Genomic DNA, 288358 nt, shown 5'->3' with positions numbered 1-288358 from the left:
CTGGACACACAGTGGAGGCAGACGCTAAAGGTACCGTACTTTTACATCGGACAATTTTGGCCGATGCAACGAGCGCCGATCAACGAGACAGCTCATTGATCGGCGCTCATTTGTTCCTGGCACAAGGAGCTATGCATGGGGACGAGCGCTCCTTACTCCGATCGCTCGTACCCTTACATTATTATCATGTCGGCAACACGTTTCCCTATTTACACAAAGGGAGATGTGCTGCCGACAACGATGATATTTTGCATATACGATCAGCCGGTGAATGAGCGTTTCAGTAATCAGCGTTCAAAGCCCGATAATTGGCCAGTGTAAAAGGGCCTTAAGAATGTGAGCAGTTACTTCAATAAGAACCTGGGACATCATTGAGTCATGAGGCACTGTGCACCTCATGTCTCACTGAATTAGCTTAATCACCATAAAGAAATGTTTGCTTCCACTGTACGTGAGTCGCTGGTGCATTTTAAAACCGTTTTTTAGTACACATTAGGTGAGGCGTTCATCCAAAATGAATCCAACAGCACAGAGGATCTGAAGGAAATGAATGAGATATCCAGGCAGTTTCCTTTCATATAAAATAAGGGCGACTGTGGAGACTGGTTCTTCAAAAAGTCTTGAAGTTGGAAATGAGGGGCTTTTATGGGTCATTGTCCTTTATACAACGTCATCTGTGTTGTGATTAGTGACCATTATCATAGATTAGAGAGAGTTTCCGGTGTCTTCATCCCCCCATAAGCATATCCTGAGCTCGCAGTGGCCATGACAGTGTTCTCTTCTGGAAAGGCAATTTGGCATTTCACAATTTTGCTCCATATACCGCTCACCCAAACTTATTGCAATTTTTGAACTTGCGTTTTAAACAGATTGCGACCGAACTTGTATAAGCCTAATTGTCGTTGTCTTCTACAAAAGCCAATGGTGGCTCCTTAACGTAGACCGTATGACCTGACATCAAACAAAATGATGAGTCCCTTACTAGACTAATAATACCCCAATACAGTAGCATTGAAATCTTTCCTTGGAACCTCACAAACTCCACGCCTCAGTGACCTTGAGTGGATGGTCTCATCTTGGCTCTACTAACATAGCGTATGATCCGAAGGCTAGCTCATCCTGTGCCTTCCCCAGCCCTCCACAGCCCTAAATAAAGTGAATCCATGCATTTTCATACTCCTTTGGTGGAGACACAGTAGCTCTGTGACTCTTGACCTTGTAGTTTTCTCCATCGTTATTATCCCAGTATTCCGTCCCGCAAACCTTGTACTGAATGGCAAACTCCAACAATCCTTCCTTATTCAACAGGGTTGGGCAGAGCAACTTAAATGAAAATCGGTCTGAATACCTGTCACTATATCCTCGCTGGTAGGCGGCCATCACTTCGGAGGAAGTACTCCAAGCATCCATTGTGAATCTGACCTTCACCTCCTTCTCATAGGACATATTAAGGACTCGGAGATCTCCACTAACACTGAATAGATCTGTGTGTATGGTCTCCAAGCACACCCTGCGCTGTCTCACGAAGTCTAAGAAGTCCGGCTTAATGCCTGGGTTGGTAAATAAAGGCTCCAGCTGAGGAGTGCCTGGAGCAGGGCGGAGCAACAGCGCGCTAAGCTCCGCCCCCGCGGGACAAGTTTCCTTGCAGCGCAGCCCAGCCAGAACATGGTAAGGAACTCTAGGCAGCTCTGTATCACTAAAGTGCCGAACTGAGGTTAACTCTAGCCCCAGAGCGTCTGCAAAACGTACCTCCTTCTTTCTAGGAGCCACCACCTCCAGGTGCCTCCGCTCAGCAGGCGTGGGTAAGGACTTGGCTCTTCTGCGGGCAGTTGGGCTCTGTGGCACCACATTGATGTCTCTTCCCCGGGTGATAGGTTTGATGGGTTCCTTGGTCTTCTCTACCGTCTCTTCTTCACCATCGTTGACGTCTTCCTCCTCTGGGCTCTCCGGGCTTTCCCCATAGAGGACTGCTGTGCAGCTGAAGTTTCGTGGCAGGAGGTGGCGGTGGGTGGGCATGGTGTCCATACACCCCAGGCAGGTGCTTCGTGTGCTCTGCTCGGTCTCCCCACTACATGAGAGGGGTAGTGTGTGGATTATAGAAGGAGGAAGATGCTGGGGCTGACGTGTCGTGACGCACATAACATCCCTGCAGGAACCACACGCGCCACTGGAGGAAGAGGAGGAGGAGGCGCTCAGCATTGTGCAGATAATAACCCTTTGCGCACAGCGCAGGATGATAAGCGGCGGCGGCGCTGTTCTCTAGCGCTCGGCTGCTGCACTGCGGAGGGTTAATCGTGGCCCGGGTGCTGATGTCGCTCCATTGTCCCCCAGACTGTGTGTTCAGTGTACGGGCTGAGCCATCTCTGGTGCATTCCTCATCCATCCAAGACACTAGTGGCGTGTCACCTCCCTCGTCACTCCTCCCCACCATGCAGATCATTAACGCTGTCACTGCTGCTGGCAGCTCAACGTGGATGTACAGATACCACCACTGTGGGCACAGATATGCAATGACAGCAGGTCTGGGGGTTCACTTACATATTACTGAACATGCCTACTTGTGCCTGCCTAGTTCTGGGGGTACCAGCGTGTAATGTCAGCATGACTGTTGTTGCAAACATATGCCCGCCAGGGTCTGTAGGTATGGTACAGTTATGCAATGTCAGCCTACAGCCTGTGGGTACCATTATACATAGATTGACTGTTGTTGCACCCCCTGTGCCTAAGTCTGGGGATATATGCGCCTCCATCTTTTCTATTGCTACTCCCCTGGGTCTGTGGGTACAATTATGCAATGCCAGCATGCCACTTGCTGCACCTCTTGGACTGAGGATACTTTTATGCAATGTCATCATGACTATTGCTGTAATCTCATGTCTGGTCTGTGGGCAAAATGATGTAGTGCAATTATTCTTATATCTGTACCCCAAGATCTGCCTTGTCTGTGGGTGTAATTGCGCCAGCATACCTAGATCTGTGGGTGCTGCCAGCATGCCTATTCCTGAATCCTCTGGTCTACCAGAGTGGCAATGTAGAATGATGCAGTGCCAGTTTATGCCTTTTGTCTGTATGGGTATAAAGTTACATGCATGGGTTGCTCTGTATTATATTAGGGCATATGAATCAATGTGCTTCACACCGTAAAATGACAAAAGTGCACGGGAAATATTAGTAAAATTTATCGAGAGCTCCAACATTTTTCTGTGAAATAAAGCAGTGCGCGAAGACAGTCACATTTAATGCTGCGCTGTATAATCAGAATTATTTTGCGCAAGAAATCCTATGGAAATACAATGGCTATGGCCATGAAAGTGTTAATTTTGTAAGCGCCATTTCTCATCATGTTACGCCCAGGGTGTCTTTTTTCCTACCTCAGATTCTTTATATAGAATTAGGCTTTGTTCACATCTGCATCAGGGCTCCGTTCCGACATTCCGTTGGAGCTTTCCGTCAGAACGGAGCCCTGACTGACACAAACTGAAGAGGAAACCATTGTCACCGGATCCGTCACCATTGAAATCATTGGTGACGGAAACCTATGGTTTCCGTTTTTTGTCAGTCAGGGCTCCGTTCTGACGGAAAGCTCCAACGGAATGTCGGAACGGAGCCCTAACGCATATCAAGGTGGACTCTTGTTTTCATGTGATCTTTTTCATATTTTGTATAGGTCTAGAAGAGTCTTCTTTCATCTCTAAGGGCTCATGCACACGACCGTTTCCATAACGCAAAATACGGTCTGTATTTCTTCCTTTCGCATACGTTCCATATGGCAGTATTTTACGTCTGTTCTGTGTTGTCGTCCCTATTTTACGGTCCGAAAAAAAAATAGACGCAGGAATTTTGTCAATAATTTTGTCCCAACCCACTGGAAACACCCATAAAAAATCATGTGAGTGCACTTATCGATTTTATCGCTGCATCGGACTGGATCTTCCCCATTTCTCTGGTAGGAGCTGCTTGCATGGCTCCTCCCAGGCCGGAACCTTCTGCATCCGCTCAGGATAGGTCCTTGCTCCGGTGTTCCAGAGTTCTGGGCGTTACTAGACCATAGTGATCAGTCGCTCAGGCTGGATTTGGGCATTTTTGGTGTCTCAGCAGCTCTGCAGAGGTGTTCTGCGTTGTCCATGATGCTGTGAGGGGATTTCCAAGACGTTTCCTAGCAACACTTTCGCATTTTGCAGACAAAACACGGACGGCTTCCATGTGCTGTTCATTATTTTTGCGGACTCATAGACTTATGAGGATTATGGGTCCGCAAAAATGGACAGGGATAGGACAGGACATGTTCTATTATTTGGGGAACAGAACATGGATCCACAAAAAATACTGATGTGTGCATGGCCCCATAGGAATTAATGCAGATATCACACTATAGAAAAACGATAGAAAAACACGGTCATGTGCATGAGGCCTAAAGATGCTTGTAGGTTTCATCCACATGACGGTATGGAGGGATTGAATGCTGGAAGAGCAGGGCTTACACATCCATGGGGACCTGTAGGCAGCTAAAATACACTTCGAAGAAGGGGACGCATAGCAAAAAATCAGGCCAGTCCCCCCACTCATTTTGGGTGCATTCACATATATCAGTTGCATCAGCATGTTTTTTACAACTGATGCAAAAACTGATGCAAAATGTATCAGTTGCCATCAGGCTTTTTCACAATTTTTTTTTACTACAAAACCTTCAGTTGTCATCGGTTGTCGTTAGTTGTCATCAGTTTTTACTATCCGTTTTTAACATCAGTTTTTACCACAATGGTCCAACAAAAAGGTCGTCCAGGGCCTGAAAATGTGCCAATTGTATTGGTGGTGCATAGTTTGTGATAGATTGGATACATGATGGATTAGATACATGATGGATTAGATACATGATGGATTAGATACATGATGGATTAGATACATGTTGTGTACTTGTCATTTCACAAAACTCCTGACGTGATCCTGGCATGTTAGGGCTCTCCTTCTCTGCTACACTGAAGTCTGACACATACATTATAATGTCACGTGTCATATTCAGTGCAGCGACAAGGCTGACGCCGAGAGGGAGAGCCCAGGAGGCAGCTGCTGTCCACTCACCTCACCTTTTTGAAGCAGCCATGTGAACCTCCCAAGGCGCCAAACACTATCCCTAACTACAGAGAGCAGCTCGTTTTTTGGCGTCTTTACAGCTTCCCAATCCCACATCTCCTACCCACCCCACACGGGATTGCTGTTGTTTCTATTCACACGACAGGTTAAAAACGTCTGTCTTGGTCTGTTTTTGACGGACGTTTTGCATCCGTTCTGTGTCCGTTTTTAAAACGAATGGATTTAATTTCTAGATAATGCCACAGTACCCTCTGTATATATTGCCATACTGCCCTTGGTAGGTAGCGCCACACACCCTGTAGATAATGCAACACACCCCCTTGTAGATAATTCCGCAGTGCGCTCTGTAAATAATGCCACAGTACTCCCTATAGATAGTGCCACACAGCCCCCTGTAGTTAGCGCCACACAGCCCCCTGTAGATAGTGCCACACAGACCCCTGTACATGCCACACACAACCTGTAGATAGTGCCACACTGCCCCTGTAGATAGCGCCACACACACCCCCTGTACATAATGCCACACATAATCTGTAGATAGTGCCACACATAATCTGTAGATAGCGCCACACACACCCCCTGTACATAATGCCACACATAATCTGTAGATAGTGCCAGACAGCCCTTGTAGATAGCGCCACACATCACCTGTAGATAGCGCCACACAGCCCACGTAGATAGCGCCACACAACCCCCGTAGATAGCGCCACACAACCCCCGTAGATAGCGCCACACAGCACCCTGTAGATAGCGCCACACAGCCCCCGTAGATAGCGCCACACAGCCCCCGTAGATAGCGCCACACAGCACCCTGTAGATAGCGCCACACAGCACCCTGTAGATAGCGCCACACAGCACCCTGTAGATAGCGCCACACAGCACCCTGTAGATAGCGGCACACAGCACCCGTAGATAGCGCCACACAGCCCCCGTAGATAGCGCCACACAGCCCCCGTAGATATAGCGCCACACAGCCCCCTGTAGATAGCGCCACACAGCCCCCTGTAGATAGCGCCACACAGCCCCCTGTAGATAGCGCCACACAGCCCCCTGTAGATAGCGCCACACAGCCCCCTGTAGATAGCGCCACACAGCCCCCTGTAGATAGCGCCACACAGCCCCCTGTAGATAGCGCCACACAGCCCCCTGTAGATAGCGCCACACAGCCCCCTGTAGATAGCGCCACACAGCCCCCTGTAGATCGCGCTACACAGCCCCCTGTAGATAGTGCCTTACACACCTTTGCAAATAGCGCCACCCATGCCCCCCCTGTAGATAGTGCCACACACGCCCCCCCAGTAGATAGCACCATTGGGGCTCCCTCTAGGAGTGGAATCCCCAGCCATAGCGTTGTCAACACTCTGGACGAGGATGCCACCCCTAGAAGAGCCCCTGACGTCAACGTCCATATATTGACAGGGATGTAAGGGGGTCCCTCCTAGAGGGAGCCCCAATGGCGTTATCTACACAGGGGAAGCGCTATCTACAGGGGGGCATGGGTAGCACTATCTACACGGGGCTGTATGGCACCTTCTCCAGGAGCGGAATCCACAAGATCAGTACACTTCTCTACAGAAATATACATTGCTGATGTGGACACTTTTAATGGTCGTATCGGCTACAGATTTTTCTTTCACCCCCATCACTCCAGAACTGAGGATATCCTGGATGAGACTTTTGCTGAGCAAATTTTCAAGGCAAGAACTTGAAAACAATTATTCCAATTAAACACGGAAACCTCAAGGGGTTTCCAGAGCCATTCTGTTACTTGAGGCAGGAAATTAAACAGCGTACTTATCATCCCTCCCGCATCTCAGCATAACGTTTTAGTTGTGTAATGTACATATGTGTATTATAAGTTTACAGCGGTGAAAAATGCAGCTTATTAAGACTTTTTTGTATTGAATTACTTTATTTTATTGTGTTTTTGATGTCGTTTTTGAGCCAAAGCCAGATGTGGGTGCAACATGAGGGAAGTTTATCAGTCATTCCTTTTGGATCCACTCCTAGTTATGCCTCAAAAACTGCATGTATGATTCCTGCCTTACAAACCTCATTATAATAATTATTACTACTCATAGTCATTTTTCTTTTCGCCCGTGTTCCCATGGGTCGGATACGCCGGGTAAAACTACGCAGTGTATTCGACCGAGAACCTGCAGCACATTCTGTCCGAAAAACCTCCCCACATTGTGGAATTTCCACTGCGGAAAAAAGCGCTAGAAAAAAAAATATGTTCATACTTACCCCGGCTGTAGTCATGGAGACGTGTCTGTGCGGTCCAGCCTCCTCGGGTAACGTTGCAGCCCATGTGACTGCTGCAGCCTGTGATTGGAACGTCATCCTAGGAGGCCAGCCTGGAAGATGAACAGAAGAAAGTGTCACTATGACAACGCCCGGATGGTAAGTATAAGCTTTTTTTAGTCATTTTAAACCCCAAAAAACTTTTATTTCCGTCGCAAAAGTCACAACACTTGGCTATTTGTTGCGGGTTTTACATCCCCATTGAGTTCAATGGGGAAAATTCGCAACAAAAACGCAGCACAAATTAACATGTTGCGGATCTAATTCATTAACATGCTGCGGCACGCATTGTTCTATACTTTCTATCAGTAATTCCATAGAACACTATAGTCAGCCTCTACCCAGCCTGAAGTAATTGATAATAGGACAGAATATATTGCATCCAATTACACCGCAATAGATTTTGCGTATGGTATTCCTATTACATAACTTTTCGGGGGGATGGTGGCAAAGTGAGGAGAAAATGCTGCAATGGTCAATTTGTCCAGCCTGTTGCCATGGTAACAAGTTTAGCTTATATGAACATGCACTTGTCATTCTTCATATATAGCTTGTACATACGTTACCCTGCTCATTCATAATCCCCCCATGTATGACTTGTGGTGTTTGTCATCACAAGAGTAATAGGCTTATATCTAGTGGCGTAGCAACCATATCAAGGCTGAGGAGCTCTGCAGGCCCATCTATCAAACGGAGATCTGGGCGACACTTTTCTCCTAAAATCGAAATGCCTTTCACACATTTGGTGGATGTGCTGGTTAAATGGCGCTAATATATTTATATGTTAAATATCTTCAGATAAGTTTTTCATTTACAAAAGGGTTGCACTTCCATTATTTATAGGCTGGTTTTAAATGACCGTAATACGACTGTATTAGAGACGTAACACCCAGACCACCGCGGTTGTACTGAACCGCACTTAGATCAGTAGACCTGTAGGGGGCAGGGTCGGGTCTTGCAGGTGTATTGCAGCGGTGTGAAACAGTCACAGAAAATGTTCCCAATAAGTGGCTGCCACTTGGAATATGTGTTAGAAATGAGAATCTGATCTGGCCATGTAAACCCCAGGGACGTACAGGTTGTAGAAGAGCTGCGTCTCATGAGCACTAGGCAGAAAACGTGCTAAGAAGTGGTTTTCAATCCTCCTGACTTCTCTCTTGAGGCGTTCGGTCTCTTTCGCACTACATTATTTTGCATCAGCATCTATAAACCACAAACAGGAGTAGGTCCAAAACACGAAGGAGGTGCAGATCTTTCCAGTATAGTTTTCTCTGTTCCACTCCTGGTTTTGGCGTACAAAACATTGATGCAAAATACTAGCCAAAATATGCAAGTGTGAATGAGGCTTTACTGACGTCTCAGCATTTTTCATGCAACTGTCAATTCCTATATCTCTGGACTAGAAGTTGCCACCTTCACATGATGCTGCCATATGTTTCAGAGCCCAGTTTAGGTTTTGCATTGGGGCCCAACCAGTCCTACAGTTCTGTTGTGTAAACGCCCCAAAATACGCCTGAAAATACTACGTGTGTACACACTCGAACAGATGCTGAACAGTCTCCTTTCAAGTGAAGACTCGAATACTGGAGCTGACACATAGGGAAACAGTGAATTATCATCAAGCCCCCCCCCCCCACCCACCTAATTTTGGTAGAATTAAAGGCTCCAACAAGAAAAATGTAAGTTTAATTGTCAGGCTCTACCAACAAAAACTTCATCCTATCTCTATGGCAGATACGTCAGTAGTCAGAGTTCCCAAATGATTTAGTTACAGTCACTTCTAGCAGATGAATTTTGCATGGGTAGGTAGTATTTCCATTGTAGCAAATGCAGACATTACATCTCTTATCTGAGTTATCATTGTTGCTAAAGGCCCTTGTACACTGGGCAATTATCGGGCAGACAAGTATTCATAGAACGCTCGTTGAAGATAATTGCCCTGTGTAAATGGCAGCGATCAGCAGATGAACAAGCAAATGATGGTTCATCTGCTGATCGTATTATTTTAAAGAACTGAAATATTATTGTTGTTACAACAGATCTCCTTGTGTAAACAGGGAGACGCGCTGCCGACATGATAATAATGTATGGGGACGAGCGATCGTAGTAACGACCGCTCATCCCCGTCCATAGCTCCGTGTGACAGGAGCAAACGAGCGCCGATTAACACTGTCTCGATGATCGACGCTCATTGTATCGGCTAAAATTGTCCGGTGTAATAGGGTCTTTAGGCTCCATTCACACGACAGGGTCCGAGTGTCAGCCGATAAAAACTGCCATTTTGGTCTGTTTTTCTCGGACGTTTTTTCCCTGTCCGTTTTAAATACTGATGAATTTAATGCCACACACTTCCCTCTGTAGAGAATGCCACACACTGCCCCCTGTAGATAATGCCACAGACTTCCCTCTGTAGACAATGCCACACACTGCCCTCTGTAGATAGTGCCACACAGCCCCCTATAGATAGTACCACAGCCCACTGTATAGTGCCACACAGCCCCCTGTAGATACTGCCACACAGCCCCCTTGTAGGTAGTGCCCCAAAGCACCCTGTAGGTAGTGCCACAAAGCCCCCTTGTAGGTAGTGTCAATGCCCCCTTGTAGATAGCACCCCCTGTAGATAGCGCCACTGTAGCTCCCTTTAGGAGCAGAATCCTTCTGGCCGGGAATTCCGCTTCAGGAGTTGGTTGGCCCTGGTGTCACTGTCCATATCTGGACAGTGACACCAGGGCCAACTCTTGAAGCGGAATTCCCGGCCAGAGGGATTCTGCTCCTACCGGGAGCTACAGTGGCGCTATCTACAGGGGGGGGGGGTGCCATCTATGGGGGGAGGGGGGCTATCTACAAGAGGGCTGTGGCACTACCTACAGCAAAAAATCTCACATGCACTTCGAGGAGGAGGAGAGAGCGGCAGAAAGCACTGCTGTCACTCAGATCACATCCAAGTGACGGCCGTGAGAACGGCCCAAAATAGGGCATGTTCCACTCTTTGACAGCCTGGTTTACCAGGCCGTAAAAAAAAAATCGGCCGTGTGAATAGCCCCATTTGGGGTCTGTTGTTTTTACTGCGGCCCTGTAACTGCAATTAAATAACGTCCGTCACACGGCCGACTATCCCTGCCGTGTGAATAGGGCCACACTGGAATGGCTAATCTACCTAGCAAAGCAGTGACAGCGGTAAAGCAAGGTATAAAGGTCCTCTTACACGACCCGTGTTGGGTCGTGTAAATGAGTGCCGATCAATGAGACAGCTCGTTGATTGGCGCTGGCTTGCTCGCTTCACAAGGTGCTATTATGGGGACGAGCACTCGTTACTACGATCGCTCGTCCCCATACATTATTATGTTGGCAGCACATCTCTCTGTTTACACAGGGAGATGTGCTAAAGATAATATTTTTAATTTTTAAAACGATGCGATCAGCAGATGAAAGAGCATTTGCTCGTTCATCTGCTGTTCGCTTCTCTGTATACAGGACAATTTTCGGCAATGAGCGTTCTATGAATGAGCGTTTGCCCGATAATTGGTCTGTGTAAGTGAGCCTTTAGAGCAAGCTGTGCAAGTTTAAAGAGTCTAGAAGAAAAATAGGTGACAACTTCTATAGGAGCTGTGATGGCTGCAATTTCTAGTTATGAGCTATACATTTCTTTTTTTGTACAAACAACAGTTATATCTAAGAAACGGCTGAAGACAATCTTGAGGAAACAGAACAGTTCCAAGTGACTTTTTGATTCTAGATATCAAGGGATCTGCAATAAAATCATATGTAATATAGCTATTTATGTAAGCTGAAAATCCAGTCTGTTCTCCATAGATGTTTATCTCCATAGATCGGTACACTAAATATTAGATAAATAAACTTTATTTATACCTGCCGGGAAATTAGTTTTTGTTATTCCTCTTAAGGTCCTTTTACACCGGCCGATAAGCGGCCGGTGCAGCGAGCGCCGATCGACGAGACAGCTTGTTGATAGGCGCTCGTTTGCTCCTGTCACAAGGCGCTACGGATGAGGACAAGTGGTCGTTACTCCGATCGCTCGTCCCGATACATTATTATCGTGACGGCAGCTCGTCTCTTTGTTTACACAGGGAGATATACTGCCGACAACGATAATATTTCACTTTTTTTTAAACAATACGACCAGCAGATGATGGAGCGTTTACTCGTTCATCTGCTGATCGCTGCCACTGTTTGCACAGGGAAATTATCGGCAACGAGCATTCCTAGAACGCTCGTCTGCCCGATAATCGTCCAGTATAAAACCCCTTAAAGAGGCTCTGTCACCAGATTTTGCAACCCCTATCTCCTATTGCAGCAGATCGGCGCTGCAATGTAGATAAGAGTAACGTTTTTTTTTTAAAAAAACGAGCATTTTTGGCCAAGTTATGACCATTTTTGTATTTATGCAAATGAGGCTTTCTAAAGTACAAGTGGGCGTGTATTATGTGCGTACATCTGGGCGTTTTTACTTCTTTTACTAGCTTGGCGTTGTGAATAGAAGTGTATGATGCTGACGAATCAGCATCATCCACTTCTCTTCGTTACCACCCAGCTTCTGGCAGTGCACAGACATAGCGTGTTCTCGAGAGATCACGCTGTGACGTCACTCACTTCCTGCCCCAGGTCCTGCATCGTGTCGGACGAGCGAGGACACATCGGCACCAGAGGCTACAGTTGATTCTGCAGCAGCATCAGCGTTTGCAGGTAAGTAGCTACATCGACTTACCTGCAAACGCTGATGCTGCTGCAGAATCAACTGTAGCCTCTGATGCCGATGTGTCCTCGCTCGTCCGACACGATGCAGGACCTGGGGCAGGAAGTGACGTCACAGCGTGATCTCTCGAGAACACTCTGTGTGTCTGCACTGCCAGAAGCTGGGTGGTAACGAAGAAAAGTGGATGATGCTGATTCGTCAGCATCATACACTTCTATTCACAACGCCCAGCTAGTAAAAGAAGTAAAAACGCCCAGATGTACATACACAATACACGCCCAGTTGTACATAACTTTAAACACGCCCAGTTGTACTTTTGCAAGCCTCATTTGCATAAATATAAAAATGGTCATAACTTGGCCAAAAATGCTCGTTTTAAAAAAAACAAAACGTTACTGTAATCTACATTGCAGCGCCGATCTGCTGCAATAGCAGATAGGGGTTGCAAAATCTGGTGACAGAGCCTCTTTAAGTCACATCTCAATACAATCGGCCTGTTTGCTCTTACCCCGGGGTGTGTGACTAATAAATCCACACTTCTTTCCAGCATGTCATTATTTTGTTACTAGAAAGGCAAAGCTTACAACTGTTACTAAGGACAGCTCACGGCTTGGAAAGCAATAAAGCGCTGACTTTGTAGCAGGGGCTGAGCAATGAGTGAAGGTCACAGCTACATTGTCTATTCCTGTGGTGTGCAAAGACAGACGTCATCACTGCTGTGTTGTACAACACAATCACTGGAACCATGAAAGGACTGAGGAGTCATTACATAGATTACATAGTGCCTACTAAAGGTGGTAGAAACAATAGTCATATCATCTCAGTGGGTCACACTCTATGACATAAAAAAAAAAAAATCATGAATAACCAAACAGGAATGGATATATATGCAGCTCCACTTAGAAACCGCACTTTGCACTAATTATTAGGGAATTCCTTTTATAAAAGTTTTCCCACCATTGTAGTTGATGGCGTATCACTAGGATATGCTATCACTTACTGATCGGTGGGAGTGCCGGTAATCCTTTTGAATGTTAACATACAATGACGCTCCCGTCTACCCGCTGTGCAATAGACAAAGGCTGTGTTGAAGTTCCCCGCACAACGTGTGGCCAGTAGCGCCGCTGTGCGTGGGAAAAAATCCAAAAAAAAGACCTCTGTTCTTCCGTTCTTCAGATTGGCAGGGGTCCAAACAGGACACAACAATATCGGATGGAGATACCTCTTCAATTACTACATTTTGTCCGCTGTCTAGTTAAGTAAATGTGACTGACTACTGGCTGCCATAAAACTGCTGTTTTTGTAGTCATTAGGAAATTGTTGGCATAGCCTTGATGGGAGATATGAATGAACCATCTTAGCCCTTTCATGACCGGGGGTATTGGGCCTTGATGCCCAGAGCAAAATTTCACCTTGGGATGCTGCATTCTAAAGAGAACTTGTATTTTTATTTCTTAGTCCACATAATGTCAATTTTTTATTTCATTTCTTAGTCTAATGTAACGCTGGCAGCTGGTACCTTCTCCATCGGCCTGTCACACCTCCAGGCCGCCACCGTCTGCTGGTGTCCTCTGCTCGTGGCCGCAATGTTTTTAGTGCATGTGCCCTCCGTCCACCTCTCAAAGACCCAGTGCATGCAAAATTCAGATTCACTCATCCAATCACTGTTGCCCTAAAGGCACCTCCACTATCCACCTGGTGCCTGACCAACATTGGAACAACCTAGTGTTATCCAGCGAAGGTTCCTGTATGCATCTGATTCCAGTCCGCTATTGCTATCTGTTGTCTTCCTGTATCCGATTATCCATTACCAGCCTGTATCCAGTTCACTAATGTTATCTGCTGTCAGCCGGTATCCAGCTACCTCCCTGTGTCCAGCAATTTTTCTGTGAAGATCATGCCAAATATACGAACATCGTCTAACATATGACCATTGGCGTTTCTAGCACCGGCACGTGTGTGGCACTACCTATAGGGGGTATGGCACTATATATATATAGTACAGCACCTTACACAAGATTCTAATGCACAAGTGGTGTTAGTAAAAGGGGATGGTCCAAAACAATTTCTCATTCATTTCCATGATAAAGAGCCTGTTAATAGCGGTTATTGTATTATTCGGCTGGGTTAACATTGTGCCTTTTTGAAATGCTGGAAAAGAAATTGCATCTAAAAAACATGCATTTCAACTGTAAGCCTCTGACTAGTAAATTGAAAACCATAAAACACATTGTAAAAACGTACGGATATTTATAAAAGCCATGCATTTTTTAGATGCATTTGTCTTTCCAGCATTTAAACTAACGCAACAAAAGGGCACAATGTGAACGCAGCCTAAGGGATTGTCCACACGTAGCGGAATTGCTGTGTATTTGCAGAATACAGTAGCAGCAAAGTGGGTGAGATTCAAGAAATCTCACCCATATGCTGCGTTTGCTCGTTCATCGGCCGATCGTTGCCCTGTTTACATATAAACGCTGCTGCCTGATCATTGGCCTATGTAAAAGGGCTTTTACTGAGGCCAGCGACGGGGGACGGGATCACCAACTAAACCTGAATTTTTCCCAAATTAGGCCCCATGCACGCGACCGTAGATTTCATCCGTAATTACGGATAAAATTGCAGACCCATTTATTTCTACAGACACAGACACTTTTCCGGATGTGTGTCCGGGCAGTAGAAATAATCCGCAAAAGCAATCCAGCATTGACTCGCTCATAGAAGTCTATGGGCAGGTCTATGCGCAATTGCAGACGGTTACGGATGTGCATCCGTATTTGCGAACAGTAAAAACCCTTAGGCCTCATGCACACGTCAGTATTCTGGTCAGTATTTTGCTTCAGTATTTGGAAGCCAAAACCGGGAGTTGGTCCAAAACACGGAAGAGGTGCAAATCTTTCCATTATCGTTTTTCTCGGTTTACGTTGCACTCCTGGTTTTGGCTTCCAAATACTGAAGCAAAATACTGACGTGTGCCTGAGGCCTTATGCACACGAACATGTTTTTGCGTCCGCAATTCATCCGCAAAAATGCGGATGAATTGCGGACCCATTCATTTCTATGGGCCCATGCACACGACTGTGGTTTACATGGTCCATGCATTGGCCAGGAGCCCGGACCACAAAAAAATAGGACAAGTCATTATACGGGCCGCATTTGCGGTCCGGGATCATTGACAGCAATGTGTGCACGGTCTGTGATTTGCGGCCGGCCCGTGGATGATACTTCGCGGCCGTCCATTCCTGAAACAACATTTTCATTGGTCTGTATCTCCACATAAATACTTTCACGTTGATGAGATTTGTGCATATGGATTGTTATGTCCATTCCTGTAAATTACTTTTCATTGGGCCATAATAAGTATGCAGCAAATATATCTCAGGGGGTAACTTGAGAAGTTTATTCACATAAATTTAAAAGTATTGATCGTCCTCATGTCTGTTATATATGTGATGCGATGAATGGAGAGAATCAATATATTGTCCTTACCGCAGCAGTTTGTGGTTTCTTCATGAGCCCTGCAGATCCAGGCAGCATTTCTATGACCTTAGTGAAGATTGACTGTCAGACTCTTCACCTATGAGGATTTTGACATTATAAGTAATTGTTGATGACATAATAAGAACAAAAACAAGATATAATTTTGCAGCAAGGGTTGTCTTGTTGATATGGCCATGTACTGTAAAACATCCGATTAGAAACTGATTTAACATGGGATTATATTTTTAGTTGGAACATCTCCATAATTGTGAATTGTTTTTAGTAATTTAATTAAGGGTCAGCTGTTATTGTCAGGTATAGCTGCCGGGGCGTCCATATTTCCCTAATTTAGTATTAGGGTATATTCACACAGTGCAGTTTTTTATTTCTAACGGTATTTATTGGTATATCGGTACAGAAATGTGATGTACAATTACATGTAATCAATCCTCGCGCAGGAGGATATAGAAATAATTGCTTGTTTTAAACAGGGATACATTTACATGGGAGTAGGGAATTGGAGGGACATAGGGATGACAAAATATAAACCAACCAACTGAGCCATAAAATTGTACCTAATAGTGATACGACTGCAGAGCGCTCCTAGAATCACATTGTTGGTTCCCACTTTACAGGGTAATAGTATACTGAAAGTCAGGTGAATGAGGGGAGGAGAGCCATGGGTCCCACACCGCACGGTAGAGGTGGAGTGAATCTGTTCTCACCGCCTCCATTTTTTCAAATATAGCTATACGATTGACTCTATTAATAACCATAGAGATATCAAGATCAGCCGTACGCCACTTGGACGCTATATAGATTCGAGCCGCTAAGAGTATAAACTTGGCGAGCTTAAATTTGGAGTTCGGTATTCTTGGAGGTACGGCTCCTAGTAGACATGTGGGGAGCCGTTTTGGAACGGTAAACTGGCAGATATTAGAGATCAAAGTACATATATTCGACCAAAAAATTGAGACTCGTGGGCACGACCACCATGTATGGTACATAGTTCCATCCGAGACACATCCCCTAAAACACTCGGCCGAGATCGTTGGGTATATGGCATGAAGTTTTGCCGGGACGTAGTATGCTCTATGTAACAATTTCGTGGATGTCTCAACTAGGGATACCTGCCAGCTACCCTTACTAATAGTGTCACAGCATTGCCTCCATTGTGCAGGTGATAGCGTGGCCCCCATGTCCTCCTCCCACTTCAACATATACGGTAGTTTGGTATCGGGGTGTGGGGTATTAAGAATACTATAAACCATAGATAACAGCCCCTGCCGGGAGGGCGAAAATATTAATATTCTTTCTAATGGGGTGTATGTCATTTTAGTTTGGGCAGGCAGTAGTTTACACAAAAACGAAAACATCTGAATAGCTCTATAATGTTCAGGGGCAGGGGGGGTATGGGCCTCATTGAATTGCGCATATGAAATCAGACAATCAGCCCTATTGAAGTAATGGACTTTTGTTAGGTTTTTGGAGTACCACCAACTATAGCTTGGGGTCTGAAGGCCCGGGGGGAACCCCGGATTTCCAATCAAAGAAAGCAGCGGGGAGCACCGGGACTGCAGCCCATGTCGGAATCTAACTGATCGCCATAGAATGAGGGAATGATATGACAAAAGGGAGATATTCTTTAATGTAGTCGGTAGGGGTGATATCATCCATAGGAATGCGCCCCATATGGGGTAATTTGAGCCGCTTCCAATGAGACCCACACCGGTGCCCTATCTGATGGAAGGTGCGTTAGTAACAGTTGAGCCACCCTAGCCGCCTTATAGTAGTGTATTATATTGGGAACCGAAAGCCCTCCTACTCTTTTATGATACATCATGACACGTGTCGATATCCTGGGGCGTTTATTATTCCATATAAATTTAAAAATTTCTTTCTGGAGGAGTTGTAGATCACCTTTCTGGAGGGGGATAGGAAGAGTTCTGAATAAGTATAATAATCTAGGGAGGGTCACCATTTTGATCGTATTAATTCTCCCCACCCAAGAGATCGGTAGTTTAGCCCATTTTGCCATATCCGTCCTAATGCTCTTAAATACCTGTGGGTAGTTGTATTTGTACATTGTATACAGGGAGGGGGTTAAAGCTATGCCCAAGTAAGGGAGGTAATGCGTTTGGGTGTGGAAGCCAAAATTTATTTCTATCAGTTTTTGCAGGGAAGATGGAACGTTACAATACAGGGCCTCTGATTTAGATTGGTTCACACGTAATCCCGAGACTGCGGAGAAGGAGCCGAGAGTCGCCATCAGATTCGGGAGAGAAGTCAACGGTTTAGTGAGCGTGAGGATGAGATCATCAGCAAAGAGACTTATCTTTTGTTCCCCATTACCAACTCTCTGTCCCGTAATATTTGGATTACACCTAATAAGTTCTGCTAGCGGTTCCATAGCGAGTGCAAATAAGGCTGGCGAGAGGGGACAGCCCTGTCTAGTGCCTCTCCGTATGAATATAGGATGAAGTGTGGTAGTTGGTAGTTTAAGGTGAGCCTCTGGGTTGTGGTATATTTTCTTAACAGCCCGGAGAAAGGGACCCCCAATCCCCACCTTTTCTAATACTTTAAATAGGTATTCCCAGGAAAGGCTATCGAAGGCCTTTTCTATGTCTAACGCTAAAAGAACCATCCTGGATTTAGTAATGTTGGCTGACTGTATAGTATTGAGAATTTTCCTAACATTATCAGGTGCTTCCCTTCCTGGAATAAATCCTACTTGATCTCTATGAATTAATTGGGACATAAACCTGTTCAACCGTTTGGCTAGAATAGAAGTGAAAATTTTAATGTCTAGATTAAGTAACGATATCGGCCTGTAATTACCTGCCATCAAGGGGTCCTTGTTAGGTTTGGGGATAACTGTAATCATGGCTGAGAGGAATTCAGTAGGCATAGGCCGACCCCTCATCAGGTCTGTGCAGAAGGTAACTATATGCGGGACTAACTGCTGAGAGAATTTTTTGTAGTATAAGGCCGTGAATCCATCAGGTCCCGGGGCCTTCCCCAATTTCAACGCTTTAATAGTGTCCTCTACCTCATCGCTCGAAATCTCGGCGTTCAAAAATTCAATATCCTTTTCGGAAAGTTGAGGAATGTTGACAGAGGCTAGGAAATCCTTCACCGCAGCCTCAGAGGGGGGGGGGGGTGAAGGGTTGGCATATAAGGTTTGGTAGAACTTGGTAAAGACCTCATGAATACAGTCTGGGTTAGAGGTGATCTGTCCCGGGCGTGACTGAATACGAAACACCTGATTGATTCGCTGCCGAGCCTTAAGCTGTTGTGCCATAAGTTTATCTGGTTTGTTGGCCCATTTATAATATTTAGATTGAGTCCATCTAATGGCTTTTTCTGTCTTATGGGTTAGTAACATATCAATCTGGAGCTTAGTGTCTTTAATAGCGCGAATGAGATATAAGGAAGGACTTCGTTGATTGGCCGCTACTAATCGGGCTAGTTTGGCTTCAAGAGCATTTTGCGCCTGAGACCTTTCCTTTTTACATCAAGATGCCAATGCTATTATCCTGCCCCTTATAAATGCTTTATGGGCAAGCCACACAGTATGTGAGTTGACATCCGGAGTGGAGTTATCCACAAAGAACTGAGAGAGTTCTGTCTGAATCTGGTGCTGAACAATAGGGTTAGATAAGAGTGACTCATTGAGCCTCCAGGAAAAGGGCATGGCACCTCGCTTGGAAAGGTCGAATTCAGCCAGAACTATATCATGATCTGACCAAGCTGATAGGATATGTCTAGAGTAGGCCAATGAGGGGAGGGAGTTAGTTGAGGCTAGGATCATGTCGATCCGGGTGTATAAACGATGCGCCGGAGAGAAGTATGTATAACCCCGTTGCGCCCCATTATATTCTCTCCAAGTATCAGCAAGAGAAAGCGAACCCATAATCTTATTGATCAAAGCTGCCTGAGTGTGCGTGCGTCTAGAGGGAGCGGGCGAGGAACGGTCTAATGTGGTGTTCATCACAAAATTAAAATCCCCACTCCATATTAAATGCTGGTATTGTAAAGAGAGTAAGGTATCATGTAACCCTTCAAAGAACTGAAGTGGGTCTTCATTTGGAGCGTACGAATTCACTATACATAGGACTTTATCATATAATACACCTAGGATGATCACAAATCTGCCCTGGGGATCTACTATAGACTCAGTAACCTGGATAGGAAGAGTATTCTTAATTAAGGTGATCACTCCGCGTGACTTAGAGGGAAATGTAGCAGATTAAAAGGTAGTGTACCGGGGATGGAAAAATTTAGGGTGAGACGTAGGTGTGAAATGGGATTCCTGCAAACAAATAACATTGGGATTATGCTTAACATAGGAGAGAAAAGCTTTTTTCCTTTTTTGCGGTGGGTTGAATCCCCTCACATTATGACTTAGTACTCTACACATAATACAAGGGAGGACGTGGCATATTCTCGGCAGATACATCAAGCAGAAAATTTCTAGGCATACAATGTAGCAGACGCAGGTGACTAATACTTTTGGCATATAGGCTCATATATGGCACAGAGAGCGAAATAAACAGATTAAACAAAAAACCATGGACAAATGTCCAACTATTCCGTGGAGTATTCCGCAGACAGGTAGCACCTCTTGGGGCACACATCTCTGCTACAGCAATTCTCACAAATATGGAGGCCAGCATGGTGGCCAGCAGCACTAAGCCTGACGACAGGATCTAGCCAGAAAGTTCCTCGGAACAAGAAATATCAGCTATGGCCTAGATGAAGCGAGGCATATAGAAATAATGTGGCTCCCCAAAGGGCATGATACTCATCTGGATATCGAGCGGGGATCTTTATACATTATGTCCTCCTATTCCCCGAGGATCGGGCATCCCAGCAGTGGAGTTGGAGGTTCTTGGCCCGGCTGTCCAGGTCCTATTCGGCCGTTGAGGTCTGGGCGGAAGGGCTGATATAGGGACCAATGGAAGTCCAGCAGACTGCAAGGCATCTCGACCCTCTGCCGGCGATTTAACCACATAGGTTCTGTTGCTGACCTGAAAATTAAGCGAAAAGGGGAATCCCCATCGGTAACGGACCTGGGCCTTCTGTAACGCTTGAGTAACGTCCCGCATTTCTCTTCGACGTTGGAGTGTAGAGGGTGCTAAGTCCGCATACAAGTGGACTGAGGGTGGCATTCCCGGTAAAGGTGATAGACTCCGTGCCGCCATTAGGATCCGATCTCTTGCCTCTGGATAGTGAAATTTCAGTATCACATCACGTGGTAAATCCTGGTTGCGTGGTCGCGTCAGGGCTCTGTGAACCCTATCCATCCGAAATAAATCAGTGGCAGCTTGGGGTATGAGGGTACGAAACAACGTGGTGAGATTGGATTCCAGATCTGTAACGGTTTCCGGTAGGCCTCTGACACGCAGATTTCCTCTCCGGGACCTATTCTCAAGATCTTCTAATTTCAGCTCCAGTGCTTCCAACTGTGCTGCATGTGTATCAATATCACTGCGGTCCGTCTCCAGGGCATCCGCCATATCATCTGCCCGGTTCTCTATGTCAGAGACTCGTTGTCCCACTTCATGTATTTGGCGGGAAAACTCGGCCACCGCCTGTGTTAGTTCCGTGCGGAACAATGCCGCAATATTCCTAAATAACTCATCAGTGTCAGTGTGGGTAACGGTCGCTGAAGGTGAGGGCGGTAAGGATGTTTCTGCCGCTGACAAACTCTCACTGACCTGAGCTGCAGCCGGGTCGGCCATGACGGATTGCCTCGTGGTTCGGAAGATCTCTGGTATAGTTTGCGAAGGAGCGGGGGTTGCCGGTCCCCGAGGCTTTGTTTTGGTGGTCCGGGTCATACTGCACAGTACCGGACTTTCTTTGGCTGTGATGGAGCTGTGTAAAACAGCGCTAATACGGCTTGATCAGTGCTGCCGGAGCGGAGCTCACATCAGGTGCGTCCTGTTCGTGGAGCTTCGCGCATGCGCCTCCCCACAGTGCAGTTTTTAAAGGGAGGTGAAGTTTATAGGAAAGACTCTACTTACCTTTTTTGAATCCACTGCTTGTTGTGGCTTGAAAAATAGCGCCAAAAAACTGCACCAAAACTGTACAGTGTGAATATGCCCGAAGGGTGCCTATACATTTGCCATTTTGATGCAGTTTTTTATTTGCAGTTTTTGAAGCCAATACAGGAGTGGATCGCAAAGGGAGGGGGAAGTATACAGGGAAGATTCTGCTTCTCTCTTTTTTTTTTTTTTTTTTTTAATTCACTCCAGTGTGAATATACCCCAGTTTTGATGCAGTTGTTTTTTTTAACCAAATGCATAAGTGAAAAGGAAGGAAAGGTATAAATAAAAAGCTGATGCAGTTGTGGCTTCAAAAACTGCACTGTGTTAATATACCCTTAGAATCGATTCGTTGCAGTTGAGGTGCGTTTAAAACCTCTTCGAAAAAACATGGGTTTTCATTGCAATTTGGTGGAGGGGGGGGGGGGGGGAGATTTACTGCAACCGCATCAAAAAATACATCAAATCATGGTAAAAAAGTATGCGGTTCTCAGATGCGATTTTTCGGTGCAGGTTTTCCTTATTGAATTTAATGGGGTTGCAAAACCGCAACAGAAAACCATGTGTTGCGACTTTTGCCATGGAATCGTAGTGATTCCGCCGCAAGAATCGCAACTCAGAAAAAAAAAATCAAACCCAGAATTCTCTTCTTCTTCCTGCAGTCCGGCCTCCTGGGATGACTTCACATCCCATGTGATCACATGGCCTGCAACGTCATCTTGGCAGGCCGGATTACACCCAGAGAAGAGGGAGGGGGTAAAGGTATGGTCACACGGCAGCCTCCGTTACGGCTGAAATTACAGACGTCTAAAGGCATGTGCAGGCGCTTTTCGCTGCGTCCATTATGGACATAATTGGAGCTGTTTTTCCACGGAGCCAATGGAAAACGGCTCCAATTACGTCTCAAGAAGTGACAGGCACTTCTTTGACGCGGGCGTCTTTTTTACGCGCCGTCTTTTGACAGCGGCGCATAAAAAAAATGACCGTCGGCACAAAACATCGTAAAGCCCATTCAAATGAATGGGCAGATATTTGCCGACGCTTTGGAGCCGTATTTTCGGACGTAATTCGGGGCTAAAACGCCTGAATTACGTCCGTAAATAGGGTGTGTGAACCCAGCCTAAGTAAGAACGTTTCTTTCCAAAGGGAAGTTCCATTCGAAAAAAAGTTTTTTCGTACAGAAGGTACTGCGGGTGCGCAGTTTTTACGCAGCGTGTCCGAAACCCGTGGGAACCCGGCTGTAGGGTGCCATTACATGTTTCATTTAGATGCAGTTTTTGAAGCCAATGCCAGAAGGGGATCGGGAATTGAAGTATACAGGAAAGATTCTACTTCTCTTTTTTTTAAACCACGCTTCAAAAACGGCACCAAAAAACTGCATCAAAACAACACATGGGAATGAACCCTTAAGAATGGCACACAATGGACAAAAATTGAATACTCTAGAACTCTTTTCATTGACGTGTGGCTAATAGACTGTACCCGAAAATTGGGAGCCCCTCTCTATGACGTCCATAGGGCATATGGATAGGGGGGCTGCCCTAAATTCCCAACACCCTTAGGGTCAATGCACACGATGCGTATTACATGCGGCAAAAGAAAAATACAGCAGCAGCATAGTCAATGAGATTCCAGGAAATCTCATGTACCCGCTGCAGTATTTTTCTGCACGTAAATTGACCTGCGGTGAAGATTTTAAAATCTGCAGCATGTAAATTGATCTTGCGTTTCCGCTTGCGAATTGTATCTGCCTAGTGCTGAGGAAAAATAGCAACAAAATCCGCAGCATGAAAACGCGTCAAAAAACGCGCGATTAAATTCGTTTTCTACCTGCGAATTGTGCATATAGACTTAGGCTGGATTCGTATATTTTACGAACGTTATTGGAGCTGTTTTTCAATGGAGTCAATGAAAAATGTCCCAAGAAGTGACATGCACTTCTTTTTCGCCTTTTTTTACGTGCCGTATTTTGACAGCGACGCGTAAAATAACACCTCGTGGGAACAGAACACCGTAAAACCCATTGAAAGCAATGGGCAGATGTTTGTAGGCGTAATGGAGCCGTTTTTTCAGGCGTAATTTGAGACATAAAACGCCCGACTTACGTCTGAAAACAGTGCGTGTGAACATACCCTAAGGGTATGTTCACACAGCTTATTTACAGACGCAATTCGGGCGTTTTTGTCCCGAATTACGTTTGAAATAGCGGCTCAATAGCGTCGGCAAACATCTGCCCATTCATTAGAATGGGTCTTACGATGTTCTGTGCACACGGTCATTTTTTTTACGCCCCGCTGTCAAAAGGCGGGGCGTAAAAAAGACGCCCACGTCAAAGAAGTGCCTGTCACTTCTTCAGACGTAAATGGAGCCGTTTTCCATGGAAAATCAGCTCCATTTAACGTCCGTAATGGACGCAGCGAAAAGCGCCTCAACATGCCATTACGGCTGAAATTATGGTGCTGTTTTCTCCTGAAAACAGCCCCGTAATTTCAGCCGTTACGGACGCTGCCGTGTGATCATACCCTGACTATCATCCTGTTCTTACACCCAATCTGACATTGTGAATGGCGAGACGCAGGGAGACGCTGTGCGCTACATCAGAAGAGTCTCGTGCACGGGTCCTATTCTAATAAATATAGTCCGGCGTGACCCCAGTGATCTCCTGCTCCCCTCATGTTCTCACAGGGGTCCATCTAGGCAGTAGAGATATGAGGTGCTGTTTGGTGGGGTCCTTACTCTATGGAGCTACTTTATCTGTTCCTGTACCTGCCTGTGACATGAAGAAAATACTGCGGTCAGAGGTCATTTTCGTTCCCCTAATATAATAGCAAGGACTCAAAACCAAAGATTTGATATAGATTTTATTACCATACAGGCCTACTGGTTCGTCATCACCTCAGCTTGTTCTACCTTTATGGCTACACTTCCCAAAATCATTTTTCTCTCACTGTATTAGTAACACCATGTAGGCATGAGCCGGAGGCGATGTGAGGCTGCTGGGTGTGAGGGGGTTGGATTTTCACGTCACCCACACGTGCTGCGTCAGCGGGGACACCAGTGATGTAGAGAAGGACGCCGCAGTCTGCTATCCCTGCACCTACATCAGAACCAAGGTCAGCGGCCGGGTGCGCTCACATGACACGTCACTTCCGGTGGAAAGCCACGCCCAGGACACGTGACCCAAGCGTAGCCCCTGACAACGGCTGCGGTTTGTTTTGATGGAAGGAGGGGGGAGATGGAGAAGAGGACCGCCCCGTGATGGCCGTATAGGCCGGGTATCAGGCTGCGCTGTGTACTGCTGCATGGACTAGGTATGTAGAGCACGGGCACCTCGGTTATCCTAGGACTGGTGTACGATAAGAACGCTGAGACCTGTAGTTCCATGTCTTTCACTGCTGTAGTTGTGTGGTTGTCTCGTGTTGCTGTAAATTAAGACAGATGGGAATTATGGGACTTGTAGTTCTACAACTCGCATCTCAGTGTAAGAATGCTGGGACCTGTAGTTCTACACCTCTCGTCTCAGTGTAAGAATGCTGGGACAAAAATTCCATTATGATAATGTATACAATGTTCGCCTATGGGAACACATGAGATCGCAATTGGATGTGTTGGATTTTTTTTCGATTATCGCAGAATTCACATTACAACCCCCCCCCCCCCTCCTCCTCCTCCTCCTCCTCGCAATCCATCACAGCGCAACACATTTTGAGTTCTATAACCTAATCACAGACCCCCCCCCCCCCCCGGACTACGGTTGTTTGGATCTAGTTTGTTGAATTTTTGCAGAACTGCTGGAACTTGTAGTTCTACGACTTGGTTCCAATGTCCTAGGATCCTACTGAAGTTCCAGCGCCAGATATTTATAAGACTGACCCCTATAGTCCTCACGCTACAGGGGTTATTCCTTACATATCAAGTCCTGACAGATGCCCCGACTCTTTTCCAGACCGGGTGGGAATTTGTGCTCTGGACCCAGGACAAGAGAAAAAGGCTCTTATATAAATAGTTTTCTATGATCAATTCCATAGAAGTTGCAGAAATAGTTACTTAGGTTGATAAAAGTCAATCCAACAAGTTCTTAAGTATGAGTAACGTTATATTCATAACTGCACCAACAAAGCTCTGCTACATCTGTCGTATGATGAATACCGCCACTGCCCAATGGAGCCAATTGACTTTAATCGGGTCTAAACAGAGCCTAAAACTAGGTTTACATCTACATTGGCAGCTTCTCTGTAAGTCAGTGGGGTCGTTTTGAAATGGATCCGGCTATGCATATTCGTTTCCTTAATAAACGATAATGATGTTTTCATTCAATGACAGCTAGCAGAAGTTAAAGAAAAATTTGTTGCAAAACTGCAGCATTTTTTCATTGATTTGCGGAAAAATTACAATTCCGTCACATGTAGATCCCTCTCACCACATTACGATGTACATGTACGTTATGATGGCACGTGCTCAGAAGCTGTGCGGTCAACAGCGAGAGCCCAGCAGTGATTGACAGCCAGGTTCCCCCTGTAGCGGCCGGGATCAGAGAAACCACTAATCCGTCAGTTTAACCCTGGAGATGCTGGGATCAATAGCAACCTCTGCATCTAAGGTGTTTGATAGAGGTAGGGGACTCCCTGTCAGCCCATCAATGACCCACAAGAGCAAATGTGGGTGCTGATAGGTCTGACAAAGACCCACAGGTCTGCCATAAGCATCTGCCTAGGCCCCCTAGCCCTCATATGGTTACATTGACTGAAAAAATAAAAAAAATAAAAAATTATGGCTTTGGGAACACCACAAAAATTACTTTTTTATTCTCCATAAAACATGTTTTTAATTGTGCAAAAGTACAAAAACGTAAACAAAAAAAATCATTATACAAATTTGGTTTTGCCGTATTCATACCGACCCATAGAATGAAGATAATGTTTACCGTAATGTAAATAGTGCGGAAAACAAAAAGCAAAATAATAAGTGGAATTCCTGTTTTGTTTGATTTTTTTGCATTTCTCTCCCCCCACAAAAACGTAACAAAAGCTAATCAAGAAATCATATGTACCCCAAAATGATGCCATTGAGAAATACAACATGCAAAAAAAAAACACAAAGCTACATAAAAAAAAGAAAGAAAAAGTTCCGGGATAATGTCGTGGCTGACGTAGTCACGTCGCTATGACAATATTCACCCCCAGCGAGCCGCTAATGGCTCCAGTAATGGAAACCGCATGATTTATGGAGAGTTATCGGAGATACATTAGTGTAAAATACAAGTCAGTGTCCTGTGTAATTATTTATTGGCAGTGCCCGGTGTTCGGGTGCCGCTACAACCTTGCTTTGCTCTTGAGTCGTGCCGTTTTCCAGAATCGTCTTCTAATTAAACCCATTGATTACAGGAGTCGCTTTCAAGTGAATTGCCACTTAATGTCGTTTACTGCATTTTATTACCCTAATAATCTACTTGCCACTAAAAATACTTTGCACCTTATTAATACCCTATCATTTTTATTAACACCAAGGAACAAACATGTCACGGAGCGGGCATTTTCCCATGGGGAAGATTTATTAAGACTGGAATTTCATACACAATTATTTGGAGTAAGATGCAACACATTTATTAAAGGGGCGACTGCTTCTTAATAAATGTGTCCACCTTTCGGCTGGCCGTAATCTATCCCTTCCCCCCTTTCCAAATGGGCATAAAATAAACAATAATTATACTCACCTCGAAACTCCTCTCCACAGGGTCCCTAAGCATATCGCATACCAATCATACAAGGCACTGATGCCGAGCAACGCTGCCCAGTTTCAGTACATTGTATGAGCCGCGGCCTGCTGAGAGTATATATAGGTGAGAGGTGAGAGTATATATATATTTTTTTAAACTTCTCCGATGGGGGTAGAGGGTTTGGGTTAGGCTTATATCTTACTCCAGTGTGAAATCTAAGCCAGCGAGACGCATAAATAATAATACATTTGTATCGCCGCCTTTTTAAAAAGTGGCAAGGGCGGTGTGAAATGGGCAAAAGTTGCAATTTTTAACGCTAATTGCAATATTTGGGCCCTTTTCTGATTTTTCTACACCAGAAAGCTGGCATAGAAGGGTTGATTGATTAGAACGCCATGGGGAGAATCTAAGGGTATGTGCACACACACTAAATACGTCCGTAATTGACGGACGTATTTCGGCCGCAAGTCCCGGACCGAACTCAGTGCAGGGAGCCGGGCTCCTAGCATCATACTTATGTACGATGCTAGGAGTCCCTGCTACTCCGTGGAACTACTGTCCTGTACTGGAAACATGATTACAGTACGGGACAGTTGTCCTGCAGAGAGGCAGGGACTCCTAGCATCGTACATAACTATGATGCTAGGAGCCCGGCTCCCTGCACTGTGTTCGGTCCGGGACTTGCGGCCGAAATACGTCCGTCAATTACGGACGTAATTAGTGTGTGTGCACATACCCTAACTGTGCCTGTTCGCCTAGTGGGTGGGTGCCAATTTTGCTGTGTGACAGACAGCCACCATGTATACAGGTAGATCCCTATGGCGCCATTAGTTCAAGTGATTAGACCCCGCGGTGAGGCCGGGATTTATGGGGGTATTACAGGCAGGAAAAAAATATATATAAAATTCTATATTATGCTCATGTGAAACCATTCTTGAGCTGCATTCAGACACCTGTAATGTGATCCTATGGTGACGTGAATCCAGTTTAGCATTTAGAATCGTAGGAGGTTCAGGTAATTAGGCCGTAACATGGACGCAAAAATACAACCACATTATAGCCGTAAGCTCTCAATGTATACGTAAAACGGAGGCTGTGATAGATGCCTAACAGTGGCATCCCACACCCATAATCTACCATGTTTTTAAAAAAAGAATATATATATATACACACACACACACACACACACACACACACACATATTTATATATTTTTTACAGGATCTCATTCTATGGAAAAACGTAGTCTACTACGCTGTTACTGGCCCGACTGAGGTGAAAAGGACACTCTTTTGGCCTCTGTTGGGCTAATGTTATCCTATGGACACGTTTAGCGCATACGTCGGGAGCTTATCTGGCGTACACACTAAAGCTGGGGGACGGACGGACGACTTGATTGGAGTCTAACCCTGGCCTCTATCCCCAATATAGGGGATTATAGGGGCATAGCATCTGCCCATTGTCTGTCTATCCAGTGACATTGGCGGTCGTTCACACATTTTAGAGTGAATCCTAGTAAATAGCCTTTGCCTTTAATAAAGCTATAAACGTCATGTCTTATGTTCTCTAGCCAAGTCACAGCGCAATAAAGGTTGTAATTTAATAAACAGACAGTAAAATGCAGCGTCTGGAACATGAAGTAATAAACACAATGACAAATGCGGTCGTTTTAAGGGGAGTCACTCATTAATCATAGGAGACGTCTGGCACAATGGTCATCGCAGCAGCGTCTCCATTCACTGGAGGTTAGCTGGAGAGACTGGCTAGGGTCTTGGGTTATCTCTAGCAATTATGACTGTTGTCTTGAGAATAGGTTTAGTTCCTAATTTTAGTTTCCCTTTTTATATTTCAGATGCAACTTAGAATACGGATCAATGGCTATGCCACATAGTGACTTACTACTGGAAACTCTACAAGAGATAGAAGAATTTCCACAAAAAGTCTGCTCTCCTCATGAAGAGCAATGGGAGAAGGACCTGACAGAAGCATTGCTGGAAATCAGCGAGAAGATTCTTGAAGATGATCAGAAGTCCATAGAGTGGTTGATCGGGACAGGATGGGAAGAAGCGGTGAGTAAATCAGCGTCACAGTCCTCTAAATGATCATTTCTAGCTTAAAGAGGCTCTGTCACCAGATTTTGCAACCCCTATCTGCTATTGCAGCAGATAGGCGCTGCAATGTAGATTACAGTAACGTTTTTATTTTTAAAAAACGAGCATTTTTGGCCAAGTTATGACCATTTTCGTATTTATGCAAATGAGGCTTGAAAAGTACAACTGGGCGTGTTGAAAAGTAAAAGTACAACTGGGCGTGTATTATGTGCGTACATCGGGGCGTGTTTAATACTTTTACTAGCTGGGCGTTGTGTATAGAAGTGTCATCCACTTCTCTTCACAACGCCCAGCTTCTGGAAGTGCAGATCTGTGACGTCACTCACAGGTCCTGGATCGTGTCGGCACCAGAGGCTACAGTTGATTCTGCAGCAGCATCAGCATTTGCAGGTAAGTAGCTACATCGACTTACCTGCAAACGCCGATGCTGCTGCAGAATCATCTGTAGCCTCTGGTGCCGACACGATGCAGGACCTGTGAGTGACGTCACAGTGCTGCACTGCCAGAAGCTGGGCGTTGTGAAGAGAAGTGGATGATACTTCTCATCAGAACGCCCAGCTAGTAATAGTAGTAAACACGCCCCGATGTACGCACATAATACACGCCCAGTTGTACTTTTACTTTTCAACACGCCCAGTTGTACTTTTGCAAGCCTCATTTGCATAAATACGAAAATGGTCATAACTTGGCCAAAAATGCTCGTTTTTTAAAAATAAAAACGTTACTGTCATCTACATTGCAGCGCCTATCTGCTGCAATAGCAGATAGGGGCTGCAAAATCTGGTGACAGAGCCTCTTTAAAGAGGCTCTGTCACCAGATTTTGCAACCCCTATCTGCTATTGCAGCAGATCGGCGCTGCAATGTAGATTAGAGTAACGTTTTGTTTTTTTTTAAAAACGAGCATTTTTGGCCAAGTTATGACCATTTTTATATTTATGTAAATGAGGCTTTCAAAAGTCCAACTAAGCGTGTTTACTTCTTTTACTAACTGGGCGTTCTGACGAGAAGTATCATCCACTTCTCTACACAACGCCCAGCTTCTGGCAGTGCAGACACAGCGTGTTCTCGAGAGATCACGCTGTGACGTCACTCACTTCCTGCCCCAGGTCCTGCATCGTGTCGGACCAGCGAGGACACATCGGCACCAGAGGCTACAGTTGATTCTGCAGTAGCATCGGCGTTTGCAGGTAAGTCGATGTAGCTACTTACCTGCAAACGCTGATGCTGCTGCAGAATCAACTGTAGCCTCTGGTGCCGATGTGGCCGACACGATGCAGGACCTGGGGCAGGAAGTGAGTGACGTCACAGCGTGATCTCTCGAGAACACGCTGTGTCTGCACTGCCAGAAGCTGGGCGTTCTGAAGAGAAGTGGATGATACTTCTCGTCAGAACGCCCAGCTAGTAAAAGAAGTAAAACCGCCCCGATGTAACGAACACAATACACGCCCAGTTGGACTTTAGAAAGCCTCATTTACATAAATATAAAAATGGTCATAACTTGGCCAAAAATGCTCGTTTTTTTAAAAAAAAAAACGTTACTCTTATCTACATTGCAGCGCCGATCTGCTGCAATAGGAGATAGGGGTTGCAAAATCTGGTGACAGAGCCTCTTTAAGGCTAGAATCACACATGCAGTTTCTGATCCAAACTCAGGAGTAGATACAAAAAGGAGGATCCACTCCTGTGTTTGGCTCCAAAAAAACATTGTGTGTGATTCTAGCCTAAAGGGGGTTTGACATTGATGACTTAGGATATGCCCTCAATATCAGATACGTGGGGGTCTCACTCCCAGCACCCCCACCATTCAGCTGATTGAAGAGGCTGCGGCGCTCTAGTGATCACTGCAGCCTCTAGATTCCGTACTGGACACAGTGCCGTACGTTCGGTAGTGGCTGTGCCTGGTACTGCAGCTCTTTGTATATCAGTCCCATTTAAATGAATAAATCTAAGCTTCAAAACCAAGCACAGCCACTACCGAATGCACAGAGCTGTGCCAGGCATGAGTTGGTCACTACTGATCTGATGTTGATGACCTATTCCTAATTATAGGTCAATGTCAAAGTCCCGGAATACCCCTTTAAGCTACTTTTACAGTAGCCTAGGGGGATTGGGCTTCTTTATTAACATTTGTCAGTCCATTACTTACATCCCTGTGAAAGCGGTTTTCTTGAATCTGTAACACAGGCACATTTTACCAGCTGTATCACACCTGCAGCTCACGGACCTCCTGCGGTTCGACTGCACCAAACTTAGATCAGGTTTCTATGTTGATCTCCGTTCAGTTGAATCACATTTTGCAGGCATAATACAAAACTAAAAACCATCTGTATAAAAGCCATGTGAAAACGTCCTTAGGCCAGTTTCAGGTGGTTGTAATACAGTGATAAAACTGGAACCGCCATGGTTCTACTGAACCCAACGTCGATCTTTATGGATTGGACCCGCTTTAGGCCCATAATATTGTGTTCAATAAAGTTAGTGCCATCTGAATGCAGTCTTACTTTTTCTTATGCCACCTTAGAGATGGTCTAATATCATGAACTCAGGTGACCGGTCTATGTGGTCTTTGTAATTTTAAAGAGACGGTCACTATCTATGAAGTATGCATTTTTCTTATGTCTAATCCGTGTAGTTGTGAAAAATTTATGCTTTGTGGTTTTTAATATTGCAGGCTTGCGGCTGGGGTCCAATTTCAGCAACCGCATGCCTGCACTCCCAAAAGAAACCAAAAAAGCTTAAACCTAGGGAGGCAACGGACTGTATTTTATGCCTAGATCTGTGTTTTATACCGGACTGTAAGGATACTGCTGCAGATACAAAACCCAACGTCGTCACCAACCATAATGAGAACTTAGGGACGGAGACAAGTATTGCAAATCACGTCCAACTCCCAGCAGAGAAAGACTTCGAGTCTGGCTTTACAGGTCACTGCCCTTCTACTGCCATGGTTTCCAAAACAGAAACCTGCAGAGACAAAGTATCTTCTGCAGAGGTATCCACTAGAGAACAAAGACAAAATAAGGAGAAGAATTTACAAAGAAGCTCTTCACCGTTCACTGGGAAAGGCATTCCAATATGTACTAATTGTTATAATACAAAGGAGTCACTAATGTTTCATGCACCCGTGTTACTGCCGCCACTGAAAGCGTCACCTGGAAACGGGCATGCGGAGCACATGGCACGAAGGAAAGATATTCTGCTCCAGCAACTGGACAAGCTTCCGTCAAAAGGATTTGCAGGCAGTGCCTTGACCAGACAAGTCCTCCACAACATTGACCTTCGGGTAGAGCGGAAACTTCTTGAAGACATGAGTGATCTTCCTCACGAGCAGCTAAGAGTACCAGAACCGCTTTCCTTGGTCACCTCTTGCATTCCAAAAACACCAGTGAGGGATGCTGACCGTTTGCAATGGCAATACTCATTATTAGCCCAGAAGTCTAATGCATTAAATGCCAACTCTGCAAAACATGGCGCCAATTCTGCTCCTGTGGGCTGTCTCCATACTAGAACAATCCAGAACAAGCGCAACATCCGCCAGGAACTAAGACACCTCAATGATACTAAAGTTAGACGAGCAAAATCAGGCACCAGCCAAGTACTCAGCAGCACCGTATTACCTTCCCTAACGGTTACAAGAGTGCAAATACCTGTCAAAATCAGACTGTGCTAAAGGGAACGTTAAAGGCTATGCAAACCCTTGAAAGGCTTTTTATTTTTTTTAATTTTTTTTAAAATAAGGTCAATCAGTGTGATTGGTGCAACTTTAAATAGTTTTTATTAAAAAGTCTTTTTACTTTGAGATACAGCTGCTCTGTATTCTGTATACAGAGCAGCTGTATTGTTAGCTTTGACCTGAATCCATCAGTCCCGCGGACCTGACATGTTCAGCGACAGCGGGTCCTGCGTTTTTTTGACACGCAGGATCCACCTGTAAACTATCACATCTAAGTTATGAACTTAGATGTGATTACAGGTGGATCCTGCGTGACAGAAGCACGCAGGACCCACTGACACCGAACCAGTCAGTCCCGCGGACCTGACAGGAATAAGATTTAGCGAACAATACAGCTGCTCTGTATACAGAGTACAGAGCAGATGTATCTCAAAAAGTTAAAATAATTTTTAATAAAAACCATTTATAAGTTGCGCCAATCACACGTATTGACCGGATTAAAAAAATTAAATAAAAATAAGCCTTTCAAAAGGTTTACATAGCCAAGTGATAATTACATAATATAACAGAATATTTATAGTCTGCTACCTCTCAGTCCTACATGTTAACATGATGCCAATAAACCCTATGGAGAAAACGGAGGTATATTCATTATTTTACAGCGCCTAAAAGCAGATCTTTTTCTTTTATGAAAGGTAACTTTTATTTATTTATAACTTTAGAAAACAATGGTACAGAGTATACAGTAAAAGTAGCATGTAGAACAGGTTTTACAAATGCACCTGCATACAGTAAGTAGGTCAATCAAATAAAAGGATACGCACATTCATAATGTAGCATAGCAAGTATGGAAAACAAAGAAACAAAGGAAACGCTTTTCAAGGCAACTCATAAGAGCAGTACAGCCTGTAGTTAAGACGGGAAGGAGACAACAGTATCTGTCAGAGGGAGTCAGGAGCACAGAAGAAACTACTAAGAACTAGTCTTCGCTATCCACAGTTGCCATATTTTAGCAAACTTATCAGGGCAAGAGTAGGAACTATAAGAGAGGAAGAGTAGAATTGACCATTGAGATCCACGCTTGTAGCATAGAAACCTCAGGATGCTTCCAATGTGCGAGAATGGTTTTCTTGGCATAGAATAAGAGAAGCATCATAAGAGATCTGGACACTACACGTTGTATAAGCTCCTCTACCAGCAGAAGTAAACAGACTTTGGGATTCTACACTCGTGGGATAAATTTCATAACCTCCGTCCAGAAGCCAAGGATAACTGGACAGTCCGTGCGGGAGGCAAGTCTTCCCATCCTAAATAATTTAGGAGTGTAGTAAATCGGATTAAAAAAAAAAAAAGTAACCTGAATGAGGTGGTCTTTGGCGGATATCAAAGGACCAGTCAGAGAGTCCAATACCTCATCATGATCATCAGTGGACACGGAAGGGAGAGTATGGAACCAGCGATCCAAAGCCTTAGTAAGTTTGTCAGAAGAGACGCAAAATTATTGCTTATAGAGTAGTGACGGGTTTAAACCGTGTCCTGCGTTACCAAAGGGGTCATACATAACACATTATACAATGAAAATTGTGGCCAAGGTGGCTGTAGATGCTGAAAATAACGGAACCGTAGGTGGTGGTGGGGGGGGGGGACGGGGACGGACGGACGACACCTGGTACTTAGACATATCTGTGTGGAAGTGGCCACTATACCCAGAGTTGCCCACCCGATCAGGTCACGAAGCCAGTATAAATGTGACAGAAGTGTGTTATACCAAGTAGTATCACAGATGACCAAGTCACCTCTTCATTGCGGAACAGCAGCAAGGACGTCTGCCATACATACCTTTAAAGTAGTTTTCATTGGGGTTGTGATGAAGTATGAGTGATCCATACAAGGATTCGTATTCCTGTGGGTAAACAACCAAACATACCAACTGGCTCGCTAGGAAATAGAGAGATTTGGCAGGGCCAGACGCCCTTTCTTAGTGGGCACCTGCCCAAATAGGGGATCTAATGTCCCTCTCTAAAGCAGAGTACAACGAGAGGCGCAACCATACAGGAGAGTTACGAAACGAATACAAAAACCTGGGAAGGGATGTAATTTTAAAAAGATTGATACGACTCGTCACTGTAAGGGGAAGGTGCTTTCATCAAAATCAGCTTTAAGCCCTTGCAACAGGGGTGTCATATTGTCCGGTATAAAGCTATTAACACCGCTATTCACCACTCCCAAGTACGTAATTTTGTCTACCACTGCAGAGGAGCGGGGACTCGCATACATTTGGTCGCCCCTAATGCCAGCACTAGTGACTTGATTCCAATTGACTCGCAACCCAGAGAATAAGATGCATATGTATCAAATAGAGCCAGCACTGCCCGCAGGGATCTATAAGAAATAAGGGTCATCGGCATAAAGAGAAACACGTCCCTCCCTATCAGGAATCCAGGTGAGTGGCGTATAGCAGTTGATAGAGGTTCAATGGTCAATGCAAAGAGGGAAGGGGAAAGGAGAGCAGCCTTGTCTAGTACCTCAACCCAAACCAAAGGCAGGGCAAACATGGCAATTCATCTTAACGCTAGCCACCAGGTGGGAGTATAAGAGTCTTATCCATTTAACATATTTCAATCCAAAGTCAAATCTACGTAGCAGAGACCACAGGTACGGCCACTCCACTGAATCAAAGGCCTTTTCCAAATTTAGGGAAGCACTGTGGGCAGTCGACAAGTTGGTGAATAATCTACATGAATGGATATCAGTGGCTTTTTCTGGTATAAAGCCAGACTGATTTGGGTGAATCATTTGGGAACTATGAGTGCCTCTTTCATGGAGTAGGGAAGAGTTTCCTCAGCAAATAAGGAGTGGTAAAGGCATTGAAGATGAGGAGCAATTAGCGCTACATTAGCTTTACACCACTCAATAGGTAAGCCATCTAAACCGGGCGTCTTCCTATTAGAAAAGGAGCCAATATCTTTAGTAATCTCTTCTTTATCAAGATCTGCCTCAAGAAGACTTAACATCTTCCCTATCCGGGACAGTAAACGGTGCGGTGTCTAAAAATTCTTCATGATCAGACGGAGCATATTCTACCCTAGAGGAGTATAGGTCTTTATAAAATATAACAAATATCAGATTGATAGAAAGGGGGTCAGTGATAAGCTCCCAAACACTGGAGGTGACTTCCATAATAGGGTTTGGGTTCGTATCATCCCTGACCAAGTAAGCTAGCAATAGTAATTTTTTGTCCCCTTGTTAAACTCTGCATGGAGCATAGTTTTTTTCTCGTAAATTTAGTAAGCAACAAATTATAACCATGTTGCCTTGCGGAGAAAATGGTCCCTAGATCTTAAATATTCTACTATCGAAACCACTAGTTCAGCTTTAGCATGCAGACGCTGTAGGGCGGGCCCACGTCTATGTGAGGAGATATAAGTATGACAACCCCTCTAGTATAAGCCTTAAAAGGTGTCCCATACCATCCCCATAAGCAGACATTCCTACATTAGCGTCCAAAAAACTAGGTATTTCAACCTCCAGGGACCCTACCACATCTGGGCAAGAAAGCCACAGGGTGCTCAATCTCCAAATGTTTTGCTTTGCTACCTCAAGAAATACCAAAGTAATCATTAATATGGAATGGTCTGCGATTCCTGGTATTGTTTCCACTACAAAAATAGAGAGGTCGCATTCCCAAATGCCAGATCGATTCGTAAGAATGATCTACATGCAGGAGAGTGGCATGAGTAAGCAAGCGAGAGAAGATGGCGAGTACGCCAAATCTCTTGGATTTGGTAAGTTGTAGCCCAATTCGCAAGGGGGAGGGACCTCCAGCAACAAGAATAATGGTGACATTTACAATAAATCAACCTCTAGTATCTATTTCTACAGAGGTAACCGTAAACTGGAGAGATGTGGATCAGCAGGGAGACCCCACAGGAGAAGCTATAAAAGATTGAGTGCTAGACATGTCCCACCTATGGACGCTTAAACGCTTGTAATATAGGGCCCAGCTCAAACGCGTTCCGCCAGCCGGTCACTGGCGGAACGCGTTAACTCGTTCAGCATTTCAAAACGGCAGTGGCCATTGCCGTTTTGAAATGCTGAACGAATCCACGCTGCACGGTTACTCCGCTAGGACCAGTGTTCAGGGGAAGAATACCACCAAGAATCTAAAGGCCCTTTTACATGGGACAATCACCGGGCAAACAAGCTTTCATATGAATGCTTGTTCCTGATCAGTGCCCCGTGTAAACAGGGCAACCAGTCTAACAAACGAACGCTCGTTCATCGGCTGATCTGCTCGTATATGCAGCAAGAATTATTATAGTTGTCGGAAGCGCATTTCCCTGTGTAAACAGGAAGACGTGCGGCCACGATAGAAATGTATGGGGACAAGCAATCATAGTAACGAGCGCTCATCCCCATACATAGCTCCTTGTGAAAGGAGCAGACCAGCGCCGATCAACGAGCTGTCTAACGGTCCGTGTAATAGGTCCTTAAAAGGGGTTTTCCACGACCGGCAACTGATTATATGATAGGTCATTAGTATATGATCGGTGGGGGTCCAGCTGCCTCCAGTCACAGAATAGTGACCGAGCTGCAGTACTGCTCCTATTCAAGTGAATATTCAAGCTGCAGTTCTGCAGAACTGGCGCTATCCAATGTACGGAGCCATCTGCTTCCGGCTCCAACTACTGCATACCAGTCAAAACATCCGGGGCCCAGAGGCAGAAGGAGCGGCTGATCAGTGCAGGATCCGGGTGTCCGACCCACACCGATCATATACTGTTGACCTATCCGGTGCGGTCGTGGAAAACCCCTTGGTCACATTAGGGCGGATGTCACTAATAAAGCAGAAGCATTTCATATTTCCTAACAAATACGAAACTTAGTAAAAGGGGGGGGGGGGGGTTTGTTTTTACGGCGTTCACCATGGTTAAAAAACGGCACGCAAAGTTTAATTCTGTTTTACTACTTTTACAAGGAGAAAACAGATTGTTAAAAGTGAAATTTAACTTTTATTTTTCCTTCGATTGAGCGGTATGAGTGCTTATTTTTTTGCGGGGCGAGCAGTAGCTTCTGTTGGTACCATTTTGGGGTACATGAGACTCACTTTTTATTCCATTCTTTGTGAGAGATAAAACAGATAAAAACAAGGGGACATATACAAAAACACCGAAAAAGGCCATACTTACAAATGGACACAGCCAGGTCAGAAACGCTGATGAAGGAGTGAGCAGGTGCTTTAAATAATAATAGCCACTCCCACTAGTCTTGAGGGGAGTGGTGTGTGGTGCATGAGATGTGTAGTAAGAAATAATAAATGAATAGTGTGTGTGCAAGTGTAATACTAAAAGTGAAATATAGGGGGCAGTAATGACAAGTGCCTCAATAGAAATAAATGGATAATGGGGTGCAAGTGTGTGAAACGTAGAGGGATAGTGTGTACGTCATGAGGCACGACGTGTATAGCCAGGTAGAAGCCTATTTGTGATGCCTTGATAGTTCATAGAGCGGGCTACCCTGCTTGCTATGCCAAACAACACCACACCATACTCTCCCAGCATCAAAGACCCGGCTGTGTCCAAGAGAAGCGAATATACATAGTAATGAAAAATTTTCTGACCTGGCTGTGTCCATTTGTAAGTATGGCCTTTTTCGGTGTTCTTTGTGAGAGATGTAGCGACCAAAAAAAACAGGAATTCTGGCGGTTTTAATTTTTTATGGTATTCACCGTGCAGACTAAGGTCTTATTTACACGAGCTTATTTGACGTCCGTGATACCTGTGTGAAAATCACGCACGAACCTATGCAAGTCAATGGGGCCATTCCGATATTCCGTGTTTTTCACGCAGCGAGTGTCCGCTGCATGAAACTCATTGCATGTCCTATACTTGAGCGTTTTTTGCGCATCACGCACCCATTGAAGTCAATGGGTGCGTGAAAATCACGGACGCACATCCGTGTACTGTGCGTGATTCGCGCAACAGTTGCTCTAGCACAGAGATATATGCAGAGGATCACTAGCATGGGGGGGGGGGGGGGTCCTCCAGGTATCACGGCATACTTAAAAGAACAAACTACTGCACAAAGGGACCCCATCGACAACAAGGGCAGAGTAGTATCACCATCAAAAAGGGGTGTAGTAGATGGTAGTGTGCACAAACGTATTACAGAAATCGGTTTGTCCATGAGACCGGGGTTCCATCAACGGTTCAGTTATCTGCCCCTCCACTCAGAAGACATTGATACAGGCAGATATTACGGAAAATAGATCTATAATCTTTCTAGAAGCAAATTAGGTGGCCTCTTTAAAAGGGAACCCGTCACCAGCATTTCACCTATTGAACTTTACATATCCCTCACTGGCCGCTGCTATCAAAAGTTCTTTGCCATTATCCCCTCTCCTAAATTCCTCCTCCGACTGTAAATATTGGTCTGCAAACATTTTGCGCCTTTTATCGTTCTAATCCGGTTTCCCTTTGTGTGCACACACCGGAAGAGGACACCAATGCACAAGCGCAGGATTTTGTGTGCTGGGGGAAGGAGAGGAGCTGTCAATCAAAAGTAAGGAGGCGGGGTAAACTCGGAAAGACTTGAGGAATGAAGATATGACTCTTTTCAAACGAAGATTTGACACTTACGCTCATTAGCATATGGTGCGGGAACACTTAAAAGCTGAATACTAAAGCTACAGAGCCGACGAAGAAGACAATTATAGGTTATATAGAAATTATTTTTCACCCACTACCACCAGGTATTGCTGGTTTAAAGAGGCTCTGTCACCAGATTTTGCAACCCCTATCTCCTATTGCAGCAGATCGGCGCTGCAATGTAGATAAGAGTAACGTGTTTTTTTTTCAAAAACGAGAATTTTTGGCCAAGTTATGACCATTTTTATATTTATGCAAATGAGGCTCTTAAGTACAACTGGGCGTGTTTAAAGTTATGTCCAAGTGGGCGTGTATTGTGTGTGTACATCTGGGCGTTTTTACTTGTTTTACTAGCTGGGTGTTGTGAATGGAAGTGTATGATGCTGACGAATCAGCACCACCCAGCTTCTGGCAGTGCAGACACACAGCGTGTTCTCCAGAGATCACGCTGTGATGTCACTTCCTGCCCCAGGTCCTGCATCGTGTCAGACGAGCGAGGACACATCAGCACCAGGCGACAGAGGCTACATCGACTTACCTGCAAACGCCGATGCTGTTGCAGAATCAACTGTAGCCTCTGTCGCCTGGTGCCGATGTGTCCTCGCTCGTCCGACACGATGCAGGACCTGGGGCAGGAAGTGACGTCACAGCGTGATCTCTCGAGAACACGCTGTGTGTCTGTGCACTACCAGAAGCTGGGTGTTAACGAAGAGAAGTGGATGATGCTGATTCGTCAGCATCATACACTTCTATTCACAACGCCCAGCTAGTAAAAGAAGTAAAAACGCCCAGATGTACATACACAATACACGCCCAGTTGTACTTAAGAGCCTCATTTGCATAAATATAAAAATAGTCATAACTTGGCCAAAAATTCTCGTTTTTGAAAAAAAACCACGTTACTCTTATCTACATTGCAGCGCCTATCTGCTGCAATAGGAGATAGGGGTTGCAAAATCTGGTGACAGAGCCTCTTTAATAGGTGAAATGCTGGTGACAGGTTCCCTTTAAGGAAATACTCTGGCTATAGACAGCTTTTTGAGGGCACTAACAGTCAAGGGCCTGTCAGATTTGCTTGGATTTGGGCAACAGGTACCTGTAAGTAAGGCAGATGTAAGTACCTGAAGTTCACTGGCTGGTTGGGAAGAGGAGCTGCCTGCTGTCGATGTCAGGAAGGTCCAGCGACAGATGGAAAATTAGGCCGCAGCTTAAGAACTTAAACATCAATATTGGTGGGGGGGGGGGGGCAAAGGCAAACATAGCCTCCCTGTAGCAGGATTTTGGGGAGGACAGACAGTGCCAGCCCGCCCCACATAATAGGCCCAAAATAATGGTCCTCCGTTCATGAGGGAGAGCCAGAGAGAGGGTCTGCAGGATCCACTCACCAAACCTTGCCAGGCGCCAGATGTCTCCTTAGGTTGCTGTGGGGCATTCAGAACGTGGATGGCTGGCTGACTCTAGGCAAGTTGGCGGGCGTGGCAGAGTGCTTAGTATAGATGGTCCGACTCCAAACTTCCACCCCAGCCGGCGTCAGGAATCCAGTGGGCTCCCCAAAAGGTAAGGGAGACAGGTAAGGGGTCTTTCACCCAAATAGGAACAGGATAACAAGCAGGATGGGTGGCAAAAGTAGGGCAGACAGCAGGAGCACACAGTAGACACATCCAGCTCCCTAGGTTGCTAGACTTCGCCGGTCACTAATTTAGGCAGAGGCTTCAGGCCTAGCGGAAGGCCACTACAGTGCCACCATTATAAAATTCCTCCAAAATGCCCAATATTGGGTTAAAATTTATCGTCGTGTCTCGCTGAGCAAAAATCGACCGCAGAAAACATTTAAATAAAAATGGAAGGTGGATTGCCCTGGATGGAATCGGGTAGTGCGGAGCACTCTTGTACCTGCTTCCGGCTTTGCAGTCATGCCGCGCCCCCCGAAAGCAGATCTCTACAATGTAGCTCAACGGGAACATTAGGACATTCCATAAACATATTCTGACACATACCAACCTACAAAATCACAATTGGTAACTATTAATAGTCAATCCATCCTAACATATACTCATTTTCAGAAGCAACCATATACACATAGGTGCAGCAGACGTCTGCGGGCGCTAAGATATATGCAAACATTGAATGTTCTCAATTATTCCAAATGGCATTACCGATAGATTTAAAGTAACATAAATCAGAGGTTTTTAGTGCACATTTTAAAACGGTGTTCACTCACCTGCCACAAGACGAGTTGAGCCTCCTGTCACGGCAGGTTCGCAAAATGAGCCTCAGACATAGTATGGTAAATAGACTTAAAGGGAAGGCGTTATGATTTTTTAAAATTATTATATTGCTTTTAATATATTAAGGCCCCATGCACACGAACGCGCTTTTGCGGCCGCAATTCTCCCGAAAATCCACGGGAGAATTGCGGCCCAGTCATTTCTGTGGGGCCATGCACACGACTGTAGTTTTTACGGTTCTTGCATGGCCCGGGAGCCCGCACGGCAGAAAGAACGGGCATGTCTTATTACGGCTGTGTTCTGCTGTCCTGGCTCATTGAAAATAATGGCACACTATTGCAGGCGGCTCGCGGCTGACAGTCCGCTACCGGCCGACCCGAAAATTACGGGCGTGCACATGGCTACGGTCGTGTGCATGAGGCCTTACATAAATTTTATTTATTTGTGTTCTCATGTTCTACTTTTTACTGTGTTCTTACTTTTACTTCTCTATGGAGGCTGCCATTTTTTTTTTCATCTCTGTATGTCGATTAACGACACATACAGAGATGCTACACGGCACATACATCCCCATAGAGCCGTTCCATTCTCAGAAGTGTGTGCTGTCTTTTTGGGAATGGCGCATGCGCCGCTCCCACACAGATTAAAACGAAGCTTGTTTGTAGAGCGATATCCGGCGCCATTTTCATGTGGACCGGAAGCTGCTGCCGGACAGTAAGATGACGACTTCCGACCGCGGCTTTCGGCCATATGTTCAACGAAGCGAAGGCGCAAGGAAGAGGAGCGTAGACCAGCGGAGGCGGCGGCAGGAGCAGGTAATTTATGTTTGTGTATGTGATTTGTGTATTATGTGCGTGTATGTTCGTGTGATACTGTCTGCGGAGCCCCGTATCTAATCCTCCTAGCATTGTGAAGTCGCTCAGAAAATGGCGGCACACAGTGTAGGTTTGTATACATTCAAACCCCTTCCTCTGCTCTGGCACTAGCCAGAAGGGAGGGGGGGATTGTGTGAGGACACTAGAGAGAGTGTGTCCACCCCAAATTTGCACCATAAATCAATGAGGTTGCTTTACCACATTGACCATGCTGCCATTTTGGGAACTGCTCCCTCTAGTGCCCAGCACATGGAAATGTTATAAATTAGAATCTAATTTATAATATTTCCTGACTTGTGAAAAAAAAAAAAAAAAAAAAATGTGTAAATCACTCAAATAAGAATTGTTTAACTAAAAAAAAAAAAAAAAAATTCTAGCGACACATTCCCTTTAACTCAAAATCCCCTAAGGGATTTCTAAACAAGACAACCCCTTTATGTACCTTAAAGTTTCTATTGTGTAGAACAATAGTGCTTAATCAGCACATTTATTATTTGGCTCGGAGCACCAGAGTATGGATGTAGGCTGCATTAACCCTAAAGGCAGCACCCCAAGTGGCTGGACTGGTAAGGCAGGCATAGACAACTTGGATTTATTGAAATTATTCAGTGCAAAGCAACAACTGAGTAGACTGCATGGCCAGCCCTGGAGAAGTCTTGTAGGATTCAGACAAGGGCTTAAATTTAAAACCATCAAAATGTGGAGCAAACCAGCACTGGTGAAGAACTTGCTGCAAAGTGACAACGCAATACCTGCACTTGGTGTATTTCGCGATATAGCAAAAACACAATTTCGAGACGGAGTTGTAAAGACAGAAAGAATAGACATTTTGCTGTCCAATATTTATCATCACAGAATAAATAACTTACAATGGAAACCAAATAAAGTGCTTCTCAAACGTGTCATAGCCAATATACAAAGTAGACCGACTGTCTGCAAGTACGATGTCCAATTACACATGCATTTCAGAATCACTTTAAAATAGCGCATCACTCATCAGGCTCTAGTAGTTTGTGCGTCACACAGCAGCCGCAACATTGCAGGGCAGAGAGAATGGTTTGTTCTTGCAGGCTACATTAAGACATGCAGGGACAAACCAATAAATAGGAGGCGAAGGGGTGGTGGTCATTCACTGCTATCGGCGTGATTAGTTCAGAGGTGAAGTGTTCAGTGGTCAGATTTTTCGGAGAACAAAGAGAACCACTCCTCACAAGTCTGGGTTTCCACTGAGCTGAACTGGGATACCATTGTATTCCATGCCAGGTCAGCCAGGAGAAAATCATCCATTGCTGTCTGGGTTTCGTTACTAGTCAAGAATAGACTTCCAAGAGTATCAAAGGAACGGTCCGTCGTCTGCGTTTCGGCGCAGTTCTGTTGTACGTGACTCTCCAGGGTAGAGCACTGTAGTGTTTTGCTGGTTGACGCACTATCGGAGTGACACTCGGCATCTGAGGAGTCTGTGCTGATCGAGAAACTAGACTGCTTCAGGATGTTCCCGAGACGCAAGTGTGAATTATTGTCTAGAAAAAAGTTAAGATCAGTTTGTGTTTGTGTATCAAACATTTCCATGCCGAGAATGTTGGCGTTTCCTTTGTTGGTGAAGGATTGGGTCGAATCTTCGGAAAACAAGAAGTCAGTTTGCGTCTCGATATCTAAATATTCAGAATTAAGGTTGCCCAGCACGCTCCCCTCTGTTTGGGTCTGGATGTTGGAGGCAGAAAAGAACTCATCTATGTCAAAATCTATGCTTGGGTTTTGGTTACAATTGGAAGATATAGTGTCTCCACCAGACATGGACGGGCCAGATATGTTGTCCGATAGAATCTTTTCAAGATCACTCAAAAGTTCCATGGTCTGGGTTTGGTTATCGGTCATGTTTTGTGGTGGGAATGTCCCATTTTGAGTGTTAAAATTGATGTAAGAGGTCTGCTTAATCTCCTCTTCCCTTATGCCTTTGAGGTTATTGGTTTCCAAAAGACTTTGACCCAAGGATCCAGGAATGTAACTATGGCCTGCCTGACTGGTTTGTGTAGATACAGTGTAAAGAGAACTCGCGCTAGTGAAGAGATTATCACACATGACCGACTGGTCCGCCGGGTCGTCTCTGGGCATAGAGATAGTGTTGGTTTGAGTTTCCCGAGAAACGCCATAAGCGCCTCCAGAATGGACAGACGCCTCCGAAAAGGATTTGGTGGGAAAAGCAGCAGTTTCTTGAAGTGTCTGAGTTTCAACACTAATAGGTAGGGACATTTGGGCACTGAATGATAAGTCTGTTTGAGAAAAAGACGACACGCAAGATTCGGTCGACGTCCAAGAGTTATTTGGCAATATATTGGGCGAGAAGAACGACAAGTCCGTCTGGACGTCAGACGTGGTTTTAGTAGTCGCTGCGTTAGAGAGAGGGGGCTGCGATGCCTCCATGTTGACCTGCACATATGTATTTACAGAACCTACTGGACTACTAGATAAGATGGCCTCCGTATCTACGCTAGAAAAAACAGTCCCATTATACTGAGGTACTATTTGTAATGTACTCATTACGGACCCTCGATTACTGACTGCCACAACCATGGGCTTCATACAGCATTCTGCCGATGAAACTAGGACAGGCAGATGGGCGAGTTGCATCACCGGTAACTTGATTAATGCCAGTTTGGGTTTTGGTAACAGGAGTTTGTGCGCTTGGTTTGATTGCAAGGAAGGGATGTCCGTAACATAGGAGCTCATGTAGGACTCATTTGTACTAAATGCCTTTATGTCTGCCACCTGGTGGCCAGCATATGCGGTTGCTGCAGACACGGCAGGCTGCTCTTCCATCACAGTTTTCCGATTTTGCTTTGAAGCTTCAAGTTTTCGTTTCTTTACAGGTGGATCTCTGCAAGCAAATCACACATCATGTTACTCAACAAAAATCAATTATATGCATTACTTCTATGACCTAAAAGAGACCCCCACCCCATTTGGACACCCCACTGCCCTGTGTACTACCCCCCCTCAGACTAGCAGATCATATGCTTGTGCCCATCTCAATCAGCATGGGAAACCTCAATAACTTGTCCAGAATGACTACTGATATAATCTAATGTGTATAAACAGCTTTATTCAGGGTTAAAAAGGTCTTTTTTTCCCCAGCAATAATCATATGTGTATAGCAGACTTAAAGGTGTTGCACAGGGTTAGAAGAACATGGCAGCTTTCTTCCAAAAATAGTGCCACATTTGCTCACAGGTTGTGTCTGGTATTGCAGTTCAGCTCCACTGAAGTGAATGAAGCGAAGCTGCAATACCAGACCCTACCATGAGATACTGTATTGTGAAACAAAGCAGCCATATTTTTTTTGTTAACCCTATACAACCCCTTTAACTTATCAGTATAGTTATTAACATGTCATTACTACACAAACTGCCCATTGGGGGACACCAAGGCATTCTGGTAATGCATGGTTTATTATGAAAGTCAGTGGGGAATGACCTGCAATCAGTTTGTATGTAAAAATGTATGCGATATCTATATTTTTCTCTCAATAAAAATTGTGTTTCATTTAAAATAAAATAAAAAATTTCACTTACAGCCAAAACATTGCTGGTGTCTGTTCTATGGGACAACAACAACATTTGCTTTTTTGGAATGCGGACATTGTTTCTTCTTCCTGTGAATCCGAGTGGATTGGCGCGGGTCTGTTGCATTCTTACATCCCCATTTAAAGTGACGGTGGTGCTGTTCCCATCCCTATTTCTACAACAACAAGGCCAAATAATTCATCCCTCCCTTTGGCCTCATGCACTCGACATTAGTGGTTTTGCAGGCTGAAAAAAACAACGATCCATTGCAGTCCATTGGACTGCATCTGTGCGTCATCAGGCTTCACGAATGCAGAACAAACCCCAAAATGATTTCACCAATAGCGTGAAACTTCAAGCAAATCTTCCCCAAAATAACAAGTGCACTCTCCCTTGTCATGGTTAACCCCTTAATGACCGCCGATACGTCTTTTTACGGCGGTCATTAGTGGGCTTTATTCTAGAGCGCCGCCAAACTACGTCGCTGCATTAGAATAAAGTAAACAGAGCAGGGAGCCGTGAAATCTCCCTGCTCTCAGCTGCCAGAAGCAGCTGAGGGCTGGGGGCGTCCCTGCTCTGCCGGGTGAGATCGATATTAGTATCGATCTCACCTGTTTAACCCTTCAGATGCGGTGCACAATAGCGAGCACCGCATCTGAATGGTTTTGGAGAGAGGGAGGGAGCTCCCTCTCATCTCACTGACACCCGGCGATAAAATCGCCGAGTGTCTGTGTCTTCTATGGCAGCCGGGGGTCTAATAAAGACCCCCAGGTCTGCCTGCAGCGAATGCCTGCTAGATCATGCCGCAGGCATGACCTAGCAGATGCCTGTCCGTTTTAAACGGACAGGCAGTAATACACTGCAATACAAAAGTATTGCAGTGTATTATAATAGCGATCGGAGGATAGGGAAGTCCCCTAGTGGGACTAGTAAAAAAGTAAAAAAAGTTTAATAAAGTTAATAAAAAAAAAAAAAAGTGAAAAAAAAAATGAAAAACCCAGCTTTTCCCCTTACAAAATGCTTTACTATTAAAAAAAAACTACAATAAAGCAAAAAAGTTACACATATTTGGTATCGCCGCGTCCGTAACGACCCCGGCTATAAAGCTGTTACATTATTTAACCCGCACTGTGAACGCCGTAAAAAATAAAATAAAAAACAATGGAAAAATTGCTGTTTTCTGTTAATCCTGACTTAAAAAAAATGTGATAAAAAGTGATCAAAAAGTCGCATCTACTCTCAAATGGTACCAATAAAAACTGCAAGTCGTCCCGCAAAAAACAAGACCTTATACAGCTATGCCGACGCAAAAATAAAAAAGTTACAGCTCTTCGAATGTGACAATGGAAAAATCTAAAAAATGGCTTGGACATTAGGGCCCAGAATGCCAGCAGGGGGAAGGGGTTAAAAAGAATGAAAAAAACAAAACACACATTTTTGTGGGTTGTGATCCCCACTGATTATCAGGACGAAGTGGCTTTAATACTCAGATTTTCATCTGCCAACATTTCTTTACTATTCTGCTACCTGTGCCAAAGGGGTATGGGCACTTCCTTGAATGAGCATTGCAGCCCTCAAAGGGAACCTGTCACCAGCATTTCACCTATTGAACTCTACTCACCCCTCGCTGGCCGCTGCTGTCAAGAGTTTATTGCCGTTCTCCCCTCTCCTAAACTCCACCTCTGACCGTAAGCAACGGGCCGCAAACATTTTACGGTAATAATCCGTCTAGTTTGTTCCTCTTCTTATCCCTGCCCCCGCCGAAAACCGGCCTGCCCTGAATGACTAAATCTAGTCTTAGATAGTGCGCATGTGCCCACCATGTATGGTTCGCCACCCTTCCCTGCTTCGTTTGGGCGTCAACTCTAGTTACTGCGCACGCACCAGAACAACGATTTGCAAGCACAGGATTTTGTGTGTGCTGGGGGGAGGCGAGGAGCTGTCAATCAAAAGTATGGAGGCGGGGTTAACTGAAAGGCTTGAGGAATGAATCTATGACTCATCCTCATTAGCATACGGCGCAGGAACACAAACGGAATACTAAAAGGTACCGAGCCGTCTTAGAAGATAATTATAGGTTATATAAAAGTGATTTTTCACCCACTACCACCAGGTATTGCTGGTTTAATAGGTGAAATGCTGGTGACAGGTTCCCTTTAAATCCATTATTTGGTCACCTGTTACATTAACAGGTTCATTTTTTTTTAATCCCAGCCTTCAGTTAAGTTTCTAATGTCTTGCATAAGATGTATAAATCTTTCACCTGTGTTCAATAGGAATCTCATGGCCCATCCTGTGGGTATGTGATAACAGGGCTGTTCTGCTGGTGTAAGGACACCCACAAGTGCAACTAAACGTCTTTCCGCAGTACCCAATATGGCGCTTTAAGTCCCACTCGGTGCCATATGAATTTCCGCACTTGTCACATTTGTGCTTCTTTTCAGCGTGCATTTTCATGAAGTGCTGCAACATGCAAGGAAGTGGTTAAAAAACAAGATACATCTAAAAACAAAACCTGCAGAGTATCACATCTATTACTTATAAGGGTATGTTCACACGGCCTATTTTCAGTCGTTCTTTTGGGCCGTAAACACCCCGAAAAACGGCTGACAATATGGGGGCAGAAAACACCCCGTAAAAAAAAAGTGCATGTCACTTCTTGAGGCGTTTTTGGAGCCGTTTTTCATTGTCTCAATAGAAAGACAACAGCTCCAAAAACATCCGTAAAAAAAAAAACACATCAAAAAACGCTTGATGCATAAAAATTGGGTGAAAATCAGTCTGAACATACCCTTAGGGTATGTGCACACACACTAATTACGTCCGTAGTTGACGGACGTATTTCGGCAGCAAGTAGTGGACCGAACTCAGTGCAGGGAGCCGGGCTCCTACCATCATAGTTATGTACGACGCTAGGAGTCCCTGCCTCGCTGCAGGACAGCTGTCCCGTACTGTAATCATGTTTTCAGTACGGGACAGTAGTTCCACGGAGAGGCAGGGACTCCTAGCGTCGTACATAAGTATGATGCTAGGAGCCCGGCTCCCTGCACTGTGTTCGGTCCACTACTTGCTGCCGAAATACGTCCGTCAATTACGGACGTAATTAGTGTGTGTGCACATACCCTTACAGAGAAGGAACTGCATAATGAGCAATGTTTGATGTAGACCCCGCCAGCAGAGGGCGCAATCTGCAAGTGTAAGCAGAGGGGAGTACTGGAGAAAGGAAGGCTGGAGTATCTATGTGGCGAGACTACAGGGGAAGTGAGGGGTGCGCGCTCTGATGACTGAGAATCCGAGGACACGCACCTGCTTTACACGTGAGAACTGGGAGAAGGGCCGGTTGGTTCCTCGAGGGCATCCTTCTATTGGACAGCAGTACAGTTTTTGTGAAGCTTTTAAATCTTTCCGTAATGTCGGATTAGTTATTCCATCCTGTGGAGGAAAATACGGAAGTTGATGGCGCTACATAAATATAAATATCATAAAAGAGTCAACTGACAGATTGAGCAGAGGCCGACAGGGTCTGCTGGAAAATTCATGAAGCGGCTCGAAAGGGACAAAATGACGGCAGTGTGTAAATTTTAGCCTTCTTAAATAGTAAACAGGAATAGCTCTGAGGGCTACACAATACATCTGCTCCACGGATAGACATGGGGGGACTTCTAAAAGCTTCATAGATGATGAAGAGTCAGATGTCTACAGTCTACGAGCTAAAAATCGGCAAAAAAACAAAAGTAGAACGTCATGTTTATTACATCATTGAAGAAACGTTTACCTGCACATAATTAGTGATTATTTCTGATACTTAACCCCTTAATGACCAGCCTATTTTAGACCTTAATGACCAAGCCATTTTTTACGTTTTTCCATCGTCGCCTTCCAAGAGCTATAACCTTTTTATTTTTGCGTCGACATAGCTGTAGAAGGTCTTGTTTTTTGCAGGACAAGTTGTATTTTTTAATAGCACCATTTTGAGGTACATATTATTTATTGATTAACTTTTATTAACTTTTTTTTGGGGGGGGGGGGAATAGAAAAAAACCTGAAATTTCGCACTTTTTCGCATCTTAAATCTACGCCGTTTAACCGTGTGGTATAAATAACACAAAAACTTTATTCAGCGGGTTGTTATGATTGCAACGATACCAAATTTGTATAGTTTTTGTATGTTTTACTACTTTTACACAGTAAAAACGCTTTTTTTTCAAAATTATTTGTTTTTGTGTCTCCATATTTGAAGAGCCGTAATGTTTTTATTTTTTCGCCGATGCGGTTGTATGAGGGCTTTCTTTTTGCGGGACGACTTGTAGTTTTTATTGGTACCATTTTTGAGTAGATGCGACTTTTTGATCACTTTTTATCACATTTTTTTTAAAGTCAGGATTCACAGAAAACAGCAATTTTTCCATAGATTTTTATTACATTTTTTACGGTGTTCACCGTGCGGGTTAAATAATGTAATAGATTTATAGTCGGGGTCGTTACGGACGCGGCGATACCAAATATGCGTAACTTTTTAACGTTATTTTGTTTTTTTTAATAGTAAAGCAGTTTGTAAGGGGAAAAGCTGGGTTTTTCATTTTTTTTCTTATTAACTTTATTAAAAACTTTTTTTTTACTTTTTTACTAGTCCCACTAGGGGACTATAATATGCGATTCTCTGATCGCTATTGTAATACACTGCAATACTTCTGTATTGCAGTGTATTACTGCCTGTCCGTTTAAAACGGACAGGCATCTGCTAGGTCATGCCTCCGGCATGATCTAGCAGGCATTCGCTCCAGGCAGACCTGGGGGCCTTTATTAGGCCCCCGGCTGCCATTGGAGACACAGACACTCTGTTTACTTTATCCTGATGCAGTGCCATAAAAAGGCATATGCATCAGAATAAAGCCCGTTAGTGGCCGCCGTTAAAAGGCGTATTGGCGGTCACTAACGGGTTAACACCCGAAAAAGCGACATAATGGATACAAAACATTGGGCCCTCCTTAGAAAATTCTAACTTTATGACAAGTAATTTATTTAATAAATGCTTAAATACAACAGCAAAAAAGGGTACGTGGGCGTAGGATCAGTTTCGCTCCCGCTCTGGTGGGCTTGGCCCAGCTATTAATAATATGGTCACCTATTAATTTGAATGAATGTTATGCCCCAGAAACATCAACGGATTAGTTTTCTTTTTTATGTAGCCCTGGTATTCATGTAGGATGGGGGCCTGTTCACATCTGCATTGTTAGGGGCCTCCATCGCAGATATGGCCAGAAGCAATAGCACAGCATGCTGCACTATCGTCTCCAGTAACACCACGGACACCCTGGCGGAAGCCATTAAAGTCAATGGGTTAGGTCAGCCGGTGGGGTCGGTGATGCAACGGAACCAACGCTTCCAGTTATTCCCTCCTTCTGCTCCTCTGAAGCAGAACAACAGAATGCAGGTGTGAACAGGGCTTCACAATTAATAGATTTTAGAAAAAATACACGCACAACATCCTCAGGTCCGAACATTGGAACCCCCTTTTTTTTTTTTAATCCTGTGTGCAATGTACAGGTGTCCCAGCATTTCACAGAGGGTGAGGGGAGATGTAAGGACCCAAGAGAAGCTGCCATGTTTACATTTTTTTTTTTTTACATAATGTCTGTTTTAATAATTTTATTCCCCATAAAACAACAATTCTGGAGCATCTTTACCTAGAACTCTGCATTGTGCCGATCCTCTGTTATTCCTCCTTGAAATTTATGAATACATTGGCATCTGGGTGTCACCGGTCTGGGTGGGTGTGTTCCTAAACAGTCCAACACTGTCCAATCAGTGCTGACAAACTGTAGGGACACAACCATTTGACAAGAGGAATGGTAACATCCAGTTGTCATATTATTCATACATTTCTAGGAGGAATAAAAGAGTAACGACACAACATAGAGTTCCAAGTTAAGATGCTCCAGAATTGTTGTTATCTCATGGGGAATACAAGTAATTACTTTAAAAAAAAATAAATAAAATACATGTCAGGAGAGGTAACAGCTCCTCTTTAAAAACAATGAATTGCCTAGCCCTCTTATTTCACATGAATAAGGCTCTGTTCACATCTGCATCAAAGGCTTCGTTAGGAGCTTCCGTCACAGAATCTGTCTTTTTTGCCGGACAAAATAGAGAAGCATGCGGAAACCATGACTGAAACCGTTCTGGTCAATGGGTTCCCTCCGGCATTGTTGGTGTCCGTCATGAAATAGAACCGGCACTTCGGTTTTTGGTGTTATTCCGTAGCTATAGGGAAAAAAAACGAAGAAGAAAAAAAACAAACAAAAAAAAAACATCTGCGCTCGGTTTTCTGTTAACAGAGCCAAAGAGGACTACATAAAAAAATATATATACACACACATAGAGAGAGAGAGAGATAGATATATAGATAGATATATCTATCTATCTATCTATCTATCTATCTATCTATCTATCAGCACGGCCACTATACAGTGGTGGGAGCCTTCTGCTTCCGGCACCGACCCCGCATAACTCTCGATGCCCGAGGGTGGCCTGAACAGCTGATCAGTGCAGGGTCCGGGTGTCGGACCCCCACCGATCATATACTGATGACCCATCAGTATGAAAAACCGCCCCATGACCACACAACCCCTTTAACTTTAGCGGGCCAACCATGCAGACTCTAAAAAGCCAAACTGAGCCAAAGGGGCACGGTGCTTTCCTCGCGCCACATCATTCTTCTACATGATCAACATGTGCAATGTACGTTTGATTCACTGATACATGCAGCCAACAATAGTGCCAGGCTGCCAATGCTTCGAATACGTTATGTGAATAATCTGAGATCTTTCCCGGACACCAGCTTGTGGGAGGCAGAGCATCGCGTTCCTATCTGGGGGTCGGTGTTTTCTTCTGCATCTGTTCTCTCAAATCTTATATTACCCTGTGTTTTAAGACGCTCCTGGGTCATGACAGTAAAAAGATTCTGTTCACTTTGGGGCTAAAGTACCTACACCGTTGTTATATATTTTCTATTAAATGAATGTATTTAGTGTGTTTACGCAATTTTTAAAATCACTTTTGTTAACCATTTTTTTTTTTTTTTACATTTTAATATACAGCTTCTATATATCCTGTTATACAGAGGCTGTATCGTTCTGTCAAAGCCAATTCCGTCAGTTCAGCTGACAGCTGGTCCTGCCAGTCTCGGACACACAGGATCCAGCTAATAACTTTCACTTCATGACTTTGGATAGAAAAAAAACTGAGCCAAAAACTGCGTGTGTGTGATCATGGCCTAAAAGGTGCCAGTCAGTGTTTTTTTTTTTTTTAAACTGATCTACATTCACAATTGCACCCACTAAATGGTCCACCAATCAGAAGAAATTAGTTCAACCCCCAACTCATGAAAAACTGGAGTGAGATTACCGGGGGACGCGGGTTATGTGATCAGTACTCGGCCGTTGCCATATTTCCTATAGCGTGTAATGGCAACCCCCTGGTTCCGATCTCAGAAAAAAAGGGGGCATAGGACTGTTGTAATGGGTGGTGGTCAGACCCCGCATCAATAAAACATGAATGCATTATCTTGCTGTCTTATACGGGTAACAAACTGGGTGACAAACCCTCATGGGAGCTTCTGTAGCTGCTAAGTGGGGTTGTTATCCAGTTTTTCACCGTCCGCCGAGTGATAAAACTTAGAGTGTTACGCAGCACGACATCTTCCTCCATTCTCTCTCCCACTGGCCTGTGTCAGTCTTCACTGTAGTTCAGGCATTCTATTCATGAACCAGGAAGAACAATGGCCCCACTATTTGGAAATGAGGACAGATGAATCTAAAATTGAAATGGCTAAAAAGACGTTTTATAAATTGTGATCATCACAAAGCAATACTGCATACGTTGGGACAAGCACAAAACAGATTTCCAGCATGTCACATCCCGACTATGGAGGCTCTGGTGTGGAAGGACAAGTGGAATGTGTGTGGGCTCCCGGCATGTGCGGCAGACAACGGGGAGAGGTTACATTGTATCAGACACGGTGCCAAACATCACGCAAGATATTAATCCAAGCCGTGTATAATACAAGGCCGCAGGAGAGAAGAAAAAAGATCTTTCAATCCTTCCCCCGAAAAAAAGCCGGAATCTGAGTGGTTGCTAGGGACAACCACTCAGATGCTGAAAGTGACGCCATATGTTTAGTATCTTTTAATAGAACATTTTATAAATGCTGCAATATGAAATGAGGACTGAAGCCCGATAGTCACAGCGCTGGGACTGTGCATGATACAGGGGTCCAAAAAGACACCAATCCTGTGGAAAAGTTTATAATCCGCAGGAAACATCCAGAACAGAATTAGGCCCCATGCACACGACCGTAGACTTTATCCGTATTTACAGACTAATTCATTTCTATGGCCGACTAACACCTTCCCGTAGAAAGCTTCCATAAAAATTAGGAGATGTCCTATTTTTTTCATTTTAGGGACCGCGCTTCCATACTTTATAATGTGAGCACGGCCCACAAATGCGGATGACTGTCCGTAGTCGTAATCACGGACTGGGATTATAGCTACAGCCATGTGCAGGGGGCCTCAATATGCTGTGGTTTAGGAAATCTCATGTAACGCTCAGCATTCCGAGCGGAAAATATTCAGCAACATGTGGAGGAGATTTATTACATCTTCTACTGGTCTGCAACAGTCTTCCATCCGCAAATGTGGTACGTCCACAGGCGTCTAAGAGTCGGCACACGTGCGGTCACACAGAGTAGGTGTTGGTTGCAGCACTCCAACTGATCACACTTTTATGGCATTTCTTATGGGTTTTTTTTTCTTCCAGAAAATCCCTCTTTAACAGAAAACCAGGCCTCTGAGACGCTTTTTCTACTTAACGGGGATGAGCTGGTGTTACTCATACAGACTCCAGCGATTCCTTTATGAAATTGCATGCACTGTTCCACACAAACCTCCGTCACCGTTACTGCACAGGATTTGACAGGCCGCTAGGCCTGTTCACACAGCGCAGAATTATTGCAGATTTTGCATGTATTTAAGCCAAAAATCAGGAACGGAACCTAAACATTAGTATTTAAAGGAAGGCCTTATAGGTCTGCTTTCCTGGATCCAATTATGGTTTAGCTTTAAAAATACATGCAAAATCTGCACTGTGTGAACAAGGCCTTGTAATGGAAAACATCACAGCTCAAAGGGAAGGATAATAACACTGTTCTCCCAGCAGGCTATGGTAGTGGCTCTAACTTCACTGAGGCTAGGGCCGGCCTTAGGGGTGTGCGACTTGTGCCTTCGCACAGGGCGCATCACTCCAGCAGGTGGAAGGGGGAGATGCGCTGGCTCCCTTCCCCTGCTTGTTTCAGAAGTGCCCGGCGACTCAGCAGTCGTCTTTGCTACCGCTGTAGCAGCAATAGCGTCTGTTAGCGACGATATCGGGCATGAGGGCGGTGGCACTATAGCAGAGCAGGGAGGCATCTCCCTGCTCTGCTATATACTAGCGCTACTGTAGCTCCCTGAATGAGGGGAATCCCTGTGTGGCCGGGAATTCCGCTCCTGGAGCACTCCATGATGTCCCTGTCCATATATGGACAGTGACATCAGGGGAAACTCCTGCAGCGTAATCCCCGTCTGTAAGTCCACAGCATTACAGACGCTGTGACCGGGGATTCCACTCCAGGAGAAGCCAATGACGTCATTGTCCATAAATGGACACAGACAGCGGGAGCTTCTCCTGGAGTGGAATCCCTGGTCACAGCTACAGTGGCGCTATCTACAGGAAGGGGGAGGGGGGTTTGCTATCTACACGGGGGCTGTGGGCTGCGTGGCGCTGCCTACCAGGGGGCTGCGTGGCGCTGCCTACCAGGGGAAACTGTGAGTGGGGGGCTGATGGTCATTTTACTGCGAGTGGGGGGCTGATGGTCATTTTACGGCGAGTGGGGGGCTGATGGTCATTTTACGGCGAGTGGGGGGCTGATGGTCTTCACGTGGTTTCCGCCTCTGACCTCCAATTGAAATTAATAGGAGGCAGAAAATACCTGGATTGGCCATTTGGAGCTTTTTTTCCTGCGTCTTTTGCATTCGCTTCAACGGCTTAAGAAAAAACACAAAAAAAAAGTTCAAACAACGCTGTCAGTTCCTGAAGGAATTTTGTGGCAGATGTTTTTGCCTTACAAAAAACGTGTGTAAACAGACCCTGCGAGTATAGTGCTTTTATGTAGCCGTTTTCTGTCAAAACTATTTTTGGCAGGGGGCCCTGAGGAAAAATCCGCAGCTTAAAGAGGCTCTGTCACCACATTATAAGTGGCCTATATTGTACATGATGTGATCGGCGCGGTAATGTAGATTACAGCAGTGGTTTTTATTTAGAAAAACAATCATTTTTGACGGAGTTATGACCTATTTTAGCTTTATGCTAATGAGTTTCTTAATGGACAACTGGGCGTGTTTTACTATATGACCAAGTGGGCGTTGTACAGAGGAGTGTATGACGCTGACCAATCAGTGACCAATCAGTGTCATTCACTTCTCTCCATTCATTTACTCTGCAGATAGCGATATAGCTATATTGCTATGTGCAGTCACATAAACACAGTATAACATTACTTCAGTGTCCTGACAATGAATATACATTACCTTCAGCCAGGGCGTGATGTGTATTCAGAATCCTGACACTTCTGTAGCGTCTGTGTGAGACTACAGCACAGCACGATCTCCTGCTGTGCTGTAAATCACAGAGAAGTGGTCAGGATTGTGAATACACATCACGTCCTGGCTGGAGGTAATGTATATTCATTGTCAGGACACTGAAGTAATGTTATACTGTGTTTATGTGACTGCACATAGCAATATAGCTATATCGCTATCTGCAGAGTAAATGAATGGAGAGAAGTGAATGACGCTGATTGGTCGCTGATTGGTCAGCGTCATACACTCCTCTGTACAACGCCCAGTTGTCCATTGAGAAAGTCATTAGCATAAAGCTAAAATAGGTCATTACTCCGTCAAAAATGATCGTTTTTCTAAATAAAAAAAAAACACTGCTGTAATCTACATTACCGCGCCAATCACATCATGTACAATATAGGCCACTTATAATGTGGTGACAGAGCCTCTTAAGGCTATGTTCACACGTGGTATCTTGCAGGAGGAATATCTGCCTCAAAATTCCGTTTGGAAGTTTGAGGCAGATATTCCTCTCCCTGCACGCCGATTTTCGCCCGCGGCCATTGAGCGCCGCGGGCATAAAACAGCGCGAAATCTGCTTTCTCTGCCTCCCATTGAAGTCAATGGGAGGTCAGAGGCGGAAGCGCCCGAAGATAGGGCATGTCGCTTCTCATTGAAATCAATGGGAGGCGTTTTCGGGCCGTTTTTGCCACGCGGTTTTTGCGTCAAAAAACTCGGCAAAATACGCCGTGTGAACATAGCCTTAAGCTGCGGGTTTTTCCACATTGAATTTAATGGGGTGGTAAAAGCCACTGCAAATATTGCAATTTTTGCAGCAAAAAAAAAAGAGAAGCGATTCTGCCACTAAAATTGCAAATCTCAAGAAAAGAATAAAAACCAAAAACCTTTCTTGTCTAAATTAAACAAGAAAGTCTATACTTACCCCATGGCAATGTCATGGCGACGGCTCCTTGTTCCCCAGTTTAGCCGGGCCTCCTGGGATGACGCTTTATCTCATGTGATTGCTGCAGCCAATCACAGGAGGCCCGGGCTACACAAGAGGGACGGGTGCTATGGCAATGTCAGTGAATGTAAGGATCCGCTTTTTTCTCCCCTGCTCTTCTTTCTGCAACAGCGATTCCAGATGAAAATCTGCACAACAATTTGGCGCGGCCTTTCGGCCAGAATTCCCTGCCTGTTTTCGGTCGGATACGCTGTAAAGTTTTACACAGCGTATCCAACCTGTGTGAACTGCCCCCTAAAAGTGCATTACCACCCCCCCACCCCACTAGCTTGTTTATTAGGGCATCAAATAGATCATATCAATGAGGACAGTCAGCTCTCCTGATACGTATATTTTAGTAAACTTGTATTTCACATGGAATAATTAGAGCATCTTTTCTTAAACCTCTGCGTTGCATCATTCCTCTGTTAAACCTCCTGGAAACATAAGAATACATTGCCAACTGGGAGTTAACATTGCAAACAATAGTGTCAGTGTTAAGGGACACATCATGTTGACAAGGGGAAATAGCGATGCCCAGTTGTCAACTTAGGCCTTAATTTCCAGGAGGTGTAACCGAGGAACAACAGTAGTTTTAAGAAAAGATGCTTGAGCATTATTATTTCAGTATTTGCCAAAACAGACATGTCAGGAGAGCTTTTCCATGATAAATCATACTGGATTATGAAAGGCCACCCAAATCTAATGGTACCAGTTCAAGCATGTCTATGATTTTTGATTAGAGCGCTGCCTCCACTGTAATAAGGTGGTAACCATGGAATAACAAAAACAACTATATTTGCCCTAGAACATCTTTTATGTTCCCCAATAACACCACTGTTAAATTTATACGTGTTACTATTGCACCCCCTTCCGGTGTTGCATTTTGGTACTTCCCCTATTCATCTCACCTGCACTCCATGGGACTTCACCAAGTGCATGTTCAGTGCGGGGGGGTTGGGGAGCACTTTACCGCATCCATTCACCGTGCACAGTATGTTTGTACGGACCTCCCGGGAAAGCTCACTCACTGATGGTTTAACAATCTCCCAGTGCTCGCAGGAGTACAGAGCCCGTACCCTGGGCCCTCCATGGGCCGCCATAGTACAGCTACAACAGCGCCGTACACACAACCGGCGTGCGCCCAACCCCGCCCCCTCTAGCCCAGTACGCCGCCAGATCTACTTCCGGGGAGGAGCAAGGAGTAATAGAATAATGTTATTGGTCGAGACATAAACTATTTGCATATGTAGGCGGTGCATGTATTTGGGCGTGGCTATACGAGTTCTGTGCTCGAGATCTGTGAGAAAGTTGCTCCGCCTAGTGTGAGTAACCTTCCGCGTGGTGTTACACCTGAAAATAGTTCCATCACCAACAGTGTTGTGCCATGCAATTCTAATTTATAATCCCCCTAATTAAATATTATAGCATACTAATAATACATAGTGTGTACAGCACGATGTTTAATATTATATTGCGTTTAATTGGCAAAGTTTAAAGGAAAAAATAAAAATGTGTTAAAATAGCCATACACATTAAATAAAATAAATGGTATATTTCCACTGATTCAAGTACTGATTGTATGAAAATATTACTCAAACGATCATCACAACTGTCACCTGACACCTATTTGTTGAAGAGGTGGTCCGTCATGATGGATATTTTTCAATTGATCGTCATCTGCAATGGTATATGAATGGTGGTGTCGGACGAGCGCGTCTAATATCAGGGGCCCCCAAAGCTATGAGCTTGGGGGACACATGGTCGCACGATCCCCAAAAATCTTTTTTAATGACAGTTATTTTATATGGTGTTGTGTTATGTATTTATCTTCCCCTTTCCCTTCTTTTTTCCATATGTATTAGAATGGTACTTACCTTATTGGTGTCCCCTACGTAAGCTGTACAGGTGGTACGAGCAGGTTCCAGAGATTTCTATCTCTAGGCAGATTTTTCCCTAAGGACAGCTGATTGGCCATTGGAATTCCTAAATGGCGGGAATCCAAACTATAAATGACCGTGTTTCTGCGTGGTCAAGCAGTCGTCTGGAAGCACGGACCGTCGCCCACCCACCCACCCTCCCTATTATGTGTATTTCCTTCCTGTCACGATGTTTATTAGAGGAGTTTTGTCACCCAGCTAACGCTGGACGGACCTGGTCTTTTATTAGTTAAAAGCTGCATTTTTATTGGTGATTTTCATTTATGGTTATTTATATATTTTAATTATTCTTGATTTGGTTACCCTTAATAAACATTGTGGCCATTATTATCCAAAAATTTTGTGTTGTGTGTTTATTTTTAGTTTATTATTTTGTGGGTTGTGTGCTACCATGGCTTGTTCATTCCAAAGGTGTTGGATGGGTTGAGGTCGGGGGGACTCTGTGTGGCCAATTCCCCCAACCATGCCTTTATGGACGTTGCTTTGTGCACTGGGGCACAGTCATGCTGGAACAGAAAAGGCTGAACCCCAAACTGTTCCCACAAAGTTGGAAGCTACAATTGTCCAAACTGTCTTGCTATCCTGAAGAATTAAGCTTTTCCTTTACTGGAACAAAGCTGCCTAGGCCGACCACTGAAAAACATCCCCATAGCATCATCTCTCCGCCAGCAAACATTACAGTTGGCACAATGCAGTCAGGCAGTTAACGTTCTACGATCATTCACAAATCCCAGACCCATCCATCAGAATGCCAGATAGAGAAGCGTGATTCATCCCCCCAAAGAACACGTTACCACTGCTCCAGTGTCCAGTAGAGGAGGTTTGGAGCTCTGCGGGTATTGAGTCAGCAGAGCGATGGCGACATTTATTCAATATGCGCCTCAGCACTCGGCGACCCCGCTTTGTAGCTTTACTTGGTCTGAGACTTCATCGCTGAGTTGCTGCGGTTTCTAAACACTTCCACTTTATAATAATACCACTCACAGGTGATCGTGAAATATCTAGGAGGGAAGAAGTTTAATGAACTTGTTGCAGCGGTGGCGTCCTATTACAGAACCAGGCTCGGATTCAGTGAGCTCTTTAGAATGACCTAGTCAATCCCAAATGCGCCTGCATGGCGAGGTGCTGGATTTTACACACCTGTGGCAATGGGACTAAATGAAACACCTGAATTCAATGATTAAGTGATATGTCCCCAAACTTTTCTGCATATAGTGTATGAATGCCCCCCACCGTGGCGTAGCTATAGGGGTCGCAGCGGTCACAATTGCGACCAGGCCCCGAAGCCAGGGGGCCCGCGGACCCCCACACCACAGCTACCAGGCCGGCATTAGGTGAGGCAAATTGGGCATTTGCCCAGGGCCCCCATCTTCTATGCCCACTATAGCAGCCATAGCAGCTGCTACGGTGCCCGAGGGGGACTGCGCCGCCTGGCCCATAACATTTATGGGCCGGGCGGCACGGGCCCCCTCATGCCCGGTGGTATCGCTAGAACCGGGAGGGGGCCCCGATGCTAGCGACAGCCACAATAAATTGTATCTGCGTCCTAAGTACAATTTATTTTTTAGGGGGGCTGTGTGGCACTATATACAAGGGGAGGGGAGCTGTGTGACACTATATAAAAGGGGGAGGCTGTGCGGCACTATATACAAGGGGAGGGGAGCATTGTGGCACTATATGCAAGGGGGGCTGTGTGGCAGTATATATACAAGGGAGGGGGGCTGGTTGGCACTATATGTAAGGGAGGGGGCTGAGTGACACTATATACAAGGGGAGGGGGAGCTGTGTTGCACTATATACAAGGGAGGGGGCTCTGTGGCATTATATACAGGGGGGCTGTGTGGCACTTTATACAAGGGGGGCTGTGTGGCACTTTATACAAGGGGGGCTGTGTGGCATGATTTACAAGGGGGGGCTGTGTGGCACTATCTACTAAGTGGGGGCTGAGTGGCACTGTCTACAGGGGGCTGTGTGTGGCGCTATCTACAGGGGGCTGTCTTTGGCGCTATCTACAGGGGGCTGTGTGTGGCGCTATATACAGGGGGCACAAAGGGGGAATTATTACTGTGGGTGCGCAAAGGGGGCACGGTTACTGATGGGGCACTTTTATTGTGTCGAGCACTGAGGGATCATTATTACTATCTGAGACACTGTGGATTACGAGTTTGTTTAGAGGATGGGATATAGGTGTGGAGGGTGCTGGAAAAGCAAGAAACCAACATGTCTGTGTGTGGGCCGGATAAGGAAAAAAGAGAAAGTGAACGACTCTAATCAGAGACAACATCACCTGTGAGTCACTGGATATAAATGTGCTGTAATCACTTATATCGTCTGCAGAGCTCCTGTGTGTAACTGGCATTTACCACTATATGGTCACTACATGGTGGTAATATTGGTCTTTGTATAGCGGTTTTTATTTAGTAACTGTATGGGGGTATTATTAAGTCACTATTTGGTTATGGTGTGGCGGTATTATTCAGTAACAGTATAGTGGTATTATTCAGTCACTATGTGGTTATGGTGTGGCAGTATTATTCAGTAACAGTATGTGGGTATTATTTAGTCACAATGTGGTTATGGTGTGGCGGTATTATTCAGTAACAGTATAGTGGTATTATTCAGTCACTATGTGGTCATGGTGTGGCGGTATTATTCAGAAGCAGTATAGTGGTATTGTTCAGTCACTATTTGGTTATGGTGTGGCTGTATTATTTAGTAACAGTATGGGGGTATTATTCGGTCACTATGTGGTCATGGTGTGGCAGTATTATTTAGTATCAGTATAGTGGTATTCAGTAACTATGTGGTTATGGTGTGGTGGTATTATTCAGAAGCACTATAGTGGTATTGTTCAGTCACTATGTAGTTATAGTGTGGCGGTATTATTAAGTATCAGCATGGGGGTATTATTTAGTGATTATGTGGTTATGGGGTGGCGGTATTATTCAGAAGCAGTATAGTGGTATTGTTCAGTCACTGTGTGGTTATGGTGTGGCGGTATTATTCAGAAGCAGTATAGTGGTATTGTTCAGTCACTGTGTGGTTATGGTGTGGTGGTATTATTTAGTATCAGTATAGTGGTATTCAGTAACTATGTGGTTATGGTGTGGTGGTATTATTAAGTATCAGTATAGTGGTATTATTTAGTCACTACGTGGTTATGGTGTGGCGGTATTATTCAGAAGCACTATAGTGGTATTGTTCAGTCACTATTTGGTTATGGTGTGGCTGTATTATTTAGTAACAGTATGGGGGTATTATTCGGTCACTATGTGGTCATGGTGTGGCAGTATTATTTAGTATCAGTATAGTGGTATTCAGTAACTATGTGGTTATGGTGTGGTGGTATTATTCAGAAGCACTATAGTGGTATTGTTCAGTCACTATGTAGTTATAGTGTGGCGGTATTATTAAGTATCAGTATGGGGGTATTATTTAGTGATTATGTGGTTATGTGGTGGCGGTATTATTCAGAAGCAGTATAGTGGTATTGTTCAGTCACTGTGTGGTTATGGTGTGGTGGTATTATTTAGTATCAGTATAGTGGTATTCAGTAACTATGTGGTTATGGTGTGGTGGTATTATTAAGTATCAGTATGGGGGTATTATTTAGTGATTATGTGGTTATGGGGTGGCAGTATTATTCAGTATCAGTATAGTGGTATTATTTAGTCACTATGTGGTTATGGTGTGGCGGTATTATTCAGAAGCACTATAGTGGTATTGTTCAGTCACTATGTGGTTATGGTGTGGAGATGTTTTCCAGATATTCTTCTGTTTATATTTTTAGAGTGGACTCCTTGTCTTTGAGATTTGATGTCTGTACAGATGACAATGTTACCCTGGATGCGACCTTGCTATGTAATTGGAGATTATTTCATCTTGCTGCATGTGAATGAACGTGGTAGTGCTTTTCAGATACATGGAGACGAACGTTGATTTTCCTGTGATATGTTCGATATGTGCAATGTGTGGATTCATATTGTATTTATGTGATGTGCATCCCTATGTGGAAGGGACTATGCAATTATTCAAGGTGTCTTTTGCTGTAGTATATTTGCTCACCATTATATATCGTCTAGTTTTTCACTACTATATGGCTTTTTTTTTCTACCCATGTAACTATCTAGCTTTTCACTGTTTATTTGAGATGCACGATATTATACACATTTAGTTTTGCATACCTTGAGATCATTAATTTTTAAATATGGTATGCTCGTATATTCTTATATATTCACGTTATACATTGAGCACCTTCACCTATTTAATTTCCCATTTTTAATTCTCATTGTACTTTTTGTCTTTTGGGGAATTCATATATGAATAATACTTTTTATTATTTATTTCTTATACACATTTATATATTCACTATACTGTTTATTTTCATTTTATTATTATTTTTATTATTTTATTTTTATAATTTGCATAGTCTCTTAGTCTCTATAATTTTGTGGTGACTTGCCATGTGTGTATATAACGAGCCGCTAGGCATGCATTGGGCCTCCTTCTATACATACTCGGCATACTATAATTTGATCAAATAGAAATAATGCAATTCGAGGAAATATATGGTTGTTTACTGGGTATGTGGCCCATTTTGAACAGTGATCATCTTATTGATGGTCTCTATGGTCAACAACCACGTACACACTGATGGGTATTGTGCTCTGTGGTTAATGGGCATGTGTCTCATGCAGAGTGATGATACACTGCTGATGTGATTAATATGCATTCTCTATATAGTTTCTAGTGGGTGCACATTTCTATAATCGTGCTAAAGGGCAATGTGCACTATTGGTGCCACTTACCAACATGGCTGCGACCGATCTGTGGATGCAGTGCGTATGAGGGGGGTGAGAGGCCGTTCGTGACGTAGTTCACAGCGCAACAGGGATTTGAGTTTTGTACGGTTGCGCACTACTCACTTCCGGACGCCGTGCTCTGCGCCTCGAGGTGCCGTCTCCCCTCTCTCATGCGCCAACAATTATCTTCAAAACATGGTAATAGGTCTCACTTCAATTTCATCTTACTTCAGCTGTGTGCGTACTATTTAAGTTCTCCTATTGCACTGATGCAGCACCCCCTGACGAAGCCAGGTGCGAAACGCGCGTTGGGGTGTTGGACAGTGTATCGGCAGTCAAATATGGGTTATGGTGGGCGAGGTCCTGTGTGATATACGGTTCTAGGTTCTCCTTGTTCAAACGACTTGTTTTTGATTTCGCTATGGAGTAATTGGGGTTTGACCATTGTAATAATTATTGTTACTATTGGAGTTATTACTGTTCACACAGTATTATATACACTGTCCCTCTGTTGTACTTTATGTACATATGTTTTTATCCAGCAGACAGTAATCTTATACTGTATAAGATTACTGTCTTTTGGGACCTGTATCTAAGCCTACCATGTGGTAGGCTTAGATACAGGTCCCAGCAGACAGTATCACACATGGTCCCTGTATCTAAGCCTACAACATGTGTTACTAGTGGTTTTTTTTTGTGTTTGTACTTGTTTTATAGGTTTGGTTGTTGGACTACATCGGATTCGAGGACTACTTCGATGGCGGCTTTTTTTATTTTAATTTCTTTTTTGAAACATTGAATTTTTATTTTTGAGAAATTGGAGTAAAATACATAAACCAAAACCGTACAAATGTTATGTTTAGATCAGCAAGTGGTATATAAGGTACAGTTTAAACAGTATATACGAAATGTAACAAAAAAAACCACAAACATAACAAAAAAATTAGTGAGGGTATGTTCACACGGAGTGTTTTCAGCCGTTTTTCGGGCCGTAAATGTCCTGAAAAATGGCTGAAAAATCGGAAGCAGAACGCCTCCAAACATCTGCCCATTGATTTCAATGGGAAATACAGCATTCTCTTCCGACGGGGCGTTTTTTACTCGGCCGTTTTTCAAAATAGCCGCGTAAAAAAACACCCGCGGGGAGGAAGTGCATGTCACTTCTTCAGTCATTTTTGGAGCCGTTTTTCATAGACTCTATAGAAAAAGAGCTCCAAAAACGACCATTAAAAACACAGCGAAAAACGCGAAATCAGGAGCTGTTTTCCCCTGAAAACGGCTCCGTAGTTTGAGACGGTTTTTATTTTGTGTGTGCTTATACCCTGACACATAAAAAAGCAAAGTAATTATTATACTTACCTTCCTTGGGTCCAGCGATGGAGCCGCAATGTCAGCGAGCCGGGCCCTATATCTAAGCCTATCATATGTTATAAAGTCTGAGCCACTGAGCCACTGTATCTAACTCTATCCATAGCTATAGGGTCGTAGTGCTATATATATTCTGTATATCTGGATATATTTGCTTATACACATGTACATACACACAAATTTTTTGGGGGGAACACATATGTATTGGAACTATTGCCCCTGATGTTTTAAGGCCTTAGCTACGCCCCTGGCTGCTAGTACTGCATCATTGGGACACTTAGGAGACCCAGTGATGCAGCTGAAAGCTGCAGGCAATCGGCCATGAGAAGTTGGGGGGGGGGGGGGGGACAAGAAGGACTTTTGCACTGGGGCACATGAGCCTTTAGGTACGCCACTGAATGCCCCCTTTGTACAACTGAACAGCCAATTCTATTTGGATTTTTTTTTTTTACAGATGTACACCCCACCCACATGTGCAGTGCAGACCACAACCCCATAATGACAGCCAAAGAAGTGCCCCCATAAAAAGTACCATCAGACTGCTGCCCATTAATAGCGCTCGCAGATTGATCTAATAAGCAATATTTGTAGCAAAGAGCCACATGTTAACAGTGCCAGCAGTGCCCCGCATGAACAGAAGTTTATGAAGTGAATGGGAAAATATAAATACATATGCTGACACTCCCTCTAGTGGCAGCTTCTAGGAGACACACTTGCTCTTGGTACTTTGCAGTGCACATGAGCAATCCAGTAGAACAGGTAAGTATACATACCTCCCAACTTTCAAGCTTTGCAAAGAGGGAGAACAGATGTGGCGCGCAAAGTATGGTAAATTTTTACCTAACCTGCCCACTCCCTGCCCATATACACCCACACAGTAAAATGCCCCATAGTGCCGCCACACAGTATAATGCCCCACCTGGAGCCTCCACACAGTATAATGCCTCATAGTGGTCTCCACACAATATAATGCCCCATAGTGTCCCCCATACAGTATAATGCCCCATAACTGCCCCCACACAGCTTAATGCACCATTATGTCTCCCACACACAGTATAATGCCCCCATTACTGCCCCTACACAGTATAATGCCCCCATAGTGCTTCCCACACACAGTATAATACCCCCATAGTGCTTCCCACAAACAGTATAATACCCCCATAACTTCCCCCCACACCGTATAATGCCCCCATAGTGCCCTTCACTCAGTATAATGCCCCCATAGTGGCCCACACACAGTACAGGGTGATTCAAAAAGGATTGATTCAAAATTATAGCCTCGGTATTCATAACCAAGAGAACATAATACTAATTTATTAACATGAAAAGACACACTATCTATCCAAGTTTTATCCATACACTACAAATGTTCAAAGTCATTTCCATTGGCGACATGGCACATGTCTAGGAGGTAGTCCAGTTGTGTCCAGACTCATGTCAGCATATCCTCAAATATGGGCACATGGTTTTTCTGAGCCCTAAATTCTAACGTTGTGGCAATTAACCTTCCCACTGAGGTGAGAGTTAGCCTCATCGCTAAACACCAGACTGTCAGTGAATTCGTCCTCTTCCAATCGGCCCTGCAAGTCAATGCATAAGTCCCGGAGTTTCGGTTTGTTGTCTGGTTTCATCTCCTGAAGAAGATTTAATCTGTCTGGCTTCTAATGCAGACGTTTTCGCAAGATACGACATATCGTGGTTTGTGGTACCTGTAGTTCCATACTGGTCAGCCTGGTTGACTTTCTAGGACTACACTGGGGGGGGGGGGGGGCGTGTTCGGATGTAGACCGGAGCGGCAGCAAGTTCTCACAGCTCCGTGCACTAGCGGGAACTAGCGGCTCATTACAGGCACGTATCAGCCTCAATTAAAGCGGAACTTTACCCTCTGAACTCCTTATTTGCCCTAGAACCGGCAGACATGACCAGAACGAGGGGGAAAGTGGTTAGCCCGGCTAAACTGACATCTTTTTTCACAAGCGCTGTAACAGCCTAAGGTGGTGACGGCTAGAGATGTTTTGGCCCTGCTCCATTTTTTCTATTTTAAAAACGCTCTTTTGAAAGCTGCAATATCCAACAAGCATCTTCCAGAATGCTTTCAAAACATCTCTTTGAATGCTGATTTGTCAGTAGCAACTTTGGCGAGACGTAGGGAATTTGCCAAAACCACTCAAATCCTACGAAAAACCACAACATACCCTATAAATGGAGATCCCCTGTTAAATTGATCATCAGGAAAAATGGCATGTCTCACTCCATTTCAACTCCAAAAGGAGCAGCTGATATTCTTTCTAAACGGTTTCTAGAATCTTTTCAAGACAGGGGCGGACATATCGCCGGTGCAGCAGTTTCGGCTGCACAGGGCCCTGGATGGGGTGGGGGCCTGCTAAGCTGCCCATAAACGCTTTGCGCATAGATCGGCACAGGGCCCCCATCCTCTCTGGGCCTCTATGCCCAAGGCATAAGGAGGCCTGTGCCACCCGGCATATAACATTTATGGTCCGGGAAGCACCGGCCCCCTCATGCCCGGTGGTGTCACTAGCACCGGAGGGGGGCCCCGATGCTAGCGACAGCCACATTCAAATGTATCTGCGTCCTCAGGACTCAGATACAATTGAATATAGTGATATATTCATGATATTTTATTCCCTATTGTCGCCCCTACATAGTATAATGCCCCATAGTGCCTCCCACATAATATATGCCCCATAGTGTCCTCACACAGTATAATGCCCCTATAGTTGCCCCATAGAGTATAATAGCCAATAGCTGCCCTAATAAAATATAATGCACCCCACAGTTGCCCCCTCACAGTATAATGTCCCCATAGTGCCTAATAAAAAAATAAAACATAAATACTCACCGAACCTCACTCCGATGACGAGTGAACGCGATTCCTTTTCCTTCTCCAGTCTGTGTGGCTCGGTGTAGACAGGCACAATGCTTTTAACCGCTTTGCGCCTGTTTGTGCCGAGCCGCTCACGGCCGGCGTTACATAGTGAAAGGTGGTGCAAGGAGCTGACGGCTCCTGAGGACGCAGATGCAGTTGCCAGTGGGACATGCCACCAGCCGCCCAGGGCAGCAGGTATAAGTATGTACTATACTAGTATATATCTGATGTTTTTAGTTAGCATTGAAAGATGTACAGTATGCTGGATGGTAATTTGCAATAAGCACAGACAAGCACTTAGCGCACACATTGAAACCACGTGCTTCACCTGTAATAACCACACTGCCAAAAAATCTATCCAAAAAGTATGGCAATTCGCTGTAAAATACATGCGGTTTTTACCATGCGTTTTTCAGAGTGATTAAGAAGCACATGAAAAACGCTATAAAAATTTAGCAAAAACACAGTAAACCTGCGATCAAAACGCCCTCGGGAATGCAAGTCTTATGTCCATACAATCTCATACTTGCCTTTCCCCTGCATCTGAAGTCAAAGTTTTCAACCATATTTCCTAAATTAAAATTTAGTATTTTGTTTTCCAAGAAGAAAGTAACTAAACTGTCTGTCCCTCAATGATTAGTACTTAAGTGTCAGAAGTTTTGATCGGTGGGGGTCCGAGCATCGAGTCCCCACCAATCGCTAAAAATAAGTGGCAGAAGTGCTCAGGAAAGCCGAGCGAGCAGTCTACGGTTTCATAGACTTTCCATTGAGCCCGTACACAGCTTGCTCAGCTTACTAGGAAGAGTCGAGCGCTTCTGCAGCTTCATTTTAGCGATCGGTTGAGACGGTGCTCGGACTCCCACCGATCAAAACTTCTGACATGTCGCTATTGTCACAATCTGTGTGTATGTGGACCCACTGGGCTGTACCACCGTAGCGGGATAGCAGCTGGCAACAGAGTACTTAGTCAATGTATAAATAGTCCAAGCACAAGGGTACCTGTAGTGGTTAAGACAGTAGCAACGGCTAGGCACAGATGGGACCTTGACAGCAGACACAAGACGTGGTGTAATACAGCAGGCGGAACAGGTGGCACAACACGACTCCAACAGGTCTAAGGCACAGGATACAGGTAGCAGGGCACAAGAAACAACGGGAACAGGATAACAATAAGGGACCATTTGCAAGACTAACATAGGAAAACACAACAACGCTCAGGCAATGAGCAAAGGGGCAGGACCCTTCTTATAGTCCAGGGTGATCATGGGCTAATTAATGATAATTGCCATGTGCGCACGCTGGCCCTTTAAGGCCGGGCACGTGCACCCTACAGAACAAAGCGGACAGGAGTGGAAGTGAGCGCTAGCGTCTCCTGGGGAGGAGATGCTGGCCAGCGCTCACAGATCCATGGCTGCGGCCACCGAGGGGTGAGTAATCCCGACGGTCTGCAGCCATGGACACTACAACTATGACATGTCAAAAGTTTTTTGAAAGTATAGGTACACTTTAATAAATCTGTAAATTAATCTTTGTGGAGGACTTTATAAAGCACAGATGTGTCCACTTTCATTTGACTTTCCAGCATTGTTTTTTGATATTTGGAAACAGTTATGCCTTGCCATAAACAATACATTCCAGAAACCCTATTTTTCAGGAAAGACTAGCCCTCAACTCTGCTATTCAAGGTAATATAACATTTGTATTTATTTAACAGGTTCCCGACCGCTGGCTGTATTTTTACGGCCAGCGGTCAGGGTCTCTGAAGTCCGCCGTATAGACTAATTACGGCGGCACTTCAGAGACTGTGCACGCGCGATCGCGTGCACACAGCTCTATGCCCTGGCTGTTGCTAACAGCCATGGGCACTGGGCAGAATGTTAGGGGCCAATCTTTTGGCCCCTGAACATGTGATCGCTGTGACAACCAATCACAGCGATCACATGCATTTGTACGTATAAAAGAGTGTGCACGCGATCGCGTGCACACAGCCCTGTGCCCACGCTGTTACCAACAGCACTGGGCAGAGTATCAGGGACCAATCTGATGGTCCCTGAACATGTGGTCGCTGTGAAAACCTATCACAGCGACCACATTTGTTTTATTTTGACTTTTCTCGCAGTAAATCTCCTGCCTCTTTTCTTCTCCTCAAACATTGTTTCAGTGTGAGGAGAAGAAGAGACTCGAGAGAATATATATAATATATATAATATATAGCAATAGCGGTTTATTTTTTTGTTAGCGGTAGTGTAGATATATATACCAGTTAGTTTGTGTGTTTTATGAAAAAAATAAAATAAATTAGTTTAGTTAGTGTTAGGGTATGTTCACACGGCAGCGTCCGTAACGGCCGAAATTACGGGGCTGTTTCCAGGAGAAAACAGCCCCATCATTTCAGCCGTAACGGCATGTGCAGGCGCTTGAACGCCGCGTCCATTACGGACGTAACTGGTGCTGGTTTTCCATGGAGTCCATGGAAAACGGCTCCATTTACGTCTGAAGAAGTGACATGACACTTCTTTGGCGCGGGCGTCTATTTACGCGCCGTCTTTTGACAGCAACGCGTTAATATACGCCTCGTGTGAACAGACAAACGTCAGCCCATTGCTTGAAATGGGCAGATGTTTGTCAACGCTTTCATGCCGTAATTTTGGACGTAATTCCAGGCGTAAAACACCTGAATTACGTCCGTAATTTGGCCGTGTGAACATACGCCATGCTGTGGTCTGAGTCGGAGACCGCATCAGAGATGGCGTTAGAGATGGAACCTGTTGTAGGCAGTGACGATGATAGCGTCACTTCAGGGGACGTTGTCCCTGATGCAGTTGAAACTGCAGAACATGAAAGCACAGGGCCAAGTAGCGCTGTAGCACGGGACAGCCTGGTCCCTCCAGTCCAGGCTCTTGTATGGGCACCTGCCCCATCTTTTGGGCCTAGAATCCACGGATTTACTGCCACTCCTGGCATAACCGTGGACAATACAAATTTTGTCCAAATGGATTACTTCCATTTATTTATAACGGACGACATCCTAAATCTGATTGTCCACTAAACAAATTTATATGCCACTCAATATATAAGGCAGAAACCTTCATCCACCCATGCCAGAGATTGGACGCCCACCAATTTGCAGGAATTAAAATTTTTTTTGGGGCTCACCCTAAATATGGGTATTGTCAAAAAGCCCTCCATTAGGTCTTACTAGTCAGCAAGACCCACCCAAGCCACCCCAGTATATTCTGCAGTAATGCCCAGGTCTCGTTATGAGACAATAATGAGGTTCCTCCACTTCAACGACAACGCACAGGCCCCCCCAAGTACCGATGCAAACGGGATTGGTTGTTCAAAATTAGACCACTGATAAATTCCCTGAATAATTTATTTCTGCAACTCTACACCCCTGAGCAGAATGTAAGCGTTGACAAATCCCTCCTCAACTTTCATGGCAGACTTAGCTTTCGCCAATATCTACCTTCCAAAAGGGCAAGATATGGCGTTAAGCTTTACAAATTGTGTGAAAGCGGGTCAGGATATACCACTGCCTTCAGGATTTATTTGGGGGGCGGGACCGCTCAATAAATGTTCCTGGATGCCCCCCTGATCTTTCCACCAGCAGTAAGATCGTGTGGGAGATAATGCAGCCTCTGCTTCACAAGGGGTACCACCTGTACTGTGATAATTTTTATTCCAGTGTGCCCCTGTTTAGGCATTTGCATGCTGCAAGGACTGGGGCATGTGATACCATGCGCAAAAATCGAATTGGTTTTCCACAGCAATTAGTGGGGAAGCGCATGGTAAAGGGGGACTCCTGTGCTTATGCATCTGAGGAATTGCTGGCGGTCAAGTTCAGGGATCGCAAAGATGTGTATGTGCTAAGCACGATTCATACCGCAGGAACAGTGGCAGTGAGGGAAAGGGGGGCAACATCGGACAAGCAAACCAGTGAGCGTGTCCGAATATAACAAGTACATGGGGGGGGGGGTGGATTTAAGCGATCAGGTTTTACAGTCCTGTTTAGTGCAGCGAAAAACAAAAACCTGGTACAAAAAAGTGGCCATTTATTTGTTACAGGTGGCAATCCACAACTCATTTGTGCTCTACAAAAAAAAAACAGAGGCAGAGACACATACCTGGATTTCCAGGAGAAAATAATTGAAGGCCTCATTTTTGATGTTCAGGACACCCGAGAATGCCCCCAGTCTGAGGATGTAACGCGACTGACTGAAAGACACTTCATCAGTCGGATTCCCCCAACACCAACCAGAAGCAACCCCCAGAAAAAGTGCCGCGTCTGCAGAAAAGACGGGCACCGCAAAGATTCCCGATATTTCTGTCCATCATGTCCCTCGCAACCAGGCCTGTGCATTGAGCCATGTTTTAAAAAATACCACACTGTTCTGAATTATTCGATTTTAGTTAATTAGTTGAAAATATATTTGTCCTACATTAAATTTTTATTTTTCCCCTGATTTTACTGCAAGGGTGAGGCAGGGAATGGGTGGGTGGGGGGTGGATGTCATGTTTGCATATTCTCTAAAGTTCATCTGCTGGAGAGCTCCATTTGCATAAACCTGCAATTTATTATTTTAGAAAACCCAAAAAAATAAATTCCCATTATACCCCTAGATGAATATTTTGGGATTTCTGCTTCAAGAGCAGATATTTTGGACGTGTTATAGAAACTCTGTTGAGTTTTGTAAAACCAGCTTTGAAAAAAAGCGATTTGTGAAATAAGCTTCTTCTATCGTCCGCCCTCCTACATCTCTATGTGATAAATAAGGCCACATATTTGGTATCCCCATGCACAGGAGAAGTGGCAGAATGTGAAAGGAGATGAATTTTGGCCGTGGTCTATACTGTGTGTGAAAAATGCTGGTATAAACTGACGCAATTGCTAAAAAACTGCTAATTTTATTTTGATCCATCTTATTCAAGAAACTTTCAGAAGAAAACTGGACTGTCTAAAAATATGATAAACCCCTTGAAGGAAACCTTGTGGGGTCTACTTGTGTGAATGAAGTCATTTATGGGGTGTTTCTAATGTTTCAGCAGCATTAGGCCCCCCAGAAAACAGTATACGGCTATAAAATCAAATGCAAAATTCCTGGACCGAAAAGGCCAAAAAGCCTCCTTTTATGCCAAGCCCTGGCACATGCCCGCACAGTGAATAAGGCACACATATTTGGTATCCACATGCACGGGAGGAGTGGAAGAATGTGAAAGGAGATGAATTTTGTCCGTGGTCTATACTGTGTGTGAAAAATGCTGGCATAAACTGACGCATTTGCTAAAAAAGCGCTGATTTTATTTTGTTCCATCTTATTCAAGAAACTTTCAGAAGAAAACTGGACTTGCTACAGAGGCGTAGCTAGGTTCTCCTGCACCCGGGGCAAAGATTCAGTTTGGCGCCCCCCCCCCCCCAACTTATTTCCCGACATCTCCTTCCCCCTCGCCATGTTTTCTTTCCCTACCAATCAATGAGGTGTAATTTTTTTTCACAATTTTTTTAATGTAACGCGAGTATAAAAGCATTTCTACATTTTACAAGCGATGTAGATCTATAATGTAATTAACATAAAAATAAATTAAAAGAAAATAAATGAAAGAGGCCACACACAGCCCCCTGTAGATAGCTCCACACAGCCCCCTATAGATAGCGCCACACAGAGCCCCCCCCCTGTAGATAGCGCCACACACAGCCCGCTTCCCCCCTAGTAGATAGCGGCACACTCCCACCCCTTGTACTTAGCGGCACACTGTGAACAGACCGGTGAGTGGTAGCCTACCTCTACCACTCTCCGCTGTGCCTGGTGTGACTTACCGGAGAAGCCGAGGAGGTCATGCGAGTTCCTTCTGACTAGGGTCGGTGCAGCCAGGGCCGGCCTTCGCTTGGATGGCGCCCTGTGCGGGACTCTCTATTGCCGCCCCCTACACAAACCAAAAATTAACCACATATAGGGACACGCTGGAACATATATACTGTACATACATAAAGATAGATATTTAGACATACAGGCAAATATACATACACACATCTGGAATATATACATACAGGTAAATATATAGACGTACAGACACATATATATACACACACACACACACACACACACACACACACACACACACACACACACACACACACACACACACACACACACACACACAGATAAATACACAGACAGGGACATATACAAATACATAAAAAGGCACAAATATACAAGCACAAAGACACATTCACAAACAGACCCATATATACCCACACAGGCACATATGTACACAGCACAGATAATGTAGTAGATGTTACCTGCAGTCCTATGTAACACCACAGATAACACAGTGATAACTCTCTGAGTACTGATAATGTAGTTGTGTCCCCTGCAGTCCTATGTAATACCACAGATAACACATTGTGCTAAATTACAATCTCAGCTCTGCTACACAGTACAGATAATGTAGTAGATGTTACCTGCGGTCCTATGTAACACTACAGATAGCACCAGGGCCGTAACTAGGAAAGACTGGGCCCCATAGCAAACTTTTGACTGGGGCCCCCCCTCCCCTGGGTGTCACACACAGCCCCCCCTTCTAGATAGTGCCTTTTTTTATAGCCCCCCCCTGTAGATATCTACAAAGGGGGCTGTATGGCGTTATCTACAGGGGGGGCTGTATGGCGTTATCTACAGGGGAGGCTGTACGGCGTTCTCTACAGGGGGGCTGTATGGCGTTCCCTGCAGAGGGGAGGCTGTACGGCGTTCTCTACAGGGGGGGCGCTGTATGGCGTTCCCTACAAGGGGGGGGCAGTATGGCGTTCCCTGCAGGGGGGGCTGTATGGCGTTCCCTACAGGGGGAGGCTATATGGCGTTCTCTACAGGGGGGCTGTATGGCGTTATCTACAGGGGGGTCTGTATGGCGTTATCTACAGGGGGGGCTGTATGGCGTTCCCTATAGGGGGGGCTGTACAGCGTTCTCTACAGGGGGGGCTGTATGGCGTTCCCTGCAGGGGGGAGGCTGTACGGCGTTCTCTACAGGGGGGGGGCAGTATGGCGTTCCCTGCAGGGGGGGCTGTATGGCGTTCTCTACAGGGGGGCTGTATGGCGTTCTCTACAGGGGGGGCTGTATGGTGTTCCCTGCAGGGGGGGGGCTGTATGGCGTTATCTACAGGGGGGGGGCAGTATGGCGTTACCTACAGAGGGGGCTGTATGGTGCTAACGCAATACAGCCCCCCTTGTAGAGAACGCCATACAGCCCCCCTTGTAGAGAACGCCATACAGCCCCCCTTGTAGAGAACGTCATACTGCCCCCCCCCCTGTAGGGAACGCCATACAGCCCCATCTCCCCAAAAAATCCGACCTACAGTGTGTCCTACAAAAGACATGTATCCCCTCTCCACAGGACAGGGGATACATGTGTGATCGCTGGCAGTGATAGGGAGAACGGGGGACAGAAAGTCCCCTGAAGTTCTCCATGACTAACCTCGGACTTCCGGTGTCTGCGCAGCTCAATAAAAATGAAAGGAGCGCTGGTCACGCATGCGTACAAGCGCGACCGGCGCTCCATTCATTTCTACGGAGAAGCCGACACAGACCCCGGAAGTCCGAGGTTTGTGATGGAGAACATTGGGGGGGGGACTTTCAGTCCCCCGTTCTCCCTATCAATGCCAGCGATCACACGCGATCACACATGTATCCCCAGTCCTGTGGATAGGGGATACATGTCTTTTGTTTAATGGCAGAGCGGGGAGATACCTCCCTGCTCTGCCGTAGTGTTCAGTGGCGTCCCGCTGTAGCAGCCGTAGCGGCTGCTAGCGGAGCCTACGGCCATGGGGGGGGCCCGTGCCGGCGGGCGACACGGGACCCCTCATGCCGCGGGCACAGTAGCGCCCGCTACTGCTGCTACGGCGGTAGTTACGCCACTGGATAGCACACTGATAACTCTCTGAGTACTGATAATGTAGTTGTGTCCCCTGCAGTCCTATGTAAAATCACAGATAACACATTGTGCTAAATTACAATCTCAGCTCTGCTACACAGTACAGATAATGTAGTAGATATAAGAGACAAACACATGCAGAGACAGACAGACAGAGACACAGACAGACAGAGACACACACAGACAGACAGACAGAACAGAGACACACAGACAGAGACACAGACAGACACACACACACACACACACACACACACACACACACACACACACACACACACACACACACACACACACACACACACACACACAGACAGAGACACACACAGACAGACAGACAGACACAGACACACACAGACAGACACACACAGACAGACAGACAGACAGACAGACAGACACACACACAGACAGACAGACACAGACAGAGACACACACAGACAGACACAGACAGAGACACACACAGACAGACACAGACCGAGACACACACAGACAGACACAGACCGAGACACACACAGACAGACACAGACCGAGACACACACAGACAGACACAGACCGAGACACACACAGACAGACAGAGACACAGACAGACAGACAGACAGAGACACACACAGACAGACAGAGACAGACAGAGACACACACAGACAGACATACACACACTCACTCACCATGTTTCCTTGCTGACAGGTGAGGACGGGCTGTGGGCGGAGCTTCCTCTCTGCTTCTCGGCAGAGCACAGATCACAGAGTGGAGGCAGATGCTGGAAGGCTGCAGCACGGGAGTGGACCTGTCCCCTGACCTGAGTTCATCTGACCTCATGTCACTGACGTGAGGTCAGGTGACTGGACTGGTCCACTCCATGGCTGTCACAGACCCCAGTCAGAACGCCCTATATTTCCTGGCTCTTCCTAAGCTGCTGCAGGTGTCCTACATACGGGGCGCCTGTCAGCAGCGATCAGCAGCGATCAGCTGCTCTTCAGCGCCCCCCCTTCCCTTGCGCCCGGGGCAAATGCCCCGCCTGCCCCCCCCCCTAGCTACGCCCCTGCTTGCTAAAAATATGATAAACCCCTTGAAGGAAACCTTGTGGGGTCTACTTGTGTGAATGAAGTCATTTATGGGGTGATTCTAATCTTTCAGCAGCATTACGCCCCCCAGAAAACAGTATACGGCTATAAAATCAAATGCAAAATTCCTGGACCGAAAAGGCCAAAAAGCCTCCTTTTATGCCAAGCCCTGGCACATGCCCGCACAGTGAATAAGGCAGACATATTTGGTATCCCCATGCACGGGAGAAGAGGAAGAATGTGAAAGGAGATTAATTTTGTCCGTGGTCTATACTGTGTGTGAAAAATGCTAGCATAAACTGACGCAATTGCTACGTTCTTGCATTTATTTCCAATTTTGCCCATTTTAGAGAAAAAAATAAAAATGATATATACTGACAAATGCCACTAAAACAAAGCCCTAACTTTATTCACCTGCAGAGTTATAGTCATCTAAAGAAGCGCATAGCAAAATTGTGAAATTTGCTCTGGTCATTTAGCTGTAAAACAGCCTAGTCCTTAACCGGTTAAAGGCTATGTATATCTTTGAATTCGTTTTTGTTTTGTTTTTTAATAAAAATGTGTATCAGTGTGATTAATGCAACTTTCAAAATATTTTATATTAAAAATTATTTTTACTTTTTGTGATACAGCTGCTTTGTCGCCTAAGCAGCTGTATCATGCGCTAAGACATGAATCCGTCAGGTCTGCGAGACTGACGGGTTCAGTGAGATCGGGTACTGTGTGTCTCTGCCACACAGGATCCACTTTTAATCGATCACATCTAATTTCCTAAAAAAAAGAGTCATTCATTGTAAGCTCCACAATGCACCCAGCGTGTAAGAAATGCACACATATTTGGTATTCATGACCTGCCTAGGTAGAGTCGTGTGTTAACCTTAGACCATACTATCCCCCCACCCCCACTTAGTAAAGACACATGACACCGAGGTTGGATGTGAAATGGCCACAGCAGCCGTTTATTAATTTCACAGTTTTATAAAAACAATTTAAATCCGAAACATTCGGATAACTAGTTAGGAATCCACCAGAGAATTCCTCCTAATAATTCACATGACCCAACATGGGTCAGAATCATAAATAACAATTAAACGTTAACATTAACCCGAGCAGAGGAAGTCCTTGAAGCCCCTTCAGATGTTCCTTATTAAGAACACACCGAATTAGCCATCTGCAAACCACCAATTACCTCCAGCCGTAAACCAGCTCGGAAGCACCGTTCACCTCTGCAGATGGCTCCACCCACTAGAAGTCCACTTCAAGGGGATAACACCCGATGAAGCCCTCAAGTGATATACCGACCACTAGAAGTCCACTTCAAAGGGATAACACCCGATGAAGCCTTCAAGTGATATACCTTCTACCAGAAGACCACTTCAAAGGGATAACACCCGATGAAGTCTTCAACCATGTACCTTTTTTGGGGGACGCATACCCCCGATGCGACCCCCCCACCATTTTGTACTGACTGGCCTCAAGGACTCCCCCCGCCAGCTGCCATGACAACAGAACCTACTCAGGAAACAAGAAAAACATGTTAAATAAGCACACAAATAAAACACAACGCTCATAGACGGACGTACATAAGACCTAAGGAGTAACCAACCAAGGGTGGGAGGGTGGGAGCTTACTTGCTTCTATGTTACTCCTCCCGCTGCTTCCGGCTCAATGCCGAGAAACAGCGGGAAGCGCAGTAACGGCCCCCCGTCCCCCTTAACTCCTCCCCGTCCCTCCTTCAGCTCCTACCAACTCTCCCTCACCTAATTAACCCTTTCCCTACCAGGACGGTCATGTCGGCCTCCCTTCACCCTGCTGCGTCCAGCCTCTTCTTGACCTGCCTAGGTAGAGTCGTGTGTTAACCTTAGACCATACTATCCCCCCCACCCCCACTTAGTAAAGACACATGACACCGAGGTTGGATGTGAAATGGCCACAGCAGCCGTTTATTAATTTCACAGTTTTATAAAAACAATTTAAATCCGAAACATTCGGATAACTAGTTAGGAATCCACCAGAGAATTCCTCCTAATAATTCACATGACCCAACATGGGTCAGAATCATAAATAACAATTAAACGTTAACATTAACCCGAGCAGAGGAAGTCCTTGAAGCCCCTTCAGATGTTCCTTATTAAGAACACACCGAATTAGCCATCTGCAAACCACCAATTACCTCCAGCCGTAAACCAGCTCGGAAGCACCGTTCACCTCTGCAGATGGCTCCACCCACTAGAAGTCCACTTCAAGGGGATAACACCCGATGAAGCCCTCAAGTGATATACCGACCACTAGAAGTCCACTTCAAAGGGATAACACCCGATGAAGCCTTCAAGTGATATACCTTCTACCAGAAGACCACTTCAAAGGGATAACACCCGATGAAGTCTTCAACCATGTACCTTTTTTGGGGGACGCATACCCCCGATGCGACCCCCCCACCATTTTGTACTGACTGGCCTCAAGGACTCCCCCCGCCACAGCGAAACAGGCCTTGACCCCCTTAAGCCTGTGAGTTCCTCCACACCACCACCGCCCTTTCTATGCCTTCTGCTATCGCCAAGCTCCAAAGATCAATGCCAACCTCGGTCAGATGAACCCCGTCACTTCTCCAGAAATTCCCCACTCCTGACTCCAAATCCCTATGCCTTACGCAAATGCCCCCGTTCTTTGCCACAAAACGGGACACCGCCCGGTTAACCTTTATGCGAGCCTTATTGACTCTCTCCACCGATCTAGCTAACCGCCAATGCTTTCTTGGGACTATGTCCGACCACACTACCACCAACTTGGGATAAGATACCCACAAACACAACATATCATGTTTGATATCCCGCACCAACTCACGAAAAGGGCGGACTCCTAAGTCATTCCCACCCACGTGCAACACTAAAACCTCCGGAACCCTATCAAGCCGCGCATATGTCTGGAATTCCGCCAACACCCTGTTCCACGACATACCTCTAAAACCCAGCCAATGCACAACCGCATCCTGTCGCGGAATGCGCAACTGGCGACCATCCGGGCGGACGTCCGCCCTCAAAGCCCCCCAGTGCACGTACGAATGACCCATCAACCACACCAGACAAGGAGGCGAATCTGAAACGGAAAAAACAATTAGGCACCACCAATATAACATTTGTAAAGCGTAAACAACCCCAATCATAACATATGGGGGCGGACATAGGACTTAAACCTTTTAGACTCCCAACGACCAATACGCCTCACCCCTTCATCATCCAACCCCCAGCGCCCCGCTTCCGTTGCTGCGCCAATCCTGAAGGAATGAGATGAATATGAGCCTGCCGCAACACCAACCGCCGTCAAACATTTTTTAAATACAGCTCCAAACTGAAACCTGGACAAAAACGACCCGTCCACATGACGTAACAAAGGCAAATCTGGAGACCCCCCGTTTTGCGTAAAACCCCGCATGCACTCTACAGGGCACATAACCGACCCCGGGAGAGCGAACAAAACTATCAGCTTACCCTTCCCTACTTGGTCAGTTTTAGATCGACGCAACCATACCTCTAGCCGATCTGCAAATAGGCTCACCTCCCCAGATCTCAGCCCCCCTGCCCGTTTAGTACTTGGCGACACCAACTCACCTATTCTAAATGCTCCAAAGAACGCTAACGAAAAAGCCAATCGAAACAAATCCATTTCATCTGAAGAACGACATACCGATGCTAATGAACCGCCCAACGAGCTAAGCAAAGCAAACGACACCGGCCTTCTACTATCCGCCTCCACCCTACCTCGGCGCAACCCCTTCAAAGCCTGCGATACCAGAAATTCCTTTGATACATTCCGAAAGCCCCGCAACTTAAACCCAAACGCCACTGCAGATATGAACCGGTTCACCTTCGCTACTGAAAACCCCGCCTCCCAGGCGTCACCTAACCAGTACAAAAGTGCCACCAACCTGTCTCTATCCGTATTGACGTCACCCAACTCTCTTAACCACTCCTCCCACTGCCTCCAACAAGCAGAATACGCACTCCACGTCGCGCGCGCCAAAGACCATTTTAACAGCTGCTCTACGGGACCGATACCAGATCCCACAGATGCTCCGGACACGCCAACCCGAGACGTTCCGCTCCCGGTGCCAATTGCCGAAACCGGTCCCACTGCGAGCGAGAAAGAGCATCAGCGATACAATTCTGAACACCCGGGACATGCACCGCCACCACCCACGCGTTCAATGACAAACACACCAACACTAAATGTCGCAACAATTGAACTACCGGAGGAGAGGACGCCGTGATGTTATTAATAGCCAGCACCACCCCCATGTTGTCACAGTAAAAACGGACCTTCTTATCCCTGAGCCTGTCCCCCCAAATGGTAGCCGCCACCACGATGGGAAACAGCTCGAGCAGGGCCAGATTCCGCGTGAGTCCACTGGACACCCAGCTAGCCGGCCATTGACCCGCGCACCACGGACCTCCCCCATAAGCTCCAAAACCACCCACCCCAGCCGCATCCGTAAAAATATTCAAATCACTCGTATCCTGCGCAGGAGCCATCCATAGCGAGCGACCATTGTACTGGCCCAAGAAGTCATCCCAAACCTGAAGATCAGCTCGGTGCTCCTCCTTGAGCCGCACAAAATGATGCGGCGCGCGCACTCCCGCCGTTGCCGCCGCCAACCTCCTACCAAACACCCTCCCCATTGGCATAATCCGGCAGGCGAAATTCAACTTCCCCAGCAGCGACTGAAGCTCCCTCAGCGCCATTTTCTTCATTCTACAAGCCCGTCGAACCTCCAGCCTCAAAGCACCCAACTTATCCGCCGGGAGCCGACACTCCATTGCCACCGAGTCAATTTCGATTCCCAAGAAACAAATCGTCGCTACCGGGCCCTCCGTTTTTTCCGGCGCCAAAGGGATCCCAAAATCCCTCGCCACCTTCTGTAGTGCATGAAGCAAATTACCGCAAACCGGCGAACCCCCCGGGCCAACGCACAAAAAATCATCTAAGTAATGGATCAACGAATCGACCCCGGATACTCCCCTCGTTACCCACTCCACGAAGCTACTAAACGCCTCGAAGTATGCACAAGAAAGAGAACACCCCATCGGAAGGCACCGATCCACGTAAAAGGCCCCGTTCCAAAAACAACCCAACAGCCGTTGGCTTTCTGGATGGACCGGCAACAACCTGAACGCCGCCTCGATGTCGGTTTTTGCTAGCAGCGCCCCCGGACCCGCAGCCCGCACTAACCCCACCGCCTTATCGAATGAGGTATAAACTACGGAACACAACTCGTGATCAATCCCGTCATTTACCGACGAACCTTTGGGATACGATAAATGTTGAATCAAACGAAACTTTCCGGGCTCGCGTTTAGGGACAATACCCAAAGGGGACACAACTAAATCTTTTACCGGCGACTCAACAAATGGCCCCGACATGCGCCCCAACGAAACTTCTTTTAACAACTTTTCCGACACGACTTCCGCATGCAAGTAAGCCGATTTTAAATTCCTCCGCGTAACCGGAACCTCATAAGGAGGCGGAGGAATAACAAAACCAACACGAAACCCTTCATAAAGCAACTTAGCTGCCGCCCTATCCGGATACTCACTTAGATAAGGGGCCATCCTTTCCACCCTCACCGGCGACACCCCCTTGACCAGCCCCGTGCTGGTTCCCTGACCTCTTTTTTCGCAGACATTTTGCCGCCCCGTGTGATGCACCATTACACTCGGAGCACACGTACTTGAACTTGCACGTGGCCCCGAACTTGCACTGACCTTCATTGAATTGCCAGCAAAACCCCGCCTTTCCCCCGCCGCTTTGTCCACTCTGACTAGACTGGCCTCCCTGGCCACCGCTCCCGGGAAAGGGCTGCCTAACCGGAGCCGTAACCCGTAACCAGAGAGCAATATCCTTCTGGTCCCACCGAATCGCCGGCCGAACCGCCTTCCGCTGACGGAATTGCTCATCATATCGCAGCCACGCCTGACCCCCATACGCCCTATGAGCCTCCCCAATGGCATCAAAATAACAAAACAACGCCGAACAATTTTCCGGCGCCTTTTCCCCTATCACACTAGCCAATATGGCGAACGCCTGCGACCAATTAACGAACGTCTGCGGGATAAGCCTATACCGCCGCCGTTCCTCCTCGTCCTTTTTACTCTCATCCCGCTTGCTCTTATCCAAATTAAATTTAGCCAGCGGCAAGAGAGAAAAAATTTCAACATATTCGTCTTTCCAGATCCGATCACGCACCTCCTGCTTTAAATGCGCCCCCAACGGACCCTCAAAACAAACATACACCTCCCCCCGAGCACGATCGTCCATACGCACTCGATCGCCGTCCTTCTGTGCCTCGGTCTGTACCGACACCGCTACCGCCTCTCTAACCGCCACCACAGGACGCGCCTGTAACGATCCCACGTCCCTGGGGCCTTCCCAAACTACCGCAGGAGACACTTCCGTTACTACCGGCGCCGCGGCCCTATCCAGGCGCCCCACCAGCTCCCGTAAGCAACCCACTAAGTCTGCCAAACCCGCTCCGTCGCGTCCGCCCGCGCCACTACCGGCCCCCGATGCAATGCTAGCCGCCCCCCCGCCGACACCCGACATAAAAATCGCTGGATAAGACAATGATGGAGTTATACACTCACCGGGCTGCACAGGCGCTGTGTTCCCGTCAGCCGGACCATCCTGACCTCGACGATACACGTCCAGTTCACCTTCCTCCAGTTCTTCTCTCGCCGACGACTGTCCCTCCCAACGACATCTTCGGAACGGGGATGAGGACGCGCTGACCGATGGGCCGGCAACCTGCCGCCCGACCGCCGGGACCCAGACTTCCGACCGGACCTGTTGCCTCGACGTCGCTGCAGATCTAGGCGTCCGTCTAGACGATCCTGACGAAGCCTGCCCCCTGGCCGGAACATCACCATGCGGGGCGGCCGTACCTTGTTCTCCAAATCTTCCATCTGATGGGGGAGGGGTGACAGGGAGCCCAGCCTGCGACTCCCTGCTTACCGCCGGACCCCGTCGCGGCCTGGGATTCCTGCCAGGACGCAGGGCCTGGGAAGGGGCGGTCCTCCCAGCTGCCTGGCCTGCAGCGTCCGGGATCGGGCTCCCTCTGCGACGCCGTGTCCGCGGGACTACCTCCGGACTGAGGCGCTCTGGAGGTCGGGACCGCCGAGAGGGACGGGTCGACCCAGCCTGCGTCGCCGTCACCCCTGGCACCGCTCTCTGACTGCCCAGCGCAGGAGCGGTTGTTGCCGACTCCCCCCCCGCCACCATAGCCATGCTCGTAAGGGGGCCGGGGGAGGGGAGCCTGTCCCTTTCAACAGACCCCGAACGCCGTGCCCGACGTGGCGAAACGGCATCCGGGATCCTCGTTATTGCAGCCACGGTCTCCTCTAGCCATCCGGGACCGTGGTGCACAGCAGCGGCACGCAGCCGCTCTAACATAAGGGCTTCTGCCATTTCTAAAAGCCGGGCAACGGGGAGCTTACTTGCTTCTATGTTACTCCTCCCGCTGCTTCCGGCTCAATGCCGAGAAACAGCGGGAAGCGCAGTAACGGCCCCCCGTCCCCCTTAACTCCTCCCCGTCCCTCCTTCAGCTCCTACCAACTCTCCCTCACCTAATTAACCCTTTCCCTACCAGGACGGTCATGTCGGCCTCCCTTCACCCTGCTGCGTCCAGCCTCTTCTGGACCACACTGTCCATGAGGCGAGATGAGCAACGTTAAAAAGCGCTGATTTGCCAGACAGAATAACTTGCCCTAATACTCAGCGCCTTGTGACGATGCAAGCGGGGCGATGACGTCATCGCGCCGCTTGCTTCATTGAATGACAGGGCAAGGCAGCCTGCCAATCAGCGCCTTTCAACAATGCAACGTTGAAAGGCACTAATTAGCTGGGCAGAATGACTTGCGCTATCACTCAGCGCCACGTTGTTCAGCTCCAGCAGACCTGCATTGGAAGACTGCAAGGGAACAGGTTTAGGTGAGCATGTAAAGTTTTTTGTTTTTTTTTTGCTAAAAGTGTGAAGGGCTATATGTGCAGCACAATCTACAGGGGGGTAGGGCTGTATATGGGGGGCTATATGTGTAGCACTATCTAAAGGTGGGTAGGGCTGTATGTGGGGGCTATATTTGCAGCACTATCTACAGGGGGTTAGGGCTGTATGTGAGGGGCTATTTGTGCAGCACTATCTAAAGGGGGTAGGGCTGTATGTGGGTGGCTATATGTGCAGCCCTATCTACAGGGAGTAGGGCTGTATGTGGGGGGCTATATGTGCAGCACTATCTACAGGGGGTGGGGCTGTATGTGGGGTCTATATGTTCAGCACTATCTACAGGGGGGTAGGGCTGTATGTGGGGGCTATATGAGGAGCACTATCTACAGGGGGGCTATATGTGCAGCACTATAAACAGGGGTGGGGGCTATATGTGGAGCACTATCTACAGGGGGCTATCTACAGGGGCTCTATGCGGGGCAATATCTACAGGGGGCTCTATGTGGGCCACTGTCTACAGGGGGCTCTATGTGGGGCACTATCTACAGGGGGCTGTATGGGGGGCACTATCTACAAGGGGGTACGGTGTGTGTGTGCATGGGACACAGTGTATGGTACTATTATAATTAGAGGTGCAGTGTATTGGGCTATTATATTTTGGGGCGTTGTGTGTGGCACCATAAGAATTGTATCTTTGTTTATAGGTGCAGAAATGTTTGAAAAGTGAGAAGCTGCAGACAGCTTAGTGACAAACTGCTGAAATGGGTTGTGGCCGGGAGAAGTCATCATAGAGGTCTGGACCGGATGGAGAAGAAAAGAGAAAAAGAACAACTAGAATCTGAGATCGTCACTGGTGAGTCACTTAATGTAAATGTTTATTCTGCCTCTAACCAGCAACGTAGTCACTGTATGATCTGCAGCGAGATAATGGGTGGTATGACTTAATTTTTTTGTGAGGCTGCTAGTGACGTAGAACAGGCTGGGGGTGGGATGGGGGGGGATTTCAATTTTCGCGTCAGGCAACAAAAAAGCTAAAATCAGCCCTGTTGGTATCGATGAAGTCAGCAAAAGTTGCAAAATAGGTATTCAGGTGTGTTTACCCAGTGCCATGCACCAGATGTCAAAAAACATCACCTAAAATCACATATTCATATTTTTGTTCCATATATTTTCATTTTTCCTTCCCTATTTGTAAAAACATAAAACATTTTTTTACACAATACGGAAGCCCAAAATGTTCTGAGAAAAACAAGACCAAATACATGTAGGTTGGAAGAGTAATAGCAGAACAATTTGCTTTTAAATTGGCACATGGCTAAAACTTTAAAATGGGAAGGGAGGTAAAGCTTCTGGTCAGGAAGTGGTTAAGGCTATGACGTATTTCACATATCATAATGTTGAATTAAAAGGTTTTTTATGCTTTTATGTAAATAAAGCCGAAGCATTGAATAAAAAATGAAAAGATCTACAGATTTCTAATATACGTCAATCCCGGTGGTATGATACGTAGGACCAGGGCCGCCATCAGGAATTTCAGGGCCCCCTACAGCTAAATTTTCGGGGCCCCCCTACCGTGGCACCGCCTGTTAACGGTACTCCGTCCAGTACTATATCATGGTACCCAGGGCCGCCATCAGTGGGGGTATTAGGGGTACTGATGTGAGAGGTCCGGCCAAACCTAATTGAAAGGGGGGCCCGGCAAACTGCCGCGACTTGCCTTTGGTAGAAAAAAAACAGGCCCCTGCAATGGGGCCCGTTTTTTTCACCAAAAGAATGTCATGAGCTGCGGGCCCCCCTTTCAATTAGGTTTGGCCGGGCCTCTCACATCAGTACCCCTAATACCCCCCCTGATGGCGGCCCTGGGTAGCATGGGGGTCGTCATGGGGGCCGTCAAACACCGCCGCCCGTGCAACCGATCAAGCGCACCCGCAAACTCCCGCGCATGCGCACTGGCGACCGCCTGGAACCGCGCACCGAATTTTGAAGCAGATTTTGACCTGCCCACACTATCTTGCCGCGTTTTTTGCCTGTGGCGATTGAGGACAGCAGACAAAAAACGCAGCGAAAAATGCATTTTCTGCCTCCCATTGATTTCGATGGCAGGTCAGAGGCGGAACCGCGGCAAGAAAGGACGTGCTGCTTTTTCTTTTTTCCGCGACTGGCGGTTTTGGAAGTTGTTTGGTGCTGATTCTGACGCAGTGTCCGAGTCAATATCAAGGGCCAAAAACTCTGTGAACTGGGCCTTATTGTTAGGGCTTATTCAGACGAACGTGTAATACATCCGTGCAACGTGCGTGATTTTCACGCGCCTCGCACGGACCTATGTTACTCTATGGGGTCGTGCAGACTGTCAGTGATTTTCACGCGCCTCGCACGGACCTATGTTACTCTATGGGGCCGTGCAGACTGTCAGTGATTTTCACGCAGCGTGTGTCCGTGTGTCCGCTGCGTAAAACTCACGACATGTCCGATATTTGTGCATTGTTCGCGCATCACGCACCCATTGAAGTCAATGGGTGCGTGAAAATCACGCCCAGCACTTCCGCAGCAGTGTAAACTATGAATGAAAACAGAAAAGCACCACGTGCTACAAACAGAGTGTCGTAATAATGGCGGCTGCGAGAAAATCACGCAGCCACGCATCATACGCTGCTGACACACGGAGCGGTTATGGACCTTTTGCAAGCGCAAAACGCCACGTTTTTTGCGCGCACAAAAAGCACACGCTTGTGTAAATCCGGCCTTAGGGTAGGAACACACTAGGCATGAACACTGCGGATTTTATGCAGCACATTTTATTGTGGCTAATCCGCAGCGTATTACAGTCGCAGCAGAGTGGATGAGATATGAACAAATCTCATCCACACGCTGCAAAAAAAATGGACCTGCAGTGTGGCTTTTGGCTTTTTAAGCCGCAGCGTGTCAATGTATTCTGTGGAATCGCTGCTCGTCTGTTGCGGAAATGCTGCGGTTCTGCCACAAAAATCACACATGAGAAAAAAAAAAAAGGCACTTTTTAAAATTTATAAAAAAGTTTAGACTTGCCCCGGCCGTAGTCCTGGTGACGCGATCCTCTATTATTAGCGCAGCCCGGCCTCCTGTCATGACGTTTCATCCCATGTGACTGCTGCAGGTCACATGGTCTACAGCGTCATCCCAGGAGGCGGGGCTACGTTCAGAAGAGAGAGACGCGTCACCTAAACTACGGCCGGGGTAAGTCTAAACATTTTTTTCCCTGCAGGATTCCCGCAGCGGACATGCCTCACCAAACCTGCGCCACTATTTGGTGCGGTTTTGCTGGCAGAATTCCCTGCGGCTACCGGGGCGGATAAGCTGTGTAGTTTTACTCTGCATATCCGCCTAGTGTGTCCCTTATGATGTCGCTCCTGGAGCTGCTGCCGGTCTCTAAATAGGCAGTTGGTCCAGTAGAATTTGGAATTATTTTTTTTTGTGAACCAGCTTAAAAAAATACAAAACTTTTGTGTTAGGGCCTGTTCACATCACTGTTCGCTTCCGTTCCGGGTTCCGTCTGAGGTTTCTGTCGGGTGAACCCCGCAACTGAAAGTGACAGCACAGCTTCCGTTTCAGTCACCATTGATCTCAATGGTGACGGAAACATCGCTAATGGTTTCCGTTCGTCACCATTCCGGCTGGTTTTCGGACGGAATCAATAGCGTAGTCGACTGCGCTAATGGTGATGGAAACGGAAGCTGTTCTGTCACTTTCACTTTCCGTTGCGGGGTTCACCCGACAGAAACCTCAGACGGAACCCCGGAGCAGAAGCGAACGGTGATGTGAACAGGCCCTAACACAAAAGTTTTGTATTTTTTTAAGCTGGTTCACAAAAAAAAATAATTCCAAATTCTACTGAACCAACTGCCTATTTAGAGAGCGGCAGCAGCTCCAGGAGCGACATCATAAGGGACACTAGGCGGATATGCTGAGTAAAACTACACAGCTTATCCGCCCTGGTAGCCGCAGGGAATTCTGCCAGCAAAACCGCACCAAATAGTGGCGCAGGTTTGGTGAGGCATGTCCGCTGCGGGAATCCTGCAGGGAAAAAAAAGTTTAGACTTGCCCCGGCCATAGTTTAGGTGACGCATCTCTCTCTTCTGAACGTAGCCCCGCCTCCTGGGATGACGCTGTAGACCATGTGACCGCTGCAGCAGTCACATGGGATGAAACGTCATGACAGGAGGCCGGGCTGCGCTAAGAATAGAGGATCGCGTCACCAGGACTACGGCCGGGGTAAGTCTAAACTTTTTATCAATTTAAAAAAGTACCTTTTTTTTTTCTCATTTGTGATTTTTGCGGCAGAACCGCAGCATTTCCGCAACAGAGGAGCAGCGATTCCACAGAATACATTGACTCGCTGCGGCTTAAAAAGCCAAAAGCCACACGGCAGGTCCATTATTTTTGCAGCGTGTGAATGAGATTTGTTTAAACCTCATCCACTCTGCTGCGACTGTAATACGCTGCGGATTTTCCACAATAAAATGTGTTGCATAAAACCACAGTGTTCATGCCTAGAGTGTTCCTACCCTAAGGCCGGATTCACACGAGCATGTGCTTTTTGCACGCGCAAAAAACGTGGCGTTTTGCGCATGCAAAAGGTCCATAACCGCTCCGTGTGTCAGCAGCGTATGATGCGTGGCTGCGTGATTTCCGCGCAGCCGCCATCATTATGACACTCTGTTTGTATGTTTGTAGCACGTGGTGCTTTTCTGTTTTCATTCATAGTTTATACGGCTGCGGAAGTGCTGGGCGTGATTTTCACGCACCCATTGACTTCAATGGGTGCGTGATGCGCCAACAATGCACAAATATAGGACATGTCGTGAGTTTTACGCAGCGGACACACGCTGCGTGAAAATCACTGACAGTCAGCACGGCCCCATAGAGTAACATAGGTCCGTGCGAGGCGCGTGAAAATCACGCACGTTGCACGAATGTATTACACGTTCGTCTGAATAAGCCCTAACAATAAGGCCCAGTTCACAGAGTTTTTGGGCCTTGATATTGACTCGGACGCTGCGTCAGAATCAGCACCAAAAAACTTCCAAAACCGCCTCCCATTGATTTAATCTGAAATCAATGGGAGCCAGTCGCGGAAAGAAGAAAAAGCAGCACGTCCTTTCTTGCCGCGGTTCCGCCTCTGACCTCCCATCGAAATCAATGGGAGGCAGAAAATGCATTTTTCGCTGCGTTTTTTGTCTGCTGTCCTCAATCGCCGCGAGCAAAAAACGCAGCAAAAAAACGCGGCAAGATAGTGTGGGCAGGTCAAAATCTGCCTCAAAGTTCTTTAAGGAATTTTGAGGCAGATTTTTTTTTGCCTGCAAAATACTGTGTGAACAGGGCCATACATAAACAGCACTTTGAGATAATTTACTCACCGTGTCAGAAGAACTGCTCCCACTCAAGTCCTCTTCCGGCGATGTCTTCCAGGCGAGGTCTTCGGTCCAGACGTCCAGTCCTTCACCTCCAGCCAGGCTCCAGGTAAGTTTTGTCCATGTGTGTCCGCGGCTGCGCGCGCTTCGTTCGCGGGTGCGCGCACGGCCGTTCGCGGGTGCGCGCGCGGCCGATCGCGGGTGCGCGCGCGCGGTCTCCAGTGCGGGCATTCGTGGGTGCGCGCTCGCGAGTGCGCACGCGCGGGAGTTTCCTTGTGCGCGCGATCGGGTGCGCGCGCGCGGGTGGACTGTTTGACGGCCCCCCATGACGAGGGGAGGGGGCCCGCAGCAGCAGCAGCAGCTCACGACATTCTTTTGGTGAAAAAAACGGGCCCCATTACAGGGGCCCGTTTTTTCCTACCAAAAGAATGTTGCGGCAGTTGCCGGGCCCCCCTTTCAGTTAGGTTTGGCCGGGCCCCTCACACCACTACCCCTAATACCCCCCTGATGGCGGCCCTGCGTAGGACGGATATGGCAGAACACTGTGGATTCCATTATGAACAATTGTGAACATAGCCTAAGTCCTCTCAGCTGAGTAGATACAACTATATCCAGTCTGGGCAATGCTCTGTGTACTGAATACATCGGCAGCAGCACAAATCTTTCTGATAGTTTGCTTCAATGTATCAGTCTGGAGTCCAGGCTGTTTAGCTCACAGAGCATTGCCTTGACTGGATACAATTAAATTCACTTATCTGCTTAGAGCAGGACTAGGTATATGTTACCTTTGAATGTAAGCAAGAATGTTCTTATTCATTGACAGCAAACTATTATCTTGAAAATGTTGAGGATCTGAAATACAAAATATATCAGAAAGTTGTAGAACTTCTCAATTATACACTGATTAAGTCTTTTTTAGGCATAAACCAGAAACCCCTTTTACAGGTTTTAATAGTAATCTTGAATGTTGCATCCTTCTACCAATGAATCAGATTAATATGCCATTTCTATAAATTCAAGAAAATGCAAGCCTCACAATGCAGTAAGATAATTTCCTTGAAATACCCCTTTAAAGAGGACCTGTCTGCTCTTCTGACATGTCTGTTTTAGTAAATTATTAAAGTCCCCTTGAAATAACAATTCTGGAGCATCTTTTTCTTTTCTACATTGTGACGTTCCTCTGTTATTACTCCTAGAAATGTATAAATAAATTAACAACCGGGTGTTACCAGTTAGGGGTGTGTCCCTACACAGACTGACACTGTCCAATCAGTGCTGACAGAATGAGACTATGTAAGGACACACCTAGATCTACCACATTTCTAAAACGAATGATTTATATGGATAAATTCTCCAGAAAAAATGGGGAATACAAGTATTTACTAAACTGGACATGTTAGGAGAGGGGATAGGTCCTCTTTAAGTAGGACTCTCAATGCCATTAGTCCTAAGATAAATGTCTAGCCTGTTTTTAAGTATTTGCCATGACTATCTATTGTGGTAAAGTATTAGAGTTTTACTGCTGTAACTCTAAAGAACCCTTTGCCTTATTGAGGATAAAACCACCTTTAAATTATACAATCTTATTTCCCCTAATCGTAAACATGGAAACTCTAGAGCTGGTCTCAAATAAACCGTACCTACATTTTCAGATGTCTTTTCAGGATAAGTTGTCATATGTTTGGACAAAACACTTTTTCTGACCACTATATGACTTGTATATGGAATTGTTTTCAGCAGTTTTCCCCATCTGCATGCTAATTCTCAGTTGTCTCTGATTGAGTGGGCAGAGCCTAACTCCTATCACATCTTCTACACACACAGAGAAAAGGAGAATCCTGCTCTCCTATATATATATATATATATATATATATATATATATATATATATATATATATATATATATATATATATATATAGTAGCTGCAGCAGAAGCATGAAAGACATTATACAGCAGTAATGAGCTGGGTAGCTGAGAATCCAGCATTGGGGTGACATAGAAATCTTACTATAAACATCTGCAGCACATCTGTCTGTGTCTTTCTCCTCCTCTCCCCTTCATATATTTCTATGGACAGCCCTAACCTCATTCCTCAGTAAGCTGAGAGCCCGCTTTGTCTAAGGCTGGATTCACAATGTGCATTTTTCTTGTGTTTTTAAAATGCGTTCTTTTGGTTTTGGTAGATAAACTCCCATGTCTCTTAATGGGGTACATCAACCAAAACAAAACAAAGCATGTAAGAAAAATGCAACAAAAACACAGTTTGAACCTAGCCTAAGACTAGGCAGAGAAAGCTAGATTCATAGTAAATGAACAGTTTAGGTGGGAGGGGGGACTGATAAGTAGAGAAAGAGGCATTTTTCTCTAAGATATACTACAAGTTTCCTATATTCGCTTATGCTATTTATGCAAAGTTTTTTCAAAGTGCAATTTAACCTATGAGTTTATTTGCCTATTTAACCTATGCGTTTATATTTTGAGTGTGGGGGGCAACCAAAGCCACCAGTGGAAACCCAATACATGTAAAGCACACAGAAGCTCTTTGCAGATGTTTCTCATAGCCACAGTTCTGGAAGCAGCTGTTCTAACCACTATGTACCTTGACTTGAAGTTGTGTGGCAGTCAGTGGTATAGACAAAAACATGGATTTAACTGAATATTAAAAAACAAATCCTAAATGCAAATTTGCATGTCTGTGAAGCAGACCTTTTAATCAATCAATCAATGAATCAATCAATCAATCAATCAATCAATCAATCAATCAATCAATCAATCAATCAATCAATCAATCGATCGTGTGCATATGAATTTAATAGTGGGGGCCTTCCACTCAGCACCCCTCTATTAGCCAGAGGGGAGCGCCAATGCAAATAATGTCTTTCCCTCTGGAGGACCAGGCAGTACATGGACATTTAATTGACTTCCAAGGGCATTGTATAATGCTTTCTTTGTCTTGCAGCATCAGTGCAGGAAAAGGGAAGATTAGCCAGCTACTTCATCCCCCTCAGCTTATCATCAGAGAACCTTTCCGATGGTTTGGGTAATCCCTTCAACTAATGCTTGTCACTAGGAAAGATATATGCCCAATGGAATATATACCGCTCAGCCATGACATTAAAATCACATACAGGTGAAGTGAATAACATTGATTATCTTGTTACAATGGCGATTGTCAAAGGGTGGGATATGTTAGGAAGCAAGTGATCAGTCAGTTCTTGAATGATGTTGATGCGTTGGAAGCAGGAAAAATGGGCAAGTGTGAGGAACTGAGTGTCTTTGGCAAGGGCCAAATTGTGAGGAATGGACAACTTGGTCAGAGCTCCTCCAAAATGGCACCCCCGGTCCTAGCGACGCCACCGGGCATGAGAGAGCACGTGCCACCTGGCCCATAAATGTTATGTACCAGGCAGCATGAGCCCTCTCATGCTGCGTGCCCCATAGCAGCCACTATGGCTGCTATAGTGGGCAGTGGGACCCTTAGAGGATGGGGGTCCTGAGCAATTGCCCAGTTTGCCCCCCCTAAGGCCGGCCCAGTTGGGGAGCAAAGGCTAGGCCGTTTGGTCTGATCTGACAGAAGAGCTACTGTATCACAAATTGCCCAAAAAGTTCATGCTGGCTATGACAGCAAAGTGTCAGAACACATTGTGCATTGCAGCAAGTTTGGTACTGCATAGCCGTAGACCAGTCAGAATGCCCATGCTCACCCCTGTTCAACGCCAAAAGCGGCCACAATGGGCACGTGAGCATCAAAACTGGACCACGGAAGAATTGTGTTTAAGGGAGATCAAATTCAGTCTGTAGACAAGTGAATAACTTAAGATCTTGATCATCTAACAGCTGTACCATTTGACGTACCCATTTGTTCTTCCACAGATCAAAACCTGTTAGGGCATGGAAATGAGTCAACCAAGGTATGTCCCAAATAGCTGTATATTGTGTACATCCCTTAATATGTTGCATATCTCTAACACACCACAATTTATGTATCAAGTATAGTGTTGGATAATTTGTAGTATGCATTTTAAATTTATGTGCCTCCAAAGCCTCATGTAGTGAATCCGAGTGTAGAAATTGTTGTAACAGCAATTTAGTGGAATCAACTGGGTCATCAATATCCCAACCTCTGAGATACTGCAGCTGAGAAGCCAAATAATATAATCTAGGATTAGGAACCGCCAGACCTCCGTCCGTCTTATCTCTTTGCAAAGTTTCTAGTTTTATGCGTGCATGCCAAATGAGAGACCGAAATAACATGTTGACCTTATGAAAAAATCATTGTGGTAGCCGGATAGGCGCATTGTGTAGAAGATATAACAATTGAGGCATACATATCATTTTGATTAAATTGCACCTACCAATCACTGATAAATACAATTTGCGCCACACATCCAGTTTGAGTTTAAAGCGTGCCGGCAGAAGAGTCAAATTTCGTTTTCAAAATCCCCCATCTTCATGGATATTTCTAAACCTAAATATTTAAAGGATACAACACACTTCATAGGAAAATCATCACGTGGCACCTGCGTGCATGGGTTATCCACCCACATTATAACAGACTTGGACCAGTTAATGGTCAGTTCCGAGTATCGACCAAACTCTCCAATAGCAGACATGGCTGTATCAAGGGAAATAGCATCATCTTCTAAAAAGAGTAACATGTCGTCAGCATATAGTGCGAGTTTATCTTCCAGATCCCCATGTCGAAACCCTACAATATCCACCGAAACCCGAATTAAGGCTGCTAACGGCTCAATGGCTATTGCAAAAAGCAGTGGAGAGAGCGGGCATCCCTGCCTCGTACCCATACCCAATTGGAACGTATCCGTTAGAAAATTACTTACATGGAGTCTAGCCATAGGTCTGTCATACAACATCTGAACCCAAGAGATAAACAATTCACCAAAGCCCATTTTTACCGAAGTACTGCCCATAAATATGCCCATTCCACACTGTCGAAAGCTTTTACCGCGTCCAAATTTTCTGCAAATTTAAAAATAGCCGTCTATGATTGATGTTTTTGATGGCTTTGGCGATAATTTTAATATCTACTAGTAATAAAGATATTGGTCTATAGGATTCAGCGAACAGGGGATATTTACCCGGTTTTGGAAAAACAACTATCACTGCTTCTCTCATAGTGTCAGGCAGTCCCTGGTCCCTAACAGCCAACGTAAAAACATCCGGCAAAAGTATGTCACCCAGTTTTTTAAATATTTCTGCTGGAAGACCATCAGACCCCGGAGCCTTATTATTAGCTAGAGATGCTACCGCTTCCTGCAATTCCTCTAACTACAATGGGATCTCCAAAAACTCTCTATCTGTAGAGGACAGAACTGGCAGGGAGATACCAGATAAATATGCTTCAAGCTTTTCTCAAAGAAATGCGTTTCTCCCAAGGCAACCACTCGTAGCTTCGCATGATAGAACATTGCATAAGGTAGAGTATGCAGTCGCCTCTTCACATTTCTTGAAAGCGAAGACGTTTCTTTTGTATATCCGCCGAATAATCTGGAGGAAAGGCTATACGGTGTCCATCAATAGTAACCTCTTTCATATCTCTGGCCGATTTCAAAATGGCGTCTCTATCACGAGAATGTAGGAGCTTGACAAGCATAGTCCGGGGCTGCGACCCTGGAGAAAGAGGCCTCATAGGTACCCTGTGGGCACCTTCCACAGCATATAAGGGTGACAGGATTGTATCACCAAAAGTTGATTTCAGCTATGCCTCAACATATTCGGTCGGGGTAGTTCCTTCCGTGCGTTCAGGCAGGCCCACCACTCGGATAATTTTTCTACGAAGTCTTTTCTCCAAGTCATCAGCCTTGCCTGTAAAGTCAGAATGGCACGGTCATGTTTCTGAATATCCCTTTGCATGGGTAAAATGGCGTCTCCTGTTGCACTGACGCAACCTTCTACTGCTGATATTCTATCTGAGACCTTCTGTAGATCACGGCGAATAAGCCCCACATCTTCACGTGGTGTTACATTTAGCCAGAAAAACATCAATCATGGAGGGTTCTCCTTTCCCCAACACAGGCAAGACATTAGGGGGTGGCAGGGAAGACTGCAGGCTGATCACATACTCCCAGTAGCTGGCCTTCACACAGCACATCACGACACCTCGTTGCCCACCTCCAAGGCTTGGACTGAGGCATGTTTTGGGGTCTCTGCCGGTTGCACAGGCAGATGGAGTTCTGGCATAGCCCGCCAGTTTGGAGGCCACCGCTCATGCAGCTACAGATGAGGTGCCGGCACCATCTTGACTTTATCCACCGCCGCGTCCTTATTCCAACGGGTCATAGCTACAATTTTACAGAATCAGGTCTACAAATAGGAAGAAACAGTCACCCAGGTATGTAGCAGCGAGCTGTAGAAAAAGGAGTGATAAAAGAGCTCAGAAACTAACACGCTGTGCTTCCTCTCACACCTCCAGTAAGGCCGCACCCCCCCCCCACAACCTACTTTTCTAACCATTAATGGCAAAACTTTGCAAAAGTTTTGACTATTATTAAACCTTTTATATAAACAGTCCCGGGCCTAATAATATTACATTATAGCTTGAAGGCTATGTATACCATTGAAGAGTTTTTATTTTTATTTTTTCTAAAACAGTGTATTATAGTGATATTGGTTTTTATAAAAAAAATGTTTTACTTTTTGAGATACAGCTTCTATGTATCCTGAATACATAGGTGTATGTTGAGCTGTTATCGATCACATCTAATTTATGAACTTAGATATCATCGATAACAGCTGGATCCTGCGTGTCAGAGACATGCAGGATCCACTGACACCAAAGCGATCAGTCCCGCTGACCTGACGGATTTGGGTTTCAGTGCAAGATACACCTATGTATTCAGGATACATAGAAGCTGTATCTCAAAAAGCAAACATTTTTTTTTTTTAATAAAACCCAATTACAAAATTGCATTAAACACCATAATACATTGGTTTTTTAAAAAAAAAAAAAATGTATTCAAAGGTACATAGCTTTTAAAATATTTTTTAAAGACCCCTAAATAGAGCAAAAATTATTACCTATCCACAGAATAGGTGATCATTTATGGATCGCTGGGGGCCCCATCGCTGGGATCCTTACCAATTGTGAGAACTTAGTTCCCAAGACCACAGATCCTCGCAGTGAGGAGGAGCTTGAGGCTGGGTTCACACGACCTATTTTCAGACGTAAACGAGGCGTATTATGCCTCGTTCTACGTCTGAAAATAGGGCTACAATACGTCGGCAAACATCTGCCCATTCATTTGAATGGGTTTGCCGACGTACTGTGCAGACGACCTGTCATTTACGCGTCGTCGTTTGATAGCTGTCAAACTACGAAGCGTAAATTGACTGCCTCGGCAAAGAAGTGCAGGACACTTATATACATTATATGCAGGGCACTTCTTTGCAACGTAATTTGAGGCGTTCTTCATTGAAGTCAATGAAGAGCAGCTCAAGATTTACGAGCGTCACAGATGCCTCGCAAATTACGAGGAGGAGCTTTTACGTCTGAAACGAGGCAGCTGTTTTCTCCTGAAAACAGTCTGTCATTTCAGACGTAAAAGGCACTTCTCGTGTGCACATACCCTGAACGTAGCTAGCGGTCGAGCATTTGCCCGCTCTATTCAATGTCTATGAGAATGACAGAAACAGTCGAGCGCTGTACTGGGCTCTTTCCAGAATTCCTATAGACTTTGAATGGAATGGCAGTTCTCATGATCAATGGGGGTCCCAGCGATGGGGCCCCCAGCGATTAGGATAGGTGATCATTTTTGATTCTAGGACAACTTCTTTAAAAACAATTAAATAATGTTAACGTTAATAAAAAACTTATTTTTAATTAGTATTTTTTTTTTAAATAAAAGTTAAATAGTAAAACATGTATACATGTTCCCATAATTGTAACAGACCATACAATAAATTTATCAATTAAGGTTGACGTTTAACAGCGAAAAACATTTTGTTTTAAGACAATGGTGGAATAGCTTGTTTCATGCATTTCTCCATTAAAAAATAATTTCTTTTCAGGTTTAAGGCGCCACATCGATCAGTGGCACAGGTCCAGTTTTCCTAAGCTCCATCAATCAGCTGTTATTGCCATGAGGAGCCACGTCTGGCTATACATTTTCCCTGCAGTGGCCGCTACAGGGGAAATGCAGAATTACATGCCAGCCATTCAAACGAACAGCTGATTATGTAGAGCATGAACAGGTCGGGTCGGAGTAGGGAGCTCCCCTCAATGATGTTTGTATGGCTTAGGGTATATGGACAGAGGTTGGCTTTATGGACACCCCCTTTAAAGGTTAGGTACACCTAATTTCATTAACTTAGATGTGATCATTATTAGCTGTATCCTGTGTCAGAGACACGCAGTACCAGCTCTCAGCTGAGCTGTCAGTCCAGCTGACGTGACGGAATTGGCTTTGACGGCAAGATAAAGCTTCTATGTATACAGGATACATAGAAGCTGTATATTAACCCCTTGGTGACATTCGAGGTACTTTTACTGCGTTGTCGCCAAGGGGAAGTATGGAGCGCGCTCACAGGCTGAGCGTGCTCCATACTCGGTGTTATACAGCCGACACCTCACTCCAGCGGGCGGAATCAAAGTTCACTATGATTCCGCTCGTTTAACACTTTAAATGCCGCGGTCAATCATAATTTAAAAAGTTACAATCAGGGGCGCACCCCCTCAAACACGCCATCGCACCCCCCCAGCGGCGCGATCGGCTGTTTACAATGGTTGTTATGGCAGCCTGGGGGCCTAATAAAGGCCCCCAGGTCTGCCATCTTTGTACTCCTTTGAAGCACTGCCTCTTCAAAGGAGATTGTCCGTATCACGGCATACTGCAATACATTAGTATTGCAGTATGTCATGTGAGCGATTGCTGGTTCAAGTCTCCTAGGGGGACTAATAAAAAAAAGTAAAAAACAGTTAAATAAAGATTTTTTTATGTTTAAAAGTATTAGGGCATGACCACACATGGCGGAATTCCTCCGCAACTGTCCGCATCAATGCCGCACAGAATCTGCGTTGCAGATTCTGCAGCGGATCTGCACAAAATGTGCAGAAAATTGATGCGGACTGGCCGCTGCGGACTGCAGGAAAAGTGCTTCTCTTCTCCCTATTCAGTGCAGGATAGAGAGAAGGGACAGCACTTTCCCTAGTGAAAGTCAAAGAAATTCATACTTACCGCCCGTTGTCTTGGTGACGCGTCCCTCTTTCGGCATCCGGCCCGACCTCCCTGGATGACGCTCCAGTCCATGTGACCGCTGCAGCCTGTGCTTGGCCTGTGATTGGCTGCAGCCGTCACTTACACTGAAACGTCATCCTGGGAGGCCGGACTGGAGACAGACGCAGGGAGTTCTCGGTAAGTATGAACTTATATTTTTTTTTACAGATACATGTATATTGAGATCGGTAGTCACTGTCCCGGGTGCAGAAACAGTTACTGCCGATCGCGTAACTCTTTCAGCACCCTGGACAGTGACTATTTACAGACGTCTCCTAGCAACGCTCCCGTCATTACGGGAGCCCCATTGACTTCCTCAGTCTGGCTGTAGACCTAGAAATACATAGGTCCAGCCAGAAAGAAGAGGCTGGACGCAGCCTGCAGGGCTTAAGGGGAAGCCTCCATGACCTCACTGGTAGGGAAAGGGTTAATAGGTAAGGGAGAGTTGGAGGGAGAGTTAGGAGGAGGTGGAGGAGGGACAAGGAGGAGTCAGGGGGCCGTTGCTGAGCTTCCCGCTGTTTGCGGCATTGAGCCGGAAGCAGCGGGAGGAGTAACACAGGGAGAGACAAGCTCCCCGTTGCCCGCGCTTATAACAATGTCGGAGGCCGTATTATTAGAGCGGCTGCGTGCCGCTGATGTGCACCACGGTCCCGGATGGCTTGAGGAGACCGTGGCTGCATTAACTAGGATCCCGGACGCCGTTTCGCCACGCCAGGCCCGGCGTTCGGGGTCTGTTGCAGGGGACAGGCTCCCCTCCCCCGGCCCCCTTACTAGCATTACTATGGCGGCGGGGGGGGAGTCGGCAACAACCGCTCCTGCTCGGAGCAGGCTGAGAGCGTTGCCGGGGGTGACGGCGACTCAGGCCGGGTCGACCCGTCCCTCCCGGCGGTCCCGACCTCCAGAACGCCTCAGTCCTGAGGCAGTCCCGCGGACACGGCGTCGCAGAGGGAGCCCGATCTCGGACGCTGCAGGCCAGGCAGCTGGGAGGACCGCCCCTTCCCAGGCCCTGCGTCCTGGCAGGAATCCCAAGCCGCGACGGGGTCTGGCGGTAAGCAGGGAGTCGCAGGCCGGGCTCCCTGTCACCCCTCCCCCATCGGATGGAAGATTCGGAGGACAAGGTACGGCCGCCCCGCCTGGTGATGTTCCGGCCAGGGGGCAGGCTTCTTCAGGATCAGCGAGACGGACGTCTAGATCTGCAGCGACGTCGAGGCAACAGGTCCGGTCGGAAGTCTGGGTCCCGGCGGTCGGGCGGCAGGTTGCCGGCCCATCGATCAGCGCGTCCTCATCCCCGTTCCGAAGATGTCGTTTGGATGGACAGTCGTCGGCGAGAGAAGAGCTGGAGGAAGGTGAACTGGACGTGTATCGTCGAGGTCAGGATGGTCCGGCTGACGGGAACACAGCGCCTGTGCAGCCCGGTGAGTGTATAACTCCATCATTGTCATATCCAGCGATTTTTATGTCGGGTATCGGCGGGGGGGCTGCTAGCGTCGCATCGGTGGCCGGTAGTGGCGCGGGCGGGCGCGATGGCGCGGGTTTGGCAGACTTAGTGGGTTGCTTGAGAGAGCTGGTCGGGCGCCTAGATAGGGCGGTGGCGCCGGTAGTCACGGAAGTGTCCCCGGCGGTAGTTGGGGAGGGTCCCAGGGAAGGGGGATTGTTACAAGCGCGGCCCGTAACGGCGGTTAGAGAGGCGGTCGCGGTGTCGGTACAGACCGAGGCGCAAAAAGATGGCGATCGGGTGCGTATTGATGATCGCGCTCGTGGGGAGGTGTATGTGTGTTTCGAAGGTCCGTTGGGGGCGCATTTAAAGCAGGAGGTGCGTGAGCGGATCTGGAAGGACGAATATGTAGAGATTTTTTCTCTCTTGCCGCTCGCTAAATTTAATTTGGATAAGAGCAAGCGGGACGAGAGTAAAAAGGACGAGGAGGAACGGCGGCGGTATAGGCTTATCCCGCAGACGTTCGTTAATTGGTCGCAGGCGTTCGCCATATTAGCCAGTGTGATAGGGGAAAAGGCGCCGGAAAATTGTTCGGCGTTGTTTTGTTATTTTGATGCTATTGGGGAGGCTCATAGGGCGTATGGGGGCCAGGCGTGGCTGCGATACGACGAGCAATTCCGTCAGCGAAAAGCGGTTCGGCCGGCGATTCGGTGGGACCAGAAGGATATTGCTCTCTGGTTACGGGTTACGGCTCCGGTTAGGCAGTCCTTTCCCGGGAGCGCCGGCCAAGGAGGCCAGTCTAGTCAGGTTGGACAAGGCGGCGGGGGAAAGGCAGGGTTTTGCTGGCAATTTAATGAAGGCCAGTGCAAGTTCGGGGCCACGTGCAAGTTCAAGCACGTGTGTTCGGAGTGTAATGGTGCATCACACGGGGCGGCGAAATGTATGCGGAAAAGGAGGTCAGGGAACCAGTCCTCCGCGGCTGGTCAAGGGGGTGTCACCGGTGAGGGTGGAAAAGATGGCCCCTTATCTAAATGAGTATCCGGACAGGGCGGCGGCTAAGTTGCTTTACGAGGGTTTTCGTGTTGGTTTCGTTATTCCCCCGCCTCCTTATGAGGTTCCGGTTACGCGGAGGAATTTAAAATCGGCTTACTCGCATGCCAAGGTCGTGTCGGACAAATTGTTAAAAGAAGTTTCGTTGGGTCGCATGTCAGGGCCTTTTGTTGAGTCGCCAGTAAAAGATTTAGTTGTGTCCCCGTTGGGTATTGTTCCTAAGCGCGAGCCCGTAAAATTTCGTTTAATTCAACACTTATCGTATCCCAAGGGTTCGTCGGTAAACGACGGGATAGATCACGAGTTGTGCTTCGTAGCCTATACCTCATTCGATAAGGCGGTGGGGTTAGTGCGGGCTGCGGGTCCGGGCGCGCTGCTAGCAAAAACCGAAATCGAGGCGGCGTTCAGGTTGTTGCCAGTTCATCTAGAAAGCCAACGGCTGTTGGGCTGTTTTTGGAATGGGGCCTTTTATGTGGATCGGTGCCTTCCGATGGGGTGTTCCCTTTCTTGTGCGTACTTCGAGGCGTTTAGTAGCTTCGTGGAGTGGGTAGCGAGGGGAGTATCCGGGGTCGACTCGTTGATCCATTACTTAGATGATTTCTTGTGCGTTGGCCCGGGGGGTTCGCCGGTTTGCGGTAATTTGCTTTATGCACTACAGAAGGTTGCGAGGGATTTTGGGATCCCTTTGGCGCCAAAAAAAAAAAACGGAGGGCCCAGTAGCGACGATTTGTTTTTGGGAATTGAAATAGATTCGGTGGCAATGGAGTGTCGTCTCCCGGCGGATAAGCTGGGTGCTTTGAGGCTGGAGGTACGGCGGGCTTGTAGACTGAAGAAAATGACGCTGCGGGAGCTTCAGTCGCTGCTGGGGAAGTTGAATTTCGCCTGCCGGATTATGCCAATGGGGAGGGTGTTTGGTAGACGGTTGGCAGCGGCAACGGCGGGAGTGCGTGCACCGCATCATTTTGTGCGGCTCATGGAGGAGCACCGAGCTGATTTTCAGGTTTGGGATGACTTCTTGGGCCAGTACAATGGTCGCTCGCTGTGGATGGCCCCAGCGCAGGATACGAGTGATTTGAATAATTTTACGGATGCGGCTGGGGCGGGCGGTTTTGGAGCTTACGGGGGAGGTCCGTGGTGCGCAGGTCAATGGCCGGCTAGTTGGGTGTCCAGCGGACTCACGCGGAATCTGGCCCTGCTCGAGCTGTTCCCCATCGTGGTGGCGGCAACCATTTGGGGGGACAGGCTCAGGGATAAGAAGGTTCGTTTTTACTGCGACAACATGGGGGTGGTGCTGGCCATTAATAACATCACGGCGTCCTCTCCTCCTGTAGTTCAATTGTTGCGACATTTAGTGTTGGTATGTTTGTCATGGAATGCGTGGGTGGTGGCGGTGCATGTGCCGGGGGTACGGAATTGCATCGCTGATGCTCTTTCTCGCTCGCAGTGGGACCGGTTTCGGCAATTGGCACCGGGAGCGGAACGTCTCGGTTTGGCTTGTCCGGAACATCTTTGGGATCTGGTCTCGGTCCCGTAGAACAACTGGTACAAAGGTCTTTGGCGCGCACGACGTGGAGTGCTTATTCTGCTTGTTGGAGGCAGTGGGAGGAGTGGGTAAGAGAGTTGGGTGACGTCAATACGGATAGAGACAGGTTGGTGGCACTTTTGTACTGGTTAGGGGACGCCTGGGAGGCGGGGTTTTCAGTGGCAAAGGTGAACCGGTTCATATCTGCGGTGGCGTTTGGTTTTAAGTTACGAGGCTTTCAAGATGTATCTAAGGAATTTTTGGGTTGGGCCGAGGTAGAGTGGAGGCGGATAGTAGAAGGCCTGTGTCGTTTGCTTTGCTTAGCCAAGTAGGGAAGGGTAAGCTGATAGTTTTGTTCGCCCTCCCGGGGTCGGTTATGTGCCCAGTAGAGTGCATGCGGGGTTTTTTAAGCCGCAAGTGGGGTCTCCAGATTTGCCTTTGTTACGTCATGTGGACGGGTCGTTTTGTCCAGGTTTCAGTTTGGAGATGTATTTAAGGAATGTCTGACGGCGGTTGGTGTCGCGGCGGGCTCATATTCATCTCATTCCTTCAGGTTTGGCGCAGCAACTGCAGCGGGGCGCTGGGGGTTGGATGATGAAGGGGTGCGGCGCATTGGTCGTTGGGAGTCCAACTGAGTTAAGTCCTATGTCCGCTCCATTTGTTATAATTGTTTTCCATTTCAGATTCGCCTCCGTGTTTGGTGTGGTTGCTGGGTCATTCGTACGTGCACTGGGTCATTCGTACGTGCCCGGACGGTCGCCAGTTGCGCATTCCGCGACAGGATGCGGTTGTGCATTGGCTGGGATTTAGAGGTATGTCATGGAGCAGGGGGTTGGCAGAATTCCAGACATAGGCCCGGCTTGATAGGGTTCCGGAGGTCTTAGTGTTGCACGTGGGTGGGGATGACTTAGGAGTCTGCCCCTTGCGTGAGTTGGTGCGGGATATCAAACACGATATGTTGGGTTTGTGGGTTTCTTATCCCAAGTTGGTGATAGTGTGGTCGGACATAGTCCCGAGGAAACATTGGCGGTTGGCTAGGTCAGTGAAAGAGTCAATAAGGCTCGCATTAAAGTTAATCGGGCGGTGTCCCGTTTCGTAGCAAAAATCGGGGGCATTTGTGTGCGGCACAGGGATTTGGAGTCAGGAGTGGGGAACTTCTGGAGGGGTGATGGGGTTCATCTGACCGAGGTTGGCATTGATCTTTGGAGCTTGGCGATAGCAGAAGGAATAGAAAGGGCGGTGGTGGTGTGGCGGAACTCACAGGCTTAAGGTGGTCAAGGCCTGTTTCGCTGTGGCGGGGGGAGTCCTTGAGGCCAGTCAGTACAAAATGGTGGGGGGGTCGCATCGGGGGTATGCGTCCCCCAAAAAAGGTACATGGTTGAAGACTTCATCGGGTGTTATCCCTTTGAAGTGGTCTTCTGGTAGAAGGTATATCACTTGAAGGCTTCATCGGGTGTTATCCCTTTGAAGTGGACTTCTAGTGGTCGGTATATCACTTGAGGGCTTCATCGGGTGTTATCCCCTTGAAGTGGACTTCTAGTGGTCGGTATATCACTTGAGGGCTTCATCGGGTGTTATCCCCTTGAAGTGGACTTCTAGTGGTTGGAGCCATCTGCAGAGGTGAACGGTGCTTCCGAGCTGGTTTACGGCTGGAGGTAATTGGTGGTTTGCAGATGGCTAATTCGGTGTGTTCTTAAAAAGGAACATCTGAAGGGGCTTCAAGGACTTCCTCTGCTCGGGTTAATGTTAACGTTAAATTGTTATGTACGATTCTGACCCATGTTGGGTCATGTGAATTATTAGGAGGAATTCTCTGGTGGATTCCTAACTAGTTATCCGAATGTTTCGGATTTAAATTGTTTTGATAAAACTGTGAAATTAATAAACGGCTGCTGTGGCCATTTCACATCCAACCTCGGTGTCACGTGTCTTTCCTAAAGGTGGGGTGGAGGGATAAGATGGGTAAGGGAAGGTTCATTAACACACGACTCTACTTAGGAAGGTCAAGAAGAGGCTGGACGCAGCCTGCAGGGCTTAAGGGGAAGCCTCCATGACCTCACTGGTAGGGAAAGGGTTAATAGGTAAGGGAGAGTTGGAGGGAGAGTTAGGAGGAGGTGGAGGAGGGACAAGGAGGAGTCAGGGGGCCGTTGCTGAGCTTCCCGCTGTTTGCGGCATTGAGCCGGAAGCAGCGGGAGGAGTAACACAGGGAGAGACAAGCTCCCACCCTCCCGCCCTTTGTTTGTTACCCCTGTGGGTCTTTATGTACGTCCGTTTATGAGTGTTGTCTTTGTTTTGTGTGCTTATTTAACATGTTTTTCCTTTTTTCCCGGAGTAGGTTCTGTTGTCATGGCAGCTGGCGGGGGGAGTCCTTGAGGCCAGTCAGTACAAAATGGTGGGGGGGTCGCATCGGGGGTATGCGTCCCCCAAAAAAGGTACATGGTTGAAGACTTCATCGGGTGTTATCCCTTTGAAGTGGTCTTCTGGTAGAAGGTATATCACTTGAAGGCTTCATCGGGTGTTATCCCTTTGAAGTGGACTTCTAGTGGTCGGTATATCACTTGAGGGCTTCATCGGGTGTTATCCCCTTGAAGTGGACTTCTAGTGGTCGGTATATCACTTGAGGGCTTCATCGGGTGTTATCCCCTTGAAGTGGACTTCTAGTGGTTGGAGCCATCTGCAGAGGTGAACGGTGCTTCCGAGCTGGTTTACGGCTGGAGGTAATTGGTGGTTTGCAGATGGCTAATTCGGTGTGTTCTTAAAAAGGAACATCTGAAGGGGCTTCAAGGACTTCCTCTGCTCGGGTTAATGTTAACGTTAAATTGTTATGTACGATTCTGACCCATGTTGGGTCATGTGAATTATTAGGAGGAATTCTCTGGTGGATTCCTAACTAGTTATCCGAATGTTTCGGATTTAAATTGTTTTGATAAAACTGTGAAATTAATAAACGGCTGCTGTGGCCATTTCACATCCAACCTCGGTGTCACGTGTCTTTCCTAAAGGTGGGGTGGAGGGATAAGATGGGTAAGGGAAGGTTCATTAACACACGACTCTACTTAGGAAGGTCATGAAGAAATGTCATGGTAGTAAAAACAATACGCTCCGCAGCACACATAAGATCTGCGGACTTCATTGCGGAATTTTGACTCTCCATTGAAGTCAATGGAGAAATTCCGCCATGAGTCCGCAACCAGTCCGCCACTGCTCCGCAACAGACAGAGCATGCTGCGGACACCAAATTCCGCTCCGCAGCCTATGCTCCGCAGCGGAATTGTACGCATCGTGTAAACGAACACTGCTAAATTAAAGTGAAAGTCAATGGAGAAACGGCTCCGCTGCGGATTAACGCTGCGGAGTGTCCGCAGCGGAATTTAAGTGAAATTCCGCTATGTGTGAACCCGCCCTTAAAAGTAAAAAAAAAAACCTTTTCCCAATTTTCCCCTAAAGTAAAGATAAAAAAATAAAAGTGAACATAACTGGTATTGCCGCGTCCGTAAAAGTCCAAACTATCAAAGTATAGTATTGTTTAACCTGCTCGGTGATCGCCGTAAAACACAAATTGCTGTTTTTTGGTCACCTTAGCTACACAAAAAAATTTAAATAAAAAGTGATCAAAAAGTTGCATATACCCCAAAATGATATCGGTCAAAACTACAGCTCGCCTCGCAAAAATGAAGCCCTCACATCGTTAAATTGAGGGAAAAATAAAAAAGTTATGGCTCTTAGAACATGATGACGCAAAACATTTCTCTTTTTAGCAAATAGTTTTTTTAAAAAAAGTGGTAAAACATAAAACAAAACATATAAATTTGGTATCGCCGTAATCGTATCAACCTGTAGAATAAGGTGCACATATGTTTTTTACCGCCTGATGGACACGCAAAAACAAAACCCCCCCAAAAAATGGCGTAATCGCTGTTTTTTCCCATTTCACCCCACCACAAATAATTTTTTTTCAGCTTCCCAGTACATTATGCGGTAAAATACACGGTGCCATGAAAAACTATAACTTGTCCCGCAAAAAACAAGCCCTCATACTGCTATCTCGACAAAAAAACAAAGAATTTATGGCTTTTGGAAGGCGAGGAGGAAAAAACAAAAATGCAAAAACTGAAATTGGCCGTGTCTCCAATGGGTTAAAAAAATAATATATATTTTTTAAATTAAAGTCAATTGCTTAAAATCACCTAAAACATTGTTCTATTAAAGGAAACAAATTGAGTTCAAAGGTATACATAGCCTTTTAGGTCAAAATTGGTTTGGTTCTCAAGATCGAAATAAAACATTTTAGAAAATGTTCCCAGTTCACGTAATCATTTTTTCACCAAGAAACGTCTTACATAAATGTCGTATAAATAATTTTGAGAAAACTGATCAATCACCAGAATAAAACCCAAATAACATCGCTGACGATCTGTCCTTCTTGCATTATCTGTAATTATTTATTTCTCGTTGTGTCAGGCTCTTCTCCTTCTTTATTCAGTGCGTACATTACTTTTTGTACAGTCCCTTTCACTTTCGTTTTCCAGTAATGCTTCAACTGAGAGGTAAGGCAAAGCTCTTCTCTGGAATATAAGGGGTCCATATGAGAAATCATAGTGTGGGATTGACCCTTACAGCGCTTTGGTCCCTTAACCCCTCTAAACCTATCTTATATGAGGACTGTTACAATGCGTTTATTCCTTTATCTGAACTTTTTGCTGTTTGCATTGTTTTTTTTAGACTCCTAGCACATTTATAAATAATGGACCATACAACACTAAGTAAATGTGAACAACAATTTATAGTAAAAATTTACATGAAATGCTAAAAAACGTTATTAATACTTTGCTTTGAGTTACATTATGTATTCTTCTCCATTTATGTCCAAGGCCTTGTCCGCACGTAGCGGAATTGCAGACGGAAAATACGCAGCAGAATACAGTAGCAGCAAAGTGGGTGAGATCGAACAAATCTCATCCACGCGCTGCGTAAAAATTCTGAGCAGAAATTGACCTGCGGTGTGTATTTTTCATACCGTCAATTCCTGGACTGAATTGCTGCGTCTCCATCTCCTCACATTGTGAAAAACTCTGCAAAATATGCACCATTTTCTGTAGTCAAAAATGCAGGAAATGGCGTGTTTTTGCAGCAGCGGAAAGTCTGCTACTTTCAACGGAATTGTTGCAGAAATTTTCTGCAGTTACGTGTGGACAAGCCCTAAGGATTAAAGGGTTATTCCCATCTTGGACATTTATGACATATACTTTGAATAGGTGCAGGTTCCACCTCAGGGACTCTCAGCTATGGGGTGCGGTTTAAGATGGGAATACCTCTTTAATTTAGAATTCTGTCGCTGTTTTTTTCATTACATGAGAGCAGTGCATTGTGGATTTTACATTGTACATGTCTGACAGAAAGTGGAGTTAAGCCGTTGTCTTTTTCCAGGGACAACAAGCAAAATTGTGACCACAGCCATGTATGTAAATGGGGAAAATGGTGGAAAATAGCATAAAATTAGTACAAAAACATTGAAACAAAATATATAGAAAGTTGCTTAACTTTTTGGATACATTAAAACTGTGAAATGTTTGAAAGTGGAATTACGCTTTAGGTAAATCCTATGCTAATCTGTACATGGGTATGAAATGAATAATTGCACATGGTCAACATTTTGTAAATTACATAGCAAATAAATACACACGGGGCAAATTTACTAATACTGTCTAAGTTTTGAACAGTGTAAATTAACTTAGACAAGGCAGTCAAAAAATTTGACAAATTGTTGAAAGTGATGCATGCTGCATGATAAATTTGGCGCCTCTAGCTAGACAAGTTAGACACTTTTCTCTTATATCACCTATTAGTTGGCTTAGTTTACTTAGGTTTTTTTGCGTCAAAATTTTGGCGCACGATCTCACATTTTAAACCAAACACTTTTTTCACAAGACCACACCTGCTAAGGGCACGTTCAGACGTGGTGGAGTTTTTCTGCTGCAAATGTTGGTGCAGATTTGGGGCAATTACGCAACGAATCTGCACCAACATTTGCATATTTGACAGGTAATTCAGACGTTGCAGATATCACCGCGGACTTGCCACAGATTTCAGTTTTTGCATTGCAAAGGCTGAAATTTGCAGTGAAATTCCGTTTCTTCTCCGCAACAGACAGTGCACGCTGCGGACTGAAAATTCCACACCGCAGCCTATGGTCCGCAGAGGAGATTTCCGCAACGTCTGAACTAAGTTTCCTAAAAATGTATTGAAACAAATGTAAAAAACGGCCGCACGGAAAATTCCACTGCGGACTGTCCGCTGTGGAATTCAAGAGCAATTCCGCCACGTCTGAACCTGCCCTAAGTCATGCCCCTTTGGCGTGCATGTAAAAAATAAATGGTCTAAAACACTTGGAGGCGCACGGAATGTATTCCAAAATTCTGGCGTATTTTGAGTAGTAAATCTACCCCATTATATATTATGAGCATCTAAAAGAAAATGAGATAGCCTGTGATGACAATTATTGAGAGGATGGTCACCTACTCCGCCTACCCCTCGTCCAGGCCCTAAATCCTGAAAGTTGAATAAGGCCTTATTTACACGAGCGTAGTTCACGTCCGTGATCGGCGAGTGAAAATCACGGGCGTTGCACGGACCTATGTTAGTCAATGGGGCCGTTCAGACATTCTGTGATTTTCACGCAGCGTATCCGCTGCGTAAAACTCACGACATGCCCTAAACTTGAGCGTTTTTCCACGCATCACGCACCCATTGAAGCACTTCCGTGTGTTGCTACAGTTGTTAAATAAATGAAGGAAAAAAAAAACCACCACATTCACTGCAGTTTCTAAGCATCGAAACCGCGTGTCATAAGGATGGCATATGCTCGAAAATCATGCAGCCACGCACCAAACACTTATGACACACGGAACTGCAATGCGCAAAAAACGCAGTGTTTTTGCGCGCGTAAAAGGCACATTTTCGTGTGAGTAAGGCCTAAAGAAAATGCACGTGGCCACTGAAGAGCCAATAATGTGGTTTGCATCACATTCGACACAAGTTTTTGTATAACAAAAAATAAAATACAATGTTAGAATGTCCATCCATTCGCTTACGTTTTCACTGTATATTATCAGATCTGTCTGAAAAAAAAAATATATCCATTCGTTCAAAGGTAAGCATGATTTCCTTGTTAGAAGCGCTCGCTATAAATGTATGTCTACATATCTAATAGATTTCCGTTAACACAGCCCTCAGCAAACCAGATTATACTGAAATAATGGAGAACCACACACCAAGCCACGTCCTCTGAGGTGTATTGAAAATAGCACTTAGGTTAGTCATAAAATAAAAAGAAGAGTAACTTTATAATGTGAACCTTATATCTATAGTGCACCGTATTCACACTTCTGAATGCAGCAAGCATTGTAAACGCTGGATATTTTCAGTCTGGCTGCCATCCTTATATCCAGGGGCATGTATGCATGTAAGTAAATTTTTTCTTTGAGCCTACACTTACTATATATATATGTGTATATATATATATATATATATATATATATATATATATATATATATATATATATATAAAAAGAAATAATATTACATGTGTGAAGTTAGCGAGCATGCAGATTTTATTTAACAAAAATATAAATGAAAAGTCAAGAAAAGGCTATTGGTTTTGTGTTAGCTAGTTAAGAGTAATAACCTTTTTTTTTTTGTATTGATTTACAGTGAATTCGGAAAGTCTTCAGACCCTTTTGATTTTTTCCACATTTTTTCATGTTGAGGCCTTTTGCTAAAATTAAAAAAAAAAAAGAATTTTTTTCCCCATCATTCGGCACTCAATACCCCATAATGACAAAGTGAAAACAGAATGTCAGTAATGTGAAAAAATTTAAAGGGTCTGAAGAATTTCCGAATGCATTGTACAACCACAAGAGTGAATTTCTGTAACCTGGACTCCCAGAAATGCAGAATGGAGTCCTTCTACATGCCGTAATGAGCGCTGATTGACCAGATAGAAAATCATCCGGTACTCATTTAGCTCTATTTACATGAAGCAATCATCGAAACTCTATGTGACAGAATAATCTTTTGTGCGATCGTTCGGGCACATACAGTTTTATCATTGTCGGCAGCACATCCCGACAAATGATCAGCCGACAAACAAGATATTGTGGCTTGTTGATCATTGGTTGACCACCTGTCACTTTCGGTGAGAGAACAGAGAATATAGAGTAAGGAGTTGGGGAACATGTTATTAGGATAGGCCATTAATATAAGATCGGTAGGGGTCGGACTCCTGACACCTCCGCTGATCAGCTGAGTGAAGGGGCCGTGGCTTTCATCGCCACAGCCTTTTCCCACTTTACAGGCACAACACCATACACTTCCATAGCAGCTGTGCCTAGGATTGCAGTTATGGTCCCATTCAAGTGAATGTGACTGAGCTGCAATCTTAGGCACAGCCGCTATGAAAGTGTACAATGCTGTGCCTGGTAAACACTGAAGAGGCCGCAGAGCTGTGAAGTGTTTCCGGGAGTCGGACTCCGTTGATCTTATATTGTTGAATTATCCTAAGGATAGACCATCAATATAAAAGTCCTGGAAAAGGGGGTACTCTGTTATCGGGGCACTCTCTGGCTGGCACTGGTAATAGGAGCTTTCTGGGATTATTAATAAGGGCACTCTAGCACAGTTAATAGGAGCTTTCTGGCATCATTAATAGGGGCATTTTGGCAATGTTTATGGGTTGCTCTGATTGGCACTGTTTATGGGGAACTGTAACTATTATTTGAGTCAATTTGTCACTGTCAATTTGGACACTTTGGCTAGCACTGTTAATGGGCTCCCTCTGGCTGTCATAATGGGGGTATGGCCAGTTCTTTTCCCTCTGCAGTTTTTAGCCACCCGCGGTAAAAAAGAGCAGCATGCTCTTCCTTGCCACGGTTCCGCCTCTGACCACCCATTGAAAGCAATAGGAGGCAGAGAAAGCGTTTTTCGCTGTGTTTTTTTGCCCGCAGCAAGAAATTGCAGGCAGGTCAAAATCTGCTTCAAAAAAACCTGAAGGAATTTTGAGGCAGATTTCTCTCTTGTGTATCCTGTCGTCTCCAGTAGTTTATGCCATACATACATTTACAATAGTGTGGATTTAAAGTCCGATACCACACACCATAAAATGACAGCATGCAGCACTGAATCAGTTAAATAATTCTAATTTGAACAACTATAATTAAACGTTAAAGTGAAACTGAAAATATACTTAAAGTACAGCAGATTGTCTGGGCACCCAGAAGACAAAACGTTCTCTCTGTCCAGTTTGGAGACTGCACAAAAAGGAGAAAAAGGAAAAACTTTTTATTCGAGCACACCTTTCATTTTTTTGTTACTTGGACTGTTTGCTGCCAAAATGCCTAAAGATTCGATTATGCCACATGGTATAAAAAAAGGTCACACCCGTTAACGCGGGAAGGGGGTTTCCATCTCTCATTTACTTTCTCTTTCAATGTAATAATGATTTGGATGTGAAAATAGAGACCTGCTCCATAGACTTCAGAAAAAACGTAAATATTAAAAGTAAGTAAAAATCCTGTGTAAGTTATATAGTGTCGTATACAGATATGTATAGTTGAGGAATATATTGTGTATGTTGCGGGGCAAGTTGTAGTTTTTCATGGCACCATTTATTGTACCGCATAATGTACTGGGAAACGTAAAAAGTGATATTTGTGGGGTGAAATGGGCAAAAAAACAGCAATTACGCCATTTTTGGGGGGTTTTGTTTTTACGGCATGCATCAGGTGGTAAAAACTACATGTTCACCTTATTCTATTCTACGATTACCTGTCAAATATGAAAATGTTGCTGCAAATTTACAAAGAATCTGCAGCAACATTTTCAACAGAAAAAAATCTGCCACTTCTGAACATGGCCGGTGACCGAAAAACAGCAATTTGGGTGTTTTGCATTTCTTCTTTTTTACGGGGTTCACCGTGTGGGCTAAATAACGCTATATTGTAATAGTTCAGACTTCTACGAACACGGCGATACCAGTTATGTTAACTTTTGTTTTTTAAACATTGCTTTAAGGGAAAAATGGGAAAAGGGAGGTTTTTTGAACTTTTAATAATTTTTTTGTAACATTAAAAAACGTTATTTAAAGAGGCTCTGTCACCAGTTTAATACTTCTCTATCGCCTACCTAATCTAATAAATGGTTTGATGTAGATAACTACTGTTTTTTAAAAAAAAACAACATTTATTATTGACATAGTTCTGTTTATTTTAAGATTTATGTAAATTTTTTCTAAGTGCCCAACTGGGCGTTTTTCTTCGTTTCACCAAGAGGGCGTTGTAAAGAAAAGTGTATGACGCTGACCAATCAGTGACCAATCAGCGTCATACACTTCTCTTCATTCATGCCCAGTTTTATTCTCAGCACAGCTCATCTCCGCTAGAATCGCGAGATCACGCTGTGATGTCACTTACTCCCGCAGTTCCTTCACCGGAGCAACGGGAGAATATCCAGACATCGCCAGCAGCAGTGCCAATAGAAACTACAATTCCTCCCGCAAAAAAACAAGTCTTCACATTACTCCATTGAAGAAAGGCAGGGAGTGAAAATGAAAAATCAAAAAAGGGCATGGACTTTAAGGGATTAGGGGGTTAAAGGGGTTGTCCACAGACAAACAACTGATGACCTATCCACAGGATAGGTCCTCGGTATATGATCGGTGCGGGTCCGACACCCGCACCCCGCACCGATCAGTTGCTCTGGCTGCCTCCGAGCGCCGGATGTTATGAAGGGAATGCAGTAGTCGGAGCCGGAAGCAGATGGCTCTGACTACTGCATAGCGGCCGTGACTCAGAACTGCAGCTCTGCTCCTATTCACTTGAATAGGAGCAGAGCTGCAGCTCGGCCGCTATTACGTGACCGGAGCCATCTGCTTCCAGCATGGACATCCAGTGCCTGGAGGCAGCCGGAGCAGCTGATCGGTGCGGGGTCTGGGTGTCGGACCCACGCCGATCATATACTGATGACCTATCCTGTGGATAGGTCATCAGTTGTCCGTCCCTGGGCAACCCCTTTGACCTTTTAAGTACAAGCATATTTTTGTTTTTCCCTCCCCACCTTCCAAGAGCCATAACTTTTTTATTTTTCCATCGACAAGCCGTATGAGGGCTTGTTTTTTTCCCGGGATGAATTGTATTTTTTATTGACACCATTTAAAGTACCATATAATGTACTGAAAAAATAAGAAACAATTTTTTTGCAGGGTGGAATTGGGCTTTGATTTTACGGCATTCACCGTGCGGTAAAAACTGTAATATACAGCTGACATCTGCAGCGTATGGAGCGGGCTCTGCCCGTGAGTCACCTCCATATTTCTCAACCCCCATCATGACTCTCATGTACGTCATGATTGGTTAACATTGATGGCCTATCAATGTTTTATTGATGGGTGTTTGACCTTCGGGACCCTCAACGATGAGCACAATGAATGGGGCATGGCTCATCTGAACAAGTGGCTGTACTGTTCATGGTACTGCAGCTCATCCCATTCTGTCCCATTCAAGTAAATGGGATGAGCTGCAGTAACATGCACAGCCACTCATCTGGACGAGCTGCTGCTCCTACGTAAACAATGACCGGCCCATTCATTGTGCAGGTTTCCTTGAGGTTGGATCCCCATGATCAAACATTGATAAGGATAGGCCATCAATATTGAAGTCCCAGAGAACCCTTTTAACAAAAAAGTAGAAATGATCTGGGGCAGTGTGTGGTGGTTATATTAATAATCAGCAATGGACTCTGCAGACCATGTAGCATCATTCTAAAAACTCTGAAAAGGTTTTTACATATGCTAGGAAAAAAATAAAAAATTTAGTGTCAAAATCCATCAATTTTTTTTACAGTGTTAGGATGGAAGACGCGGAAGCACAAGACCAAATAGATATCATCATGCCACAGCTGGTGGACTTTCTTTGCCAAGATGTAGACTGGTTGGTCGGAAAGGTACAGGCCTTGGTGCCTAAAGTAGAACTTGATCACCATATACCAACAACCAACGACGACAAGGAAAAAGTCTCCGCTATTATTCAGATGCTATGGAAATATTACACAGATGCCTGGAAGACACTTATAGGGACAATCTGCATGGAGTGTGCACTTCCGATGGACCTTGAGGTTCCATTACTTAGTCTAACAGGAGAAGGTTAGCAGCTAAAATTTAAATTTTATTAAATGTTTGATAATGCTTACTATGAGCTATCTTCATGTCTCTTAATTTAATGGGGGATGTTTGAGATGAGAAAAAAAGGACTATTTCGTTTTTTTTCAGGAGCAGCTTCATACTTGACCATGCGCTTTGTCTGGTATTGCAAGCTCAATGCCAGTAAAGTATATAGGGCTGAGCTGCAATACCAGACACAGCCAGTGGACAACAGTGGGGCTGTTACTTTTCTAGTCTCATTCAACCACTTTAAGCTAGATGAAGATGTAATGAAGAAAAATACCAAAATGCTTGACTAAGATACCTAATAAAAAAAATACACGAACAGGCCAATAGAAGGCTGTTCGTGTATCACTTAAAACATATAGTACAATTTTAATAATGTCAATGTAATATTCAATTTTTATACTTTAGGGTCCAGTGAAGTGTCTTGGAAAAGCTCTTTGTCATATAAAGAAAGCAAACAAAAGAGACTACAAGGTAATTCTTGAATATCTGGGTGCTACCAGCCCAATGTAATTTACATTATACTTTCATGCTCACAGTTAATAAGTTAATAATTTTTTTTTTTTTTTTTTTAGAATCTGTAGAACGGTACAAACAGCAAATAAGAGATTCCTTGATGGAAAAGTATGGGTTTAAAGATGTAAGAGATCCTAAAGGGCAGTGCTGCCCAATGTTTGTCGAGCCATTGATAAAAAACGCTAAAATGGCCAAGGAGAAACATAAAGGTAGAAGTGAACCCGAAAAATCCTCAATTACAGAAGAAATCTTCGATATTTCAAAAACAAACAATCTCTTCAGGAGAACCAGCTTAGTTAAGACACATGTTATTCTACTGGTGGGTATGCCTGGCACTGGTAAGACAATGTTGACTCGTAGAATCTGCTACGACTGGGCACGTGGAAAATTCAGTCAGTTTATGCTGACTTTTCTATTTGAGTTTCGGCAGCTAAACCTGATCAAAAGACATTTTACTCTCAGGGAGCTTCTATTTGATTTGTTTCTAAGGCCAGACCTATATTCAGATGAAGTCTATGACTACATCATTAAGAACCCCATGAAGGTTCTTATCCTATTTGATGGCTTGGATGAGTTTTTAGGACATTTTACAGTCAACCCTCCAACTACTAAACACGACATTTCTCAAAAAACGTCCATCTCTCAATTGTTCACAAACATCTTTCACGGTACAATTCTACAAGGGAGTACGGTCATCGTCACATGCAGGTCAAAAATATTAAATAACCTTCCATTAGACACTATAGATCATGTAGCCGAAGTTCTGGGCTTCGACAAAGAAAGAGTCCAACTATATATCGATGACTTTTTCTACTTGAATCCTTTGAAAGACAAAGTCTTATCTTATGTAAGAGACAATATCAAGTTAATGCACATGTGCTTTGTTCCTGCTTTATGTCACATTATATGTGTTTGCTTGGGACATTTACAAAACACTTTAACCGAAAACTCCCAACTTCCACAGACAATGACCCAGTTCTACGTGAAAATGCTGATTATTTTCATTCAGAAAAGAATGACGCAATCTATGGAGGAGGCAACCATATTGAAATCATTCAGACCTCTCATCCTTGAGTTGTGTTCTGTTGCACTTTACGGGCTTGATGATAACAAGTCTATATTTTACACTGGACACATTTCTGAGGACCTTCAGCGTTTCGCTGCAAGTCATGGACTTCTATCAATTTTTGATGTCAAAAAGTTTGACAGCTGCACTGATGTTGGCTATTCCTTTGTACATCTTAGTTCCCAAGAGTTTTTTGCTGCATTGCACTTGATGATCAGTGAGACAGTAACAGAAGATAAACTACAAAAAAGGCTGTCTCTAAAGTCAAAGTGGACCTCGAAGCAAAACACTAAGGATGAGCTCACGGATAATCTTCATATATTCCTCTCTGGGCTGTCATCCAAGGATTGTCAGATATTCCTGTATGAGTTAGGAGGCCACAAGAATCTGATACTAAAGAAACAAAACGCCATTATAGAATCTCTCAAGAGACTGGCGGACACCCAACTCACCGGGCCCAAGCTGATCGAGTTGTGTCACTGCACTTATGAAACTCAGAATGAGAATCTGGCTCAACATGTTGGGGAGTTTACAGCTACGAAATATGAGCTACGAAATTTTAGGATTTCTCCGGTTGATATGACTGCTTTGATGTTTGTTGTCAAACATGGATCGTGTTTAGTTTCATTAGATTTTGCTGGATGTCCAATGGAGCTGGAGTGCTTAGACATTCTTGGAACATGTAAACACATACAAACTCTAAGGTAGGATTGTAACTACAAAGGTCAAAATTACAGCCTGTTTTTCTCAAACAGCTGGGCCGCAGTGCCACCTAGATCTACTTCCTTATTGCCAGTGACATCATGTGCTACTGAATGATGACATCATGCTCTATGGAATCTATATAAACTATAACTATATACTATAACTAGTACAATTATTCATTTGTATAGTTGCCTAACTTTGTCTATTGTCATTTACACTTATACATATGCTCTTATGCTGCAGGGTGGCCTAAAGCCCCTTAGGCATAGGGACCCACTTACAATTTGCAGTCTCTTTAACCCCCTTTGCTATGGCAATGCTGGAGTAACTTCTTCAGTAAAACATGCCACAGCGTTGATGAACATACAAGCTACAAGCCAGTCATTTATTTTTTTTTATCACTGGGACAAATACAACAATGACCAGTAAGTCATAGCACCAGTTAGATGCCATTATGATTCTGGCATATGCCCATAGTTGATTTTTATTTAATATATTCCGTGCTGTAAGAGGCACAAAGATATCCTTATGGGGTTATATATATTGCGCCAGTCACGTCTATGGGCTGTGTCTGGTATTTTAGCATTCACTTTGATGGGACTTAGCTGCTAGACAGAGTCTATGGACAAGAGTGGCGCTCTTTCTGAAAAAAAAATAAAAAATATCAGACAAATCCATAGCATTTCGACTTTTTAAATGTATAAATGTTTTTAAGAACTACCATATATTGCTGGGAAAATGCTTTGTCTGGTATTAACGCATTGTTTTGTAATATACTGAAGAGAGAATAACCATTGCATTACCCTTCAACCACCAATTGCACAGTAGGCAGGATCTCCACTGCCCTATGGCACGCAGTGGTACAGCAAATGTGATCATCCAGGTTGTCCAGCCTCGATAGCGTTGTTAATGTGCATTTAACTGCAAATTGGCCATAATCTTGTGTCATTATCACATAGGCTTGCACTCAATATATAACTCAATGCATTCCAATGGACTGCACAACTTAGGATGCCGGACATCATCACACACCAGAATTTGTTCTGTAACCCACATGCATTAGTTAGCTGTTGGCTAAATAAGTGTTTGGCCGACAACTATCTATCTCGACTAGGTCTCACATGTATGTTCATTTCAATGGGAAGTGGGGAACAATCGACTGTGGCAACAAAGGATCGGCATGTTGAAATCCAACATATCTGACCCCTGTTTCCCCCAACATCTACCGTCACTGGACAGTCGGGAGCCACCTATACATATTAGATCGTTGGCCGATCCTGCTTAACTACTTGCCGTCACAGGACGAGAATGCTCGCCCTGAGCGGCGGGTGCTTCGTGCATTAGGACGAGCATTCTCGTCCAGTGTGACAGCCATGTCCACGCGCGATCAGTAGTGGGGCAACAAAGAAACCTCTTCTCTCCGCCGTTAACCCCTTGAATGCCGCAATCAAAGCTGATCACGGCATTCAAAGTAAATAAGAGGTAGGGGGACTGCCCTTTGATCGCGTCACAGAAAATCCCTGTGACGCGATCAAAGCCCATAACTTGTATGGCCAGACAGCCTAGGGTCTATTGAAGGACCCCAGGGCTGTCTGACCATATTTCCTGTTGTTAGGGCATACTGTGGTATGCCCTAACAACTGGCTGTGTACAATCAGTACACAGGAAAAAAAGTTACATTAATTTAAAAAACTGATGTTAAATGAAAAGAAAAAAGCGAAAAAATACACAGAAATACAATTTTTTTTACAATAAATAAACTTAAATAAAGTCCCAAAACATGAAATAATAGAGACATGTTTGGTATCTCCACGACCGTAACAACCTGTACAACAAATGTATAACATTATTTATGAAAATCCGTGTATGGTGTAAAAAAATAAAATCATAAAACTGCAGCGGAACTGCTTTTTTTCTGCATTTTCGCCAAAATAAAAATTTATATAAATTAAACGATAATGTATTTGTACCAAAAAATTTTACCTACATAAAGTGCAACTCGTCCCGCAAAAAACAAAGTCTCCTACAACTACGTCATACAAAAAATAAAAAAGTTCTGAGCGTCGGGATGCAAAGAGGGAAATATAAAAAAAGAATTCTGTCCTCAAGGCCAAAATTGGCCGTGTCCTTAAAGGGGTTGACAGTGGATTTGGGAGACTTTGATCTAATGTGCATTGCCAACTTTGGTCTGATACAGAAATGTGTAATTATTTAGGCTGTTCAGAAAAGCAGGAGATGTGTTTCCTGACATTGTAGGGCTGAAGGAAGTAGTCTGTCTTCTCATGTGATTACGCTAGTTAGGTATGGAATAGGCAACATCATGATTTAATAGGACGTTAGATGATAGGCATGGGTAACATTTTCGACAATAGGATACAAGAGGGTGCTGCAGTAGATGGTATACCATTGCTCTAGATTGGTCAATGTCTTATTTTCTTCTATGTGAAGCTCATACTTTAGACTTGTTTGTCTTTGTCTTAGTTTCAGAAACCAAAAGTACGGTGACTTGTTTGCACAAGCTCTTTCCCCTGTTATATCTGGAATGGAAGATTTGAGGAAAGTCAGGTACTTTACAGACCACATGTCTTCTATCTTCTTCATGGGGTTTTCCCATGAGAGACATTTATGACATATCTACAGCATATGTCATAAATATCAGATAGATGCGGGTCCCACCTGCACCTATCTCTAGAACGGCGCCCCATAAACCCCGTTCCAGCTTTGTCTGCTCTCGCTGCCTCCCGGCCACTTCCTGGTTATATGGTCGGGAATTATGAAAAGAGCATAGCCCCGCTGAGCTACGCTGTTTCCATAACTCTCATAGTAGTGAATGGCAGTTATGAAAGCAGTGTATCATGCGAGCTAAGCTGTTTCCGTAACTACCATTCAGTTCTATGGGACTTACAAAAACAGCGTAGCTCAGCGAGCTACGCTGTTTTTGTAACTCACGACCATATAACCTTTTTCATGGTTGGAATTCACCTGATTCAGCCGCAACACAGAGCGGCAGAACAGGGTTTAGGGGCCCCCGTTCTGGAGATAGGTGCAGGTCCCGGAGGTGGGACCCGCATCTATCTGACATTTATGACATCTCCTGTGGATATGTCATAAATGTCTCTCATGGGAAAACCAATTTAACAACTTTTTATGCTTTCAACTATTATCAAATGATGTTTCTTGTCCTTGCTGTGCAGGAAATACAGTAATGATATTTTGCTTTACACGGCATGCTGATGGTTATATAATGTGTTTGGCCACCTTTACACAACTGAGAAATGCATACAGAACTCTATGGAACTCTCTAAACACTGCCTTGTCTTGAAGGAGGGGAGAGCAGCAGTCATTCTCTTCCTAGATACTTTAGGTGGACTTACACTTTCTAGAGCAGGGGGCTCAAACTCGGCCGGGTAAATGGGCCGCACATAAAAAAAAGAAGTGAAGTTGACGGGCCGCATTACTTTCAAATTTGATACAATACAAAATTATTGTTAATCAATTAGTTATTTGAACTACTATAACAACAGTACATTACTATAATAATACTACATTACTACAATACTACATTACTATAATACTGCATTACTATAACAATACTACATTACTATACAAATACTGCATTACTATAACAATACTACATTACTATAATACTACATTACTATACAAATACTGCATTACTATAACAATACTACATTACTATACAAATACTACATTACTATAATACTACATTACTATAATACTACATTACTATACAAATACTGCATTACTATAACAATACTACATTACTATACAAATACTACATTACTATACAAATACTACATTACTATAATACTACATTACTATAATAATACTACATTACTATACAAATACTGCATTACTATAATACTGCATTACTATAACAATACTACATTACTATACAAATACTGCATTACTATAATACTGCATTACTATAACAATACTACATTACTATACAAATACTGCATTACTATAACAATACTACATTACTATAAAAATATTACATTACTATAACAATAGTATATTACTATAATAATACTACATTACTAAAATACTACATTACTATAATACTACATTACTATAATGCTACATTACTATAATACTACATTACTATAATACTACATTACTATAACACTACATTACTATAACAATACTACATTACTATAATACTGCATTACTATAATACTACATTACTATAATACTACATTACTATAACAATACTGCATTACTATAACAATACTACATTACTATACAAATACTACATTACTATAAAATATTACATTACTATAACAATAGTATATTACTATAATAATACCACATTACTATAATACTACATTACTATAATACTACATTACTATAACACTACATTACTATAACAATACTACATTACTATAATACTGCATTACTATAATACTACATTACTATAATACTACATTACTATAACAATACTACATTACTATAACAATACTACATTACTATAATAATACTGCATTACTATAATACTACATTACTATAACAATACTACATTACTATAATAATACTACATTACTATAACAATACTACATTACTATAATAATACTGCATTACTATAATACTACATTACTATAACAATACTACATTACTATAATAATACTACATTACTATAACAATACTACATTACTATAATAATACTGCATTACTATAATACTACATTACTATAACAATACTACATTACTATAATAATACTACATTACTATAATAATACTACATTACTATAACAATACTACATTACTATAATATTACATTACTATAATACTACATTACTATAATACTGCATTACTATAATAATACTACAATGCTATAATACTACAATGCTATAATACTACATTACTATAATAATACTACATTACTATAACAATACTACATTACTATAATACTACATTACTATAATAATACTACATTACTACAATACTACATTACTATAATACTGCATTACTATAACAATACTACATTACTATACAAATACTGCATTACTATAATACTGCATTACTATAACAATACTACATTACTATACAAATACTGCATTACTATAACAATATTACATTACTATAACAATAGTATATTACTATAATAATACTACATTACTAAAATACTACATTACTAAAATACTACATTACTATAATACTACATTACTATAATACTACATTACTATAACACTACATTACTATAACACTACATTACTATAATACTACATTACTATAACACTACATTACTATAACAATACTACATTACTATAATAATACTGCATTACTATAATACTACATTACTATAACAATACTACATTACTATAATAATACTGCATTACTATAATACCACATTACTATAATACTACATTACTATAACAATACTACATTACTATAATAATACTACATTACTATAATAATACTACATTACTATAACAATACTACATTACTATAATAATACTGCATTACTATAACAATACTACATTACTATACAAATACTACATTACTATAACAATAGTATATTACTATAATAATACTACATTACTAAAATACTACATTACTATAACAATACTACATTACTATAATACTACATTACTATAATACTGCATTACTATAACAATACTACATTACTATAATATTACTACATTACTATAACAATAGTATATTACTATAAGGGCATGGCCACACGTGGCGGATTTCCTCCGCAACTGTCCGCATCAATGCCGCACAGAATCTGCGTTGCAGATTCTGCGGCGGATCTGCCCAAAATGTGCAGAAAATTGATGCGGACTAGCTGCTGCGGACTGCGGGAAAAGTGCTTCCCTTCTCCCTATCAGTGCAGGATAGAGAGAAGGGACAGCACTTTCCCTAGTGAAAGTAAACGAATTTCATACTTACCGGCCGTTGTCTTGGTGACGCGTCCCTCTTTCGGCATCCAGCACGACCTCCCTGGATGACGCGCCAGTCCATGTGACCGCTGCAGCCTGTGCTTGGCCTGTGATTGGCTGCAGCCGTCACTTAGACTGAAACGTCATCCTGGGAGGCCGGACTGGAGACAGAAGCAGGGAGTTCTCGGTAAGTATGAACTTCAATTTTTTTTACAGGTAGCTGTATATTGGGATCGGTAGTCACTGTCCCGGGTGCAGAAACAGTTACTGCCGATCGCTTAACTCTTTCAGCACCCTGGACAGTGACTATTTACTGACGTCTCCTAGCAACGCTCCCGTCATTACGGGAGCCCCATTGACTTCCTCAGTCTGGCTGTAGACCTAGAAATACATAGGTCCAGCCAGAATGAAGAAATGTCAAGTTAAAAAAGCAAGACGCATCCGCAGCACACATAACATGTGCATGACAGCTGCGGACTTCATTGCGGAAATTAGAATCTCCAGTCAATGGAGAAATTCCGCCATGAGTCCGCAACCAGTCCGCCACTGCTCCGCAACAGACAGAGCATGCTGCGGACACCAAATTCCGCTCCGCAGCCTATGCTCCGCAGCGGAATTTTACGCATCGTCTAAACGAACACTGCTAAATTAAAGTGGAAGTCAATGGAGAAACGGCTCCGCTGCGGATTAACGCTGCGGAGTGTCCGCAGCGGAATTTAAGTGAAATTCCGCCACGTGTGAACCCAGCCTAATAATACTACATTACTATAATACTTCATTACTATAATACTACATTACATTACTATAACAATACTACATTACTATAATACTACATTACTATAAGGGTATGTTCACACGGCGGGGGTCCGTAACGGCTGAAATTACGGGGATGTTTCAGCCTGAAAACATCCCCGTAATTTCAGCCGTACCGGCATGTGCAGGCGCTTGAACGCCGCGTCAATTACGGCCGTAATTAGCGCTGCTATTCATTGGAGTCAATGAATAGCGGCTCCAATTACGGCCAAAGAAGTGACAGGTCACTTCTTCTACGCGGGCGTCTATTTACGCGCCGTCATTTGACAGCGGCGCGTAAATATACGCCTCGTGTGAACAGACAAACGTCTGCCCATTGCTTTCAATGGGCAGATGTTTGTCAGCGCTATTGAGGCGCTATTTTCGGGCGTAATTCGGGGCAAAAACGCCCGATTTACGTCCGTAAATAGGCCGTGTGAACATACCCTAATAATACTACATTACTAGAATACTACATTACTATAATACTACATTACTATAACAATACTACATTACTATAATACTACATTACTATAATAATACTACATTACTATAATACTACATTACTATAATACTACATTACTATAACACTACATTACTATAATAATACTACATTACTATAACACTACATTACTATAATACTACATTACTATAATAATACTACATTACTATAATACTACATTACTATAATACTACATTACTATAACAATACTACATTACTATAATAATACTACATTACTATAATAATACTACATTACTATAATACTACATTACTATAATAATACTACATTACTATAATACTACATTACTATAATAATACTACATTACTACATTACTATAATACTACATTACTATAATACTACATTACTATAATAATACTACATTACTACATTACTATAATACTACATTACTATAACAATACTACATTACTATAATACTACATTACTATAATAATACTACATTACTACATTACTATAATACTACATTACTATAACAATACTACATTACTATAATAATACTACATTACTATAATAATACTACATTACTATAACAATACTACATTACTATAATAATACTACATTACTATAATACTACATTACTATAATACTACATTACTATAATACTGCATTACTATAACACTACTACATTACTATAATAATACTACATTACTATAACAATACTACATTACTATAATAATACTACATTACTATAACAATACTACAATACTATAATAATACCGCTGCTTATTTTAACAATCCAGTTTTCCAGTTTAAGTGTCGCTACACGCATGTGTACCATTATCTAGACCAGATTTTCTGTGACAAATTTGAAGTTCCATCATATCCTATATATGCTGACCATGTTCTTTGAGAGAACCACCCATCTAGAAAGTCATCTTTCAATGCAATTTTTTCAGGTCGTCTCAAAGAGGTTTCATGGCAATTGATATAACAATATCAACTCTTTTTGTGCTTTTGTTCCTTAGAGTGACAGCGGGGCGGCTGACAGTGGATGGAGTCCAGGCTCTGATGCAGTCTTTCCTTTTCTGCTCTGCACTACAGGAAATCAAGTAACTGCCTTCTTCTGTACTTTATGAAATACGTGTTATCCTCTGTATCTAGTTTATGTGCTGAAGTAAGCCCTGAAGGCCTGTTTAGACCATGCATTGCTGGCCGAATACACACAGTCTTTTTTTTGTATATTTGATTCTTGCAAGAGCATTATATATATATATATATATATATATATATATATATATATATATATATATATATATATATATATGTATATGTATGTATATATATACAGTATAAACTAGTATATATATATGTATATGATATTTATATATTATATTCTTGACTGTGACAACATAATACTAAAAAAGGACAATGTTTACCATGTAGGCAACGCGTATGCAAATTCTTGTTCTATTTATTTATTTATTTGTTTGGTTTTCTCATTAGTTTTTATTAATGATATAGAGGATGGGATTAATAGCACTATTTCTATTTCTGCAGATGACACCAAACTATGTAGTATAGTTCAGTCTATGGAAGATGTTCATAAATTGCAAGCTGATTTGGACACACTAAGGACACGTTCAAATGTGGCGGAATTTTTCCGCTGCAAATGTTGGTGCAGATTTGGGGCAATTACGCAACGAATCTGCACCAACATTTGTATGATTGACAGGTAATTCAGCCGTTGCAGATATCACAGCGGACTTGCCACAGATTTTAGTTTTTGCATTGCAAAGGCTGAAATCCGCAGTGAAATTCCGCTTCTTCTCCGCAATGTAAGGAGCATGCTGCGGAGGGAAAATTCTGCACCGCAGCCTGATTTCCGCACAGTTATTTTCTGTAACGTCTGAACTAACTTTCCTAAAAATGTATAGAAACAAATGTAAAAAACGGCTGCTGCAGAATTCCACTGCGGACTGTCCGCAGCGGATGTCAACAGCAATTCCGCCATGTGTGAATGTACCCTTAGTGTTTGGGCGTCCACTTGGCAAATGAGGAATAATGTAGATAAATGTAAAGTTATGCATCTGGGTACCAACAATTTGCATGCATCATATGTCCTAGGGGGAGCTACACTGGGGGAGTCACTTGTTGAGAAGGATCTGGGTGTACTTGAAGATCATAAACGAAATAACAGCATCCAATGTCAATCAGCTGCATCTAAAGCCAGAAGAATACTGTAGTGTATTAAAAAAGGCATGGACTCACGGAACAGGGATATAATATCACAGAAAAGGAAGTATTACCATGGGATCATTAAAATAATACAGCAGCGTCCACTAGCATTTTTGTTCTATAGCATTTTGTACTTTTTGTGCAACTGATTCTAACTGTGCACAGTAATTGACAGGCTGCTGGAGATCCAGATACACAGCAGCGAGCAGTAACTTAGTGCTGAGAGGCGCTGTAAGGCCTCATTTACACGAACGTATTATACGCGCGTGCGACGCGCGTGCTTTGCACGCATGTCGTACGCACCTATATTAGTCAATGGGGCTGTTTAGACGATGCGTGAATTGCGCTCATTGCGTGTGCGCAGAAAAAAACTCACGACATGTTCTATAATCGTGCGTTTTTCGCGCACTCACGCACCCATTGAAGTCAATGGGTGCGTGAAAACCACGCATGCCGCACGGAAGCACTTCCGTGCGAACTGCGTGATTCGCGCAAGAGCTGTCAAACTCCTGAATGTAAACAGAAAAGCACCACGTGCTTTTCTGTTTACAAACATCCAAACGGAGTGTCAAATTCGAGATGAGCGCCCCGAACTTCACCGGGTTCGGCCAAACTCGTTTTGACCGAAACCGGTAAAAAATGTTCGGGTACGCGACGTCAGGAGACAGTCACTGTCCACGGTGCTGAAAGCGTTAAACTGGTTCAGCACCATGGACAGTGACTTCCGCTCCGAAAATCCATGAACCTGTAAAAAAAAAAAGACGTTCTGACTTACCGATAACTCCGGTCCGACCTCCCGGGATGACAGTTCAGTCAAAGTGACAGCTGCAGCCAATCACAGGCCAAGCACAGGCTGCAGCCAATCACAGGCCAAGCACAGGCTGCAGCCAATCACAGGCTGCAGCGGTCTCATGGACTGCGGCGTCATCCTGGGAGGTGGGGCCGGATGACAAGAGAGGGACGCGTCACCAAGGCAACGGCCGGGAGCCCGGACTGGGGGAAGCAGGAAGTTCTTGGTAAGTATGAAAGTCTTTTTTTATTCACAGGTTGGTGTATATTGTGTTCGGCATTCACTGTCGAGGGTGCTGAAATAGTTACTGCCGATCAGTTAACTCTTTCAGCACCTTGGACAGTGACGGGCGTCGACTAGCCTCATCAATATGATGGCGGCTGCGCGAAAATCACGCAGCCGCGCATCATACACGGATGACACACGGAGCTGCCAAGTGCCTTTTGCGCGCGCAAAACGCAGCGTTTTTTGCGCGCGCAAAACGCACACGCTCGTGTAAATGAGGCCTAACTATGAGTTTACTGTATTCTTTGATCACTCCTATTAGCTAAACGGCACACTATTTTTTTGTGTTGTATTTGCTAATAGGAGAACGGACCTGTTCCTGTAATATGTTGACCTGACTTAGGGAAGCGTTTTTAGTTGACAGATCCATTTTAAGGGTATGTTCACACGCCCTATTTACGGACGTAATTCAGGCATTTTACGCCTCGAATTACACCCGAAAAAACGGCTCCAAACCGTAGGCAAACATCTGCCCATTGAATTCAATGGGTCTTACGGTGTTCTGTGCAGACAGGCTTTTTTTTTACGCACCGCTGTCAAAAGACGGCGCGTAAAAAGATGGCCGCCTCAAAGAAGTGCCTGTCACTTCTTGGGACGTAATTGGAGCCGTTTTTCATTGACTCCATTGAAAACCAGCTCCAATTACGTCCGTATTGGACACAGCGAAAAACGCCTGCAATTCAGGAGCTGTTTTTGCCTGAAAACAGCTCCGTAATTTCAGACGTAATTGGCGTTGCCGTGTGAACATACCCTAATAATTAATCATTCATTTTAATTTGTGGTGGTTTGAAACTCTTGTTATCAGATTTGAATCAGTTTTGACCAGTTACAGAGCAAAAAGTTTATATATACTGTATATATGTATGTATGCTAAGCAATTCTGTCAGTTCTCTGACAAAGTAAAAAGTTATATTAGCACCTTATATAAATGTTTTAATCTAGATTGCAGTAAACCTAAAGTTTCTATTTTATTTCACTTTATCTTATGCGTGACGTGTTTTCATTAAAATATTGCCGTAATCATATCTACACTAACAAGATGTAATTGTAACATTGTTTATACATTAATTATTATATATATATATACACATTATTACTTTTTTTATTTTCTTCTAGCTTGCAAAATAACCATCTTAAGGTTGAGGACATGACTTTATTAATTGAATTATTTTTAAAGATGGAGCAGTTGAGAGTTTTGGAGTAAGTAACATACAAAACATTTGTGCTATAAATTTGTAGTTTATGATTTATTAGACCCAATTTTTATGAAATCCTCAATTTTAAAGGCATCTCCGTAAACAGCTCATACCCACTGGCAAGATTATGTTTGCAATAGAGGCCATACAACACTGCTGTTGGAGTGGTGTTGGAAATTACTAAGGGTATAATCACACGCCGCAGATTTGTTGCAGAAATGGTTGAAGATCAGTCTTGTTCATCTGAATGGGGTAGTTTGACCGGCATTCACATGGTTTTCTGCAAGCCCCATTTAGACGAATGGGCAGTCGTTGAGATTTCTGCAAAAAAATCTGCCGTGTGTGAATATGCCCTTATAGTCAAACTGAAACTCCAGTAAGAACCAGTTTTCTATTATACCTGCGTTGCAGATTCCGTTGCGCCTTTGCCTAAAATGTGAAATAAAATGCTGCAGATTTGTCGTTGCGGATTCAGGTGAAGAGTTCTTCCTGCTCTCTTAAAACATTCCATCTCAGTCTGGCAATAGACCTCGAAACAGATAGATCCAGCCAGAATGATGAAATATCCTGTTCGTGAAAGCAATCCGCAACACACATAACATTTGCGGATTTCATTGCGTAATTTTGCAACTCCATTGAAGTCAATGGAGAAATTCCGCCACAAGTACGCATCAAGTCCACAACAGCCAGTGTATGCTGCGGACACCAAATTCCGCACCGCAGCCTATGGTCCGCAGCGGAGTTGTCCACAACGTCTGCACGAAGATAACGAAAAAGGTGTGGAAACCAAAAGGACAGACTGTCTGCCTCGGATTTCCAGTGCGGACTGTCCGCAGAGGAATTCCACAGCAATTCCGCCACGTGTGAACGTGCCCTTAGTCCCATAGACGTAGCAATTATTGTTCACCATCATAAAATGTTGTCCCTGGTCCAATATGTCCATGGTCAGTTTAAGATATTTCTCTTAATGTCTCAGCACATAGATAATCCTCGCTGCCTATCGAAGACTGACTGAAAATGGGTGACTGACCATATATCAACTTGTGAGGCTGTCAATCCCAAACACAATAAAGGCGCTCTACTAATACTGGCACACCATAAGGGCAGTGTGCCAGTCTTTCCTCCAGTGCAGCGTGCTTCGGATTTATCAATAGGGTGAACCGCCCAGTTTTTCCATTACTTTTTGAAAAAAGGGGAGCGGGGCTTTATAAATATGCCAGCTAGCTCACATGCCATATTTAAAAAATAAAAATAAATGCATTAATAAAAAGTTTAAATTGGTCATTGTGCTCATCTTTTATGGAAAATAATACGTTTATTATTGCACCAGATATACATAAAGAGGATGTTGACTAATCTGCATGTAAAGAATAGCAGAAGTCATAGACCGGGAGATCCATAACTAACTGTCAGCCATCTCTATCTGATTCATTTTTTCTGCAGTTATCATTGTATCAAGTTGATGTGCTGAAATAAGCCCATGCTTTCCTAGCCTGATCCAGACATTTTTTTCCCGTATATTGGATTCCTGTATAAACATCACATACACAGTATATTCTTATATTGTATTATATATTTGACTGTAACAACATAATATTAAAAAAGGCAATGTTTACTATGTAGGCAACCTAGATGTGAACTTACAGTACAAGGGTTGTCTAGTCATAAGAAATTGATGACCTATCCTTTGGATCAATATCTGATCGGTGGGGGTCCGACTACCAAGATTCCCGCCGATCAGCTGTTTTGAAGGGGCCGAGACGCTTGTACAAGTGCTGCTTCCCCTTCATTACTGTCACTGCTCGTACTGTGATTCGCTGACACACTTGTAGTGGCGGTTCACAGTATTATAGCCTTTTCCCATTCACAGTACAAGCAGATCAGGAATAAAGGGGAAGCAGCTCGTACAAGCGCCACAGCCCCTTCAAAACCGCTGATCTGCGGTTTGCTGATAGTCGGTCCCTTACTGATCAGATATTGATGTCCAATCCTGAGGGTTAGTCTTAAATTTATTATGACTGGACAACCCCTTTTAGTGAATGTTTGGGTTTCCCCATTAAAGTCATTTAAGTGGGTTGACGGGCATTCACATGGAGGAGAAATTAATAATTGACTGTTCATGTATGCATTATCGACAGCAGATCGCTGTAATTAACAGTAGTATATATATGAGTGTTCACAAGTAATAATTATTTCTTTCTGTTCTATTCCCCAGTCTTAGCCACAATGATATAAATGCAATGGGTGTTCTTAAATTGCTGAAAACGGCTGTTAATTGTCCCAGCATAACGGACATTGAGATAATGTGAGTAGTAGTAGTTATATTCTGATAAAAATAAATGTAATAGATATGTATAATTACTTTTCCATTTTTGATCAACAGAGGGGACTCTGCCACAGCCATTTTCTACTCGAAACATTCAGAAATTATAAGGTAAATTATGAATGTCGGTGCAGAGACTTACTACTGATTCAAACTCAAGTCCGCAGCTTGCCATTACGTTGCAGATTTCCTGTAAAGCTCCGTTCAGATCTGCATCAGGGCTCCGTTCCGTCAGAGCGTTCTGTCGGAACTGAGCCCTGACTGACACAAACGGAAACCAGAGGTTTCCGATTCCATCACCATTGATTTCAATGGTGACGGATCCGGTGCAAATGGTTTCTGTTTGTCTCCGTTGTGCAAGGATTCCCTCGTTTTGGCGGAATCAATAGCGTAGACTATGGTATTCATTCAATGGTGATGGAAACAGAAACCTCTGGTTTCCGTTTGTGTCAGTCAGGGCTGTGTTCCGACGGAAAATTTCGACGGAACATCGGAACGGAGCCCTGACGCAGATGTGAATGCTGCCTTACACCAGCAAATTTTGCTGTGAATTTGCAGTGGATCCGCCATGTCTGAACTTACCCTTGTATATGCAAATACCAACGTAATTTGAAAGCTAAAATATACAAATGTGACACGTCACAATAATGAGCCTAGTAAGGGCAAAGTTCACATCTCGTTTTTACTGTACGTCTGACGTGCACGTTTTGACATTAAAAAAAGTGTCAAAACGTGTACCACAGCGTGTATATTTCTATGGTCAGGACGGATGCCCTAATGGTGTCGTTTGTGCATATGTTTTGTGTGCTTATGTTCTATCCTTTTTTTTCCCTATGTCCTTAAAAGCATGGTCTGCTACACTTTTCAGTACTCTTCCAAAACGTATATCACACGTATAAATTTTTATTTGTATTGAAATCAATGGCGACGTATGGATGACGTATGCAATCTTAAACCCTACTGTTAAGGATCTGCCAGGCACAGCTTCTGTATCTATGCCCATAGGTAATCAGTCTGCACCTGCTTCTATGTCTGTGAGACTGACTCCATCTTCCACCACTCAGGATGGCAGGCTTAGGAGTCGGAGAACCTATCACAGCCTGGCCAGACGGAGCTAGCTCCCGCCCTCTGTCTATTTATACCTGCCTTTCCTGTTCCTCCTTGCTTGTGATTCTTCTCGTTTGGTTTCCTGGCCCTGCTGCAGCTTCTTGAACTATTTGACCCTGCTTCATATTGACCCTGGCTTACTGACTACTCTCCTGCTCTGCATTTGGTACCTCGTACACTCCTGGTTTGACTCGACTCGTTCACCACTCTTGTTGCTCACGGTGTTGCCGTGGGCAACTGCCCCTTTTCCCTTGCTTCTGTGTACCCTTGTCTGTTTGTCTGTCGTGCACTTATTGAGCGTAGGGACCGTCGCCCAGTTGTACCCCGTCGCCTAGGGCGGGTCGTTGCAAGTAGGCAGGGACTGAGTGGCGGGTAGATTAGGGCTCACTTGTCTGTTTCCTTACCCCCATCATTACATAATCACAAGCCCATATACCTAGTCTACCCTGGTCCCTCACACTACTATGGACCCCCTTGAGACCCTGGCTCAGCAAATGCAGGGTCTCTCCTTACAGGTCCAGGCCCTGGCTCAGAGGGTCAACCAGCCTGACGCTACCATGGTAGTGCCCCTCACCTCACCTCTTGAACCCCACCTCAAGTTGCCTGACCGGTTCTCAGGGGACCGGAAGACTTTTCTCTCCTTTCGGGAGAGTTGTAGGCTCTATTTTCGCTTAAAGCCCCACTCCTCAGGTTCTGAGAGCCAGCGGGTGGGAATAATTATGTCCCGGCTCCAGGAAGGGCCCCAAGAATGGGCCTTCTCCTTGGCTCCTGACGCCCCTGAACTTTCCTCCGTTGATCTTTTCTTTTCTGCTCTCGGACTCATTTATGACGAAACTGACAGGACTGCCTTTGCCGTGAGTCAGCTGGTGACCTTACGTCAGGGTAAGAGACCTGTTGAGGAGTATTGCTCTGACTTTAGGAAGTGGTGCGTAGCTTCTCGGTGGAATGACCCTGCCTTAAGGTGCCAGTTTAGGTTGGGTCTGTCGAACGCCCTGAAAGACCTGCTAGTTAGCTATCCCTCTTCTGACTCCCTAGACCAGGTTATTGCTTTAGCGGTACGACTTGCACGTTTTGACATTAAAAAAAGTGTCAAAACTTGTACCACAGCGTGTATATTTCTATGGTCAGGACGGATGCCCTAATGGTGTCGTTTGTGCATATGTTTTGTGTGCTTATGTTCTATCCTTTTTTTTCCCTATGTCCTTAAAAGCATGGTCTGCTACACTTTTCAGTACTTTTCCAAAACGTATATCACACGTATAAATTTTTATTTGTATTGAAATCAATGGCGACGTATGGATGACGTATGCAATCTTAAACCCTACTGTTAAGGATCTGCCAGGCACAGCTTCTGTATCTATGCCCATAGGTAATCAGTCTGCACCTGCTTCTATGTCTGTGAGACTGACTCCATCTTCCACCACTCAGGATGGCAGGCTTAGGAGTCGGAGAACCTATCACAGCCTGGCCAGACGGAGCTAGCTCCCGCCCTCTGTCTATTTATACCTGCCTTTCCTGTTCCTCCTTGCTTGTGATTCTTCTCGTTTGGTTTCCTGGCCCTGCTGCAGCTTCTTGAAATATTTGACCCTGCTTCATATTGACCCTGGCTTACTGACTACTCTCCTGCTCTGCATTTGGTACCTCGTACACTCCTGGTTTGACTCGACTCGTTCACCACTCTTGTTGCTCACGGTGTTGCCGTGGGCAACTGCCCCTTTTCCCTTGCTTCTGTGTACCCTTGTCTGTTTGTCTGTCGTGCACTTATTGAGCGTAGGGACCGTCGCCCAGTTGTACCCCGTCGCCTAGGGCGGGTCGTTGCAAGTAGGCAGGGACTGAGTGGCGGGTAGATTAGGGCTCACTTGTCTGTTTCCTTACCCCCATCATTACATAATCACAAGCCCATATACCTAGTCTACCCTGGTCCCTCACACTACTATGGACCCCCTTGAGACCCTGGCTCAGCAAATGCAGGGTCTCTCCTTACAGGTCCAGGCCCTGGCTCAGAGGGTCAACCAGCCTGACGCTACCATGGTAGTGCCCCTCACCTCACCTCTTGAACCCCACCTCAAGTTGCCTGACCGGTTCTCAGGGGACCGGAAGACTTTTCTCTCCTTTCGGGAGAGTTGTAGGCTCTATTTTCGCTTAAAGCCCCACTCCTCAGGTTCTGAGAGCCAGCGGGTGGGTATAATTATGTCCCGGCTCCAGGAAGGGCCCCAAGAATGGGCCTTCTCCTTGGCTCCTGACGCCCCTGAACTTTCCTCCGTTGATCTTTTCTTTTCTGCTCTCGGACTCATTTATGACGAAACTGACAGGACTGCCTTTGCCGTGAGTCAGCTGGTGACCTTACGTCAGGGTAAGAGACCTGTTGAGGAGTATTGCTCTGACTTTAGGAAGTGGTGCGTAGCTTCTCGGTGGAATGACCCTGCCTTAAGGTGCCAGTTTAGGTTGGGTCTGTCGAACGCCCTGAAAGACCTGCTAGTTAGCTATCCCTCTTCTGACTCCCTAGACCAGGTTATTGCTTTAGCGGTACGACTTGCACGTTTTGACATTAAAAAAAGTGTCAAAACGTGTACCACAGCGTGTATATTTCTATGGTCAGGACGGATGCCCTAATGGTGTCGTTTGTGCATATGTTTTGTGTGCTTATGTTCTATCCTTTTTTTTCCCTATGTCCTTAAAAGCATGGTCTGCTACACTTTTCCGTACTTTTCCAAAACGTATATCACACGTATAAATTTTTATTTGTATTGAAATCAATGGCGACGTATGGATGACGTATGCAATCTTAAACCCTACTGTTAAGGATCTGCCAGGCACAGCTTCTGTATCTATGCCCATAGGTAATCAGTCTGCACCTGCTTCTATGTCTGTGAGACTGACTCCATCTTCCACCACTCAGGATGGCAGGCTTAGGAGTCGGAGAACCTATCACAGCCTGGCCAGACGGAGCTAGCTCCCGCCCTCTGTCTATTTATACCTGCCTTTCCTGTTCCTCCTTGCTTGTGATTCTTCTCGTTTGGTTTCCTGGCCCTGCTGCAGCTTCTTGAAATATTTGACCCTGCTTCATATTGACCCTGGCTTACTGACTACTCTCCTGCTCTGCATTTGGTACCTCGTACACTCCTGGTTTTACTCGACTCGTTCACCACTCTTGTTGCTCACGGTGTTGCCGTGGGCAACTGCCCCTTTTCCCTTGCTTCTGTGTACCCTTGTCTGTTTGTCTGTCGTGCACTTATTGAGCGTAGGGACCGTCGCCCAGTTGTACCCCGTCGCCTAGGGCGGGTCGTTGCAAGTAGGCAGGGACTGAGTGGCGGGTAGATTAGGGCTCACTTGTCTGTTTCCTTACCCCCATCATTACATAATCACAAGCCCATATACCTAGTCTACCCTGGTCCCTCACACTACTATGGACCCCCTTGAGACCCTGGCTCAGCAAATGCAGGGTCTCTCCTTACAGGTCCAGGCCCTGGCTCAGAGGGTCAACCAGCCTGACGCTACCATGGTAGTGCCCCTCACCTCACCTCTTGAACCCCACCTCAAGTTGCCTGACCGGTTCTCAGGGGACCGGAAGACTTTTCTCTCCTTTCGGGAGAGTTGTAGGCTCTATTTTCGCTTAAAGCCCCACTCCTCAGGTTCTGAGAGCCAGCGGGTGGGTATAATTATGTCCCGGCTCCAGGAAGGGCCCCAAGAATGGGCCTTCTCCTTGGCTCCTGACGCCCCTGAACTTTCCTCCGTTGATCTTTTCTTTTCTGCTCTCGGACTCATTTATGACGAAACTGACAGGACTGCCTTTGCCGTGAGTCAGCTGGTGACCTTACGTCAGGGTAAGAGACCTGTTGAGGAGTATTGCTCTGACTTTAGGAAGTGGTGCGTAGCTTCTCGGTGGAATGACCCTGCCTTAAGGTGCCAGTTTAGGTTGGGTCTGTCGAACGCCCTGAAAGACCTGCTAGTTAGCTATCCCTCTTCTGACTCCCTAGACCAGGTTATTGCTTTAGCGGTACGACTTGCACGTTTTGACATTAAAAAAAGTGTCAAAACGTGTACCACAGCGTGTATATTTCTATGGTCAGGACGGATGCCCTAATGGTGTCGTTTGTGCATATGTTTTGTGTGCTTATGTTCTATCCTTTTTTTTCCCTATGTCCTTAAAAGCATGGTCTGCTACACTTTTCCGTACTTTTCCAAAACGTATATCACACGTATAAATTTTTATTTGTATTGAAATCAATGGCGACGTATGGATGACGTATGCAATCTTAAACCCTACTGTTAAGGATCTGCCAGGCACAGCTTCTGTATCTATGCCCATAGGTAATCAGTCTGCACCTGCTTCTATGTCTGTGAGACTGACTCCATCTTCCACCACTCAGGATGGCAGGCTTAGGAGTCGGAGAACCTATCACAGCCTGGCCAGACGGAGCTAGCTCCCGCCCTCTGTCTATTTATACCTGCCTTTCCTGTTCCTCCTTGCTTGTGATTCTTCTCGTTTGGTTTCCTGGCCCTGCTGCAGCTTCTTGAAATATTTGACCCTGCTTCATATTGACCCTGGCTTACTGACTACTCTCCTGCTCTGCATTTGGTACCTCGTACACTCCTGGTTTGACTCGACTCGTTCACCACTCTTGTTGCTCACGGTGTTGCCGTGGGCAACTGCCCCTTTTCCCTTGCTTCTGTGTACCCTTGTCTGTTTGTCTGTCGTGCACTTATTGAGCGTAGGGACCGTCGCCCAGTTGTACCCCGTCGCCTAGGGCGGGTCGTTGCAAGTAGGCAGGGACTGAGTGGCGGGTAGATTAGGGCTCACTTGTCTGTTTCCTTACCCCCATCATTACATAATCACAAGCCCATATACCTAGTCTACCCTGGTCCCTCACACTACTATGGACCCCCTTGAGACCCTGGCTCAGCAAATGCAGGGTCTCTCCTTACAGGTCCAGGCCCTGGCTCAGAGGGTCAACCAGCCTGACGCTACCATGGTAGTGCCCCTCACCTCACCTCTTGAACCCCACCTCAAGTTGCCTGACCGGTTCTCAGGGGACCGGAAGACTTTTCTCTCCTTTCGGGAGAGTTGTAGGCTCTATTTTCGCTTAAAGCCCCACTCCTCAGGTTCTGAGAGCCAGCGGGTGGGTATAATTATGTCCCGGCTCCAGGAAGGGCCCCAAGAATGGGCCTTCTCCTTGGCTCCTGACGCCCCTGAACTTTCCTCCGTTGATCTTTTCTTTTCTGCTCTCGGACTCATTTATGACGAAACTGACAGGACTGCCTTTGCCGAGAGTCAGCTGGTGACCTTACGTCAGGGTAAGAGACCTGTTGAGGAGTATTGCTCTGACTTTAGGAAGTGGTGCGTAGCTTCTCGGTGGAATGACCCTGCCTTAAGGTGCCAGTTTAGGTTGGGTCTGTCGAACGCCCTGAAAGACCTGCTAGTTAGCTATCCCTCTTCTGACTCCCTAGACCAGGTTATGGCTTTAGCGGTACGACTTGACCGACGTCTCAGGGAACGACAACGTGAAAGTTTTTGTGTTTTCTCCTCTGACTCCCCCATGATGCATCCCGAGGTTCCGTTGCTTCGTTCTTCCACGGAAGACTCGAAGGTACCTATGCAACTCGGGGCCTCCGTGTCCCCCCAACAATGTAGAGAGTTCCGCAGGAAGAATGGTCTCTGCTTCTATTGTGGGGATGACAAGCATCAAGTGAACACCTGTCCTAGGCGTAAGAATAAGCAGCCGGAAGAACTTCCACGCCTAAGTGATCATCGGGGAGGTCACTTGGGCGCACAGGTATTTCCCGTAAATATGAAACGTAATAAAATCTTGCTTCCCTTTCAGGTCTCTTTTGGTGGTAGGTCTGCTACCGGCAGTGCCTTCGTGGATTCAGGGTCGTCTGCTAATATCATGTCTGTGGAATTTGCTATGTCTCTAGCTATGTCTTTGATTGATTTGCCTAAACCTGTCCCGGTAGTGGGTATCGACTCCACTCCTCTTGCTAATGGTTATTTTACACAGCATACCCCTGTTTTTGAACTCCTTGTTGGCTCCATGCATTTGGAGCAGTGCTCTGAACTGTTGATGCAGGGATTATCGTCCGATTTGGTTTTAGGCCTTCCCTGGTTGCAGTTGCATAATCCAACGTTTGACTGGAATACTGGGGATCTTACCAAATGGGGTAATGAATGCTTGGGAATAGGGAGAGAGGAAAAGAATTGTGGTTCCTATTATAAATTGAAAATAATAAATTGTATTAATTGTATTTATATTAAAATATTTTAATATTTCTATAATTCTCAATGTAGGTCAATTATTCAGTAGTGCAGAAGACCCCTTGTCCTGCATTTAAAGAAAAGAATTTGTCTTTTATATGCTACTATCATATAACATTAAAGTTGGACTTGCTAAGGTGAGTATAGATCTAATGACATAGATATATTACATGTACTGTGTGAATCAGTGTTAGCTGTCAATCATTAAACATTGTATCAGTTTTGTATATACTGATATTTCCAATGTTTTCTGTTTGTAAATAGACAAGTATTAGTTATACATTGTGTCTATTCATTTTGTACTGAAATCAGACAGACACTTTATCTATTTGTTTGTGCTTTGTACTGATGTTGTTAGATCATATTCTCAGGATAAATTGCAACAGTCATTGCTGAGATTTGGTTTTTATTTTTTATATATTATTTATTTATTGTCTCTTATATAATTATTTGCAGTCCAAATTATGTTATGTTACACTGGCTACCTCAAGTAGTGCCAGTGCGGTAACTTGTAAAGGTGAGCACTATAGGGTATAATATCGTTGTAGTGTGCTCTGAACTGGTTCCCTCCTTAATTATATAGGAGGCTGTTCACATTGGTGATATGCGGTTTTTAGGCTGGGTAGTTTGTGTGTTATATGCTGCTTGTATCTCCGATCCTCAATTGGGATCAGTAGCAAGATGATTTGCTTGTATTAACTTTATATGTAAGTTACTTGCTGTCTGCCTTCTGTCAAAAACAGCGAGCAGCAGCCGATTGATATTTTAAAATCAGGCCGCTTGTGTGTATCGACGTGCTAAGTTATGACCAGGCCGCTTGTATATATCATCGTGTTAATCTAAGCGCTGTATATTCAGTTAGGATTGCGCTTGAAAGTATGTTTTCTTAGGAAGCTGCTAGCTATAAATTTTCTTATATCTCCGTTTTTGCGGAGACGGCCGTAGCTAACAGCACTGTGTGTGGTCTAATGGACTTGCTCTGCAAGTCAGCTGGCTTTGTATGCGCTGTCAGGGATAATCACCCTGCAGCATATATCAAGATTCACGTCCCGCTCTCCTGTAAGGAGCAGTGCTTTTGCAAGTAAGTCTTTACAGACTGTTTGTTAATTTTTATATCATTGGTAGTAGCATTGAAATTGGGCTAAGACCTGTAGCTAACAGCACTGTGTGTGGTCTAATTGACTTGCTCTGCCAGTCAGCTGGCTTTGTATGCGCTGTCAGGGATAATCACCCTGCAGCATTTGTCAAAATTCACGTCCCGCTCTCCTGCAGGGAGCAGTGCTTTTACAAGTAAGTCTTTGCAGACTGTTTGTTAATTTTTATATCATTGGTAGTAGCATTCAAATTGGGCTAAGACCTTGTACATTGAGTTCATTATATGACTGGACACCCGACGCGCGTTTCGCCGGCATTCCGGCTTCCTCTTGGGGTGTGACCCGCCGATTCTGACGCCCTTAAATATCCTGTGTATTGAGTGACAGTCAAGGGGGCCAATAGCATTGTTTTAATTATAACGTGTGTGAATGACAGGTAGATAAATTCCTAATATCTGTCCTAAGGCTCAAAATTGTCTCTAAAACAGAGAAAAATCATTTTTGAATGATGTTATTTCAAGGTTAACTATAGCTCTTTGTTTCTTTATTGTAAAATTCCAATTTGTATATGGATATCAATTATATCTCAATTTAAGTCACATCTAGTTATTTTCCAACTATATGGGTATATTGATCTATCTGATATGACCAAGGAGATTTTCCTAGTATCATATATGGAGTTTATAGAAATTTACTGTGCTTAATTTATTGATATTTATTTTATTATCTGAAGCACAGATTTTATGTATGTATATTGTATATATATTTATATCCCATTCTTCTTCCATATATTGAGATGACATCCATAGATAGTGCTTAGCCAATTTTTATTTTTAGAAAGGAAATAAGTGATGGTATGAATTATTTATTTAGCATGATGAATTACTATAGTATTTTTTACTGTACTTGCAATGAATTATCAGTGAAATTTAGTTGATCATTTGTATATCCAGAAATTATCAAAAATATATAAATTTATATATATTTTATTTAATCATTTTTGGAAATGATTTTTTCTTTTTATTATTCACAAGAAGCAGCCAAAATTAAAATTCTCATTTAAGCCTTTTGGGTTAACAGAATTCATCTGAAAGATCCACTGGCTTTCTCTTTTTAAAAGGGCCTCATCTAGATTGCCTCCTCTTATGCCCATTTTTAGTTGGCAAATTGCCCATCCTTTAAGATTTGTCCAATCTAGATTATGGTGTTCTTTGTAGTGTCTAGCAATTGGGGTTGGGGTGAAAGGTTTATTTTGCGCCTGACTATCAAGTTTATTTTTTTCGTAATTTAAGATAGAGCTAATGTGCTCTCTGATTCTAATTCTTAGTTCTCTTTTTGTTTTTCCTACATATCTAAGGCCGCAAGGGCACTCGAGACAGTAGATGACACCTGTTGATGAACATCTAATGTGTTCCCTTATTGTATAGCTTTTTCCTGACCCATCCAAAAAGATCTTTGTACTCTTCAGAATTTTGCATGCCCTACATAGCTTACAGGGATGAAATCCAGGTGCTAAAATTTTTGGTTGATTGTTTGTTCGGGAGAAATGACTTGAGACTAGTATATCCGAGATGCTTTTACTCTTGCGATAACCTGTGGGAATTCTTTCTCCCAAAATTTTTTCCAGATCTATATCAGTTTTAAGAACATGCCAGTGTTTGTTTAAAATGGTTAGCATTTGATTCCAATCTTCATGATAATCAGTAATGAATCTCGGTTGGCGTGGAAATTCAAGATCTTTTTTCTTTGGAGTTAGGAGGTCAGTTCTGTTTGTTCGTAATGCTACATTATAGCCTTCTTTTATGCTTCTATTGGAGTAATTTCTAGTTTGTAGTCTTAGTTTTAATTCTGCTGCTCTTCTTTTGAAAATCTCAAACGTTGAGCAATTGCGTCTTAGACGCAAAAATTCTTCTTTGGGAATTCCCCTGATAGTGCTAGGAGAGTGTGCACTATCAGCATCTAGAAGACTGTTAGCAGCAGTTTCTTTCCTGTATAGATCAGTATTTAACTCTCCATTTTCGTCTTTGTATATTTTGATGTCCAGGAATGGTATTGAACTGTAACTAAAATCCAAGGTCAATTTGAGATTTAAGTCATTATCATTGAGGTGTTGTATGAATTCTTGGAGGTTGGAGACAGTGTCGCTCCAAACTACCAAAATATCGTCTATAAAACGCCGCCATAGACTGACATGATTTGTAAAGTATCGCATTGTGTCATCGAAGACAATCATTTCCTCCCACCAACCCAAATATATGTTGGCAAAAGTAGGAGCAACTGCTGCCCCCATCGCCGTTCCGCGAGTTTGTAAGTAGAAACGACCATCGAATAAAAAATAGTTCCGTGTAAGAATGAATTTAAGGGCCCGGAGAACAAAATTTTTCCGTATAGGGTTATAATTAGTGTCTTTAGATAGAAAGAATTCTACAGCTCTGCATCCTCTGGAGTGGTCAATGCTTGTGTAAAGACTTTCCACATCACAAGTCACTAGTATCTCATCAGGGTTTAAATTAATCCCTTCTATCTCTTTCAGAATCTGCATTGTGTCTCTGGTGTAGGAAGGCAGCTGATAGACTATATCTCTAAGTTCATGATCCAACCAAATGCTGCATTTTTCAGTTAAATTTCCCACACCAGAGACTATAGGTCTTCCTGGGGGATTCTCCTTGTTTTTATGTATTTTAGGAAGCAGATATAGAGTAGATACCCTGGGATCTTTGACAGATAAGTATTTTTTCTCATTAAGGGATATGGCTCCTAGGCCATAGCCCTCTTCTATCATAGTTTTATATTCTTCTACAAATTGAGATGTGGGGTCACCCCATAATGGTTTATAACATTCTCTATCTAAAAGTTGACGCTTAGCCTCATGTATGTATTTATCCTTAGGCCAAATAACAATATTCCCGCCCTTATCGGATCGTTTGTAGACTACATCATCCCATAATTTAAGTTCTTTAATTGCTTTTTGTTCTTCCTGCGAAATGTTGTCATTCCTTTTATGGGCCGGAAGTGATAATATGTCCCTACTAACTAGATCTACAAAGACCTTTACAGCTGGGCATGTATCCATTGGTGGCATCACAGTAGATTTAGGTTTAAGATGTTTTTTGGTTGCAAGAATTTGACTATGGGTATCTTCTTGGTTAAGATTTTCCAGTAGGAGCTCTTCCAAATCCCTGATAGTCTCCATTTCCTGCTTTATATAAGAGACAATAAATAAATAATATATAAAAAATAAAAACCAAATCTCAGCAATGACTGTTGCAATTTATCCTGAGAATATGATCTAACAACATCAGTACAAAGCACAAACAAATAGATAAAGTGTCTGTCTGATTTCAGTACAAAATGAATAGACACAATGTATAACTAATACTTGTCTATTTACAAACAGAAAACATTGGAAATATCAGTATATACAAAACTGATACAATGTTTAATGATTGACAGCTAACACTGATTCACACAGTACATGTAATATATCTATGTCATTAGATCTATACTCACCTTAGCAAGTCCAACTTTAATGTTATATGATAGTAGCATATAAAAGACAAATTCTTTTCTTTAAATGCAGGACAAGGGGTCTTCTGCACTACTGAATAATTGACCTACATTGAGAATTATAGAAATATTAAAATATTTTAATATAAATACAATTAATAAAATTTATTATTTTCAATTTATAATAGGAACCACAATTCTTTTCCTCTCTCCCTATTTCCAAAGTAAAATAAATAACAAAAATTGGTGGTGTACACCTTGTGGTTCCCCATAACTCACTTTGTATATATAAATAAGTGAGGGTATCAGCAAAATCTTTATTTTGGTAATGAATGCTTGACGTCATGTTTTTCTGTTAATTCTATTTCTCCCCCTGAGGAGGTGAACACGCTACCTGAGTTTGTTCAGGACTTCGCTGATGTTTTCCCTAAGGAGGCCTCCGAAGTGTTACCTCCTCAGAGAATACGATTGCGCTATCGATATGGTACCAGGAGCTAAGCTCCCTAAGGGTAGGATATTTAATCTCTCTTGTCCCGAACGTGAAGCCATGAGAGAGTATATCCAGGAATGCCTGGCCAAGGGTTACATTCGCCCCTCTACTTCTCCGGTAGGTGCTGGCTTCTTCTTCGTAGGGAAGAAGGATGGTGGTCTTAGGCCATGCATTGACTACCGAAACTTGAATAAGGTCACTGAACCAGTATCCCATTCCTTTGATTCCTGATCTCTTCAATCAGGTTCAGGGGGCCCAATGGTTCTCTAAGTTTGATCTACGGGGGGCTTATAACCTTATCCGCATCAAAGAGGGGGATGAGTGGAAGACTGCGTTTAACACGCCCGAAGGTCATTTCGAATACCTCGTCATGCCCTTTGGGTTGTGTAATGCTCCCGCAGTCTTCCAGAATTTCATAAATGAGGTTTTAAGAGACTACCTGGGGGTATTTCTTGTAGTGTACCTTGATGACATACTTGTGTTTTTCAAGGACTGGTCCTCCCACATTGAGCATGTCAGGAAGGTGCTCCAGGCCCTCCGGGAAAACAAACTGTTTGCTAAGACCGAAAAATGTGCGTTTGGGGTGCAGGAGATACCGTTTTTGGGTCAAATTCTCACTCCTCATGAATTCCGCATGGACCCCGCCAAGGTCCAGGCTGTAGCGGAATGGGTCCAACCTGCCTCCCTGAAGGCGTTACAGTGCTTCCTGGGGTTCGCTAATTATTACAGGAGATTTATTGCTAACTTCTCGGTCATCGCTAAGCCTCTTACGGACCTCACTCGCAAAGGTGCTGATCTCCTCCACTGGCCTCCTGAGGCTGTCCAGGCTTTTGAGGTCCTTAAGAAGTGCTTTATCTCGGCCCCAGTGCTGGTTCAGCCCAAACAAATGGAGCTATTTATCGTGGAGGTTGACGCGTCCGAGGTGGGAGTGGGGGCTGTCTTGTCCCAGGGTACCAGGTCCCTCACCCATCTCCGCCCCTGTGCCTACTTCTCCAGGAAGTTTTCGCCCACTGAGAGTAACTATGACATTGGCAACCGCAAACTCTTAGCCATTAAATGGGCATTTGAAGAGTGGCGCCACTTCCTGGAGGGGGCTAGGCACCAGGTTACGGTCCTTACCGACCACAAGAATCTGGTTTTCCTAGAATCTGCCTGGAGGCTAAACCCGAGACAAGCTCGATGGGCGTTATTTTTTACCAGATTCAACTTTTTGGTCACCTATAGGGCTGGGTCTAAAAATATTAAGGCTGATGCACTGTCGCGTAGCTTCATGGCCAGCCCTCCTTCGGAGGAAGATCCTGCTTGTGTTTTGCCTCCAGGTATAATCATTTCCTCTATTGATTCTGATTTAGTCTCTGAAATTGCGGCTGATCAAGGTTCAGCTCCCGGGAACCTTCCTGAGAACAAGCTGTTTGTTCCCCTGCAATTCCGGCTAAGGGTACTTAGGGAAAATCATGACTCTGCACTATCTGGCCATCCAGGCATCCTGGGTACCAAGCACCTCATTGCCAGAAACTATTGGTGGCCTGGGTTGCTCAAAGACGTTAAGGCCTACGTCGCCGCTTGTGAAGTTTGTGCTAGGTCCAAGACTCCCAGGTACCGACCAGCGTGCTTACTATGTTCTTTGTCCGTTCCCCAGAGACCTTGGACCCATATCTCCATGGATTTCATCACCGATTTGCCTCCATCTCAAGGCAAGTCGGTGGTGTGGGTTGTAGTAGACCGCTTCAGTAAGATGTGCCACTTTGTGCCCCTCAAGAAACTACCCAATGCTAAGACGTTAGCTACCTTGTTTGTCAAACACATCCTGCGTCTCCATGGGGTCCCTGTCAATATTGTTTCTGACAGAGGGGTACAATTTGTTTCATTGTTTTGGAGAGCCTTCTGTAAAAAGTTGGAGATTGATCTGTCCTTCTCCTCTGCCTTCCATCCTGAAACTAATGGCCAAACTGAGAGGACTAATCAGTCTCTAGAACAATATTTAAGGTGTTTTATCTCTGACTGTCAATATGATTGGGTCTCATTCATTCCCCTCGCCGAATTTTCCCTTAATAACTGGGTCAGTAACTCGTCAGGGGTCTCCCCCTTTTTCTGTAATTTTGGGTTTAATCCACGGTTCTCCTCCGTTTCACCTAGTAGTTCCAACAATCCCGAGGTAGAGGTCGTTCATCGGGAACTGTGCACAGTCTGGGCCCAGGTTCAGAAGAACCTAGAGGCGTCCCAGAGCATACAAAAAACTCAGACAGATAGAAGACGTCCTGCTAACCCCTTGTTTATGGTCGGGGATCTGGTGTGGCTATCATCAAAGAACTTGCGCCTTAAAGTCCCGTCCAAGAAGTTTGCTCCCCGGTTTATAGAGCCGTACAAGGTCATTGAAGTCCTCAATCCTGTCTCCTTCCGACTGGAGTTGCCCCCATCTTTTCGAGTACACGTGTTTCATGCCTCCCTCCTTAAACGCTGCTCCCCGTCCTTGGCTCCCTCGAGGAAACCTCCTGTCCCCGTTCTCACCCCTGAGGGGGTAGAATTCGAGGTGGCCAAGATTGTGGACAGCAAGATGGTCCAAGGCTCCCTCCAGTACCTGGTCCATTGGAGAGGATACGGGCCTGAGGAGAGGACTTGGGTACCCGCCCGGGATGTTCACGCTGGGGTATTGGTCAGGAGGTTCCACCTTCGTTTCCCCAATAAACCAGGTCCATCTAGAAAGGGTCCGGTGGCCCCTCATAAAAGGGGGGGTACTGTTAAGGATCTGCCAGGCACAGCTTCTGTATCTACGCCCATAGGTAATCAGTCTGCACCTGCTTCTATGTCTGTGAGACTGACTCCATCTTCCACCACTCAGGATGGCAGGCTTAGGAGTGGGAGAGCCTATCACAGCCTGGCCAGACGGAGCTAGCTCCCGCCCTCTGTCTATTTATACCTGCCTTTCCTGTTCCTCCTTGCTTGTGATTCTTCTCGTTTGGTTTCCTGGCCCTGCTGCAGCTTCTTGAACTATTTTACCCTGCTTCATATTGACCCTGGCTTACTGACTACTCTCCTGCTCTGCGTTTGGTACCTCGTACACTCCTGGTTTGACTCGGCTCGTTCACCACTCTTGTTGCTCACGGTGTTGCCGTGGGCAACTGCCCCTTTTCCCTTGCTTCTGTGTACCCTTGTCTGTTTGTCTGTCGTGCACTTATTGAGCGTAGGGACCGTCGCCCAGTTGTACCCCGTCGCCTAGGGCGGGTCGTTGCAAGTAGGCAGGGACTGAGTGGCGGGTAGATTAGGGCTCACTTGTCTGTTTCCTTACCCCCATCATTACACCTACGTTTGCATACGTAAAATGTATATGTTTTTTAGCACATATATGGGAAATCTTGACTTTACAAAGTTTGATTTAGCTCAAGAACAAAAACGTATAAAGTTTTTAGACGTAAGAATAGACACAAACGTATAAAAACGTATACGACATATACTACAAAACAACTTAAGCGTATGTTACAAATGCATATTCATACGTCGTATACCACAAACGTGTGCACAAAACGAGATGTGAACATAGCCTAAAAGATATTAATCAGTTATATGAGACAGTAATTCATGAGACCAATGGTGTACATACAGAAAATAACAAAACATTGCAAAAATCAAAATGTGATGCCAACAAATCCCACATCCTGGACCGTGAGAGCCCAACATATATTTTCCATCACCCTTTCCATTCTTTATAGGGGATACAGATAATGCAGAGCAAAAGGGATCAATGGGTGCGTGAAAACCATGCAGGTCACACGGAAGCACTTCCGTGCGAACTGCGTGATTCGCGCAACAGCTGTCAAACTCTGAATGTAAACAGAAAAGAACCTCGTGCTTTTCTGTTTACAAACATCCAAACGGAGTGTCATAATGATGGCGGCTGCGCGAAAATCACGCAGCCGCGCATCATACACTGATGACACACGCAGCTGTTAAGTGCCTTTTGCGCACGCAAAATGCAGCATTTTTTGCGTGCGCAAAACGCACATGCTCGTGTAAATCAGGCCTGACTCTGAGCACTGTGAAGAAAGAAGCTTTGAATCAAGTCACATCAGGGAAAATAGGTGACTGTATTTTAAAGATATGGCCACTAGTACCAGTAAGGGCAGCAGGGGGTGATCATACATCTCTGAGTGATACTAGCAATGTAAAGAATGGAGGTTTTCATTCTGGTTGCCATGACTACGTCCACAGACGTCTTTATTTCTACTGTAATTGTTTTTGTTTAGATTTTTTTTCTAAGAAAAAAATCTTCATATTCATTAAACCTGCAATATATTATGTAATACAGTTATACGTATATCAGTATATTTCTTATAGACTATAAAGAAAATTGTACCTAAAGGGGTTGTCTGCTTTGGACCGTCCCTACTTGTTAAAAGGGTACCTTGACAATAAGCTTTTCAAATTGTCCCCCTGTTGGGACCCCCAGCAATCAGCTGTAGTTTGAGGAGAAACCTGGCAATAAGTATTCAATTTCAAGGCAGCGCCACCACAGGGGAAATGACGCATTACACAGTGCCAATATAAATTGATAAGTTGTTGTTGTAAGGCTGGGTTCACATTATGTTTTTGCATCCTGTTAAAAGGTACTGCTTTTTTTATTGGGTAAAATGAGCATTAAATTTGGATTTCTGTCCTGTTTAAGAATAGGATTTAGACGGATACAGTTGTTTGTACAATAGAAGTCAATGATAACAGGATGCACTAGTATAGACATTTTAAGGCCTCATGCACATGAACATGTTTTTGCGGCCGCAATTCACCCGCAAATCTGCGGGTGAATTGCGGTCACGTTCATTTCTATGGGCCCATGCACAGGACCATGATTTCCACAAGCCATGCATTGACCTGGAGCGTGGACCACAAAAAGATAGGACATGTCCTATATGTGACGCATTTTGCGGTCCGGGCTCATTGAAATGAATGTACATGGCCATGTGCACGGCCCGTGATTTGCGACACTACGGTCGTGTGCATGAGGCCTAAGGGTAACATTTTCCTGACATTGAAAACATAAAAACAGTATGCAAAAAATCTGGCCAAGAACGGGGTCCCTCTCTATTAACTCTGAATCTCCTAATAGGGTATATAAGAATGTGTTTTTAAGCCAGATAACCCTTTTGATCAATTAATCCACGAATGTGGCCATGAGAACCAAAATGAAACCACCATTGTTTTTATTGCTGTCTTCATTTAGAGAAATGAAAAAAAAACAAAAGGTATAAATTCAAAAAATGCATGAAAAAGTTTAGAACAGATGTGTGGGAACAAATATGTTTTGCATAACTTTGTTATATTTGAGCTTACAGTTCATAAGAACATATTATATTATCTTTCATTTCAGCTCTCCAAAGGTCAAAAAAGCTAGAAAAGAAACCACTGCTATAAAAGGAAAAAAACTGAGGTAAATCGTTATCAGAGCTATGTGAAGATTTCATTTATGTTAAATTCACATTTAACAAGACTATAAAAAGGCTTTATGACAGGGCTGTCTGCTTTAGAATAATTTTTTCCAATACCCTATAAGAAAATTCTGAGTTCACGTGTGGGGATCCCCCGTTTAGGACAAAATCTATTAGGCATAGTAAAGAGCAGCTACAAAGACCATATCTCGCTTTAGAGGACCCGGCATGTCCATTCATTAAACAGATTTCAATGGGAACTCTGTATTTCTTCATTTCACCAGTGGTGGCGCTGCAGGAGAATTAAACGTTTACTGTCAGGTTTCCCCACAGATTACATCTGATTGGTGGAGGTCACAGCAGGGGGACACCCTCCGATGTGCTTATTGATGGGGAATTCTTTTGACAAAAAGTGATTGTGCAAAACAGACAACCCCTTTAATGTCTTTCAAAGGGGTTTTCTGACAGTTAAAGGGGTTGTCCCAGAATCAAAAATGATCACTAATCCACAGGATTTTTTGATGACTGGGAGCCCCACCGCTAGGATCCCCACAGATTCCAAGAATGGGGGTCTCAAACCCCCAGATCCTCCACATTGAGGAAGAACTTGATTGGAGCTGCTGTCGAACATACGCCCTCCGCACCATTCAATGTCTATGAGAACGATGGAAACTGCTCCATTCAATGTCCTCCTTACCAGTCAATCATAGGATCTGGGCGTTTGGAACTCCCATTCTCACGATCAGTGGGAGGTGCAACGATCAGAAAATTGCATGAAAAAAACAAATAGTCACATACTTACCTTTTAAATTCCCCCCTGGTCTTTGGGCCACAGTGATAGCTTGACCAGCTATTCACTAGCCATAACGGTGATGACAATATAGATGACACATCATCACGTGTGAAGTATGGCACGTCATCACTGCAGCCTAGTAAACAAAGACTGGCAGGGGAATACAGAACCATCGACCCAGAAGTGGTGGTGGTCTTAAAAGGTGAGTTTGCAACTACTTGTTATTTTAGCAAAATGCATGTTATATTTTTTGTTTTGTTTTGTTTTGCCATTCTAGGCTGGATGGATGTTGACTTTGGCGGTCTACAATGTGATTACTGATAGAAATTTTTGTAAAATATTATAACAATATCTCTGATATCTCTAATTCTGAAATCCTCTAGAAGCACACGAGTGAGTGCTGTATACTGCTCACTGTTACGCTACATATTTTATACTTATCACTGCCTTATTTTCTATATATCTTTGACATTTTTAATAATTTATACTTTTTTTTTTCAAGCCTTGAAAACTGCAACCTGACCTCAGTAGACATCCCTCAGCTGGCTGAGATACTCACAGGCCCTCAGCTTTCTTACGTAAAGTATGGAAATAAATACATTTCTAGATCACTGAATATTATTCTAAAGAGCAAATAATTCAAAGAAAATCACTAGTAAATAAAAGACATCAGGCTTCATTAATAAAAACTAGTGCAGACAAGAACTGGACGTGTTGCCCCATAGAAATGAATCAGATTTAAAGAGGCTCTGTCACCAGATTTTGCAACCCCTATCTGCTATTGCAGCAGATAGGCGCTGCAATGTAGATTACAGTAACGTTTTTATTTTTAAAAAACGAGCATTTTTGGCCAAGTTATGACCATTTTTGTAGTTATGCAAATGAGGCTTGCAAAAGTCCAAGTGGGTGTGTTTAAAAGTAAAAGTCCAAGTGGGCGTGTATTATGTGCGTACATCGGGGCGTTTTTAATACTTTCACTAGCTGGGCGCTCTGATGAGAAGTAACATCCTCTTCTCTTCAGAACGCCCAGCTTGTGACAGTGCAGATCTGTGACGTCACTCACAGGTCCTGCATCGTGACGGCCACATCGGCACCAGAGGCTACAGTTGATTCTGCAGCAGCATCAGCGTTTGCAGGTAAGTCGATCTTACCTGCAAACGCTGATGCTGCTGCAGAATCAACTGTAGCCTCTGCTGCCGATGTGGCCGTCACGATGCAGGACCTGTGAGTGACGTCACAGATCTGCACTGTCAGAAGCTGGGCGTTCTGAAGAGAAGAGGATGTTACTTCTCTTCACAGCGCCCAGCTAGTAAAAGTATTAAAAACGCCCCGATGTACGCACCTAATACACGCCCACTTGGACTTTTACTTTTAAACACACCCACTTGGACTTTTGCAAGCCTCATTTGCATAATTACAAAAATGGTCATAACTTGGCCAAAAATGCTCGTTTTTTAAAAATAAAAACGTTACTGTAATCTACATTGCAGCGCCGATCTGCTGCAATAGCAGATAGGGGTTGCAAAATCTGGTGACAGAGCCTCTTTAAAGTGTATCTGTGCATTCAAAAAACTTCTGACATGTCATAGTGACATTTCAGAAGTTTTGTTTGGTCAGGGTCCGAGCATTGAGATCCCCACCGATCACTAAAACGAAGCGTCAGAAGCGCTCAGGTAGGCGCTGTGCTGCCTCGTTTCTGATCAGCTTTGCTCGGCTTTCCTCGCAAACTTATAGACTTTCTATTGAGCCTGTACACCTCTCACTCAGCCAATCAAAAACAAAGCGGCGCAATCGGTAGGTGTCTCAGGGCTCGGACAAACACTGATCAAAACATCTGACATGTCACTATGACGTCAAAAGTTTTATGAAAGTATAGTGACACTTTAAGCTTTTATAGCTGGTGTGTAAATGAAAGGGTAAGGCGGTGCTAAGGAATGGCAGGTTTCTGTCGTAAGGTAAGGGTTGACTGTAAGCTCAGCCATGATGAAATCAACAGTCCCTTTTACTAACAGGGCTTTTCCTTCCTCCCTGATACAAGGGTAGCGCTCTTTTACACTCTAGGCCATGCTTTTCTCTGGCCTTCAACTCGCTGCCAGCGACCACTCCAGCCACTCTCAGCTCCTAATGCCACTGCGGCTTCTACTTGCTGCGCCATTGCGGAGAAGCTCCTGTCCATGTCTGCTTTGCAGCTTTCACACCTAATCACTCTTTGCTGGGAGGCTCCCTGGCAATTACACCAGACATATTAATCTCTCACATTGCGGGGAGGCTTCGTGGCCACTACACCCGCCATAACTGGACCTGCTCCAATCTCAGGGGTCTCTGATGCTCCACATGGCTCGCCAGGAGTGCTTTCCACTACTACTCATTCTTTGCTTCCTCTAGGGCCGCTATTTAACACTTTACACGCTCTACCCAGTGTGAGGAACGCAGCGTCTCTATGTTAGTTGAGTGCCCACACCCTTAGGGCGGGTTCACACATGGCGGAATTTCACTTAAATTCCGCTGCGGACACTCCGCAGCGTTATTCCGCAGCGGAGCCGTTTCTCCATTGACTTTCACTTTAATTTAGCAGTGTTCGTTTACACGATGCGTACAATTCCGCTGCGGAGCATAGGCTGCGGAGCGGAATTTGGTGTCCGCAGCATGCTCTGTCTGTTGCGGAGCAGTGGCGGACTCATGGCGGAATTTCTCCATTGACTTCAATGGAGATTCAAAGTTCCGCAATGAAGTCCGCAGCTGTCATGCACATGTCATGTGTGCTGCGGATGCGTCTTGCTTTTTTAACTTGACATTTCTTCATTCTGGCTGGACCTATGTATTTCTAGGTCTACAGCCAGACTGAGGAAGTCAATGGGGCTCCCGTAATGACGGGAGCGTTGCTAGGAGACGTCAGTAAATAGTCACTGTCCAGGGTGCTGAAAGAGTTAAGCGATCGGCAGTAACTGTTTCTGCACCCGGGACAGTGACTACCGATCCCAATATACATGTATCTGTAAAAAAAAATGAAGTTCGTACTTACCGAGAACTCCCTGTTTCTGTCTCCAGTCCGGCCTCCCAGGATGACGTTTCAGTGTAAGTGACGGCTGCAGCCAATCACAGGCCAAGCACAGGCTGCAGCGGTCACATGGACTGGCGCGTCATCCAAGGAGGTCGGGCTGGATGCCGAAGGAGGGACGCGTCATAAAGACAACGGGCGGTAAGTATGAATTTCTTTTACTATCACTAGGGAAAGTGCTGTCCCTTCTCTCTATCCTGCACTGATAGGGAGAAGGGAAGCACTTTTCCCGCAGTCCGCAGCAGCTAGTCCGCATCAATTTTCTGCACATTTTGTGCAGATCCGCAGCCGTAATCCGCAACCCGGATTAGGTGCGGCATTGATGCGGACAGTTGCGGAGGAATTCCGCCATGTGTGGTCATGCCCTTACTGGTGCAGTAAAATAATTAGAAAATGGCGTCTGGGGTGTTTCTTCGCGGCGCCGCATCCAAACAGATCCTATTATAAGCGATAAATAAACCACCATTGCCTGTAATAAAGAGCACATTGTAATGAAACAAAAACAATCACAAGTAAATACATAGATCAGCACAGTCCCAGGATCCAGGGTCTTAAATGCTATGTACACCTTTGAAATCGTTTTGTTTTATTTTTTAATAAAAATGTCTATTAGTGTGTTTAGTGCAACTTTTTAAATACTTTTGTATTTTGTGTTGACCTGTATCTGTCATGTCAGCGGCACTGACGGTTCAGAGTTAGTGGCTCCTGCGTTTCTTTCACACGTAGGATCCACCTGTTATCGATCACATCTAAGGCTGTGTTCACATCAGCGTTGCTTTCCATTGAGGGGGTTGTGTCTGAGGTTTCCGTCGGGGGAACCCCTCAATGGAAAGCTACGCTGATGTGAACAGGCCCTTAGTTATGAACTTAGGTGTGATCGGTAACAGCTCGATCCTGCTAACACTGAACCCGTCAGTCCCGCTGACCTGACGGATACAGGTTTCAGCGCCTGATACAGCTGCTCTGTATATAGTATACAAAGCAGCTGTATCTCAAAAAGTAAAAATCATTTTTAATAAAAAATATTTAGAAATATGCACCAAGCAATAATAAAAAAAAAGATTTCAAAGGTGTACATAGCATTTAGCCTGTGGAGAAAAACAAGTCAAACATAAACAATTCTATACACTTGAAGGGGTATTCCGGTTACAACAAGTTACCCCCTATCCGTAGGGCAGGGGATAACTTGCTGATCGGTGGATGTCCGACAGCTGGGACGCCCACTGTATACGAGAACGGGGGTCCCATACTGAACGGCAGGTCGCTCATGCGCACTGATGTTCCATTTATTCTCTATGGCAGCGCCAGAATTAGCCGAACGCTGTACTCGGCTATTTCCGGCGCTCCCATAGAGAATGAATGGAGCGACAGTGCGCATGAGTGACCTGCCACTCGGTTCAAACAAGGGGTATGGGACCCCCGTTCTCGTAAACGGTGCGGGTCCCAGTTGTCAGACACCCACCAATCAGTAAGTTACCCCTTACCCTACGGATAGGAGGCAACTTGTTGTAACCGGAATACCCCTTTAAGGTTCAGTAGCATCTTCACATATTTTAAAGATTTACGGACTCACCAAAACGTATCTAAAATATATAACCAGCTTTCCAGTTACGTTTTTTCTCTATTAACATAACAAACCGTCAAACTGAATATTATATTTGAAGTAATGTGACAACCTTCTTTGCTTTGTGTGTACAGTATATGCAGCCTCACTTGTTTTTCCTGTTTCAGTTTATCTGGTAATCCTTTTGGAGATCAAGGTTGTAAGACGTTGATTGAAAGCCTTCCCAATATACATATTTCCGAGAAGCTAGAGTAAGTTCATTTTATTCTTAAGACAATTCTTCTATATGGTGCATAGTTTATACAATCCTCTTAATTATTAATTTAATAAATTTGCGCTAATATCCTCAAATTCAATTTACCTGCAGCGCCACCAGAGGAGAAATGAACCATTATATAGTTCCTATTAAAATCATGATGCTGGGTCCTCCAGAGAAAACTCTGCTCTTTGTAGCTGCTCCAAACTCTGGCCTCAGAGGATATGTCTCAAATTTTCAATAATAGACAATGTAAAATTTAGAATGGAAATTAATAATCCTGTAGGTATGTTTCATATTAGACAAACCAGTGTAAAGTGGAGCTGTGTTATTTTATGTGCACAGTGTCTTGAGCTGTTCCTATGTGAAACCTCCTCCTATTTTCAATATTATTTTTTTTATTTTTCAGAAAACCTGTGGAAGTATTATGTACTAAGGGCCTGTTCACATCAGCATTCGGTTTCCGTTGATGGGTTCCGTCAGACCTTTCCATCGGAGGAACCCATCAACGGAAAGACAAATGGAAACCATTAGCAATGGAAGCATTGCCATTAAAATGAATGGTAATACAAACGGAAGCTATGGTTTCCGTTTTCCTTTCCGTTGATGGATTCCTACGATGGAAAGGTCTGACGGAACCCATCAACGGTAACTGAATCCTGATGTGAACAGGCCCTTACCTGGCCATCATAGCACCTAATATTATAGTTACATATAGAGTATTAGATATTACAGTTCTTTTAAAAAATATTTCCATGGGACTGTCCAATGGTTGTGATGGTGGATTGCCAAGATTAGGGTATGATACCATTTATGTATTTTTTATGTGTTCAGACACAATACACAGAATACATATTAGTAAAAGGTAGAAAATAGGGAATAGGATGAACAAAAAGTGGTGTGAATGAGATAAGATTTAACTTTTATTTATTTTAAGACGTCATGGTTTATGACTACAGTATATACAAAATGTCATTAAAATGAGCCACTGTCCTGGGAAGAAAATAGATTTGAATTCTCTTATTTCTGTACTAATTGTCCCCATATGTGATTCTAAAGGGTCAGAAGGAGGCAAATTTGTGGGTGAGTTAATATTGTATTTGTGCACTGGGATTGTGTTTATACAATAAGAGTACAGGGTGGGCCATGTATATGGATACACCTAAATAAAATGGGAATGGTTGGTGATATTAACTTCCTGTTTGTGGCACATTAGTATTTAGGAGGGGGGAAACTTTTAAAGCTGGGTGTTGACCATGGCGGCCATTTTGAAGTCTGACATTTTGTATCCAACTTTAGTTTTTTCAATGGGAAGAGGGTCATGTGACACATCAAACTTATCGAGAATTTCACAAAAAAAACAATGGTGTGCTTGGTTTTAACGTTACTTTATTCTTTCATGAGTTATTTACACGTTTCTGACCACTTATAAAATGTGTTCAAAGTGCTGCCCATTGTGTTGGATTGTCAATGCAACCCTCTTCTCCCACTCTTCACACACTGATAGCAACACCGCAGAAGAAATGCTAGCACAGGCTTCCAGTATCCGTAGTTTCAGTTGCTGCACATCTCGTATCTTCACAGCATAGACAATTGCCTTCAGATGACCCCAAAGATAAAAGTCTAAGGGGGTCAGATCGGGAGACCTAGGGGGCCATTCAACTGGCCCACGATGACCAATCCACTTTCCAGGAAACTGTTCATCTAGGAATGCTCGGACCTGACACCCATAATGACATAAATAACTCATGAAAGAATAAAGTAACGTTAAAACCAAGCACACCATTGTTTTTCTTGTGAAATTCTCGATAAGTTTGATGTGTCACATGACCCTCTTCCCATTGAAAAAACTAAAGTTGGATACAAAATGGCCGACTTCAAAATGGCCGCCATGGTCAACACCCAGCTTGAAAAGTTTCCCCCCTCCCATATACTAATGTGCCACAAACAGGAAGTTAATATCACCAACCATTCCCATTTTATTTAGGTGTATCCATATAAATGGCCCACCCTGTATATCCACACTGCAGAAATTGAGGGTGAAAATTCTGCATTGTATTATAGTAAGAACCTACAAACACAGAAAATGATCGACTCAAGCACAAAGGTATAGAGTATAAAAAGTGAATATTTTATTAACGATAGATAAAACAGAATAAAAAAGATGTGGGAAAGCGATGTCTGACAGCGCCTCCCACATCCAACCCGAGGGAAGACAGCGGACGAAAGGTGCATAGGCCAGTCCTTTCGTCCGCTGTATTCCCTCGGGGTTGGATGTGGGAGGCGCTGTCAAACATCGCTTTCACACATCCTCCCTGATGACACGGCTCCGGAAGTGGGGCGGTGGCCATCTTTGTACCCCCTTTCTGACCCCGTTCGTTTCCCTCAGCTGTGGACCGGTGATTGCTGACCCGGAACATATGGTTAGTGACTATAAAGGAGAGGGTCCCGCCAGGATGATGCCACCCCCAGACGAAGGCATCTGCCGAAACGCGCGTCGGGTGTTGGTGTCCTACCTGTATCAGACCATGACCTTTGGTATGTAAGTTACTCTTCACTGTTGCTTTGGGCATATTTACATAGGTGTGCTGTTACTGCGCTCTTCATATCGTTAGGCTGTATGGACTCTTCGCTTGTACTTACTTTTACCAGCTTAGTAGTCCATGGTCATATGTTACACCTCCTGCACTATTTAGCACTTTATATATTACTGTGATTATCATAGGCATTTGTCCCTGTGTAACACGATCTTATGTTGTTTGGTTATCCTAGGTGATTTCCAACCTGCACATACGCCTGTATCTTGCCCCTTACGTATAATTATGTGTTGTATACATGCTTCCTGGTCTGGCACAAATGGACGCCATCTATTCATTGTATGACTCATCTTTTTTATTCTGTTTTGTCTATCGTTAATAAAATATTCACCTTTTATACTCTATACCTTTGTGCTTGAGTCGATCATTTTCTGTGTTTGTAGGTTCTTCCAGTTGTTATTGATCGACGCACCAAGTCATGCTTGGTTATACATTGTAGATTGCTCAAAGTGTCACAGATGATTGATCGATCTATTTGTTCACTTTTATTTAACCCATGATATTTCTTAATCTTTGAGTTAATCTCTTTCCGCCCTCAGTTGGGTACAGTTGGTTATATATTGTATTATAGTAGCAGCAGAGTGGATGAAACGTGAACAAATCTCATCCACATGCTGTGAAAAAAAATTGGGATAAGAGGAAGGGAGCTATGAGGTAGCCTTCCCGTATCAAAGAACTCACAGTCCAACTCCCTGCCACTTTCAAGAGAGCCGTCACTGAGAGCAGTAGTGGGAGAGGCTCTTATCTCTTCTCTCTATCAAGTACTAAATTAGCAGTGGCCAGGGGCAGATTGGGAAAAAAAAAGAGGGCCTTAAAGAGGCTCTGTCACCACATAATGTGATCGGCGCTGTAATGTAGATTACGGCAGTGTTTTTTATTTAGAGAGACGATAAATTTTCACCAAGTTATGACCTATTTTAGATTTATGCTAATGACTTTCTTAATGCCCAACTGGGCGTTTTTTAGCTTTTGACCAAGTGGGCGTTGTACAGAGGAGTGTATGACGCTGACCAATCAGTGACTAATCAGCGTCATACACTTTTCTCCATTCATGTACTCAGCACATAGTGATCTTGCGAGATCACGATGTGCTCTCACTTACTCACACATTAACGTTACTGAAGTGTCTTGAGAGTGAATAGACATTGCCTCCAGCCAGGACGCGATGTCTATTCACAATCCCGACACTTCAGTAACGTTTGTGTGGGACTTAATGACAGCAAGCGTGATCTAGCGAGGTCACGCTGTAAATGACAGCCCAGCGTGATCTGGATGTGCTGTGCTGTAGCAAAGGGGCAGGGCGCTTCTTATAGTCCACGGTGATCATGGGCTAATTGATGATGATTCCCATGTGCGCACGCTGGCCCTTCAAGGCCAGGCACCAGCGTGTGAGCGCACCCTATGGGACACAGCAGAGCGCTGGTGTCTCCTGGGGAGGAGATGCGGGCCAGCGCTCACAGATCCATGGTTGCGGCCGCCTGGCGGATGAGTAATCCCGACGGTCCGCGGGCATGGACACTACAGCAGGTAACGCAGGATCGCCTCAGAAAGAAACATAACAATGCCCGTTTCGTCAATTGCTCAGCTTTTTCTTGGACTCCAGGAAATACGCATTGGCATGTTTCTATCTGAGACGATCCTAAGTTACTAGCATATCCAATTGCCTGAGTTAGTCATCCACTACTAACCTGCAATTTAGTGCTATCTATTGATAGGGAGAACAGATAAGCGCCTCTATCACTACTGCTCCCTGTCTCCGTTTTGAGAAAGCTGCGGGAAGTTGAGTTGGGAGTTCTTTGATACGGGAAGGCTACATCATAGTTCTCTTCCTCTGATCCCATAGAGGCACACAATTGATGTGTTTGGCGGTCATACCTGCGGATACATTGATTGCTGGTGAGACTGAGAGAAACGTACAGCCTCTCAGCTTGTCTGCCTTACATGTCCTTCTGACACTCTGATATGGAGATCCTTCTCCAAGCAGAGCCCCGTAGACATACAGTATATGTTACTGTATCAACACAATCCCATTGCACAAATTCAATATTAAAGAGGATCTGTCACTAGTTTAGTAATGCCCAATCTCCTAGCTAATCTAATAGGCGCTGTCACACTGATAATGATAGTGAAAATTGTGTCCCAAAAAGTTTATTAATTTAAAAGTTATGACCCTTTTTGTTAATATGCAAATGAGGCTATACTAGCCAAAGGGGCGGTAACGCTGCTGTTTCTCTGTGGGCGGTGTCTGTGTTGTCTGTATGACGCTGTCCTATCAGTATCATACAGCTTCTCCCCTTCTCTGCACAGCGTGATCTCAGCTTCAATCGCGAGATCACGCTATGTTAAAACTTTCGACCGCAAGTCCTTCATCAGATCGCCTCTGCGCCTATTAGATTAGCTAGAAGATTAGCCATTACTAAACTAGTGACAGATCCTCTTTAAATCGCCCATAAATTTGCCTTTTTCTGAGCTCCTATAATCATATGGAAACAACTGCAAGAAGTCAGAAATAAGAGAATTCAATTATTTTCTCTTCCCAGGATAGCGGCTCATTTTAATGAAATCAGTCATAACCAATTACATTTTAAAACATACCAAATAAAACTTAAATCTTATCTTACCCACACTGTTATTTTTCCACTTCATTCTCTTTCTTCTACATTTTATTGATTATCCTACTTTGGTGGTGCAGACCGGGATGCTGAAGTTCACACTAGGTGATTTAACTTTTCCGGAACAGAATATATTTTGGCCCACATTTACTAATGCTATCTAATAGTAAGACAACGTAAAAACTTAGACCAGGCCGCCAAAAATGTGCCAAATTTATCACAGTGGTGCATGCTACACAATCATTTTGGTGCATCTTTCATGACCTGTTAAGACACTTTTCTCTTCCTTATACCACTTTTCACTTGCACCAGAAATTGGTACCCATTTTTTTGGTGCATTTATAGTGCACATTGGCACATTTTAAGCCACACCCCCTTTTTGGACCGCTTAAAAAGTGTCTAGTTAGATGCAAACATTTTCTAGATCCAGACGCAGCAGTAAATCTGCCCCATTATGTTTCTAGGCTTAACAGGACGATACTTTCTAAAGAAGGACTGTCACATCTTGTCTGCTCCATGGTGACCTGCCTCAATGTAAAAATTGTAGCAGCCAGGTAAGGATTTTTGTGGTGGTGGTAATAATAATGATCAATTTGTGCATATGGAACTAAAGGGGTCCTACTTTTTTTTGAGGGGCATTCGTTAGCAAGTTGTTATAATATTATAGTATCATTGTTATAACATAATAATTATGTTGTATTTTTTGCATATATTTGAAGCGGTTTGCAGCAGATGGCGGAGATCCTTTTCTTTACTGGCATTGATGATTGTCAAAGAGAGATCAGGTACTAGAGATTGAACTACAAAGACAATCTATAAATATTGAAGTCCTTGAAATGTACAGTAATTTCAATAAATAAGACGAAGCATTGCTCATCCTTGTAACTCCTTACAAACATAAGTAACAATTTCTTCAGGAATCGGATCAATAGGGCATCTGTAATATGGTCTAATGTAATGGGCTTAACAACTAATATTCTTGGTGGTTTAGGATAGTAGAGGAGTTAATGGAGTATGTCTGCGGGAGGAAAGTGTACTGATCATTTAATTTAATTAAATTAAATTTAATATTAATAGTACTTTATAAAGGTTAGAGCTCTCATTTTCTGATACAGAGCTCCAAATCTTCTGTTTTCCTTCACACAACAATTGAGTTATATGATTGCACAAGGGGGACGTTACTGCATAGATATTTTTTTTACCACTAGGGGGAGGTCACTGAATAATAATTTATCGCCACTAGGGGGAGGTCACTGCATAGAGATTTATCGCAACTAGGAGAGGTCACTGCCTATGAATTTATACAGCTGCCATTGTACTCCATAATACAGCCATGTGCCATGAGCTTCCCTTAGTGGTGGCAAGGCAAAAGTGTATGATGTAAAGAGAACCAGTCAGCTCAACTGACATGTCTGTTTTAGCAAATCATTGCATTCCTCTTAAGTTAACAATTCTGGAGCATCTCTTCTTAGAACCCTGTGACGCTCTTCTGTTATTTCTTTTGGAAATGTATGATTAAATTAACATCTGGGTGTTACCATTCCCCTCGTCAATGAGGCATGTCCCTACAAACTCTGACACTGTCCAATCAGGTCTGACAGTGTCAGACTGTGTCCGGGCCCCATCCCTCTTGGCTCCCCACCCCTCAAATCCCCTCAGGCTATCACAGCATTCCACGGCGCATATAGGGTCCGATTGGGGAGGGCGCGTAGTCTGATCGGGAGAGGTGGGTGTGTAATCCAAATGGGGAGGGGGCGTAGTCTGATCGGGGGCGTGTAGTCTGATTAGGAGAGGGGAGGGGCGTGTAGTCTGATTGGGTAGGGCACATAGTCTGATCGGGGGGGATGAGGTACTTGGCACGGGCCTAAACCTTGTTATGCCCCACAAAGTGAGCTCTACTGCTATAATTCACACCAAGTACTGGCATAAGTTTTTGTAAATTTGTCCGGCCTTGAGTGGTTTTTCAAAAGTGCCCTAAACGCCATAATATGCCCAAAAGTCACAATTTCCCCCGTTGTCTGAGGCTTTCAGACCTAAGTGGCATTCATACTCAGTGTGAAGTCATGCTCCTAAAAAACACACATTTTCTACCCATGTTGGGGTGTAATTACACATAACACCTTTTATTTGTCGTTGCAATTGGCAAAAAACTGCCACAAAACCAGCACGTGTAAATAAATCCTGAGCCTGGCAGGTAGTTTGGGGTTGAAAAGGTGGAAATCCCACCCCCAAGTGCCAAGCTGCTTTTCCTCTCATTTTCGTCCACCTAGTGGTCATGTTGTTAGGAATACACTGACAGTATGACTGACCTGGAGTAAAATGAGGACATCAGTGTGATACGCTAATAAGGTTATACTATGGAGTTATACTAGTAGAGGGGATATAGTTACACCCACTAAACTGCCCCCCAAAAGCACCAACAGGGGTGTGAAAAGAAAACACTTCCTTATACTGTGGAAACAATTTGTGCATCACATGATTCATCTCAGCCAGTCAGCTGCTCTGAAAAGAATCATGTGATGCAGTCTGTGACTCCTGTTTCTAGGTAGTCCTGCAGTGCATGTTACATGTTAGGCTCTGTTCACATTACGTCTATGCGCTACTGTATGTATGCGCCGAGCATAAAGCCCTGACATATGCTACTATATCCCATAAAGTGTCATATGTCTTACAGAGGCCCCCATGTTAAATCAAAACATCTACTGCCCAGTATACATTTTGTTTTTTTGCGTGGTCGACTGTATAGGAACGTGTAGCAGGCTGCCCTATCCTATACAGTAGATAAAAAGGTATTCCGACTTATACCTGCATGGCGGATGCCCAAAGGACACTCTATTGGCATCCATTAGATCTATGGATATCTCCCAGCGCATATGCTGAATACACACTGAATGTGGCGTGAATGAACCTTCAGAGGAAAGTCCAAAATAAAATATTAAGATAACAGCCTGTTGTTAAAAACAATTGTCGGATTATCAGATACGAGACTAAAGGAATATATATATATATATGTTTATAGTCGCATGCGTCGTCATATTCCTGCAGCTCATATCTTTATATCTTTCTCTAGGATAACTGGTTTCAAGTATCATCAGAAAGCGCTCGAGAAATTGTGCACAGTCCTTCAACACTGTAACAAGTTGGCATATTTGGAGTAAGTCCATTCGCTTTATGAAGACTTTTCTTTATATGACATTGTAAGGCTCTGTTCACACCTGCGTTGGGGTCCCGTTCTGACGTTCCATCGGAGGTTTCCGTCAGAACGGAACCCTGAGCAGAGCAGACAAACTGACACCGACGGAATCCAGAGGTTTCCGTTTCCATCACCATTGATTTCAAAGGTGACGGAGCCGGTGCCTGGGGTTTCCGTTTGCCTCTTTTGTGCAGTGGACCCATCGTCTTCCTGCAAAACGACTGATCCGGTGCACAAAAGAGACAAACGGAAACCACAGGCACCGGCTCCGTCACCTTTGAAATCAATGGTGATGGAGACGGAAGCCTCTGGATTCCGTCGGTGTCAGTTTGTGTTTGCTCAGGGTCCCGTTCTGACGGAAACCTCCGACGGAACGTCAGAACGGGACCTCAAAGCAGATGTGAACAGAGCCTAATTCTCAGATGATGTTGATATTTGGGCTTCCAAAAAGGATAACTTTTGATTTCTTTCAGTTTGTCTGACAACAGCTTGGAAAATGTTGGAATTACTGAAATAACCCAGATTCTTCCTGAACTAAAATGGCTTCGCTCAGTGAAGTAAGTTACAGTGCAGCATAGTTGTCAGCCTTCAATAATTGCTTTTAGGAAGATTTCAGATGTTAAAACTTCTCTACACATTAACCCTGCGCTCAAATATTGGTCACGTCCCTATTACGACACCCAGAGCACCACTATTAACAGCACCAATGAATGTCTAGGGCAGTGGACCAGTAGATCGGGAGCCACATGTGAACTCAATGGTAATGTAAATGGAAGCTATGGTTTCCGTTCGGCTTTCCATTCATCCGTTCCGCTGACGGAAATTTCGAACGGAACCGATGAACGCAAGCCCAATGCTGATGTGAACAGGCCCTAATAATTTCTACTTGGGTTGTTACTCAACTCTCTGAATGTGTATTTTTTTTTCTTTTCTTAGGTTGTTTATATAAATATTTTTTACTTCTTTGTTGCAGTTTGAGTGGAAATAGATTTACTCTTGGTGGTATAATGTGTCTGGCTGAGTCATTGTCTACCATGAAGAACCTGGCTGATGTCGCCATTAGGCAAGTTCCATATCTATTACCTTCTTTTTTCTGTTTAATATCCAGTTCAAACAACTCAACAAATGTTTTTATGATCTGTCTGTAGATTTGGATCTCAACAAAAAGTGCTGCTAACATTTCAGGAGGCCAAGAGGTAAATAGTTATAGAAAAGTTATATGGAACAGAAGTATACTATAATGGGCTGAAATACATATGCTGCTGTACTCCTAGCTATTATATATTATATTCAGATTTGACAACAGTTGGCATTTGGAGGTATAGTATAAAAATTTTTTTAACTCTCTTATAGCAGCCAAGGAGTACATCAAGGAAACGGGACCCCATAGCAAAACTAGTTTAGAGCCTTTATTATTGTTTTTGACCATGTTATCCACTCCCGTTCCATAGAGAAACAAATAATATCATGGTGCCATGTTTTGGTAATTCTATGACCATCCCATTATCGTTGGTACACAATAGAATATTCTTCCTTCAACAAATAGGAGGTGACAAGTAGGGGGCCCAAAAGCCACTGGTTCGAAAACATGTCAAGAAAGAGAGAAGAATGACATGGCCCCTGGGTCTGTTTTCCTCCCCCTTGTTTGGTACGCTGCAACTCTGGTGGAGGTGGGGAACTTTGAGTAGATTGACAGCATCCATGAGTAACGGGGATGGCGCCAGCCTGACTAGTGGTGCTGGCTGTCACTATGTCACATTTCCCATTCAAAACTGCCGTTTTGAAGCTTTGGCACCTGAAGCCTCGACCTACCAATCCCCAGGACTCACAAGTGTCAGCACGAAGGTCCCAATGACACTGTAATATCATCATGTGATAATATGCAAAGCACATGCTCCTCTGTAAAGTGTAATTTATATTAAAGGAGTCTAGAAAAACATGGCTACTTTTTTCCAAAAAGAGTGCCATACCTGTCCATAGGTTGTGTCTGGTATTGCAGATCAGCTCCATTGAAGTAAATGGGGTTGAACTGCAATACTATACATAACCTATAGACAGGTATGGTGCTGTTTTTCGAAGCAGCCATGTTTTTCTATTCCTGGGCAACCCCTTTAGGCATTACTGACAAAAAACGCAAACGAAGACTACTTCTTTTTTACTACTATTGAAGACTTGTATTTTATACTTCAGACCTTGCCTGAGGCCTAGTGCTGCAGGAACATAAATTGGAAAAGTTGGATTTTTACCTGTTAGATCCTAAATTTTCCGAGGAGAAACGTGGCAACCACTCAACTTCTGCTGTAGTGAAATAATGTTAATAGGGGAAAACAGGGCCAAAAGTTCTCCAAACTGTATGTGTCTTAACTGTTGTTGTTTATTTTATAGGGAAGGATCTTTCCTGATCCAAAATGAAAACAGATCTGCGGCACCTGAACCATCCAAGTCATTCAGGTAAATAGAGATTATATTCTAAAATCATAAATGATAGAAGAATATAGTACACATAGTATTCAGTAAGGGTATGTTCACGCGGCTTATTTTCGGACGTTTTTCGGGCCGTAAACGGACGGAAAATGGCTGAAAAATCGGAAGCAGAACACCTCCAAACATCTGCCCATTGATTTTAATGGGAAATATGGCGTTCTGTTTCCGACGGGGCATTTTTTTTACGCTGCAGTTTTTAAAAATGACCGCGTAAAAAAATGCCCATGAAAAAGAAGTGCGCATCACTTCTTGAGCCGTTTTTGGAGCCGTTTTTCATTGACTCTATAGAAAATTAGCTCCAAAAACGGCCGTAAAAAACGCAGCGAAAAACGCGAGTTGCTTAAAAAAAGTCTAAAAATCAGGAGCTGTTTGTCCTTGAAAACAGCTCCGTATTTTCAGATGTTTTTTATTTTGTGTGTGCACATACCCTAATGGCAGTGGCGTAACTACCGCCGTAGCAGCCGTAGCGGCTGCTACGGGGCCCGCGGCATGAGGGGGCCCGTGTCGCCCGCCGGCACAGGCCCCCACCATGGCCAGAGGCTCCGCTAGCAGCCTCTATGGCTGCTACAGCGCGACGCCACTGAACACTACGGCAGAGCAGGGAGGTATCTCCCCGCTCTGCCATTAACCCCTTCCCGACATCCGCCGTATATATACGGCGCACGCTGGGTGGGGGAATATGGAGCGGGCTCACGGGCTGAGTCCGCTCCATAGAGCGAGTGTGTCGGCTGTGTATTACAGCCGACACTTCCGGGTTACGAGCGGGATCGCGCTTTAGCGCGATCCCGCTTGTTTAACCCGTTAAATGCCGCGTTCAATAGAGATCGCGGCATTTAAATGACTAAAAACAGGGGGGCGACCCCCTGTAACGTCTCAACGGCCCCCCGCGGCGAGATCAGGGGGAGCCGTTGGTTCACACGGCTGCCTGGGGGTCTGACGAAGTCGACTTACCTGCAAACGCTGATGCTGCTGCAGAATCAACTGTAGCCTCTGGTGCCGATGTGGCCGACACGATGCAGGACCTGTGAGTGACGTCACAGATCTGCACTGTCAGAAGCTGGGCGTTCTGAAGAGAAGTGGATGATACTTCTCTTCAGAGCGCCCAGCTAGTAAAAGTATTAAAAACGCCCCGATGTACGCACATAATACACGCCCAGTTGGACTTTTACTTTTAAACACACCCACTTGGACTTTTGCAAGCCTCATTTGCATAACTACAAAAATGGTCATAACTTGGCCAAAAATGCTCGGTTTTTAAAAATAAAAACGTTACTGTAATCTGCATTGCAGCACCTATCTGCTGCAATAGCAGATAGGGGTTGCAAAATCTGGTGACAGAGCCTCTTTAAACAAAAGACATGTATCCCCTATCCACAGGATAGGGGATACATGTGTGATCGCTGGCATTGATAGGGAGAACGGGGGACTGAAAGTCCCCTGGAGTTCTCCATCACAAACCTCGGACTTCCGGGGTCTGTGTCGGCAGCTCCGTAGAAATTAATGGAGCGCCGGTCGCGCTTGTGCGCATGCGTGACCAGCGCTCCTTTCATTTTTATTGAGCTGCGCAGACGCCGGAAGTCAGAGGTTACATGTGTGATCGCTGGCAGCGATAGGGAGAACGGGGGACTGAAAATCCCCACGAAGTTCTCCATGACTAACCTCTGACTTCCGGCTGTATGGCGTTCCCTACAGGGGGGGCTGTATGGCGTTCCCTACAGGGGGGCTGTATGGCGTTCCCTACAGGGGGGCTGTATGGCGTTCCCTGCAGGGGGGGGCTGTATGGCGTTCCCTACAGGGGGGGGCTGTATGGCGTTCCCTACAGGGGGGGCTGTATGGCGTTCCCTACAGGGGGGGCTGTATGGCGTTCCCTACAGGGGGGGCTGTATGGCGTTCCCTACAGGGGGGCTGTACGGCATTCCCTACAGGGGGGGCTGTATGGCGTTCTCTACAGTGGGGGCTGTATGGCGTTCTCTTCAGTGGGGGCTGTATGGCGTTCTCTACAGTGGGGGCTGTATGGCGTTAGCGCCATACAGCCCCCTCAGTAGATAACGCCATACAGTCCCCCCTGTAGATAACGCCATACAGCCCCCCCTGTAGATAACGCCATACAGTCTCCCCTGTAGATAATGCCATACAGTTCCCCTGTAGATAACGCCATACAGTCCCCCTGTAGATAACGCCATATAGCCCCCCTGTAGATAACGCCATACAGACTCCTCTGTAGATAACGCCATACAGCCCCCCTGTAGATAACGTATATGATATAGAGTTAAGTGATATAATTATGGCTGCCTTCGGCCAACACTAGAGGGAGCTTTGGAGCTTACTGCATACTTCTTTATTATTGTGTTCAATGTATAACGTATGTAGTTAGCTCCTAAGCTCCCCTAGAGGTTGCTGCCTGAATTTTCACCATTTAAATATATGTCTATGTAGGTAATTTGAAGCTCTGTATCTGTCAAACAAGGATCCAACCACCCTAAATATATATCAAGATTCATCAACACAGAATTTTGGATCTATTTAGAAAAATGAAAAATGTGATGGTGTTAAAGAGTGGCCATTCATTGTAATGTGTTTGTGTAAATCCCACTAAAGCTGTCAGCTGCTTACCTCCCTCTCCCTATTAAAATAACATGATGGAGAATATGTGAGCACAAAAGCTGTTGTTATTATTATTATTATTATTATTATTATTATTACTATTATTGTTCACTTTTTACTCATAGCAGTAACAATTCTAAGGCTATGTTCACACGGAGTATTTTGCCGAGTTTTTTGACGCGGAAACCGCGTCGCAAAACTCGGCAAGAACGGCCCGAAAACGCCTCCCATTGATTTCAATGGGAGGCGTCAGCGTCTTTTTCCCGCGAGCAGTAAAACTGCCTCGCGGGAAAAAGAAGCGACATGCCCGATCTTCGGGCATTTACGCCTCTGACCTCCCATTGACTTCAATGGGAGGCAGAGAAAGCGTATTTCGTGGTGTTTTATGCCCGCGGCGCTCAATAGCCGCGGGTGAAAAACGGAGCGAAAATCGGCGTGCAGGGAGAGGAAAATCTGCCTCAAACTTCCAAACTGAATTTTGAGGCAGATATTCCTCCTGCAAAATACTCCGTGTGAACATAGCCTTACAATTCTGTGTTCTTTTTCAATCTTTATTTGTTTCATTTCAGCCTGACAGAATATCGCATGACTTCCCAGAAGCTGAAGAGGCTCATGCTGGCCCTGATCCAATGTTCTTCCCTCACTCATATAAAGTATGTACTAGTTTCACAATGTGGTTTTATACATGTAGAGACATATTACAGTGAGTATGTGCGGAAGGGTTTATATTGCAGCAAGATAATACTATATTGTAAAGCCATTGTAACACCTTACAAAACATTATTCCATTTTTGAATAATACAAAGTTCAGTTTCTAAAAAGAAACAATAGGTATAAATATTGTAATGCTGGCGGCAGTTGATGCTCCTGGTGGCGGCCCCCGCCACTGGGTTGCTCACCTTTCCCACCGTTGTCCTGGTACCTCTGCTACTCATGGCCATCTCTTAAAGGCGCAGCGCATTCACAATCCTTCCCCATCAATCCCTGATACTCTGGGCTTATTTAAGGCGGCTCCTCTGGTCACCTGCTGCCTGAGCAACTTTGGTGCAACTTAGTAATTCCCTGCGAAGGTCACTGCTTGTATCCCACTGCCTGATACCAGTCCACATCTCGCTACCTGCTATCGGTCAGTATCCTGCTGCCTGCTACTAGTCTGTATACCGCTACCTGCTACCAGTCTGTATCCCACTACCTGCTACCAGTCTGTATATTACATGCTACCAGTCCGGATCCTGCTACTGGCTGCCAGTCTGTACCCTGCTACAAGCCAGTGGCCTACTACCTAGTGGCAACCTGTGAACCTGAAGACCCACTACCTGCTACGAACTGTGACCTCAGATCCATACCTGCCTGCCACAGTATCATCTGCCAGTGCCTGAACCCGCAGTTTACTTGAACCACTTTCTCCTGGTCCGCTGGGCCAGCTGCTACTCACACTGGGACCACCTCAACAGGTAGCGACCTGGTAGTCTCCCCGCAACGAAGTGCAGATCCCCGCACGGGGTGTAAAGGGTGAATTCTGGAGAGTCTACTTAGACAACACCCTTAGAGCTGGCCAAAAGTCAAACAGGTTAAGTAGCACAGTAGGTCCACATTCTGCTGGTCATTACAATTTTTACTGTTGCAGGGAAAGCAAGATGTATGCACATGCGCTAGCAGAGGCCCCTTCAAACAGCTATCCTAATAATAGGCTATCAATTTTAAAATCCGGGATAACCACCTTAAATTTATTCGCACAGAGCAACTCTGCTCTACTCTCCATTAACAGAAACCTAAATGACAAAATTATTTTACATATTGATGGCATTGCCAGCATTTATTTCTGTTATTAGTGACCAATTACAGGGAAAAGAGTGACTGTCACCTGACAGCAGCTCTTCTCCGATTGACAGAACCAGCTTCAGACCACTCCTCCCTGAACAGTAACTGTTCTTTACTGTTCCCTGGGAACAATTTTTTATTCTTTTTCCTAAAATACAAGTGGAATATAACTGGGGAAAGACTATTTCATACCATGTCTGTTAAGAGGCTCACTAACAAAAAAAAAATACAATAAACAGAACTGACTAAAGTTTAATAGTCTGCGCTGAATAATTTATTGTGTGATTTTGTGGGAAGAGCGGAACCCCTGATATAATAATAAAAAGATGTATCTACAGCTGAACTCATAAAGCTGGCATGTATCTATATAATACCCAAGTTTAATTATCTCTGCAGAATATGTAGCTACAATTCCAGGACCATTTCTATAAATCCAAACTCTTTTTACTTATGAAACCCCTAATTCTAAACAAGATTAATATTAGATTTTTTTCAGTACATTTTATATTTATATTACATTTTTTATTTTTCAGTTTGGTACAATACCATTTTTTTTCTTTTTAAATAGAATTTTAGAACAAAATGGAAAATACAAAGAAAAACAATTTTCATGATTTACATATGTAAAGAAGTAATTAATGAAATTATTATAGCCGATAGAACATTGAATACATTATTTTATAATTTTGTTAGTTGGCTCCATTTCAAAGGCCCAGATTTATTTCAAGTTATTTAAATGAATAGATGTGACCCCCCTTTTAGTTTTGCGATGATTAGAAACCGACCCCATGCCCGTATATACCTCTTAGGAGCTTAAAATTAGTAACGGTCTGAGATTTACTTAACCAACTTGAGAGCTCCGCTCTTGATATGACCAGACACATTAGATAAATGCTCAGTCAGCAGATATCTCTTATGTGTGAAGGTGTTATTGTCAGGTCCGTATTTCACACCGAATAACCACCTCTGTAAATTGAAAGCTGAAGGCATGCCTGGAAAGAAGTACACCACACAAATGTCTGAGGTACAGCTTCAATGTCAGCCAGGAGGAACTGAACTTTATTCAGAACAAAGAAACACACACAGAAAAGACACATGCCCCTCCCTATAGATGTGTGACTTGCTTAAATTCTATTCGCTCCCCAGCTGTAACTTTTCCTATACATTCTTCTGCACACTCCTCTTTGCATTCCAGGGGGCGGTGTCTTCCATAGGTGTGTCCGACATGAACAAAGAACTTGTTATATATATCAGTATATTACACAAAGAACTGAAATGTATATACATATGTGTGAGGATAATATTTTTCAGACAATATACATAGTAATGATCCCTGACAGTCCCCCCTAAAAATATTATTACTCTATCCCTGAGTCTTGCCTAGCAACCTACCACTGACCACTCGAACCAGGCGGGTAGGGGTTTTGGATTTCTTCACCAGCTTGAGACGAGCTACTCCTGATGAGCAACCCCCCTTTGTACCTGGACTTCCAAGGTGTCGGAGTGGTCCTAACTTTCCCTATTCTCCTCTGGATACAGGATGGTTGTCTTGATATAATCTACAGACCACTGCTGGTTGTAATATATATATATATATATATATTAATCCGGTCTACATTTTTATTAACAGTAATAATTGTCGCACTGTCACTTACTGTCCTAATGGGACTTTACCCCTGCAGATATGACAGGTCATGGGCAGCACAGTGACCTTCACCTCACACCTTCACATAAAACTCCTCAGATTGTAATTTGCAGTACCGTGGCATATTTACACACATTATAATTATAAACCTCAGACATTATAAACAATAGGGCCTCAGCTAATAACATAATGCTATCACCAATCTCATGCTATCACCCTCAGGTCTCGGGTCCCATCAGTTCATTGCCAGTCCTGTACACCATCGTCTTCTTCTTCTCCTGTCTTCTGCTCTTCACTGACTGTCACCCTCAGGGTAACCCACACAATTGTGGAGTCAGACTACGTTGGTGTCCAGTGGGGGAGTTATTATTACCCCCTCCTGGTCACTTACTTATCAAAACACTTGATCCTGCTGACGGATTCACTCAGGTCTTTGGTCTTTACTTTGCTGATGTCATCAGGACTTGGTTTGGTCCTTCTCATCTGTCCGACACGTCTCCTTTAGTTTACGTCATCAGGCTGTACATAGCACCGCATGTTGTGAGCCTGGGGTGAGATCCCACGTAGGCGGATTAGTGGAGTTGTATTGTGACTATCAAACCCTCCGCATCTGTACTCTTCCTCTGGCAAGTTACTCGTCTGGGCGGCCGCTTAGAATTGTGACACTGCCGTCAGTTCATGATAAACGCGTTGTACTGGCTCAGGCTGTGCCTGCCGCATCTCAGTGATGGAGTTCATCATATTAAAAGTCTTCTAGTTCATGTTTACTGGCACTTGCTGGGGACCCCCAACTCTTGTCAATTGTTAAAATAAATACTAATCTGGTGATAACATCATCCGCATACATTATAAACGTTGTTCTAAGTACATACAATAATGTCAGGCCCCTAAATGACATCAAACACCTTTATATAAGGAAAAACTTCTCTGTTACAATGGACAGGGCACCTAGAAGATGTGTAACTTACTGGGTACATTTCATTTGCACTTGGTGATACCCTTTCAGCAGGATTTGTACCTTGATCTCAGCTGATTGCCTGGAACATCTCCACCTCACAGAAAGATACACAGATTCCACATGTTTATCTGACAAGCGTCTTAAACCTATTTTTCTTACTCTAATCTGGTTCGTTCTACCTGGGAAGGCCTCTCAAGGTCGGTTCTCTTCGTGGGAGGCGGGTATGATAAGGTTGGCACCGGTCTGCCAGGACTGTTCTGTAGGCAAATCAAACAGCTCTAACAGAATTTAGCAGCGACAGCTGTAAAACCTGGGACATACCAATTAGATCTTACCAAATCGATCCTTGCAGTCTTGGGGCATATGTGAGGTCATACACCATCAAAACAAGTGCCATCAAGAGTGAATTGGGTGGTACCGGTTCACCTTCCTTTATCTGTCCACATTCTGTTAGAATCTGGTTCTCACGCCTTCCGCTCCCAGTTGGACACTTCCTGTGGAGAACAAGCTTTTTCATTGCATAAACATTAATTGATCTTAATCAGATAATTCAATTGAAGAAAAACATTAACAAATAACATCTTTACATTAAACGTTCACACTGGTCAGTAACTAAAACTTACAAACTGATTCTCCTTCTTTATATACATATCTATACTTACACATATACACTGCACAGAATTCTCTGCTCTAAAATTTCCCTTTCACAACAAAAATAAAAATAAACAAATAAAAATGTTTTCTAATGGGAATATCCCACTTCTGTACCTTTTATCTGACGCATGACTCTAATAGTCCAATGCTAAGGCTGGTCCAGAACTTTACATAAAACTTAACCTCAATATTTAATATTCCCACTAAACTTTTTAAATACAGTTATTAAACAAACTAACTTTGGGACAATGTCTAGAGAACTGCTGACATCTTATCATTGTACAAACACCAGTTCAATACTTGGGATAACATTGTTCCCCTGTCACTTACACACAACGTCTGTAGTGGGGAAAATACAGGCCGGGCTTCAGGCCCACCGAGAACAGGTCTACACACATGAGCACTTTGTCATACACTTCTACCTCGGGTAGTTGTATGTTCTGCAGTCGCTGGGACGGGTAATCTGGCCGGGCTGCACTTTTCACAGGTACCTTTGCTGTTTTACCTATGTCATGCCGTGCGCACATCATGCCGGCTGCTACAAACCTAGTGGTGGCATTATTGTATCCAGGGACAAGCCAATTTACTGACACCTGGCCGCACATACTCTTTTTGTCAGGTCTGTCTTCTCTCGCTCTCTCAATTGGCTTACCCGATGATCCAATAAAGTTCCTACTACCAATGGGCCCATAATTGTGGGCGATGCCAAAAGCGTACCTAGAGTCAGTGTAAATGTCGGCCGTCTTACCTTCTGCCAGGTTACAAGCCTCAGCGAGCACCTCCAGCTCCGCTCCTTGAGATGAACAAGAAGGTGAGAGTGGTTTCTGGGTAATTTACCTGGTGCCTCGTATCCTGTCTTGTACATATTGTATAATAAAATATCTCTTTATTACAAATTTACATTAAAAACCCATGTCACATATAGATAGAACATCTCAAAGGGGTGGCGTCTTCATTCTCTAAAATAAAACCAAATGTTATACACTTCTCCACACTCATCTGATAATCACGAGCACTTTGAGAATCTCACTTTTATCAGGTTCTGCAAATACTTGATTAATACAAAAACAAATAAAAAGAAAACATTTCCTAAAAACTTTACATCAAATTAACAATATCCAGACAATTTTTGTTTTGCCTTCTCCCTCATCTAAATCCATAAAGACTCGTGTGAGTGACGTCACCTCTGCCTCCTGTGTAAATTTGCTGGAGGGGGATGGTATCTTACACAACCATCTACACAAACCTCAAAATGTAGGTTACTCTCATACACATTTAATCTGGATTACTCATTGGGGTCTCTTACACATTTTTAGATCTTCTGAAACCAAATTAATTAACTCAAAACAAACCAAAATTGTACCTGATCAGTTCCTTCACCCTTCCCCCCTTTGTGGACTCTGCGAAAGTAATGTAGCAGAGTTCAAAACTACATCTCAACATAACAAAGTCTGGCACTCTATCTGTGCGGCACTAGTTTAACCCCCTGTAATGTGCAACAGCCTGAAACAAAAATGACTTTTTCCTGACGAAAATACATTTGATCTTTACAATGACATAACTCATGTGTGAAATCAAAAACAAAACAATTGTAGTTAGTTATTCAATTAAACAGAAAATATTATCTCTGATAACATTAATTACTGCAAACCAATAAACAGTATAACGGTGGGGGCACATACATTTTCAAAACCCCGTGTCTCACAGTATCTAAAGTTTAATACATCTGAATTAACATCAAAACACATGAAATCTGATCACATCAGAACACATAATATCGTAACTTTTATCAACAACAGCGCATGCGCAAAAGAGAAGAAATTTATTTAGGTTTGTACACATTACTGATATATATATCTCTCAGCAGTGCATATTGAAATCCCTTTGTCCCATCAGCACTGCAGACTGCACCCAGTCAGCCCCCCCTCCTCCTCCTCCCAAACACAGCATAGTACACTACAGGGGGGAGGGAGGGGGGTCACACACTCACAGCTTCTCACAGCGTCACAATCTTAACACTTTCAATGCCGGCAAAACAACATACGTATCTGCAATCATTCATCACACCATTGTATAGGAATTATCTCTGTTAATGTTTAACCGTACAATCTGTCGGCCACCATCTCTATATTATGATGACGTGTTGCTTCATCAGTGAACTAGACTGGAACTTCTGTAAATAGAAAAAAAAAACACTACAAATGACCAAATTAACAAGGTGATTATTTCATACTGATTTGGTTGGGCCGGGCGTGGCCACATCAGGGGCAGCGGGGGGGGCAGCCTCTCCCATTGGAAACACAGTGCGCAGCTGTGAAGGGGGGGGTGGTTTCCCACCCACAATGAGGACACACTCAACATGAGGTACGGACGCCATTACCGGGCGTTGGCTGGTCCTGTTTTCTAATACATACAACATACAATACCTTTCTTATTCCTAACTTCCATTCACTTCACCAAATCATGAATAGGATCGGGTGATCCTGATGATTTGAATATGGACCGTAAACCATCCATTCTAACAGTCTATATTATACACGTAATTTATATAACAATTTTCGATCTGCAACTCTTGGTCTGGCAGGAAATAATATAATTTCACAGTCTCCAACGCTAAGTCTCGCCGAAATAGTATAATCTCTAGTCTGCAATGTATTTATCATTACATCTCGCTAGAATTATAAAAAATCTTTAATTAGACTCTCAAAAATATTCAATTAGACTCTCTGGCCTCGCTGGAAATATTAAAATTCCACAGTCTGCAGCTCTCTGGTCGTGTTATATAACTTTATCTATTTAGACTCTCTGGCCTCGCTGGAAATATTAAAATTCCACAGTCTGCAGCTCTCTGGTCGTGTTATATAACTTTATCCAGTCCCTAATTACCCAGAGGATGGTTAGTCGGGCGCGACTAGGGTCTCACAGGTTTTCAACCTCACAGCGGAAAATATCACCTCTGTCGCCTGAGATAATCCAGGAAATCAACAAAAGGGTTCTACAGATCGCTACAAGACTGCCCACTAACACAGATAAGACGAAGATTTATAAAATCAATTCGCTTACCGTGTTATTGCGGAGGTGATCAAATTCCTTCAGTGGGCAACTTTGAGTCCTCTGTTTCACCCTGTGATTGTCGACTGTCCGGATTTTGATTTTTCCTCGAGTGAGGTCCTGGGTTTCGGCACCAAATGTCAGGTCCGTATTTCACACCGAATAACCACCTCTGTAAATTGAAAGCTGAAGGCATGCCTGGAAAGAAGTACACCACACAAATGTCTGAGGTACAGCTTCAATGTCAGCCAGGAGGAACTGAACTTTATTCAGAACAAAGAAACACACACAGAAAAGACACATGCCCCTCCCTATAGATGTGTGACTTGCTTAAATTCTATTCGCTCCCCAGCTGTAACTTTTCCTATACATTCTTCTGCACACTCCTCTTTGCATTCCAGGGGGCGGTGTCTTCCATAGGTGTGTCCGACATGAACAAAGAACTTGTTATATATATCAGTATATTACACAAAGAACTGAAATGTATATACATATGTGTGAGGATAATATTTTTCAGACAATATACATAGTAATGATCCCTGACATTATAAGTCTTCGTTCACATCTGCGTCGGGACTCCGTTCATGGGTTCCGTCAGACCTTTCCGTCAGGTGGACCAATGAATGGAATCCAACTGCAACAAACGGAAACCATAGGTTTCCGTTTGCATCACCATTGATTTCAATGGTGACGGATCTGGTGCAATTGTTTTTTGTTTGTCACCGTTATGTAACGACTGAACCCTTACACAACGGTGACAAGCGGAAACCATTTGCACCAGATCCTTCACCATTGAAGTCAACTATGGTTTCCATTTGTTTCAGTTTGTATTCTGTTTATGTGTTCCCCTGACAGAAAGTTCCGACAGAGCCCATGAACGAAGTCCAGACGCAGATGTGAACGAAGCTTTAGATGGCCCGACGAGGGAGCTCGTTGATTGGTCTTTGTTTGCTTCTTTCCCAGGGAGCTACGTATGGGGAGGAGCACTCGTTACTGCAATCACTCGTCCCCATACATTTCTAGCATGTTGGCAGCACGTCTCCCTGTTCACATAGGGAGATGTGCTGCCGACAACGATGATATTTTTTGCTTCCTAAACTATACAATGAGCCGATGAACAAATGTTTGCTCGTTCATCAGCGGATCGTTGCTGTTTACACAGGGCAATTATCCGGAACGAGCGTTTTGTGAACACTCGTTTGCCTGATGATTAGCAGGTCTAAAAGGGTCAGTTTGATGAGTGATTATAAGAGATCATAGGGTAAACAGGGAGATGTGCTGCCAACATGTTGCAAATTATTGGGGACGAGCGATTGTAGTAATGATTATTTGTCCACATACTAAACTATTATTTTTGCTTTTGATGGGAGCAAACAAGCATCGATCGATCAGCGCTAATTTTTCAGGTGTAAACACGGGCGATGTCCTGAAATATTATCTGGTTGTGCCTTGGTAATACTCACTTACATACAACCCTCTCCTAGCAAGATTCCTGAGAGTCCTGACCTGTTTTTTTTTTTAGGTAAATCACTTAATTAAACACTATTGAAAACAATTGTTTGACGATCTAAGAAGTTTCACACAGTATGTTGTCTTCATCTGATGCATCTTTAGGAAGTTTACATATCTCTGGCTCATTGAATTACCACATCAGCAATGTTTACTGAAGGAAATAATATCTCATAAGAAGAAAATACTGATTACGTCACAAGCAGTAAAGGCCCTTTTACAGGCCAATTATCGGGCAAACGATAATTGCCCTGTGTTAACAGGGCAACCATCAGCCAATGTACAAGCAAACGCTCATTCATCGGCTGATTGTATTGTTTTAAATGGCGAAAATATTATAGTTGTCGGCCACAGATCTTGTGTAAACACGGAGACGCGCTGCCGACATGATAGATCTGTAATGGGACGAGCGCTCGTCCCCATACTAGCTCGTTGTGAAAGATGCAAACGAGCGCCGATCAACGAACTGCCTCGTTGATCGGCGCTCGTTTACACAGTCCATCAACTTGTTCAATTGTATATGCATATGATGAGAGTAGCATGTATAGCTCGCAACATTTGGAGATGAGAAAGAGGGAAAGACCTGCACTGCTGTATCTGTGTTGTAGTAGATGCAACATTGCCCATGTAATGGCTACAATGCCCCTACAACAACGACATAGTTCCCCCTTTAACATCACTAGCCACAGTGTTCCCATAACAGTGCCTTGCCACAGAGCTCCCAAAAAGACAGTAACAGCACTCCCATAACAGTAACAGCCACAGGCCTCCATAACAATGACAGCCATATAGGCCCATAACAAGCCAGGCACTGTAAACTATTTACCTCCTCCATGCTACTTTGCTGCTGTCTGCCGCTAGTACTACCAGGAACTTACATCAAAGCAGTCAGTCAACTCCCTCTTTCTTATACCTGACTCTGAAGCTGTCTACTGAAGACAGACATTGTGCTCTGGCAGGTACAGAACTATGCCGTACAGCAAGAAAATGGCATCAATAATGGACTTTACCACTGAATCCATGAACCTTGAGATGACTGGTAACCTGAGGTGTGAAGTATGGCAAGCAGGACATCACTCCGAGTTACGAAAAGCACAAATGTTTTCCCTAATACCCCAGAGTATTGATGTGGATCATGTAGCATATAAGTACAGACAATCTGATATCACATATTTTAATATTAATTTCTTTCCACAGTTTATCTAACAACGCACTGAAATACGAAATGATTGAAAGCCTGCTGAATCACTTTCCACAGCTTCCCCACCTGACAAAGCTCAAGTAAGGCATCCGTTCTTTTTTTTTTTTAGACATTTACGGATGCCCCACAGTATTGTGTAAAGTTTGAACACTAAGAGCAGGTGCATCATGTTTTATTACTATTTTTATTTTTTCCAGCAGTTTTTATGTGAAATTGTGCCCTATTATTTGAATCTGCTTTTCAGCCGTCACTGAATAAGACAAGATCACTAGTTTTGATTGGCAAAACATGTCCCAGATATGGGAAAAGAGCGGTCTGGCAGATAGGAAAAAAGAGTACGAGTTTATCTGTCACAATGGAAAGTAGATAACAAGCGGTCTGGCACATAGGATAGCTGGGAAGTAGTAGTCTGACACATAGGACAGCTGGGAAGGAGTGGTCTGGCACATAGGATAGCTGGGAAGTAGTAGTCTGACACATAGGACAGCTGGGAAGGAGCGGTCTGGCACATAGGATAGCTGGGAAGTAGTAGTCTGACACATAGGACAGCTGGGAAGGAGTGGTCTGGCACATAGGGCAGTAGGGAAGGAGCGGTCTGGCACAGAGGACAGCTGGGAAGGAGTGGTCTGGCACATAGGACAGCTGGGAAGGAGTGGTCTGGCACATATGACAGCTGGGAAGGAGTGGTCTGGGACATATGACAGCTGGGAAGGAGTAGTCTGGCACATAGGACAGCTGGGAAGGACTGGTCTGACACATAGGACAGCTGGGAAGGAGTGTTCTGGCACATAGGGCAGCTGGGAAGGACTGGTCTGACACATAGGACAGCTGGGAAGGAGTGGTCTGGCACATAGGATAGCTGGGAAGTAGTAGTCTGACACATAGGACAGCTGGGAAGGAGCGGTCTGGCACATAGGATAGCTGGGAAGTAGTAGTCTGACACATAGGACAGCTGGGAAGGAGTGGTCTGGCACATAGGGCAGTAGGGAAGGAGCGCTCTGGCACAGAGGACAGCTGGGAAGGAGTGGTCTGGCACATAGGACAGCTGGGAAGGACTGGTCTAACACATATGACAGCTGGGAAGGAGTGGTCTGGGACATATGACAGCTGGGAAGGAGTAGTCTGGCACATAGGACAGCTGGGAAGGACTGGTCTGACACATAGGACAGCTGGGAAGGAGTGGTCTGGCACATAGGGCAGCTGGGAAGGACTGGTCTGACACATAGGACAGCTGGGAAGGAGTGGTCTGGCACATAGGATAGCTGGGAAGTAGTAGTCTGACACATAGGACAGCTGGGAAGGAGTGGTCTGGCACATAGGATAGCTGGGAAGTAGTAGTCTGACACATAGGACAGCTGGGAAGGAGCGGTCTGGCACATAGGATAGCTGGGAAGTAGTAGTCTGACACATAGGACAGCTGGGAAGGAGTGGTCTGGCACATAGGGCAGTAGGGAAGGAGCGGTCTGGCACAGAGGACAGCTGGGAAGGAGTGGTCTGGCACATAGGACAGCTGGGAAGGAGTGGTCTGGCACATATGACAGCTGGGAAGGAGTGGTCTGGGACATATGACAGCTGGGAAGGAGTAGTCTGGCACATAGGACAGCTGGGAAGGACTGGTCTGACACATAGGACAGCTGGGAAGGAGTGTTCTGGCACATAGGGCAGCTGGGAAGGACTGGTCTGACACATAGGACAGCTGGGAAGGAGTGGTCTGGCACATAGGATAGCTGGGAAGTAGTAGTCTGACACATAGGACAGCTGGGAAGGAGCGGTCTGGCACATAGGATAGCTGGGAAGTAGTAGTCTGACACATAGGACAGCTGGGAAGGAGTGGTCTGGCACATAGGGCAGTAGGGAAGGAGCGCTCTGGCACAGAGGACAGCTGGGAAGGAGTGGTCTGGCACATAGGACAGCTGGGAAGGACTGGTCTAACACATATGACAGCTGGGAAGGAGTGGTCTGGGACATATGACAGCTGGGAAGGAGTAGTCTGGCACATAGGACAGCTGGGAAGGACTGGTCTGACACATAGGACAGCTGGGAAGGAGTGGTCTGGCACATAGGGCAGCTGGGAAGGACTGGTCTGACACATAGGACAGCTGGGAAGGAGTGGTCTGGCACATAGGATAGCTGGGAAGTAGTAGTCTGACACATAGGACAGCTGGGAAGGAGTGGTCTGGCACATAGGGCAGTAGGGAAGGAGCGGTCTGGCACAGAGGACAGCTGGGAAGGAGTGGTCTGGCACATAGGACAGCTGGGAAGGAGTGGTCTGGCACATATGACAGCTGGGAAGGAGTGGTCTGGGACATATGACAGCTGGGACGGAGTAGTCTGGCACATAGGACAGCAGGGAAGGACTGGTCTGACACATAGGACAGCTGGGAAGGAGTGGTCTGGCACATAGGGCAGCTGGGAAGGAGCGGTCTGGCACATAGGGCAGCTGGGAAGGAGCGGTCTGGCACATAGGGCAGCTGGGAAGGAGCGGTCTGACACATAGGGCAGTAGGGAAGGAGCGGTCTGGCACAGAGGACAGCTGGGAAGGAGTGGTCTGGCACATAGGACAGCTGGGAAGGAGTGGTCTGGCACATAGGATAGCTGGGAAGTAGTAGTCTGACACATAGGACAGCTGGGAAGGAGTGGTCTGGCACATAGGGCAGTAGGGAAGGAGCGGTCTGGCACAGAGGACAGCTAGGAAGGAGTGGTCTGGCACATAGGACAGCTGGGAAGGAGTGGTCTGGCACATATGACAGCTGGGAAGGAGTGGTCTGGGACATATGACAGCTGGGAAGGAGTAGTCTGGCACATAGGACAGCTGGGAAGGACTGGTCTGACACATAGTACAGCTGGGAAGGAGTGTTCTGGCACATAGGGCAGCTGGGAAGGACTGGTCTGACACATAGGACAGCTGGGAAGGAGTGGTCTGGCACATAGGATAGCTGGGAAGTAGTAGTCTGACACATAGGACAGCTGGGAAGGAGCGGTCTGGCACATAGGATAGCTGGGAAGTAGTAGTCTGACACATAGGACAGCTGGGAAGGAGTGGTCTGGCACATAGGACAGCTGGGAAGGAGTGGTCTGGCACATATGACAGCTGGGAAGGAGTGGTCTGGGACATATGACAGCTGGGAAGGAGTAGTCTGGCACATAGGACAGCTGGGAAGGACTGGTCTGACACATAGGACAGCTGGGAAGGAGTGTTCTGGCACATAGGGCAGCTGGGAAGGACTGGTCTGACACATAGGACAGCTGGGAAGGAGTGGTCTGGCACATAGGATAGCTGGGAAGTAGTAGTCTGACACATAGGACAGCTGGGAAGGAGCGGTCTGGCACATAGGATAGCTGGGAAGTAGTAGTCTGACACATAGGACAGCTGGGAAGGAGTGGTCTGGCACATAGGGCAGTAGGGAAGGAGCGCTCTGGCACAGAGGACAGCTGGGAAGGAGTGGTCTGGCACATAGGACAGCTGGGAAGGACTGGTCTAACACATATGACAGCTGGGAAGGAGTGGTCTGGGACATATGACAGCTGGGAAGGAGTAGTCTGGCACATAGGACAGCTGGGAAGGACTGGTCTGACACATAGGACAGCTGGGAAGGAGTGGTCTGGCACATAGGGCAGCTGGGAAGGACTGGTCTGACACATAGGACAGCTGGGAAGGAGTGGTCTGGCACATAGGATAGCTGGGAAGTAGTAGTCTGACACATAGGACAGCTGGGAAGGAGTGGTCTGGCACATAGGGCAGTAGGGAAGGAGCGGTCTGGCACAGAGGACAGCTGGGAAGGAGTGGTCTGGCACATAGGACAGCTGGGAAGGAGTGGTCTGGCACATATGACAGCTGGGAAGGAGTGGTCTGGGACATATGACAGCTGGGACGGAGTAGTCTGGCACATAGGACAGCAGGGAAGGACTGGTCTGACACATAGGACAGCTGGGAAGGAGTGGTCTGGCACATAGGGCAGCTGGGAAGGAGCGGTCTGGCACATAGGGCAGCTGGGAAGGAGCGGTCTGGCACATAGGGCAGCTGGGAAGGAGCGGTCTGACACATAGGGCAGTAGGGAAGGAGCGGTCTGGCACAGAGGACAGCTGGGAAGGAGTGGTCTGGCACATAGGACAGCTGGGAAGGAGTGGTCTGGCACATAGGATAGCTGGGAAGTAGTAGTCTGACACATAGGACAGCTGGGAAGGAGTGGTCTGGCACATAGGGCAGTAGGGAAGGAGCGGTCTGGCACAGAGGACAGCTGGGAAGGAGTGGTCTGGCACATAGGACAGCTGGGAAGGAGTGGTCTGGCACATATGACAGCTGGGAAGGAGTGGTCTGGGACATATGACAGCTGGGAAGGAGTAGTCTGGCACATAGGACAGCTGGGAAGGACTGGTCTGACACATAGTACAGCTGGGAAGGAGTGTTCTGGCACATAGGGCAGCTGGGAAGGACTGGTCTGACACATAGGACAGCTGGGAAGGAGTGGTCTGGCACATAGGATAGCTGGGAAGTAGTAGTCTGACACATAGGACAGCTGGGAAGGAGCGGTCTGGCACATAGGATAGCTGGGAAGTAGTAGTCTGACACATAGGACAGCTGGGAAGGAGTGGTCTGGCACATAGGGCAGTAGGGAAGGAGCGGTCTGGCACAGAGGACAGCTGGGAAGGAGTGGTCTGGCACATAGGACAGCTGGGAAGGAGTGGTCTAACACATATGACAGCTGGGAAGGAGTGGTCTGGGACATATGACAGCTGGGAAGGAGTAGTCTGGCACATAGGACAGCTGGGAAGGACTGGTCTGACACATAGGACAGCTGGGAAGGAGTGGTCTGGCACATAGGGCAGCTGGGAAGGAGCGGTCTGGCACATAGGGCAGCTGGGAAGGAGCGGTCTGGCACATAGGGCAGCTGGGAAGGAGCGGTCTGACACATAGGGCAGTAGGGAAGGAGCGGTCTGGCACATAGGATAGCTGGGAAGTAGTAGTCTGACACATAGGACAGCTGGGAAGGAGTGGTCTGGCACATAGGGCAGTAGGGAAGGAGCGGTCTGGCACAGAGGACAGCTGGGAAGGAGTGGTCTGGCACATAGGACAGCTGGGAAGGAGTGGTCTGGCACATATGACAGCTGGGAAGGAGTGGTCTGGGAAATATGACAGCTGGGAAGGAGTAGTCTGGCACATAGGACAGCTGGGAAGGACTGGTCTGACACATAGTACAGCTGGGAAGGAGTGTTCTGGCACATAGGGCAGCTGGGAAGGACTGGTCTGACACATAGGACAGCTGGGAAGGAGTGGTCTGGCACATAGGATAGCTGGGAAGTAGTAGTCTGACACATAGGACAGCTGGGAAGGAGCGGTCTGGCACATAGGATAGCTGGGAAGTAGTAGTCTGACACATAGGACAGCTGGGAAGGAGTGGTCTGGCACATAGGGCAGTAGGGAAGGAGCGGTCTGGCACAGAGGACAGCTGGGAAGGAGTGGTCTGGCACATAGGACAGCTGGGAAGGAGTGGTCTGGCACATATGACAGCTGGGAAGGAGTGGTCTGGGACATATGACAGCTGGGAAGGAGTAGTCTGGCACATAGGACAGCTGGGAAGGACTGGTCTGACACATAGGACAGCTGGGAAGGAGTGGTCTGGCACATAGGACAGCTGGGAAGGAGCGGTCTGGCAGATAGGGCAGTAGGGAAGGAGCGATCTGGCACAGAGGACAGCTGGGAAGGAGTGGTCTGGCACATAGGATAGCTGGGAAGTAGTAGTCTGACACATAGGACAGCTGGGAAGGAGCGGTCTGGCACATAGGATAGCTGGGAAGTAGTAGTCTGACACATAGGACAGCTGGGAAGGAGTGGTCTGGCACATAGGGCAGTAGGGAAGGAGCGGTCTGGCACAGAGGACAGCTGGGAAGGAGTGGTCTGGCACATAGGACAGCTGGGAAGGAGTGGTCTGGCACATATGACAGCTGGGAAGGAGTGGTCTGGGACATATGACAGCTGGGAAGGAGTAGTCTGGCACATAGGACAGCTGGGAAGGACTGGTCTGACACATAGGACAGCTGGGAAGGAGTGTTCTGGCACATAGGGCAGCTGGGAAGGACTGGTCTGACACATAGGACAGCTGGGAAGGAGTGGTCTGGCACATAGGATAGCTGGGAAGTAGTAGTCTGACACATAGGACAGCTGGGAAGGAGCGGTCTGGCACATAGGATAGCTGGGAAGTAGTAGTCTGACACATAGGACAGCTGGGAAGGAGTGGTCTGGCACATAGGGCAGTAGGGAAGGAGCGGTCTGTCACATAGGGCAGTAGGGAAGGAGCGGTCTGGCACAGAGGACAGCTGGGAAGGAGTGGTCTGGCACATAGGACAGCTGGGAAGGAGTGGTCTGGCACATATGACAGCTGGGAAGGAGTGGTCTGGGACATATGACAGCTGGGAAGGAGTAGTCTGGCACATAGGACAGCAGGGAAGGACAGGTCTGACACATAGGACAGCTGGGAAGGAGTGGTCTGGCACATAGGGCAGCTGGGAAGGAGCGGTCTGGCACATAGGGCAGCTGGGAAGGAGCGGTCTGGCACATAGGGCAGCTGGGAAGGAGCGGTCTGACACATAGGGCAGTAGGGAAGGAGCGGTCTGGCAAAGAGGACAGCTGGGAAGGAGTGGTCTGGCACATAGGACAGCTGGGAAGGAGTGGTCTGGCACATATGACAGCTGGGAAGGAGTGGTCTGGGACATTTGACAGCTGGGAAGGAGTAGTCTGGCACATAGGACAGCTGGGAAGGACTAGTCTGACACATAGGACAGCTGGGAAGGAGTGGTCTGGCACATAGGACAGCTGGGAAGGAGCGGTCTGGCAGATAGGGCAGTAGGGAAGGAGCGATCTGGCACAGAGGACAGCTGGGAAGGAGAGGTCTGGCACATAGGACAGCTGGGAAGTAGTGGTCTGGCACATATGACAGCTGGGAAGGAATAGTCTGACACATAGGACAGCTGGGAAGGAGTGGTCTGGCACATAGGGCAGCTGGGAAGGAGCGGTCTGGCACATAGGGCAGTAGGGAAGGAGCGGTCTGGCACAGAGGACAGCTGGGAAGGAGTGGTCTGGCACATAGGACAGCTGGGAAGGAGTGGTCTGGCACATATGACAGCTGGGAAGGAGTGGTCTGGGACATATGACAGCTGGGACGGAGTAGTCTGGCACATAGGACAGCAGGGAAGGACTGGTCTGACACAGGACAGCTGGGAAGGAGTGGTCTGGCACATAGGGCAGCTGGGAAGGAGCGGTCTGGCACATAGGGCAGCTGGGAAGGAGCGGTCTGGCACATAGGGCAGCTGGGAAGGAGCGGTCTGACACATAGGGCAGTAGGGAAGGAGCGGTCTGGCACAGAGGACAGCTGGGAAGGAGTGGTCTGGCACATAGGACAGCTGGGAAGGAGTGGTCTGGCACATAGGATAGCTGGGAAGTAGTAGTCTGACACATAGGACAGCTGGGAAGGAGTGGTCTGGCACATAGGGCAGTAGGGAAGGAGCGGTCTGGCACAGAGGACAGCTGGGAAGGAGTGGTCTGGCACATAGGACAGCTGGGAAGGAGTGGTCTGGCACATAGGGCAGCTGGGAAGGAGCGGTCTGGCACATAGGGCAGCTGGGAAGGAGCGGTCTGGCACATAGGGCAGCTGGGAAGGAGCGGTCTGACACATAGGGCAGTAGGGAAGGAGCGGTCTGGCACATAGGATAGCTGGGAAGTAGTAGTCTGACACATAGGACAGCTGGGAAGGAGTGGTCTGGCACATAGGGCAGTAGGGAAGGAGCGGTCTGGCACAGAGGACAGCTGGGAAGGAGTGGTCTGGCACATAGGACAGCTGGGAAGGAGTGGTCTGGCACATATGACAGCTGGGAAGGAGTGGTCTGGGAAATATGACAGCTGGGAAGGAGTAGTCTGGCACATAGGACAGCTGGGAAGGACTGGTCTGACACATAGTACAGCTGGGAAGGAGTGTTCTGGCACATAGGGCAGCTGGGAAGGACTGGTCTGACACATAGGACAGCTGGGAAGGAGTGGTCTGGCACATAGGATAGCTGGGAAGTAGTAGTCTGACACATAGGACAGCTGGGAAGGAGCGGTCTGGCACATAGGATAGCTGGGAAGTAGTAGTCTGACACATAGGACAGCTGGGAAGGAGTGGTCTGGCACATAGGGCAGTAGGGAAGGAGCGGTCTGGCACAGAGGACAGCTGGGAAGGAGTGGTCTGGCACATAGGACAGCTGGGAAGGAGTGGTCTAACACATATGACAGCTGGGAAGGAGTGGTCTGGGACATATGACAGCTGGGAAGGAGTAGTCTGGCACATAGGACAGCTGGGAAGGACTGGTCTGACACATAGGACAGCTGGGAAGGAGTGGTCTGGCACATAGGGCAGCTGGGAAGGAGCGGTCTGGCACATAGGGCAGCTGGGAAGGAGCGGTCTGGCACATAGGGCAGCTGGGAAGGAGCGGTCTGACACATAGGGCAATAGGGAAGGAGCGGTCTGGCACAGAGGACAGCTGGGAAGGAGTGGTCTGGCACATAGGACAGCTGGGAAGGAGTGGTCTGGCACATATGACAGCTGGGAAGGAGTGGTGTGGGACATATGACAGCTGGGAAGGAGTAGTCTGGCACATAGGACAGCTGGGAAGGACTGGTCTGACACATAGGACAGCTGGGAAGGAGTGGTCTGGCACATAGGACAGCTGGGAAGGAGCGGTCTGGCAGATAGGGCAGTAGGGAAGGAGCGATCTGGCACAGAGGACAGCTGGGAAGGAGTGGTCTGGCACATAGGATAGCTGGGAAGTAGTAGTCTGACACATAGGACAGCTGGGAAGGAGCGGTCTGGCACATAGGATAGCTGGGAAGTAGTAGTCTGACACATAGGACAGCTGGGAAGGAGTGGTCTGGCACATAGGGCAGTAGGGAAGGAGCGGTCTGGCACAGAGGACAGCTGGGAAGGAGTGGTCTGGCACATAGGACAGCTGGGAAGGAGTGGTCTGGCACATATGACAGCTGGGAAGGAGTGGTCTGGGACATATGACAGCTGGGAAGGAGTAGTCTGGCACATAGGACAGCTGGGAAGGACTGGTCTGACACATAGTACAGCTGGGAAGGAGTGTTCTGGCACATAGGGCAGCTGGGAAGGACTGGTCTGACACATAGGACAGCTGGGAAGGAGTGGTCTGGCACATAGGATAGCTGGGAAGTAGTAGTCTGACACATAGGACAGCTGGGAAGGAGCGGTCTGGCACATAGGATAGCTGGGAAGTAGTAGTCTGACACATAGGACAGCTGGGAAGGAGTGGTCTGGCACATAGGGCAGTAGGGAAGGAGCGGTCTGGCACAGAGGACAGCTGGGAAGGAGTGGTCTGGCACATAGGACAGCTGGGAAGGAGTGGTCTAACACATATGACAGCTGGGAAGGAGTGGTCTGGGACATATGACAGCTGGGAAGGAGTAGTCTGGCACATAGGACAGCTGGGAAGGACTGGTCTGACACATAGGACAGCTGGGAAGGAGTGGTCTGGCACATAGGGCAGCTGGGAAGGAGCGGTCTGGCACATAGGGCAGCTGGGAAGGAGCGGTCTGGCACATAGGGCAGCTGGGAAGGAGCGGTCTGACACATAGGGCAGTAGGGAAGGAGCGGTCTGGCACATAGGATAGCTGGGAAGTAGTAGTCTGACACATAGGACAGCTGGGAAGGAGTGGTCTGGCACATAGGGCAGTAGGGAAGGAGCGGTCTGGCACAGAGGACAGCTGGGAAGGAGTGGTCTGGCACATAGGACAGCTGGGAAGGAGTGGTCTGGCACATATGACAGCTGGGAAGGAGTGGTCTGGGAAATATGACAGCTGGGAAGGAGTAGTCTGGCACATAGGACAGCTGGGAAGGACTGGTCTGACACATAGTACAGCTGGGAAGGAGTGTTCTGGCACATAGGGCAGCTGGGAAGGACTGGTCTGACACATAGGACAGCTGGGAAGGAGTGGTCTGGCACATAGGATAGCTGGGAAGTAGTAGTCTGACACATAGGACAGCTGGGAAGGAGCGGTCTGGCACATAGGATAGCTGGGAAGTAGTAGTCTGACACATAGGACAGCTGGGAAGGAGTGGTCTGGCACATAGGGCAGTAGGGAAGGAGCGGTCTGGCACAGAGGACAGCTGGGAAGGAGTGGTCTGGCACATAGGACAGCTGGGAAGGAGTGGTCTAACACATATGACAGCTGGGAAGGAGTGGTCTGGGACATATGACAGCTGGGAAGGAGTAGTCTGGCACATAGGACAGCTGGGAAGGACTGGTCTGACACATAGGACAGCTGGGAAGGAGTGGTCTGGCACATAGGGCAGCTGGGAAGGAGCGGTCTGGCACATAGGGCAGCTGGGAAGGAGCGGTCTGGCACATAGGGCAGCTGGGAAGGAGCGGTCTGACACATAGGGCAGTAGGGAAGGAGCGGTCTGGCACAGAGGACAGCTGGGAAGGAGTGGTCTGGCACATAGGACAGCTGGGAAGGAGTGGTCTGGCACATATGACAGCTGGGAAGGAGTGGTCTGGGACATATGACAGCTGGGAAGGAGTAGTCTGGCACATAGGACAGCTGGGAAGGACTGGTCTGACACATAGGACAGCTGGGAAGGAGTGGTCTGGCACATAGGACAGCTGGGAAGGAGCGGTCTGGCAGATAGGGCAGTAGGGAAGGAGCGATCTGGCACAGAGGACAGCTGGGAAGGAGTGGTCTGGCACATAGGATAGCTGGGAAGTAGTAGTCTGACACATAGGACAGCTGGGAAGGAGCGGTCTGGCACATAGGATAGCTGGGAAGTAGTAGTCTGACACATAGGACAGCTGGGAAGGAGTGGTCTGGCACATAGGGCAGTAGGGAAGGAGCGGTCTGGCACAGAGGACAGCTGGGAAGGAGTGGTCTGGCACATAGGACAGCTGGGAAGGAGTGGTCTGGCACATATGACAGCTGGGAAGGAGTGGTCTGGGACATATGACAGCTGGGAAGGAGTAGTCTGGCACATAGGACAGCTGGGAAGGACTGGTCTGACACATAGTACAGCTGGGAAGGAGTGTTCTGGCACATAGGGCAGCTGGGAAGGACTGGTCTGACACATAGGACAGCTGGGAAGGAGTGGTCTGGCACATAGGATAGCTGGGAAGTAGTAGTCTGACACATAGGACAGCTGGGAAGGAGCGGTCTGGCACATAGGATAGCTGGGAAGTAGTAGTCTGACACATAGGACAGCTGGGAAGGAGTGGTCTGGCACATAGGGCAGTAGGGAAGGAGCGGTCTGGCACAGAGGACAGCTGGGAAGGAGTGGTCTGGCACATAGGACAGCTGGGAAGGAGTGGTCTAACACATATGACAGCTGGGAAGGAGTGGTCTGGGACATATGACAGCTGGGAAGGAGTAGTCTGGCACATAGGACAGCTGGGAAGGACTGGTCTGACACATAGGACAGCTGGGAAGGAGTGGTCTGGCACATAGGGCAGCTGGGAAGGAGCGGTCTGGCACATAGGGCAGCTGGGAAGGAGCGGTCTGGCACATAGGGCAGCTGGGAAGGAGCGGTCTGACACATAGGGCAGTAGGGAAGGAGCGGTCTGGCACATAGGATAGCTGGGAAGTAGTAGTCTGACACATAGGACAGCTGGGAAGGAGTGGTCTGGCACATAGGGCAGTAGGGAAGGAGCGGTCTGGCACAGAGGACAGCTGGGAAGGAGTGGTCTGGCACATAGGACAGCTGGGAAGGAGTGGTCTGGCACATATGACAGCTGGGAAGGAGTGGTCTGGGAAATATGACAGCTGGGAAGGAGTAGTCTGGCACATAGGACAGCTGGGAAGGACTGGTCTGACACATAGTACAGCTGGGAAGGAGTGTTCTGGCACATAGGGCAGCTGGGAAGGACTGGTCTGACACATAGGACAGCTGGGAAGGAGTGGTCTGGCACATAGGATAGCTGGGAAGTAGTAGTCTGACACATAGGACAGCTGGGAAGGAGCGGTCTGGCACATAGGATAGCTGGGAAGTAGTAGTCTGACACATAGGACAGCTGGGAAGGAGTGGTCTGGCACATAGGGCAGTAGGGAAGGAGCGGTCTGGCACAGAGGACAGCTGGGAAGGAGTGGTCTAGCACATAGGACAGCTGGGAAGGAGTGGTCTAACACATATGACAGCTGGGAAGGAGTGGTCTGGGACATATGACAGCTGGGAAGGAGTAGTCTGGCACATAGGACAGCTGGGAAGGACTGGTCTGACACATAGGACAGCTGGGAAGGAGTGGTCTGGCACATAGGGCAGCTGGGAAGGAGCGGTCTGGCACATAGGGCAGCTGGGAAGGAGCGGTCTGGCACATAGGGCAGCTGGGAAGGAGCGGTCTGACACATAGGGCAGTAGGGAAGGAGCGGTCTGGCACAGAGGACAGCTGGGAAGGAGTGGTCTGGCACATAGGACAGCTGGGAAGGAGTGGTCTGGCACATATGACAGCTGGGAAGGAGTGGTCTGGGACATATGACAGCTGGGAAGGAGTAGTCTGGCACATAGGACAGCTGGGAAGGACTGGTCTGACACATAGGACAGCTGGGAAGGAGTGGTCTGGCACATAGGACAGCTGGGAAGGAGCGGTCTGGCAGATAGGGCAGTAGGGAAGGAGCGATCTGGCACAGAGGACAGCTGGGAAGGAGTGGTCTGGCACATAGGATAGCTGGGAAGTAGTAGTCTGACACATAGGACAGCTGGGAAGGAGCGGTCTGGCACATAGGATAGCTGGGAAGTAGTAGTCTGACACATAGGACAGCTGGGAAGGAGTGGTCTGGCACATAGGGCAGTAGGGAAGGAGCGGTCTGGCACAGAGGACAGCTGGGAAGGAGTGGTCTGGCACATAGGACAGCTGGGAAGGAGTGGTCTGGCACATATGACAGCTGGGAAGGAGTGGTCTGGGACATATGACAGCTGGGAAGGAGTAGTCTGGCACATAGGACAGCTGGGAAGGACTGGTCTGACACATAGGACAGCTGGCAAGGAGTGTTCTGGCACATAGGGCAGCTGGGAAGGACTGGTCTGACACATAGGACAGCTGGGAAGGAGTGGTCTGGCACATAGGATAGCTGGGAAGTAGTAGTCTGACACATAGGACAGCTGGGAAGGAGCGGTCTGGCACATAGGATAGCTGGGAAGTAGTAGTCTGACACATAGGACAGCTGGGAAGGAGTGGTCTGGCACATAGGGCAGTAGGGAAGGAGCGGTCTGTCACATAGGGCAGTAGGGAAGGAGCGGTCTGGCACAGAGGACAGCTGGGAAGGAGTGGTCTGGCACATAGGACAGCTGGGAAGGAGTGGTCTGGCACATATGACAGCTGGGAAGGAGTGGTCTGGGACATATGACAGCTGGGAAGGAGTAGTCTGGCACATAGGACAGCAGGGAAGGACAGGTCTGACACATAGGACAGCTGGGAAGGAGTGGTCTGGCACATAGGGCAGCTGGGAAGGAGCGGTCTGGCACATAGGGCAGCTGGGAAGGAGCGGTCTGGCACATAGGGCAGCTGGGAAGGAGCGGTCTGACACATAGGGCAGTAGGGAAGGAGCGGTCTGGCACAGAGGACAGCTGGGAAGGAGTGGTCTGGCACATAGGACAGCTGGGAAGGAGTGGTCTGGCACATATGACAGCTGGGAAGGAGTGGTCTGGGAAATATGACAGCTGGGAAGGAGTAGTCTGGCACATAGGACAGCTGGGAAGGACTGGTCTGACACATAGTACAGCTGGGAAGGAGTGTTCTGGCACATAGGGCAGCTGGGAAGGACTGGTCTGACACATAGGACAGCTGGGAAGGAGTGGTCTGGCACATAGGATAGCTGGGAAGTAGTAGTCTGACACATAGGACAGCTGGGAAGGAGCGGTCTGGCACATAGGATAGCTGGGAAGTAGTAGTCTGACACATAGGACAGCTGGGAAGGAGTGGTCTGGCACATAGGGCAGTAGGGAAGGAGCGGTCTGGCACAGAGGACAGCTGGGAAGGAGTGGTCTGGCACATAGGACAGCTGGGAAGGAGTGGTCTAACACATATGACAGCTGGGAAGGAGTGGTCTGGGACATATGACAGCTGGGAAGGAGTAGTCTGGCACATAGGACAGCTGGGAAGGACTGGTCTGACACATAGGACAGCTGGGAAGGAGTGGTCTGGCACATAGGGCAGCTGGGAAGGAGCGGTCTGGCACATAGGGCAGCTGGGAAGGAGCGGTCTGGCACATAGGGCAGCTGGGAAGGAGCGGTCTGACACATAGGGCAGTAGGGAAGGAGCGGTCTGGCACAGAGGACAGCTGGGAAGGAGTGGTCTGGCACATAGGACAGCTGGGAAGGAGTGGTCTGGCACATATGACAGCTGGGAAGGAGTGGTCTGGGACATATGACAGCTGGGAAGGAGTAGTCTGGCACATAGGACAGCTGGGAAGGACTGGTCTGACACATAGGACAGCTGGGAAGGAGTGGTCTGGCACATAGGACAGCTGGGAAGGAGCGGTCTGGCAGATAGGGCAGTAGGGAAGGAGCGATCTGGCACAGAGGACAGCTGGGAAGGAGTGGTCTGGCACATAGGATAGCTGGGAAGTAGTAGTCTGACACATAGGACAGCTGGGAAAGAGCGGTCTGGCACATAGGATAGCTGGGAAGTAGTAGTCTGACACATAGGACAGCTGGGAAGGAGTGGTCTGGCACATAGGGCAGTAGGGAAGGAGCGGTCTGGCACAGAGGACAGCTGGGAAGGAGTGGTCTGGCACATAGGACAGCTGGGAAGGAGTGGTCTGGCACATATGACAGCTGGGAAGGAGTGGTCTGGGACATATGACAGCTGGGAAGGAGTAGTCTGGCACATAGGACAGCAGGGAAGGACAGGTCTGACACATAGGACAGCTGGGAAGGAGTGGTCTGGCACATAGGGCAGCTGGGAAGGAGCGGTCTGGCACATAGGGCAGCTGGGAAGGAGCGGTCTGGCACATAGGGCAGCTGGGAAGGAGCGGTCTGACACATAGGGCAGTAGGGAAGGAGCGGTCTGGCACAGAGGACAGCTGGGAAGGAGTGGTCTGGCACATAGGACAGCTGGGAAGGAGTGGTCTGGCACATATGACAGCTGGGAAGGAGTGGTCTGGGAAATATGACAGCTGGGAAGGAGTAGTCTGGCACATAGGACAGCTGGGAAGGACTGGTCTGACACATAGTACAGCTGGGAAGGAGTGTTCTGGCACATAGGGCAGCTGGGAAGGACTGGTCTGACACATAGGACAGCTGGGAAGGAGTGGTCTGGCACATAGGATAGCTGGGAAGTAGTAGTCTGACACATAGGACAGCTGGGAAGGAGCGGTCTGGCACATAGGATAGCTGGGAAGTAGTAGTCTGACACATAGGACAGCTGGGAAGGAGTGGTCTGGCACATAGGGCAGTAGGGAAGGAGCGGTCTGGCACAGAGGACAGCTGGGAAGGAGTGGTCTGGCACATAGGACAGCTGGGAAGGAGTGGTCTAACACATATGACAGCTGGGAAGGAGTGGTCTGGGACATATGACAGCTGGGAAGGAGTAGTCTGGCACATAGGACAGCTGGGAAGGACTGGTCTGACACATAGGACAGCTGGGAAGGAGTGGTCTGGCACATAGGGCAGCTGGGAAGGAGCGGTCTGGCACATAGGGCAGCTGGGAAGGAGCGGTCTGGCACATAGGGCAGCTGGGAAGGAGCGGTCTGACACATAGGGCAGTAGGGAAGGAGCGGTCTGGCACAGAGGACAGCTGGGAAGGAGTGGTCTGGCACATAGGACAGCTGGGAAGGAGTGGTCTGGCACATATGACAGCTGGGAAGGAGTGGTCTGGGACATATGACAGCTGGGAAGGAGTAGTCTGGCACATAGGACAGCTGGGAAGGACTGGTCTGACACATAGGACAGCTGGGAAGGAGTGGTCTGGCACATAGGACAGCTGGGAAGGAGCGGTCTGGCAGATAGGGCAGTAGGGAAGGAGCGATCTGGCACAGAGGACAGCTGGGAAGGAGTGGTCTGGCACATAGGATAGCTGGGAAGTAGTAGTCTGACACATAGGACAGCTGGGAAGGAGCGGTCTGGCACATAGGATAGCTGGGAAGTAGTAGTCTGACACATAGGACAGCTGGGAAGGAGTGGTCTGGCACATAGGGCAGTAGGGAAGGAGCGGTCTGGCACAGAGGACAGCTGGGAAGGAGTGGTCTGGCACATAGGACAGCTGGGAAGGAGTGGTCTGGCACATATGACAGCTGGGAAGGAGTGGTCTGGGACATATGACAGCTGGGAAGGAGTAGTCTGGCACATAGGACAGCTGGGAAGGACTGGTCTGACACATAGGACAGCTGGCAAGGAGTGTTCTGGCACATAGGGCAGCTGGGAAGGACTGGTCTGACACATAGGACAGCTGGGAAGGAGTGGTCTGGCACATAGGATAGCTGGGAAGTAGTAGTCTGACACATAGGACAGCTGGGAAGTAGTAGTCTGACACATAGGACAGCTGGGAAGGAGTGGTCTGGCACATAGGGCAGTAGGGAAGGAGCGGTCTGTCACATAGGGCAGTAGGGAAGGAGCGGTCTGGCACAGAGGACAGCTGGGAAGGAGTGGTCTGGCACATAGGACAGCTGGGAAGGAGTGGTCTGGCACATATGACAGCTGGGAAGGAGTGGTCTGGGACATATGACAGCTGGGAAGGAGTAGTCTGGCACATAGGACAGCAGGGAAGGACAGGTCTGACACATAGGACAGCTGGGAAGGAGTGGTCTGGCACATAGGGCAGCTGGGAAGGAGCGGTCTGGCACATAGGGCAGCTGGGAAGGAGCGGTCTGGCACATAGGGCAGCTGGGAAGGAGCGGTCTGGCACATAGGGCAGTAGGGAAGGAGCGGTCTGGCACAGAGGACAGCTGGGAAGGAGTGGTCTGGCACATAGGACAGCTGGGAAGGAGTGGTCTGGCACATAGGACAGCTGGGAAGGAGTGGTCTGGCACATATGACAGCTGGGAAGGAGTGGTCTGGGAAATATGACAGCTGGGAAGGAGTAGTCTGGCACATAGGACAGCTGGGAAGGACTGGTCTGACACATAGTACAGCTGGGAAGGAGTGTTCTGGCACATAGGGCAGCTGGGAAGGACTGGTCTGACACATAGGACAGCTGGGAAGGAGTGGTCTGGCACATAGGATAGCTGGGAAGTAGTAGTCTGACACATAGGACAGCTGGGAAGGAGCGGTCTGGCACATAGGATAGCTGGGAAGTAGTAGTCTGACACATAGGACAGCTGGGAAGGAGTGGTCTGGCACATAGGGCAGTAGGGAAGGAGCGGTCTGGCACAGAGGACAGCTGGGAAGGAGTGGTCTGGCACATAGGACAGCTGGGAAGGAGTGGTCTAACACATATGACAGCTGGGAAGGAGTGGTCTGGGACATATGACAGCTGGGAAGGAGTAGTCTGGCACATAGGACAGCTGGGAAGGACTGGTCTGACACATAGGACAGCTGGGAAGGAGTGGTCTGGCACATAGGGCAGCTGGGAAGGAGCGGTCTGGCACATAGGGCAGCTGGGAAGGAGCGGTCAGGCACATAGGGCAGCTGGGAAGGAGCGGTCTGACACATAGGGCAGTAGGGAAGGAGCGGTCTGGCACAGAGGACAGCTGGGAAGGAGTGGTCTGGCACATAGGACAGCTGGGAAGGAGTGGTCTGGCACATATGACAGCTGGGAAGGAGTGGTCTGGGACATATGACAGCTGGGAAGGAGTAGTCTGGCACATAGGACAGCTGGGAAGGACTGGTCTGACACATAGGACAGCTGGGAAGGAGTGGTCTGGCACATAGGACAGCTGGGAAGGAGCGGTCTGGCAGATAGGGCAGTAGGGAAGGAGCGATCTGGCACAGAGGACAGCTGGGAAGGAGTGGTCTGGCACATAGGATAGCTGGGAAGTAGTAGTCTGACACATAGGACAGCTGGGAAGGAGCGGTCTGGCACATAGGATAGCTGGGAAGTAGTAGTCTGACACATAGGACAGCTGGGAAGGAGTGGTCTGGCACATAGGGCAGTAGGGAAGGAGCGGTCTGGCACAGAGGACAGCTGGGAAGGAGTGGTCTGGCACATAGGACAGCTGGGAAGGAGTGGTCTGGCACATATGACAGCTGGGAAGGAGTGGTCTGGGACATATGACAGCTGGGAAGGAGTAGTCTGGCACATAGGACAGCAGGGAAGGACAGGTCTGACACATAGGACAGCTGGGAAGGAGTGGTCTGGCACATAGGGCAGCTGGGAAGGAGCGGTCTGGCACATAGGGCAGCTGGGAAGGAGCGGTCTGGCACATAGGGCAGCTGGGAAGGAGCGGTCTGACACATAGGGCAGTAGGGAAGGAGCGGTCTGGCACAGAGGACAGCTGGGAAGGAGTGGTCTGGCACATAGGACAGCTGGGAAGGAATGGTCTGGCACATATGACAGCTGGGAAGGAGTGGTCTGGGAAATATGACAGCTGGGAAGGAGTAGTCTGGCACATAGGACAGCTGGGAAGGACTGGTCTGACACATAGTACAGCTGGGAAGGAGTGTTCTGGCACATAGGGCAGCTGGGAAGGACTGGTCTGACACATAGGACAGCTGGGAAGGAGTGGTCTGGCACATAGGATAGCTGGGAAGTAGTAGTCTGACACATAGGACAGCTGGGAAGGAGCGGTCTGGCACATAGGATAGCTGGGAAGTAGTAGTCTGACACATAGGACAGCTGGGAAGGAGTGGTCTGGCACATAGGGCAGTAGGGAAGGAGCGGTCTGGCACAGAGGACAGCTGGGAAGGAGTGGTCTGGCACATAGGACAGCTGGGAAGGAGTGGTCTAACACATATGACAGCTGGGAAGGAGTGGTCTGGGACATATGACAGCTGGGAAGGAGTAGTCTGGCACATAGGACAGCTGGGAAGGACTGGTCTGACACATAGGACAGCTGGGAAGGAGTGGTCTGGCACATAGGGCAGCTGGGAAGGAGCGGTCTGGCACATAGGGCAGCTGGGAAGGAGCGGTCTGGCACATAGGGCAGCTGGGAAGGAGCGGTCTGACACATAGGGCAGTAGGGAAGGAGCGGTCTGGCACAGAGGACAGCTGGGAAGGAGTGGTCTGGCACATAGGACAGCTGGGAAGGAGTGGTCTGGCACATATGACAGCTGGGAAGGAGTGGTCTGGGACATATGACAGCTGGGAAGGAGTAGTCTGGCACATAGGACAGCTGGGAAGGACTGGTCTGACACATAGGACAGCTGGGAAGGAGTGGTCTGGCACATAGGACAGCTGGAAAGGAGCGGTCTGGCAGATAGGGCAGTAGGGAAGGAGCGATCTGGCACAGAGGACAGCTGGGAAGGAGTGGTCTGGCACATAGGATAGCTGGGAAGTAGTAGTCTGACACATAGGACAGCTGGGAAGGAGCGGTCTGGCACATAGGATAGCTGGGAAGTAGTAGTCTGACACATAGGACAGCTGGGAAGGAGTGGTCTGGCACATAGGGCAGTAGGGAAGGAGCGGTCTGGCACAGAGGACAGCTGGGAAGGAGTGGTCTGGCACATAGGACAGCTGGGAAGGAGTGGTCTGGCACATATGACAGCTGGGAAGGAGTGGTCTGGGACATATGACAGCTGGGAAGGAGTAGTCTGGCACATAGGACAGCTGGGAAGGACTGGTCTGACACATAGGACAGCTGGCAAGGAGTGTTCTGGCACATAGGTCAGCTGGGAAGGACTGGTCTGACACATAGGACAGCTGGGAAGGAGTGGTCTGGCACATAGGATAGCTGGGAAGTAGTAGTCTGACACATAGGACAGCTGGGAAGGAGCGGTCTGGCACATAGGATAGCTGGGAAGTAGTAGTCTGACACATAGGACAGCTGGGAAGGAGTGGTCTGGCACATAGGGCAGTAGGGAAGGAGCGGTCTGTCACATAGGGCAGTAGGGAAGGAGCGGTCTGGCACATAGGACAGCTGGGAAGGAGTGGTCTGGCACATATGACAGCTGGGAAGGAGTGGTCTGGGACATATGACAGCTGGGAAGGAGTAGTCTGGCACATAGGACAGCAGGGAAGGACAGGTCTGACACATAGGACAGCTGGGAAGGAGTGGTCTGGCACATAGGGCAGCTGGGAAGGAGCGGTCTGGCACATAGGGCAGCTGGGAAGGAGCGGTCTGGCACATAGGGCAGCTGGGAAGGAGCGGTCTGACACATAGGGCAGTAGGGAAGGAGCGGTCTGGCACAGAGGACAGCTGGGAAGGAGTGGTCTGGCACATAGGACAGCTGGGAAGGAGTGGTCTGGCACATATGACAGCTGGGAAGGAGTGGTCTGGGAAATATGACAGCTGGGAAGGAGTAGTCTGGCACATAGGACAGCTGGGAAGGACTGGTCTGACACATAGTACAGCTGGGAAGGAGTGTTCTGGCACATAGGGCAGCTGGGAAGGACTGGTCTGACACATAGGACAGCTGGGAAGGAGTGGTCTGGCACATAGGATAGCTGGGAAGTAGTAGTCTGACACATAGGACAGCTGGGAAGGAGCGGTCTGGCACATAGGATAGCTGGGAAGTAGTAGTCTGACACATAGGACAGCTGGGAAGGAGTGGTCTGGCACATAGGGCAGTAGGGAAGGAGCGGTCTGGCACAGAGGACAGCTGGGAAGGAGTGGTCTGGCACATAGGACAGCTGGGAAGGAGTGGTCTAACACATATGACAGCTGGGAAGGAGTGGTCTGGGACATATGACAGCTGGGAAGGAGTAGTCTGGCACATAGGACAGCTGGGAAGGACTGGTCTGACACATAGGACAGCTGGGAAGGAGTGGTCTGGCACATAGGGCAGCTGGGAAGGAGCGGTCTGGCACATAGGGCAGCTGGGAAGGAGCGGTCTGGCACATAGGGCAGCTGGGAAGGAGCGGTCTGACACATAGGGCAGTAGGGAAGGAGCGGTCTGGCACAGAGGACAGCTGGGAAGGAGTGGTCTGGCACATAGGACAGCTGGGAAGGAGTGGTCTGGCACATATGACAGCTGGGAAGGAGTGGTCTGGGACATATGACAGCTGGGAAGGAGTAGTCTGGCACATAGGACAGCTGGGAAGGACTGGTCTGACACATAGGACAGCTGGGAAGGAGTGGTCTGGCACATAGGACAGCTGGGAAGGAGCGGTCTGGCAGATAGGGCAGTAGGGAAGGAGCGATCTGGCACAGAGGACAGCTGGGAAGGAGTGGTCTGGCACATAGGATAGCTGGGAAGTAGTAGTCTGACACATAGGACAGCTGGGAAGGAGCGGTCTGGCACATAGGATAGCTGGGAAGTAGTAGTCTGACACATAGGACAGCTGGGAAGGAGTGGTCTGGCACATAGGGCAGTAGGGAAGGAGCGGTCTGGCACAGAGGACAGCTGGGAAGGAGTGGTCTGGCACATAGGACAGCTGGGAAGGAGTGGTCTGGCACATATGACAGCTGGGAAGGAGTGGTCTGGGACATATGACAGCTGGGAAGGAGTAGTCTGGCACATAGGACAGCTGGGAAGGACTGGTCTGACACATAGGACAGCTGGCAAGGAGTGTTCTGGCACATAGGGCAGCTGGGAAGGACTGGTCTGACACATAGGACAGCTGGGAAGGAGTGGTCTGGCACATAGGATAGCTGGGAAGTAGTAGTCTGACACATAGGACAGCTGGGAAGTAGTAGTCTGACACATAGGACAGCTGGGAAGGAGTGGTCTGGCACATAGGGCAGTAGGGAAGGAGCGGTCTGTCACATAGGGCAGTAGGGAAGGAGCGGTCTGGCACAGAGGACAGCTGGGAAGGAGTGGTCTGGCACATAGGACAGCTGGGAAGGAGTGGTCTGGCACATATGACAGCTGGGAAGGAGTGGTCTGGGACATATGACAGCTGGGAAGGAGTAGTCTGGCACATAGGACAGCAGGGAAGGACAGGTCTGACACATAGGACAGCTGGGAAGGAGTGGTCTGGCACATAGGGCAGCTGGGAAGGAGCGGTCTGGCACATAGGGCAGCTGGGAAGGAGCGGTCTGGCACATAGGGCAGCTGGGAAGGAGCGGTCTGGCACATAGGGCAGTAGGGAAGGAGCGGTCTGGCACAGAGGACAGCTGGGAAGGAGTGGTCTGGCACATAGGACAGCTGGGAAGGAGTGGTCTGGCACATAGGACAGCTGGGAAGGAGTGGTCTGGCACATATGACAGCTGGGAAGGAGTGGTCTGGGAAATATGACAGCTGGGAAGGAGTAGTCTGGCACATAGGACAGCTGGGAAGGACTGGTCTGACACATAGTACAGCTGGGAAGGAGTGTTCTGGCACATAGGGCAGCTGGGAAGGACTGGTCTGACACATAGGACAGCTGGGAAGGAGTGGTCTGGCACATAGGATAGCTGGGAAGTAGTAGTCTGACACATAGGACAGCTGGGAAGGAGCGGTCTGGCACATAGGATAGCTGGGAAGTAGTAGTCTGACACATAGGACAGCTGGGAAGGAGTGGTCTGGCACATAGGGCAGTAGGGAAGGAGCGGTCTGGCACAGAGGACAGCTGGGAAGGAGTGGTCTGGCACATAGGACAGCTGGGAAGGAGTGGTCTAACACATATGACAGCTGGGAAGGAGTGGTCTGGGACATATGACAGCTGGGAAGGAGTAGTCTGGCACATAGGACAGCTGGGAAGGACTGGTCTGACACATAGGACAGCTGGGAAGGAGTGGTCTGGCACATAGGGCAGCTGGGAAGGAGCGGTCTGGCACATAGGGCAGCTGGGAAGGAGCGGTCAGGCACATAGGGCAGCTGGGAAGGAGCGGTCTGACACATAGGGCAGTAGGGAAGGAGCGGTCTGGCACAGAGGACAGCTGGGAAGGAGTGGTCTGGCACATAGGACAGCTGGGAAGGAGTGGTCTGGCACATATGACAGCTGGGAAGGAGTGGTCTGGGACATATGACAGCTGGGAAGGAGTAGTCTGGCACATAGGACAGCTGGGAAGGACTGGTCTGACACATAGGACAGCTGGGAAGGAGTGGTCTGGCACATAGGACAGCTGGGAAGGAGCGGTCTGGCAGATAGGGCAGTAGGGAAGGAGCGATCTGGCACAGAGGACAGCTGGGAAGGAGTGGTCTGGCACATAGGATAGCTGGGAAGTAGTAGTCTGACACATAGGACAGCTGGGAAGGAGCGGTCTGGCACATAGGATAGCTGGGAAGTAGTAGTCTGACACATAGGACAGCTGGGAAGGAGTGGTCTGGCACATAGGGCAGTAGGGAAGGAGCGGTCTGGCACAGAGGACAGCTGGGAAGGAGTGGTCTGGCACATAGGACAGCTGGGAAGGAGTGGTCTGGCACATATGACAGCTGGGAAGGAGTGGTCTGGGACATATGACAGCTGGGAAGGAGTAGTCTGGCACATAGGACAGCAGGGAAGGACAGGTCTGACACATAGGACAGCTGGGAAGGAGTGGTCTGGCACATAGGGCAGCTGGGAAGGAGCGGTCTGGCACATAGGGCAGCTGGGAAGGAGCGGTCTGGCACATAGGGCAGCTGGGAAGGAGCGGTCTGACACATAGGGCAGTAGGGAAGGAGCGGTCTGGCACAGAGGACAGCTGGGAAGGAGTGGTCTGGCACATAGGACAGCTGGGAAGGAATGGTCTGGCACATATGACAGCTGGGAAGGAGTGGTCTGGGAAATATGACAGCTGGGAAGGAGTAGTCTGGCACATAGGACAGCTGGGAAGGACTGGTCTGACACATAGTACAGCTGGGAAGGAGTGTTCTGGCACATAGGGCAGCTGGGAAGGACTGGTCTGACACATAGGACAGCTGGGAAGGAGTGGTCTGGCACATAGGATAGCTGGGAAGTAGTAGTCTGACACATAGGACAGCTGGGAAGGAGCGGTCTGGCACATAGGACAGCTGGGAAGTAGTAGTCTGACACATAGGACAGCTGGGAAGGAGTGGTCTGGCACATAGGGCAGTAGGGAAGGAGCGGTCTGGCACAGAGGACAGCTGGGAAGGAGTGGTCTGGCACATAGGACAGCTGGGAAGGAGTGGTCTAACACATATGACAGCTGGGAAGGAGTGGTCTGGGACATATGACAGCTGGGAAGGAGTAGTCTGGCACATAGGACAGCTGGGAAGGACTGGTCTGACACATAGGACAGCTGGGAAGGAGTGGTCTGGCACATAGGGCAGCTGGGAAGGAGCGGTCTGGCACATAGGGCAGCTGGGAAGGAGCGGTCTGGCACATAGGGCAGCTGGGAAGGAGCGGTCTGACACATAGGGCAGTAGGGAAGGAGCGGTCTGGCACAGAGGACAGCTGGGAAGGAGTGGTCTGGCACATAGGACAGCTGGGAAGGAGTGGTCTGGCACATATGACAGCTGGGAAGGAGTGGTCTGGGACATATGACAGCTGGGAAGGAGTAGTCTGGCACATAGGACAGCTGGGAAGGACTGGTCTGACACATAGGACAGCTGGGAAGGAGTGGTCTGGCACATAGGACAGCTGGAAAGGAGCGGTCTGGCAGATAGGGCAGTAGGGAAGGAGCGATCTGGCACAGAGGACAGCTGGGAAGGAGTGGTCTGGCACATAGGATAGCTGGGAAGTAGTAGTCTGACACATAGGACAGCTGGGAAGGAGCGGTCTGGCACATAGGATAGCTGGGAAGTAGTAGTCTGACACATAGGACAGCTGGGAAGGAGTGGTCTGGCACATAGGGCAGTAGGGAAGGAGCGGTCTGGCACAGAGGACAGCTGGGAAGGAGTGGTCTGGCACATAGGACAGCTGGGAAGGAGTGGTCTGGCACATATGACAGCTGGGAAGGAGTGGTCTGGGACATATGACAGCTGGGAAGGAGTAGTCTGGCACATAGGACAGCTGGGAAGGACTGGTCTGACACATAGGACAGCTGGCAAGGAGTGTTCTGGCACATAGGTCAGCTGGGAAGGACTGGTCTGACACATAGGACAGCTGGGAAGGAGTGGTCTGGCACATAGGATAGCTGGGAAGTAGTAGTCTGACACATAGGACAGCTGGGAAGGAGCGGTCTGGCACATAGGATAGCTGGGAAGTAGTAGTCTGACACATAGGACAGCTGGGAAGGAGTGGTCTGGCACATAGGGCAGTAGGGAAGGAGCGGTCTGTCACATAGGGCAGTAGGGAAGGAGCGGTCTGGCACAGAGGACAGCTGGGAAGGAGTGGTCTGGCACATAGGACAGCTGGGAAGGAGTGGTCTGGCACATATGACAGCTGGGAAGGAGTGGTCTGGGACATATGACAGCTGGGAAGGAGTAGTCTGGCACATAGGACAGCAGGGAAGGACAGGTCTGACACATAGGACAGCTGGGAAGGAGTGGTCTGGCACATAGGGCAGCTGGGAAGGAGCGGTCTGGCACATAGGGCAGCTGGGAAGGAGCGGTCTGGCACATAGGGCAGCTGGGAAGGAGCGGTCTGACACATAGGGCAGTAGGGAAGGAGCGGTCTGGCACAGAGGACAGCTGGGAAGGAGTGGTCTGGCACATAGGACAGCTGGGAAGGAGTGGTCTGGCACATATGACAGCTGGGAAGGAGTGGTCTGGGACATTTGACAGCTGGGAAGGAGTAGTCTGGCACATAGGACAGCTGGGAAGGACTGGTCTGACACATAGGACAGCTGGGAAGGAGTGGTCTGGCACATAGGACAGCTGGGAAGGAGCGGTCTGGCAGATAGGGCAGTAGGGAAGGAGCGATCTGGCACAGAGGACAGCTGGGAAGGAGAGGTCTGGCACATAGGACAGCTGGGAAGTAGTGGTCTGGCACATATGACAGCTGGGAAGGAGTAGTCTGACACATAGGACAGCTGGGAAGGAGTGGTCTGGCACATAGGGCAGCTGGGAAGGAGCGGTCTGGCACATAGGGCAGTAGGGAAGGAGCGGTCTGGCACAGAGGACAGCTGGGAAGGAGTGGTCTGGCACATAGGACAGCTGGGAAGGAGTGGTCTGGCACATATGACAGCTGGGAAGGAGTGGTCTGGGACATATGACAGCTGGGAAGGAGTAGTCTGGCACATAGGACAGCTGGGAAGGACTGGTCTGACACATAGGACAGCTGGGAAGGAGTGGTCTGGCACATAGGGCAGCTGAGAAGGAGCGGTCTGGCACATAGGGCAGCTGGGAAGGAGCGGTCTGACACATAGGGCAGTAGGGAAGGAGCGGTCTGGCACAGAGGACAGCTGGGAAGGAGTGGTCTGGCACATAGGACAGCTGGGAAGGAGTGGTCTGGCACATATGACAGCTGGGAAGGAGTGGTCTGGGACATATGACAGCTGGGAAGCAGTAGTCTGGCACATAGGACAGCTGGGAAGGACTGGTCTGACACATAGGACAGCTGGGAAGGAGTGGTCTGGCACATAGGACAGCTGGGAAGGAGCGGTCTGGCAGATAGGGCAGTAGGGAAGGAGCGATCTGGCACAGAGGACAGCTGGGAAGGAGTGGTCTGGCACATAGGACAGCTGGGAAGTAGTGGTCTGGCACATATGACAGCTGGGAAGGAGTAGTCTGACACATAGGACAGCTGGGAAGGAGTGGTCTGGCACATAGGGCAGCTGGGAAGGAGCGGTCTGGCACATAGGGCGGTAGGGAAGGAGTAGTCTGGCACAGGACAGCTGGGAAGGAGTGGTCTGGCACATAGGACAGCTGGGATGGAGTGGTCTGGCACATAGGACAGCTGGGAAGGAGTGGTCTGGTACATAGGACAGCTGGGAAGGAGTGGTCTGGCACATAGGACAGCTGGGAAGGAGTGGTCTGGCACATATGACAGCTGGGAAGGAGTGGTCTGGCACATAGGACAGCTGGGAAGGAGTGGTCTGGCACATAGGACAGCTGGGAAGGAGTGGTCTGGCACATATGACAGCTGGGAAGGAGTGGTCTGGCACATAGGATAGCTGGGAAGTAGTTTGGCACATAGGAAGGTAAATAAAAATGGCTCCTGCACATTTATAATTATAAATAAGAACATTAAAAATGTTTGCAGGATTATTTGACCATTAGTAATATGTTAAGAGCTTTTCAAGGCCTACCTGCACTTTTCCGGCAACCTCTCTTCCACCTTGGTGCAATTTTATTTTGCAGGAGATACCGTTATGTTTCGGAAGCAGGTAGACTTATGGTTGGTGGAATTTGCAGGAGTAAAGGTGCAAAATAGCTGGAGTAGAACCGTCAGTTGTGCCCCTTATAACTATTCTGATTTCTCTGCTGTTATAATGTTTGAGTTTCTTATTCATGCTGGAAAGCTTTGTACAAAAGTAACTTCTGAATGAATCATCTAATAATTTTTTTTACCGTGACCTTAGCATCAGTACAAGTGACCTTTCCCCAAGCTGTGTGTTATTACTGGCCGGCTCTATCAATATCTGTGATCGCATTATGGAAGTGGATGTAAGGTAAGAAATGACTCTATATTACATCTTACATCATTATTTCCCAGCTTCTTTACAGTAGATTATTCATTTTACAAATTTGACCATTGCCCACATTGGCTATGCTATATTCATGACTGCCATGTTACCTAAATCCACCATATATCTGCTATTGCCGAGCTACAACTCTAGGAGGACGTTTCAGTACTGTGCACCATATGCGGGTCAGGCTGATCACTGGAATAGGTGTCTTTCTTTTAATAAAACATGGCATTACATGAGAATATTTAACTCTTTCAATTAAAAGTTTTTGGATCTGTTAATAGGTGTCCCAAAAATGGTGCATTTTGTTTATTAATATGGTTCACATTACAAGGAATTTCTGAAAATTTCTAATACTGGTTTATGGAGTGAGATATCTTGATTCAAGTTCCCTATTTTATTTTCTATTTTTAATTTATAGGGATTTTCTAACCATATACATTTATGGTGTAAAATAGAATATACCATAAATATCTGATCGGTGGGTGATCTAACACCTGCTATAAGGGGTTGTACTGATGGGGAGATACCAAGTTAGCCCATTATAGTTAAAAGTGATATTGTTGTTGTTTTAGGCCGTTGAGGTTTTATTCTGAATTTGTTGCGGATTTTGTTTTGCGGATTTGATGCAGATCACACCCTTTAGGGTATGTTCACACGAGGGCGTCCGTAACGGCTGAAATTACGGGGATGTTTCAGCCTGAAAACATCCCCGTAATTTCAGCCGTAACGGCATGTGCAGGCGCTTGAACGCCGCGTCCATTACGGACGTAATTGGCGCTGCTATTCATTGGAGTCAATGAATAACGGCTCCAATTACGGCCAAAGAAGTGACAGGTCACTTCTTTGACGCGGGCGTCTATTTACGCGCCGTCATTTGACAGCGGCGCGTAAATTACGCCTCGTGTGAACAGACAAACGTCTGCCCATTGCTTTCAATGGGCAGATGTTTGTCAGCGCTATTGAGGCGCTATTTTCGGATGTAAATCGGGGGAAAAAACGCCCGAATTACGTCCGTAATTAGTGCGTGTGAACATACCCTCTGCTTTGCAAAAGGGAAAATCTGCTTTGAAAACCTGCAACAAATCCGTAACAAAACTACGACATGTGAACAGCCTTAGTCTTAGGGCTTATTCAGACGAATGGGATATACGTCCGTACATCGCGCGTGATTTTCACGCGCCTCGCACGGACCTATATTAGTCTATGGGGCCGTGCAGACAGTTGCGTGATTTTTACGCAGCGTGAGTCCGCTGCGAAAAACTCACGACATGTCCGTTCTTTGAGCGTATTTCGCGCATCATGCATCCATTGAAGTCAATGGATGCGTGAAAATCACGCATGCCACACGTAAGCACTTCCGTGGGACGCGCGTGATTCGCGCAACAGCTGTCAAACTATGAATGTAAACAGAAAAGCACCACGTACTTTTCTGTTTACAAACATCCAAACGGAGTGTCATAATGATGACGGCTGCGCGAAAATCACGCAGCCGCGCATCATACGGGGCTGACACACGCAGCTGTTAAGTGCCTTTTGCGCACGCTCGTGTGAATCCGGCCTTAGGGTCTGTCACACTGAGTTTTTTGCAGGCAGAAAAATCTGCCTGAAAATTCCTGAAGGAATTTTCAGGCAGATTTTGTCCTGCCTGCACTTTCTTTGCCTCGTTTTTGCCTGTGTTTTTTCATAGGGCTAAAAACTTGAAAAACGCTTTCTCTGCCTCCCATTGATTTCAATGGGAGGTCAGAGATGGGAACGTGGTTTCCGTGTCACAAACAGCGCCAAAAAACTCAGTGTGAACTAGCTCTTAGGGTCAGTTCACACGGCGGATTTTGCGTGGCGGGTCTCGCCGCAAAATCTGCTAATGAATTATCCCTGCCGACGGCAGGAAGATTCGTCCTCCCATTGACTTCAATCGGAGGTTCGGGCAGAATCTGCCCGAAGATCGAGCAGGACGCTTCTTTTTCCTGCTAGCTGAAAAAATCAGCTAGCGGGAAAAAGTAGCGTCCAACTCCCATTGAAATAAATGGGAGGTGGAATTTTGCATCGAAAACCACGGCGAGTTCCGCCGCAAAAATTCCACCGTGTGAACAGGGCCTTAGACTTGTGGAATACTTAGTTAATATGGCACATATACTAATTCATTTCTTACTCGCAGATCTGCTGAATACATCTGCTTACATTTACAAAAGCAGGAGAAGGCCGACAAGGTTACTTGCAGGTATGTAAACATTTTAAACATTTTATTCAGCAGTCTCAGTCTGTGTCTGACTATCAGACAGTGTCTGACACTGTAGACAGGATCTCTAGTGGACATATGTGGCAGGCAGACTAGGTGACATATGTGGCAGGCACTCCGGAGGGCACACAATATAAGGGTATGTTCACACGGCAGCGTCCGTTACAGCTGAAATTACGGAGCTGTTTTCAGGAGAAAACAGCTCCTGAATTTCAGCTGTAATGGCAAGTGCAGGCGCTTTTCGCTGCGTCCCTTACGGACGTAATTGGAGCTGTTTTTCCATGGAGTCAATGGAAAACGGCTCCAATTACGTCTCAAGAAGTGACAGGCACTTCTTTGACGCGGGCGTCTTTTTTACACGCCGTCTTTTGACAGCGGCGCGTAAAAAAAAAACCGTCGGCACAGAACATCGTAAAGCCCATTCAAATGAATGGGCAGATGTTTGCTGCCGCTTTGGAGCCATATTTTCGGACGTAATTCGGGGCTAAAACGCCCGAATTACGTCCGTAAATAGTGTGTGTGAATCCAGCCTTAGAGTATATTCACACATGGCAATTTAATTGCAGAAATTTCTGTGATGGTCCCATTTATCTGAATGTTGATCGCAGAAATCCACGCGCATTTTGCAGAAACACCATTGTTATGTATGAAACTGATTTTCAGTCGCAGAAATTTCTGCAATAAAGGGGTTTACTCTCAGGGTACAGTCTCATGTGGCAGCAGCCGAATGCGGCCGAAACCACGCCCAACGCCCGTACGATTTTGCCGGTAAGGGCATGTTCACACGTGGCAGAGTTTTTCCGCTGCAAATGTTGGTGCAGATTTGGGGCAATTACGCAACGAATCTGCACCAACATTTGCATATATGACAGGTAATTCAGACGTTGCCGATATCACAACGGACTTGCCACAGATTTCAGTTTTTGCATTGCAAAGGCTAAAATCTGCAGTGAAATTCCGCTTCTTCTCCGCAACAGACAGTGCATGCTGCGGAGGGAAAATTCTGCACTGCAGCCTACGGTCCGCAGCAGAGTTTTCCGCAATGTCTGAACTAACTTGCCTAAAAATGTATTGAAACAAATGTAAAAAACGGCCGCTGGAGAATTCCACTGCGGACTGTCTGCAGCGGAATTCAACAGCAATTCTGCCACGTCTGGCCATGCCCTAATACTGGACGCTGCTATGGGGGACCGTACACTTAGTGACTAGCGGGGAATAATGGAAGAAGGCGACTCAAGGTATTTATTGTTTCGTTTTTTTACTTTAGGTAGCAATTTGATTCAAGGAGGCACAGATATTTTGAATATAGGACTAATAATAAGCAATTATACTGATAATTTGTGAATTTATAGAATACAAATGTTCTATTCAAACATAATTTTTTTTGCTATCATTTGTAGCAACTATAGCTGATTGAAAACTAAGAATTTCTCATAACATTGGAATATTTATTGTTTATTTTTGGTTGCCTTTTTGAATTCTTATGTCATTTGGAAACCACTAGAGGGGAATATAGGCATTTTATATTTTTAAATCTGTACAGCTAAAAAACGATATTAGACAGGTACAAATTAGATTAAAGTAACTCAAGTAAATACTGATTGTCAACCAACTTTTACCCAGAAATGAATATAACCAAAAAACAACAAAGTTCGTCATCAGAGAATGTAAGGACCTGTCTAAGTGCTTATTCAGACGAAAGTATAAATAGTTCTTGTGACGATCGTTATAAAAAACCTGCAACATGTATTCCTATGGGGCTGTTCACACGGCCATTGTTTTAACAGACCATGTGAACGGTCCGTTAAAAAATAGGACCTGTCCTATTTTTGTCAGTTTTCACGGATTCCTCAATAGACTCAAGTCTATAAGGGATACATGAAAATGGGTCACTCACAGGTGCGAATCAGACAAAAAAAACGGTCGATTTAACACACGTTCGTCTGAATATAGCCGAAGTCATTAATAGTATTTTTATAAATTATACCAGAAAATGAGAGTTGCCGTGACTTCACTCTGCTACATTGTAGTCATACGTATATATTAAATGGAGTGAAAACTACAAATCTCCAGTTATCCTGTATTATACACAATGTCATGTTTTGGATGTTTGTTGTTAAATTGTAAATGCACGAATAAGCTGCCAAGAAGCAGAAGAGCAATATTACATGATAGGGCCTGTCAAGTCAACATGACAACTACTAGATTTATTATAACCACAATGGTGATAAAATTGTTCTCATCTTTCAAGGTTTAACAATTGTAAAATTGGCAAGAATGATATCACTAACCTCATGAAAATACTCCAGCGGAACCCTAACCTATTTGAAGTCAGGTATGTGTCTTGTAATGTCCTTTTAGGCTGTTTTTCTTACATATTATTCCTGTTTTCTACACTGTGTCCCTGCCAAAGAGAATATAAAATAAAACTTCTAATATATTCAGGGCCATAGCTAGAATCTCAAAGCATGGGGACCACCCTGGGGCACCATATGGAGGTACGCAAAATAATGTTTTGGGTATAAACCCCACCTTATCCACACCCCAAATAACACAGACACTTGGATCCATAGATAATAGTATAATGTTTTTTTATTATGCTATTAGAATAATAGCACATACAGTGACAAATTAATATAGCTATAATCTGATAATGAGTAATACAGTAATACATTGACTGAATAATACTGCCATACAGTGATCAAATAATACCATCAAGCATGACTGAATAATACTGCAAACCAGTGACTGAATCATACTGCCATATAGTGACTGAGTAATACCACCATATCGTGACTGAATAATATTGACATTAAGTGAATAAATAATGCCACCATACAGCGCCTGAATAATGCCACCATACTGTGATTGAATAATACCACCATACCGTGACTGAATAATGCCACCATACTCTGACTGAATAATGCCACCATACCGTGGCTGAATAATGCCACCATACTGTGACTGAATAATGCCACCATACTGTAACTGAATAATGCCACCATACTGTGACGGAATAATGCCACCATACTGTGACTGAATAATGCCACCATACTGTGACTGAATAATGCCACCATACTGTAACTGAATAATCCCACCATACTGAGACTAAATAATGCTACCATACTGTAACAGAATAATGCCACCATAGTGTAACTGAATAATCCCACTATACTGAGACTAAATAATGGCACCATACTGTAACTGAATAATACCACCATACTGTAACTGAATAATACCACCATAGTATAACTGAATAATGCCACCATACTGTAACTGAATACTCCCACCATACTGTAACTGAATAATCCCACCATAATGAGACTAAATAATGCCACCATACTGTAACTGAATAATGCCACCATACTGTAACTGAATAATGCCATCATACTGAGACTAAATAATACCACCATACTGCAACTGAACAATGCCACCATACTGTGACTGAATAATGCCACCATACTGTGACTGAATAATGCCACCATAGTGTAACTGAATAATGCCACCATACTGTGACTGAATAATGCCACCATACTGTAACTGAATAATGCCACCATACTGAGACTAAATAATGCCACCATACTGTAACTGAATAATGCCACCATAGTGTAACTGAATAATGCCACCATACTGTAACTGAATACTCCCACCATAATGAGACTAAATAATGCCACCATACTGTAACTGAATAATCCCACCATAATGAGACTAAATAATATCACCATACTGTAACTGAATAATGCCACCATACAGTAACTAAATAATGCCACCATACTGTGACTGAATAATGCCACCATACTGTAACTGAATAATGCCACCATACTGAGACTAAATAATACCACCATACTGTAACTGAATAATGCCACCATACTGTGACTGAATAATGCCACCATACTGTGAATGAATAATGCCACCATACTGTGACTGAATGATGCTACCATACTGTGACTGAATAATGCCAGCATACTGTGACTGAATAATGCCACCATACTATGACTGAATAATGCCACCATACTGTGACTGAATAATGCCACCATACTATGACTGAATAATGCCACCATACTGTAACTAAATAATGCCACCATACTGTGTCTGAATGATGCCACCATACGGTGACTGAATAATGCCACCATACTGTGACTGAATAATGCCACCATACTATGACTGAATAATGCCACCATACTGTAACTAAATAATGCCACCATACTGTGTCTGAATAATACCACCATACGGTGACTGAATGCCACCATACTGTGACTTAATAATGCCACCATACTGTGACTGAATAATGCCACCATAGTGTAACTGAATAATGCCACCATACTGTGACTGAATAATGCCACCATAGTGTAACTGAATAATACCACCATACTGAGACTAAATAATGCCACCATACTGTAACTGAATAATACCACCATACTGAGACTAAATAATTCCACCATACTGTAACTGAATAATACCACCATAGTGTAACTGAATAATGCCACCATACTGTAACTGAATAATACCACCATAGTGTAACTGAATAATGCCACCATACTGTAACTGAATACTCCCACCATACTGTAACTGAATAATCCCACCATAATGAGACTAAATAATGCCACCATACTGTAACTGAATAATGCCACCATACTGTAACTGAATAATGCAACCATACTGAGACTAAATAATACCACCATACTGTAAGTGAATAATGCCACCATACTGTGACTGAATAAATGCCACCATACTGTGAATGAATAATACCACCATACTGTGACTGAATGATGCTACCATACTGAGACTAAATAATACCATCATACAGTAACTAAATAATGCCACCATACTGTGACTGAATAATGCCACCATACTGTGACTGAATAATGCCACCATACTGTGACTGAATAATACCATCATACAGTAACTAAATAATGCCACCATACTGTGACTGAATAATGCCACCATACTGTGACTAAATAATACCATCATACAGTAACTAAATAATGCCACCATACTGTGACTGAATAATGCCACCATACTGTGACTGAATAATGCCACCATACTGTGACTGAATAATGCCACCATACTGTGACTGAATAATGCCACCATACTGTGTCTGAATAATGCCACCATACTGTGACTGAATAATGCCACCATACTGTGTCTGAATAATGCCACCATACTGTAACTAAATAATGCCACCATACTGTAACTGAATAATGCCACCATACCGTAACTAAATAATGCCACCATACTGTGAATGAATAATGCCACCAAACTGTAACTGAATAATGCCACCATACTGTAACTGAATAATGTCACCATACTGTGACTGAATAATGCCACCATAGTGTAACTGAATAATGGCACCATACTGTGACTAAATAATGCCACCATACTGAGACTAAATAATGCCACCATACTGTGACTGAATAATGCCACCATACTGTGACTGAATAATGCCACCATACTGTAACTGAATAATGTCACCATACTGAGACTAAATAATGCCACCATACTGTAACTGAATAATGCCACCATAATATAACTGAATAATGCCACCATACTGAGACTAAATAATACCACCATACTGTAACTGAATAATGCCACCATACTGTGACTGAATAATGCCACCATACTGTGAATGAATAATGCCACCAAACTGTGACTGAATAATGCCACCATACTATGACTGAATAATGCCACCATACTGTGACTGAATGATGCTACCATACTGAGACTAAATAATACCACCATACAGTAACTAAATAATGCCACCATACTGTGACTGAATAATGCCACCATACTGTGACTGAATAATGCCACCATACTGTGACTGAATAATGCCACCATACTGTAACTAAATAATGCCACCATACTGTGACTGAATAATGCCACCATACTGTGACTGAATAATGCCACCATACTGTGTCTGAATAATGCCACCATACTGTAACTAAATAATGCCACCATACTGTGACTGAATAATGCCACCATACTGTAACTAAATAATGCCACCATACTGTAACTGAATAATGCCACCATACTGTGACTGAATAATGCCACCATACTGTGACTGAATAATGCCACCATACTGTAACTAAATAATGCCACCATACTGTAACTGAATAATGCCACCATACCGTGACTGAATAATGCCACCATACTGTGTCTGAATAATGCCACCATACTGTAACTAAATAATGCCACCATACTGTGACTGAATAATGCCACCATACTGTAACTAAATAATGCCACCATACTGTAACTGAATAATGCCACCATACTGTAACTAAATAATGCCACCATACTGTGACTGAATAATGCCACCATACTGTGACTGAATAATGCCACCATACTGTGTCTGAATAATGCCACCATACTGTGACTGAATAATGCCACCATACTGTGTCTGAATAATGCCACCATACTGTAACTAAATAATGCCACCATACTGTGACTGAATAATGCCACCATACTGTAACTAAATAATGCCACCATACTGTAACTGAATAATGCCACCATACTGTGACTGAATAATGCCACCATACTGTGACTGAATAATGCCACCATACCGTAACTAAATAATGCCACCATACTGTGAATGAATAATGCCACCAAACTGTGACTGAATAATGCCACCATACTGTGACTGAATGATGCTACCATACTGAGACTAAATAATACCACCATACAGTAACTAAATAATGCCACCATACTGTGACTGAATAATGCCACCATACTGTGACTGAATAATGCCACCATACTGTGACTGAATAATGCCACCATACTGTAACTAAATAATGCCACCATACTGTGACTGAATAATGCCACCATACTGTGACTGAATAATGCCACCATACTGTGTCTGAATAATGCCACCATACTGTAACTAAATAATGCCACCATACTGTGACTGAATAATGCCACCATACTGTAACTAAATAATGCCACCATACTGTAACTGAATAATGCCACCATACTGTGACTGAATAATGCCACCATACTGTGACTGAATAATGCCACCATACTGTAACTAAATAATGCCATCATACTGTAACTGAATAATGCCACCATACTGTGACTGAATAATGCCACCATACTGTGTCTGAATAATGCCACCATACTGTAACTAAATAATGCCACCATACTGTGACTGAATAATGCCACCATACTGTAACTAAATAATGCCACCATACTGTAACTGAATAATGCCACCATACTGTAACTAAATAATGCCACCATACTGTGCCTGAATAATGCCACCAAACTGTGACTGAATAATGCCACCATACTGTGTCTGAATAATGCCACCATACTGTGACTGAATAATGCCACCATACTGTAACTAAATAATGCCACCATACTGTGACTGAATAATGCCACCATACTGTGACTGAATAATGCCACCATACCGTAACTAAATAATGCCACCATACTGTAACTGAATAATGCCACCATACTGTGACTGAATAATGCCACCATACTGTGTCTGAATAATGCCACCATACTGTAACTAAATAATGCCACCATACTGTGACTGAATAATGCCACCATACTGTAACTAAATAATGCCACCATACTGTAACTGAATAATGCCACCATACTGTAACTAAATAATGCCACCATACTGTGACTGAATAATGCCACCATACTGTGACTGAATAATGCCACCATACTGTAACTAAATAATGCCACCATACTGTGACTGAATAATGCCACCATACTGTGACTGAATAATGCCACCATACTGTGACTGAATAATGCCACCATACTGTGTCTGAATAATGCCACCATACGGTGACTGAATAATGCCACCATACTATGACTGAATAATGCCACCATACTGTGACTGAATAATGCCACCATACTGTGACTGAATAATGCCACCATACTATAACTGAATAATGCCACCATACTATGACTGAATAATGCCACCATACTGTGACTGAATGATGCTACCATACTGAGACTAAATAATACCACCATACAGTAACTAAATAATGCCACCATACTGTGACTGAATAATGCCACCATACTGTGACTGAATAATGCCACCATACTGTGACTCAATAATGCCACCATACTGTAACTAAATAATGCCACCATACTGTGACTGAATAATGCCACCATACTGTGACTGAATAATGCCACCATACTGTGTCTGAATAATGCCACCATACTGTAACTAAATAATGCCACCATACTGTGACTGAATAATGCCACCATACTGTAACTAAATAATGCCACCATACTGTAACTGAATAATGCCACCATACTGTGACTGAATAATGCCACCATACTGTGACTGAATAATGCCACCATACTGTAACTAAATAATGCCACCATACTGTAACTGAATAATGCCACCATACTGTGACTGAATAATGCCACCATACTGTGACTGAATAATGCCACCATACTGTAACTAAATAATGCCACCATACTGTGACTGAATAATGCCACCATACTGTAACTAAATAATGCCACCATACTGTAACTGAATAATGCCACCATACTGTAACTAAATAATGCCACCATACTGTGACTGAATAATGCCACCATACTGTGACTGAATAATGCCACCATACTGTGTCTGAATAATGCCACCATACGGTGACTGAATAATGCCACCATACTATGACTGAATAATGCCACCATACTGTGACTGAATAATGCCACCATACGGTAACTGTATAATCCCACCATACTGAGACTAAACAACACTTCCATACACTGATTTAATAATGCTGCCATACAATGTCTGAACAAAACCAACATTATGAACAAATGATGCTGCCATACAGTGACTGAATAATACTACCATAAAGTGACAGATTAATACCACTAAATAGGGACAGAATAATACCACCATACGTTGACTGAATAATACTGCCCTACAGTAAAGGAATAATATGCAGTGACCTAATACTACTACTACCGTACAGTGACTGAAAAATACCGCCACGCAGTAACCTAATAATACCACTATGCTGGTTCATGAATGGCTAGTACAGAGTCCTCTCCTTAACCTCTTATAACACATTTGAGATAAATTAAAATGCTGATTGTGAGGCAGACTTGACTTCATACACCATATCAGTTCCCAATCTCACTAATGCACATATAGATAAATGAACTGAATATCTAGAGCCAATAATCTAGTGGACAGTGCAAAGGGCGGACCAACTCCATTAGGTGGGAGGAGATGTTCAGAAAGGTGTATATATATATATATATATATATATATATATATATATATATATATATATATACACACACACACTTTTTAACTGTTGTCCTTATTGAGTTTTTATTTATTTACTATAGGTCCATGATATTTATCACTGTGTCACTGATATAAATTATTACATAAGCAAAAAGATCAATTTATTATGCCTTGTTGAGGTTATGTTTAATGCAATCATCTTTTTACAGCATGTGCTCAAACCATCTAGCAGAGGACGGCATCCTGCAGTTACTTTCTACTAGTAGAAATGTTACAGAGATCAGTGCCAGGTAATGTGAAATGCCATCACTAAGCAAACAAAACATATCAAGTGTGTTCCTTATTAACACGTGGTGGAAGATTTATCAAAATTAGGCCTTATTCACACGAACGTGTTATACGTCCATGATACGCGCGTGATTTTCACCTATGTTAGTGAATGGGGCCGTTCAGACTGTCAGTGATTTTCACGCAGCGTATGTCCGCTGCGTAAAACTCACGACATGTCCTATACTTGCCCGTGTTTCGCGCATCACGCACCCATTGAAGTCAATGGGCGCGTGCAAATCGCACTTGGCACACGGAAGCACTTCCGGGTTCCGCGCGTGATTCGCGCAACAGTAGTAAAAAAATTAATGAAAACCGAAAAGCACCTCCTGCTTTAATGTTTGTAAACATAAAAACAGAGTGTCATAATGATGCCGGCTGCGCGAAAATCACGCAGCCACGCACCATATACAGATGCCAAATTCAGCGTTTTTTGCTCACGCAATACGCACATGTTCGTGTCAATAAGGCCTAAGTGATAATGAAAAGTGTAGCAATTGCCCATAGTAACCAATAAGATTGCTTCTTTTATTCTAGCCCACTTTTCCTCTTTGCCAACATTGATAAGTCGCTGCCATCATGTTATCATAAATAGCACAACATTCGATTTTTCATTTTATTTTATTCGTTTTTCAGTTGGTTTAAGTTTGATGTAGTACCTAGTTCTGATCTGAAGATGTCACTATTGTAACTGCTGACTAAATGCTTGGCAAACAACTTTACCCCATTGAAGCAAATATCTCATATAAATGCATCCAGAAGATGGAAAAAAACTGGTAAAAAATACATCACTCAACTATATTTCCCCTTGTGAGGCCACATCTTCAGTAAACTATAAAAAGTTTATAGGAAAACTGCAAAGGGTCCAAAAAAAGTGTTGGTTTCTCTTAGGGTATGTTCACACGGCCTATTTACGGACGTAATTCGGGCGTTTTTGCCCCGAATTACGTCTGAAAATAGCGCCTCAATAGCGTTGACAAACATCTGCCTATTGAAAGCAATGGGCAGACGTTTGTCTGTTCACACGAGGCGTAATTTACGCGCCGCTGTCAAAAGACGGCGCGTAAATAGACGCCCGCGTCAAAGAAGTGACCTGTCACTTCTTTGAGCGTAATTGGAGCCGTTATTCATTGACTCCAATGAATAGCAGCGCTAATTACGCCCGTAAAGGGTATGTTCACACGATGAGAGGCATTTACGTGTGAAAAGACAGACTGTTAACAGCTGCCTCGTTTCACACGTAAATGCTCCTCCTCGCATTTTGCGAGCCGTCTGAGACGCTCGTAAATCTTGAGCTGTACTTCATTGAGTTCAATGAAGAACAGCTCAAATTACGTGGCAAAGAAGTGTCCTGCACTTCTTTGCCGAGGCAGTCCATTTACGCGTCGTCGTTTGACAGCTGTCAAACGATGACGCGTAAATTAGAGGTCGTCTGCACAATACGTCGGCAAACTCATTCAAATGAATGGGCAGATGTTTGCCGACGTATTGTAGCCCTATTTTCAGACGTAAAACGAGGCATAATACGCCTCGTTTACGTCTGAAAATAGGTTGTGTGAACCCAGCCTAACAATAAACGGCTAGTAAAAATTGGTCTTGTCCAGCATAAAAAAAAGGACTGAACCTAAAGGTGATCTTATTTAGGTCTCATGCCGTAGAGCCATTTATGGAGGCACAAGGAGTCTATGAGGCTTTCCGGGTGCTGCTTTTGGGGCAGACTGTATGGCGCAATCTGCTGAATCATGGCACTAATTTGTGTTTCATTTGGATTCATATGGAATTTAATAGAAAAGACCTCCTTCCTCCCTTCCTTCCATGACCAGTCTTCTAACATTCCCATACAGGTATATAGGAGAAGGGTGGGGATCATCTTTGCCACTTAAACAGAGGTCGGATGTTGTCGGGAGTTCTTTAGGCCTCGTTCAGATCAGCGTCGGGTTCCGTTTAGGGTTTCCATTCACCCATTCCGTCAGAGGAACGGAAAGCCAAACGCAGATCATAACTTCCCTTTGCATTACCATCGATTTCAATGGTAATGCTTCCGTTGCAAATCGTTTCCGTTTGGTTTTGTTCTGTAAGGTTTCCGGTTTTTCTGTGGAAACAATAGCGCAGTTGACTCTTCTTCTTTTGTTAAGTTCTTAGAATTCTATTCAACCATTTTTTGATTATTTCTGCTTCCGGAAAAGCGGTGTGCCAATATGACCCACATTCCAGCTGCTTGCTGGCGTGGTTACCCAATGTTTTCTGCTGCGTTATCCAGTGATACATACCCATGCCCATATGGACCCAACCCCCATAGGAATTGTAATGGTGCAATATTGGTGGTTACACATCTTTCCCAGAAAGACATCTTACTATATATAGGAAGCAATAAGAATTTGTAAAAACTTGACAGAAGAGGACATCTTATATAGAGAGTAGTCACTTTTATGGGGACATTGTTTGATCCTGCTATGATGGACTGTGGTTGTCACTATTATGGGGGCTCTGTGGCTGACACTGTTATGGGGATACATTGACTTGATCTGTTTTAAGGCTGTCATTATTGCAATGGCCATATTTTGTGTGGTCCTCTTTCTGATAGAAATTTGCTCTGATGTTCTATCTGGAGGTAGATCTCAGAATTGTAAAGGCTCTGTATATAAAGGTGCCATGTTCTGACAAGTGCGCCAAATGTGTCCCCGCACCATAAAGGTTAGACTGCTCTGATCTATTGTATACGGCAACTTTAAAATACAGTTCAGTTCTGTTCCTTCAAACCCAAATGATATGTAAGTTACACATCACTGATCTTGGGTATACTGAGAAGTAAATATCCTGCCAGGCCCATCTGTCCTATAATATAAAGCCGGAATAACACAATACAGACACATTGAATGTTTGAGCTGATTCAGCCCATGACACCAAACCAAAGCGTTCTCATAAAGCAGATGGGTGTGATAAATATGCACAAACTGCAATTATTTAATATCCTTTTGCTTAAAACTAGACGGCTAATGAGCTTGGTAAAAGGCCAGAATTTGTGAGAAAACGTTGTATTGACGCTGGTATGTCAGGGATGGAAATGTCATATGCACTATATAGATAAAAGTATTGGGACACCTACACATTACACCTACAGGAGCTTTTATGACATCCCAATATAAATCCATAGACATTAATATGGAGTTGGTCCCCCCTTTGCAGTTAAAACAGCTTCCACTCTTTTCGGGGCTTTCTACAAGATTTTGGAGTGTATGTGGGAATTTTTGCCCATTCATCCAGGAGGGCATTTGTGAGGTCTGGCACTGAGGATGGAGGGGGTCTGGCTCGTAATCTCTGTTCTAGTTCATCCCAAAGGTGTTGGATGGGGTTGAGGTCAGGACTCTGTGCGGCCAGTCAAGTTCTACTACACCAAACTCACCCAACCATGTCTTTATGGACCTTGTGCAACTGGAGCGCAGTCATGCTGGAACAGAAAAAGGACGAACTACAAACTGTTCCAACAAAATTAGAAGCTACAAATGTCCTAAATGTCTTGGTATGCTGAAGCATTAAGATTTCCCTTCCCTGGAACAAAGCAGCCTAGGCCGACCCTGAAAAAGAACCCCATAGCATTACCCTCCGCCACCAAACTTTACAGTTGGCACAATGCAGTCAGGCAGGTAACGTTCTCATGGCATTCACCAAACCCAGACTCGTCCATCAGACTCCAGATAGAGCAGCGTGATTCATCCCTCCACAGAACACATTCCCACTGCTCCAGCGTCCAGTGGCGGCGGCTTTATATCACTCCATCCGATGCTTGGCATTGTGCTTCATGATGTAAGGCTGGCATAACAGCTGCTTGGCAATGGAAACCCATGTCATGCATTTATTGAGTCAGCAGAACATGGGCGACTTTTATTCACTATGCGCCTCAGCACAGTGAATAAAACTATGTTACGTTACATGGTCTGCACTTCGTGGGTGAGTTGCTAAACGCTTCCACTTTGTAATAATACCACTCACAGTTGATCGTAGAATATCTAGAAAGGAAGAGATTTCACAAACTGTCTTGTTGCAGAGGTGGCGTCCTATTACAGGACCACACTTGGATCCAGTGAGCTCTTTACAATGACCCATTCTTTCACAAATGTTTGTAAAGGCAACTGCATGGCTAGTGCTGGATTTTATATACCTGTGGCAATGGGACTGAATGAAACACCTGTATTCAATAATTAAGAGGTGTGTCCCAATAATTTTGTCCATATAGTGTATATTAACCTCTCAGAAAACAAAAACATAGTACAGACTTGCATGCCATGGTGTACGTCAATTATAATAGATTACTGCTTTTATTTATGTCATGGCTGTGGTCCGTTTCGATGGTAAATTGCCATAATTACAGTTAGTGACCCCAAAGAAGCTGTTAGGGCGGGTTCACACATGGCGGAATTTCACTTAAATTCCGCTGCGGACACTCCGCAGCGTTAATCCGCAGCGGAGCCGTTTCTCCATTGACTTTCACTTTAATTTAGCAGTGTTCGTTTACACGATGCGTACAATTCCGCTGCGGAGCATAGGCTGCGGAGCGGAATTTGGTGTCCGCAGCATGCTCTGTCTGTTGCGGAGCAGTGGCGGACTCATGGCGGAATTTCTCCATTGACTTCAATGGAGATTCAAAGTTCCGCAATGAAGTCCGCAGCTGTCATGCACATGTCATGTGTGCTGCGGATGCGTCTTGCTTTTTTAACTTGACATTTCTTCATTCTGGCTGGACCTATGTATTTCTAGGTCTACAGCCAGACTGAGGAAGTCAATGGGGCTCCCGTAATGACGGGAGCGTTGCTAGGAGACGTCAGTAAATAGTCACTGTCCAGGGTGCTGAAAGAGTTAAGCGATCGGCAGTAACTGTTTCTGCACCCGGGACAGTGACTACCGATCCCAATATACATGTATCTGTAAAAAAAAATGAAGTTCGTACTTACCGAGAACTCCCTGTTTCTGTCTCCAGTCCGGCCTCCCAGGATGACGTTTCAGTGTAAGTGACGGCTGCAGCCAATCACAGGCCAAGCACAGGCTGCAGCGGTCACATGGACTGGCGCGTCATCCAGGGAGGTCGGGCTGGATGCCGAAGGAGGGACGCGTCATAAAGACAACGGGCGGTAAGTATGAATTTCTTTTACTTTCACTAGGGAAAGTGCTGTCCCTTCTCTCTATCCTGCACTGATAGGGAGAAGGGAAGCACTTTTCCCGCAGTCCGCAGCAGCTAGTCCGCATCAATTTTCTGCACATTTTGTGCAGATCCGCAGCCGTAATCCGCAACCCGGATTAGGTGCGGCATTGATGCGGACAGTTGCGGAGGAATTCCGCCATGTGTGGTCATGCCCTTAGGCAGCACGGATTGAGGGGTTGTTAGGTTCCTCTTTGGTAAATGTTAAATTGTATATTGAACAATGATATACTGTATGTGTTTGATACCAGCAGTCTGAAAACAGTAGTAGTCTGGTTTACTGTCACTTGGGTCTTACCATTGGCTTGGCTACCTATATCCTATTACATTAAGAATTGTAACAATCCTGTTCCAGTCAGGTCCGTGGGACTGACGGGTTCAGTGAAAGCTGGACACGCAGGATCAATCTGTAATCTATCACATCTAAGTTCATAACTTAGATGTGATAGATTGCAGGTGGATCCTGCTGACACTGCACCCGTCAGGTTCGCGGTACTGACGGATTCAGGTCATAGCGAAAGATACAGCTGCTCTTTATAGAGAATACAGAGCAGCTGTATCTCAAAAATGTAAAATATTTTTTAATAAAAACTATTTATAAAGTTGCACCAATCACACTGACCGACCTTTTTATAAAAAAAAAAAAAAAAAAATACCCTTCAAAGGTTTACATAGACTTAAAGCTGGCTCTGTTTTGGGACACTGTTGCAGGCATAAGTTTACTGTATTAGTCTAGCTCTGTATTGGGGTTACTCTGGGCTGTTAGGATTTCTAGGATTAGAAAGAAAGGGTTTAATTTTTCCCCTGAAACAGCGCCACTCTTGTCTATGGGTGATTTATGGTATTGCAGCACAACCACATTCAAGGGACAGACACTTTTTACTAATCTTCGACAACCCTTTTAAGACTATACAGATAATACAATAGCCTATAATACAAGTATAAGATAACTAAACGAACCATATTTATTGATTGTTTTTTTAAGTTCCAACCCTAATGAAGAAATCCGTGTTGTCTTCTCATCTTCTGGAGACTTGTTAAGAAAAATCGGGTAATTATTTAGTCTTATTATTATATTCTAAAGTGATTTTTACTCCCTAAACCCATACGAATAGTGTTCTTTTTTACGTGTTGGTCTTCAAGCTTCTCAATGGTATTTTCGTGATTTCTGTGTTATGTTGCTGGTGGTCATCTTCTTATTTTCCTTTTAAACTTCTGAGCATTAGGACTCTTGTATACGATTTGACATTATATGAGGTACATAGGGCATACTGTGAATATGAAATCTTACCCATAAAAATTGTGGCATCGTCCATCGGTATATCTTCGTACACACCATACCCAACCGAGTCAGTATGGCACAGCAAGGGGGTTGTCCAGCTCCATACTAAGGGGCCTAAAAAGCCTCTGTGCACTGCCATACAAGCTCTGTGCCCATGTCCATGAGCACTTACTTAGATTGGTCTCCTCATAATATATCCAAAATAAGATAAAACTACCGTATGTTTTTATCATGTGAGAAAGTAATATGCTTGATGTGGTCATAGATCCACTTGTCTGATGCCTTCCTGCCCATGTTCTTCTCAAAGGTCTTCACCAACGTCAAAGTACAATGGAGTTAGTAAATTTCCTGCCTTGTTTTTTAATGTACTGTTTGGAGGGTCACCTCTTAAACAACCCAAAAATACCATAGCATGTGCTTATCTTTTATTTTATGGGGAGATTATTATAGTTGATGCTATTTCCTTTTACCATTGCTCTACTAAGTCCTAGCCTGTATCGTATTTCTTGACTGCTGCTCTTTTGCATCCCCTTTCAGATTACATTCATATAACTTCCATGCAGACCATCTTCGAAAGCTCTGTGCTGTGCTGGAAAACCGTGTTAACCATTTGAAGTGAGTTTATCATGCAGAATATCTCTAAATTGCCCTTGTTGGGAGTACCAACAAGCCACCTGGTATTGGCCAGGATATTTAGATGCAGGGCTAGGGTAGCAAACTAAACCTTTGCCCCAGGTGAAGGAAAGCCTGGCTATAACTTTGTATGAAGTCCCAACTTAACCATAGACACAAATTCTCAAAAATCAATCAACAATTTGTAAAATGACTAATTTTATCTTTTCATGGTTTTGTATCTACAAGAGTTTGTACACAAGAGTCCTGCACCAGGTCAGGCACCTGCGAGTTATCAGCATAGGCATGGGTAATAGAAACTTCAGGTTTCAGGTGCAGATATGGGTCTAGAGAGTTGGGCCACAAAGAACTTTAATGCAAATCTTTGCAGTGTGTAACTGAAATCCCACCCAAATCTCTCGCAGGCACACATATCAGTTTACTTGAACAAATATAGAGAAGCGCCATCTCTGTTTCATAATTAGCCAATTTATTTTACGTAAGAAGTCCTGGGAATTATTCAAAGTTTCAGGGCCTCATTGTTAGTTTTTAGGGCCAGAGAACTACGGATAAAGATTAATGGGGACCAAGAGTTTTGGATGTTGACAATTTTGGATTTACTTTCTTAGGGATATCACTATTCCCTGAACAAAACCATTATGCCCATTGCACACGACCGAGTGCCACTCGGGCTAATTTTCACAACATCTGAGTGGCACCCGATAGTTTTCCACGGATCACTGATGGGACCCGGCCGGCATTACTTGGATTAATAAATACCTTTACTAAAGCCTATTGAATTATGTATAACATTTCAGAATATGACTAGTTAATGGCAATGACAATAATGTATGCTTGCAGATTAAAGAGGAACAATATAACTTTGGAAGCAGCGAAGGAGCTTTTTACAGTTCAGTCAAGAAAGCCGCATTATTTCATCTTAAGGTAAGATAAAACGGACTTTCCCTGAGTAAAAGTCAAGAAAATCCCCACACGTCATCATAGTCCTCCCTCATTGATACTATCAACATGTGTTGGTGTGCTTTTATTTTTATCTTATTAAGTAGTTACTTTTTGTGCTTCAGTATTGAGGAACCATGGATGGCCGAAAAAAATTTGATGTCACTTGTCCATCATATAATGCACATTCCTTCAAGACTTCAGTGTATTAGGTAAGTGAAAGGTAAAGATGTTATAATAAACCTTCCTAAGGAAACTTGCCATTGACTTGAAGGAAGGGCTTTGGATGGTTGGATAACTGATGAAATCACAGGTTAGTCTGTAAGGTTAGGGTGTGTAGAGTTTTAAAGAACTATAAAGCACATTAAAGGGACTGTCCAGTTTAGAAAAAACAGTTTCATATACTCTATTAGGGAATTCTGAATTATTATAGCGCAGTCCTCTGGTCAGGATTCTCATCTCTTGGCCAGAGTGGAGAGTGGTTATAATGAGCGTTTCTCCTTCTGGAGGACCAGTCTTGTCCTTTATTACAAAGACAACCCATTGATTTGAATGGGCGCTGTGTAATGCTTTATTTCCCCTGTAGTGGTGCTGCAGGGTAACTGAACACTTCATGCTAGGTGCTGATCGCTAGGGATTCCAGCAGGGGGACACTTTGTGATCAGCTTATTATCAGGGGACCCATCTAGCAAGTAGGCATTGACCAAAGCAGAGAACCTCTTTAACACTAGTATATGAACAAATAACTCACTCACTAACCATAAATGAGGACTAATCTCCTTTTTTTGGATGTGTGATAAAAGTGAGATACTGTATATAAATACTTTTAGGAAGTCTTGTCATCAAAGCCAGACATTTTTAATCTTAACTTTATTACATATTGAATCTTCCCAGGAGAACATAATAGTTTCTAACAGAAGTCTATTCCACAATCCCAGTAAATCAAAATGAAATATACTGTAAATTCAAACTTATCAGTCTGGAAAAGGTTACATTGCCATTTCTAAGACTGGGGCTCTATCAAACAACAATGAGAGCCACTATCTTCAAAATAAAGAATAGATGTTATATTTTCTTATACGTAAGTGCATGACTTGGAGGCATTGGAGACAAGGATGTGAACCCATATATACGTTTTGCCTCAGCACCCAGGAGCTGCCAGTTGCCCTTCTGGTAGAAACATAGGATGATGAAGAAGAATTCCAAGACAAGTAATTTGTATGTCTAATGCAGCCATTCCCATCCAGGTTAGCGCGGTACCTAGGGGTTCAATGTAGCCCAGTCAGAAGTCCAATTGGAAAGAATTCTTGTCTAATTGCTGACAGCAATGTCATCCATATTGGTTCCCTAGCACAGATATATATTTTTTGGGCCTCCCCATAGGTAAAAATGTAAAGAGATCACTCGTCCTACTACATTTTGACTACTAGCGCAACCATATATGTGGAAAAGTAGAAAAATAGGGACACATTGCAAAATGATATCAATTATTATATATCAAAGATGTACCAAAGTATTATTTTTTCCTGTCTGAACTAAATTCTGTTTCATAATATATCTGAAAGCTTTTGTTAGTCATAAGCAGCGAGGAAGAGGAAAAAAATATTATTGACTCTATTAGTGATATATTACTATTAAAACAGTGTTTCTCAGAACTTGTAGGTCAAGTACCCCCTACTCAAATAACTTACATGAAAGTAGCCCCAAGTCTCTGATCTTACCGAGTGCCGCACGTATTTAAAGCACAGTAAAAGCAACACTGTGCCTGTACTCCTAGAGATATGTTGTGCAATCCGCGTTGTAATTGTACCTAAGATTGAGAACCTGGGATCTAGAGAACACAATTGTACCTCTTAGATTGCACCCATATAACACATTTCCCTTTAGCCCTTAAAAAATATGAAGAGCTGTCTTGTTAAGAAGTTGCGTTCCAGGGATCACCATTTCTGGCCCTCTAATTTCCCCTTTTGGTCAATTATTTGGCTCCATTATGCCCACCATTGAAAGGGCATGGTTCAGATTTACTTATCTCAAATCGACCTGTGCTGGTGAGATGTTCACTTTAAACTTCAACAATGAGGAAAAATGATATTTGTTGAATAAACATGATTACGTAAGAGCAGAATTATCTCAGTTTACAGTCATAAATGAAAAACATTTCTTTTTGTCATTTTAGTGTATTTCAGACTAAGTTGACTATAGAAGTGAATGTTGCGGACTGTCAAGATGGAAGGTAAAAATCTCTCTGCAGATTGGCTTGAAAGAAATAGCGCCTATCAGATGTTAACTTAGTATGGTAACAAATGCAATTGGCAGGGGACTCCACTGATTGGGCACCAAAGGTCTAGACCGTGTAGCCAGACTGGCACATCACTAAATATTGCTACCTGGCAACTAATCCATAGTCATATTATTCATAGAATATGTATACGTCCAGAAATAGTGTTCGCTTCTGTTTGCTGGGTGCCTTTATGCCACCAAACAGAATCGCTCCCAACCGTTAACAGGTGATGGTCATTATAGGGAACCTGCCGCCGAAAACTGACAGTAGAGCAGATGTCAATGTATCTGTATGGATATGTGTATGTTGGTGTCTCTGTTTGTGTATATGAATGAGTGCAGCTCAGTGTGTGTATGTGTGCATAGCATATGTATATCTGTACGTATCTGTGTGTATGTATTTGTGTTTTGGTTTGCACACATATATGTGAATCTGTATTCTTGCATGTGTATTAAAGAGGTTTTCCCATCGCAGACATTGATGGGATATTACTCAGATAAGCCTTCAATGTCTGATCAGTTGGGATCTGATTCCTGTGAAACACTCATCCATTGGCTTTTCTCTGAAACAGTACTTCTCCTGATCAGGCGTTGTAGCTTGTATTGCAACACAGCCCCATTCAAATGAATAGGGCTGTGTTGCAGCTTCTACATCGTGCCACGTGACAAGTAACACGGTGTGAGAGAAGGGCTGAAGGGGTCACTAAACTATGCCTAGTCGTTGGAGGCATTATGGTGGTCCCAATGGTTGTGCCCCTACCCATCAGACAGTGAGGGAATACCCTAGTGATATGACCAATGTCTGTGGTGGGATAACCCCCTTAAGCTATGGCTGCGGAGGGCCCCATACTAATTTTTCTATGGAACCCTATGATCATTTGTTATGTGCCTGTCAGAAACTCTCTGTGTTACCATAAATATGAAGAATTATCCATTGTCGGCCAGATTGGCCCCATTATCAGCACAAAAAGATTCTTCATTATTGGCTATGTATCTAGTGTCTCTGGAATAGATCTGTACCCGCATAGGGAATAGGGGGCACTTTTGTATCACCATTTTATTGCCTATTCAGGTAACATAAACCAAGAAATCCATTCAATACAAAATCTTTTCTATTTTTGAACATAAACCAAGATAACCAGGGCAATGGAAGGGGCATGGTTCTTTACCCATGCCCATCTTGCAAAAAGTATACTTATCTTATTCATGATTTCAAAGTAACTGAAATACAACTTTTTATATGTTGTGTAGTACAAAAAAAAGTTCATGTATTTGTTTAACTTTTTGCTTTTATAATTGGATTTCAGCGTTCCTGCAGGTTTTCAGGCACTGAAATCATTAAGGTAATGGATGTATTTTCTTCTTTACATTATAATGATTTGCTATACACAGTCCCTAAACATGAATCCCTTTATACTGAGCAAAAAAGAAAAACAGCTAACTGGCAAATATAATGAGGACTCCAACCTTTTTGCATCTTTACTAAAATAAAATGATATTGCTAAGGAGCACTATCTTCTACACTAATCTAAAAATGCATATGAACTGTAGGTGTGTATACCATATTTTGCATAAATCATATTATAAGATTTTCAAAAATGTTATGTTTATGCCCTAGGTTTAATGAATGCAGACTGGAAATTGATAACTTGGCGTCTCTAGATCCTCTGATTAAAAGCAGCAGAAGTCTTACTGAGCTGAGGTGAGAAATCCTCATAGTGAAGAAGTCGGAGAGAGATAGGCTTCCCTTTAAAGATAAAAAAAATTGAAATAATAAGTGGATTCTGGAAGGTCATACTGGTATTGATATGCACAGGACAGGTCTGTAGGGCCAGCACAGAGAATTTGAAATCCCCCCTCCGCCCTATAGATTATGATCGAAAATGCACCCACACTGAATAGAGCAATTTTAATAATGATATTATGTCACAAAATTACTATTTATGTAGTTCTTAATTATATCCTTTAAGAATGGCTCCAAGGATAGAGTCGTATATATAATACATCTAGGGTATACACTAAACAACTGGTCTACCTAGTACTGCATTCCCCAGCATGCATACAATGCATGATACTGAATGATCAATGATTAACGTGTCCTGACATCATGTCTATCATGAAAACATGATTACAGTACGGGACAGTTGTCCCGCAGCGAGGCAGGGACTCCTAGCATCGTACATAACTATGATGCTAGGAGCCCGGCTCCCTGCAGTGTGTTCGGTCCGGTACTTGTGTCCGAAATACATTCCCCCCCGGAGTGGCAAAAATGTTCAGGTGAGCGCTGTGCCACTCTGTTTCTGATCGGCTTTCCTTGGAGCGGTGAACGGGCTCAATAGAAAGTCTATCAACCTGTACACCGCTGTATCGGCTTTCCGAGAAACTAAGCGGCACAACGCTCACCCAAACGCTTCTGCCGCTTCGTTTTAGCGATCGGTGGGTAACTCAGTGCTCGGACCCCACCGATCAAAACGTCTGACATGTCACTATGACATGTCAAAAGTTTTTTGAAAGTTTAGTTACCCTTTGAGCAAACATGATTGATTTAAAAATAAAATTGTCATGGATGTTTTTTTGACTATTACTTCGAGTACTGACCAATGGTCTTTTGTCAATGTATTTCTAGTGAGAAATGTTCTATTCATGTTCTATTGTCACAGTTTTTCAAGAACCAACCTTGGTGATGCAGGAGTTTGCATTGTTTCCAGTTTCCTAACCTCTCTTCCATCCCTCAAGACCATTAAGTGAGTAATAATTCTTCATTCTCGGTCTGGGATGACAATATTATTCCAGAATTAGACATATTGCAGTCCAGGCTTATATAGCTCTGCTGTAAGATTATTTTTTCCCTCTGCTACTTCTAGGGCTATGTGATGGATATTGTAATATAGACATATGGTGTTGAGACATATATGGAGATTTCATCCACAACACAACTGTGGGGTGTGAAAGCAAGGATGTATATACTGTAGATTCAGCCCATCCTGCTGTTGTAGGGCCCATGGATGGGGGTCGCTTCCCTCTACCTCATGAATGGTGTGAACTATAGGGCTCTACCTCTCCAACATCAGTAAATAAAAGTGGAGGAAAGGGCAGTGCAATGGTATTGAATGAGTCCTTTTTTCTAGCCTATTTGATGTCGATTTCAACTGTGAAATGTCGTTAAAGTGAAATTGCACCTTTTATTATTAAGTTAATAACCATATCTCATGGTTGATGTTGGTGTTGGATAACTTTGTTCCCTAAAGAGGGTTTCCCACTAAAATGTTGGATAACAAATGTATAGGACATGTCATAAAACACTGAATGATGGGGGTCCGGCTGCTTGCAATGGTGAATGTGTGGTCCCTCTCCACTGAAATGAATGAAGTTTTCTTCTTCAGTTTTTGTGACAATATCATCCATTGTCTTCTTTTCCCTTCCACACTTTCGTGGATAAGTATTTTTCAATGAGCTGGGTCATAAAACAATTAAAATGAAATAAAGTTTTAGTCTGGTCATTTCTGCTTCAAGTTGAAGTGTCCTGAGTATGTCCAACATCCCTCCAACAACAACCCTCAAAGACATTAATCTATATACGTAAGATATAATCTTCTCTTCTTCTTTCATAATAGATTGGCCTCTGTAAACATGTCGCATATCGGCGTGATGCATCTTACAGGAAGCCTGAAGCACTGCGAATCAATCCAACATATTGAGTAAGTACTATAAACCGCTAGTTTCAAATCTGTAAAAACATTTTTAATGTCCCTTTTAGGTTGAAAATATCATACATCCCCCTTCTACCAAACCAAAGAATTAATGTGTTAAAAAAAAAACACTCATTAGCTTATAATCCGCTGTACTTGCTGCTGGCGGCACCCATTTCTAGGCAGCAAATGACACTTACATGAGCATCTACAAATGATCCATCAGGATGACCGACTCCCCAAAAAGGGTCAGACTGGCCCACCCGGATACCAAAGTATCTTCTGGTAATCACAGGCTCTGGCATAGTAAATGTCCAGCTGAAGACAACCCCATTTGGACCTTTGTTTTGAGATAATCACTTGCCCCTATTTCTGTAATGTGACCACTTGGAAGGATGACCTGTACTATTGTACTTAAATATTGATCTGGGTTATGTTAGTGGGGTCCAGGGGTTAAATAAGTGTCCCCATTTTATATATATATATATATATATATATATATATATATATATATATATATATATATATAAACGAAGAAATGAACGCAGCACTCCAGGAGTAGTTGTAAAACGAATTGTGGTTTATTTAACCCATGAAAAAAGAATGCTACGTTTCAGTCCTCTTAGCAGGACCTTTCTCAAGCTGAGAGGACTGAAACGTAGCAATCTTTTTTCATGGGTTAAATAAACCACAATTCGTTTTACAACTACTCCTGGAGTGCTGCGTTCATTTCTTCGTTGCTGTATCTAAAAGGACCGTGTGGATGACGGTCATGGACGCATAGCACCTTGCTATTGTATATCTTTGAAGTGCTGCTTTTTTTCTACCTTCTATATATATATTTTTTTATTTTTTATTTTTTTACTTCATTTCTCATTACTAGCTCTGGTACAGATTTTAAAAAAACCCTATAAGAGTATTTGTTCTTGAGCATGTGTTATAATGGGATGTTCTAAGCTTTACAACTCATCTATGTGTATTTCTCAGTTTGTCCAATAATGCCATTGGCGAAAATGGAGCAAAATCTGTGACACATTTACTGACACAGAAGAGGAATCTTCTTGCCATAAAGTAAGTTTCATGAAAAAGTCAACGGCTTATAATATTAGTAAGATATACATAGATGCTGGAGTTGTCTACATGAAATATACCTTCAACATTCTGAAAATATTGGAGATTAAATAAAATGGTCCAGTTTTGATATCCAACCTCTTCTCTCAAATTTATGTGCCACTGTACTTTGTAGAGACTAGTTATACTAGCGTCTACTCTTTTAATAGTTACGTTGTTACTTAGGGTGAAAAAAAGACACACGTCCATCATGTTCAACCTTTCTCAGATCAATTATATATAATTTAATGCTAAATTAATTATAATTTTCTATGCCATTTGTCAAATAAGCATCTTGCCCTATTTAAATGTTGTCATTGTATCTTCCATTACTACCTCTTGGGGTAGGGTATTCCCTAGTTTGACTACTCTAACAGTAAAGAACCCTTTCCTATATTGATGTCTGAATAGCCTTTCCCCCACATGTAAAGAATGTCCCCTGGACATGTGTACAGATCATGTGGCAGTTCTTTGTAATGATCACACACATATTTATACATGTTAATAAGATCACCACTAAGGTCTTTTTTTTCCAAGCCGGACATGCCCAATTTTTCTAGCGTTTCGTTGTAAAATTGTACTCAATAGTCTAGTCGTCTACCTTTGAACCCTCTTCAGCTTTATTATATAATTTTTACAATGTGGAGTCCAAAACTGAATCCCATATTCCAGGATTTTAAGAGGGGTAATATTACATTTGGATCACAGGTTTCTAGCTCTCTTTTTATACACTCTATAATCTTAGTTGCTTTTGCAGCTGCTGCTTGACATTGAGTACTGCTGCTTAGCTTACTCTGTGTTCCAGTTTTATTCTATATAATGGCCCACATTAACTAATGCTATTTAATAGTTAGACAGCGTAAATTTAGATCCGACAGTTACAAAATGCGCCAAATTTATCACAGTGGTGCATTTTGTATTATCATTTTGGCGCATCATGCATGATTCTATTCTCTTCCTTATATCACCTTTGATTTGGCTTATTTTGCACCAGAATTTTGTGCCAGTTTTTAGGCGCACTTTTGGTGCATTTTAAGACAGGCCTCTTTTTTGTAGGATATGCCCCCCTTTCTGCTAAACCACATCCTCTTTACAAGACACTTTTAAAAAGTGGCTAGTTAAGTGAAATTTGTGCCAAAATGTCTCCATTGTTTTTCCAGAATTCCCTGTTTTCTTTTTTGACCTTTATGTTTCTCAATAGCATATTCAAGATTTCTGTGATAGTATCCATTGGTCTTGTTGCTCTTCACTTCTTCCTTCCTTCCTTCAACTCGTGTATTTTCCATTTAGTTGCGTCTTCTTATAATAAATCAAAACTAAGTTAATATTAGTCTGGACAATCCTGATTTAAGTGGACGTTTAGGCCTGACCAAGGGCCTAGCTTGAAGTTCCTTGGCCCAAATGCAAAATCTGTAACAGGCCCCCCACCTACCATGTGCTATTTTTTAATACTGTTGTCTACCTAGCTGGCAAAGGGGCCTTTGGGCCCCTCAGGCACCAGGGCCTGGGTGCAACTGCTACCTTTGCACCCCTTATAGGTACGCCCCTGGGCCTGACTCGGGCAAGAATGTACTTGATTTGAACCACTATGGGGAAGGCTCTATGGTCAAGTAACGGCAATGGTCAAGGCTGGTTGGGTTGTATTCTAAAATGTGAAATATTAAATATGTTTAGGCGGCATCAAAATAATCCAGTAACAAATCTCTGGGTTCTTTTTAGTGTATGTGGCTGTGGCTTCTCAATGACTTCCGAAGAAGGAAGAAAGTTTATTACAGAATTATCCAGGTGTCCTGATCTTCAGGAGATAAAGTAAGAAAACACATTAAGCAGGCCATACAAATTAGATAAATTACGAAAGTGATTATTTTGTTCTGGGGCAAAAAGGATCAGACCTGTTTGATTTTAACATGCCCGATCCTTTGTTTCCAATGGGAGATAAGTGGGATTGTTTATGGTGAAATCTTTATATATGGAAATATCCAACACAATAATTATGAGGCTGTTTTCTATTCTGTCCAGTTTGCAGTATATGTCGCTGGACGATGACTCTCTCTTAGTTCTGGCCCAAGCACTTCCACAGATGTTATCAATAAGGAAACTAATGTAAGTATATGATCTTGTTATTCCTATAAATTATAGAATTATAAGGGAGATTAACAATGGGTTTCTGTTGGCAAAAAGAAAAGTCCAAATCTAATTTTGGTGATTTCCACAGTACAGCTCTTCCTTTATCTAATCCACATTTGAGACACACAGAATAGGTCAGACATCTATACACAGTAAAACATCATGGGACCAATGGAGGAAAGAAGGTTGGTGCCTCAAGTCCACACCTATAGAGGAATCAGAATGGGGCTGAAACTTAAGCCCCAACCCATTATAAAAAAAATGTTGTCCCTGTGCCGGTAGTACTACAACAATTGTGTAATACTGCACGGTGCCAATTGTGATGCAGATTATAAGTTAATTTAGTAGAAATACAATAAATTTAAAGTGGAGATTTCAGTTTGGGGACGTTACTACCTCCTCTAATATCTAGCCACATTTACTGTTTAGTTGCGGAGCAGTGGGCCTCATGGTTCAGTGCCTTATTCTTTTTTTGTGTGTGTCGATTGCAACCAATATAACCATACAGTGCGAAAATAATGCCGCCATACATTTCCCAAATAATACCGCCATACAGCACTCAAATAAAAATACCACCATACTGTGCCCATATAATATCCCATGTGGTGCAAAGATAGTACTGGCGTACATACAGTACCTAAATAATACCACTGTACAGTGTTGGAGCAGTGACATCATAATAAGCATTTGATGAGTTCAGGAAGTTCATGTTATTCTGTAGTATCAATGTAAAACACATGAATTCCCAGTTTTGCGTAATGGTACAGTGTAGTGGCATCACTGGAGAAGTTCCCCACCGTCGGTGAAACCGGGCCCATTACAAATAAATGGCTGCAGTATAAAAAATAATCCACTACTGTGCATTATTAAACCAAAACAAATCTCTGACAGTGACATCACAGTTGCTGGACTTGATTTTGTCAACATGATTTATCTTCATATCTTCATTGCTTAGTATGAGAAAAAAAAGTTGTCTGCTTACTAGAGGCAATTTTGACAACTATTCTGAATAGTCAAATATGACCAAGATCTTAAATGATCTTGGTCACTTGGTCACTGGTTTATGATCATTGAAATCTATATGTCTGAATGTATAATTGGGATCTATATAACTGTTGCATGGCTCTCCTCTTGCATGGCCCAGATACCAAGAGCAAGGACCTAAGGGTCCCTTTACATCGGCCAATTTTGGCCATAACCATAAGCGCCGATCAACGAGACAGCTCGTTAATCGGCGCTCGTTTGCTCCTTTCACAAGGAGCTATTATCAGTAATGTGTGGGGAAGAGCGATCGTTACTACGATCGCTCGTCTCCATCCATTACCATCATGTTGACAGCACATCTCCCTGTTTACACAGGAATATATGCTGCCGACAACGATAATATTTTCTGCTGCATAAACTATACAATCAGCCGATTAATAAGCGTTTGCTCACTCATCGGCTGATCGTTGCCCTATTGACACAGGGCAATGATCAGGAACAAGCATTCATATGCCCGATCATTGAGTCGTGGAAAAGGGCCTTAAGGGCTTGACTATGTATGGCCCATGGTAGATTTGCACTAATTCAAGCACCCAAACATCAGATTATCACATTGTTTAACCCCTAAATGACCGCCGATAAGCCTTTTCATGGCGGTCACTAACGGGCTTTATTCAGATGCATAAGCCTTTTTACGGCGCTGCATCAGAATAAAGTAAACAGGTCAGGGAGCCGTCAAATCTCCCTGCTCTCAGCTGCCAGACGTAGCTGAGGGCTGGGGGCGTCCCTGCTCGACCGGGTGAGATCGATATTAGTATCGATCTCACCCGTTTAACCCTTCAGATGCGGTGCTGAATAGCGTGCACCGCATCTGAGTGGTTTTGGAGAGAGGGAGGGAGCTCCCTCTCATCCCACTGACACCCGGCGATAAGATCGCCGAATGTCTGTGTCTCCGATGGCAGCCGGGACCCTAATAAAGGCCCCCAGGTCTGCCTGTAATGAATGCCTGCTAGGCATGACCTAGCAGATGCCTGTCCGTGTTGAACGGACAGGCATTAATACACTGCAATACAAAAGTATTGCAGTGTATTATAATAGCGATCGGAGAATCACATAGTGAAGTCCCCTAGTGGGACTAGTAAAAAGGTAAAAAAAAGTTTAATAAAGTTAATTAAAAAAATGTGAAAAAAAAATGAAAAACACACTTTTTCCCCTTACAAACTGCTTTACTATTAAAAAACCAAAATAAAGTAAAAAAGTTACACATATTTGGTATCGCCGCGTCCGTAACGACCCCGACTATAAATCTATTACATTACTTAACCTGCATGGTGAACGCCGTAATCAATTAAATAAAAAAACGACGGAAAATTTGCTGTTTTCTATGAATCCTGACTTTAAAAAAATGTGATAAAAAGTGATCAAAAAGTCGCATCTACTCTAAAATGGTACCAATAAAAACTACAAGTCTTCCCGCAAAAAAAAACCCCTCATACAACTGCATTGGCGGAAAAATAAAAAAGTTATGGCTCTTCAAATATGGAGACACAAAAACAAATAATTTTGAAAAAAAATAGTTTTTACTGTGTAAAAGTAGTAAAACATACAAAAACTATACAAATTTGGTATCGTTGCAATCGTAACAACCCACTGAATAAAGTTATTGTGTTATTTATAGCACACGGTAAACGGCATAGATTTAGGACGCAAAAAAGAGTGGCGACATTTCAGATTTTTTTCTATTCCCCCCCCAAAAAAAGTTAATAAAAGTTAATCAATAAATAATATGTACCTCAAAATGGTGATATTAAAAAATACAACTTGTCCCGCAAAAAACAAGACCTTATACAGCTATGTCGACGCAAAAATAAAAAAGTTATAGCTCTTGGAATGCGACGATGGAAAAACGTAAAAAATAGCTTGGTCATTAAGGTTTAAAATAGGCTGGTCATTAAGGGGTTAACATATAGCCCTATTGTGTAAGTACCTTTGACAAAAAGTCTGTGTTATTCAGAGGAGCCATAAAAAGTCATTTATTGACGATAAATTATGTTTTCTTTTTCAGCCTCGCCAACAATAAAATAACCTACAAAGGCGTTTTTTATTTATCTGAGAATATTCCCCATTGTACTGCCATAGAGAGCATCGAGTAAGTCTGACTATACTACAACAGTTTGTTGCGCTTGGATTAGGTTGTAAATCACTATTCATTGTTTTTCATAAATGTTTCGTTCTTTTTTGTAGAGTTTTGTAATTTCATAGTTAGTCTTATACATGTCTCTTTATGTCTGTTCTTGTAAAGCCAAGTGTAAGGTAAGGGTGTGAGCTGTGAAATAAAATAGTCTCAGACAAGCCTGGAAAAATACAACTGAACAAGTCTTTTTACTATGGTACCAACCTGGGTAGGAGGTACCGGCCATAATGGAGTTCAATCACTTCTCGCACAGATGAGAGGTACAGTTATTGAATGTTACATAACCCAGCACAAACTTTGGACAACTATGATACAAGGGTAGTAGTGGGGGCAACTGTGGTTCTCCTTCATTATTATCTCATGGCACAAATGATCTTCCCTGATACAGGGGCATATTAAACTATGGGGATTCAGATGATGCACAAACTTTCTCTCCAGTCCCAGTCTATTCTATCTGTGGCCTCAGTTTTGTGTCCCTAGCACCAGCTCGCAGCACCACCAGGCCCTCCGGGGTCACTTCCTCAGATACCAAACTCCGGACTACAGACACCATCACAACTACTCAGTGGTACCTGCCCATTTTTACGCACTTGGCGGAGCAACGTGGCGTCACAATGCCTGTTGCATTCTCCCGCTGAATGTGGCCTAATTTCATGTTCCTCCTCAGTCTAGGCATGGCAGCTGAGACCGTATCTCCCTGTCACCCTCCCAGACGGGCACGTGACTGAATACTAATCATTTAAAGGAGAACCACTGTAGTAATTTGACATTTAGGGTATGTTCACACGGCCTATTTACGGACGTAATTCGGGCGTTTTTGCCCCAAATTACGTCCGAAAATAGCGCCTCAATAGCGCTGACAAACATCTGCCCATTGAAAGCAATGGGCAGACGTTTGTCTGTTCACACGAGGCGTAATTTACGCGCCGCTGTCAAATGACGGCGCGTAAATAGACGCCCGCATCAAAGAAGTGACCTGTCACTTCTTTGAGCGTAATTGGAGCCGTTATTCATTGACTCCAATGAATAGCAGCGCTAATTACGCCCGTAATGGACGCGGCGTTCAAGCGCCTGCACATGCCGTTACGGCTGAAATTACGGGGATGTTTTCAGGCTGATCCCCGTAATTTCAGCCGTTACGGACGCCCTCGTGTGAACATACCCTAACACGCAGTACAGAAGTTCAATAGCTAACTACTAAGAGGTTCACGATATACATATTATATAACACATTTGGGCTCAGTCTCTGGTGGTTAAGTATAAGGTGGCCACACTACATCCATCAATCTCCACGTCAGTGTCCACTTGCTCACAGTTTTCCACTGATCCACATTGTGCCAAGATATTGCCCAACACTGGTTTGCCTTTTCCTCATTTGCATAGGCCACCAGTATCACTGCAGTCTCTTTGTCGCACTCAGCAGTCCCTATATACTTAGCTGCTCTGTAACATGCTGTCATCTGTAGCAGTCTCTACTCCAGGCTCTGTCCCTCAGACAGCAAACAGCCCTTCACCACAGCTGGTATACTCACTTCTTGGCCGTCTCTTTGCCGCTGCCCATAGAGTTGCATTACGGGTGCCATCTCTCCACATCTGGCGTCCTGGTGCCTCTGCAGTCGCAGGCATCCCTGCTCACCTAACCCTCCTCTGCCGCCCACTCTCTTTTTCACATCAACAGCAGTTCCCAGATGCAGCATTCTCCGGATAGCAGCCTCTCTCAGTGGGATGCGCAGCTGCACTCTCCTGCTGTAGCAGGCGCTGTGGCAGGTCTCACTAGCCCGCACCCCCAGCAGTGGGGTGTACGTGCTCTACACATAGCACGTCCAGATTCTCTCCTGTGGCGCCGAACTCCTGCTATACATAGATTTACTTTAGGACTTGAGGACCTGCCTATCTAGTCATGTGATCACAGGTCCTGCATTCATAACACAACACCGCTAAACGAAATAGCTGTGCAATTTAGAGACTAGGTGCCAGTAAAGCACTAAAATTATACACACATGCAGGTTCACATAGGCAGCATAGGTCTTAAACCTTCAAACAAAAAGACAGCAATCAAAAGGAAAAACTACGCATCAAGTTGCTCGAGCACACCGTACACTTTGGAAATGGCCCCACTAATTAGAGGTGCATTGGTGTTTTCCAACTGAATATGGTATAAAATAATTTTAAAAAACTACACCCGTTCTTTTAAATTCCCTGCTGCTGTTAAACGTGATGTCCCATTTAGGCATTTGATGAGCTATTTGCAGAGAACGCTAACAGTCTTCTGTTGTTTTTTTGCAGTTTGAGCTGCAATAGCATTGGAGATGTTAGTATGGAAAAACTTGCTGCGTTTTTGCCGAGTTTACTGAGATTGAAGAAAATTAAGTAAGTACTGGTTCATTTATTTACAATAATTTAAAGGGGTAGTTGTTTTACCACACAAGTTTTCAAACATTTTGCCCTCTCATGATAATAAATCGTACTATGTATTTAGTGATTGTACCCCCTCAACTAACAATGGTAACTTAGCTGCATCAATTTATTTCATTGCAGGCAAGGTAACCCATAACTGTTCGATTTGAAGTTACTGGAGCTCTATGGAGCTCTTTTGTTTGCATCAATATACTTTTGCCTTAATCCACCAGCACAAAGGCCACTTCTAGAAGCTTTTCTCGTGTGTAGATAACTGTAGCCCCCCCCCCCCTCACACTAGATTAAATGAAGATATTCAAGGGTATGTTGGTAAGTAAACAACCCATCACAGGTGGATCACCCCCAAAAGTCAGCTCGCTCCAATACATGCTACCTAATAGACAGCAGGAAGTCACTTTTAAAGGGACAGTGGACCTCCTTACTTACTGGGCCTCTGTGCAACTGACAGTAACTGCAACTGACAGCAGCTCCTTCCAAATACTTGGAATGGAATGGAACAGCTGTAATTTTGCCAACTTAAAATCAAAAGCCATCACTCAATAGGCTATAAAACGTTTCAGATTATTGACATCACAGTTTAAACAACTAAACCATAAGTACTGCTTTTGCACTTTGGGTTAGAATGCACAGAGTCATAAAATTGCTAGCTTTGCCCTGGCTCCAAAACAGTGAATCTTGCCACGGATCCTATGGCTGGGTTCACACGACCTATTTTCAGCCGTAAACGAGGCGTATTATGCCTCGATTTACGCCTGAAAATACGGCTCCAATACGTCGGCAAACATCTGCCCATTCGTTCGAATGGGTTTGCCGACGACCTGTAATTTACGCGTCGTCGTTTGACAGCTGTCAAACGACGACGCGTAAAGTGACTGCCTCGTCAAAGAAGTGCAGGACACTTCTTTGGACGTTTTTGGAACCGTTTTCTCATAGACTCCAATGAAAACAGCTCCAAAAACGGACGTAAAAAACGCTGCGAAAACGCAGCGAAAAACGTGAGTTGCTCAAAAAACGTCTGAAAAACAGGGGCTGTTTTCCCTTGAAAACAGCTCCGTATTTTCAGACGTTTTTGGTCACTACGTGTGCACATACCCTATTTGTAATACCTATGGAGGGTGACCTTACAAGGTACAATTGTAGAAGAACAATTTTGTATGTTTTATTTATAATGTCACACATTCATTCATAAAACCACCTGACTGTAAAGGGGATGTAAACTATAGAAAATATGATTAGAGGCTGCATACAGCGGGCTGGAACAAGATTTATTAGAATTCAATCCCCTCACAGATCACCGAGAAGGAAGCAGCTGTGTGTTGACAGCTGCTCCCAAAGGCGTAACTTGAAGCTCTTCGGCCCCAATCCAAAAACTGTAACATGGCCCCACCTACCACATGCCATTTATTATAACACTGGTGTCTTTTTAGGCACTCCTACCAAATGCATGGTGAATATTCAGTACAAGGATATTGAACCAATTTAAGACAGTTTTAGCCTCATGTCATTTTCAGTGCAGGATGCCATTGTGTGAACTGAGGCAGGTAAAGTGACAAGTGATTTTGTTGGCTTCTGTGTTAAACAAATATTGGTTTAGCCCAAAAACAAAATATCTGTAGGTTTATTCTAGTTTCTACCTACCTTTACTGTCCATATCCTATTTATACTAGTCTTTTTTTTTTTCAAATGACAGAAATAGGAGTATTGCTGCATCTGCTGTGTATATGGGTATCTGATAATGCAGGAGACTGTGTTTTGATGTAAACAGTGAATCCTTATATTTTCTAGGCTCTCACAGTGTAACATCAGCCCAATGGGAGGACTAAAGCTTGCAGAAGCGCTAAGACAGTGCCCGCTTGTGGAAGAGATCGAGTAAGTCACCTTCAGATGACCTCTGATCTAAAGAACAAAGAACTATGTCTTATAATATATAGTTTAAAGCTCTGTTTATATCTGTGTCGGAGCCTCCGTAGTAGATTCCTACATATTTGCAGGGAAAAATAGTGTTATTTTTCCCATCAAAACAAAAGACACCGCTACAGAAACTGATGTACCCAATTGTAAGTCTATGGGGTGTGTCAGGCGCTGGTGGTATCCGTCATATGACAAACCCGGCACAGCGTTATGACTTACCTTATTAACAGAAGCCACAACACAAATGAGGACAGAGCCTTACTAACATTTTTGTCATAATTTCTAAAACTTTTGGACTGCGAGTCATAACATAGATCTTTATTGATAAGTACTGGAATGTGCATAGGGCAGCACTCTTTAAAGGGGATCTGGACTACCCATTTTCTAATTGGGAGCGATTGCCAAAGGTGCTGAATATGTTATAGCTTGTACGAATCTAGGGGAACCATGTCCGTGTTGCAGGACTCTAGTTATATTTCTGCGGGTTCAAATATCAAAACGTACTTACTTTAACGGGGTTATCTAGGATTTCTAAATTAGGTCGAGGGGGTCTCACTCATGGCACCTCTGCCGATCAGCTGTTTGAGAAGGATTCTTTTTTTCAAAATTTCCAAAGGTTTTAATTTTCAAGATATGTATCATCATGGTAGGAGTAGTACAGTTGTAACCGGCGATTTTTTTTTAGACGTTTCGGCCTATCCCAGGCCTTTGTCAAAATCGCTTAAAGGGAATGTGTCGCTAGAAATTTTTTTATTTTTTTTCAGTTAAACAGTTAGTATATAAATGATTACACATTTTGACAAGTCAGGAAATATTATAAATTAGATTCTAATTTATAACTTTTCCATGTGCTGGTCACTAGAGGGAGCAATTCCCAAAATTGCAGCATTGGCAATGTGGTAAAGCAACCTCATTGCTTTATGCTGCAAATTTGGAGTAGACACACTCGCTCTAGTGTCCTCACACAATCCCCCCTCCTTTATCCTGGCTACTGCCAGGAGAAAGGAGGGGGTTGAATGTTCACACCTCCTACACTGTGTGCCGCCATTTTCTGAGCGAATGCACAGTGTAGGAGGATTAGATACAGTGGTAATCAGACAGTATAACACTAACATACACACGAATCACATACACTAACATAACTTACCTGCTCCTGCCGCCGCTGCCGCCTCCGCTCCTAGTCCTTGCGTCTGCGCTGCCTTCAACATATGGCCGGAAGCCGCGACCGGAAGTCGTCATCTTACTGTCCGGCTGCGGCTTCCGGTCCACATGAAAATGGCGCCGGATGTCGCTCTACCAAAGACCTTCCCTTTGGTCTGTTTGGGAGCGGCGCATGCGCCATTCCCACACAGACGGCGTACGCTATAGTGAATGGAACGGCTCCCGTTCACATTCTCTATGGGGATGTATGTGTCGTATGCCATCTCTGTATGTGTCGTTAATCGACACATACAGAGATGAAAAAAAAAATGGCAGCCCCCATAGAGAAGTAAAAGAAAGAAAAAAGTAAAAAGTACAACACAAAAACACAAATAAATAAAATTTATTTTAATGACATACTAAAAGCAATATTATATAAAAAAAAAAAATTGACGTGACACCTTCCCTTTAACTGGTATACAAAAAAGAAAATAATGTATAAACAATACATAAACAATAAAGTATGCATACATATGTAAGTAATAGATGGTCGCTTCGTGTAGGATATACATATTGTATAGTTAATTTAACGTAAACTAGAAAAATATGGATATCAAAGAGCGATGACATATAAGCTTAGGGAACATAGATTAGCCCATACCTGTGGCACGGTCATGGGATCGAATGTCGCACCACCATACGCCAATGCCTACATGGCATTGTTTGAGCAAGAACCACAGGGACATTTGATATGGTAAATTACAAAGTTAGAATCGCATGTGAAGTATCTCCTAGTGGGAAAGGTTCTGTTGCTGTGTGGGTGTTGGATAGTGTCACCTTTCATAATATTAGAACAACATGAACAGCACAGGCAGGGGAATGTGCCTTTACGTTTGGTTTGTAGGAATGTTTGTCTTATGACTTTTGTGAGACTGCCTATGTCGGCTCTGACGGGGCGATCACAAATGTTGGTTGGTCTCTTTAAACACATCATGGCTGGATGTTCGAATGCCTCTATTTGCGGGTAGGCTGTATGTAAAAATCGACCAGTGTTTGTGGATGATTTATTGTAGTTTGCGGATTATTGGGTGATATGTGTGAACAAATTGTAGCCTTGTCTGTGAGTGTTTGTCAGGCCTGTTAGTGTTGTCCGTGGGTGATAATGTTCTCTGCAGTTCCTGTTTTAGAAGTGTCTCAGGATATCCCCTCTGTTTGAATTTGTTAGGCATTTGTTCTAACCTAATTGTGTTTATATTGTCATTAGACGCAATTATAGAAATTCTTGTAAATTGTGATCTGGGTAATGAGTATTTGGTGTTCCTGGGATGGTTACTTTGATAGTGTAATAAGCCATTTTTGTCGGTAGGTTTTGAATAAATATCTGTAGTCAAGTGAGCTTCGCTGTCCTTCATAATAATAGTGTCCAAGAAGCAGATACTATTGGTGTCAGAGTTTAGTGTAAATTTCAGTTCTTCCCTCACCTGATCGATGTATACTAGAAAGTTGTCTAGAGAATGTTGAGGGCCTTCCCAAATGCAGAATATGTCATCGATATATCGATACCAACATCTTACATGTTGCAAAAAAATCTAAATTGGTGTAAACATATTCTTGTTCAAACAATGCCATGTAGGCATTGGCGTATGGTGGTGCGACATTCGATCCCATGGCCGTGCCACAGGTTTGTACATAGAACTCGTCACCAAACATGAAAAAATTATCATGTAGTATTAGATCTAATAATTTCAGAGAACATGTCATGGATTCATTGGTCATGTTGGTGGACGCTAGTAGTTGGGTGATGGCTTGTATACCCTTTTCATGTTGGATTGAGCTATAGAGGCTGTTCACGTCAAGAGTTACTAAAATACAAGATGGATTTATCTTAGAATGTTCTTTAATTTCTAAAGGAAATGGCCAGTATCCAATATAAAGGAGTGTGTTGTTTTAATCAAAGGAGTGAGTATTATATCCAAAAAAATGGAGAGTGGTGAGAGGATAGACTCTGTGGACGCTACTATGGGTCTGCTCGGTGGATTTTTTAGGGATTTGTGAATTTTCGATAGAATATAGAAGACCAGAATAACAGGATGGGGATTTTGGAGATATTTCAAAGTTTTGTCATCAATGGTTCCTAGGTTATGATAATGTTCTAGGATTGTAGAGATTTTTTTTACGAATGGTTGGAGTGGGGTCGTTGTGAATTTTCTTATAAGTGACTCTATCTGATAATTGTCTCTCTATCTCTGCTATATAATCTACTTTGTCCCAAACCACTATCGCTCCCCCTTTGTCTGCTGGTTTAATTATGATGTTTTTGTTTGTACTCAGAGATGTTAGGGCCTTAGATTCATCCTTAGACAGGTTATTTAAATGCGGATATAAGCCTAGTTTGTATTTCTGTACAATACTCCGGGTGTCTCTTTCAATTAATTCAATTGCTGTTTCTGTGGCATGATAGATTTTGGGGGGCGAAAAATTGCTCTGATTGCGTAAACCTAACTGTGAAATGGAAAGTTGTGTTTGTGGTAAAGTCTCTGTCGTAACGTTTGTGGTTGTTTCGTATAAACGGAAATGAGTTTTTAATCTAAGTGTTCTGTAGAACCTGTTCAACTCCTGTTCTAAAGTAAAAGTATTGCATGATGTAGTGGGACAGAAGGATAGACCTTTTTGAAGGACTGAGAGTTCTATGGGATTCAGGGAGTGGGAGGAGATGTTGACTACCAGGTTGCTGTCCTTACCTGGGACCTCGTTTGGTATGGTATGGTCCTGAGGGGTACTTTGACAATACCCCTCCAACTTCTAAATAATGTACTATTTTCAACTGCTTCTCCGTGCTTTGTTTATGATATTTGATCATTAATTACGACAATATTCGTTTATTTTGTTACATGCCATATTATCCATGCCTGTTTGTTTAGCTTGCAACATCAGTAAATCTACTTGTGTCTTGTTCTCTTGAACTCTGGCATGTATCTCCCCAAAAATATGGGCAAATCTATGTTCTCTAAGCTTATATGTCATTGCTCTTTGATATCCATATTTTTCTAGTTTAAGTTAACTTTACTATACCATATGTATATCCTACACGAAGTGACCTATTACTTACATATGTATGTGTACTTTATTGTTTATGTATTGTTTATACTTTATTTTCTTTCTTGTATACCAGTTAAGCAATTGTGAATACCAGTTAAGCGATTGTGACAAAGGCCTGGGATAGGCTGAAACATCTAAAAAAAAATCGCCTGTTACAACTGTACTACTCCTACCAAGATAATACATATCTTGAAGATTAAAACCTTTGGAAATTTTGAAAAAAATAATCCTTCTCATAATTTATTTTCATACTTGAGTGCTTGGGTTACCTCCTTTGTACAAATTGTGGGTTGTCCAGACCCGAACCCTTATAGCGCCTGAATTTTTAAGAAAGTAGTGCAGTCCATCATTTCTTTTACAGCTGTTTGAAGAGGCAGTGGCGCTCGTACAAGCGCTGCAGCCTCTCCATTATTTACCACGGGTTTCTTTCCTGTTCATACTTGCTCACGCCGTTACTTTCGCGGTGGCTGTGTAAGGTATTGCAGCGCTGTCCCAGCTGCTGATCGGTGGGGGTGCTGAGTGTCGGACCCCCACCGATCTAATATTGATAGCCTATCCTAAGGATAGGCCATCAGTTTTGGAATTGCTTATAACGACTTTAAGATTTTTCCCAGCGATTTACTCTCTTACACAGACCACTGAGAATTTGATGTACAGTATTGTGTATTGCTTCTATAACTACAATATATTTAACTTTCCTGCAGATTATCTGGAAATAATTTAGAAAACAAAGCCACATGTCATTTAGTCGCTGCTGTGTCCCAAGTACAGAATTTAAAGGTTCTTCAGTAAGTAAATCTAATTTGTACAGTTATATATCAGATTTAAAAAAACTGTTTTACCTTAGCCCGTCGGTCAGATCTCAGAATTACGTGAGTATATGCCTTTAAAATACAATTTTAAGAAATCATCACTGTGTTAGGGCTACAAAGCTACATTTGGTCGCCCGCCACTTACAGTAAAAAAAGACGCAATGCACGGATGACCTTCCGACTGTCGCAAAAAATCTGCACTGGTCGCAAGGTTTGCAACCTTATTTCCCTTAGGGAAACATTGTGGTTGTCGTAATGCTGCGATTTTCCCATGACCTGCCATATAGACTTAACAATAAATATAGACGTTACAAATTATATTCAGCCATTCCTTAGTATATCTGTTTCTGGCTGATAATAATAAATATGGCTGCCATTACATTTCCAACAAGGTTTGACACCCAGCTTTCTTAAGGCCATAAATGAAAAATGAAAGGGGTTGTCCACTACCGAACAATTGATGAAATATCCACCAGATAGGTCATAAGTATATGATCTGTGGGGTTCCGACACCAGGACCCCGCGCCGTTCAGCTGCTCTGGTTGCCTGCGGGCACCGGATGTTATTGCACATTATGCGATGTACGGAGCTGGAAGCAGTTGGCTCCATACATTGCATAGCAATTGTGCTGCAGAATTGCAGCTCTGCTCCTTTTCACTTGAATAGGAACAGAGCTGCAGTATTGCAGCTCGGCCACTATTCCGTGGCCGGAGCCAACTGCTTCCGGCATGTACGTCCGGTGACCGGAGGCAGCCGGAGCGGCTTAACGCTGCGTGGGTCGGACCCACACCAATGATATACCGGTGGATAGGTCATCAGTTGTCCGGTAGTGTGGTGGCCATGGTGGCCTTATTGTCAAACAGTTTTTCAAAATATAAGTATATCTAGGAAACAACCAGGGCCAACCCTAAGGGAGTGCCATCTGTGTGTTCGAATAGGGCATATCAGACTTCCATGCTGTATGGGGTGTCACATATGGCCTGGTAACAAGACTTACGACCACCATAAATCTTAATATTAATTAAAGGCTATGTTATCCTTTGATGTGCATTTATTCATTTTTTTTGTCAGTCAGTGTGTTTGGTGTAACTTTTTAATTAGTCTTTATTTTTTTTTTAAATTACTTTTTGAGATACAGCTGCTCTGTATTCGTTCACTATGTCCTGAATCCGTCAGTCCCGCAGACCTGACGGGTTCATTGTCAGCAATTCCTGTGTTTCTCGGACACGCAGGATCCACCTGTAATCTATCACATCTAAGTTATGAACTTCGATGTGATAGATAACAGGCGGATCCTACGTGTCCAAGACACCTAGGACCCACTATCACTGTACCCATCAGGTCCGCAGACCTGTGTATAGAGAATACAGAGCAGCTGTATCTAAAAAAAGTAAAATTAATTTTTAATAAAAACTAATTAAAAAGTTACACCAAACACACTGACTGACTATTTATAAAAAAAAAAAAAATGCCCATCAAAGGTGTCCATAGCCTTTAATAAGAACCTGTGTTTACTGGTGACTTTTATTTTTCGGAGTTATGTGAACTAAATTATTGGAAACTTCCAAATGAAAGCGGACAAAGGAAATTGTGTCTCCTTAACATCTACGTGTAGGATCATTTGCATCTTGTACCTAAACATTCTGCATTTTATCGCAGAGTTCAGTCTACTGCTGTATCGCATATCACGCCAATGTAATAATGTCACAGTGAAATGTATTGTTCCACAGGAAACTATTATAATTGAGGTATAATCACCATTCCGAGTTACGTATAAAATAAATTTTAGATGCAATGTTGTTGAACGAGCTGCAATTCATATTACAGTCACAACTTACCAATGATTCAGTACTGGGCTCTCAGTTACTCCTGTTGTACAATGGTGGTACTAAGTGCCACTGCGCGACATTTATGTAACCCACACACTACATAACGGCTCGCCCATGTCAGCTGCTGTTTATTTCATGGGCATGCAGTCCTGGGGCATCTGATGACATCACCAGTGAGGCGTATACACAGACAGGCACCGACAGGTTGCTATAGCAACTTCCTTTTTAGCAGCAAGTGAAAAGAACATTTTATTTTGTTAGCTGTGCATGCCAGAGCTAATATCCTGTGTTCTGACCTATGTTATTGCCAAGCGCAGACTGCACCCGGCACCAGGCGTCTGTCATTATCGCTTAAATGTTTCCCAAAGAATAATGCTGCACAACGTTGTATCCGTGCGGATTGTACGCAGTGCTCTGTGAATGAGCTAGGGCATACTCTATTAATCCTACTGATACAGCAGAGCTGAGTTTGTCATTTCACTCTTCTGTTTATTTACGCTCTAAAGCAGTCCATTTACCTGCAGTACAAGGATAAAATCACAGATCTCACATTGGTAGATCACTATGACATACTCAGCTCGACTACTTGTCGGGCGAAGGTGCAACTTAGTCCGGAATGCTGGCGAAACTCCAATAGTAAATCTGGCCCTGTGTCCCACGATATAATGTCTGTATCATTCTTTAGTAAATATATTAACTGTTTAAGTAGGTAGGCACCAAATAATTATATAACATGAGAAATGTGTCTATTTCAGAACGATTTAGTATATTTGGCCATGCATACACTTGCATTTGTATGTGGTAATAGCTGTTGCCCCTGTTCCATCATGTTTTCTATGCAGAAGTGGACACGTGGGCAAGAAACATTAGTCAAGGATGTCTTAGACTTCTATGGGACGCCAATGTCTGGGGCACAGCAGCCATTGTTTTTTGGCAGGGAAATAGCACAGCAGGAGGTGCTATTGACCCACAATACGAGAAGGCACCATGGATGCCCAGTGCACATGAGTTCACTTTGTGTTAGACATGACCTGCCTAGGTAGAGTCGTGTGTTAACCTTAAACCATACTATCCCCCATCCCCATTTAGTAACGACACATGACACCGAGGTTGGATGTGAAATGGCCACAGCAGCCGTTTATTAATTTCACAGTTTTATAAAAACAATTTAAATCCGAAACATTCGGATAACTAGTTAGGAATCCACCAGAGAATTCCTCCTAATAATTCACATGACCCAACATGGGTCATAACATTAACCCGAGCAGAGGAAGTCCTTGAAGCCCCCTCAGATAGTCCTTTTTAAAGAACACACCGAATTAGCCATCTGCAAACCACCAATTACCTCCAGCCGTAAACCAGCTCGGAAGCACCGTTCACCTCTGCAGATGGCTCCAACCACTAGAAGTCCACTTCAAGGGGATAACACCCGATGAAGCCCTCAAGTGATATACCGACCACTAGAAGTCCACTTCAAGGGGATAACACCCGATGAAGCCCTCAAGTGATATACCGACCACTAGAAGTCCACTTCAAAGGGATAACACCCGATGAAGCCTTCAAGTGATATACCTTCTACCAGAAGACCACTTCAAAGGGATACCACCCGATGAAGTCTTCAACCATGTACCTTTTTTGGGGGACGCATACCCCCGATGCGACCCCCCACCATTTTGTACTGACTGGCCTCAAGGACTCCCCCCGCCAGCTGCCATGACAACAGAACCTACTCCGGAAAAAAGAAAAACATGTTAAATAAGCACACAAAATAAAAACACAACGCTCATAGCCAGACGTACATAAGACCTAAAGAGTAACAAAACAAGGGTGGGAGGGTGGGAGCTTTGCTTACTGTGTGTTACTCCTCCCGCTGCTTCCGGCTCAATGCCGAGAAACAGCGGGAAGCGCAGTAACGGCCCCCCCGCCCCCCTTAACTCCTCCCCGTCCCTCCTTCAGCTCCTTCAACTTTCCCTGACCTCGTAACATTAACCCTTTCCCTACCAGGACGGTCATGTCGGCTTCCCTTAAGCCTGCAGCTGCGTCCAGCCTCTTCTTGACCTGCCTAGGTAGAGTCGTGTGTTAACCTTAAACCATACTATCCCCCATCCCCATTTAGTAACGACACATGACACCGAGGTTGGATGTGAAATGGCCACAGCAGCCGTTTATTAATTTCACAGTTTTATAAAAACAATTTAAATCCGAAACATTCGGATAACTAGTTAGGAATCCACCAGAGAATTCCTCCTAATAATTCACATGACCCAACATGGGTCATAACATTAACCCGAGCAGAGGAAGTCCTTGAAGCCCCCTCAGATAGTCCTTTTTAAAGAACACACCGAATTAGCCATCTGCAAACCACCAATTACCTCCAGCCGTAAACCAGCTCGGAAGCACCGTTCACCTCTGCAGATGGCTCCAACCACTAGAAGTCCACTTCAAGGGGATAACACCCGATGAAGCCCTCAAGTGATATACCGACCACTAGAAGTCCACTTCAAGGGGATAACACCCGATGAAGCCCTCAAGTGATATACCGACCACTAGAAGTCCACTTCAAAGGGATAACACCCGATGAAGCCTTCAAGTGATATACCTTCTACCAGAAGACCACTTCAAAGGGATACCACCCGATGAAGTCTTCAACCATGTACCTTTTTTGGGGGACGCATACCCCCGATGCGACCCCCCACCATTTTGTACTGACTGGCCTCAAGGACTCCCCCCGCCACAGCGAAACAGGCCTTGACCACCTTAAGCCTGTGAGTTCCTCCACACCACCACCGCCCTTTCTATTCCTTCTGCTATCGCCAAGCTCCAAAGATCAATGCCAACCTCGGTCAGATGAACCCCGTCACTCCTCCAGAAATTCCCCACTCCTGACTCCAAATCCCTATGCCTCACGCAAATGCCCCCGTTTTTTGCCACAAAACGGGACACCGCCCGATTAACTTTAATGCGAGCCTTATTGACTCTCTCCACAGATCCAGCTAACCGCCAATGCTTTCTTGGGACTATGTCCGACCACACTATCACCAACTTGGGATAAGATACCCACAAACACAACATATCATGTTTGATATCCCGCACCAACTCACGAAAGGGGCGGACTCCTAAGTCATTCCCACCCACGTGCAACACTAAGACCTCCGGAACCCTATCAAGCCGAGCATATGTCTGGAATTCCGCCAACACCCTGCTCTACGACATACCTCTAAAACCCAGCCAATGCACAACCGCATCCTGTCGCGGAATGCGCAACTGGCGACCATTCGGGCGGACGTCCGCCCTCAAAGCCCCCCAGTGCACGTAAGAATGACCCATCAACCACACCAAACACGGAGGCGAATCTGAAACGGAAAAACAATTAGGCACCACCATATAACATTTGTAAAGCGTTAACAGCAAAATTCATAACATATGGGGGCGGACATAGGACTTAAACCTGTTGGACTCCCAACGACCAATACGCCTCACCCCCTCATCATCCAACCCCCAGCGCCCCGCTTCTGTTGCTGCGCCAATCCTGAAGGAATGAGATGAATATGAGCCTGCCGCGACACCAACCGCCGTCAAACATTTTTTAAATACAGCTCCAAACTGAAACCTGGACAAAAACGACCCGTCCACATGACGTAACAAAGGCAAATCTGGAGACCCCCTGTTTGGCGTAAAACCCCGCATGCACTCTACTGGGCACATAACCGACCCCGGGGCGCAACCCCTTCAAAGCCTGCGATACCAGAAATTCCTTCGATACATCCTGAAAGCCCCGCAACTTAAACCCAAACGCCACCGCAGATATGAACCGGTTCACCTTCGCCACTGAAAACCCCGCCTCCCAGGCGTCCCCTAACCAGTACAAAAGTGCCACCAACCTGTCTCTATCCGTATTGACGTCACCCAACTCTCTTACCCACTCCTCCCACTGCCTCCAACAAGCAGCATAAGCACTCCACGTCGTGCGCGCCAAAGACCTTTGTACCAATTGTTCTACGGGACCGAGACCAGATCCCAAAGATGCTGCGGACAAGCCAAACCGAGACGTTCCGCTCCCGGTGCCAATTGCCGAAACCGGTCCCACTGCGAGCGAGAAAGAGCATCAGCGATACAATTCCGTACACCCGGGACATGCACCGCCACCACCCACGCGTTCAACGACAAACATACCAACACTAAATGTCGCAACAATTGAACTACCGGAGGAAAGGACGCCGTGATGTTATTAATGGCAAGCACCACCCCCATGTTGTCGCAGTAAAAAACGGACCTTCTCATCCCTGAGCCAGTCCCCCCAAATGGTAGCCGCCACCACGATGGGAAACAGCTCGAGCAGGGCCAGATTCCGCGTGAGTCCACTGGACACCCAGCTAGCCGGCCATTGACCTGCGCACCACGGACCTCCCCCGTAAGCTCCAAAACCACCCGCCCCAGCCGCATCCGTGAAAATATTCAAAACACTCGTATCCTGCGCTGGGGCCATCCATAGCGAGCGACCATTGAACTGGCCCAAGAAGTCATTCCAAAACTGAAGATCAGCACGGTACTCCTCCTTGAGCCGCACAAAATGATGCGGCGCACGCACTCCCACCGTTGCCGCCGCCAACCTCCTACCAAACACCCTCCCCATCGGCATAATCCGGCAAGCGAAATTCAACTTCCCCAGCAGCGACTGAAGCTCCCTCAGCGTCATTTTCTTCATTCTACAAGCCCGTTGAACCTCCAGCCTCAAAGCACCCAACTTATCCGCCGGGAGACGACACTCCATTGCCACCGAGTCTATTTCGATTCCCAAAAACAAATCGTCGCTACCGGGCCCTCCGTTTTTTCCGGCGCCAAAGGAATCCCAAAATCCCTCGCCACCTTCTGTAGAGCATGAAGCAAATTACCGCAAACCGGCGAACCCCCCGGGCCAACGCATAACAAATCATCTAAGTAATGGATCAACGAGTCGACCCCGGATACTCCCCTCTTTACCCACTCCACGAAGCTACTAAACGCCTCGAAGTATGCACAAGAAAGGGAACACCCCATCGGAAGGCACTGCTCCACGTAAAAGGCCCCATTCCAAAAACAACCCAACAGCCGTTGGCTTTCTGTATGGACCGGCAACAACCTGAACGCCGCCTCGATGTCAGTTTTTGCTAGCAGCGCCCCAGGACCCGCAGCCCGCACTAACCCCACCGCCTTATCGAATGAGGTATAAACTACGGAGCACAACTCGTGATCAATCCCGTCATTTACCGACGAACCTTTGGGATACGATAACTGTTGAATCAAACGAAACTTTCCGGGCTCGCGTTTAGGGACAATACCCAAAGGGGACACAACTAAATCTTTCACCGGCGACTCCACAAATGGCCCCGACATGCGCCCCAACGAAACTTCTTTTAACAACTTTTCCGACACGACTTCCGCATGCAAGTAAGCCGATTTTAAATTTCTCCGCGTAACCGGAACCTCATAAGGAGGCGGAGGAATAACAAAACCAACACTAAACCCTTCATAAAGCAACCTAGCTGCCGCCCTATCCGGATACTCATTTAGATAAAGGGCCATCCTTTCCACCCTCACCGGCGACACCCCCTTGACCAGCCCCGTGCTGGCTCCCGGACCTCTTTTTTCGCAGACATTTTGCCGCCCCGTGTGATGCACCATTACACTCGGAGCACACGTGCTTGAACTTGCACGTGGCCCCAAACTTGCACTGGCCTTCATTGAATTGCCAGCAAAACCCCGCCTTTCCCCCGCCGCTTGGTCCACTCTGACTAGACTGGCCTCCCTGGCCACCGCTCCCGGGAAAGGGCTGCCTAACCGGAGCCGTAACCCGCAACCAGAGAGCAATATCCTTCTGGTCCCACCGAATCGCCGGCCGAACCGCCTTCCGCTGACGGAATTGCTCATCATATCGCAGCCACGCCTGACCCCCATACGCCCTATGAGCCTCCCCAATAGCATCAAAATAACAAAATAACGCCGAACAATTTTCCGGCGCCTTTTCCCCTATCACACTAGCCAATATGGCGAACGCCTGCGACCAATTAACGAACGTCTGCGGGATAAGCCTATACCGCCGCCGTTCCTCCTCGTCCTTTTTACTCTCATCCCGCTTGCTCTTATCCAAATTGAATTTAGCCAGCGGCAAGAGAGAAAAAATTTCAACGTATTCATCTTTCCAGATCCGATCACGCACCTCCTGCTTTAAATGCGCCCCCAACGGACCCTCAAAACAAACATACACCTCCCCCCGAGCACGATCGTCCATGCGCACTCGATCGCCGTCCTTCTGTGCCTCAGTCTGCACCGACACCGCGACCGCCTCTCTAACCGCCACCACAGGACGCGCCTGCAACGATCCCACGTCCCTGGGGCCTTCCCAAACTACCGCAGGGGACACTTCCGTTACTACCGGCGCCGCGGCCCTATCAAGGCGCCCCACCAGCTCCCGTAAGCAACCCACTAAATCTGCCAAACCCGCTCCGTCGCGTCCGCCCGCGCCACTACCGGCCCCCGATGCTATGCTAGCAGCCCCCCCGCCGACACCCGACATAAAAATCGCTGGATAAGACAATAATGGAGTTATACACTCACCGGGCTGCACAGGCGCTGTGTTCCCGTCAGCCGGACCATCCTGACCTCGACGATAGACGTCCAGTTCACCTTCCTCCAGTTCTTCTCTCGCCGACGACTGTCCCTCCCAACGACATCTTCGGAAAGGGGATGAGGACGCGCTGACCGATGGGCCGGCAACCTGCCGCCCGACCGCCGGGACCCAGACTTCCGACCGGACCTGTTGCCTCGACGTCGCTGCAGATCTAGTCGTCCGTCTAGACGATCCTGACGAAGCCTGCCCCCTGGCCGGAACATCACCATGCGGGGCGGCCGTACCTTGCTCTCGACATCTTCCATCTGATGGGGGAGGGGTGACAGGGAGCCCAGCCTGCGACTCCCTGCTTACCGCCGGACCCCGTCGCGGCCTGGGATTCCTGCCAGGACGCAGGGCCTGGGAAGGGGCGGTCCTCCCAGCTGCCTGGCCTGCAGCGTCCGGGATCGGGCTCCCTCTGCGACGCCGTGTCCGCGGGACTACCTCCGGACTAAGGCGCTCTGGAGGTCGGGACCGCCGAGAGGGACGGGTCGACACAGCCTGCATCGCCGTCACCCCTGCCACCGCTCTCTGCCTGCCCAGCGCAGGAGCGGTTGTTGCCCACTCCCCCCCCGCCGCCATAGCCATGCTCGTAGGGGGGCCGGGGGAGGGGAGCCTGTCCCTTACAACAGACCCCGAACGCCGTGCCCGACGTGGCGAAACGGCGTCCGGGATCCGCGTTAATGCAGCCACGGTCTCCTCCAGCCATCCGGGACCGTGGTGCACAGCAGCGGCGCGCAGCCGCTCTAAAATCAGGGCCTCTGCCATTGCTAAAAAACCGGGCAACGGGGAGCTTTGCTTACTGTGTGTTACTCCTCCCGCTGCTTCCGGCTCAATGCCGAGAAACAGCGGGAAGCGCAGTAACGGCCCCCCCGCCCCCCTTAACTCCTCCCCGTCCCTCCTTCAGCTCCTTCAACTTTCCCTGACCTCGTAACATTAACCCTTTCCCTACCAGGACGGTCATGTCGGCTTCCCTTAAGCCTGCAGCTGCGTCCAGCCTCTTCTTGACCTCTCCATAGAGGCCAAGGATCTCATCAGTTGGAATATTTCTTGCCCGATGGTTGTCTGGACCTGTCTGGGAAATAGAATGGATCTAAAGGCAGCAATCTCAACCTCATCTTGCTATGATAGAAACTATTTTTATATACATTGTATATAAATCAAGGGTACAACTACAGTACATTACACAAAGGATAAACAGACAGACAGACAGACACTGTATGTAAAGAGCAGAACACTTTATGTTGGCTAAACGTGTCCAGCGTGACTACTCAGGTGGACCAAAGACGCCCATTGAAAACATTACATGCCTAATAGTTTACATTGCACGATCTTCCACCCCCTACTTTAGGTTTAATTATGTGTTGTAACAATGGTAAAACTATAAGGGTACGTGCACACGAGAACTGTCTTTTACGTCTGAAAAGACAGACTGTTTTTAGGAGAAAACAGCTGCGTCGTTTCAGCCGTAAAAGCTCCTCCTCGAATTATGCGAGGCGTCTTTGACGCCTGTAATCTTGAGCTGCTCTTCATTGAATGCAATGAAGAACGGCTCAAATTACGTTGCAAAGAAGTGTCCTGCACTTCTTTGTCGAGGCAGTCAAATGACAGGTCGTCGGCACAGTACGTCGGCAAACCCATTCAAATGAATGGGCAGATGTTTGCCGACGTATTGTAGCCGTATTTTCAGACGTAAAACAAGGCATAATACGCCTCGTTTACGTCTGAAAATAGGTCGTGTGAACCCAGCCTTAGGGTGCAAAGGTTGGAGTCATATCCGGACCCTGTTGCCTTTGGGGCCCAGGAGCATTAGGCCTCGTTTACAAGAGCGTGTTATACGTCTGTGAGACGCGCATGATTTTCACGCATGTCGTACGGACCTATAATAGTCTATGAGGCCGTGCAGACAGTCCGTGAATTTTGTGCAACGTGAGTCCGTTGGAAAAAACTCACGACCTGTTCTATATTTGTGTGCTATTCACGCATCACGCACCCATTGAAGTCAATGGGTGCGTGAAAACCACGCATGTCACACGGAAGCGCTTCGCGAATTGCGCAACAGCAGTGAAAAGGATGAATGAAAACAGAAAAGCACCACATGCTTTTCTGTTTACAAACATCCAAACGGAGTGTCATAATGATGGCGGCTGCGCGAAAATCACGCAGCCGCGCATCATATGGTGATGACACACGGAGCTGTTAAGTGCCTTTTGCGCACGCAAAACGCTGCGTTATTTGAGTGCGCAAAACGCACACGCTCGTGTAAACGAGGCCTTAGGGTAAGTTCACCTGGAGATTTTCGTCAGGCAGAAAAAATCTGCCTCATAATTCCTTTAGGATTTTTGAGGCAGATTTTTAAATGCCAGCGTTTTTTGACACTTTTTTTTTTTAGGCGTTTGTAAAATTAATCCAATGCAAAAACCACAACAAAAAATGCTTCAAACGAGCAGCGAGTTTTTTTTCTGCCTCCCCTCAGTACGGAAGTTGCATCTATTCTTCTCTCCAGAAATTCTGGTTTTAGCAAATAGTTAAGACAAAACATGTACAATATGGTGGTATACTCATTGTGTGCATGGTGTACAATAGCCTCAGGCTGGGGCATAGCTAGGGGATGGTTTGCCGGGCATGTGCCGCAGGTGCTGGATACCAAGAGATGCACCAGCAAGCCACTCGGCCTTGGCCAAGATATTCAGACACAGCATTAGGGCTACAAACTAAATCTTCTCCCCGGGTGCAGGAAAGCCTAGCTATGTTTCTAGGCTCAGGTAAGGCCCTATTCAATTAAATTTTTCTGCTCTGTCAGAGGAACAGAACAAGGGAATGCCAGACACAACGGTTCCGTTGCAACACGGACACCACCGACAACTGACGGAACCCATTGACTTTAATGGGTTTCGTCGGCTTTCCGTCAGATATGCTGTGGTATTGATTCTGGGGATCTCTGCCGGATCTGCAACAGAGGCAACTAACGGAGCCTCCAATGCAGATGTGAGCAGTACCTTTGCCTCGCCAGTTGCTTTGCAACTACAAGGATCAGCATGCACTGTCCGACTTTGTTGCAATGGGAGCTGGAGAGTCAAGGGTTACTTGGATCTGGTGTATTGTGTGCCAGTACTACTTTATGAATGGAGTGTTTGTGCTTAGAAGATGTGTGGGTGTAAAATGGAAATGTAATGGATAAATTAGAATTTGTATGTAGTACACTTATGGTGTTTATGTGAGTACATAATCCCGGCATACAGTGTCTATTATGGAGCACATAACATGTTTGCTTAACATTGAAGACGGGTCTCGGGTCTGTTTTGGATGTTTTTCTGTGTACAGAAATGTTTTTTTTAATGATAATCCAATATGATGATATCTAATTTCCACCATTATATGACAATGTGTTTACACAGCCTGCGTTCCTGCGGTTTGGGGGTGAAATCCGAGAGTGCACTTATGGAAGCGTTGGGCTCATTTGAACAAATGGAAGATCTAAGGTAAATGTAACAAATGCTTTTTTCTTCTGTATTTTCTAATACATAATTTAGAGATCTGATCAAAACAAATGGCTGTGAGCTACATAATTCCAAGAATATCAGAAACATCTGCCTTTCATGGGTTGTCATACAACCTATTACTAGTCCTCACGTAGGCCATGTGCACCGATCCTCTATTATGGAGCTGTAGGCACTCCGCGTGCTGTTGTATGGTGCCTCCAATGCTTCTAGGGAAGAATACCTCAGTATTATAACATGCAATGTAGCATGCCACCATTTTTTTGGTTTCATGTAAAATAAGAGGCATATGGAGGTACAGTACGGAAAGTCTATGGACACCATAATATGGATCCATACAACACAGATTCGTGTGCATGGGCCCTTAACCCCTTAACGCTCAGTGACGTACTATTGCGTCATGGAAAGCGCCCTGTTCGCGCTCCATGACGGAATAGTACGTCACGGGAGTAACGGCCGTTTCGGCCGTCCTCCCGACACATACAGGAGCTGTGACAGCTGCTGTCTCGTACAGCAGCTGTCACAGCTCCTACAGCGGGGACCGATCGCTGTGTCCCCGCTGATTAACCCCTGAAAAGCCGTGTTCAATAGCGATCACGGCTTTTTAGGGGTTAAGCTGCCATCGCCGGCCTGCTACACAATAGCGGCCGGCGATGGTGACTATGGCAACTGGACACCAAACAATGGCGTCCGGCTATGCCATCGACGGAAGCCTAGTGGGTCCTGACAACGTCAGGACCCACTATGCTTGCTGTCAGTGAGTAGCTGACAGATCTAATACACTGCACTACGCATGTAGTGCAGTGTATTAGAATAGCGATCAGGGCCTCCTGCCCTCAAGTCCCCTAGTGGGACAAAGTAAAAAAGTTTAAAAAAAGTTAAAAAAAGATGTGTAAAAATAAGAAAATAAAAGATTTAAAAGTAATAAAAGTAAAAATCCCCCCCTTTTCCCTTATCAGTCCTTTATTATTAATAAAAATATATAAACAAACAAATAAACTATACATAATTGGTATCGCCGCGTCCGTAACGGCCTGAACTACAAAATTATTTCATTATTTATCCCGCGCGGTGAACGCCGTAAAAGAAAATAATAATAAATCGTCCCAGAATCACAATTGTTTGGTCACTTCACCTCCCAAAAAATGGAATAAAAAGAGATCAAAAAGTCGCATGTACCTAAAAATGGTACTGATGGAAACTACAGTTCGTTACGCAAAAAATAAGTCCTCGCACGGCTTTATTGATGGAAAAATAAAAAAGTTCTGGCTCTTAGAATACGGTAACACAAAAAAGTGAGTGATTTATTACAAAACGTATTTTATTGTGCAAACGCCATAAGACATAAAAAAAAACTATAAACATCTGGTATCGCTGTAATCGTATCGCCCCGCAGAATAAAGTGAATATGTCATTTATAGCGCACGGTGCACGCTGTAAAAAAAATAGAATAAAAAAACAATAGTAGAATTGCTGTTTTTTAGTCACCACACCACTTAAAAATAGAATAAAAACTGATCAAAAAGTCACATGCACCCCAAGAAAACTACAATGGATTCCTCAAGGGGTCTAGTTTCCAAAATGCTGTCACTTTTGGGGGTTTTCCACTGTTTTGGCACCACAAGACCTCTTCAAACCGGACATGGTGCCTAATAAAAAGGAGGGCTCAAAATCCACCAGGTGCTCCTTTGCTTCGGAGGCCGGTGCTTCAGTCCATTACCACCCGAGGGCCACATGTGGGATATTTCTCAAAACTGCAGAATCTGGGCAATACGTATTGAGTTGCGTTTCTCTGGTAAATCCTTTTGTGTTATAAAAAAAAGTGGTATAAAAAGGATTTTCTGACAAAAAAAAAAGTAGATTTCACCTCTACTTTGCTCTAAATTCCTGTGAAACACCTAAAGGGTTCATAAACTTTCTAAATGCTGTTGTGAATACTTTGAGGTTTCTAGTTTCTAAAATGGGGTGTTTGATAGGGGTTTCTAATATAGGGGCCCCTCAAAGCAACTTCAGAACTGAACTGGAACCTAAAAAAATAAATAAATGAGGCAATACTTCGCTTCTTACATTATACTGATAATGAGCCGTGCCCACCCCGAGATGACCCCAGTTTTGACCGTTTGTATAAATGGAGACCCCTATTAGACCGTTCCAGTGCCCGGTTTTCCCAAGCATACACCCCCGAGAAGTGTATTTCTATTGATGAGTCCCTGGTACATTTTAAAGGGAGGGTTCAATTCCGCCAGTACCTGCCGGGTAAGAGGGCAAGGTATGGCGTGAAGATGTCTAAGCTGTGCGAGAGTGCATCAGGGTATACCTACAAATTTAGGATATATGAAGGGAAGGACAGCAGTATTCAGCCCCCAGAATGCCCCCCCTTACTGGGAGTTAATGCAAAAATTGTGTGGGATTTGGTGCACCCACTGCTGGACCAGGGTCACCACCTCTACCTGGATAATTTTTATACCAGCGTCCCACTCTTCAACTGCCTCACTCCCAGAAGTCCTGTGGCATGCGGCACTGCTAGAAGAAATCTGAGAGGCCTCCCTAAGACTCTGCAGGGCAAACGCTCAGAAGGGATGAGAGCAGGGCACAATCTAGCAGCAACATATTGTGTGTCACGTACAAGGACAAGAGAGATGCCACACTAGTACCCATGTACCTGTACGAGGTACCAGTACAGAGACCCCCAAACCAGACTGCATCCTGGGCTACAATAGGTACATGGGAGGGGTGGACTTGTCAGATCAAGTCCTGAAGCCCTGCAGCGCCATGCGGTGTGGTATAAGAAGCTGGCCGGGCACATCATACAGATGGCATTGTACAACGCGTAACTGCTACATCGATGTACAGGCCAGACGGGAACTTTCCTGGAATTTCAAGAGGTGGTTATCAAGAAACTAATTTTTATGGACCAAGAAGGGGGGGGCACCCAGTACTTCTGGAGGCGAGGCCACACGCATCGTACCAGGGCAACACTTTCCAGGAGAAGTTCCCCAAGCTGGCAAGAAAGGAAAAAGTCAAAAGAGGTACAAAGTCTGCTATAAAAGGGGGATAAGGAAGGACACAATATATCAATGTGACACGTGTCCCGAAAAACTAAGGCTCCGTATGAAAGAGTGCTTCAAAATTTATCATACATCCCATGATTTTTAATCTACCCCAGTTTTACTTACCCTGATGCACTCCACACAGCTTATCCCCCCTCGTCTTTCCCCTCTGAGCCCTGCTGCGTGCTTAGGCAGCTGATTACAGCCACATGTAGGGTATTGACGTACCCGTGAGAACCCACATTACAGTTTATGGGGTGTATGTCTCCGGTCAAAATGCTCACTACACCTCTAGATGAATGCCTCAAGGGTGTAGTTTTTAAAACGGGGTCACTTCTTGGGGGTTTCAACTGTACTGGTACCTCAGGGGCTTCTGCATACATGACTTTGCACCAAAAAATCCCCAGTAGGCCAAATGGTGGTCCTTTCCTTCTGAGCGCTCCCATGGACCCAAACGGAAGTTTATCACCACAAATGGGGTACTGCCGCAGTCAGGACAAATTGGGCAACAGAATGGGGTATTTTGTTTCTTGTGAAAATTAGAAATTTTCAGCCAAAACGACATATTATTGGAAAAAATATTTTTTTTTAATTCCCAGCCCAATTCAAATAAGTTCTGTGAAAAAACTGTGGGTCAAAATGGTCACAACACCCATAAATGAATTCCTTGAGGGGTGTAGTTTCCAAAATGGGGTCTCTTCTGGTGGGTTTCCATTGCTTTGATACCTCTGGGGCTCTGCAAATGCGACATGGCACCCGAAAACCAATCCAGCAAAATCTGGACTCCAACAAACACATAGCACTCCTTTGCTTCTGAGCCCAAATGGCAGTTTATCACCACAAATGGGGTATTGCCGCACTAAGGACAAATTGGGCAACAAAATGGGGTATTTTGTTCCCTGTGAAAATAAGACATTTTGATCATAAATTACATCTTATTGGAAAAAATTTCATTTTTTTAATTTCACAGCCCAATTAAAATAGGTGCTGTGAAAAAACTGTGTGGTCAAAATGATAACAACAACCATAATTGAATTCCTTGAGGGGTGTAGTTTCCAAAATGGGGTCACTATTGGGGGATTCCTACTGTTTTGGCACCTCAACACCTCTTCAAACCTGGCATGCTGCCTAAAATATATCCTAATAAAAAAGAGGACTCAAAATGCACTAGGTGCTTCTTTGCTTCTAGGGCTTGTGTTTTAGTCCACGAGAACACTAGAGCCACATGTGGGACATTTATATAAACTGCAGAATCTGGACAATACATATTTAGTAGTGTTTCTCTGGTAATTCTTGAAATTCAGCAAGAAAAATGAAATTTGCAAATTTCACCTCCACTTTGCTTTAATTCCTGTGAAATGCCTGAAGGGTTAAAAAGCTTTCTAAATGCTGTTTTGAATACTTTGAGGGGCCTAGTTATTAAAATGGGGTGTTTTATCAGGGTTTCTAATACATAGGCCCCTCAAAGCCACTTCAGAACTCAAGAGGTACCTTAAAAAAAAGGCTTTTGAAATTTTCTTAAAAATATGAGAAATTGCTGTTTATGTTCTAAGCCTTGTAACGTCCAAGAACAATAAAATAATGTTCAAAAAACGATGCCAATCCAAAGTAGACATATGGGAAATGTGAACTAGTAACTATTTTGGGTGGTATAACCGTCTGTTTTACAAGCAGATACATTTAAATTCTGAAAAATGCTATTTTTTCAACATTTTCTCTAAATTTTGCAATTTTTCACCAATAAACACTGAATATATCGACCAAATTTTACCACGAACATGAAGCCCAAAGTGTCACGAGAAAACAGTCTCAGAATCGCTTGGGTAGGTTTAAGCATTCCGACGTTATTACCACATAAAGTGAAATATGTCAGATTTGAAAAATGGGCTCTGAGCCTTAAAGGGACTCTGTCACCACATTATAAGTGCCCTGTCTCCTAAATAAGGAGATGGGCGCTGTAATGTAGGTGATAATAATGCTTTTTATTTAAAAAAAACAATCTTTTTTCACAAAGTTAGCAGCGATTTAAGTTTATGCTAATGAGCTTTCTTAATGCCCAAGTTGGCGTACTTTTACTTTCGACCAAGTGGGCGTTGTACAGAGGAGTGCATGACGCTGACCAATCAGCATCATGCACTCCTCTCCATTCATTTACACTGCACTAGCGATATAGATATATCACTATGTGCAGCCACATACACAAAGCCTAACATTACTACAGTGTCCTGATAATGAATACACATGAAATCCAGCCTGGACGTCATGTGTACTCAGAATCCTGACACTTCTGAATCTTTTTTGTGAGATTCTAGCAACGGATACGAAATCTCGCGAGATCTCGGAACTAAACGAGATATGGTTTCACTTGCCGGAATCTCACAGAAAAGAGTCAGAAGTGTCAGGATTCTGAGTACACATGACGTCCAGGCTGGATGGTCATGTGTATTCATTATCAGGACACTGTAGTAATGTTAGGGTTTGTGTATGAGGCTGCACATAGTGATATATCTATATCGCTAGTGCAGTGTAAATGAATGGAGAGGAGTGCATGATGCCGATTGGTTAGCGTCATGCACTCCTCTGTACAACGCCCACTTGGTCGAAAGTAAAAGTACGCCCACTTGGGCATTAAGAAAGCTCATTAGAATAAACTTAAATCGCTGCTAACTTTGTGAAAAAATATCGTTTTTTTAAATAAAAAGCATTACTGTCACCTACATTACAGCGCCCATCTCCTTATGTAGGAGACAGGGCACTTATAATGTGGTGACAGAGTCCCTTTAAGGCCAAAACTAGGCTGCGTCCTTAAGGGGTTAAAGAAGTACTTCTAATATTTATGTCCCCGTTTTTTCTTTATTATGCAGCAATAAATGTCCCTGCCAGAGCAGCGTTACAAAGGGGGGTGAGGCAAGTGCTCCCGGTGCTAGGGGGCACCAACAGGCCATTCTGCCTTCACCAGGGTGTTTAGATACAGGGCCAGAGCAACTGAATAGCATACCAAAGTATAGCAACCAATCAGGGTCTCTGAAAATGAGAAATTTCCCTGATTTTTAGGCAGCATTTGCGAACTGGATGTGTATTGTGTTTGTACTTTACATTAACATTTGTGATTATTCATAATATAAAATCATTCGTTTTGCACAGTTTATCAGAAAACACACTTACGGAGCAGTGCTTACTGAAATTTACTGAACAACTTCCACATTTTAGATTGCTAAAGAAACTTGAGTAAGTACAATCTGGCTTGTGAAACTGTAGTTGCCTTCTTAGTTCTGAAACCCTCTGTGAAGTATATTCTGTGTAACACATCCGTGCTTCAATAGGTCCTATGGAAATAAAATATATAATTTGTTCACGGCTTAAGGCCGAATTCAGACGACCGTAGAACACATCCGTGTAACGGCCGTTAAAACAACGGCCATCACACGGACTCATGTATTTCAATGGGGCCGTTCACAAGGCCATGGTTTCTTCCATTCTAACGGATCCCTCGATAGACTCAAGTCTATGGTGATCCGTGAGAACAGGACCCGCACGGTTCCAACTCGGATGTGAAAAACTGGCCTTACAGATTGGGTATCAAAGAGGAGCTGCCCCAAAAGTGTGTACCAAGTATTAGCCCCTCAGTCCTCCCTACAGTGGGTTTGACTTTGACAATAAAAGTCACAAAAATAAGATTTGGGAAAGAGGCGTTCTGCCCCATAGCAGAGTTGGGTTAGTATTAGTATGTTTCGCAGCAGTACTGGGTTCGGGTTGGTCTGGTACACATACAAACTGGGCAAGGAGTGGGCTAATACACATTGGAGAACAATGGAAAAAGTCTGGCCCCAATTCAGCATTTACAAAAAAAAATAAAGTACCCCTTTATTAATGTATTATAGATTCTCATATACAGTAGTGCCAATATATTCCGCAGCGCTGTACAGAATTTATTGTCACTCTCTGTCACCAGTGGAGCTCACACCGTAATTCCCTATCAGCATGTTTTTGCATTTGTTTATATGGGTGCAAGATCCCTGTGAACAAGTCAAAACACGGAAACAGTGGAGACTTTCCTAAAAGGATTAAGTAAGGCCTGACCTCACCGGACGAAGTAAGGCCCTTTTAACACTGTGTTTGCACTGTACATCGGAGGTTTTTGTCGGGAGGATACCCCAACGGAAACCTCCAGCATATACAGCTGACGAATGCCACTTTATAGACATACAGTGGCTCCCATCACCCATAAGCTATTATGGTTTCCGTTAAACGTATATATAATGGATTCCTATAAAAGATGCCATACAGTGCCACGCGCCCCCATAGGCTCCCATGTTAAAAAAAAACTACCGTGTGGTATACGTTTTTTTCTCAACTGCAATCCTCTCTATGAAATAGTGCAGTCTGCTGCGCTATTGTACACAGCAGAAAAGCGGTAAACGTATACTGCGAACACAGTGTGAAAAGGACCTAGATATTTTTAATGGTAAGTGTATTAGGGTGTTTACATCTGCGCTACGATTTCCATTATTCTGTTCTATCAGAGTAACAGAATAATGGGCATGCCATCGCATGACAATACCCACCAGGGCCTGAATTTAACTGTATGACTAGAAAGTTGCATACCCACGCCATTAAACCCCGTTAAATAAAAACAGATGCCACGCGGTATACATTTTTACTTTTTTGTTTAGTTGTGTTGAAATGCGTAGTCCAATGTGCTTTTCAACACAATTAGGTCTGCAGTATCCTGACATGTCAAATACATGCCAAAAGGGCACTCTTTTGGGCACACGTTTGGCTAAATCACAACAGCATATAGATTGGGAGATTTCCCCAGCGTATACACCAAACGTGCAGCACAGATGTAGTGTGAATTTAGCCTAATGTTCACACCTAAATAGACAATAAAGTCCCTATCTGAGGCTGTTGTGTCATTGTTTCATTTTAGATATCATTTTTGAGGGTACAGGCATCGTTTGTACTAGAGCCCAATGTAGCTAGAAACATAGAAGTGACAAGCACCAATAATGGACCAGCATCATATATCAAGCAATGGTCCATTATCGTAATACATCATCAGCTCCTTAGCACAGGTTGTATGTAATTGGGGATGACACTGATTGATGTTATGTACTGCTCCATTATCAGACCGCATTCCTCTACAAATAGTATCAATTTGACACTTTTTCTATCTGCATCGCAGCGATTGTGTTTGATCCCTTATGAGAAGAGGGCCAGTAGGAAAAGTCAAAATCGGCCTCCACCCTTAGTATTGGTTTCACCACTCAAATCCTTGAGCAGGAAGGCTGGGAATTTCCCTTGGGCCATTTGTCTTGTTTGTTAAAGGGATTGTTCACTTTTAATTTGTTTTATTAATTAATTTATAGAATAGGAAATCATACAGATTTCTAATATATACTTATTAAAAATTCTGCTTATGTACTATTCTTATATTAGTGTAGTTGCTTCTGCCAAAAAAAAAATAATTAAATGGTAGAGCCATAGAAATGCATCCACAGGATAACTGAATGGACTAAAGATGGCGGCTGTCATGTGACCTACATCATGTGACCCCGGCATTCGGGTAACACTGTCCAGGTATATAACAGGTAACTGTCCAGGTATATAACAGGTGAATTATAGATTATTGAAAAGCAGAAATTATAAAGTATTTCTACATCCAGCAACATCTCATCATCATGTCTGTCATGTCTGTGAGGAGCAGCTCTTACATTCTTCTCACTGTCTCCTCTTTCTTGTGTTTTTTTATATTTAACTTTATTAATAGCATGACAACATCCCCTAGAGACAGGCGGCCATTTTATAAATCATCCATAGACAGTGAATACAGGCAGTGAGGTAGTTGTTCATCATATTACACCATTAGTCCTAGTCACTTAGCCCATGGATGTTTCCTCTATGTGGCCCCAACACCTGTATGTCATGTCACCCTGTTGCTGAGTGAATGCTAGGGGCCACATGATGTGTTTGGGGGGGGTCACATGACTGACGTCATGTTTAATCATATTCAGTTAGGCCTCATGCACACTAACGGATTTTTGTCCTCCCGTAAATACTGGCATAAATACGGGTCCCTGGTCACACGTATTCGATCCGTATTGCACCAGTATTTACGGGCACGTTTTCGCTGCAAAATTACACTGCACTAATCGGCAGCCCCTTCTCTCTATCAGTGCAGGATAGAGAGAAGGGACAGCCCTTTCCGTAGTAAAAGTAAAAGAAATTCATACTTACCCGGCCGTTGTCTTGGTGACGCGTCCCTCTCTTGACATCCAGCCCGACCTCCCTGGATGATGAGGCAGTCCATGTGACCGCTGCAGCCTGTGATTGGCCTGTGATTGGCTGCAGCGGTCACATGGGCTGAAACGTCATCCCAGGAGGTCGGACTGGAGGAAGAAGCAGGGAGTTCTGGGTAAGTATGAATGTCTTTTTTTTTTTTTTTACAGGTTGATCTATATTGTGATCGGTGGTTTCTGTCCAGGGTGCTGAAAGAGTTACTGCCGATAGTTTAACTCTTTCAGCACCCTGCACAGAGACTATTTACTGACGTCGCCTAGCAACGCTCCCGTAATTACGGGTGCACACACGTAGTCACCCGTTATTACGGGAGCCCCATAGACTTCTATGGGCCTGCCCGTGCCGTAATTACGGCCTGAAATAGGACATGTTCTATATTTTTCAACAGCACGGACACCTTCCCGTAAGCATACGGGGAGGTACCCGTCGCCAATAGAAGTCCATGCGCCCGTAAAAACGTGCCGTAATTGCGGCTCGTAATTACGGGCGTTTTTACGTTCGTGTGCATGGGGTCTTAGCCTGTGGATGAATTACACGGGACTAATCCATGGACTATACCGTTCTACTGTGACAGGAGGGTCCTCATGTACTATAAGAAATTTATGTGAGCAGAATTTATAATACATGTATATTAGATAACTGTATAATTTCCTATTCTACAAATAAATAAAAAAACTAACAGCTTGGACAACCCCTTTCATTTTGTAGTGCAAATGAAGTGGCGGTGCAGATTCACACAATATGGGATTATGTCATCATGGCCCTATAGAAACCAATGTCTTCCTTGTTGATATTTCCAAGCCAAGTCATCTTTCAATAAAGTACATATATTAGTAACTGTGCTGTGATTCATGTCTGAAATCCAGGATGATGGAGGTGGATACCCTCTTACATCATATGGCTTCAACACATCAAGGACATGGGATGACGGGCAGTAAGGGACAAGGGTTGAGGGGCAGTAAGTACATAGCTACATTTTTTTAAAGATGGAGCGAGGGACATAAACATGGCGTAGTGTATGGGTCTTAGTACTAAGTACTAGTACTTTCCGCGAGGCAACTAATTACCCTTTTCCACTCTACTTAGGGAGTATATATTTTTAACCTATTAATAAAACGTAACTTTTATTAGATTTTAGGACACAGATAAGTTTAAAAAATGTCAATGCCTAAAGCTCAATAATAGAATGAAGAGTGAGCGATACAATAAGCAATTACCGCTGTAACTATCTAAATATCAATCACTGGATGCGTCTGCAGATCGCATCCGATACAACATAAAGCAGTAGATGCACTGAGATTAAAAACAAAGAAACCCCCCCCCCCCCCTGACCTGTTTCACCATTGATACGGCGACCTTAGGGGTATATGGGACAATGACGTTGCTAATGCCACCAAACAGGCTTAAGGGTCTTGTCACATTTTTAGGTGCCACCGTGCCTCTGTTAAAGAGCCAGTAACTTCACCTCCATTACGATCCCATCCAGAGTGCCCCCTTTATACAGCAGACCACAGCGCTCCATTGTATGAGCCTGCAACAGTGTCCCCATAACATAGTAAATCTGTAATAGTGGGAGAAGCGGAAAGATCTGTGGCATGTACCCCCTATGTCAGCGTTCCCCAACTTTTTATACCTTTTGAGCCACATTTAATTTTGAGTGATGGTCGGGAGCCACATTTAAGTAAAAAATTTTTTAACATATTAAAACGTAGAGAAGCACAATATCGTAAAATTTCAATATTTCAGTTTGACATTTAACACACTGTTAATCCACCACCCAAACTGTCACTTTTCTGGGTACAGGACGACTGTAATATTGTTAAAGTTGATGATATATTGTAGCAAGAGCATATCTCTTGCTACAATATGTCACCAACATTAACCATATTACATTTCTCTGTCTCTATGGGATGTTGTCATGTTAATAAAGTTAAATATATAGTTATAACGCCAGGTTCCTATGGTGAGCCACACAGCAGGGGGTTGCGAGCCACATGTGGCTCCTGAGCCAGTGGTTGGGTGCCACTGCCCTATGTCACTGGTTGCAAAATGAGTCTTTATGGTATATACACCCATGATGAAGAACATGTAAAGACTGCCATGATCTGCAGTCCTGCTTCTATAAGGACCATGCCTCCCTAAGGGCACATTCACACGTGGCAGAATTGCTGTTGAATTCCGCTGTGGACGTTTTTTTACATTGGCTTCAATACATTTGTAGGAAAGTTAGTTCAGACGTTGCAGAAAATAACTGTGCGGAAATCAGGCTGCGGTGCAGAATTTTCCCTTCGCAGCATGCACATTACGTTGCGGAGAAGAAGCGGAATTTTACTGCAAATTTCATCCTTTGCAATGCAAAAACTGAAATCTGTGGCAAGTCCGCTGTGATATCGCAAACGTCTGAATTACCTGTCAAATATACAAATGTCGGTGTAGATTCGTTGCGTAATTGGCCCAAATCTGCACCAACATTTGCAGCGGAAAAATTCTGCCACTTCTGAACGTGCCCTTGTTTGTATGTATTGCTGAATCGACTTTAACCCTTTCTTCTGTGTTTCCACAGCCTAAAATTATGTGGCTTATCTGACAGTGTTTGCAAATCTCTGGCAGAAGCGCTCGGATCCTGTCAGAACTTGGAGGAAATCATGTAAGTATGCAAAATGTTTAGAGAATAGAACAAGTTGTGCATACAAAACACACGTCGATATGAAAATCCTCTAAATAAACAGGTTCCATAAAAGACATTACCTTGTGAGACAATTCTAATAAGAGGTATATCAGAACGGGTTTATTTAATATGGTAAAATGTATTCTGATTTTATATATTGTATTATAATATAATTGTGCTAGATGAACATTACTTCCTAACATTATAGATTTGTGTCTTTAAAATTAAATGTCTCATCTAATATTCAAAAACAGCAAATTAGACTAAAAATAACCATTTTGTGGCTTTATCTGCTCCTATCATGGGACTTTTTCACCTTTTTCACGTGCAATTTGCTAATGATCGACACTTGCCTACCATATTCAACCCATTTTCTTTGGGACCCCTTGAGAAAAACTGATCGTGGGATCCCTCTGCTGAGAGCCGTGAGCAGCCGATCAACATTGATGCCAAATCTGCTAAAAAAATATATATGTATTTTTTTATTCCCAGTGTAATATGGGAAGGCAGCAGCACCACCCATATTAGTATGGGATACGACCTCTAAATATACCGTTTAGGAAACTGGAGTACCCGGAGGAGACCCATGCAAGCACAGGGAGAACTTACAAACTCCATGCAGTGCTTGGTTGTATTTGAACCCAGGACCCCAGCACTGCAAGGCAATAGTGCTAACCACTGAGCCACCGTGCTGCCCCCATTATGGCTTATGTCCCATATATATAGAGCCAAGTACGGGATACGACCTCTAAATATACCGTTTATGCAAGAGCCATAATACCGCCATGTACATGAGCCATTAGTTACATCTGTTTCTGAGAAAACTGGATGACAACCGGAATGGCTGGGGCGGACACTGCTCAACTAATAAACGGTGGAGATATGTGGAGGAGTGTCACCAAAGTTTTACAGGAACAGCTTAATAGAATATGAAAACTTTTAATACAGGAGACCAACTGTACTACTTTTTCTTATTTTTTTTATTTCTCTAAGCAAACTATTTATTCTCTAACTTTTAGCACTCCAAAAAAGAAAAAAAAAAAAGCTTATGTTTCATTTAAAAATATAAAATAAAAAAAAGAATACCCCCCCCCCCCGCTTCCTCTCAGGCAACACCTTCCACCCATTTTGCAGCACGTCTCTTCCCTATGGCCGCACATCTCTCATCTTCCACTGCAGTCAGCAAAGCCGATCATAGAAAATACAGATTGCTATAGTCCCACGATGAATATGTTATTATAAAACAAATAGTAGATACATAGGAGATACAAAAAAATAAATGTATGTGCTGTAGATTTTATAGCATGCTTAGAATATATTTATTGTTGATAACGTATATTGATTTCATTTTTGATGAAAATGTTATTGTAGATTATCTTGGAACAGAATTGGAGATGATGGGTCATGTGCTCTATCTTCTTCTTTAAAACACATGAGAAGACTAAAGAAGCTGGAGTAAGTGGAAAGTTGAAATACCCAAAACATTTAGGATGTGGATTTATATTCCTTGGCTGAACGGGCATTATTTCTATGGCGAGAGGGAGATAAGTTGCTGTCAGAGACATACGGCACTGCTTATTTCTGTGGGAAACACAGTATAAAATCCATCCCAATCCAATGGGAGACATTGTGGAAGAGTTGGGCTGTTCCCCTCGAGCTAGATTTGTTTCACAGATCCCATTGAAATCCGTGGGATTCGCCCATTGTCGTCAGTTTTGGACAACTATATCTCTATAGGCAAAATTAAGATTCTCACTTTGATGGGGTAGATATAGAAAGGTATACAAGGCTGAAATATATTGTACAAGTTTCATATCGATCTAATATATTCCATTTATCCTTTCCTTGAAGTCTTGAGAAAAATCAAATCAGAGTGAAAGGTGCAGAAGCAATGGTCCAGGCATTAAGTGTCTGTCTTTGGATTAAAGTGATAAGGTAAATGAGGAAAGCGGTCAACTAAAATAATATCTGTGAACATGGGGTTCATAAAGGTGAGATCAACTACTTACTCCAATCGAAATACAGTATAAGTAAACCACCAATATAACTAAAAAGCTTGATATTCATAAAACCTGGTAGTTTTAGGTGCTCCTGGGATAGGAGCTCCACAGGAAGGTGCTCCACAGGAAGTTTTAGAAGGTGCGTCCTTCACTCTTGGTCCCTGAAGTTTCGCATTAAAGCTGTTAGATGGACAATCCTTCATTAATTGCCTCCCCTTTCCCACTAATCCCTAAAGTTTATAGTACCTAACACTTCCCTCTGCCCCTCCACACATCTACCATTCTCAATGTAGATCCAGCTGGTCAACCTACCACACATCAGTAGTAGGGGACGCCAGCTCTTGCAGCTCCTCTCCCGACTCCATCCCTCCGTATATATACACCCCTGCCCGACACTCACCATCTCCAATCAGCCACTTTGCTTAAAGGGAAGTGGGCACCAGTAAAATAGTGAAAGTCTATTCCTGTGTGACAGGTACCAGTCCATCACCGACACACTTAAGAGAAATGCTGATCATAGCGTAGGCAGAGCGTTGTTTAATTTTTTGAAACAAATAAATTGTGCCCCTCAATTTCACCCAAGGCGGTGATGATCTGCCATCAGTGATAGAGGCGGAATATATCTTTAATGATTATCTTTTTTTGGTTCTTTATTTTTTATCATTCATTACAACAATACATACAAAATACTTGAATGGGTCCGTGCGCTATCCGCAAAATTGTGGATAACGCACGGACAGAAAAACGTGTCGTGTGCATTAGGCCTAAGAAGTATCTGGACTGAGGATTTGAGTGAAGAAGCTGAGTCAATATTGTTTATGGCCTCTTTTTCCTCAACTGTGCACGTTCCTGTTTGGAAAATCCCATGCAATAAATAATTGTGTTGTGTCTCGAAACGATCCATACTGATAGGGTCACCACTAACGTCTCCTACCTCCTATATAAACACGTCCAGCATGTCTTATCTTTTTATATACTATAATCCGCCCATTCCTCATGTAGACGTGATTAGATGTGGTAAGGCAAGGGTTAGCAGTAATGTCTTTATCCCGCGTCCATTATTGCTTTCATTGATTCCTTCTTAAGTAACAATAAGCACAATGTTGATTTAACATTCTTGTGTATTTTTCAGCTTGTGGGGCAATCTAGTAACAAAGGAGATGGGAGAGAAGCTACACAAAGAAAATGCAAGACTCAGCTTTTGAACAGGCTTTAAAGACTTTCAATGCATCTTCTCAAATAAATAATAATGCAACTTTGCAAATAGCCTTGATTAAAAAAATTCAGATCCTGCAGTCTTGTGTTTCTCCCTTACAGCTGGACCCTCTTCTACGGCCATTCCATTAGCAAGAAAAGGGGGCAGATGGAAGAGAGTAACACAAGACTGCAGGATCAGACTACACAGGGTGTATTTATAGTCTGTAACCATGGAGACACATTGGTCTGCATAGGAGCTGTATGTACAAAATTGGTAGAATTTTTGAATTTATTATATTAGCAAAGTTGCTTCATTCCTGTATTTTAGATGTGTTAGAGCAATAAACCACGGTTGCATAAGTGCACAGAGTATTTAAAGGGGGTTTTCAATCTTGACTGCAGTAAGGTTAGTCACTTAGGTACTGGCTGTAGCTGAAATCTCTGTAGGCCGCTCTCATATACAACTACATGACATGCTATTATTTTGTTTTTTTTAATCTCCTGCTTGTGTGACTTTGGTACTCTGAAAACTGGTTATCTCCCCTCTTCCCCCTCCCTGTAGTAGGGGACATCACAAATCACATGCCACTTCTACTACTCCCTGTCTCTTCCCCCTCCCTGTCTCTGGAGGGGATGTGTTTCTCATGCTGGGCAGCAGATTGTGCAGAATCAGTGAGCAGCAGAACAGCAGAGTTGCCTCACAGTAGCAGATTTGTGATGTGTGTGAAGACAGTGAGTAATTACAGAACTACCTTACACCTTGTAACAGAGGAGCATGCAGGCAGTTGTAAATAGAGACAATGTCTGTGAGAGGGGAGAGGAATCATGGGAACTGTAGTCCTTTACATGGTAATCTCAAACACACCAAGCCCTGGCAAAATACATACAGCAGAGCTGCGCAACAATATGAAAATGAAAAATAACTACTTGTGAGCTATGGTGGCATCATTAGGTGACCATTAAGACACATTTAGATACTTTCTGTGCTATTCATAAGCTGTGATAACCCCTTTTAGGCCTGATTCACACAAGCGTGTTTCTTAAACCAAACACAGTGCCTGGCTCCTAGCGCGATAGTTAACTATCATGTTAGGAGTCCCTGCCTTGCTTCAGGAAAACTGTCCCGTACTGTAATCAAGTTTTCAGTACAGGACAGTTTTCCGCAGCGAGGCAGGGACTCCTAGCGTCATCGATAACTATGATGATAGGAGGCCGGCTCCCTGCGGTGGGTTCGGTCCGGGAAATACTGCCAACATACGGTCTGTATATCACGGACTAAGCACGCTCGTGTGAATCCGGCCTAAATCTAGCGATCAAATGATATGTAAAGTTCTGTATAACCCTGTTCAAACTTATTCATTGCTTTTTGTTTTTATTTATTTATAGCTCGCTGCATAGACATAACCTATCCCACAGATTTGGCCTACAACAATCATTCAGAATCAATCTGTCCTATTGATTGCATATTATGAATGCAGTGTTCTGATTGGTTACTATGGAAGCAATGATATGATTACTTTGAACAACCCATCCACTTTTTGCCTACACTAAAGGTGGCCATACACATTAGATGAATGTCGGCTAGACCCGACGATTTTGGAGGCATTGGCTGACGGTCTGTGTATGGGTGGGTCCCTGATGGCAGATGCCAGGAAGTGGAATCAGGCTGTGGATTTCAACATGACCGATCCCTTTGTTATCAGGGAGATAAGGCACCGCCAGGGGTGTCTGTCAGCGGTTTATTCCCCTTTTCCTATATAGAACATATACACGATTGAACGAGCCGATCGTGCTTGTGTATGAGGGGGTTGGGAGGAATAGCTGTCCGACAGCTATCTAAAGTGGATGGCCAACTATATTTTTATAAAGGAGGTCAATATGTTTACATGTTTGTAAATTATTATGTATTGCTTTGTATGTGACAAGTTTGCACTTGTATATAATATAGATAGAAATGTTGATCAAATGGCAGCTATGAACTCTCAGGTCAGCCTGAACATGCACTTTTCCTTCATGTATTGTATGATGATGATGTGGATAATACTGATTTAATACAAAGCTGTAATGACACAGTGAATATTTTGCATGCACTCTGTCTAGAAATTTTTGCAACAAGTCTACTGTGTGTGAATGTACCCTTTGAGTTCTCACTCTTCTTGGTGGGACAGCCTGGACAGGCCCTAATTTTGGTCCAGATCTCTTTATCCCTTGTAGGTCCTAAAATAAATTATTTTAGTGGTGGCCTCAGACGGGCGTATTGTTCCCATGTTGAACTGTCCGTTTTCTGGATGTAACACCTGACTCTTTTGATTTTACTGAACAGAACATACAGCACCATATCTCTCTACAGATCCCTATGGTGCTGTAAGTTGGCTCAGTAGAACCGCTGAGGGTCCAGGTGACACCTGTCTGAATAAGGCCTTACTATGTAAATGAAAAACTGCTCAAGAATACGGACCATGAAAATGGTATTATTAATGAACACAATGAGACATATAAAAAAGTCAAATGTATTTTTTTTAATCACATCTTTTTGTAATAAAATTTTAGGATTTTGTACATAACGCTTATACAAAAAAGAGACATATAAACAAGATCAACAATATATCATACGCCAAAAAATTATAATAATACATTTGAAATGTATTGTGTGTCTGTGATTGGCTCAATATGGAATATTCTCATTGTATGCTATTGGCTGAATCAGAGTTATTGTCATATTGTAAATGATTGGCTGAAATCAAGCCTACATCCTTTTTGAAAAATATTATTGTAATTGTTTGATCAATAAACGCTAGAGGAGTATTTTGAGCATACAAGCAGCGTCTGTGTCTCTTACTTCTCTCCAATATTTAGATATAACATATGATTTGGATCTGGATAAATTAATTGGGGGTTATCGATTGACATACCCATTACAAATTTCAGTCTAATATATTTTTGGGCCATGATTGCGTCAACAGTCCCGATACATTTACATTATGTTGGCAGCACATGTAAGATGTGATGCCAATTAGCGACTATCTTATTGGCCGTGGGAAATCCTTTAAGACAAGTATATTAGTGCTGATTTTGGTATGTTTCTGAGCTATGAGTCTCTCTGAGTTCTTATCTAGAGTTTTATACTGACAAATGTGTGTTTGACCTTGGGGGGTTTCAATTGTATGAAAAGACTGTTCACAGTGAAGAAGGGGAGTGAGATAAGAGTTTGTTCTAGCGTGGAGGGAAAAGGCTACTTTTGGGGGAAGAGAACAAGGCAAAGGATGGTATTGTATTTCTGATAAGCATCTAATGAAAAATTATAATATTACATTTTAAATGTATTGTGTGTCTGTGATTGGCTCAATATTAAATATTCTCATTGTATGCTATTGGCTGAATCAGAGTTATTTTCATATTGTAAATGATTGGCTGAAATCAAGCCTACAACCTTTTTGAAAAATATTATTGTAATTGTTTTGATCAATAAACATCAGAGGAGTATTTTGATCATACAAGCAGCGTCTGTGTCTCTTATTTCTCTCCGATATATCGACATAACCTATGATTTGCATCTGGATAAATTCACTGGGCGGGCATCGGTTGACATACCAATTACAAATTTCTGTCTAATATATTTTTGGGCCATGATTGTGTCAACAACATGCATATCAGCGAAACATAATAAACGTGCTGTGGATTTTAAAATCTGCAGTATGTTCATCATTGCAATGGATTTCACTGTCAAAAGCTGCATATTAGCTCCATTAATTTTCAATGGGGCTAACATGCATGCAGATCCACTGGCCAATCCATTGCAAAATTGTCAGCTGTGGATTTTCGGAAAAATTCTTGCCGGATTTGCCATAGTGACGTGTGGACATAGCCTAACCCTAGTAAGAATGTGTAGGAGAACATAACAACTGGCATGATGGGCCCCTGATCTCTTTTTTTTTTAAAAAACAATCATCTTGTGCATCATCAATGATTTCAATGATGACGGATTCGGTGCCAATGGTTTCCGTTTGTCTCTGTTGTGCAGGGTTCCGTCGGGTTCCATCGTTTTGACGGAATCAATAACGTAGTCGACACTTCAACTTGCATTTCATCTATTATCCCAGGCTCAATATCTGATTTGAAAAGAGTGACATCATGAAGCATTTGCTCACATCCTTTGGATCAATGTGAATCAATGAGCATAATACTGTGATGTGAATGGAGGAAATTATTTCATATGATGCAAATACGTTTAGCAATTTATGGAGCGAATGGATGGCATTCAAAATAACATCTGACTGCTGAACTATTGGACTACGTGACCCTTTTTTCTTTTCCTTTCTTTCTGTAAGTGTCTCAGCATGATGCCTTATTGCCTTTTGATGATGCCTTGATGCCTCATTGACATTTTATAGTATGCAATGTACATTATAATTCTGTATCAGGATTTTTCTTTCAGTATTTAAGCCTTTAGAAAATTGCAGAAATACGTGATTGAAATGAAGGCTTGGTTTGGAGCCATTTCAGATATACAAAGGAATGACAAAACGATCCTCATAATATATTATTATTATTATTATTATTATTATTATTATTATTATTATTATTATTATTATTATAGCTAATTTAGAATTTGGGCTCATTGTGCCATGACTAAGGACAGGTGATCTGTCGGAAACACGTATGCTTACTGTTGAGACAACCATCCTTATTCCTAGTGGATTTTACTTTTGTCTGAAATAAAGTTGGAATATCACTTCCATTTAACGAAACAGCGCTAGATCAAATTGTTCCATTTCTGCTGTGTTTGTACCGTGTCCCGACACGTGGATCCGTGCGCAGTCCAAATCTGGACATACATACCGGTGAGTTGGAGGAATCCTCCTATATTTTCTCATTCTGATAACATGCTTGTAAGGTTGGGAAGGAAATCAAATTTCCTGCTATTACTTGTAGCTTGTATTCTGTAAGAACTCCATTCACACAGTACAGGCTGCCATAAAATGATGGTAGAATTTTTATGTTTTCCACCATCCTGCAAACTTAGCAGAATTGTTTTGGCTTGTAAAGGGTCAACCATGTTCTGATTTGGGTTTATTATCCAATTTGGCAGACCCACACTACCCCACAGTCAATTACAGATTTAATTGCTTGAGGTTAGATAATTTGGCACTGGATTCCATCTCCTGGCTCTTATAAGAACTGTGTGACACTGCACACAGTCCGTAAAACAAACACAAAGTGAGACTAACCACAAAGGGTATACACAACCATGTCATGGAAAAATATAAGAAAATACTTTATTAAAGGGACATTCCAGCCAAAACTAAACTTTGCCATGTGTATCATTATGGTATTCCATGTGTCAGTTATTTTATTTTGTTATTTTTCTTGCTGCTTCTATTTCTATATATCAGACTGATATGCTTAGCAGCAGTGAGTATCAGGCTCGGTGACACGCTTTCCCTACTTGAATCTATGGAGATCTATGTGTCACCCAACACAGGCTTCAGCAGTTCCTGTACCATACTAGTTTTGCACAGGGGGGGGGGGGGCAGAAACTTTTATCAACAGCTAAGACTAATACTTGTATGGGTTCCTATCACACCTTTATATGTAAAAGAATGTAGTGCATATATGTCTGTATACCTATTTGTTTCCCAGCTTATTTAGGAGAATATAGAGAGAATGATAATCACAGTGTCCCACAGCATGCAGAAAAGGTATGGTTTTAGCTGGTCATCTGACACTGTGCTGAAGCATCATGGGACTGATAGCAAAGCAAAAAGGAAGAGAAAGCTGCAGAAATCTAAGAATCAATATGGAGGCTTTTTCTATTTTTCTAAGCACAGACAGGGCAGTAGTTCAAAAAGTAAGTACAGTATACATAAAAGCAGTGTAGAGTTTTATATAAAGTCAGGTGGGAGATGCAGACACAGAAAGTTATGTTTCCACTGGAGGTCTTCTTTAACATATAATACAAAAAAAATAAATGTTCATATATGTATGTGTATATATATATATATATATATATATATATATATTCACACACACCTACAGACAATACATTATAAAACACCAGTAAAAACCGAAAAATTTACAGACGAGGGTCACGAAAAATATTGTGAACCTATTGCACTGAAAACCCAAAATCAGGGATGAGACCAAACCAAGGATTTAACTCTCAAATTCTCCCTGCATAAAATTATGTTTCCAAATAAAGTTCTCAGCGCTGAAATTTTTTTTGATAAATCACAAAGCGCTGAGTGCATGATTCAGAGATACTACCGGGCGGCTACTCTTGATCAACTAAAGTTTTAGTGCACTTCCTCACCCTCAAAACAATGGTCCCACATAGAACAGGCCTTAGCGGACCAACCTCTCATATAATTTTTAAGTGTAAATCCCAAGGCCTGCACTAAGCCTTCTGTACCACTATCCCCCACTAAAACTGCTTCACTTAAAGTTTGGAAGCATTATTCCGCAAATATCCCCCTATCAGCTCTCACGCCCATAATAAATTTAACTTTGAATTTCCTCACTTCTGAATTACCGGGGGTGTCTCTGGATAACTGAATATCTTCTGGAATCTCTCATATACACTACCGTTCAAAAGTTTAGGGTCACCCAGACAATTTTGTGTTTTCCATGAAAACTCACACTTATATTTATCAAATGAGTTGCAAAATGACTAGAAAATATAGTCAAGACATTGACAAGGTTAGAAATAATGATTTTTATTTTAAATAATAATTTTCTCCTTCAAACTTTGCTTTCGTCAAAGAATGCTCCATTTGCAGCAATTACAGCATTGCAGACCTTTGGCATTCTAGCTGTTAATTTGCTGAGGTAATCGGAAGAAATTTCCCCCCATGCTTCCAGAAGCCCCTCCCACAAGTTGGATTGGCTTGATGGGCACTTCTTGCGTACCATACGGTCAAGCTGCTCCCACAACAGCTCTATGGGGTTGAGATCTGGTGACTGCGCTGGCCACTCCATTACAGATCGAATACCAGCTGCCTGCTTCTTCCCTAAATAGTTCTTGCATAATTTGGAGGTGTGCTTTGGGTCATTGTCCTGTTGTAGGATGAAATTCTCCCACTTTACTAGCACCAAAGCAACCCCAGACCATCACATTACGTCCACCATGCTTGACAGATGGCGTCAGGCACTCTTCCAGCATCTTTTCAGTTCTGCGTCTCACAAATGTTCTTCTGTGTGATCCAAACACCTCAAACTTCAATTCGTCTGTCCATAACACTTTTTTACAATCTTCCTCTGTCCAATGTCTGTGTGCTTTTGCCCATATTAATCTTTTCCTTTTATTAGCCAGTCTCAGATATGGCTTTTTCTTTGCCACTCTGCCCTGAAGGCCAGCATCCCGGAGTCGCCTCTTCACTGTAGACGTTGACACTGGCTTTTTGCGGGTACTATTTAATGAAGCTGCCAGTTGAGGACCTGTGAGGCGTCTATTTCTCAAACTAGAGACTCTAATGTACTTGTCTTGTTGCTCAGTTGTGCAGCGGGGCCTCCCACTTCTCTTTCTACTCTGGTTAGAGCCTGTGTGTGCTGTCCTCTGAAGGGAGTAGTACACACCGTTGTAGGAAATCTTCAGTTTCTTGGCAATTTCTCGCATGGAATAGCCTTCATTTCTAAGAACAAGAATAGACTGTCGAGTTTCACATGAAAGCTCTCTTTTTCGAGCCATTTGGAGAGTTTATCGAACCCACAAATGTAATGCTCCAGATTCTCAACTAGCTCAAAGGAAGGTCAATTTTATAGCTCCTCTAAACAGCAAAACTGTTTACAGCAGTGCTAACATAATTGCACAAGGGTTTTCAAGTGTTTTCTAATCATCCATTAGCCTTCTAACACAGTTAGCAAACACAATGTACCATTAGAACACTGGAGTGATGGTTGCTGGAAATGGGCCTCTATACACCTATGTAGATATTGCATTAAAAACCAGACATTTGCAGCTAGAATAGACATTTAGCACATTAACAATGTATAGAGTGTATTTCTGATTAATTTAATGTTATCTTAAAATAAGGAAATTTCTAAGTGACCCTAAACTTTTGAACGGTACATACACAAACCAAAAAGACAAATGGTGAAACCATGTAAAAAGATATATGTGTAGCAAATACCCAAGTCCCCACTCCGGGGGTAAAGAATTGTGCACAAACCACTGGAGTGATAAATGACACTGAGGCTTCATTCACACGAGCGTGTCCGATTTGCGTGCGCAAAAAAACAGACCATATTTCCTGCATTTCATGTCCCTGTGCCATCGGTGAGCTTTCTGTTCCTCATCAGTTTGCTTTGCATGTTGCATCCGTTTTTCACGACCGTTAGGCTGGGTTCACACGTGGCGGAATTTCACTTAAATTCCGCTGCGGACACTCCGCAGCGTTAATCCGCAGCGGAGCCGTTTCTGCATTGACTTCCACTTCTATTTAGAAGTGTTCGTTTAGACGATGCGTAACATTCCGCTGCGGAGCATAGGCTGCGGAGCGGAATTTGGTGTCCGCAGCATGCTCTGTCTGTTGCGGAGCAGTGGCGGACTCATGGCGGAATTTCTCCATTGACTTCAATGGAGATTCTAAGTTCCGCAATGAAGTCCGCAGCTCTCATGCACATGTTATGTGTGCTGCGGATGCGTCTTGCTTTTTTGCCATGACATTTCTTCATTCTGGCTGGACCTATTTTTTTTTTAGGTCTACAGCCAGACTGAGGAAGTCAATGGGGCTCCCGTAATGACGGGAGCGTTGCTAGGAGACGTCTGTAAATAGTCACTGTCCAGGGTGCTGAAAGAGTTAAGCGATCGGCAGTAACTGTTTCTGCACCCTGGACAGTGACTACCGATCACAATATACAGCAACCTGTAAAAAAATATAAGTTCATACTTACCGAGAACTCCCTGCTTTTGTCTCCAGTCCGGCCTCCCAGGATGACGTTTCAGTCTAAGTGACGGCTGCAGCCAATCACAGGCCAAGCACTGGCTGCAGCGGTCACATGGACTGGCGCGTCATCCAGGGAGGTCGGGCTGGATGCCGAAAGAGGGACGCGTCACCAAGACAACGGCCGGTAAGTATGAAATTCGTTTACTTTCACTAGGGAAAGTGCTGTCCCTTCTCTCTATCCTGCACTGATAGGGAGAAGGGAAGCACTTTTCCCGCAGTCCGCAGCAGCTAGTCGGCATCAATTTACTGCACATTTTGTGCAGATCCGCAGCAGAATCTGCAACGCAGATTCTGTGCGGCATTGATGCGGACAGTTGCGGAGGAAATCCGCCACGTGTGGTCATGCCCTTATTCTCCTCTGCAAGCACTTCCTTTTTTAAAAAAATTTCTCTGCATTTCTTTAGCAACTGATGCGTGAAACACGGACACACTGTCCGTGTTTTTCACACATCCATAGACTTCAATGGGCTACAAGGTTCGCAAAAACAGACCAATATAGGACATGCAGTGAATTCACGCAATGGCACTCGCTGCGTGAAAAATCACACATGTCTGAATAGCCCTATTGACTTGCATGGGTCCGTGTGCTGTCAGTTATTTCAACGGACAGCACACGGACGCGGAACACGCTCGTCTGAATTAGCTCTAGGGCAAGGAGGAAAAAAGAATAGAAAAAATAGTCAGGTTAAAATAGACACCGCAAAGGAAACCACCATTTGAGGGGATTATTTCAAATGGGGTTTCCTTTGCAGACTGGCGTTGAAATGCGTAGCCACTGTTTTATATGATGATTAAACTTGTTTACTCCAACACTGCTTGATTCTTCTGGATGTTGGCAGAGATGTTTAATTTCCCAGTTTTTCTACATTTCACCTGCAGAAATTTGCGGTGGTGCCTGACACCCACCGGTTTTGGGGATAGATGCAGCCGACCATACGTCATTACCTGTCAACACCAGTGTTGTAGCTGTGGTTGTGCAACTCTCCAAGGTAAGCGGCTTTATTATCGCCCTATAGCTTTTCACTTATCCTGTTTGATCTGCACGATGTGGCGCCATGTCTCAACTTTTTTCCTCTAGACCTGCTCACACTATTTTTCGTGGCCCTCGTCTGTACATTTTCTGGTTTTAGTGGTGTTTTATAATGTATTGTCTGTAGGTGTGTGTGTATATATATATATATATATATATATATATATATATATATATGTATTTTTTGTGTATTATATGTTAATAAAGTTTTTTCTTATATTTTTCCATTACATGGGTGTGCATACCCTTTGTGGTTAGTTGCCTATTTGTTTGTTTTATAGTCTTTTTCGATGCTGGTCTTTGCACCCCTGCATTATTTGCAGTGCCCGCCATTTCTCTATGGTGTCTTCCACTGCACAGTCCACTCATAGGAGGGAGCACAGTTGTCACTTACAAGTGAGGTCTTTCAGCGTGGCACACACCTGGTGAATAGTTGCAGAAAATGGTTTGGTTGAGTTCCAGGAAGAGGGTGCCCTATTCTTGCCACGGGATCCTGTCTCCATAGCATATTCCCCTGCTTATTCTTACTTGCTAACTTTTGGACCCTTCTCCATCTCTACACGGCATGAAAAATGGTTGCCACTTCTGTTCTTCATGGTATTTACGTCAAGTATGTTTTGTTGAGATACATGAATTTATTTTATCTCAAAATGTTAACAAATGCAAGGGTATGTTCACACGGCAGCCTCCGTTACGGCTGAAATTACGGAGCTGTTTTCAGGAGAAAACAGCTCCGGAATTTCAGACGTAATGGCATGTGCAGGCGCTTTTCGCTGCGTCCATTACGGACGTAATTGGAGCTGTTTTTCCATGGAGTCAATGGAAAACGGCTCCAATTACGTCCAAAGAAGTGACATGCACTTCTTTGACGCGGGCGTCTTTTTTACGCGCCGTCTTTTGACAGCGGCGCGTAAAAAAAATGACCGTCGGCACAGTACATCGTAAAACCCATTCAAATGAATGGGCAGATGTGTGCCGACGCTTTGGAGCCGTATTTTCGGACGTAAATAGGGTGTGTGAACCCAGCCTAAGGGACACCAAGGGAGAAATTAAGTATAGATTTTTTTTAAACTCAAAATCGTTCTTCCTTTTCTGACTTGGCT

The 288358-nt window shown here is 44.8% G+C and overlaps 4 protein-coding genes across 5 annotated transcripts in view; 2 read left to right on the top strand and 2 right to left on the bottom strand.

The window, feature by feature from the left end:
* Nucleotides 1-2289, bottom strand: part of LOC142661279 (protein phosphatase 1 regulatory subunit 3E-like) — a 9485-nt gene extending 7196 nt beyond the window's left edge. Inside the window, exon 1 of the mRNA XM_075838678.1 lies at nt 1-2289. This exon is cut by the window's left edge and continues 7196 nt beyond it. Coding sequence (XP_075694793.1) covers nt 1147-2199 — 1053 coding nt within the window. The 5' untranslated portion in view covers nt 2200-2289 and the 3' untranslated portion in view covers nt 1-1146.
* Nucleotides 2290-24772: 22483 nt separating this feature from the next.
* C9H16orf46 (chromosome 9 C16orf46 homolog) lies at nt 24773-33773 on the top strand. Its single transcript, XM_075837147.1, has 3 exons — nt 24773-24947; nt 29204-29420; nt 32135-33773. Exons 2-3 carry the CDS (start codon nt 29226-29228, stop codon nt 33131-33133), a joined length of 1194 nt encoding a protein of 397 aa, XP_075693262.1. The 5' UTR covers nt 24773-24947; nt 29204-29225; the 3' UTR covers nt 33134-33773.
* Nucleotides 33774-43713: 9940 nt separating this feature from the next.
* On the bottom strand, nt 43714-59927 carry ATMIN (ATM interactor). 2 transcript variants are annotated; one of them, XM_075838677.1, is made up of 4 exons: nt 59724-59927; nt 49753-49878; nt 48710-48909; nt 43714-45761 (listed from the first exon to the last, which is right to left on the bottom strand). In XM_075838677.1, the coding sequence occupies exons 3-4, from the start codon at nt 48901-48903 to the stop codon at nt 44054-44056; spliced, it is 1902 nt and encodes a 633-aa protein (XP_075694792.1). In that variant the 5' UTR covers nt 48904-48909; nt 49753-49878; nt 59724-59927; the 3' UTR covers nt 43714-44053. The 2 variants fall into 2 exon arrangements, with proteins under 2 accessions (XP_075694792.1, XP_075694791.1); XM_075838676.1 differs by lacking the exon at nt 59724-59927 and adding an exon at nt 59016-59258.
* Nucleotides 59928-116606: 56679 nt separating this feature from the next.
* On the top strand, nt 116607-278334 carry NLRC5 (NLR family CARD domain containing 5). Its single transcript, XM_075837146.1, has 46 exons — nt 116607-116899; nt 117332-117397; nt 117499-119209; nt 121692-121775; nt 127391-127474; nt 130792-130875; nt 133087-133176; nt 133255-133305; nt 151005-151064; nt 152358-152438; nt 156645-156728; nt 162407-162496; nt 162662-162727; nt 165013-165096; nt 165609-165692; nt 166109-166198; nt 166284-166331; nt 167521-167586; nt 170793-170876; nt 181059-181142; nt 208397-208486; nt 210663-210725; nt 212995-213078; nt 220164-220244; nt 226461-226526; nt 227295-227372; nt 228231-228314; nt 228455-228541; nt 230506-230562; nt 231917-231952; nt 232228-232311; nt 233270-233353; nt 234224-234307; nt 235286-235369; nt 237128-237217; nt 237428-237511; nt 240585-240668; nt 243000-243083; nt 244917-245000; nt 249986-250069; nt 261967-262050; nt 268263-268346; nt 273982-274065; nt 275458-275541; nt 275938-276021; nt 277219-278334. Exons 1-46 carry the CDS (start codon nt 116608-116610, stop codon nt 277289-277291), a joined length of 5448 nt encoding a protein of 1815 aa, XP_075693261.1. The 5' UTR covers nt 116607; the 3' UTR covers nt 277292-278334.
* The last annotated feature ends 10024 nt before the right edge of the window (nt 278335-288358 follow it).

The sequence above is a fragment of the Rhinoderma darwinii genome, chromosome 9 (genome assembly GCF_050947455.1).
Source record: "Rhinoderma darwinii isolate aRhiDar2 chromosome 9, aRhiDar2.hap1, whole genome shotgun sequence".
Classification (NCBI taxonomy): domain Eukaryota; kingdom Metazoa; phylum Chordata; class Amphibia; order Anura; family Rhinodermatidae; genus Rhinoderma; species Rhinoderma darwinii.
The sequence above is the reverse complement of the archived record's forward strand: the minus strand, read 5'-3'. Positions and strand labels throughout refer to the sequence as shown.

What these genes read in the sequence shown, in the direction of transcription:
- C9H16orf46 (XM_075837147.1), top strand. Translation starts at nt 29,226, where the DNA reads ATGGCTATGCCACATAGTGACTTACTACTGGAAACTCTACAAGAGATA. An exon ending in GGACAGGATGGGAAGAAGCG is followed by an intron (nt 29,421 to 32,134) that starts GTGAGTAAATCA and finishes TTAATATTGCAG; the next exon opens with GCTTGCGGCTGGGGTCCAAT.
- NLRC5 (XM_075837146.1), top strand. Translation starts at nt 116,608, where the DNA reads ATGGAAGACGCGGAAGCACAAGACCAAATAGATATCATCATGCCACAG. An exon ending in CATATTTCCGAGAAGCTAGA is followed by an intron (nt 156,729 to 162,406) that starts GTAAGTTCATTT and finishes TTATGTTTCTAG; the next exon opens with GCTTAACAGGACGATACTTT. An exon ending in TCTTCCCTCACTCATATAAA is followed by an intron (nt 170,877 to 181,058) that starts GTATGTACTAGT and finishes TTCTTTCCACAG; the next exon opens with TTTATCTAACAACGCACTGA.
- ATMIN (XM_075838676.1), bottom strand. Translation starts at nt 59,207, where the DNA reads ATGGCGGCCCATGGAGGGCCCAGGGTACGGGCTCTGTACTCCTGCGAG. An exon ending in AGTTCTCACGTGTAAAGCAG is followed by an intron (nt 48,910 to 49,752) that starts GTGCGTGTCCTC and finishes TGCATGTTGCAG; the next exon opens with CACTTCATGAAAATGCACGC. An exon ending in GAGATTCCTATTGAACACAG is followed by an intron (nt 45,762 to 48,709) that starts GTGAAAGATTTA and finishes ATTTGCTTGCAG; the next exon opens with AGATCCACCTGTAAAGAAAC.